Raw genomic sequence first — 288358 nt, 5'->3', positions numbered from 1 at the left:
TTGGAGTTTGTAATTGCACAGATAAAATGACACACTGCCCAAATAATAAGTACAGCTTGTGCAATTGGTGTCCTGTTTGTAAATTCATTATGTAATTATCCAATTTACGATCCAATATCCAATTTGTCTCCTAATGTTTTAGAAGTGATGTCCTCCATCATGACAAAAGTGACTGCGTAATATCATCAATCAACAGCAGCTGCACATTCATTCACATTCAAACCTGTATTTTGTGAAGAGATCTATCAAACCACTGTCTGTAAAGTTACTACTCACACATTGAAAGCTAATGAACCAACAAATCCTTATTTATCTTTTTATTAGTTGCATCTGCTTTAATTGATGTTCTGTTTGTAAATTCATCATGTAATTATCCAAGTTATAATGAGAATGCCTCCTAATGTGTAGACATGATTTAGTAGGGAATATTTTTTTGTTATATTGGAAAATATATAAATATCTCAAGTCAAAATCTTCTTTCCATGTGACGAACTGATAGAAACCATTGCTGAATTAAATTTTTTTTGCAGCTGAAAGATAACAGACTCTCTCTCTCTGGTTATCCATGACACAATATTAAAATGGGAAAATTACCAGAAATAAAAAGTAAAAACTTTCTGATGAACGTGGAGGTGTGTTTTGTACTTCTATTCTTAATCAGACTTACAGTTAACTTGGATCTAGTCAGATTAAAACTGTAAAATATTCACTTGTGTATTGTGATGATACTTTATTAATCTCTCGGAGAAATTCTGATTAAAAAAAGAAAAATACTCTGCAAAAAAAGTACAAGCTACGAGGACTTTCTGCCAAGACATCGTTTGGTTACTCTCAGGCTACACAATCAACACACCAGGGCAGAAAACTCAGAAATGCTGTTATAAAAGATCAATTGTCATCAATAGCATACTAGTTAAATGTAAATGCAACACGATGTATTATGCTCAAATTGGTTGCTAAAGTTGCCAAAGGTGATAAAGCTCTGAAGGTCATTTATTGACATGCAGCCTTTAAAGTTTCACTTCAGTTTTTCTACTTCAGCAAGGGTGGGCGTGTGTACTGCTTGATATGCTTGACAACTAAGGTAATTCAGGGCCAAAATGGTTGAAAGATAAAAAATAACAATTTGTCATGTAAAAGGAAACCCATAAATTATAAAATTTGTTTATCCAGTTTGAGTTCAGTAGCCGAATATTTGATTTGTAGCTGATATTTATGACATCACTGCATAATACTCTGAAACACAGGGGCATAACTGAAGTTCCTGGCTCAGATGGTCTGGTGTTTAGCTACAGCCCTTCTTATTAGCACCAGAGATGTTCATCATGTCCTGTGTAATCATGAATAGGAGCTTCCAAACAGTGAAATGTATTCAATAAACATGAATACAGCCTGTAAGATCTGGTGTGTGCAAAATAGCTGTGTAGGTATGTGGGTTTGTGTTTTTCAATGATAATGACAATATCAACATTAAAACAATATCAAAAGTAAAAAACTGATTAGGCCAAACTACTATTTAAAAATAGGTTTTATATTTAGTTTGCAAAGACTGAGTTTGAATACAAGTTTAATTTGTTTGCCTTTCACATATTTGTATTTGGTCATATTTTGAAATGTTTATACAATTTTTGTAATTATTATTATTATTTTTTTGATACTTCTGCAAAATAAGCTTGATGACTTAATGTCAGTTATACTGCAGCACTAAGTGACTGATGTGTAATTAACAGGTGGGGATTAACATGGTTGAGTATTTACAAATGCAGTCAACTGTTCCCGCACATTTTGTGCCCTGGGGATAAAATAATGACGTGCCAGGCTGTCACCTTTATTTCAGGCCACACCATGAAAATGGACCGAGATGTTTGTGAGTGCATATATTATGATTTAGGTATTAGTTATGAACAAGACTAAAATGCTAGCAGCTCTTTGAGGCAGTGCTTAGGTTCAGCAATGCTTCAAGCTAAATGTTAACACCATGCTAACATGCTCACAAATGACAATGCTTTATATGCAACATACTGACGTTTAGCAGGTGTAATGTTTACCATGTAAGGTTCATAGAAGTATAAACATCCCTATGAAGGTTGCCTGCTGGGCACCTACCCCTTTTTCAGGTTTCCATATTTTAGGGCCCATGGAGCATGCACACTCTGACTCCTGTTGGCTCCCTTCACATATGAATGGCATGAAATAAGTTAATTAAGGCATTTCTAGACTTTCCAAATTTAAGCACATACTAATGATTACTAATTAGCAGCAAACACAAGCTCAGGCTGCTGGGGATGTCATTAGTTTTGCAGATATTAGGTTAAAATCATAGTAATTAACATATTACGATTTTCTTTTTTTTTTTTTTTCTTGCCATTTTACACCTTTATTTGATAGAGACAGAAGAGACAGGCAGGAAATGCAGGTAGAGAATTGGGGAAAAACATACAGCAAATGGTCCGAGCAGCTGGTCGCCCAGGACATATTTAGATTTTGACCTGACAGATGAAATGTTAAGGGATTACAAAAGTTACAACTCATCCATAAGGGAAAAAGAATGTCTGTACTGAATTTCCTGGCAATCCATCTGATAACTACTGAGATATTTCAGTCTGGACCAACCAAGTGACGTCAACATGCATGCAGTTCATGTCTTGTGGACCTCTCTAAAACCCTGAAAGAAATTAGAAAACTAGTGACTAGTAACTTATTCGCAGCGCTGCAGACAGTCGGCATTGTTTCCTGTTGACTGGCACTTGACTAAACCATGTGATTTTCATGATTTCCTAAAAGACTTTGTTTGTCTTGACAGGTGCATTAATGAACTGGATGTCGAGATAAAAAAAGTAAAAAAAAAGCTGCAGTTTTTCAGTTACACTGATTTACAGACTCTGGCCGTCTGCCATCCCTCAGTTAATTTGTGTTAGCTCTCTCCCTCATATGTATGAACAAATTAAATTGTCTAATTGGAATTGTTCTCATAGCTCCGGCAAACAGCACGTCTCCTCAGTAGGGTTGGCCTAAAAGAAATAGCCTTCTATTAAGTTGTCACTTATCAGCCAGCAAGAACTGCAGGGGGTGGAAAGTTTTTTTAATCAAAAAAATTTATGTATGCGTTGTCTTACACAGAGGAAAAGCACGAGGAAGATGATGTCCTGCTGAGAAGCTATATAGTTTGAGACATGCCATTAAACATTCTGGGACAATTGTAAAATAAAAACAACTGAATTCATAGAGTTTCTCAGATCCCATCAATCATTCCGAAAAAACAAGCTTTGGATGACTGCTGATATATTAAATTAAAAAAGCACACACATTTTTAGGCTAAAGTTGACTTCATTTTGAAATATAAAGCACATAAAATACTAAACTGGAGAGATATCCACCAGTTTCCTTCTTATTAATCTCTTAAAGACCACGTTACACAGTATTCACCAATCTGAGTTAATATTTAACATGGTACGAGTCTTCAAATGGTTTCAAATTAGCTCCTCCAGAAAGGCAGTAATACAAAAAGATTTTAAAGCTGAGTTGAGATAATGACTGGTCGGGGATTCTTCAGATGTCTGAGGAGGAAATGAATCTGACTCACTGGCAAATTGAACTCTAAAGCTACATTTGAGTGTGTGGAAAGACCTTAGAGGGAGTGAGAGTAGAACTGACCTGCGGTCAGGTAACACTGACAGATTGTGACCCACACACATTATATCTACAGTATATACCGAGGCTTAGTTAAGCACAGAGGAGAGAGGGAGCTGTGCTCAGGCTGCTAGCAGTGATTTGGGTGCTGGTGCTAAAAGTTTTATGAAGCATGAATTTAATTTTCTAATCTATTTGAAATATGACCCCCTGTGGATATCTGTGAACATGTGCACTGTGTGCTAGTGTTTGTTGTTTTAGCACATTTACTACACCAGCTGTTTTAGACTCACAGGTTTCAGGTTGATTAAGAGTTTCTTCTTTTACTTTTAAGGGAGCCATTGGTTTCAGTTCATTTCAACAGGATACTATAATCAACAGACAGTTGACCTTTGCTTGACACCGTCTCACTTTAACTCTTCCAGAGCTTTATGAACTTCACACTTCTTCTTGCACTTATATAAGAAGAATAGTAACAGTGGCCTCACTCAGTGAGCTCACAATTTTATTTTCACACTGTGTCAACTGTTTTGTTTCTCATTTCCAACCATTTGTCAAAGTTGTTTTTTCAAAGCATGACCACAATCGTTCTCTGACCTTAACCACATGTTTGTTACTGTAACCATGATGAAGGTCTCCTAACATCTCCTAACAAAGTGGTCATTTGAACCGTGATGTTTCTCTAAACCTGGCCATGTTGTTTTTGTGCCAAAACCTGACAAAACCTTAGACACAGGGTTGTCAGATCATAATCAGATAGGGGCATCAGGTCAGAAAACACTTCTGTGTGTTGTTCTACAGGGCATGGACAAATTATATATTTTGTAACTTAATCTGGAGGACTTGTTGGAGATACAGTATAAAGTAATCTGTAGCACACTGGGTTGATTCATTACACTTTCATTAAGATTAAAATGATGGAAGATATGCAGTGTGGCCTATGGGTTTAAGGTGCAGACCATTTAATCACAAATGTACCTCATTTACAACCAGCTGGAGGCTGTTGTTGCATGTCATTCCCCATCTTTTTCACCCCTCATTTCCTGTCCCCTCCCTACTGTTGACTCTCTAAATGTACGGTCACATACACATCCATCCATCTCCCATTCATGTCTCTTGAGGTCCGCACGAAGGACAAATGCCTCTCCTGTTTGAGGGGCGCCCTCCAGCCAGCTCTGGTGGATTCACAGGTCAGAGTCAGATTCAGCTTTGGTTGCACTGATGTGGACACTTGGCCAATAGAAACACTGTTGGTACTGTGTTTGGAAATCTAAAAGTAATTGATCTAGCACAGAGGTCAGCAATAGGTGGACAACGATCCGGATCAGGACCCTAGATATCGTCCTAGACGCAGCTTTTCCAGCCTTTACAGCACTGGTCACATGACACACCTTGTGACTTGTTGAGATTGTTTACTATAAAAATGATTGAGACTGTTGGAGTAAACCATGAAGGATTATGACATGTCAAGCTACACTTTTTATTTCATTTGGAAAAATTTTATATTTTGAATTAAAATTTTTCTTTATGTAGTTATTATTTATTATAGCTGTTGTTGTCCTTGAAATGCTATATTATAGCACATACACACACACTTTAAAACTTTTAGGTCAACATCTAGTTGGTTCATTCTGGTAAGATGACTAAGTTTCTCAGTGTGTACACTACCATCACGTTTTATACACAGAATGTTTTGTAATGTTTGTCTACACTAAAGTTTATATCGAATGTGAATTCCCTTTGTTACTGATACAACATAATCTTGGTTATGGATTCTGGATGACATTTGTATTGATGTTATTTGAAAATGCTTTTATATTCCCATACTTGTGAATATGTCTGTCAGAATAACACTGTGCTAATAAATGTAAACAGAGAAGAAAAGAAAATAATAATGTGAACACAGTCTGTCCTGTCAGCATGCAGCCTCTAATACGGCACATTCATAGATCTCAGGGTCTGACAACTTAAACATAATAGAGGAGGGAAGTAAAACATGATCTCTTCTACAGAATAGAATTCCTCACTTTTTCTTTTAATCTTAATGCAATTTGGTGTCTGAATCAAAGGAAATGTGCTCAAAAACACTAAGTGAAAGCTTCACTCTGATCAAAAAAGAAAAAGCTGCTTTTAGTCGATACACTCCACTGATAAGGCAGCAGTGACTGTGTTTATTTACAAAAATTCTTATTTTTTAAAACCTCATTTTCATACTTTGGGATATCATTCTTTGGTTATAAGACATTTCATTCCCCAGCCTTATTTCTGATTTACGGCGATGTAGCAACTCTGCAGCTTTTCAACAGAAGAAAAAGCAACGAGACATCAGTCAGATTTTAAATCACTTATTCAGAATTGAAAAGTAAGGGAGAACATTAAGTTACTAAACAGACTGTCCAATGCAAATCATTGCATTTTTAGAGCTATTTCCTATTTCAACACTGACCTGTACTTTATTATAGTTCAGTCAGCCAGGACACGAGGAGTGAGATTTGGTGTCTAGACTCTAACCTCATCAGTTCCTCTAAGAAAACACCAACCACTGAGGAGATTGGGGAATGACAATTATTGAATCCACTTACCAAGTCACAATACCAAAACTAAAATCTTCAGTGTCAGGGCTGGGCACCAGGCGACATTAGGCCGTTGCCTAACAAAGCACCTACAACCACTGATACATCTAAACCCTGCATGCACCTGATTTGCAGAAATAGGCTCATGTGTGAAGTAGATGTTATTTTAATGAAGTATATTAACACAGAAATATCTTCTAATACGGGTGTAGATAAGCAATGACTGGTGCATGGATATGGGTATAAGAATGATCCACATTGGTGCAGAAGAAGCCAAGATATTCCCAGTGTGGTTTCAGCTCCAGTGACACTGAACCCTCACTTCCCATAATGCAGGTCTACCAGTGTGTGATGTGGGTTTTTCTTTCAAAGCACATATGAATTCATGTAAGCTGGATAATTTCAATTCTTGACAATAACTGGCAAATGCAATTAATGGCAATTACAACAATAAAACACACTGTATATATTATTGTATGTCAAAATATTCTACACTCAATGTCCACTTTATGGGGGGAGACGACCACATCTCACAAAAAACTAGTAAGTGGAGTTGAGATCATTTTGTCACACATTGTGATCTCAAGGTCAAAAACCATCTTCCATTCTCGTTAGTAATATTTCATGACAGTGTAAAGTATCATAATGTGCCAAACAACAACTATTACAAAACAGACATTCAAAAGCCAACCCACTTCACTCACAAGCAGATCTGTGGGAGAGAAATAAAGCAGCAGTCTCATAGCTACAGATATCAGCAAACACACAAACACAGCGTGGTTCGTGGAAAGAAGAACCTTAAGGATTACCAGGATGAGGACAATAAGAAGCCTACACTTGTGTGCTCACTGACAGCATGTATTGTATATATCACAATGAGTGATATGCAATACGTAGCCTGTAAACAACAGTTATTTCATTCAATATACCATTGAACTATTGACTGATTTTGGGTTTTGGATTTTCCTACTTTATGTTACTAACTAAAGCTGCTGATTCTGTTCTTATTCATATTATTGGAAGCTGTTTTGTGTTTCGATTTATTCTACTGTATTATTGAGAATGTCCTGTAAAAAGCAGGACTATAGGTAGTCTGTCTAAGAGGTTTATTGTGACCCCTACTTATGTTTTATTGTTGAGTGACCTCCAATGGCCATACCAGTTATGATGGGAGCAAAGGAGGAGGTCAGGTGACGTAGTATAAAGAGAGAGAGAGAAATCCACGTTAGGCAGACGGATGGGTCAACAAAAATGCTGGAGTTGCGTCTCCAGTTTGAAACCAATAAACATTGCTGTTCCTTTTAACCATCACTCAACTGCCACAACAACGAAGGTCCAGTACGCCTGCTACCGTAGGGATGCTAATTCAGGGATCGCTCCTGTGGGTCATATTAAAGGATAGGGACAAACGACTTCTATGGTCGTTCAGGTTGGAGGAGCCTTGTTGGTACCGTTATGGTTGATATTACCTGATGATCTTATGACACTGATATCGGATAACAAACCACCTGTCTCCTCATGTGCTCACTGAAAAACTGTCACACCGTCAACTTTACTGCACTGAAATGGTGCAAAGAGGTGATTCTTCCCAAACGAAAAGGGAATTCTTAATACTGGATACAAGAAAGAGCTGTAATTCATTGATGACCAGCGTCAGGAAATACAGAAATCTAAACACTGAGGCATTAAGTGTATTTTTGCATGTAGTGGGATATTTTTAAAGATATTTTTGATTAATTTGTCTTTAATCTGATGAGGAGGAAGAAGGAAAAAAAGGACAGTGTGATTTACTCGTGAGAACGGCGCTAAGTTTGCCTGCAGTCGCTCCCTTGGTGTGCTGTCTGATTCAGCTAATGTCGCTGTGCTCTGGCAGATGTGGGTAAATACAGTTGTTTCAAACTCCATTTAAGTGCATCATAAGTTTGTGATGCTGCACAGAGAGGAGCTTTGCTGCTGCACTTAGCAGGCACCTGAGTCCAAGATGTTCTTTTTCACGCATGATGACACAGCAGAAGATGGAAACTGTGAACTGGCATCAAACAATTTGGATGCATATTTCACGCCTCAGGAAAACATCCCCTACAAGAGACATGTGTTTAGACAAACAGAACACAAAGAGAGTCCATAGCAGATTAAGGAAGCTTGCAGCTACATGTTGCTGATAACAAAGACGATTTCATACATATACCAAGTTATTGAAAAGTGCAATTCAAACACACCAAACACGCTATGCTGTCGGTTGATGCATGAAAAAGATCTGAAACTTGCAAGGCTTCAAGAAACTGCAAGAGCAATGGAAGTGTCTGATCAACAAGCTGCAAGGATGGAGATGGAGAAATTGATGGTGGAGAACACACCTGTTAAAAAAACTAAGAGTCTCCACAACTCATGATCATTCACCAAGTGATGTGCAAAGCATTAGTTCTGGAGATGGAACAGTACCTGTACTGGTCAATGAGCAGCCAGTGAAATGCTGATAGACTTCCTGTGCTTCCTGTAACACTGTGAACATGTCTACATTTAGACAGCTGAGACTAAAACCCACAGAAAAGAAAGTTTGGTTCGACAAACCTGCTTCCAGTGAAAGGCATTTTCACAGTTCATTTGAAGGCAGCTGAGGGATCAGAACCTGTCACTGCAGAAATTCAAGTGATTGAAGAAACACAGATCTGTGTGCTCTAGAGAGGAAGATGGGGCTTCTCCACATAGGTTCTCTTGATTAGGTGAATGCCATGCAAACACAGGAAACAGCAGAATTCACAGCCAAGTTACAGGAGAAATGCAAAAAGTGGTTTCAGGGCTTAGGGAAATTGAAAGATTTTCAGCAAGAGCTTCATGTAGATGACAATGTAAAAGCAGTTGCCCGGCCTGTTCGCAAAGTCCCATTCAGTGCAAGAAAACACTATATACAACAACAACTATATCTGGACAGATGAAGCCATAGTGCAAAAATGGCACCGTGTCCCCATTATAGATGAAGAGACTGATGTCTGCACTTATCAGCACATTAATGGACAAGTTCTACAAGGCATTGCAGAAGTTTGCAACATCTCTGATGACCTCATTGTCTAGGGAAAAACCAAACTACATGTCGAGAGCCTTCATGAAGTCCTGCAGCGACTGGCAGAGAAGCAGTTGACACTCAGTGAAAGAGCGTGTCAATTCGGGATGCCAGAACTGGAGTTCTTGGGCCACATATTGTCCAAAAATGGCAGTGGAGCAGCTCGGCCAAAGATCGAGGCTGTCAAGAACACAAGTCCAACCAATGCTTCTGAGGTGAGGAGTTTTTTGTGGTGAGTGAACTACAGTGGCAGATTCATTGCTAATCTGGACACCACTGAGGAGACTCACAAGACAATCCTGCAAATTGACATAGGGATCACAGCAGGAAACAGCATTTTTAGAGCTGAAGAGACAATTGGCCAGTCCACATTTAATGGCATACTTTAACCAAGATGCTGTGACATGATAGCTGATTCTAGTCCAGTGGGATTAGGAGCAATAATGAACAATAATGAGATTGAAAGGTTGGCATGAAGGCTGCAGCCCAGTTGTTTTAAAGTTATGTAAAAGCCAGGGCCACAGGATGCAGCTGCTACAGATCAGACTTTACCTTGTGACTCAAAATGAAGCACTGCATGCTTTCACACCACAACAACTGGAGAACTTGTCAGCAGACGATTCTACGCTTGGTGCCTTATGAGGTGCATAAAGATTAGTGACTGGAGTAAATTTGGTTCAAATGATCAGATTGTCAAAACTGAGCTGTCCTCTTTCTGGAAAATAGTATTTAGAGGCTCTCTGCATTGTCATTCGACATTCAGGGGATACTGAAACAAAACAAAAACTGTGGGCAAAGGTATGGTAGCCTGGAAATGATCAGGAAGCAAGGAGTTAGTTAGTCATGTCATGCTTGTCAGCTCAACAGCTTGACTTCACAGGACATTGGTACAAGGAGAAAATTTCCAGCTAAGCCATGGCACACATTTGCTCTTGACATATGTGGACCATTCCCATCAGGAGACCACCTACTGGCACTGACTGACTATTATTCAAGATGGGTGACTGTCAATACCCTCAAGAACTCCATCTCAGCAAACATAATTAAATGTATGAGACATTTGTTTGCAACGGTGCACGGTGACTGACCGCCGCAATCTGTGTCTTTCAAAAGAATTTAAAAAATATTACCAAGTAAATGGCATTACTCACTGCCGTGTCACTCCGGATTGGCCACGTGCACAAGTTGCTCGCCTAACCGAGGCTGTAAGGAAAGAGATGGGACGTGTGAATGCAGACAGATTTAAAAGTCCTTCTCTGCCAGCTCAAGCAAAACAAGCTCTCAGCACCACTTGAACGGGACCCATACACTTGTTGTGAACCAGAAAGGAAATTTTTCATTACTGAAAAGGATGGCAGGGGGATAAGGTGTCATGTGTCATTTGTGAAGCTGTGGATTCAGCCAGAACAGGAAAGATGACCTCAGAGAGCCAGGTGAAAGCCAGCCCATCAAACAGACTATATCATTTAGACAGATAAATGTGGAGGTAATGTTAAATATATGTAAAAATATCAAACGTCAAAATGTGGAAAATTCTATTAAAAGTAAAAATATTGCACATTTTTCTGTGCTGTTTTTTATGATCTCCTCTCCTTGTCACTGTCCAACATGCCCAGATTTATTTATCAATGCAAACCACTCCAGCTCAAACTCATTATACATCAGTGGTTTATGCATTTAACTGAACTGTTCCCTCTGCACACACAGAGCTGAGGAATACAGCTTAATCTTCTCTAAGGCTGTGTGTACCCCACCAGTCATCTTGGCCCCCATGCAGGGCATGTGATTGAACTCTCCTGGGTGCATGTGAGGTGCAGGAGGCATGGAGTGCCAAGGTCCAGAAGCCACCCTGCGGCCTCCAGACAAGCAGGGCACAGGTTAATGAAAACATCAAACAACTCCCCGTGGAGACCAGATGAATAGAAAGCTGCCAGGACGATCGCGGCCCCCCTTAGGACCAGGCCTAAAAAATGATCCAAACAAACAATAATCGGCTCTTCAAGTAAACACAAAGAGCACATTTGTAGAGGACAGACAGCACACCACACTTCATCTTCTTTATGCTCTAACAACAAAATGGAAATCTAACTAATGACATTATTTCCCACCTAGCTTTTAAAGATAAAATATTACTTTCTCTCTTAGAGGAAGACATGTCTGGTGGGTTTTTCATGCAAATGTCTGTTAAAAAAGAAAAACAACCTTACCATTCTGACTTTTCAGTCCATTATCCTCAGCATCTTATTTTCAGGAAAGTAGCTACATTTGTACAGATACCCCTAAAGTTGAGATGAAAGAAAATATATTTGTATTTTTGTTCTGTGCTGTTTTAACAGCGATCCTGAGATGGCATACATGCAGTTAGTGTATATTACATAAAGCATTAAAAAAATGTAATCTCATGAATAAGACCTACTAAATGTCCTCCCACCATATCTGCCCCACTTAATGTGAGTGCATTGTCAAAGCATATTTAGCTCCACTCATTTGCACTGCTTACACACAGCACGTTAAGGAATGTTGTTGAAAGTGCTTTGCATGCTTTATACTATCTCAGCATCTGATTCTGTCTTAATAAAACAGTTTACAAATCGGAGGAAAATCCTAAAATACTTGGCCTTTCACTCTCAAGAATTGCTTTTGTGTTTACATCACACTGCAATTAAAATAATATTTAAATTGCAAAATCTCTTGAGCACAATAATTGCTGAAATGTTCCCTGTTGTCTTTTATCCCATGTCCCTGCAAAAAAATAAAAAAAAATTCAAAAACTGCATTTGCCCAGCTGTGTTTCTGCATCTTTGTTACCAGCCCTTGTGATGGTTGTCAAGATTACACTATTATGTCATTATGTCGTATTATGTAAGAAAAATGGGTGCTCTGCTAGAACCAATGTTAGACATCAAATTTGGACATAGACACACGCACACACACAGACACACAGATAGTGTCTATATACCTCAGCCTTATTTAAGTCCAAGTCCAAGTCTGGTTCAACAAGCCTTCATCAAAATCTACTGACGGCAACCAACAAGAAATATGTGCAGCATTTTCTGCCTACAAAGTTCAAATACATGAGACCTATAGACCTCAGGCATCGAGAGACTTTCACTTAAGGGTCATATTAAGCCCAAGAAGGACAAAAACCTACGGCATCATCACTTCATAACCTTTTTCGTAGAACACATTTGGACATGTCACAATCAGAAAAGCACAATAAAGTAATGATGACTGCCTGCTTAAGGGTCCTGACATTGTTCATGCTGGCTCACAATCATGGCTGTCTGGAGATGTGCCTCCAACCACTTGTTCAATTTGCACAAAAAAAAAACAAAAAACAAAACCTGAGGGTAAATGCCATTAAAAAAAGTCATAAAATGTCACACTAGGCTGAATTGGAAAAGACAGTGTATTGATAAAAAAGAACCAGATTTTGCAAATAAATTGTGACGTACATGAAGCATCTGACTTAAATATCTGTTTAAGCTTCTGCTCCACTCAAGATGCTGAGGAGGAGACTGTAACATTCCTCAAATCGATACATGAGACAAGCATAAATGCCTTATTTTCAAAATATTTTCTACATTGTTTCCACCAACTGAGGTTTGGTTAGTGCTCTTTTAATTATGTCATCTTGTTGTGGTGTCCTCTTCTTCTGCAAAGCTTTAATGTCAGTCATCTGGAAAATTAGCACCACCAGCTGTTTATCTCATTATTGGCACAACTTTCATTAATTTGAATTTTTTTTTTGTTGATTTTCTTGAAATTTGGATAAAAAATTGCAATATATTGACATATAAACTCGGCTTGGGACACTGGAACATAACAGAGCTAGGGGTTTTTGGTGATTTGAAAAATCCTTACTGTAGATTTGAAAACTAAATTTCTGATTTGTTTAAAAAAAAATACACAGACTATATGGTCTTTTTATTTCTTTTTTGGTCATGGTTTCATAATGTACAGAATAAATCTAAAAGTGTTGATGTTGGAGTGTTTTATTTGTGCTTTTGTAACATAACTTTGTATACAGAACTTGAAAGGTGTTTATTGTACATCTTCAATACATGAGGGGATGATTTAATAAAACTGAGGTCAGAGTATTGAGAGGTTGTTTTTCTCTCAGAAAGCGATGCTATCCTGGATGATATGTATGTTTTTCCCTGAGGAATATGGTTTATTTATTATCTTATCCCTACTGAAGGGTGGCATAAAATCTGAGATCACTCTATGCCCCAAATTGTCAGATTAAGTATAAAGACAGATACATTGAAATTTACACATCCCACTCAATTTTTGACAGTTAATATTAAATGCGTCCTCCATTGATATGTAACTAGCATTTTCTTCCTGCTGCATTTTCAAAGAGCTCTTCAACTGTCTGGTGATATTCTCTCTATAAACATTCAACGAAGGACTGATTATTTCTGTGAAGATAATATCATTTTTATCTCTATTTTTCCGCTTACTTTTTATGTCATCCCACGCTGTTCCAGACAAGGTCACTTAGCGAGACTGTTGCGAAACATACTCTGCAGAGGCACAGAAAGATGTTCGCAGGGAGAAGACATTATTAAAGTGTGGATTATCACTTTCACCTTGTGGCTGTACCTTGGGGACAATTTTCCACTGCCCTCTGTGGTTATTGGTCACTCTAGATTGTATCATTTCATTGGACTAAGTGGAAGTCAGTCAGGAACGTTTACTTCAGACCCCTCAGCTGCAGAGAAATGGGGAGTTATGTGCGCACAAAAATCCCTCTGTAACACATAAATCAACCTTGCAACACTCTTGCAAGACACCTTGCTTTTTCTTAATTATTCCCATTAGCAGCTGAAGCATGTGAAGCATGTATCACTGTCTTTAGAATCGACTCAGCGGATTGACCGGGATGTGAGGAGTGACTTCTAATTGTGCATGAAGACTGTTATCAGGCTCGTGCAAGAGGAAAAATGAATGGGTTCATCCATGTTTTCTTCTGCTAACAAGAACTTGAGCATTGAGAGTTCTGTGCAATTCATGAAATCAAGAGCAGTTTGCTATGAATAAAGCATGGAAGGGTAATTAGTAGCTTGTTGACATATTCAAAAGCCTTCCCCTCCTTGCCAATAATAAACTAGTTAGTTAATACTAACAAACCAGATGCACCAGATACAACCTCAGAGAAAGTCTTTGTTTTATAATGGCTGGAGAGGAAAAGAAGTGGATGACATCTCTCTCTCCCTTTGCTGGTCAATGATCCCTACTCATGAAGCATGGCAATCAATAGGAACACAGAAGCTTCAATTTCCAGTAGTGCAGAACTGACTGTAAGATTTATTTGGTTAATTAGCCGGAAGAAACAAAACAATAAAAGATGCAATCAGCCTGTCCTCATTCTCTTTCCCCTCTTCATGTTCTCTCTCCATTACATCAGAGACTTAATCATTGCCTGACCCTTTCTGTGTGGGGAATACAAGAAAACATTGATAATGATGATAAAAGATAGGGAAAGATGGCCAGAGTCTATCTTGTTAATAACAGCCAAAAGATGTAATTTTGGTTGTTTATTTAACAGAACGATTATGATCAAAATCATCGTATTAAATGATGATGTGACTAAAGCCACATTGGTAATAGGTTTGCTCACGTCATTGTGCTGGTAGCAGTGTTTGCCTGTAAATAGAAATTATTGGAAATTTTTTTTGTGGCTGAATGGAGAGGCCAATTAGATGTGTACAAAGGCTTCTATCTACTTATGTGATATCAAGTTATTTTATAACTCACATTTTTGATAATGGAATCTTACAATTGTTGGCAAGTATGTCATGTTTGTGGAAAGGATTCATTTATAATTTCATTTTCAGATACACATCCATCATCGGATGCCTGTTAATCCTCTTGGCTGTAGATTAACTATGCAAATAAATAGAATAAGCCTACATTTATTAGGAAAAGTTGACTTATTTAAAAAATACAAGTGCTAAATTGATTAACATGCAATCACATTTTTGGAGTAATAAACCAGTGAATCTAATACTAAACTGAATACAACGTGGATTCAGATTCTTTTAAGGATTCAAACTCTCTAAACACAACATTGACATGTTATCACCTTAAAAATTTGTGTGCTCATTCATCCAGAGAAGACAGCACAGCCTACATGTATTTGTAGTTGCTATTATTTCTATTTATGGCTCTGTTTTTGGTCTCAACCACCTTCTTATGGAAATATCTGACTCTTAATCTACTCAGTGATAAAATTAGCTAGCTAGATGCTATCTCTGTTTGACTGTTATTTGGTGCTGGGCAGACACGGAAAAACTTGTGTTTACATTTTCCTGTCAAGTGACCTCTAGTGATGGTGGAAATTATGACTTCACCTTTACACCAGAGATCACGGTTTGCATCCCATCTCCATCCAGCACTAAACACTGGTTCCTTTTATCAATGAGCACAACTGTTATGCAGTGTTAATCAAGATATATTAGTTGACCAAAACCTAAACCACACAGGTGGCCGATCAGAAAAACAATATACTGCTCAACAACAACAATTTTGTTTGGAGGATTGTTACATTCTGCATAAAAACTACAGCGAGAAGCTTATTCAGTCCAAGTTAGCTCCACTCACATTTCATCTTAAACTTAAATATGGCAGTTGGATTAACTGGTGTTTGGATAGTCCCTTAGTAAACAGGAGTTTCACAGCCAGTGTCCCAGGCTTGTTTTGATCAGCCTGACTGCAGTGGCACACATCTCTACATCATGACAGGCCTCTCTGGAGCAGTGTTTGCATCTCTTATAGCACCAAGGTGACTTCTACTGTGTGCTGCTATGCTAAATGCAACCCTGTGATAAGATAAGAGAAGGGCATAGAGTTACTGCCCCAGAGATACAAGCTAAAGAGGAACAAGCTTAGTAAGCAGAGCACTTAGGTCCTATCTAATGCCTGTGTGAGAATTTACTGTGGTGTCATTCTATTCATAGGTTTGAGACAGTTTCACCAGGTCTATCTGGGAATTACATCGAAAACAGCAGGATAATGCAATGTCAGTCAAAAGTGTAGGCTTGCTTGGAAATATTGTAGCAAATGCTTTACACACCGATTTACACACAGTCAGTTAATTCAGATGCAAAAATATTGGTTGAAGATACACTGTAGATTGTCTGAGTTGGTTTATGTATGGCCGCTAAGTGATGCTAGGCTAGACACATAAGTGGGAGACAGACAGAAACCTTTCTTATGTCACTCAAGCTGAAGGTCAGTAAGGGATTGTAAGAAAATTACTCGAGTGGTGAGGGCCTTGAACCTTTTTTCATCTAAAAACAATTTCTCCCTAGTGTTTGTAATATTAGGAACCTCTCCTCGAGTTAGAAAAAACCCTGCAGCAGCCTACTTGCTAATTCTCAAAATTATATAACTGTGTATTAATTTCACGCTTTTTAAAATGTTGCACTCCACTTTAAACATCACTATCTTAATGGAATAATACAGAGTACAGACAGCAGCTCTGTTGTGTAATCTATGTTTGTGCTCAAGTACATCAACTAGCCTATTGTATGTGTTTAGCAAAGTACCACTCACTAACTCAATAACAACTGTCACACACTGTATCTGGGATTGAGATAGTGTGGTTTACTGGGGCTTAATGTGATACTGGTGCTGTAACATGGACTGAGGGGATGTGTTATACTGAAGATTGCTCACCAATTTGCACTGTAACATGGAAATCACTACTTCAAACCTCAAACTATTGAGACAGCAAGAACCTTCTTTAATCCACAAATAATAAACCAGGAGGTCTTATCTTCTCTTGTTTCCTCCTAGTTTTCACTTTTTTACTCAGAATTTACAACAAGAATAGGACATGCCAAAAGCAAGAGTAACAATATTGCTGCTATGCTTTTAGGGTAGTGCAATACTCAGAAAGCAGAATTTGAATTATGAGAGGACTAAAGGGGGTTTCATCTATAAACCCACTGGATACTCCTGAAATCAAAGCTGAAGGAACACTCAGTCGCTCTCATTGTTGTCATTGTACCGAGGGGCAGCATTCCTCACTGTACAGTTTGATTTTGTGCCTGCAATGGCTGGATGTAATTTTCAGCCACACGGCAGGACTCGTACAGTGACTGCTGTTGGACAGAGCATGTTGGCCTCTGCCAGGCAGCAAGAATATTGCTCAAAATTGCCAGCAGTGGGCTATAGCACAACTGTGTCAGAGGGTACGGAGCAGTGTGGCTGCAGTCGATAAGCCATCTGTCTACTGGACCAAACCAGAACATCCTTTTATGATGGGACATTTTGTTCTCGTTGTGAACACTGTGTTTGGGATGGAAAAATAAATCTGACAGTTTGTGCTAGTTGGAGTCAAGTACTGGGTCGGTATGTGTAAGTGTGGATTCGTATAAGCGTATGACTTGACTCACAGTCTGCCATTAATTAAATTAATCACATGAAAAGCAGGGCACCTGGGTGCTCTAATGTAATTTGATCATGTTTGAAAGGCTTGCTGAGATTTCACCCACCATTGTATAACCTGTGTTTTCATGATTTTCACACAAAACAAGAAACGAAAAATATGTTATTTATTGCCAGTTAAGGTCTCATGCTGTAAGTAAAATTTCCATATTGTGAAACTCATGTCAAAATGCTTCTTCTGTAATAAGAAGACAGGAGAAAAAAGTGTCCTTTTTGTTCCTCTAATGAGTAATGTGACTGAAATTGCCTGTAGATGAATAACGCGGTCTACACTTCTTAAACTTCTTAATGTAACTCTAAAATAATGACTGTCTCGGCTTGCAGCTGTTTATTCGTTGTCTGTCTGACAGAGGTGTTATATCTCAGATGCAATTCTAAGATTGGACCCTGAGAATATGATGCATCTCTTCGCTGTGTTCTGGAAATTTTCAATATTACAATGATGAACCCGAGGAAGTTGTTTTTACAGGTATTATGCAAGGTGACATATTTGGCAGTGTTAGCTCCAGAGGGGCTGTGCATCAGTCATGAGGGATGACATGTTTACCTTTTCCTTCGTCATTTTGGCAGAACAGTGTTTTGAGAGCAAAGGGAGCTGGGAAGGAAACTGAGCTGACAAGCTTTAGGCAAAAATCTTAGGTGAACTTACTGTGCGACATCTTTTCTTGTCAACCGTGCACTGTTTCCACCGGTTCAGAGTTTAGTATTCAGTTTGATGGAAATCTCCAGTGTTATTTGAAAGACAATTTTGATCATGTCCTTCTTCACTCATCGCACATCTTTGGGTGGGTGGCTTGGGCACAAATTACAACATTCCCCATTTATGGTGTCTTTTCCTTTAAACCAGAAAACTATATATGTATGCATGCCAAATATACAAGATACACACATACAGTGCAGTAATAAATCCAGCATCCCACAGTGGTGGTTGAATGGTATAGATTATACAGTCAACAAAGCTAGTAGACCCTCAAACACAATCACTATTCACACCACATAATGAAAGATTACATTGCTTGTGCTTCAGAAAAATACTTGAAAGCGTTATAATGACATGCCTGTTGACTTACAAGTGGATTTCATGTAGTAGGTGCACCATGTCAGAAAAGCATTTACCTATCTTTATCTCTTCCAAGAGAGCAAACAAGCACCATGAAAGCAAAGCCTGATGTTGAGATTCTGTTTATGCAATGTGGTGCGTGAATAATTTCTACAGTGATCAACTTCTTATTTACACAAACAAGTCAGACTTGCACAGCTGCACAGCTGCAAAGCCTTTGTAAATCAACAAGTTGAATACTGTATTAGGATATTAGTTTTATTGTTTCTCATTGCATATTCATGTTGGCATGCCCAGGTGCTTTTACAAAATTATGCTGTTTTGCAGCCCTGATGAATAAATGAATTGTGGAGTTGTTTCACTTGCTTTATCTGTATCTGTCATGTGCACATTTAGAGGAACTATGTGCATTTACAAGACACAAAAGAGTCAACAGCTGGCAGGCACATTCACTTTCAGAAGAAATACTCAATAATTATGCTGTTCCATGTATGGTAAAGCTGATGTAGCACTGTGTCTTCTCACACATGTACACACTCCTGCAAGCACAGACACACAACCACTTGGCTCAAATTCCCTTCCCTTTGACTCAACCAAATGATATAACATGTGTATCAAATCAAAGATCAAACCTCCGTCTGTCTCTGACTTACTTCACATAAGATGGTGTATTAATGCATCAGTGCTTTTAGCAATTATTCTCTGTTTCTCTAGTTAATTATTGATCTGAGCAGTGTTAAGAGCCGTCAATAATTAACATGTCAGTGTAGGCCTCTCAGAACGGTAGCGATCGCAGCTACATGCCAAAACAATATTGACAGAAGTCTTAAATTATGTGGTATTCGCTCATTTAGGTGTCCTCCATGCAGTTTCTGCTGTATCAGTAAAGAGCTACAGGCAAATTGACAACACAACACAACACAACACAACACAGGACATGCATAACAACAATACCTTGTGCCTTATATTATTCTATTTGAAAAACTTGCATGTTGAAACATTATTTTAAATTAATATATGAAGTTCGAGTCCTGTAATAATTAATAAATCTATTTAATGTAAATTCCAAAATGGGTACAGTGCAAACAAGCTGAGACACATACAGCTGTTAAATATTTATACTGCTATACTATTGAATGGTGTTCTTCTATCATGGCAAAGATTTTTCTGTCAGGCGAGCACGATCTATAGTGACACACTGATCTATCTCTCATTTCATGTACAGCCAGAACACTGAAGACCCTGACACTGATCATTTATATGAACATCAGCAGCTCTGTGTCTACTGACACTATGCAGCTATCAGCACTGACAGTCTTGAGGAAGCTTTATCCTGAAATGGAAATCAAACAGCTCTGAGAGCCATCATCCTCCTGTTTGCTTCACTTCCCTCACAGACGAGATTTAATAACATAGCAGATTGTTCTCACTCTTAACTTTAAATATGTTTTGGAATTAAGGTAGTTACAAAACTTTATCTGTAATTTTCCACTTTGTAATTACTGTGAATAAGATGTTAGCCTTACACAACATAATAATTTTCCACAACACACGCATAGTCATAGATTTGAAAGTGCATTTATTTTTTTTTTATTTTTAGAACTATGTGTTATTTTTCAGATTTGATTTAAAAAGCATTACGTGTCTTTTAGTAAGAAATTAATGAGTATATTCAGTTTGGGAGTTAAAACCAGGAAGCTTATCTAAACTTGTATTCCAACTCTTCCAGCATCGGTTGATGCATCATGAGTAATCAATGTTGCCTACACCAAATCCAGTAAACAGACCTACACTGTGCATGTCAGTTTGCTTAAGTGACGTATCAGAGGGCACTTCTTGGCATTTACTTTCTCCCACTACTTCCTTCCCCTGTGGTGAGTGCACTTGTCTTCTGCAGGACCTCTGAGTAGGTTGCACAGTACACTGAAGTGGCAATGTCATATCAGATTTCTTTTTTAGATATTTTCTGTTCTCCATGATTCCCCACAGCTCAACATTGTCTTTTTTGGACTGTTATTGCAGCACTGTGGGCTGTGCTTCCTTCAAGAGACAAACATAGTTTAAATTTGACCTTATGTTGCATCAATCATTAGTTCTCTCCTTACACTCATGCAAATCAAATTCCCTCTTCCTACAATATCTTAAATGGCTGGTGTAGGCAGAAATCTAGAAAGCTAAAATATTTGCAACATCAACATAGCCACTCATTGCCTGTTTTCATGGTAATTCTCTCCATCTCTGAAATGCTTCACCAACACTGACACATCGGAAATGACATGCACATGTATCTGCATTTTTCGCACAGCCAATAGGAATGCTCATCTTTCTGTGTAAAGACCTGTGATTGGCCAAAGTCCACCACGGGTGACATTTTCTAAAGCCTGAGAACAGAGCCAAGACAAGGTGCAGACAACTAGTTATTATTGCCAATGTGGCAACTTTATTACTTAATTTCCTGACTTTTCAGAATCCTTTTGCAACTATTTTTTTTTTTAAAAAGCACTGCGTGAGCGATAAGAAATGTATTCTGCTGATTCAAACTCTCCCTCCAATAGATCATTTTACAAATTAATCCAAAATCCAAAATCACAGCACAAACTTTGTCTTTAACGTATGATGATTTTTCCAGAAAACATCATGGTTATAAAATCCTGATTTTAACATTGCAGAGCAGCAACTTGGTTAATATGTAGTCTTAATAGGCCCTGTTTCACTCACTATTTCATAGCTGTCCTGCTGTCTGACAACAGAAACAGAAAAATATGTAAACGAGAAAGAGCTAGAATACTGTGAATGAGAGCAGAGAGAGGAGGAGAGAAGCAAATAGAAGGTTGAAACTGGCTGACACTAGTTAATTAGTGCATTACCTACTTTAGGGACATTTAGCAACTTTTCAAACAGGCTTTGGCCAGTTTCTATTCAAAGTAGTTGACAACATTGTGTTTGCTCGGAGACCACTTGAATTACAATTTACTGAAAGGCAATGATGGAATTTTTACCTACTGATGCCAAAAAATACTGCCTACCCCAGTGTCAGGACCATATATTTGTATATATTTTCTCTAACTAACCATTGTTGGCTACTTAGCTTACATACAATAATATCTCCAACACGCTTGTATTTGTTGTTGGCATTACCTCAGACAAACACTCTGCTTATTTAAAGAGTGAGAGGATATATATGTCCACTGTGTACGGCTATACTACATGCCTCATGGATATATAAGAAGAGGAACAAACACATGGTTCCCAGCGGTTTGCTGGTACCAGGCCTGCTGGTAGTTGGCTGCACAGATGTTTTCAAGTGTGAGTGGAGTGGGAGTGCCTCCATTGCCTCCTCCGTTAGAGAACCACCTAACTCAACACACTGACATATGGACTGCCTGTCAATTGCAATTATTAATTTGATATTTCCCAGCCCCAGGAGCGTGGCACAACATGCTGCCCAGAGTCAGTATAATCAAATTACCGGAGCATAAGTAATGGCTGGCCATACACCACTGCTTCCCCTGACTCAACTTTTAATTCTACCACGCTGGCTCTGTGGGTAAAAAATAGAACTGATAACTGCAGACAGCCCTCCAGAAGGAGGACAGTGTTTATTGCTTGCTCGGTAGGATGGATACACACATTGTTTTAGGTGCAGTAACCATTGTTTTGGGGATGGATTTTGCAGTTGAATAAAGTTTAGGGTAAAAATGAGATCCTTGAGGGGTCTGCTTGATTCTCTGGCCTCCCAATATCCAGGAAAAAATTGCACATCTAGAGCATCTGTATTTCTTTTTTTTTTGTCACACTTTTCTACAACATCCTGAGTAAAGTGTTTAATAAGAACAAGATAGAAGATTCTTTACAAACTACAAAATATCAAGAATTAATATAGAGAAATAAAGAGACAAAAGAAAGTCTAGAGAATATTAAAAACAGGGCAAATAACAATTGGCTAAATCTAGAATAACAGTGCAGAAAGTTGTGTGCCCTATATAAGAGCAACAGTAAGGGTCTGTGGGCTGGGGTATTGGCACAGGATGTAAAAAACATTGGCAATAATAAAAAGAAATGAAACTGAAATTCTCATCGCATGTATAATTTGTTCTGGGGAAGGATTTAACTGTTGATTCTACCTTAAGCTCCACAAACAGCACTTTTCTAAGGAAGATTAAAATACCTCAATAAAAATAGATCAAATAAAGAAGTAACATGAAATACAATCACATTGTTAAATGCATCCCTTGTATGTTTGCATTTACTGTGTCATAGTCAAATGAAAAACATACTTTAAAGGGGGAATTGTTTAACTTGTGTTTTTCATTGTGATATGAAAAGCATATAAATATCATTTGATCTGCTGTCATTTGTTTTTATCATGGCATTTTTAATCTTTCATACTTTCCAAGTCATGCGGTCTGTCCAGAAAAGACCACATCACAGCTGCATTATCCTTTAATTACTTTCTAATTTGATTAGTATTACACTCTTACTTTTGAAATTGGTACAGAAAAAAACCTTCACTGCGTTTACTGGTCAGCAGCCAACTGCTGGAAGTAGGATGCTGACCATTATATAAATGAGTCACTGCAGGTTTTTCAGAAATCTCTTCACAGGCCATCACCTAAGCTCTCACATGTGAGCCTTGTTCCGCTAGATTAATACTGATCAATATTAATTAGTGCTAATCAATGCTGTGCAATCTTTTTCAGCCTCAGAGGAGTGGACCAAACTAATGTAATTAATGAAGTGCAGTGTTTGAAACTTCTGGCTTGTACAACATCTGCTTAAATAGTTTTTGGGTTCAGTGCAGTAACAGTACAGTGCAAAGCTGTGCTTGGAGATGGAGTGATTTATGGTTCTCTTTCCCCTTTGAGGGTACTTTCTCCTGACTAGAGGACAAATATTTTAGTATTAAGACATGTGCGTTTTGATGGAATTTAAATAAAGCCCAACAAGGAAGACCAACAATCAGAGCCAACAGATTAGCAGGGGACTACAGCAAATATGCTATACAGTTTCTTTGTGAATCGCTAATACAAATTGACTGCCAAGGACGTTACATGCAGACCATCCTCAAGGGAAAACTCCCCCCTGAAAAGTCTTGCCTGCCTTGAATTTCATTCTCCTGCAATAAGGTTTATCAATAATTTGTTCAAGCATGCCCTGCTCTGCAAATGGAGTGATGATTACTTGTGCAGACTTCTAATTGCCTTGTAAATGAGAGCAGAATAACCAATACATCAACTTGGATTCAATGAACTGTTTGTTTGCTCAAAACACTGGGTCTAGACAAAACAAATAAGATGCAAAGGACCCAACTGCAAGGTTATGTAAAAGAAATCATATTTGACAGACACAGTAATTGGATCAAAACAGTTCAATATCAGTCTTGTCTTTTCTTGTCAGTAAAAATTTCCTTTGATGGGAATAGATCAATATGAGCCCAATACAGTACATCAGTGGCTCAAGCACATGACGCTGGTAACATTATTTCTAACATATTATTTGCCTGTGAGTGTGAATAGCACGCTGACAAGGTGCTAGACCCTCTTCACAGCTTGTTCCTGTTCATAGTGCCTGACATATTAGCATCTGTTGCCATGCGAGGTATTTTTGTTATTCTCATCTTACCCGTCCCTCCTATTCCTGTTGCTATCAGTAAGATAGATAGATAGATAGATAGATAGATAGATAGATAGATAGATAGATAGATAGATAGATAGATAGATAGATAGATAGATAGATAGATAGATAGATAGATAGATAGATAGGTAGAGCATTGTAAACACAGAGGATGACATTAAAATCAGTTCTACATCACAGCCACTGTGGTCTATAAGTAATGGGATGATGGGGTCTCTTTTTCCAGTATCAGCGAAGATCCTGCCTGGAGCGTTCTGAAATCAGTGTATTTAAAAAAAAAAAAAAAAATAGGGAATACAGTAAAGATAGATGTGTAGTAATTTAGGCCACTTATAATGCAGACAAGTATCAGCATTTCAGCATCATACTGAGTTGGAAGTGGCAGTTAACCCAACTTTGGCAATGTCCTAGGATGAAATGCAAATTATCACCTGTCTAGATCAGTCAGCTATAAAACTAGTCTGATGGGATTTTGTTTTGTTTTAGTTTTTTGAAGTGGTGACATTATTCCTATTTCATGTTGTTGCTGTATTACTACTTTTCCTATACTTTTAGTAGTTCATCTTTATTATTGCATGTTTTAAACAATACAACAGGAACTGAGAAGCAGGAAATCATAGAAGGTGCATGTCATGTTGTGTTATCAAACAAATTTAGATGTTTTTTGATTTTGTTTATCTCATTTCTTCATCTTGAACCGTAAAGATGTTTAACCTATTTAATTAAAGGCATAGAGTAGATTTTTTGAAAACCAGGAGAGCTATGGAGCAATTTATTTTATGTATAGATCTCCTTTTTGTTTGTACTGTGTCCATGTCTGTCATGGCCGGCATGTATTGAGATCTTGCCATGGGCTTCACTCTCCTGACTGATGCATAATGCTATCAATATACCAAGAGATGCAGCAGTTGGCAAGCAAAGGCAGTGAAGGACATGACTGCTAGCAAATAAACACAGATGTAAAGAATGCACAATTAAAGGTTTGAGAAAATCAAGGAAAGAAATGAAGTTAACATGTTTGTTAAAAAATACACACAGTGTGTATTTTGGGGAGAAACACTAAATGTAAACAGGGTACCTTTATTTTTAAAAATATTATAATAAAGAGTGATGGAATGAAAAATTGAATTAAAAAAATCCTGCTTTATCATGAAACACCTTACATTATTATATATCAATGAGGCATGACACTATTGACCATTCTCCTTTTCTACAGCAGTGAATGAGTCGAGTAAGTCTCAACAATCTCCTCTGTCTGGTCTTGGAAAAGCCCTGCATGAACAGCAGAGGCAGATTTGTCCTTTCATCCAAACGACTATGAAGACGGCACTGCTGCCTCCCCACTTCGTGTGACAGTTTACTGCATTTCAACCCCTCCCACACAAAATAAACAACAAAAATAAACAGCAATGCAAGCTCCCTTAACATATTCTGTGAGGACTGAAATCCATTTGTATTAACAGTTCTGAAAAAAATAGCAGCAGCTGCAGGGCTTTCTGAAGTTCTACTCGAGTCATCCTTGTTCCATATTTTCACAGTGGGATTTGTGGTCCTGTAAGTAAAATGCACACACAGAATATTGCAAATAGTGACATTAAACTCCAACGTATCTGCAATTCATTATTCTGCTGTGATTCATCCGTCTAAGTCAGAGTAAAGCCCGATTTCCTGTCTTGCAAGCACCAGGGAAGGGGGTCTCTTTTTAATGGAGGTGACATTTGTCATTGGTTGATGTGATTGATTAACGTGACGAGCTCTCATCGAACAGTGTTCCTCACCCATATGTGCTTCAGTCTGGGTGCGGTTTGTTCCTCTTCCTCTGCACCTGCACCATCTGCTGTGCCGTGCCAGGTCCTCTGCACAAGTGTAAGGACTGAATTATTGAGATAGGGACATGTTGTTCTCTGGATACTGGTACCTGATGATAGTGTGCAATGTGAGTTTTGGTTGTTTACAACCAATCTCTACAAGGCTCAGAAAGAGAAGTGAAAATACAGACATGCAGGCTGAAGTGATTCTGAAGTGATTCTGTTTTTGATTATGCTACTGTGTCTAAATTGCAGCCTTACTGACTTAGTAATATAGGTTTTATTTTTTAGAGTTGGAACAGAAAATCAAAGCTAAGGTATAACAATATGCTACATGTGAATTATCAATAGCAAATTATTTATTTTTTTAATGCTGAGACTTCACATCTGAGACTGGTGTTTCCCTTTGGAGTGCCTGTAAATGATTTCTCATGTAATTAATTCAGGTAAGATCCCCTATCCCTGCTGTTTTCATTCAACAGATTCCACCATTTGAACAACAGGCACATTTAAGCCCAGGTGGACAGACAGGAGCAAGAGTGAAGGACTCCATACTGTGATGGGAAAACACCTTTGTGAAATTTTGTTAGACAAGGGGACAAACAGTGAATACTGTTCAGGTGAAGGCTTGAAGTGGTTGCAGGCCTCTGTGGTGAATGTTATCATATTATCTGCTGTTGGGAAAACAGATTTTTAGAGATGTTTCTGCCTTTTTTCTTTGTGATTTCATGAAAGGAATATCAGTATTCATTTTACAGTAGTTCTGCTTTGATAGTTTTCATCATACTCAGCGTAGTGGCATACCTCAAAAGAAAAACAAGAAGATACTCTGTGCATTTGCTGCATGTGTGTACATGTATATATATGCATACACACACACACACACACACACACACACACACACACACACACACACAGCTTTGGTCCCCATGTGTACTACTGATACCATTAAAGTTGGTGTTTATACCAGCACAGGCCCAAAGAGGTAACAAAAGCGTGTACACACACACTCTCTGTCTCTTTCTGGTAATTTGACTGTAACTTTTGATTGGTCTCTGTCTTTCTCATTAGGAGCACAACATGGATTGTGAGTGACAAGCTTCTACAGATAGAAGAAGATAATGGACAACTCTGGAGGGGCTCAGGTGAGATTATTGAAGTAGGAACTCAGTGGGAGACGGAGCAAAAAAGAGACCCTTATTTTCCCTCAGAACGTACAGTGTGTACCCACAGAAAGCAGGTGATTGATTCATCAAGCCTGCAAAAATCAATAATAACCTGCTAGAGTTGCCACTCATCGTATCAAAGCAATAAAATCTGCAAACCTCATTGGAGTTAGATATAAACAGCGTAAATGTGAAGTAGATAGAATGGTAGGAATGGGGGTACATGTGGGAAAACTGAACGAAAAATATTACAAAATTAAAATAGAACAACATTCCTGCGAGTGTTGCTGCGCAAAGAAAATCTTAAAGCTCACACAACAGTGCACTTGCTGCTGATTTGACAGAGCTTAACCATATTGCATTTGCATAGGCTGGGCTGATCAATTGCAGGTGCTAGGACAAAACCCCTGTGCAATACATCACTCTGCACAAACTGATTAACTTCCCCTCGTTTGAGCAGCACACTCCACAGGAATGATGATATGTAGAAGCAGTGTAGTGTGTTGAATCTTCAGACCATTTCTACAGCTCAAAATAACAAGAAGAAAAGACAGAAAAGACTCCAAATGAGGAGCTGTTTTGATTCATTAATTGTAAAAGAGTACTGAAGTACAAGATGAAATTTGATTGTGTATTTTTACAACTCTCCATTCTGGTAACTATCATTGTTTCTTGCTGAAAAGAGACAGGCCTTATAAGAAAGAAAACAGTTATCCTGCTAAATGGGGATAATGAGGCAAAGTTAATCACCATCCATTGATTGTAATGACTCGATCCACTGCTTCTAAGCCAGCTTTCCATTCAGAAGATCAATAAAAACATTGTCATACATGTGGTAAAAGTTTTGTAGTTTGCAATAAATCAATGCTAAGAGGAACATAAACTTTAAAGTGGATTTAAATGTTTGTGTTTGTGTCCATAATGCATATATATTACTAAACAATAACGGCATGAACAGAAGAATCACGTTTTTCCCTACAGTACAGAGGGAGCCCCAAAGCAAAGCCACACAGCATTTGTTGGTTATTGCTGTGCTGTAAATTGCTTCCCTTTTGAAAAACAAAGTGCTTTTTTTTATCTTCACAGCTTGGTAGACTGTGCAGATCCTCTCCTGGAGAAGAGACAAAGGGCAACATGTGAAGATGAATCGCTGCTGCTCAGTCTAAAGACAGAGCAGGCCGGCACTGGGGTCAAAGAAACCCCAGCTGCAACACTAAGTTGTCAGTTCCAAACCAGTAGAGCTGTGGGGTACGACACAGTGTTTGCGACAGATACTCTTTTGAATGACAGGGATCCTGCTCTGCCTTGGTGTTTAGTTGGGATGCCTGACATTAACTGTTACCATAGCAACAGTGATACGATGAATGCGATAATCTTCAAAACAGTTTGTAATCAATTTTGATATCAGCCCTGTCCCTACTTTTGTAACATAACAACGTGCTTATGTGTGTGTGCGTGTGTGTGTGTGTGTACCTGAATATGATTCCTACAGGAACGATGTTTTATTCCTTTTAGTTCCTAATTAGTGCAAGAGTTAATATTTGGGGAGAAATCGTTCCCACCACTCAGCAGGATGAGGTAAACGCCAGGCTTTTATTTTTCTCTCCACACAGCAGGTGGAAGAGTCTGATCAAAAAAGAAAAGACACTTAAACACTTAAAGTCATACAGTGGCATTTTCAAATATTCCACCAAATTACCTCAAGATGATGCTTAATGGCAGATGATCCTTTGAAGTGGAACAAAAGATAAGCCACTGATCCATGTCAAAGCTCCATCCCCATAAAGAGCATAACTGAAATGCATTTTATTTTTAAGAGAATGCTACTGGCTGCTTTGTTGTTAACTCCATGTAATATTTCATTTATTGTCAGGTGACAGTCTAAAAACCAGGACAAATGACAATGGGAGGAACTTGATATGTGATTTTTATATGTGATCTCAGGCCAAGCAAGGCCATTTAACCTCACCCCAGTGACCTCAACTGTACTCATCCTTTCACATTTCCTCAGCCTTGCTGGTTATTTGTGCTCGCCCTGTTCTTCCCTAATTCCAATAAATGCGTGCTGCAGTAATGAGGCAAAGTCAGAGCTCCCCTGTTTCCTTTCATTTGCTGAGAGATCACAAAGCCAATGCATCACACAGGGGTTTCTAGCGCCCTCCCGGCTGACCATGGCTAAATGGTGTTTTTGCTCTGCTGAACACTAATCCTTCTGTCAGATAAGGCCCATTATAGCAGGGGTGTAGCCAGCCCGCTTCGGTTTGAACAGACATTGAACCCATCTGTTGCAGACAGCACAGTCCTGCAGGAGATGGCAGTTCAATGGGGCTGCTGTGTTTGTGCGTTTATAATAACGCAGTGTGTTATTCTTGCAGCACAGTGGGTCGTTCCTCGCTCTCGATATTCAAAGCCAAGGATGGATTTATTAAGGAGCCGCAGTGGCAGAACAAAAACTGCTCAAAAGTAGGTTTAAAGTAGCTGCTGCTTCATACCTGTCTACAACAATATGAAAGGTAGAATCCAATTCAATCACTCTTTATTATTCAATTTACCACAATGTGAAGTTGCTCATATTTCATAATAGATCAGCAGTATGAGGGAGTTTCTCATGCAGCAACCACATTAGGCTGTTCTGACAACACGTAGCACTAGATGAGCTACTATTCTCTACCTGTGCATTAGATTTTATTGCAAAATGACGTCTGCTCTCATGAAACTCATTTGGAAGTCGACAGATCTATCATCGGCTCTCCCAGACCCAGACAGCTGCATGGAAATGAGGAGCCAAAACAGATGCACTTTATTTGCGCGAGAGCATAGAGGCATTGTTATTTTTCTCTCTCTGAAAATGAGGAGCTGGGGCTGGACGTTCACAGCCTGAGGCGATGGAAATTTAACTTAGAAATGGCTCGTATATTGAAGCCCACAATCATTGGTATTCTTTGTAGTGTGTTTTAACGACATACATCAGCCATTTCAGTATTATGGTCGGCAATAGAGCATGTGTGATGCCATTAGATGAAATTTTGTTAATAAAATCTCCCGACAACTAAATCCTCAGAAAGAAAACAACAGATTTGTCTTTTTTATTGCATTGGACTTAATGGAAAAGCAACTTGCTCCTCACTAGTCATGTTGGTTTTTGTTTTTTTCTTTGAATGTGTTCAAGAAGGTTGTAGACTCATCTATGATTGGCTGTTTACCAATTGTTCCCCTGCAACACCTTCATGACACGCAGTAACAGCGTGCTCACAGATTGACCACCTGGGGCACTGTGGGAACACAAACATCAGGAGAGAAATTGGTTTCCTCTCTTCCTCCTGCTGTTGTGTCTGCTCTGCAGCTGCAGAGTCCTTATTAAAGTCATCATGGGTCTTTTCTGTTGATCTTTCAAAGAGGTAACATCTTTCACATAAAGCGCAGAGGAATCTTGGGAGTATAATGTCAAGGGAATAGGCTGGGGGATCAGAATGACTCCTCCGCCTGCTCCCTCTCAACATCACACACATGCTCATGCAGCATCTCTGCCCCTCCTATCGCCTGTATGCCAGCACTTCTATTTTGGTATGTTTGTGCTGTGTACAGTTGAATGGGGATGTCATTATGGTAGGCGTTCACACTAATGAGGTTTTGGGGAATGTAAATTAATCTCTTACTTTACATTGGAAGTGCAGTAACACAGGAGTTCAAGAGCAGCCATTTATTTACATTTTGTGCTGCATAGACTTCAGTTGCAGGAAACTGTTGTCCTTTAGGATAGCTTTAATGACCATGTAGGTTGCTTATCCCTTCCCTCTGATACAACACATAGGAGCATCTCCTGAAATAGCACTCCTACGGCGGCAGACGTGCTAAAACTTGGACAAATGGATATACTAATAAACACGCAGTTAAGCTTTCAGAGCCAGGAGCTGCTCCTACACATTATAGAACTACTATACAGAGCTTGTGATAGTCATGAACAGGTTTTTTTTTTTTTTTTTTTTTTTTTTTTTTATAAATAACAATCTGTGAAATGCCCTGTGGCCACACTGAATGAATATTTTAATGAACACAACTGTTTTAATATTAACACCTCAAAGAAATAAAGTTACAATCAAAGGAACTTTATCAAACTTTTTCTAGCTCCTGGTGCCTTGACATAACACCACAACATGCTCCTTGGTAAAGAATAGGATGTCAGCTTTGGATAATCCATTGAAGTCATCTCTCCTCCTTTTATAAAAAAAAAAAAAGCAATGGCTTAATCTCCTTTTGATGAACAGAAGTAAGGTGGCTTTAAACTAAAAATGTCAAAAGAAAAAAACAGTTAAAGTTACCCTATACTTCAATAAAATACTATGCATGGCTGTATCAAAGTTTTTGGGAACAACCATCTAGACTGATGGTTTTTCAAATTAGAGTTTGGCACTTTATTTTTATTAAATGAGGATATACTTATTGATCATGTAGTATTAACTAATTACCAAAATGATGACAAATTAAAAATACAACTGTGCTTTACAGGCAATTAAATTCTGAATTGCACTGATTTGATTGAGTTATTAACATATCATTTTTCTCATTAAAGTTATACTGCTTCATGTCACTTAACTTTATATTTTGCAGCCTATTAGTTTAAAATAATCTGTTGAGGTTTAATGAATTTACATATTTATTGACCTGCTAAATTAACCAGCCACTGCATATTGTAGAATAAAATAAATAAAAGTGGAGGATCGTCTTCATGTGATTCATTCATACACTGCATCCTTGTCGTTTTTTGAAATTTTAGAGGTCAAAAATATTAGATTCAGGTGTTTTCAGTTCACATCAGGGTTTTGACATGAGTACATAGCAGAAATATGAAGCATGCTCATTATTAATATTGAATTATTTCAAATTGTAACAACATTTATTCTTATCTAATAAGTTGTGTATCAAAGAGCAATTCACATCAGTCATTATGCCAAATAGAAACAATCAACACAGCCTTAATGTGATTACTGAATCAGGAGTTACTCTGTGCTGTGCTGAAGCTGAGGGCAGCTGTAGTTGCAAATTTATATTTTACCCGTTATCTTCAGATCATGATTGAAGTATCTCATTATCTCCATGTCAAACATTTTTGCTCATGATCATGGTTTAATAGCCTCATTACTGCGATTACATTAAATGGTTTTCTCAAAAATCACTGCTTAATTAGGAAACTGATTGAGGTGGCATTTTCTGCACATGTACCACATGCACAGCAAGTGTTTGTGTTCTTGTCATGTTTGCATGATTTTCCTCCAGACAACCCAAAAGCATGAAAGTTAGGTGAAAGTGTGAATGTGACTATGAGCTGAAATATGCTCCATTCCCCACATGATGGGTGGATATTTTGCCTAATTTGTCCTCATGATGGTGATAACAATAGAAAAATTCTTTTTTTTTTTACTTTTTTAAGACAAACATACATTGGTGTATTGAGATAATTAAGCAACCCTGTCTCCTAAAAATTACATTTCAATACAACTAAACTGCAACAATGTGTTTTGTAGGAAGCATAATCACTGGCTGGATTATGTTCAGAGGCAACATATTTATTTAATGAATAATGTTAATCATTAATTAATGGCGGTGATTGGCCAGGAGGTAGTTGGAGTGAATGGATGGCATACAAAGCACATCACACCAGAGAGGGTTCATATCCAGTGTCTCGTCTGTGGTTAGGCTTAGACAACTGAATAAACAAATAGAACATTTTGTCTTTTTCTGTTTTAAACCACATTCAATTCTTTCTCTAACCTCAGCCAAATGCTGTGAGTGCCTAAGCACAACCATTAAAACATTAGTAATGCTGTAGTCATTGGCATTGTAGGATTACTGTACAATATTGGAAATTTTTCGGTGTGTCTCTGAAACATTAAACCCCCCTTCAATATTGTCAGTTTATTTGTGATAAAAATGCAGGCCTACAGTAATATTTTACCCACTGAAAGAGGGGAGAGGTTTCATATGGCCCTGATACAGTTCCTTGCCTTCTTCAGTTCAATGTTTAAAACTGCATACGCCTCACAGACTCTCTGAATGTTTCCTTCCTCAAATATATTCAAATATTGCATATTGAGTATTATACAACAATATTTGAAATTGAGTTGGGTAGAAAGGATTATTCTAACTTTGGAGAAACCACGCTCTATGATATTTTGGGTAACCTGTTTGACCGAATTTAATCTCTTATCTGTGATGGTGAAATTATTCAGTGAAAGGGGATTATGAAGTTTAATCTTAACAGGGATTTTCATGGTGAAATAAATTATTTTCCTTCCTTAGTTCATCAATATAAAATGATGTGGGGAAGGATTTTGCCACCTCCGGATGAGACAGGTATGAATGTAGATCTTCAACATCCCTTTGAAATCCACACAGAGGCATCACTTCCCTTTCTCTGTTTGTATTATTCCTGTGATTATTTCCTGCTCTGTTGCTTTTTATCAGCTGTGCATTAAGCTTAATCAGTCAAAGTGAAGATGAATCCATTTCTATGAAAGCTGCACATGACCATTCATTTGGTTTATTATGTGGTCAGACTTATGCTATCATTGGGGTGCTTATTTATCATCCTCAACATTAAATGAGCTACAATTTCATAACACAGCCTTCATTATGATGCCTGTTAACTAATAACCAAAACTGTGCAGAAAACTGAGAATGAAATGATATGTCCATCATATGAATGTGGAATGGTGTTGAATAATTTAGAGGCAGTAATAGAAAGTGGAAGCCTTCCTATAGCAGAATATGAAAATGTTCCGTAGAATAATTGATCTGTTTTTAAGCCTCTAACAACACATATAACAACTCAACAACTGACTTAATGTCTTAGCCATTATATAGATTTGCTTTACTGCAGTGGATTCACAAAGCAGAGGCGATAACATGAGTTTTATATCAAAAATATGTCTTGTATTACCGATTCAGCTTCCTGTGTTATCAGCCCACAGTGCCAGAGGTCAAAATCATCAATGTCATCCTTTATTATTCCAACACTGTTATCATATTCTTTTTCAGTACTGAGAAACAATCCAGCAATCAACCAGCCATCCAGTGCGTCATAAATCACTTATGTATCATGAGTTGTTGTTCATGCTGAATGTTAAAATTATGTTGGTTAAAGCCTCATCAAACCTCTCACAGTGCTGCAGTTGCTGCTGTCCATATCTACCGCTGACGCCCACAGGTTTGTTTCCAGTCTTGGTTGAATTTCTATAAAAGTGAGAATTTTCCACAAGCATGTACCCCTACCCACCCTGAAGAGCAGCAGAGTGGCTCTGTATGATGTTGAAAGATAACCTTGCACGCAAGAGGACTACACTTCATACGGTCCATGGTTGTATCTCCTGATCATAGCTTCCAGTATCAGATAACAAAGCTGCTTTAACTCCCAGCAGAGGCTGATTTTTTGCTAAAGTCACCTGGTCTGGACTTATCTCAGAATTTCTGGCCTTAATCTACAGGACAGCCTCGTGATCTCAGAGTCATTCTCAATGTACAGTCAAAGAAACATTTTAAAGAGACCCAGGAAGAGATTCAGCAGGTGGACATCCGGCTCCTGAGAGGAAGGTATTGCATTTGATTCAGCAATTGCAGGAAACTCTTGCTGCAATTTGAATTGTCCCAAGAATAGTAGCTAATGAGAGACAGGGAAAAGATAGAAGGTGAGACACAGGGAGTAATTTTACTGAGATGAGGAAGGAGCTGGGTTTGTTGACCAAGCTCTTTCTGAAGTAGACATCCTGCCATCTCTATCCGGATTTTCTCTATAATCCTGTCTTTCAATTTAGTGTGTTTAGTGTTCACCCAGGTAAACAACGTGGCAGCCACAATTTCCTCTCTGTAGCTTGTTACACTCACCTCTGTCATGTTCCAACACAGACAGATACATGAGCAAGTTGATGTGGTCTGCAAAAAAAAGTCAAAGTTTGAAAACAATATGAATGAAAACATCCAACTGTTACACTGTCAAAGTTCAACGTGGTTTCCAAATAATAATCATATGTCTGTATAGACTTTATCATTACAGACATTTTGACGTGTCAGAATGGGGAAAAAACTGATAGAATTCCAAATAGTAACACACAATAACAGCTGCAAAATACACATCCTGAGCATATCTGCTAAACATGGTGATTGACAAGGCTTTCAGGTTTGTGAACAGTGCTATGGCCCCATATGTTCATAGTTTAAGTGGCAGCCTTGTATATCACCCGCACATAAGGTTTGACACTCCTGGGCTATTTTTGCACGATGGAGTTCTTTTTGACAACAAGAAGAAATTATGTTTTTAAATGAGTGGATTTTTTTTCAGCCAGTCAATATAATATTTTTTATGTAGCACTTGTGGCCATAACATTGTTCTGTCTTATCAGCTCTGCTCTTCCTTGTTCCCTACACCTATACCCTTACTTATTCCTACTGTCTTATTCCTTTACTACCCCATTCGTACCACCTCATGGTCTATCTGCCCCCATGTTGGACCCATGGACCCCACTGTAGCCGCAACAAATATAAAATATGTGAATTCATAGTTCACGTAGTTCATAGTTCTCAATCATTATAATTAATATCAGTGTGCTGTTTCAAGTGCATCACTTAAACAGGGAGAGGTTGTCTCGGACACAAGGACTCATCATGAATGCTTTATACTTGTTACTAAAAATTATATTGCACTGGAGAGTCGGCTGCCTCTTTTTATTATGAAACTTGTTTTGTGACAGTGGAGTTCACCTCTATCTTCATCCACAACTGTTTTTTTTTTTTTTTTTTAATCTTTTAATTAGTCACAGTTGATTGTAAATTGCACACTACAATATTTAATTCATCCATTTGCTACATTCTTTTATACATCTATCTAGTGTTGTAAATTGTTGAAATTAATATAGTTTATTAATGTGCAATAAATTTATTTATGAAGCCCTTGCTTTATGCTGATTTTTTATGGAGCATATTGTATGAATTTTAACAATAGCAACATGCACAGTATTGTATTCATACAAGAATGTTTTTAGTCCAGACTTTGCAAAAAATTACAAGGTTATTGTGTTTTCTTTAATCAACAACATAAATACTAGAAATGTTTATTAAATGTTGCCATCCTTGAACATTGACAACGAAGGACCAAACAATAGATATTAGAGGTTGTGCTTGTGTCGTGTGTCTTTACCAATTTTAATGACACTAAAAACACTAGTTCACCAAAGTGTCCTGATAGAGTCATTATGAGACAACCATGCTCTCAGTACAATTTAATCATGGTTAATTTATTAAACATATTTTTCTATTACAGTAACTGGAGTTATGAATAAAACTAATCTAACTGTCAAATCTTCAGTCGACACTAAAGAGTTGTCTAATACATACATCTGCAGTGGGAACAGCAGCAAACATGTAATACATGAGTCCACCACTTACAGTTCAATATTTATAAATTCTGTTTTTGAAAATGTTACCACCAACACCCACCAACAGCAGCAGAAATTAAGTCAATGGTGAGAAACTAAACTTGTGAATACTAAAAATAAATAAAATTTTAAAAGGTTGGTTAAGCCCATTTGAAAACTGAGGATGTCCATGCAGTTTCCCTTCTCCACAACCAGATGAATTGAAACAAATGCACTGTTCCATACATGATATCTTCCTTCTGTTAGTACCAGTCATTCAGTTTTCACAGTGTGGATACCTTTCAAATTACAGTAAAAGAGAAACACTTTAGTTAAGATGCGGTGGATCAAATCACACACATGAACCAGCTGTCAGGGTAGGTGCATGAATGTCTGCTTCAGCTGAGGACTATTATGAGTATTAAATTAACAATAAGAACAAACTTTTTTGTGAAATGATCATTTTGTGAATGAAACACAATAGAATAGAAATTTCAAAATTGAAATTGTATGTGTGCCAGTTATCTTAAAGCAGGCAGTCTGTGTGTTACGGTCTGCCAGTCACACGGTAGCAACATACTAATGCATACTCTGCTTTATCGTCTATTTTCCTCTAAATGGGACCATAATTTTAAAAATTAACACGTTTTATGAAGAAGACTTGTAACTAGTGATTAAAACCATAAACCCATCAGGAAAACATTTACTGAGGTAAAAAATCAGGTGAGAAGTATAATTTTTCCACAGACTTACAATCGGACTTCTTTTTGCAACCAGTGGAGTCAAATACAGGTTTAAGCTCTTCCGCTTCCAACTCTACATCCATTTTTATTTCCACTGTATAATTACATCTTGTTTGTTTAATTGGTACAAAAGCTTGAATATATAAGTGTTAAAATCACCAGTTGAGGGTTTATGGGGGTTATGTGCTAATTCTTGACAGAATGCAGCAACTTCCTGGATTGTTGTTATCACTGTGAGGTTGCTTGGCAACCAGCACAGCCAAGGGATAGTCCAGCACATAATGCTCCATAAAACCCCAATGTGTTGTTTTTACACTTCATTTCTTTTGCAGATTTATAAAGCGACATAGAATCTGGTGGGTTGATTTAGTAAACTTTGGATAGAGCTGGCAGGCTACAAGAAAGCAAATAAGCCAATTACTCAAAAAACTTATGTAATGAAATAATGAAAGTGACTTTACTTCTAAAAATAACTATTAATAATAACTTCTCTAACCAAAGTGGTTTTCTTACGAGTTGCTTGTGGCATTACTTTCTATACTGGAGAAAAGTTGCAGAAATCAGCAGAATTCAAATGACTTCAGTTACTCAAAGGTTAGTTCAAAATCCTTCAAAATTCATCAAGGTATCAAGGTGGTAAAACAGTCTTTTTGAGCTGTTGAATAGGGTCTCCAGCTCCCCTAAAGAACATTTTTTTTTAAAAATGCAATTAGTAAAACACATTGGAAATATTTAAACATAATTTCAATAAGACAGAGCAGGGTTCACTGTAATCTCATCCAGTGCTTATTGTGTTTGCGCTTTTATCAGCTTTTATCAGGCAGACAAAAAAACACGCTGTGCTAAGGTAAGCCCGGTCAGCACTAGAAAAGGAAGGCACTGTGGGAAAAGCTCTGTGAGCAGGAGAGCACTGAATTTTCTGTCAGTATCAGTTATACCCAAAGGGATTGTGATCCTAATACACAAAGACCCCAGCTCGTTCTTGGTGCCCACATAAGTAGCTAGGAAATGTGTCTTTACAGCCAGTGTGTGCATCAAATGTTCCTTAGAAATTGATATCTTGTGCCTTCTGGTTTATTATTGTTGATTGATAACAAATAATCTCTCCAGCGATAGCTCATGAATCAAATCATGTTTTGATGCCTAAGGGTCTACGAGTGGGTTACGAGACATCATGCTACTGATGGGGACCTGAGGGCAGCAGCATGAATGCAGTTTGTCACATACACCGTCCTCCACTGATCAGAAGTGATGTGAAGTCATGCTGGCTTTCAGTAAACACCTCCCTGGCTGCTAGTTGTTGTATCTGAATAGATAGATCAGATGTTCTTCCTGGAACTCAGCTTGAGTGGGGCTGAACTCGTTGGGTGGAAGCACAGCAGTGAGGGAGACAGCCAGCTTCAGTGACATCTTGTAATAGAAAGTAACAGGGGATTTAAATTACTCACATCTATTCAGCTTGAGCAATCATCACCTTGCATTTCATATTTTTTTCCCCCTTCATGCCATTTCCTCCGTAGCAATTTAAAGCTTTGCTTATTTCAGTCTGGTATTCAGCCTCAAGTAAATTGCAGGCGATGGTGGTTTGATGTGAGCCATAGTCATTTCTTCAAAAGAGAATTGTATTCAATGCATCAGGATTTAGCACTTACAGAATGTGCCATTCTATTTCTTGATTTTAACCAATTGTTACCTTGCTATTGAGTCAGGTTTTTGCCAAGTTATTTTAGCAAAGTCTCAACAGGTATATTGTTGCACTTAGTAATGGTGTGTTATAATTTTGCTTCAGTTAGCTTTGTATTACCACCAAATACAGGCTCATGCTCCTTAATAATAATAATAATAATATTAATTATAATAAAAGTAAGAATAACAAAGCTAACAATTTCTAAAGCATATGTTCTACTGGTAAGCGTCACAGTGTTACATTGCAAGGAAAGTAAATTCTGGAAACCTTGGGAAGTAAATTTCATTTCAATAATAGCTAGAGATTAAGCAGATGCTATTACAGTACTTTGTGTGTTAAACTGAAAAAGGAAACAGACTGAACATTAGTGAAGAGATGTTATCAAAGCCTGCCATAGCTCCAAGCAAACATGGCTTACCACTTTGACATTTCTTTCCTTTTTATTAATTCTTATATACTTTACTGTCTTCAAATTTATGTGGCTCATTTTCTAATGTAGTACAGTGGAGATGTCTGGCCAGAGAGAATCAGAGATATTTTCCACATTAATCATTGTCTTTCATGTCTGTGAATGTTTGGATTGCTTACAAAGCCACTGAAGAGCCAATAAAAATCACCCACAGGAACAACAAAGCAAGAAAAACAGGTGAGTCTTGGTCCAAGTCGATGATTAACAGTGACTGAGAAAAAGAAAATTGATGATAGGCCACAAAGAGACTGCTGAAATGGACAGGAGCATATAAAAAAAGAGGGGAAGCCACAGATTATACTGGGAGAAGTGAGACAGGTTTCATTAAATTAATTTGGACAGGAATAGTGTGCGGAGGTTTTCGCTGACAGCTGATGAGCCTGTTGCTATAGATAGCTGCTTTGGTAAGGAACTAATCTGCAGTGAAGCAGCAGTCCCCTCTATCTTTTTCTCTCTTTCTCCTCCACAGGCAGGCCGCTCACACCGGCATTGAGCTGCTGTCAGCTCACACTCACACACATAAGAGAAACACTCTCAGAGGTCAAACGCCAGGTTGTATCGTCTGTCAGACACCAACAGGGATCATCACCGTGACAGGAGGAGAAGGAGGACAAAGTAATCTGCTGAGGGATTCAGAAAACTTAAAATCATATGAGAAAATCCATATTTGAGCATGCATTTGCTCATTACAGTATCTGTGGATGTTGTGAAGAAAAATGGAAGAGGAATGCATAACCGGATCTGAATGTGTCCATTAGAAAGTGATTGTATCTATGCTGTTTCAAGAAGAATAATATTTTGCACATTGCAAGATATCTAAATGATCTAATGACATGATGAAAGCCTCAAGCTGACTAAGCTGCATTCACCTGTATGCATTTTAGTCCTCAGAGAAAAAGCCATCATAATTGAGACGTCAGTCAAGTAACTGAAGTGCGATGGTTTCTTTTATCGCTGCATGTGCTGTTGTTTGATAAAGGGCATCAAGCATCATGTATGATGTGCTTTTTTTCTTTATTTTTTTTCATTTTTATCTCATCTTACAGCAGAAATCAGTTACATCCCACGTGCTGAAAATATCACAGCACAAAAGGGAACAGTCACCTCCAACTGTGAAAAAAGGTAAAGGTTAAAGTGTTGGCCCTCCATCCAGTGTGCCAGAAGGGTAGTAGTATCTTGTTTATTCCCTGCTGGTATTCACATTGAATTCGAAGCCGCTGGTATATCAGATAATTTGCCCTTTTCTCTTCTCCTGCCATTTGGCCCCATCATTCTTGGCTGTCTTATCTCTGACAGGAAGGACCAGCACCCTCTCCCTCCATCTTACATCTTCCATCTTCCAGCTCTGACCTCCAGACACGTCTGCCATCAACTCAAAGGCATAAAGTATATGCATAACTCTATAATTATTTTCCACAGAGAAGACTACAATGTGGTCTTACCTATTTATATTGGCAGGTTGAAATTGATCTTTGATTTTAATTAGACTTTTAATTTTGTCTTAAGCTATGATTGATCAAGTGTGAGGGCATAAATGAGTCAATCAATTATTTGTAGGAATTTGTGCTGCTTCAGTTAAAAGAAAACAAGGAAACAATACTATTAAATCTATACATAAAGTTATGAGAAATGGTCATGAAAATCAAGGCAGCTAACCAATAGTTAAATAGTTACTGATGTAAGTCACACCACGAGCATGACTAAAAGTAAAAATAAATGTCTCACTCGCTGAGTTCCTAAAACCAAGCATCAGATTTAAGTGAAGTGCTCTTGTGCTTTTAAAAAGCAGTTTAGAGCAGTTACAGACGTGAAAGAGAAATCAAGCCAGTATGGTGCTCAGGACCATTGTTCTGCATGTTAATTGGTCACTCTTGAAAGTGCAGTCACTTCTTGATTCCTTCTCAGAAAGTGCAGGGAACATGGACCTTTAGAGAACAGTAGCTAGCCATCGCTGAATAATACGAGCTGATTAAATCGGTCCTTGCAGGGCTCCAGGAACGCTCAACTTTTATCGAGGCCACAGCAATGGTCAAACCTGTTACCTGTTATTAATTGCAGCACATATCTGCTGTACAGTCATTGCATTTGCACTGAGAAGGTACAGACCCACACAGCACACTGACGCATGCAGAGTGAACTTAACTATTGGACCATGACGTCAAGTTAATTACTGTCAATATTGCGATACTGCACTACGCTAATACTAATATTGCTCACCTAGGAAGAAAGTGGTGTCCTTTTGTCAGTGTGACAAAAAAATTTAATTAAATTTAAAAAAAAAGACCTCACAAACAGATAGCATATGCAGCAAGAGGCAGTGGTAACTAGATTTGTGTATTTTCTTACTTTTAATAAATTATCTGCAGGAGAGGCAATGATCTCTGTTGAGTCGTACTCTCCCCAAGCCACCCACTGCATAAAACAGTAGTATTTCTCATTAGAAAATGTTCAAGGGCTCAGCTGCAATCACTATGCCAATTTCATATCACTATTGCTTTTTCATGTATCCTGATTTGTTCCCGAAAAATATTCAACTCTCCACAAAGCGCAAAAATTTTAAGGGAGTACCTTTCCATTCTCTTGCCATTAAGCAAGCCTGTGATGCTTTTAACAAATACTGTTGTTTGCTAAGGAATCCATTAGACTACAACAGTAAAGGCAGTAACACCCCAGGCCATGGGTGTTAGAAGCTATGATTAGTACCTTGGCTCATCTGATTTTGCCCTGTACTAGAGCCACCCCAGCCGTGCTCTGCCTTCAGTATAATTAAGGGATAATGGAACAACAGTAATGTCTTACAAGCCAAGAATGGAGGCCTTCAGTCGATAAGAATTGATCTGGGAGTCATCTCATTAATGACTCAGGCCAAACCAAATGATGGTTTTGTCTTAGAGAGTCAAAGCAGCAGACTTGAGTCAGAATGAAAACCATGTTAATGTACTGTAGATTGTCTGGGAGAAGGTTGTGTGAAAATATAAAGGCAAATGAAATATTGTGTTGCTCAAGGCGCACAAAAGTTAGCTTTGTTTCAACAAGTAGAACTTTTCTGCTGATGAGCTGCATATCAAGGTGTTAAGACAGTCTTCAGCTCAATATATAGGCATTGGTAAGCATTATTATGTTGATGATGTTTTTATTGATTATATACTATACATTATGTTGATTGTTGGCATTTCTTTGGGTTATCTGTCTGTCCTCTCCCAGTGAAACCAATGTTGAGAATTCCTGCTCCATGACATCAAAAATAACCATTCAAACACAGATGAAATTTATGCTAGAGGCAGGGCTACAACAAACCTGCATTTGCATAAAAATGCACCATGTGATTTTTGGCAGAGGCAACCAAGAGGAACCATCATTTAATGATTGCAGTTTGACATATTGTGTGCTTTTTTGTGCAACTCTCTAATCCTTGGTATTGTAATTGTTGGAGGCATACAGGGTTGTCAGAGCATGGAAAGGCTCTGATTAGCTCTCACCTTACACCAGTCAGCTCTGTTCACAGGCTTTTCACAGCACTTTTGGTATTGCCTTCTCATTAGTTACACAGGAGACCCGAGGTGCGATCCCTCCATTTAAGCTGGTTATTTAACTCCAGGGACAGGCCTCCTCTCCCTCATCGTAACACCACGGGTCCTCCAGAGAAAAAAAAACAAAAAAAACATAAACTTGTGAATGCAGCAAGGCCAACCAATTTGCCACACACTCAGCCAAGTAAACACAAAAACATTAACAGCCTCAGTCTGAATTAGACTGTTATAAGGACTGCTAAAATGATACAACCCCACCTCATTTGGATGAAACCTTTATTTCTACAAATTTGTTGATGGGAAGTTAAAGTCACAAAATTACACTGGTAGAAAAAAATTTATAAAACTTATTTTCCATCTGGATTTTGTGAATACAAATGTTAATAAACAAATATGAATCAAAGTTTGTGTTGAAAATGTGTGTTTTTGTAACAGTGATGATGATTAAAAATCGTCATTGCTTTGTGTCGCCCAGGAAGTTGCAAAGTTAAGTCTATTTAGCAGCTGTTCTGGAACTTTCTATCAGATCACATGAGCTTTTTTCTGAATACCTTAAGCACTTGTCACCCATTGTGGCTGAAAACATCTACAAGTCTGTGATAAGTGGGTCGTGTGATATGATCAGCATCTCCAGAACACCTACTAAATTAACCTGTTATGACCCAGATTGTTCTTTCAACTAGATTTGTCTTCTTGTCAGAGATTTATATGATGTCAATCCTGAAAAGAGTTATGATTTGGTGCAATATAAATAAAATTTAAGTGAAGTGAATCGAAAAACAGGATTCCATAAGTGCAGTGTTTAGAGTAGGTTTTAGTAGAAAACTATCCCTGTCTGACCATATACACAAACAGTTCTCAGAATTTAAATTGCTGTAAAACACACTAGAAATTAAGAATGCCACTGCAGACCTCTCTAACTTGTGGGGGCTACTGCAAAGGTCTCTTGTGACTCACCACAGAATCATCTTGTGCTGTGAGACTCCTCCATGATGAGTGTGCAACTCCTCCTGACTCTCTCCAAGTGTCTCTGCTTGTCAGCCTAAATGGTCAGGAAATACACAGCGGCTCATAGAGGCCTGAGAAAGGCTTCCACTGAATGGTCACATTAATGCAGTGAACCCACAGACTCGCATTAGATCAGACAGTGGAACCGCATCGCAACCTCTGTAGTTATTGGTGAAAGGGCAGCCATCTCTGTCTTCTCAATGTCTTTGTTCACATGAAATAATAATGTCACTACTGCAGTGCATAGAATAGAAATATCCAGAGGGTGCAGACAGAGTTGTCACATGGCTAAACAACTCTAACTATGCTACTCACAACACAGACCAACAGGGAGAAGAGATTAAACCAAACCACTGACTGCTCAAGATATAAATCTCATGAAAACAGTTCTGTTTAGTGTGTGTGTGTGTGTGTGTGTGTGTGTGTGTGTGTTTTATTTTCTTTTGAAGCTGGGATAGATGTTAAATTATACGATTTTGAAAAAAATCTTGGTGTCAGCGATTTTCCACCATTAGAAGGTCTACGACTGTTCAATAATAGATAAGGCTTAATGGCTTCTTTGCTGCTGCTTCTGGCTGTGTTTGACATGTAGTGAGATAATGAATGTAAAAGAGTGCTGGGGACATGAGTCACATGGTTAACATCCTATTCTGGTGCTGAAAATGTCCCCCATGTTTCCTGGTATCCTCCGACTACCACCTGTCTGCGTCACACATTTCCAAAGAGCTCCATGAAATATTTAGTGCACAAACAATCAATGCTTTAGCATCTAAAAGCTCTACAGGATTTATTAGTTATTACAGACAGTCGGTCTGTCATATCCACCAATATTCACAAATGAGTAGGTTGAGCAAATGTCTTTCAAGCATGAAGAGCAGCAGCTTGTGTTTCTGTCTTCATTTTATCTGAAAGAAACTCATTTGTTGTAATATGACATGCTCCAGTTTTGTCTATGTTACAACAGGTAATAGCTTCAGATGGAAGAGTTCTATTTTCTCCTCAAGACAAAACACTAAGACCAGGTTACACACACACACACACACACACACACACACACACACTATCAAACGATTATTTTTTTCTTAATCTCGATTTATCGCTGAATTTCAATGGTTAATTGCAATTAATTGCATGTTTTATCATATGATTAAAATTCTATTATTTTGCATTTTTGAACCGTTTTCTCTTGCTTGACAACACATAACAATCAGTTTGTCTGAACTAGAAGCTAACGTTAGCATGTCTGACGTGTAATCATTAAGATATCTGATAATTTATTTATATGTAATCATCAAGATATCTGATAATTTATTTATCTGTAGACGAACTCCGGGTATGTTTTTTTTTTCCAACTCATTCAAGCTTCACCAACGACGATTCAGGCATTGCATTTAAACACTTTAGGGCTCCCAACATGCCCCTTTATGCAGACAGCAACCGTCCCCCTTTTGCTCCCATAGTCATGACTTGCCACGAAGTATCTTGCTCCGCCATATAAAATCTTTGTCGGAAGTGTCTGTGGCAGCATGACAACAAGTAAGGGTGCGTCCAAGGGTCAAAATAGTAGCAGCCAAAGACTCTAGAAAGTAGCGCTGTAGAATCTTTTGAAACAGCTCCAGTGACGGTGTAAAATAATGAATCTTTGGCAGTACATGATTTAAAAATAAATAAAAATAAATAATGCGTTATGCTCAATCTTTAATCTCATCGTAATTAACACGTTAATGCTGACAGGCCTAATATATATAAATACACACACATACACACACACACACACAGAGTACATATATATTCTGAAACCTTGACAGTTGTATGTTTTACACTACAACATGGCCCTTGTCTGCCATTTTGAATGGGGTGGACAGTGTCTTACACAGACTCAGATAAGACTACTACTGAACAGCTTCCTTCACAACACAGGAACACACACTCCTATTTACTGTGAATACCTCAGTCAAGCAATATGGTGACAGCTTTGCTTAGACATTGAAATGACAGCTGATTCTTGTTACATTACCAGACAGGTTTTTCAAGCAGTCAGTGCCTGACATTTGGACAGAATGCTGTAAAAAATACCATCAAGGTTATACCTTCGGGTATGTGTGAGTCATGACACAATACCAGGACCCCGAAACTGAAGCAGCTACACAGAATAAAGTCATCTTTTTTTTTTTTTTTTAAGCTCTGCTTTTTCTACATGTCAAAATGTCTTCAGTGAAAATGTATTTTTTCATAGTCAGTTTGATCAGATATTGTTTTTATTTGAGCCATTGTTAGTGTGGTTGTATTTTTTTTTAACAATTAAACGTACTAACTTGATTATTCCTCCTGAGCACTGCACCTCAGGTGGTCAGTCAGAGTTGTCCATCCTGACCACACGCACTATCAACCCTGTCTCCTAAAAATCACTTTTATATAATAGTAATTTGTTTTCCTGATTAGATTGTGTTTTCTGCCTAAATTATGTTCACAGGTGAGTGTAGGAACGGCTACATTTATGGCCGTGTTAATTTTGTCAGCAAATACTATGAGGAAAAATATTAGTTCACAACCTTTTGTTTTAAAACAAAAGTGAACATTTCACTGACAATTAACGTTTTGCAAAAACATTGTCAGTTACTTTACAAAATTTCCTGATCATGTTTCTTAAAAATGTAACCAGAGCAGAATTTAATTTCCCTCAGAAGTGTATTTGCTGTAGCCAAAATAATTACATTTAACAGATCACTAAATTCAGACATGTAGTTTTGGTTCTTCAGTGAGAACAGTTGAAAGATTCACCCATTGTCAAAGAACACAAACCGTCCAGATTCACATGGTTTTATCACATCTGAACTTAGTGTTTTCCAAATGTCATGTTTCCACTTTTATCTGGCAATTGACACAAGTTCTGTACTTGATTGATTTTGCTGCTGGTGCCTTCTATCTGTGTATACATGTGATAACACAGGTGGTTGTTAAACATGGCTGACATTAGTCAGGAGGAATGCGCTGAAATTGAGGTGAGGCAGTATAAACAGATCTCTGTTAATGGGTCCGTCCCTGTGGGTCTGCTGTGCGCTGAAGCAGCGAGATAGCCACGGACCCTCCGGTGCTGCTGGAACACTGCTCTGAAAAAATTAGAAGGAGATTATTGATGAGCAGCTTCATCAGCTCATCCAGCGCGATGATGGTCGCATTCTTCATTAAAATTTAGTCTAGTTTGTTGTCATTTTGGGGGGTTTTCTTTTCATAGTTTGGCATATATATAGACAAGAACAGTCAGTCAGCAACACATTAGCACTTTATAACCAAATATGTCTGCTGTAAACAGTACATAAAGTTATTATTTTGCTAAACCTTGGAAATAAAATTGTCTGGCTTCATCATTCAAAAGGTACTCAAGAATACTGGCAGGGTTCACAAATATCACAAAACTTATTTCTTGCACTGATTAGAAAAAATATGTTCAACAAATCAGAACAACATAAACCAGAGCCTTATTTTCCCCAGTTGCATCATGACAATCAATTGTGTTCAAACCCTCATCAGCATTTCACAGCTGAAAGGGTTGCTCTCCAGCAAACACAAAACAAGCCTACCTCAAAAGCAGCACCCAGAAAGGTGATTAAAACAAGTAGTGATGCACACAGATTGCATTAACACATCTTTAAATATCTGCAATCAAACAGTTAGCATGACATTTCATTTACAGTTGTCTAACACCTGTCTCACATATTTCATAGTGTCATCTGTCAGTTTCTGCAACATCTATGTCAAACCAGAGGGTGTCAAGTAAAAGTGCTTGTTCCTTTCATATGTTTGTGTGAATGTAAAAATTAATGTCGATCTTAAATGCCTTTGACTGCTCATCGGTGGATGCAATGTGTTGTGACAATCTTTCACAATTTGAGCAATTTGTGATGCTTTTCAGAGACACCAGAGCCTGCAGAGAATCTCACAATGCTGCTTGTAATTATCATTAGGAAGTTGATGTAAACCTATTCTCTCAGTTGGCAGCTGATATGAGAACTTTTGATTTGACATGAACCTGACAACAGAGTACTGGTGCTATATAAAAGCATCTAACACTCACAGTGTATTCTGTACTGGACAACAAATGGATGGTGTTATGCAAGATCAAAAATAGTGCATAGTCCTTTAAACTGACATTGGTAATCTTTTTAGCATTGTGGTGCAAAGGACAACAGTGTCAGTCCTTCAAGTTTACCACTTTGATACACTGAAATATCTCACTATGGATTGTCGTTCAGTTTTTTTCAGTTTTCAGACACTTATGGTTCCCGGAGGATAAATCCTAATGACTTTGGTGATCTCCTGAGTTGTCATCTAGCGCCACCAGGAGCTGCATGTTTCTGATTGTGGGTGAAATATCTCAAAAAATATTGGTCAGATTGCCATGTTATTTAGTTACAGACATTCATGTCCCCATTAGGATGAATTGCAATCACTTTGATGATACCTTAACTCTTCTCTTCTATCGCTGTCATCAGGTCAAAATTTCAGTTTGTCCAATTTGGTTTCTGATCAAATATCTGCAAGACTAAGGACTTTCCAATCAGCCTCAGCTGTACTTTGTGTTTTTGGTGCAAATTAGAAAGTGTTAGCATTGTTAACACACTGAACTAAGATAGTCTTCACATTATGTTAGCAATGATATTATGTCCATTTGAGCATGCTGATGTTAGTATTTAGCTCAAGGCGCTGTTGTGCCTAAGTGCAGTATTTATCACAGCGCTAGTAGCATAGCTGTAGGCTCTTAGCCTTATTTTCTTTACTTTCCTTTTGTCTTTTATAAGTTTATATTGTAACCTGCCTGTCAAGAAAAGCTCAGCATAACAAAGGCAAATAAAACATATTATTACAGTCAATTTTAGGTCTGTCATAACAGACGTTTTGATTATCTGCAATTATTGACTGCTTAGTTATTAAAAAGACATTTAACCATCTGCCTACCCTACACCCAAACCCTCTCATCCATGTTAGACACAGATTCAGTGAGGTCATCTCAGCTTTAGCATGAAGGCAAACACAACCTCTAATGGGGGACGTGATGAAGCAGAAAGGAATTACCATGAAAATCCATAGACACGCTTATAGTTAGTGTGTGCACCTGTCAATTATTTTAGACACGGGTCACCTATGCAAAGGTGGGGAGAAATGTGAAGGGGAAATTACTGGAGTAGAAAGATATTGGAAATATTGGAAAGTATAAAAAAATTAAAAGCTTCAGCCATTGCCAAGTAGCCCGGTACGCTGACTGTGACTCTCTGTGGACGCTCAACCGACAGCTGAACATGTCTGATAAGAAGTGAGCCAAGGAACAGTGGCAGAAAGAGAGGTAGCAAGACTTAAAGAGAGATGAGAGAGAAAGAGACAGGGAGAGAGGAGTGAGTCTGTGGAGCATGATGCTGTTTATTTGATAGAATAAAATCTTATCCAACATTAGCTTGAATAAGCACTCACACTGTGTCTAAACAAGTAGAAATTTCACTAAAATGTAACATTGTTGTTTTTATGCCCAGAGGAAACATTTATATTAGAAATGTGGCAAAATTAGTTGGACCTGTTTTCTCAGTTTAATTAACCTAATGAAGAGGAAAATATGTTCTCTGACCCCAGACAGTGTAAGAACTGCTTTCAAAAAATAACAATGCATACTTTGTAGAATGAAAGAAGGTGGAGGAAGATTGTATAGTTGGTAAAACAAATTCATGACATAAAATATCTAAAATAAGATCTGAAATTAGCAATTTTTAGAAATGAATCAGTGCCTTGTTGTACAATGATTGTGTCTATTGCTAGCATAAATGATCCAAATGAGAGCCCCTGTCAGTTAGAGCCCGTGCTCATTACAGTTCCTGTACTTGTATTCACACACAATTCTGACATCAGGGTTTTAAAAGAGATCACATTATTCCCTGGTGACTTGTTAGCTACAGAATTAATTTCAAGATTTTAAAATGTATACATTTCTAGTGCCCACCTTAACAGAACTTTTAACCTTGTATGACCCACAATTCAGCCTGCAGATACAACTCTATATTTTGTTGTCGTTGTTGTCATAGTTCTTATTATTACTGTATCCTCCAGCCCCAACCCCAACCCCCAGTTCCTCCATAGCTGAACAAACAATGGTTTGTTTTTATTTTAATCAAATTCAGCAAATGAAAGGATAAAACCTTATGGGTCAGTGAAAATGAATATTTTCTTATGGACCTCCACAAAAATAGTTGTGAACAAAGGTGGTATATATATCAAGCTGAACAGCTAACCAATACTCCCTTTTGGGCTGGCATAGCAGGGTTTCAATAACATCCCCAGCACTGAAATAAACAAGTGCAGAAAGAGTGCAGTATTCACATCTACGGGCAAGCAGATGATGTTGCCCACTAACATTCATATCTGACTGAGGGTGTTTTGATCCTCACTCTTCCTGAACTGCTTTGTTTTTGTTAACCACTTCCCTCTGCAAGCTATTTTCACAGCTGCACAGTTTTCTTCCTGTCTCCTATGTTTTCCTGCTGCACTGTGGCCGGCTGGCATGGAAGAATGAGCAGTCTCAAAAGAAATTACCTTGGATTGGCTCCATGCAGAAAGAAAATAAATAATTTGAAAGCAACTTTTTGTCTGACATAGGGTGTTCTCACAATTTACTTTGCACTAGATATCAATCAGAATGAAAGATTTTCTTTCTACTGTTAATATATGTTAATTTTCAACTGTTCAAACCTGTTTCTAAATATCGGCTGATCTCTGTGCAGCCCTGGTTATCTCACAGTCTTTTCATGTACCTGCCAATATCCTGTCTCCTGCTGCATTGTAAACTGCACAGTGCCCAGTGCACACTCAGGAATCCATGCTCATCAACCCTGTCCAGCTTATTCCTTTTAATCTATTGTCAGCCTAAACAAAACCTGTCTTCTGATAGTACAGCTTGCCAATAAGACCAACAGGACTGACAACAGAGGACTAACTGGTCAACTGGGTCTCACAAGGCCACACATTGATTGGAAGTTTGATCCATTTTTGTACCACTTTGGGCCCATACATGTCAGCACAACCTGGAGGGGAGCCTGCAAGCCAGCAATATTACAGTAAGTTAACATTGTTTTTCTTACTCAGGGTTATGATCTCATCACAAACATGACAAAAGTTGTGCAAGTTGCAGAGCTCGCATACAGACACCATCCCTTTTTCACTGTTTTCTGTGTAGTTGGTGGACAAAAATATGTGAAATACCAAACAGTATCTATAATATAAAGGAACAGCAACATCTGCAGTGGTGATTTGTAATGTACAGTGCTCTGCTTTGATCTCGTAATTTGTTCACATTTAGATGATGCCGTAGTAAGTCATTTTTCAGACTGTTTTCCTTTAGATAATGAATTTCTTAAGGCACTTATAGTATGGAAAGTATTATTCTGTAGAGTAATGTTACATCCAGATTGACATTAGAAAAGTCCAGCTTGCCAATAAAATTTTATTTTATATAGAATGGTGAATACTATCTCTCATGCCAGTGCGACCATTATCTGGTTATCTTAGCTTAGCATAAAGACTGGAAACAGGAAGAAACAGCTAGCCTGGCTATGTCTAGAGCAACCCACGTCTAAAAATTAACTAAAATGTCAAAACTATTCCTGTAAACTGACACATTCTGCTATTTTTGCATTTAAAGAAATGTAACTTGACAAGTCTAGCAACTTTTGCCTTTGTGGCCAGGGACCTAAGCCATCCTCCGAAGAGTTCCAGGGGTCACCAAAAAAATGAGTAACAATATAATGATGTGATATAATTGTCAATAATTTGTTATAATGCTCCTGACCTGAGAGCGATAGTCAAATGTTTCCAGGAAGGCCTTCATTCATAAAATCATCCTTGCATATATAAAAAATCATTTTCCATCTATCACCTAATCTGTATTTCGTATAAAGTTATGTATCTGGTATGAAGAGCCATCCAAAAAAATCAGATCTACAAAAATCCAGAAGGGCCTGTAGTCTAATGTAGATCTATTTGGCGTCTTTTTTCACTTGATAGGTCTCTTATTTTGTTGTGCCCTCGTGCGTGACATTTATTTGTCTTCCACACAATGAAATCAAAGGGGAACATTAATCAGGCAGTGTTCATGATACCGCTGAACATGATGTCTCAGGTGCTGGAGTATTTCAAGCCCCACAGGTCTGATTTTGATGAAATTTAGCCAGATGATGCATTCTGGCACTGCTGAAGAGATTAAAATATTACACACTGGTTTAATGGGGACATTATATTTGTAATTTTGCACTTTTACTACACTTGGCAATGCTTATTACTCTAATTATTACAAATCCAAGCTGAAAAGAATAATTTCAAATAGATTGTCTTAATAAAGTTGTGTCATAGACAATGTTTGGTATAGTTAAAATGGTACCCTGAGATTTCCATCAATCAGTATTTTTACCAGTTTATTCCCATTTATAACTGGGATGTACTCTACAATGCTGTATGTCACAATTTATAAAGCACAACAAAATTAAAGGTAATTTTGATAAAATCTGGTGGTAAGTAAGTCAAGGTGAAACTGCAGAAAATAATGTATGTTTGCTGAAATCACCTCAGTGTAGCCTGTTTGGAATCAACAGAGTACCACCATATGTGACAACAAGTCAAGTGTTTGCCTTTGCAACTGCGACCATATGAGAGGAGGCACTGAGATGTAAAAATGATGAATAATAAAAAGGATTAATGATTTCTCACCCATACCACCTAGGGAAAATCCCCATATGGAGTTTCCAGTCAATGAATTAAACTCACAGATGTTTCAGCATCTGGTTGATCCTTTTGGCATTTGCCAAGGTAGGATACATCACCGGGAGGAGGAGGGGGGGCCTACATGCTCTTATCTCCTGTTTTTGCACGCACAAGTAGGCACTTCAAAGGTCTACCACTTAGTCTATACATAAGCAAAATAAATGCCTGACAAGCCCACCTTCCCTTCAGCTTGCTGTGGGTCAGATGTCATCAGTTTACTGATTGGTTGACAGGCATGTCATTCAAACAGTAGAAGGATGAAGGCAGATAGTTTTTTACCTCTTGGTTCTTCACTACATGCATTACAGTGAATGTCAGCCATTCTTGTTCAACAGAAGGGTCGGGCAGAGCAGTGAGCTCAAAGGGTTCTCCTGACCAATGGATGAGCAGGAAAGACATGCAGATGCAAACTTGTAAGCTTGACAGGTTCATGCATGAGGATTATGAAGCAGCATATCTAGTCATATTTTGATATAAAACCGGTAGTGGTGAGGTGGATTATGCTGCAGGATTGGACTGAGAAGTTTTTATGGATGTTTTATTTCCACAATGAAAACCAGTCCCTATTGGAATCCATTGCAGCTGCTGTGAATCTAAGCTGACTACAGCCTCAATTCCTCACGAAGGAGTGAGCTATGAATTTTTTATAGCTTTTTCAGACCCTTTGAAGTCTACAGGGGGTAAGTGTTTATACTATAAAGACAGATTTTGAATGAAGTATCACTTTTTAATGTAAAATAAAATAATAGCGCTGCTTCAATCATACAACTGACACGCATACACAAGCAAGCAGAAAGGCATGCAAGTTATGTATTTCAGAATACTTCACATTTATGCGAATGTGTCTGAGAAGGTTCAAACTGACTCAAACAAACCTCTCAATCTTCCTGACTCACAACCAGAAAGAGAGGCTGTGTCAGTAGAAAGGAAGCAAAGCTCCAACAAGATGGAACATGTAAAATTTAAGGATTCAATGCATGACTGCTCAGTTGTACGGTGGATTCAGCATTTCCGACATGCCAAGCAGAACTGACAGATGAAGGTACAAAAGACAAGAATGGCACGGTGTGACGCTTTAAAGCAACACAAATTGCTTCCTTTCTTGTCTCGCTTTAGCTATGAGATACCTCACAGCGACAACAAAACTGTGAGTGCAGTTTGAGAGCAGCACAATCAACAACAGGATTTAGTGAAAACTCCTACACATGGTCATTTTTAACATGAAACAGAAAACAGTTTGTGGCCCCATTTCAGTTTATCAACCATTATAAATGTAATTTGTTTTGTCTCTGCTGTATTTTTTGTTCTGTGTAAAGTCATGCACGCTTATCTGCAGTCAGAATAATCACCTGCAGATACCGTAGAACACCAATGGAGGGGGAAAAAAAGAGTTGGATCACCCAGTGCCAAAAGTTATTAATTTTATCTAAATTTTCATGATGTACTTTATAACACAACCTCAGCCTGATAAAAAACAGAGGCAGTTGAAATATGTATGCATCCCAAATATCCCCATATGCACTATTGTATACCCCCTGAATTTTTATCATAACCATTGTGTTGTGAAATTTGAGATGACCATGTAACATGAGGACCTAGATTAGAAAGCAACCCCTCTCCCCATCACGTAATTTAGACCTAATCTGAAACAATTTTCTCACACTATAGTTACATGTTGGACTCAGCAAACCATGACATCCTTTAGGCTTTGCAAGAATAAATTCTCCATCACTTCAAAGGCGGTTCGCCACAGCAAGAGCAGCACTTTGCAACTGTTGTAGCCTGCCAGCATCAACACGTTCAGTTAGAGGCTTACTCATACCCCGTGGTGAATCTCTGGAGAAAATTGTGAGTTTTTTAAACAGTTTTGCTCTTGTGACTGCTAAATACAAGACAGTTAAAGTGACTGAGAAGAAGTTAAACAATGTACATGTTTATCTGCACACTTACTGTGTATGCTCAATATACCACATTCATTCTACGGATTTCACAGAAAACAGTCACCATATGAAGGATAAACAAATGATTCCCTATGCAACCTTCTTTTTGAGTTTCTGAAGATTTATTTCAATAGAATATTTGTTAGTATGCATCAGAAGCTCTGGTTAGATGTGGAGTTATAATTACATAAAATGACTTTTCTGTGATTTCATTTGGTTCAGTCAATATTTGTCGAAATCAATAAACTTCTTTAGATGCAAAAAAGCCAGAGAGTGAAGGCTGTAAGCTCCAACCAGAGAACTAAGGTTGACACATGGGAGACTACAAAGGTGACTTTGTTTTGTAAGATTTAAAATACAATTTGCAGTTCATGTTATTGCAGTGCTGGAAGTAACGTGCTCATAACATTACCCAGAGCCCAGCTCCAACATTTTTCACAGAGATTATTTTTCTCTTTGCTTTGTCCACTTGTCCACAATTGTAGAAATGACATATGCCTTCCATTCTACTGTGGACTTACCCTCTAATCTGTGACGATGAAAATGTATGTTTACTCTTTTATCGGTTGAGAGCTCCTTAAAAAGATAAACTAACCAAAATATATATACTTGGCCTTGAAGAAATAGTCTTTTTCAGCTTGCCCCTGCAGCATTTCTCCAATCTATGCAGAGGTTCATCTGTTCCAAGTGCTTTTGACATTGAGAGATTTAGTTCTTTGTGGCATCTTAAAGTCATTGTGAGGAACGGGGCAAGGGGCACTTTGTTTTCATCTTCACAAAGTATACCATCTGTTTAAACACCCACAGCTTTTAAAACCGGTCAGATATCTGTTTTATCTATTCATTCTTGTACAAGGTATTCAGTTTACATAGTATGGCACATTTATCACTTGAAATTCTAAGTCATTTTTGAGTTTCGGAATTATTTCTAGCTGGTAACAGGCAATTTTATCATCTGAAATGACAACTGTTACTAGCAGATTTTATCAGTTGTAGGTAGCGAACTATTTAAGCTAACAGCTCAATGACTTGGTGTAAAACCATGGCTGTATTGAAGAGAAATGGATACCACATACAAAAATAGAGCTACATTAATTCCTATTGAGGCTGCTTCCTGAGCACAGTGGAAAAAACATGTTTCTGTTTCACATTTTTGGGCCCATAGAGCATTTGAAGTAGAGTTTTACTAAAGTGGAGTCAGCTAAGAGTGTGCATGTCCGAGACTTCCACTGGTTGAGCTGCCTGACCTGTTGGCTCCCTACACACATATTTTATTCATATGGCTCCTTTGGACTTTCCAAATATTATTTCACATAATTTGGTATTACAGTTGTTCCTTTTCCTATGATTGTGTATGGGACTGTTATGGCCTCCCTAAACAAGCAAAGGCTCCGGAGACTGGCACATACAGAAAGGACGCCAATACCTCTGGTTTATCAAAAACCAACGACCAGTTTTATTGTAAACATAATAACATACTCAAAGTACAAAGGAAACAAACAAAAAGAGGGTAGAGATCCCAGCCAAAAGAATCAAAAGATGAGGACACGCTGACAGACACGCCACGGGCCGTCACATCCAGTTGTCCCCCCTAAACTACACCTCAAAATGAAATCTAACCTATACCAAAATCGAAACAAAAAAACAAAAACGGGACTACCGGTGATCTACACCCCAAACTAAAATAACAAACTAACATAATACAGGCCAGCACTCTTAACCATGCTGGGAACAAAAAGCAGAACTTGGAACAGAAACCGCTGCAATGTGCCACAATGAGTCAATGAGACAAAAATCAGTCTCTCCGCACTCTGCTCCTCCTCCTACTTCTACGCTCGGAGAATTAATTGACTACAGGTGCCCCATTCCTGCAGGAGATAACAGGTAAAAGGAGGGAGGAGGACCAGAGGAAACCAGAGAGAGAAAGAAGAGGATGGAGGAGACAGAAAAAAATAAACCCTCATACAAAACATAATGCCAAAACAAGGGCCAGAGCCTCCTTTTCAATGGCGGAATGCACCCATTGAAGTTGATTACATTTCTTAGAAAAATAAGAAACCAGGTGCTCCACACCATCATCCCCTTCTTGAAGGAGGACAGCACACACTCCCACATCACTCGTTTCAATGGAGCGCCTGAATGGACAGTCAAACACAGGCGCACCAAGTACTGGTGCCTCAGTCAGCAAAGCCTTTATATACTCAAACCCACTCTGAGACCAGTGAAATCATGTTTTTCGGATCCGCAAATCGAAACCCAAAAAACGGTGCAGGTCACGCCTAGGAACAGGAGCAGGGAACGACCGAAGGGCTTCAGTCCGTTGGAGTTGGTCTTCTCTGTGCAAGGCCCTCTCAAACTCCTGCAAGACAAGTGGTTGGGTGATGGCAAACTGCAAAACCTGGTCGACTATGTTTGCAATTTCCAGTTCAAACTTCACAGTGCTTGTGAATTGGCAAAGCAAAACATATCTGTTGCACAAACAAAAATGAAGAGGCTCTGGATTGATAAAGATGCCAGAACTAGAAGTTTTAACCCAAAGTGTTGGTGTTGCTGCCTGTGGCCAGTTCTGCTCTGCAGGCCCATTACAGCGGTTCTTATGTGGTTCAAAACAAACTGAATGACCAAGACTACATAGTTGCCACTCCAGAGCATAAGTAGAGAAGTAGGTTATGTCACATTAACAGGTTGAAACCTTACCTGGAGAGACAGCTTGTCAGAGGGGAGAGTACAGCTGCCTTGGTTCTGTCCAGTGCTGACATAATTGATAAGGTCCCTGCAGTTTTGGTGCTGCCCAGTGCTGATTCCCCTGAGGTGCAGGTTGCTTCAGCACTGTCCGCTGAGTTGACCGGGGGTGTGGTAGGGCCATCAAGTGTTGTGGTCCAGGGGCAATTGAAAAATTCTGAAATGTTGTTTAAACTTTTCCGCATCTGGTTCAATCACAACATGGGGATATGGACAGTTTAATTAAATCCCATTTGTCACATGTGCTGCAGGATATCAACGTGGGGGATTAAAACAGCATGCATACAGAATGAATCCTGATATGCGTTTACACCTGCAAAAACAGGTAGACTATATGCTGGAGAACAGCATTGCAGAGCCAGGTTCTAGTTCATGGAGTTCACTGTGTCTCTTGGCACTAATGGCTAAGACTGGTCTTATCCTCTTCCCCAAGTTGAGGACTGTGTTGATCATGTTGACAGTGCAAACTACATTACAAAACTAGACCTATTAAAAGGATATCGGCAGGTGCCACTAACTCTTTGGGCAAAAGAGATTTCTGCATTTGTGACTTCTGACACTTTCTTGCAATATACAGTGATGCAACTTGGCATGTGTGATGCTCCTACAACCTTTCAGCACTTAGTAAATACAGTGTTGTCAGGTATATCAGGCTGCGAAGCTTACCTGGATGATATTGTGGTCTATTCAAACTTGTGGAATGATCACATTCAGCAACTCCACGCAGTATTGATGCCAATCTCACACTTAATCTGGTGAAATGTGAGTTTGTCCAGGTTACGTTGACATACTTGAGCAAAGTCGTAGGTCTGGGTCAAGTGAAGCCAGTTCACTCCAAGTGCTTTCTGAGCCAGTGTGTGTCACATAGTGAAGACAAAAGCTGTAGTTACCCAGTACAGCCATTCTGCCAAAATCACAGCCCAGCTCGGTTCCTGTAGGGTAGTTTAAAATGCTATGTCGCGACTCAAACAGACTTTGTAATTTTTCCAGATGACTTGTTTCGACACGAGAGCACTGTTAAAAGGTCTTAAATGTGCACTCAATGACCACATGCTTGATATTACGTGAGAAGAGTGAAGCTTGTGACTGTCTGTTAAAGATGAAAGACAGAGAGCCCATCTCCTTACCAGGGATGATCCTTGCAGAAGACATGTTAATGAAGAAACACCATTGTAATCCTCATAAGTAATATAGAAGTATTAACTTCCCCCATTCCAGTGAAGAGAAGCACAGAGATGTTAACATTCGTCTGAACTCTGGTAACGTCCATTCTTGGCTTCCACACAGTTGGGAAATACTTCCAGAATACAGTGTATGGGTTAGCCTTGGATGGGCCTTTATTTTTTGAGCAACCTGTAACCCCACAAAGGCTTCTTGGCCTTGGTTTCTAATGTAGGTAGTAGTTTGCCAAACATGCTAGCAAACGCAACTTAACCCTCCTGTTATGTTCATTTGTCAGGAACAGCAATGGTGTTCCCGGGTCAATTTGACCCAGTGCATGTTTAATTATCCAAAAGATGTCCGAAACCAAAAAAATCCTAACAAGCACTGTTTAGTATTTCATTACTAACTCCATTACTAACTATTCTATCAATATTTAGTGTAATGGTGTTCCTTACCTCTAACAGGTTCAATTGGGATAATTCACCCGTTTTTCATAAAAAAAAAAATGCATGTTCAAACTTTTTTTTTAAATGTTTCACCACTTTATTGCTTTTGAAAGACCAACATATGAAACACAATAGTTTTACATAACATTGAAACATAACATATAAATTTTGATATAAACATGCAGGGGGTGGTTGCAAATATGTGAGATGAACCATTTTTATATTATATGTTGATTACACTAATTAAGGCAAGCAGAAGAAGTTTCATACTGAAAAAATACTTTTAACTATTTTTCCTAGATCTTCAAACTTTAAAATGGGTCGATTTGACCCAGAACATAACAGGAGAGTTAAGTTAAAGCAGACACACTTTTTACAATTTGCTTAATGTTTTTGGTTTTGGGAAGGCACAGAAGTACTTACCTCTCCAAACTTTGAATGCAGAGTATCTACTGTCCCATGAAACCTGCTTCAGGATGTGAGGAAATCTAAACCTTCACTGACCTGTGTCTAGTTATGGTTGCTAAGCTATGATTTGATAATCTCTGTTTGGAGGTCGGGTTCAGTGAAATCCATTAGTTCTTCCAGGACTATATAATCATCCTAATAAAGCAATAATCGACCCCCAATACACACAATACATATGATGTAGCATTCAATGTATGGCTGGAAAATATTCAGTGGCAAAAATACAGATGTTTTCCATTTGGACAACATTTACAACACTGACTTTTTTTTTTTTTTTTTTTTTTTTATTGTCACTGTAATTAAACTGAAGCTAAATGCTAAAAGTGAGCGTGCCATTAATTTAACTGTCTGATTTTTTGTTTGAGAAGGGGGTTTATTTTATATTTCATTTGACTGCCAATGAACAGACACATTACATGGTTTTCAAAAACTGCTTTCCCTCAGGCATTTGTAAAATCTCTGAGTGAAATCTGGCATTGTGCAGTGTAATGTAATGACCACAATTACATTGTATTCCATTGTGCTTTTTGGTCTGTTCCGCAAAATTGCTACACCCAGCCATCTGTTTGCTCTTTGTCCATCTTTATCTTTTTCCCACTCTATGTCATCAAGAGGGGCTAATCACAAAGCTGAAATGTGGACTGGAAAAAATACAACGTACAATTTAACAAAATAAACACTGCTGCAGAACATTTCTGTAAAGAGAAAGATGATTCTGTCTGTGAATGGGAAATAACCTGATAGATCCCTTTTTGTTGTCTTTTCTTCTTCTTGAATTCCCCATCTTCAGAAGTATAACTAAGTAGGAGGGTATTGGTAGCAAGTGAGTTAAGGTGAGTCAAAGTTTTCCACCTTTTGAGGTTTACCTGAAACAACTTCAAAGTACATCACATCTCTATACTCAGCTGTGAAGTTTGAATTTTGAAATCCATTGCCAAGAATCAAACAACATTAAGCCTCTTGTTTTAAATATCTGCAGATTATGATTAGAAAAGCTAGTGTTATGGACAAAAAGTTAAAAAATATACCAAACTCCAGACCTTAAACCTAACCTTAATCATACCCCAACTGTTTACTCATTTATCAGTAAATATTGCAAGACAAGCTTTTTGTCTACCAGTTGGAGGTGACCTCCCATATGTGTGAACAGTTTCTTCCCCCTGCAATGTAGGTACATTAATATTAATAAGCTCATATTAAAAATTTAGTACACAGACACATTCACACATGTTTTAAAGCAAGACATTGTAACATTTGCCAAACAGCAGCCACTGTGACTACACAGCAATTCTGAGTTTCCCCTTTTGAAATTCTCTTGAATCAGTTATGACCTCCGCCAAGAAGGTTATGTTTTCACCTGTTTGTGTGTTTGTTTGTCTGTCAGCAGGATTACGCAAAAAGTACACATCCGATTTGCATTAAACTTGGTGGAGGGATGAGGCATGGGCCAGGGAAAAACCCACTAAAATGGGGCTTAAAGGGGGATAGAAGGGGCAGATTGAAGAATTTTTTATCACTTTCCGCAACATTGCAAGATATAGAATTTTTGACAGTCAAAAATCTCAGGATAAAATGTATAGATCTTCATGTAAAAAACATGAAGATCAAGTTGTACTTAACTTACTTAGTAACACATATGGCACCAGCAGTATTTAGGAATGCTTCCAACAGTGTGTAAGCATTAGTTTAAAATTCGCACAGTAGCAGCTGTGCAAATTGTATAATGCTGAGGTCTCAGACTATTTCCTTTTCATCTTTTTTTATTTCTATTAAAAGAGCTACACAGACACATAGGATTGTTTGGTCTTGGCCTTGTAAACTGTAGAATGCCATTCTCTTTTTCTTTTAGTAATAAATACATTGAAACATGATATATCACATGCGACATATTAAACATTGCGAGATATTTTTTTACATTTTCGTTAGTTTCTCAGGAAATACTGTAAAAAATCTTCATGTAAAAAATCTGACATATTTACAGTCTTGAGAGCTATGACTTTGTACAATTTGGTGCAGATCCAGATAACAATCTGACAAAATGTACTGACCTGATTTGCACCAAACCTGGTGGAGGGATTGGGCATGGGCCAAAGAAGAAGCCTTTAAATTTAGGGACAGATCCGGATCATTTACTATAAATTCAATTCTTTTTTCTCTTAAGTCTGGTGTATGTTGTTTGACATTGGCCATGACATCTGCCCTCTAATGAGTTCCATTCTGGGTGCTTAAGAATCGAACTTTTCTTTCCTAAATGGAGGACTGTGTTATTTCAATTATGAAAAGTTATCGAGCCACACTTTAAACAATGCAAATAAACAATTTTAATAAAACTGACTGAAGCAGCGGAGTGCTTGAGTTTGTCACCTTATCTGCTCTCCTCTATATAAGAAACCATAATTATGGTCTAATTTCTACCTTCATTTTCAGTATTAATAAAGTCCACCAGCTGAATTTAAATTCTAAATGCCACTACAGGAATCACTTGTATCAAAGAATGTTACCTCCACAGAAAATAGTCAGAGGTCTTTTCAGTAACTTAACCTTTGTTGCTACCCCGGGTAGACATTATAAATTAGTCTCTAATGAAAACCTAAGTCAGTTGAAAGGCTTCTATTTTTGTGAGTTGTTCATTATTCTCATGAATAAACTGTAGTGTATGCTGTGTGACTGTGTGTAGGTGAAATTGTGTGTGTGTACATAGCTTTAATTACTGCACTTGTGCAGGTCCATGTGTGTGTGCACCCTGTCTGAAAATTGTGTGTGTGTGTGTTTACCGATCATTTGCAGAGTGTGCTGTAGAAATATAATGATTGCATGGGCGGGAGAGATAATATTATCTAGGATGTCCAAAAGACCAGGCAATGTCACTTGGTGGGATAAGTGTGAGCTAGCAATTGAATAGAGGTCCATTATTGCCAGCTGCGGATTTCTGATGATGTTTTGAAAGCTATTATAACGCAGAAATTGAAAGAGCTGAGAGCTCAATACAGAGTGCTCTCTACCAGCTCTGGCTTTTTAAGTAAAGCGCTCCCCCATGGATAGAAAGCCATCCAGTGGTGTCTTAGTTTGGAGAGGGGAGAATGGAAATAAAGAGGGCTTGAGGAAAAAGAAAAGGCAACCATGTGTGTCAGTTTGCAAAATATGATTTCAATAACAACATAGCTTCAGACCATTGTACAAAAATACTTCTAATCATAGTGAGACATGACTTGTTACTTGTTGCTGACAGCAGCTCGGTTACCTTTTTCTTAGTGTCGCATAGTCAGTGGAGGAAGGTCTGCCTGCACCCATTATCATTCTGCTATATGAGTTTGCATTTCTTTATACCAATCACAGTAATCTTGGGCTGCACTGAGCCCAGGATGCAGCAACGGTGCCCCTGAAAAATAGTGTGGGAGGGGAGCATGTTAAGGTGGAAAATTTGCATATTGGGAATCAAGCACTGTCATTAAAATGGCTAATTTACCCACAGAGAAAACACCACAAAAAACAGCAAAGACATATGTTGAATCAAAACTTATACCCACTGCTTATATCAGATGAGTCAGACTATGTTTTTCTTCTTAACTGAAGAGGAGTCTTCATTTCTAGTGGTCAAGACATTTTTAAAATATTGCTACTGGTCCTCTGCTCTTTCCTGTTTTTTATACCACTTCAAAAATCTCCATCTCATTTAGACTCTTCAGTTTGGCTATTGAAGAGTCTGAATGAGATGAGAAAATATCCTGGTCCCATTGAACAATTCTGCAAATATCTTCAATCCTGTCATGTTTCTGGGTCCACCTCAAATATAAATTTGGCTTTAGGACACATGACATGAATCATTCAAAATGAATTACAACTTTCTACTGATACAGGAACAAGGAGGAAAAAAAATTGTGCATAGCCTCTTCTTTATACTTGAATGAAAGTACTGAAACATTCTGAGAGAAGTCTGCATCGCTATCTAAGACCTTCTTTAGGGATTTAAGCAACTGCTGGGGATTTGTATGTACTTGATAAAAGCTAGAGGACCATGTGGCTGTTTGGTTTCAAATCAAATCTCAGCAGATTCAATTCTCATTCTCTCCTGTTTACAGAAACACCTGTTAACCTCCAAAGCAGAGTATTTATTGATGTCCTATATCTCTATATCTATACCTATATCTCTACCATATGTACATATCATGTGAATATCAACTGTACCCATGTGTGGATGTGTAAGGAAAATATTTCTGTGTCTTACTGTCAAAAAAGGTGGAATTGCTCTGTCACTACGGCAGCAGCCTACATAGCTATGTACATTACAGTACAGCAGCTACTGTACGAGGACTTGATCCCTCAACAGCCTCTCAACCGGGAACACTATCAGTTTTATTCAATGGGGCCAAACACCACTGCAAGGCATTGAACCAAGGTCTTTGTAGTCCCCTGCCCCCTGTGCCACCCAGGTGGCTCAGTCACCTCACTGACTTAAACTGCAACCTTCAATGAAGATTGAATTGGAGCACATTTCGACCTTCGTTGGGAGAGTATTTCATATTACAATGTATCAAAAGTATATGTCAGACAAATTATATTATATACATTTTTGAAATGTGTGCATTTGTTACCTTTGAGTGCGTTTCTCTGTTTGTGGTGAAGCAAAAAGCTTCTTCTCTTTCCAGTTACTACTCATCAGAAATTTGAAACCCCTCCAGGCATTGTGGTTAGCTATATATTATACAGTCTTCTATTGCTATGAGGGAAAATTTGTGACTTTAATCTTTCACCTGACCGTCACAAGCCAGACACACATACTGTACACTGACAGGACACATACTACCATCACATGATAAAAAAATTTAAAAAAAAGAAGAAAATATTGAAATGCCTACAAGATTGCATACTCATGCATATACCTACAACCTCTTGGAGGAAAGGTATTAGTCACTGGGACAGGCATGAAATGCATGAAGGAATACAGCTTTGGGTGAGTGGGTCCAAGGCCAAAGAGACAGAATGGTTAAATACAGCCAACAGTTTGACATCTCTCTAACTTGGGTCAGGATGGTACAGGAGGTTAGGTGGTGCGACACCTTTTAGAGCGAGACATATTGTAATCTGTATGTTTTTTGTGTTTTTTTCATTTTAACCTCTGCTTCTTTGCAAGATTAAATTTCTCAGCTTCACCATACCGCTGTGTGTATACGGAAGATATGAATCTGTAAGTTTAAGTTGAAGGCAGCAACAAAGTGTGCATTGCCCAGAAGAAACACAAAGGAGGAGGTTTTAAAAGAGCGTATGGGTGCTTTGTCAGCCGGTATCTGCCAATTTCTCTCTCAAAATGTGTCCTTTCACCCTTGAAACTGCGTCCCATGATCGCAAAGTGGGAGGCACTCAGACACGAAGGATGTGCACAGGCTCAGAATACATAAACACCTATAGATGAACACACGCACACACACAGGCACACATGCTTACTCAAGTTTCACCATTTACTCAATACTTGAATAGGCACAGTGCAGTGTAAAGGTCCCTTTTATGCTCATTGTGTAGTTTTAAGGCCATGGGTCATTGTCTCTGGGAATGTCATTTGCCAGAACATTTTATGACACTGTCGGTCGACCTCATAAGCCCCGGGGAGGAGACTGAGAGAAAGAACTCATCTTTGTATTAAAGCTATAAATAAAATCATTGGACTTGTGATATTGTTTCAAACCTCTAGGCTGCTTGCTCACCATGCTGCTGTGAAGGACAATTTTCTGCCTGTGACAGGTGTTAGAGGATTGTTGAGTACCCTCTAGCAGTTGAGAAGAAGGTCTCTGGACATGGGCTACAGACAAAAGGATGCAGTGACTGAGACACTGACCCCTGATCGGGTTTGTTATCTCATCTGGTAGAGGACAGAGACAGTTTTACTAACATTCACAGACAAGCAGCCCCACAGTACTGAGCCATGTGCACGTGACGTGGTAAGTGTGCACGAATCCTCCTGATGCGACAGCAGACGAAATGAGCTCAGCTACCAGACGCTTTCTACCTAACTAGCATTTAGCTCCGTCACCACTACAGCAGATTCTGAATAAGTGTGTTCTTAAAAAAATGGCTGTATGGAAAAACCAAAATAATGACACTTAAAGGAATTACTTGGTCACTCTCAGAAATATGTTTAGCCTTTGTTTTCTTACCAAGAGCTAGATGAGGAGACTGATGCCAATTTCATGGTTGTGCAGTAAATGTGAAGCGACTGCCAGCAGAAGCTTAGCTTAGCCTAGCTTACCACAAAGACTGGAAACAGGAAATGACGCCACACCAGGTTGTTTTTACACTTGTAAATGTATTAAAGACAAACAGATTTATAATTAGTGAGCTTTAAAGGTGCAGGTGGACAGATTTGAACTGCTGGTGGTAGCATCATCTTCATTAAGCAAATTCGCTTATTTCCTGAAAGGTAACTAAACAAAAGCATTCTTCTAACAAGCCTCAACACCATGTGACCATAACCATGGTAACATAAAATAATGAGTGTTGTTCAACAAATGTATCTGCTGTGTAATTTTAGCTTCCACAGCCACAGAAAATAAAGAAACAACCCCTCCTGTTTGATAGTACCACAATCTTGCTTTGAGAATTCACATACAGTATAAATGTCACAAAACACTACTTTGTGATTACACATCTATTGATATAGTGAGTCCTTGGTCTCCACATCCGAGTTAATCGACATTATGCTGTTTTTGGCGTTTGCTTGAAATTGATGTTTTATTCAGACAAACACTGAGGCATAAAAGCATTTGGAATATTAAAATGCAAGCTAAATTACAAAAACATCTGACATTTAAAGAGCGTTTTAATGACTGTGTGACAGTTTGAGCTTAAAAACAGCACAGCATGTATTTAAAAATAATATATATATTTGTTGTAACAGGAGGTGAGTGGCACAATTTCACAGTCTGTATAAAATACAAACCACCTCTCGAAGAAAATATTCCAACATGACCAAAAAGAGTCCATTATACAGTGGCAGCTAAATTATACTTGACTACTAAAGAGTCTGGCCTCCATGAGACACAACCAACCCTCTTCCTTGCATTCAGTTATAGAGGGTATTTTGGATAGATCAGGGGTCATCTTGTGTAATATCGTCACTCACACCTAGCAGAGGACCAGGCTCTGACACCAGTCAAGATTACAGGGGTTGTCTGTCTCTCAAACTCCATCCCCACCAAACCATTTTCCCATTTCCATAACAGGTCTTTTCAAAAGACCGTCTTTCAGGTAAGCTGTGCTTCAGAGAGTGGCTGAGCCAAAATCACTATACCTCCTCTGTTCTCTGTCAACTCCATTTGCTGTTGAGAAATGTGATCCTGATTGCTGTCAAAAAAAAAAAAAGAGAAAAAAATCCACTGTACACTGTACAGCATTTTACAGCATGGTTTCAGTTCTGCAATATACTGAGGAGTGAAATGAATTTAGGAATTCAGCTATTATAAAATGTATGTAGTCTATACTTGTAGCCTATTTTTCTTTAAAAGGACTAGGAACACCAGAATAGACCAAATGAGACTGATTAAAGATGAAGATTCAACAGATGGATAGACTCTCTTCCCGCAGCATCATAAGCAGATGGTGCAGCAACATCAACTCAAGGACTTCAACTTCAGCTACAGTAGAAAACCAAAGGAGTGGGATTTTGTGTGATTTGGCAACATTTTTTCCTCAGGAAGTTTCACTGGCCATTTGTTTGTTCCTTTCTCATTTCTATCACAATTTCTGACATAACCATGCTTCGATGGAAACAGATTTGCTTCACGGAGCCGCTGAATCTCTGCTTTTATGATGCTTTACTCAGAGGGCTAATGGCTTAAGCCTACAGGGTACACAAGAACAGCCAGTTGTGGGTGGTAAAACCAGAAGATCAATGGATTTTAACATTTATGCTGTCCCTGTTAATTATACCCTGATCTTGATGGAGGCTTTGTTGGCGCAGTCATAATGAGAGTTGTTTATGTCTTTGAAGGGTCATTATAGAAGCCCTGGTTGGAGATCTATCCCTTTTTAATTATCTCTCCATTTGTAAAGTCGTGGTCACATACCCACTGCATCATGCTGTCAGGTGCACTGTTAAACTCTTATGAGGATGGAGCAAGGTTAATTACATTGTTGTTGCAAGGTTATTATTTCCTGAATCAAATTCTGCAAGACGGTAAAATAAAACAAAAAAAAGTATTAAATCATTATACCTCCGACATGAACTAAAGCTACCACACCTACACTGACAACTGACTAAAATAACCTACAATAAATCTGAATACCCATTACTGTTGTCATTTGTCTTTTTTTAAATGCAAAATTACAATAAATGGTGCTTCAATTATTGATGTCATCCATGTTGTTTTATACTGTCACATATCTACTGCACATATCTAAGAGACCATGTCTTTATACTGCCAAAAGCAAAAATAAAAAGGCTTTACTTGTGGTTTCAGTAGCATTTGTGCAAAGACTGTCAGATGTAAGGTTAGATATGCTGCTTCTGCATTTAGTCCTGGTCCATCTGTCCCTGATGGAGAACACCAGCCAAAGCATTTTCTCTCTCTTTGACAATTACAGTGGCTCCCACTATGCATTCTAATACAAAAAACCTAAGCTGAATATGTTTTATTAGGGGAAAAAAAGGAGAAAAAGACTTGTGTTTTATAGACACACTGTCATTACAGCTTTTCAGGAATCCTTAATGCCGTTTGATTTAGAGGCCATGACAACCACAATCCAAAGCCACACTTTTTTTTACAAAAATAAACTAAATCTTTGTCACATGAATAGCCAATAAAATCTGTGTGATCAAAATAATAGATTATCATGGTAGTTGGTCTGAAATGAAAGAATTAATGCTAATTGCTCGTGAAATTTCTGAAAAATACAAAAGAGCATTTACCAGTTGTACTGATATTTGATTCTTGAGTAAAGCTAAAAGCTCCCTTGTCGGTAGCATGTAGCACAGGTGCTAAGTGCCCCTGACTTGAGTTCATTAAAATCCTTTGAGCCTTAATTATCCGTACAAAAATTCTACAGCGTGTAATCAGACAAGAACCATTGTATAGTTTGATCGTGTTACTTTGGTTTAACAGTTAAATTGTGTCATTTTAATAATTGATGTCAATCAATAACAAATACAATACACATACAAATATGGGCCTCTTTTTTCACAGCAGACCATTTGCCATGTGAGAGGATGTTTATTAATTATAGGTGTAATTAATAACATTAATTAATGGTTTTATGCATATTTACTGGGACGCCTGAATAAACATAATTAGTTAAATATGTGCTTTCCCTGTTATGGAAAGTCATTATGTGCTCTATGAAAAAGGTGTATTGGTTTCAAAAACGTCTTCCAGAGCTGAATGTGCTGAATGCAACAACAGGGGAAAGACTTAAAACTGTGTTACGTCCAGATTCACTGTTTTTCAATTATTATCTCATGTACAGAAGGAAAGGTTTTTCAGCATAAAGAGACAGCAAGTTAAAAGTGCAAATATTTAAGATCAAGACATAAGTGAATTTTAACTATTATGGAAAGTTTTAATTACTTTGGGAAGCAATTAGCTCACTTGTAGTCCAACGTCACATTTTGGCCCACAGTCTGTTTTGCAACAAAAACTCAAATCCCAACCATTTAGTTACAGTTTGGAAGATGCTGCTAAAAGTGACCAATAAGCATTGTTCTAAAACAACAACGCTAATGAAACTAACATGATTACAGCATGTAACATAATGCTATAACCTCCTCACCAGACCTATCAGTTGTTTCTATAATTTCATTAACTGTCTCCATTATCAAACCGTGACTTTATTATTTATGGCAGTTACAGACCATCAGCTCTTTCAGAGAACTATGGATGTTGTTGCATCTCTTACAGAGACACAATGTTGTTTTTTTCTCAATTTTTTACTGGTATTGATGAGGCTGTGTCATCCTAACTAAATTAAGGTGCATGTACTGTATATGTTAAATAGCAGTGCTCATTTGCTTGATTTTGTTTGGAACAAATTCCTTTAGCTGCACAATGGAGCGCTGTTGTGCTTTCAAAGCACCTCAAAGGTTAAGTACTACAATTTTATCTTGAGGGCACAATGGACACCCTCACTTGCCACTCCCCTGTCATGTCTTGTCTGAAATTACAAACAACATAGCAATAATAGTTCGAGTTTCCTGTTGTTCACCCTTCACTCCTGGAGGGAACTGTGTAACTGTGTAGCAATCTACTATGCCAGGACTCCACCATGTCTTTCTGCAGCGCAGATTGAGTTCAAGCCCTCGGACCAGAAACAACGATTCAGGCCATCTCTTTATATTTTTCCCTGAAATGAGGAGTCTGTGTGATGGACTGGGTGTTAATAGTAAATGGATCAAACCAGAAATGTTGTCTGTTCAGAGTAAAGGAACCAGCTGTTGAGCCTATATATGTCCTCACAACAAATACAAACCTACTCTTTGGCCTTCAACATACGCTCATAATTTAAGATGCTGTGGCAGCGCTTCTTCATCTGGTGCAAGCAATGAGTAGCAGGGTTAAAGCTATTTAATGATGGTTATATCCATCTACATGGATATCATTTTAATGTTTTAAATCCAGCATTGGCTGCTGACATTGACTATCACTTAAAAATTGTTATTTCCAGTGGTATTCTGAGTATTGTGTCCTAGGCTTCAAAATTTGAACAATTATAGATTTGGAATTGATTTTTGATTATTCATTAACAAAACTACACCTTGCTACTTATCAGTTTCAGTTCAGATGGGGACTAAAGAAAAAAACACTATAGTCAGTCAAATATGAGCCTGTCTTAAATGTACAGAGCCTTATTAAAAATGAACAGTTGTTGAAACATGTGACTGTGATCTTATATTAACCAATACAGTATTTGTTCTTAGCACCAAATGAGTTGATAAAGGTCCTGTAATATATTTATTGCTGGTTTTCTTGAACTGCAGTGATCACAATTTATAAATAGTATGAGTGACAGACTAGAACTAACATCTAAAATCTAGCTCCAAAAGTCTACAGTTATTTATTTATATTTAATGAATGGGAATTTTTTATTAGCTATGTAAAATAAAATATTTTTCCAGTTTCCAAATATTCAATAAATATGTTTTATGAGGCAGTATCCAAGAATGACCCCTTTCCATAAATGTGGTTGCAGCTGCATGTCCTAATTTTGTGCTGTGAACATTATATGAACGAAACAGTCTGCATTACCCAGTCTGAGCATGCCTGTGAATGCTTATGTCAAGTGGGAGTAGACTGACACCAAATTTTAACACAGGAGACCAAATGCGTGACTGACAAAAATCACAGTGTTGGCTAGTTAAATAAACCTTGCAATGTCTCTGAATGCCAGCATAAAGGGGCTTAAGATTAGTCTCAAACCATCAACATCAACGTCATGAAGAATTGTGCCCACCAGTACTTCACCCTGAGGAGACACTGGTGCTGTCACACCTCACAGCGAGATTTATCGGCAGCTCTGTGAGAGGGTGTATGATTCCCTCACACCTCTCTCCTGACTCAGGGGTCATTGACAGTGACTTATGTGAGGGGAGGCAGAAGTGTCATGGGGAAAAATATGTGCGTCAGCTCACATCAGTTCTGTTCTGCTCTCATGGATACCAGTCACATCTGAAACAGTAAGAAGTCCCTGACAGTGATGCTATGATACCTCCAAAACATGCAGAGCTACAAATATATGAAAGACCATAACCATGGAAAAATACCTGTATACTATGTACTGTATATGCACGAAATACATATGTAATGATGTTTTTTTTTTCATTTATAACACAGATTTGGACCATAGAAACACATGGAGCCGATCTTTTTTTTTTTTCTTTAAATTTCTGAGCAGCAATTGCATAGAACAAACCACTGTGGAAGTTAAAAACCTCTGAGGATGCATATTGCATTTTTGTTTTTCTCAGGCACTGATCAACCACATGGATTTTAAAAGCATGTACTGTAAGTGTAAGTGTCTCAATCCCTTAGACACCATGCCTGTCAAGTTTCCATTCTAACACAGCACATATGCAATTTACAATGATAACAGTGGCAGATTTACCACTTGAAATTTATAGTAATTTTTTAAACAATGGCCCTTGATTTCAGAAAGACATGGACACAAGGAGTCCTCTCCTTTCTAGGCACCCATTGATTTTTCCGCCTGAAATGTCAACTTTCACAGGCAGCTGTAGCTAGCTGGCTAATTAAGCTAATGTTAGGTCCATGAGGAGGTTAAGAACTCTGTCTCCAGCTGACTTGTTTTAAACTGAGAACCCCATAAAAAGAGTCTTAAATGTGCACATAAAACAAATGTTTTGGCACATTCATGCAAACGATTCTGCACAATTTCCTCTGCTGTTTCCTACATTATGTTTCCTTATGTCATGTTGTTCAAAATGTATTATATAGGTTCCCTGGTGAACAGTAACATAATTGTGACTAGCCCCGGTGCAAATATGTTCCATATGTTTATGTGCTGTGCATTTGTCCAACATATGAGAGGTAACAAGTAGGTGCTCACCCATTAGAAGTTCATCCGCTGGACCTCGCACTCAGCAAAGTCATTAACAAAACTGCTCAGCTCCAAATTCCTGCTCTGCTGTTCTCTCCTGAGTGTAGGCAATCCTGCTAACATTAGCCTCCAGCTGCACATCAACAATGCTAACATTCAATGAACTTTAGACAAACTGAGTAAAATCTTTATGTCCACAGTTTGTTAAACAGTATGTTGCAAACTGAATCGTCCATTTGAAGCACTCACTTCTTGCTAAAATTAAGGGGAAAAATCTTCTACACATTTCTATTAGAGTTTTTTGATAAATGTGTCCTGAATTGATTAGTTGCTCTCAGGTGAATCTTGACTTGACTCATGTACATGTGACACGTTACATCAACAAATGATCAACCAGTTCTATTAAATAGCTCAGCTCTCATGAACCATCAATAGTAAGTATACTGTATATAGACAGAGCACAGCACAGTGTTACAATTTCTGAAAATGGAAGAACTAGCAATTGAACAGGGTCAACAGCTGGGAGGAAAAAGAGGAGTAAGGCTGCATGGTGGAAAGGTAGGGAGACAGAACAGAGGAAGAGGTACTGCAGAAGAGGCCAAGGACATAAGCACATTCCTGATGAAATAAGGGCCACAGTTGTGGACCATGTTCTCAATCATGGCCTTATAATGGCTCGGCCATTCGAGCATGCTGGTCGAAGGGTGCAGCTGAATGCTGGAAGAACAACTGTCTCATCAATCATTTATACCCTTCATATACAGAGCAGGTATGTAATCCAGCAATGTCCCCTGTACTGTAATACTGTATACTTACTACTATACATATTACAGTAGACCACTTGCATTTTACAGTGTACAGTGTAAATATACTTTATACAGAAAGACCTTGACAGACATGGTCTGGTATGTTCTGTCAACTAATTACAGTAAAAATGTAAATGTGAATCCTGTCCTATCTCTTGCAATCAATCTCCCACATACCACATACAGGACTTCTTGACATAGTTATTGACATAAATATTTACTTTTAAGAGGTGAACTAAGGGTTTCGAGCAAGCTACAGACTTTTGCAGGTAATCCACTGTGTGGTGCTGTACAAATTGTTTTGAGAAATGTATTTACTGTTTTGCAAATGTTAAGGATGATTCGAGGAAGGAACCAAAGCAAGTGGAAAAATTGTAAAAGTTGGCCTCTTCACCAGTTCTATATAAGAAAGAAAGAATACAAGGTTCTATAAATCAGGGATCACCAGATCAAGTTTGACCTCGGCCCAATTTTTTTTTTAACACAGCATAATTAAAGGCTGATTTAAGAAATTGATGGTTGACTGATTTACTGAACTGGTGTTATTTTTTTCGTAACAAAATTAGTGTTGTACAATCTTATCCATAGTCAGGTTGTCCTATAGTCCACAGTGATCAGCTGCACAAATGACGAAGCCAGTAAAGACACTGACAGAGCCTGGAAAAACTTTAAAAACTTTATGGATGTTTGGCGGTCCATCAGCCGACCAGGATTTGAGCCAGTTGTCTCCATGGCCAGTCTGCCTGTGCTCTTGTCTTTTATCTACATCTTTGTCGAAGGCCTTTTTAGGCAAAAATGTGGTTTCTTCAGTGGAGGAAATTCTAGAAGGTTGCTTTCACCAGAACAATGCATACCACACTGTGTCAGCTAATGTGTGGGCAGTGTCTGTGTTTTTATAAACATGGGGAAGACCAATGGTTGAACAGAAGGGACTCACATGCACTAACATACCCGTGCTAGACCAGATACCAAAACAAAGAACAGAGAAACTCCGATTACAACACACACAGCACACCATTACTCCACTATATCTTTGCATAGAAAATAGTTGTTTGGTGCTATTGTTTAAAATCACATTTACATAAACTTTCAAGAAACAGCAAGTTTCTTGTATTGCAGTGTGGAGGGTTAGGTGAAGATCATTCTAAGGTAACACTGTTCGGCTGCTTCAACAAGTGAGGTAGAAATGCTCTATTATTCATATAGTAATTTGTTTCACTTTAACTTTAAGAAATAAAACACTTTTAGGAAGAGGCCTAACCAAAGTTTTTGGCAAATATACTTTATCATGAATGACACATATGACTGGGATTGCCGGAATATAATATATAACATTTTATATATATATATATATATATATATATATATATATATATATATATATATATATATATATAGATAGATATAGATATATAGATATATCATCCATGATGTAATTAAATTGGAGTTTTGGTTACTGAAGGTCTGCAAGCTACTCTGACAGACATGTCAGCAGCATGTTAAGCTCATGTTAAAGCAGAAAATCAACTGTTCACTGCTCAGAGGAGACAGACAGAGGAGACAACAGTAGCTTGAATTCTGATCAAACTGTCGACATATTTCTAGATACAGTACAAACAAGGTACAAAACATTTTTCTTTTGCTTTGTGGCATTTTATCTCCTACGAGGTAGAACATTTGATAAAGGATTTCATAAAATTCAACTGTAGATGTAGTTCATTTACTAGAGATGTGACTAGAAATAAAAACCGTGGCCTTGTGATTGTATTGTGCCTTACATATAGCGACCTCTCAGTATAAGGATATCCAAATATGAAGTCTGGTGCTGTGGTTTGCTACTGTGCACTACGCCATGACAGGAATGTTATTGATGCATCCAGTCATATATGTCATATGCCTGTTTACATATTAATGTCTTGGTTGAGCTCACCTTGTAAGGCTGAATGCTGAATGCAGTAGAGCTCCAGTATGTTTACAATGCCATTTATATTGATTGATTTAAATTGATACTTTATTTTTGCAAAAGCTTTTGTTGTTGCATTGCGCAGCATGAAAATCTGTTTGTGTTGAAAAAAGGAAAATAGTGGGGCACAATGCTCACACAAAACAGGTCTTGCATCGGGAGGGGGTAGGAAGACTGACAACTGGATGGTAGAAACTGACCCCACGTCAGCCACTACTGTCCTGCATTGCTTTGGTGGAAAATGCAAAAAATGACCTTTTCATGAGTTTGGTGAGTTTTTACATGTTCTTCTTCACTCCACTAACAATACTGCCAACAATAAGAATAACAAGCACTGATGATGTCATCTTTCAAAGTCTATCTTTGTCTTCAGAGCTTGTACGGTGTGTACTACACAACCTTTGAAACTCATCATGGTGGTCCCTATAAATGCATCCAGTGCAAGAGAGCTACAGAGACACTAGGCCTGAGATAAATCCTACTCATTTCCTGTGCTGACAGTCTGAGGCTGCTTCCTTGACTCTGTAAAATTAACGGTCCAGAACGTTATTTTCCCATCCAATATGCTGCCATCAATCACTCTGTGTGCCTTCATCACTTTCAAAAATTATGTGTCACTGTTTTCTACAAAGGCAAAGCAACAAATTTAGTCACCAGGCAAAGCAGTGAGAAGAGTGAGAAGTGAGAAGTTTGAGGGTAAAATGAGTGGGAAGCACAACTTTGAGATGCTAAGTTTGAATTTCTGCCCATACAGGAATGGCACTTTACTGATTCATAATCAGTTCTGGGTAGTTGCGATGCTTTAATGAGAGTGTCAGGAAGTGATTGCAGGATTATTGTTCTAAAATAGACTTGCAGGTACTCAGAGGTTAGTTCTACAGGTTTCCTCTGATCAACTCTCTCAGTAACTGCGAGGTATGTCAAATGACTGCAGCTCGGAGCTTCTTTGATTTTCAAGCTTACCAAGAAAAAATCTAAATATTTACCTCACAAAACTGATTAAGTTCTTGTCAAGAGCGTTCTTGTCAGATATATCATCTGTTATAAAGTGTCATGGACAAAGTATTCATAGTTTTGAGAAATTGAGTCTTGGCAAGACTCGCTGTTCAGCTCTCAAAACACAGGCATAAACTCAAAGGAGAATTTATTTTAGTTTTAGGAAAATTTTGCAGACACCAATATGCACATTTTACAAGTTTGTTTCTATCACACAACACATTTTTCATTGTCCTAACATACAAGAAATTTAGAGTAGTAAAGCTGAATCAAGTGTATTTATCATACATCACGTAGCTTGATAGACAGAGGAGAAGGTGTATTATAACTGAAGGTTGTGACTACCCCCGCGTGAAGTATGGAGTTTCATTGCAGAGCAGGAAATTGCAAATGCCAGGGAACAGAAGTGAATGACATCAAGGAGGATAGTATAGTAAGGGAGCATGTAAAGCACATCCTCATTTTGCTCCTTGGCGGGTGCTATCCTACTCCCTGATCACAGACCAGCAAGGGCTGATGGGAGAGTGGATGGGTAGTGGCGGGGCGGGGGGGTGTGATTTGAGGGCATCAAGAAGCAGAACTGACAGAGACGGATTCACTGTGGCCCAAGCATGGAATTGCTTTTCCTTTCCCCTGGAACTGAGCTGGAAGTGTCTGCGACTGCAAACAATCTCTAAGCAGCAGCTTTCACAAAGCTCAAGAGCCAGAACCATGAAAGCTCAGAGGCAGGTGAGAAAACGCTGAACTATTTAGAACAAGAAAAAACAGGTGGTGAGGAATACCTGAAGCACTGGACCTCGTAAACTGCTGCATCAACAGAAAACCCTAATTTTAACAATATTATTTAGATATATAGTATTATGCATGTTTTACTGTCTCTGAGTCTGTTTGAATACAAGCCACTTTTTATGGGTTTGTGAGAGCCACAGAGGATTTGTGTGCGTGTGTTGTTGTCAGGTTTCATAGCTAATGACACAAGTGTTACAGAGCACCAGGATGGAAAATTAGGAGGACAAGGGAGCGTTTCACTCTCTCAGTTTGACACAAGGATGAAGGTGTACTATTCAATTTACACCTTAACCTGAGAAGGTCCTTGTGGAGTTCTTTTGTATTTGAATCAGGCAAAGTCTAACCTCAAGGTTGCAGCCATTTGGAGCAATACACTTGTCTTAACCACAGTCACTTCTATTAACATCATTATGAACATAATGAATTAATAGCCCATCACTTGCCACCACAGTGAGCCACAACAGAGTGATGTTACAATGACAAACATCATTAGAACCTACATGCATTAGCTGCAAAACTACAGATTAATCTCATTTGAATTCAATGTGACAAATAACTTTTCTTAATGGCCCAAAATCTTGGGAGTTAACATTTGTTCTAAGGAGATCAGACAAGAGCCCCTGTTGTTTCACCCCTAATGGTGCATGTCTCTGAGGAGATGAGACATTGTCAGACTGAAAGCCTTGTCCTCGTATAACCCACTATTCATATTCAACTTTTTTTTTTCTTTTCTTTTCATCTGTCAATCACTCCACATACTGAGCTTACACAGTCTTTCAGATGTGGTCACCGATGTTGTCAAAATTTTTGACAAGGTAAAAGCAGGTTGGGGTAACCAATCAGCATATCGAGCCTTGGCCAGTCCAAATCACTGAACACATCAGAGACTTTCACCCTGTCAACTGACAGATGCTGAAACGAGTTTGCCCACAGTGGGGCCACGGACAGGCGTTCAAGTGTGACACATACAGAGAGCATTATCCTGTGCCTCTACCTCAGTTGTCTAACAGGACCTGATGTGTTTGTGTAGAGTGAACCCTCCTCATTTGTCTGCATGCATCTAATCTGCATCCGAAGCAGCCCCACTGGTGAGGGCTATTACAGCCCACTGACAAGAGCAAAATTGAAACGGAGTCAGTAGTAAATAAATTTGCAGATATATTCTTACTCACATGTTATTTAGACAGCACTGGGTTGTCAAAATGGATGTCCTCCTCCCACTGACCTAGAGACATGCCATTTTCTTTAGGAATAAATTTACAGTGAGACAACCAGAGGAGAAGAAGAGCAGCCATCAGGCAGTGATGATACAAAGATCATGTAACTAGCTTCTCTTCCATCCATAATGCAAGCATGCATTTACCCATTCATGGTAATTACAGTCAGTTGTTGCCACTTTAGAGACACATGTCAAGCTCAATGCAATATGCAATACGGTTCAATGTTTTCCTGTTTTCCTACTCATTCCAGCAGATTAACATCAAACATGCAGTTAGGGATGCCACAGTGCATCACTGAACTCAGTCTTTAAATAACAATGCTAAAGCACAGAGCAAAAATCCAGTTGTTCTTCACACTTAGGAGAGTGTGACTTTGCTTTTCTGTTTTTTGGAGTTAACTCTTTTTTTCTTGTCTCTACATTTTTCTCTTCAATCACTCTGCAATCAAACTGAAAAGTGAAGCAGCATCTCTTCAAACAACAGTGACAACACAAAACAAATATCTGTTACACTGCCAATATAACTGATTTGTGCCATATTGCCAATACTAAATTGGAATGCTCTGCGTTGCTCCTGAAGTCTAATGTGATGCAGTGACAGGTGCAAAGCAGGCAGCCTGTAACAGTATGTAGCGTGCAGGTGGCCCCCACTGAGGATGCTGTTCTCTCCACTCTGAGTGACACAACAACATCAAAAACATGGCTCTGTAAAGCAAGTCATGACCCCGTCACCCCAGTCACACAGCAGTGCAGACAGCTGACGAGCAGGTAGGCGAGATCTCCACTACACAGACACTCCAGCAGCTGTCAGAGACTCCCACCTCCACCAGTCTTCTTCCCTGACACGGAACAGGCGAGATGCTGTGAGAGAAAAGAAAAGGACAAGAGGGCTAAAAAGGAAAGAGGAAGGTGAGGTGATAAAGAGGAGAAGAGAAAGTTTACAAAAAGGGAAAGAGATACAGATGGTGGGAGAGAAAGGTGAGAAGATATCAAAAAAAAGTGGCCAGGATGAGAAATTGCAGGAGTGGGAGTGAAACTGATAAAAAGCTGCAAAGAAAAAAAGAAGCAAGACAGTCAAATATAGGGAAAACAGGGTAATGAATTATTCCCTTGTTATCCAGTCTGACAGCACTTTTTTTCAAGGAGGGATTCTTCTGGTAAGGACAAGCGGTCATACCTGTGGTATGAAATATTTAAGAGTTCATATCTGCATGCATGTAGATCCGAGGGCTCGGCCTGCATGACACGACAGCATAATCCCCAGTGCCTGTGGTCCAGGCACAGTATTTAAATGGAAAGGCCAGAGAGAGAGAGATGAAGAGAAATAGCTCTTCCCTCCCTCTAATTAGGTCTGAAGGTTGTGAAAAACCATAACATGACTGTTGCTCTCTCTAGGCAAGGAACACGACTCTTAAAGCACAGAGACCAATTTGTAGCCAAGTCAGTCCGTCTCACTGTCTTACTGGCCTACAGCAGGATAGGGAAAAGTAAAACCAGTATGTCTCACAGGTGAAGGGGCAACCAGGTGGTGAAAGAACAGCTGAGTTTGCCAAATTTCTTTAAATGAGCAGATGCAAAATGAGAAGTTAAATTAAAGTGATTATGGCAACAAAAAATAGTTTTCTTAAAGTTTTATTCACCTTCTTGCCAACTGTCTGTCAATATGACGCTTCAGGCAAGAACCGGTCATCTTAGCTTAGCACAGCAACTTGAAACGGTCTTTGTGACAGGGACTGCCTGAAGTCTCATCATCATCATCGTGAGCCAAACAGTGGAGACTCCAGTAAAGTTACTGCTCCAGGCAAAGGAATAGTTCAGCACATAAGCTCCTGTAACATGGCAGCATGTCATTTTTACACTTTGATTTTAGTACAGATTAAACAAAGACGTGTTAATTAGTGAGCTTTGTGCTGGAAGGTGGATTTCAAAAACAGGCTAGCTGTTTCTCAGAGTTTGAATGTGTCAGTAACAATCTACAGTTATGAGGAGAAAAGGTTTAAATCATAGGAGGTAAAGGTAGCAGGCTAAAGATAAACCTAATACAGTTTGGGCATAAACTGAAAACAAATATATGGAATGTAATTTATCTGTAATGTCAATAAACACTGACAAGGAGAAACAAGTTTTGTTGGTTTTAAGATAAATATACAGTTTCGTCAAAACTTTTAATGCTCATATTTGCAAGTGTTAACTGCTTTGACTTTGGTCTAATCTCTTTCATTATAATACATTCAATACATTTGCTGCAGCCTTTGATTTGGTCCCAGGGGAATATGTACTCCATCTTTGCTAATCAGTCAATCAGTAATAGATTTTTGTCCAATGTTTTCCTCAGTTTGCCTTTGCTTGCCGTCTCCCCTCCCATATGTAATGTAAGACACTACTACCCACAGACATAGGCGCTAAATGAAATGAGTACATTGTAGATGACAACAAGTTCAGCAGGTGTGAAAGAAAGTGTTGAGATGGAGAAGTGTCGTGAGCGACATTTTCATTAAGGATGCAGAGAACTGTTTTCTCAGCTAGTCTGGCATTACTCAGCCATGGCAGAAGGAAGATGGGTTATAGCTACGGGGCTGCATGACACAGGGCTCCAGGGAGGGCATGGGGAGGACTGGTGTTACAGCATCCTACACTCGGGGGGTGTCTGGTGTGGAAGAGAGATGAGGGAGTAGAGGACGACTGATGCTCTCCCCGAGGTTAATGTAGTACTATCAGTTGCACAACTGTCCTCTCGTGGCTGCATCTATTTCAACAACTGCTGGAGGAGAGAAGGGAAAAAAAAAGACAGACAGAATGAGGAAGTTAAAGACGAGAGGGAGGAGGGACAAGAGAGGTGGATGAACAGAAAGAGGAAGGGCAAACAGAGACTGAGACAGTAAGAACCTTGAAAATAAACATGAAAATAAATACTGTAAAGTGTAGACTGAAAGCCTTTGCTTTGTCGTTTTTTTAAGTACCTTGAAAATTGATAGCAGGTTTCATTTTAACCAGAGTGAATCAATGGATTAAAATCACAAAAATCAACACACATAATCAAATACAAAGGCAGACACAAGCTAAAAAGAGTGAAGTCGTACAATTCAGTTCATCTTCTATTTCTCTGGACACTGGTTAAGATTTACCTGCAGTAGCTGTTGTGTGCCTGGTTAATTTTGACAAGCTCATTATTCTTAAAGACATAAAAGAAAATGTTACACTTTATTGACCAGAGGTATATTCCCAGTGGTTGTCTACTAACCTTTAAAGGAAATCAAAAAGACTTCTGCTGTTATTGAAGTTTGTCAACAATCACAGTGAAGTATGATTGATGCTACATGTCGTTTGTGGCCCCATTTTTCTGCTCTAAATAAACTGAAGGATAAATCCAGTTGCTAAGCCAGTCCCTCAAAGGGCTGACCTTTTGATAGGCCCATCTCTCAAACTTATGGCATCTTGGAGATGCTTTATTGCCACAACCTAGAAATGGCTCATGTTGACATAAGATCATTTACAAGCTTCTCCCCAGAACCCCTCAAGGCTCAACATCTCTATATGTGTACTAACAACGAGAGATTATCCTTGGAGCAAAAATAATTTCAGCCTCTGTTTCACCTGAGATTGTTCTGTCATCAAGAGAGGGGCGGCAGAGACAGCTTCTGTGTGTAAAACCTTCAAATTTCAGCACTGCAACCTCTCAAACTTTATTCTCTTTTTTTTCCCTGGATTTCACGACCCCTTTCTGCCTTGTTTTATTTTACAGTGGCTATTTCATGCCAACCATTTTGTTTCCCTCCACTGGCTTAATTCAACTGCTGAATTCAAGACCACAAAATGACACAGGTCAGAGCATTTGAAGTTAAAGGTGGCTGGTGTCAGTGGTGGAAGCAAACTAGCGTGGGGTTCGTTAACAGCAAAAGGTGAGTCTGATAAAGAGGACAGGGATGGCTGAGTAACTCGTGTGTCCTCTGATTCTGGTTATCTGTCTCCAGCTTCTTGTTTGCCTGAGCGATCAGGGCTGGAACCATCAGGAGCTCCCCCTCTTCCACTCGTTCATGTGAACCATGACTCTCACTGAACTGAGAGCGTTACCGTTGAGATAAGGGCTCCAGTCAGATCAACTGTGGCAATGGAACCAGTGAGAAAACATGGTGGACAGAGCCATCTGGCCAGCTCTTCTCTGTCCTCGCTCTGCTGAACACAGAGCTGGAGCCACCTGTCTTGTCTGCAGCACTATCCAGCAGAAGTCGAGTACCAACAGGATGGTAGGGCAAGATAATGTGTGTACATGTATGTGTGTGAGTTCACATTTCACCTTGTGCGTTTTATTGGAAAAATGAAAAAAAGAAAAACAGAGGAGAATTTCTCCTCAGAGAATAGCAGAATAGTTTACAAATCTGTTTGGCCCCTAAGAAATCATATAATACATGGATCCAGAACTTCCTTCTCTTTTATAATAGCCTGCAAACAATATTTCCATGCCATGTTAAAGGATATGCATCTTTTCTTTCTGCTTATTGATTGAGGCTTGGCCAAGGTCATCCACAAAAGCTTTTGTGACAATATTCTCCCAGAGAATATTGGATTTTATCTTCAGCTATTAGCAAAGCATTTGGCATGAAAGAAGAAACATTGAACATTTAGTAAGATACACCACTCTGCTTTGAAGCACTACATTCTGCCAATGCTGAAACCTTTTAAAACCTTTTACAGCCTGTATCATGTGTCCATAGCTATTTGCCAACAAGCAAACATACTTTTTACAGCAGTTAACCCCAACCAAAGGTACATGTACCTCCCAGATTGTGCAATAAATAAAACACTTTGAAGAAGGGGAATAAAAGAAATTATAATAAGAAAATATACCCTACCATCCAAATAACTAAGCATTGAAAATACCCATTAAAAACACCTTCCACCAGCCTAACTCAGATGAAACACAGTAAAAGCTGTGTAAAAAGTGCATTGCCACTGAGAGTGCATGAAAGCTAGTAAACTAGCTAGCAGGTTGGCTAAGACAGTCAATAAAATTTGAACAAATTTTCCAAAAGCAATGAATAATTGAAATATTATTTAATGGATAAACAGGTGAAATATTAAAAGTAAAGTAATGGATGATTATCAAAATAACTAAACATAATGCATAAATGGTGGAAACAGCTAAACATAATGTATAAACTATGGAAACAATTAGCTAAAACTAATGAAAAATGGCTAAAAGCTCAAATTAATGCATACATTGAAGAAATAACAAAAAGTATATGTATTTAGGTAATAATTTGGATAAACAGTTGAAATAATTAGCTAAAAGTATTGGCTAAATTCTAAGCTAATTGCAATCATGTAATAATTACACAATATAATAATTACAATTAGCTCATTTTGTTTGATAAATGACCAGACAAAAAAATGATATTTCACCCTACTTCCTAACATCAGCTGACACTGCAAGCTGTTGGACCTCACTACTGTTTTAAAGAAACACCACGAGTGTATCTGATGTGAGATTCACCAGGGAGACTTCCGACATCCATCGAGCCTGCCAGTAGGGGAATATAAGACAGGTAGCCCAGAGAGAAAAGACAAAACCCGATTGGATCTTGGCGCAGTGATAAGTTACCTTGCACATGGTAGTCACTCCACCATCAGAATTAAATGATAAGATTCCAATTACCTGCTAATTTAAACCACAGGTCAAATATGAGGAGTAAAGGATGATGGAGCCCCAGTTCATTTCATGTTGTAATAGCTTTCTGCAGGTGAAAAAATTTAATTGAAAAACCTTGCAGATATTAAATGGGATACTGTGAATGACCTGCTTCTCTGAAAAAGCTCCTTATCTATGTCACATTAAATCTATAATGCATTCTTACTCCATCTAACTTACATGACAAATGAAAAAACTCATCTAAAGAGCTTTGCATTTACAACACACTACTTTACTATATCTGAGAGTTTGTTTTTGAAACTTAATCAATCTCCAAACAATCTAAGGGGGAATCCATATGGGCTACATTGTCCTCAACCCAACAGGAGGGGGTCTTGTCCTCTAATTAATCTGGCTTGTCCCTCTGCTAAACACTAGATCACTTTGCAGGACTGCTGCATTATTCAACATAGCCATGGGTTAGAGAGGAAGTCTGTGGTCTGGAGTCACCTTACTCTAGGCAGAGCAGCAGAGCAAAAGAGATGGAGAAGGATGAGTAGGAGAAATTAAAGTAAGGGAAGAGGAGTCAAGGGTGGGGGGAGTCAGACAGAAAGAGGTGGGTTAGAGGTATGATGAAAAGGGGAAAGGGAAAGAAATGAGATTAGAGATTAAAAAGAAGGGAGAGATCAAATGGTCGATGTGGTTCAAGGCGAACAGAACTGCTACAAGATCACATCCGTATGAGAAACCGCAGGAGGGTCAGAGGCTTATAGACAGGAAGTCCATGTCCAGCTGTCAGTTCTCTGCTTCTGCTGACAAATCAATCATAAAACCACACACACTTTTTTTTCAGCTGTGTATGCATTTTTGACAGACAATCCAATGATAGGTTGACAACAACACATCTTTTTTTTCCCCTTGTTCTTTTATTGTTGATGGTTGTTATTCTTCAGAGCAAACCCCTCCCTGACCCCAAAATACATCTGTCTTCTCTGTCTCTCTCATTAAATACACACCTTGCCCCCACAAATACAATGGTCAAAAACACAGTAGTCATGTACCATTGGTTCATACAGAAACACACAAGTGGAATCAACGGTACTCTCAGGGCAGTCGCCGGCACTCAGAGAGCAGTCATAATAAAAAGCTTTGGAATGGTGAAAGTACAATGCACTCACACAGTTGTTGTGGCTGCTGGACAACACAACAGTTGGAATAAATTATATGGATCGGGATATTTTGAAATGAACTAAATGAAAAGCAAAGCAGACAATGGGTTCATACATGCTTTAACAGACCTGTTTTTACTCAGAGCTCTGGGATGAACACTCAGGTGTTAAAAGTTCTGGCAATAAACTCACAAAATGGTCATTTACAGCACATTCAGCTTCATGGTTATGCAGTGGTTACTTACTGTACGTCTTTACTCTGGGCAAACATATAGTATATTATTCATATAATATTCACATAACATAATATACATCTGTATGTACACATTCCTTCCACCCTCAAGAAAAAGTGTCCAGGCACTTCCGCCAATGATCCTTTGTCAGATCACTGACTAAACCATAGCTACCTCATCCCTCTTCCTCATCAAAAACAAGCTGCCCTATCAGTGAAGCTGGGGGAGCTCGGTGATGTTGGCATACTGTTAGATTCCTCACATATTCTGGCGCTCCTGCCTGGACCAGACTGTGAGCCACAAACTAGCAGCAGAGTTTGCCTAGCTGCCATTTCTCTTCTGTGGACTTCAAGGTGTCTCTCTTTTGTTTATTCATGAAGCTCCTGGGGCGATACCTATATCGCCCTCCTCTTGATAACCTGCCTTTAAAGGAGTTTCAGGAGATATGGTGGAGCATAACATATTTTAAAGGGGATTAATGGAGAGTAGAATAGACATTTTCTTGGTTCTGGAACAAAAATCTGTAAAAAATAAAATTTCTTCCTGTCTGTGTGTTTTTTCAGAGGATGTTTCATTGATTCAGGCATTAACAGTTCCAGTGGTCTCCAGGCATTGGATAGCAGTTGAAAACTAGTGGCTTTGATTTGGCCCTTAGGGCTGTGATAGCTAAGCAGCAGGGTCTGTGGGCGACTGTTTCTTCCTATTCTTTCTCTTTAAAATACCATTTTTATTTTAAAATAAAAAAACAAAACACCAATGTGAAAACATCAATACCTTTAGTGATGAGTGGTGATGCAAAATAGCATATTTTTACCTCTACATGATGTTAATGCCCCTTTTTATTTATTTATTTATTTATTTATTTTACACCACTAGGAACAACAACTAATGGTCATGTCAAAATTGTCAAAATGAACCCCCTACCTGAAAGGGTTATGATAAAATTCAAACTGGCTTAGCTTGCTTCAACAGTTACAGTACAACCAAATGCATCAGACAACAAAGGAGTAAAACAGTTACCAACTCATGTAACGGAGCACTGTTTTCGACACTTCACCACAGCATGGATGAAATATCAGTTTTCACACCACCACTGCCACTATGGCATGTCAGTACAGTCTTCCCTGCTCCTTTTTCTCTCCAGTTGGGTATAAAATACAAACAATCACTTTGGAGTGAGGACATTAGCTGATGCAGTACATACTGTATGTTTGTAGGCATATATCAAGATGAAGCAGTAGAACAAAGTAAAGAGAGGATTCAAGTCAGTCAGTGGGATTGGCACTGTGACAGCAATGAGACAGGAATCTCCTGTGGTGGCACCAGGCCCAGTGCTGTGGTCCCTGGAGACGTCCACCTATAGCACACATGGTAATCCAGCACAAACATTATGGCAAAATACAACACATTGCACTACTGTACAGTTTCTGCATCAATACTGCTGAGGACTGGGCTGGTCTATCCTAATGCTGTAGGTCTCTCGTTAAGATCTCTTGTCACTGTTTGCAAACCAGTATGATAATCTTTTAGATTTATTCAGCGATTTGAATAAATCTGTCCTGTCATCAGAGAATAAGGCAGTTTATGGTATGGTAGATAAGTCATGCCACAACCACAGTGGACTGCTGTTGTAAGTAGCTCTTAATAGAGAAGAAAATGCTTCCACGTTTAGATAATGCTGCTGTAACTCTGGAATTACATCCAGCCCCCTCGCTGTTTGAATTAAACGATGAAACACAGCCAAGGTGACCCTTCTTCAGAATGGACAGGTCCATTTTGTAGCTCACAATATGGTTTTGCTGCTACTGAAAGCCTTAGCACAAAAGGAGCTTTAGTCCAAGAGGCAAAGAGGACCAAGAAAAGCACAAAAAATATCAAAAGAGATAAACATCACCAACAAGGAGGAAATCACAGCTGTACATTAAAGGTTAAAAGTTAGAACTTTGACCAGGTTTTTTTTTCCCTCTCCTTCCTTTGCAGTTCTTTCAATGCCAAGTTCACAGGTCCGAACAATAAAGTAGAGGGGGTCACTGGGTGGCCTTAAATCAAATCTCCAGTGTGTGGGAAATCGCTGCTGTGGTAAACATTTAGTTGCTATCTCCCTTCAAAGCAGTCCAAGTACTCCAGGACAAGGTCATAGCAGAATCGATACTGATCCTGAGGAAACAAGTAATATTGTCCAATTAACAAGTGAGAACATGAGGATAATGACAAAAATATTCTTTCAAACACATTGTTGTATTTATTTACAGACTCTCTTACCAGGGACTCCACCATGTTGGGTTTGCAGTTGCGTAGAGTTTTGACAGCATAGAAGATGTCCACCATGTTCTGGTACTGGATCATCTCAAGGAGAATGTTGCAGGCACAGAAGGTCCCGCTGCGACCGCCGCCATTACTGCAGAGGAGAAGATGTATCATTTAAGAAAACATCTTATCTTTTTTATTTGAATTATGATTTTTTTTCTATCTTTTAATACAACATTAAAAGAAAATCATAAATTCTAGCCGTGCTAGAGGCATGGTTCTAGGGATAGCAATGGGGGTTAGTCAGTCTTGCCACCACTTAAGTCCAGACTGAAGTATCTCTACAACTATTACAGTGATTGCAATGGTATTTTGAACAGACATTCATGTTCCCCAAACAGTGAATCCTGCTGACTTTGGTGATCATCTGCCACTATGTGTTTGATATTTTTTGTTTTAAATAAAATGTCTTGACAACTATTGGCTGGATTGCAGTGAAATTTGGTACAGACATCCATCTTCTTGAATTTTAAGTTTTTATCTAATGCCATCATCAGGTCAATATTTGAATGTGTCCCATACTTTGGTTTATAACTAACTACGTGGAAAACTAATTACATTTTGCCACTCTATATTTATTGCTTATTTCAGACATGCACCCCTTTCAGTTAATCTGAAAGCAATTCAATATGTGGGTCTTGTGACATGAATAAGCACCCCGGTCACTTTTCTGTAAAAGTCAACACTAATCTTACTAGGTCGGACCTAGTGACATTTATATATCCCTTTCAACACAGAACAAGTCTGAATGAATACAGTCACATTGACGGTCATAAGCACAGGCATTCAATTACGGTGTATCATCATCGGTCGTTGCAAAGAGGAACTGTTTTGACTTTTTTTTGAGATACACTGAGGACGAGGTAACCAGGCAGCTTAACAGGACCATGTGGGACACTGTTGTTACACGTAACTTCCTGGACTGTCTATTCTCGCATGTAAGATGCCAAATATCTCACAAGTACTATGGGTGTTTCATTGTGACCGTGTCCATGTCTCTCAACTTGAAGTGCAGCTTTTCACCCACATTTGCAGTGTATTACAGCAAAATATCTAGACATTGTCAGAACATAGAGTAGTGTTTGTTTACATGTCTAGTTAATTTAGGCAGAAAAGAATCAAGGATCCAGGAAGTCAGTTTTTAGCCATGCTAGCAGCATCATTAGGCCAAAAATGTTTTTGTTCTACTCTTGACCAAATACCTTCAACATTTGTGACAGTCCCATCAGATGCATCACATGAACTTTGTCTTATTAGCAAACATCCCAACACGCTACACTAAAACAGAGATCATAATAAACATTTTACCTGCTTAGCATAAGCATATTAACATTATCATAGTGGGAATGTTAGCATTTAGCTCAAAGGCTGACGTGCTAAGAGCAGATTAATAATATAGCACATTTAAAACAAAAGCTATTTCAAAGTGCACAAATTACATAATAGATTAATTAACTTAAGAGTCTACAACCACGCCAGCGGCCTTGCATTAGCTGCAGTTTAGTTTTGGACCTTGACTGTCAGTGTGATGCAACCCACATCCAGTTTTTAATTGGCTCAAATCCTATAATGTTGCATGAGCATGCACTGTACATGTCCAGTATATACAATTGCATTATATACAAATATATATCCCTCTCCAGTGGGAATGGGTCCTCTAGTTTGTTTAAGTGGGTTCTGGAAGACTATAATAAAATATAATCAGGGCAGAATTTAATGTAATCTGATAACATTGTTTTTGTTGTTGTTGTTGATCACAAGAATAGCTAGATGAGAAAAGCTGTGAGAAAGAGGAAATTGAGAAATAACAGCACAGTGACATTTCCTCGGAAATATCGTCCTGGTCATCATAAATGAAAGGCAATATCAATAAACTACTGGAGGACAATCCACTTCCTCTCTCCTGAGACAGATGCAGCAAAGGTGGGCATAGAAGCCTCTGCAGCGTACACAAGCAATATTACGGTAATCAATCGTCGTCAGTGCTTTGGCAGTCCTGGATTTACTGTAGTGAGAACCATCGCATTCTGTATTAAGCCGTAATTGATTTGATCTCCATAATCTCTTCCCTGGTTGTCGTGGGTAACACTGTGTGACAGCGCTGACTGATGTGCTTTTGGATGGGGGCGGCAGGGATGAACGTGTGACGGGTTGGCAATGAGCTGGACGGCCCATTCATATTCATCAGCGAGTGTGCGCTCCAGGGGCTTAGGACAACAGAGGAGCACATAACACCACACACTGCACTACACCACAGCAAAGCACATTACACCACAATTTGATTTTCTACATTACAAAATACTGACATGGAAAAATACTTTGCACTACATCTCACTGCACCAAACCACACAAAACACCAAAGACATGAGACATACCACAGTCTCTGCTTCATCATCAAACAGATGTGCTCTTGATTTAACATGTTTTAACCGACATTTTTGTGATGCTCCCCTCTGTGAATAAGCTTTTGATTTTAAATGCACTTTTAAATGTCAGTCTTCAATAGCCCTATTTCACAGTCTCACAGATTTTCGGGGAGAAATTAAATTTATTTCGGCTTTCTATTTTAATTTCCAGTATATGATGCATGTTGCTAAGAGATTACTCACAGGCAGTGGACGGCAGTGCGTCCTTCTCCACACTCTCTTTGCCACTTGTGCACTTGAGCCAGCAGGTTTAGGAAAGCCTTCTTGGAGTCGGGAACATCACGATAGGCCGACCAGCGCAGAAACTGGAACTGACACACCACCAGCTGTCCCTCTTGGAGCTTCACATGTAACATGAAAACATAAAACACATGGAATCCGTGTGTGTGTATTACACTTTCTGTGTTTGTTTCAGTATTTCTTTGTGTGCGAGTTAACAGCCGTGTTTGAGTGCTCCCCTGGCTGCGTGCTGGCACTCTCAGCTGTGCTCACTCAGCATACTGACTTTGAGATATATGGGTCTGCAGGTGTAAGTGGGATCCAAGCTGTGTATGAGAGAGGTCCCTGTGTGTTCATAACCTTGTCCTGTAGAACCTAACCTAATACTTAAGGACCAACGGAGAACTGTAAGTCATGCAAATTGAGCTGGCAAAGACACCAAAAATGTATGAAGGAATTGCCTCAGCGGAGGTGGGATTTACACAATGTACATTTTTTTGTACTACGTTCCCAACCACACATACATATGCTTACAATGCACCTTCTTTGACTTTTACTCCCTACCCTTGTATATCGTTGTCACACATAGGAAAAAGACACACTAATTCACTGAGAGAGGGGCACTCAGAAGGAGAGGTGTGTGTTATTTCTGTGTGATTTTATTCCTCACATGCTGTGTTAAGTTGCCCTCTCCTTGACAGTGCCGTGCACTGAGTAGAAAAAAAAGGTGCCATAGGTAGAAAGGGGAATGACAAGGGCAGCTGACAGAGGAGGTGAGGATGCCTATCAAGAAAGGAAGTTCTGGGCACTGCCTGTCTTGCTGCTTATAATGGAAGCCTTGCAATAAACGCCTTGCATACAGATTCCTTCAATAATTGGTTGACAGTGATCCTGAGCAGAATACATGCATGTGCTTATGCAAATTTCCGGCATAAAATCATACCTGCATACACGCACACAATCAACACAATGTGTGTGAAGTCAAAATGACTCTACACACACTTATACGTATATGTATATATATATATATATACATATATATATATATATATACTCTGACATCCCCTCTGCTCCCTCTAGCAGGACAGAAGTGCCTCAGTGCCTCTTTTTAGCAAATTTCATGAGTTCTGTCTAATTTTCTACTTTTTGAAGTGTGACATGCGTTATGACCAAATCAAAAGGAAGTCTGCTTTGCCTGAAAACTGTATCTTGCAAATGAAAATATGACATGCATTATGATGACGAAAATCCCCTCTTATGTATGCTAACTGGCACCTAAGATAGGGAAGACGCCTATCTAGGTAATGACAAGAAGAAATTGAAAAAGGGAGAGACTGACCTTTATTGGATGCATGTCAATGGGCTTCTCTTGCATTTTACATTGAAAGTTCTTATTATATGTATCGCTCTTGAGGGAACATCTTATGAAAACACTGGTGGTTCTGGTTCAATTTTCCGGACTGCTGAATATCAAAACAATGTCCTTTGTAGTGTGTATAACACAGTCTATGAATAAGGTTTTTACTGATCTGTCATTGTTTTCAGTACAAATCTCCAGATGATATTTTAGAGTGTATTTATATGACAACCTCCTGCATCCCATGAGGCTTACACTAGAGAATTTATGTTGTGTATGCATAAGAAAGCAATACAGACAGATAACGATGCAGAGGCACACAACCAGAATCAAGCGAAGCATTCAGCCTTTGAGTTTGCGCACATACACAAAGCTGTATAGAAATTCAGATCATCATTTGAAGGTCTCAGGTACACAGTATTATAACAGCCATGCCTGTAGCACTTTGACTTTGAGGACTTGTGTCAGCTTTTTAGATGCACATTACAGGTGGCAGCTCTACATGTACTTTAGGTAAAATGTCACACCTGAATTACCAGTGAGGACCACAGTTAATTTTTTATTTTTTTGGCCTTTATGCCTTTATTGATAGAGAGAGACAGGAAATGGAGAGGCAGAGAGAGGGGGAATGACATGCAGGAAAGGGCCACTTGGAGTGGGATTCGAACCGGGGCTGCCTGCAGTGAAAACTACAACCTCAACACATGGGGCGGGGTGCTCTACCCACTGAGCTAAACACTGCCCCAGTTAATGCATTAATGCGTTAATGAGGTTTGAGTTATCATTTGTGAAATACCACTGAATGGAAAACATGTCCTGAGCAGGGGTTTTTTTGGCACCGTATTGACTCACCCTCGTGACGTTCTTGACCCGAAACAGACGAGTAATGACATCCTCGTCTGCTGACATGGACAGAAACTCCACTTCCATGGGTCCATACTGCTGTAAACCAGGCTCCGGCCAGTACTGAACACATGGCTGCAGGTAGAGGGGAGATTGTTTTGTCAGTGATGACATATGGCACATACAGTACTTGAACTAATGCATTCTTCAGGAGTTGTTGCCTTTGCTCTTATAACTTTTGATCAGTGTGTGTATGTGTGTGTGTGTGTGTGTGTGTGTGTGTGTGAGTGTGCACAGTCTTCATGCATGTCGTGTTATACAAAGAAGAGAATATAGTTGAGGAGCTAGACTGACGCACAAGTATAAAAACAACAATAACCACAGTGGTGTTAGTGTGTAAGGGAAGAAAAGCGACACAGGGAAGGAGAGACATAATGTGCTTTGAGACACTGCAACAAGAGGGAGACAGAGTGCTCCAGTGCTATAAATGAACTCTACAACAGAGTTCATAACAAGATCTTGCAACGAACAACTTAAATTGGCTGTAACTCAATTTTCAGGCAAGACCCAAAAAGGATTGAATTGCAGTGGAAGAAACAAGATGAAAAACATTTTAAGGTGGTGAGTGGAAAGTGGAATTCGACAGTCGTACCTAACATTTCCTTTTTTTTTTTGTCACCAGACTGCATAGGGTGTTACAAAACAGCATGCAGAAAAGCCATTACAAAAGCACTAACTTTATACATTTAATTCTCAAGGATCTTCCAGGTTCATGTTAGTGGTTTACTGATTTTGACAAATATCTTTTGGTAGAATGGTGTTAACATGAGTGTTAGGTAGCAATGAATTACTGTGAAAACAGTCAACATTACTCAGCTGTTTATATGCTTTAAGCAAATTTCTTAAATTCAATGCACAGTGATGAATGAGGTGTGGAGCCACAGAGACTAATACCTAATCATTTTTAGACTAAAATAATTAAATAGATGGAGATTGTTTAAACGACACTAGATTGGTTCTGTCTCTATTCAGAATTAATATGCAGTCAATGGCGAGGATCAAATCCACTTCTGTTCTGTCCCTCTTCACTAAAGATGACTCAGAGAGTCTTCAACTTCAAGATGCAAATCACACTGCACAAATAACTATCTATCTTCTGGTGATTTAGAAGACTCCATAATGGACCCTTTAGAACCACTAGTAATGGTCTCACTGCTACTAGTTACAGTCAATATCTAATTATATCTACACCAGAGGAGCATTGGCCAAGAAACAGAGAAAAACTATTGTGGACTGATTATACAACAATCTAAGTTAGACCTTGGACAAAAAATGATTCATAATTTAGAGTAAGACCTTCCTTTCCAAGGATGTGATACAATGTTATACATATTTCACATGGTTAATATTTAAAGTTTGACTCCACAAAGCTTGTAAATGTTGCATTTATGCCTAAAAACCTAGATTCTGTATAAGTGATCATCTTCAGTTTCTTTGGCTTTTTGCAAGTGATTTCTGTGAGTCACCTGTAATTCATACACTTATTAATTATACAGGTGTAAATACAAGGTAATATGAGATGAGACATAAGTACTGCAGATTGCCCTTGTCAGATGATATATTGATGAAGGCCTATGTTAGCTAATGCCCTGTGCTTATATTCCTGATCTCTGACATGGATATATACATATTATACATAAAGTGATGTTCATTCAGAGGTTGAGGTACCTCCAGAACTGTCCGCAATTGGTTTTATTTGTTGACCTTGTTGATTTTGTTGTGTCTGACAAGAAAGGACTCCCATATCCCCAGTGTCCCTCTGTGGTGTCCCACAAGGATCCACTTTGGGTCCAATCTTATTTCTTCTTTCCATGTTCTCTTCAGGCTCGTCTTGTTAGACAGCATTTCCATTACCACAGTGATGATACCCAGTTGCACCTGTCCCAACATTATTGAATTATTCAGCAACATTGTCATTTCTGCATAACTGTTAATCTGCAATTGAAACCTGGAAGGCTGCCAAGCTTGTTCAGCTTAACTCCAACAAAACGGAGATTTTAATTATTGGCTGTACACGTCTGTAGTCAAGTTGTGCCAGCTTTTGGCTCTTTAATAGAGTATGCTATAAAATCTTCTGCTAAAAATCTGACACTTATATTGGATCAGTCTTAGTCCTGATTCACATATTACTACTGTAGGCTTGTTAAGTCCTGTTTCTCCCACCTGAGAAATATCTGGAGAATTAAATCATTCATCTCTTTTAATGACACTCAAACTATTTTACTCACTTTCATTCCATCCATGCTTGATTATTGTAATAATCCATTCTTCTGTCTTAATCAGAAAATTATAGAAAAGCTCAATGTGTTCAAAAGAGTTATTATTATATTTCCATGCCTATAGATTTTAGAACAGACTTTAAGACCAATTGCTGACTTTTAAAGCCTTCTTGAGTATGGCACCTGATTATCTGGTAGAGCCCTTCAGTCCTCATTTACCAGCTCTAGCTTTGCTGTCAGAGCTCCAACAATATGAATTAGCTTCCCATAGACGCTCAGGATAGAAACCGCTTTACAATCTCCTCCAAAGAATGTATTCATGACATTCTTTTAATCATTTGCTCTTAGTGTTTCTTTGTGTTTACAATCTTGAACTTGAATCTAGTGTGATGTTTCCACTCATTACTATTGCTATTATTAAAAGTGTTAAAAGAGAATATTGCAGTACAGAGAAAGACATATGCTCATGAGAAAAAGTGGGACGCCAACAAAAAGAACCCTGAGATGTGGCTGGAGGGTAAAGCAAGCCTATTCTCCAGAGATGTAACTTAAAGGGGGGGAAGGAAAAACTGGGGCGGGCGTTATCTAGTCATGCCTTGAGATCAATGTGGTCAGGGATCAAAGCCCAACAAAATAGCATGAAGGAACTAATCCCAAGCAGTGTAAGATACAGAAACAGTGAGGGGAGGGTATGTCAAAAAAGTCTCAAGTAAAGTTCAGATAACCTCTAAACTGTGAGTGAAAACTTGTACAGCAAACAGTGACTCCTGTGTGAGTGAACTCAAACATTTTTTGAAGTCTCTTTTTATGTATTGCGTCAACAAATCAATGGCAATAAAACAGTATATAAGGCTCGACCTTACCCAGGCAGAGTTTGACTGGTTGAGTTGGTTGAGCATGACCACTGCTGTGCAGCCGTAGTCAAAGACCAGCCTCCAAAAGTCCGCCGTGGTGCCGGGCAGAGGGTGAGGGGTCACGATGAAAGCAGCCTGCCGATGGAAGCTGTCTGCAAGAGCAGCGTTGATGTAATTGTTGCTCTCCCCTTCTGTCGTAACCAGGAAGGCCAGGGCGCGATCAGGCGGCAGAACATCCATGCTGCGGTTCTTCTCTCGGTTTCTGGGCAACAAAGCAATGCTGCACTCTTCCACATCCAAGTGGGGAGTCACAGAGTTGAGCGTCTGCAAATGGAAATGTTAAAGAGTTGAGATGAGAGTGAGGAGAACACAACATGAAATTGAGGAGAACGTTTAAAAGATGGCAGCCGTGAGATGTTAGAGTGGAGGAGAAGGAAGAAAAATAATTCAATCAGACAGAAGACTGGGAATGGAGAGGATGCCAAGAATCCAATAATGTTAATTGAAAGAATCTTTAATACTCAGAACATAATGCTGACAAACTCATTTAAAAGAATAAAGCATAAATTAGGCCAACTGCATAATAAGAGGGAATGTAATGAAGTTAAAAAAAGAAAAAACTCAAAAGGAAATATTGCATAGCGATTTTCTTTGATGAACTCTCTGTTCATTTAGCTGTAATTACATTAGACAACTTGAAAAAATATTTGGATCATTAATATACTGCATAAATAATACATCTGTGACTTGCTGATCTCCGTATGACCAGTTTGCTGTTTGCTGTCTGCAGTTGACAGAGTAAAAAGCAAACACAGCGCTCATTGGGTGGTGGAGAGGCTTTCAACAACAATGTTCAGTTGGATAAACTTACAAGAGCAAAAAGAGGCATGTAACATTTTCCTTTATGAAAAACAAAGTTTGTGTCGCACCCCCACCTACTGTACCATTCCCTAATCAAAAATCGATCACAATTCATGTGTAGTATATGAGGATAAAACAGTGTAAAATTAACAGAGGAGTATGAGGAGCTTTTCCTGTGTTACTTTGAAATGCTAAACCTGGAATCAATGCGGCTGCTGGCTGAGAGCTGCAGCAGAGGGAGGTGGATGAGGCAGGTAAAGCATGTGGGAACACAGCTGGCTCTCTTCTCTCCTAATCAACATCTAATAAAATGTTCCGAGACCACATTCCTACAAACCAGGAAGATGATTTCAATGACAGTCACACAGAATCAAAGGGGAAACAAACATCATCCTGCACAAATGCACACTCACACACACACACACACACACACACACACGCATATATGGATGCTTACCCATTGCTATCCATTAGTCTATTCCTTTCTGCACACTGTTAATTTTAAAATGTCTGTGCTATAAAGGATATTTCCACAACAGAGCAGATGTAGTCATCATCTGTTTATGCAACTATGTGAATCCCAAACAGGCTGTTTTAACTTAACTGAGAAACTACAGCATACAGCACACGACAGAATATATGCAACACAGATACAATGTACAATACAACACTCCCCAAATTGTACACAGTGAATCAACACTATGGTTGTCTATAGGTGTGACTGTATGACCTATCAACTTTGTATTCAAGCCATCAGATTTAAAACGTCAACATCTGTTAATATTACTTTTGTTAGAGTTAAAAGTTATAAATAGTGTTTTACATGCACAGAGGGATGAAATATCTGCGCTGTTCATTTGTGTAACTATCAGTAGTACTGTGGTACCATTAGTAGGAGTAATACTCGTAGAAGTAGTAGTATTATTGTTCTTACTGAATTTTAACTGTAGCAGCTGAAGTGCTTCAGGTATTAGATTCCATTAAGATAAGTGAAGACATTGTGTTGACGATATTAAAATAAACTGCATTATGAATGCAAATTACTGTGTTTGGGCTGTGTAATTAAGAATATGAGTTTGCCTGTTTCATATTTTAATGGCTGCACATTTCAACAAAATCAAACTTTGCTTAAAAATTGATCAAGGTCCTGCTCCTCCACTGTCCAGCACAAGACTGACCTGGAACTCTTCCCGTAGCTGAGAGGAATTACTCTGGGAATCAACTCGCAGCATCTCTTTGTAGGTGACGGCAAACTCGTTCACCAGAATGGCCGTCTCTCCGCACAGACAGGCCTCCAGAATGGCATCGTGGATAAAAATATACTGCTCCTGAAGCGACAACAGGTAACATGATGAAGTGCTGTATATGTATACGTGTAGGGATACATATGCAATCTAGTGGGTTTCAGGTAACGCGTTATAGTGTATGTGGTTGCAAACAGAGAAACAGACATGGAAAAGGAGGCAGGTTAAGACAGAAGAAGATTATAATCAGGTCTTTGAGGAACTGTTACGAACATATGTAGATGTAAATAAATAACAAACAATATGAACAACGGCAGAGATTTTTCATAACCTGCCTTATTCTGAATTAAACATGTGCCATAATGTTTGTGGTGTATCAAAGCTGTTGGGGAATAAATAAATATTTCCTTAGTAAACAAACACATGCAGTGTGCATTTAATTACAGCACCCCTGCTACAAATGTAATAAACAGCTAAGTGTTGGATTTACATAATAAGGGGTGAATATGCAAATTATCTTCACATCTAAAGAACAGCGTCCATGTCTACAAAGCACACTGAGAGACAATGTGAGTATATTCTCTAAAACTATTGCAATGACCTTTACATAAGTCCCAGAGGGGAAGTATGATAATACATCCCCCTTGCTCTTTGAATTTCCAAACAACGGGAGGGAAAAACAAATGCTTTAAAAGCTGACTCTTCAGAGGTTCTCCATAGAGGACAGAGGTTATGCTATTATGTCCACTGATGTTACCTCCTAAATATATATGCAAGAAAATTTAAAGAAATTAGACTTGGTTTGAATGTGAAGGGGTTTCCTGGCCGTGCGATTAACCTGACCTCTGTCTGGATCATGTTGATGCGTCGTGAGCAAAGGGTTTTGACACAGTTGTAGATATCCACTACGCCTTCACACTCGGCCATGTCCAACATGACATCCAGCACAATGTAGCAGCCGGTGCGGCCCGCCCCCACACTGGAATAAAAAAACAAAAAACAAAACATCTTTCATGAGGAATCATGCATAGTTTTACAGTCACTATTTCAAGTTTCTGATATGGTTTTGAGAATGAAGTGTGTGCTCAGAAGCAAAGTAATTAGCACTACTTGATTTAAAAGAAAATGGGAGAGTCTTGAAGGCTACTGCAATGTACGAGGCAAGGGTCATGTGACAGTTGGAATTTGCAAAGCTAGAACTAGTGCTAGTGGCCAAATGGGCAAGCTAGGCTACACTGTGCTCACTGCCACTTTGCTAGGTAATAATTGAAAACTTTTTTCAAAATCTAATTAAATTTCAAATCTAATTAGCATGAAGGGCAAAAATATCATAGTTTGTCTTTATTTAGTCTTTATTTAGCATCAGGATTGTTCCTCATCTAATCACTGTCTCTGCATTTAGATTTTATTTTACCTGAGATTGCATATGAAGACAGACAGAGGCAATGTTGCTTTCTATGTAACACAAAGAGGTAAAAGAGACGTGACAAGTTGATTTAGAAAGAAATCTCATCCCTCTTATTATGTGAGATGTAGCACGTTTTTAAATTGATTTTCCAAGACAAGTAGCCTAGCTTGCGAGGCTAACAAAAAGTAGCCAATGGATTCTCTCAAAAGAGGTTATTATTGATTGCAAATCTATTACAATATATTACATATTAATCATGCTCAGAAAAATGAATAACAATAAGAGATGGTTTTATAGCATTACAGATTATGGCAGTTGCTAAGCATCTTGTTACCTGCAGTGGACCACCACGGGGCCAGCGTCAGGAGGCGTAGAGGCTTTCACTCTTCGTATAAAGGCCAGCAGTCCAGTGGCGTGATAGGGCACACCGTGCTCAGGCCAGGATGTGAAGTGGAACTGACGCACCTCGTGCTTGGTTGAGTATCCTCTCTGTCAACAAAAACAGTACACATTAGCATTACATGCAAAACACTACATTTATGGCCTGAATCATAACCACAGTAGCATACAGGCCATTATTACATCCTCGCCATTACTTACATTACATTACTCGCTCCCATCTTTTCAAGCCCCCCCCCCCCCCTCAATTCCATGAGAGAGGTCACGCATTTTGCGGTTCAATGTGAGGACAACCAGGACATTATTTATGTGGGGTGTTAGGTCCTCTAGGACAGTTAGGCCTCTGGGCATCACATGCAAGTAGCAGCTACAGTGTGACAGATACACAGAAAGGAATTACTGAGGCTCTCAGAGCTCAGGGAGGGCTGGGAGGTTTCTCCTCTCTGCTGGGAGGCTGCTGCAGTCACACAACAATTTCTTCTGTACAGAGATGACAAAGTAAAGCCATGCAAAGCAAAGATTTGTTGAAGACAGAATTCCAAAAAAAGAAAGGAAAAGCGCTATGGAAAAACAAGCTGTCACCAGCTCCCAAATTTGTGCCGATTTGAATAAGCGGCAGCGTGTGCCCATGGAGAGCGACTGTGACGGTGTGATGATAATGCTGTGTTTGTGCCACTGTCATTCCAGTGTTGCTCTGAGCCCATCTAAAGAGAGATCCCCTGAGAGATTGACAGGATGGAGGCCACTGGGGGCACAACACTGCAACAGCTATGTTGGAAAGACGGCAGGGGTGTTCACAGAGCTACTGGTGTTAATTCCTCTAAATTTAAAATCTGCACCTCAAGCCCATCAGCACTAAGTCCTGCCAAGTATCTAATCCGTTCTATTAATGTACTAGTTCTAATTTTAATCCTTGCTTTACCAGGTAACAGGAAAACATAGCAAACTTATGTTCATCAATAAATCACAGAAAGCGACAGAAAGATTATTAGTTTTGAGAAACACAACATTGCATATTGATTTCTACCCTGAAAGACTAGTGAAACTGAGCATATTATAACAAGCATTAACAAATGCAAAAGAATGTAAATCTTAGATAAACTCACCCTCTCCAAGGCAAAGGTTCGAACTGTGTATTCAGCCAGTGTCTCTGTCTTAAGCAGAGTGATTTTAATGTCACCGTACATCTCGCTGTCATCAGGCCAGTATTTACAGCATTTCACCTGTTTAAAAACAGTGAAGCAACAGAGTGAAACCTCACGTCGACATTCCTGGAAAATACACCTGCAAAACTGTAGAAGGTGTAACATGAATTAATCTGTTTGATACAGTTTTTGAAGGTTAAATCTCCAGAAATTTCTCCACTGTTTCAACCTTGTTTTTCAAAAATGCTGTATACTCAAATCTCCTCCATCCCCTGACATTAAGGATAACCCCGACTTAAAAAAGGTCAAAATGATTGAACATAACAGGTCTTCAGGAGCAATTTCTCTAAATCTCCTCCTCTTGTCGACAAACTTTGTCACTATGTCAATTTAAGTAAATAACATTATCATACCATCAATTTTATGCAACAATCTCTGTGTCTCATATCAGGGGTTGCATCCTTAGAGAAGACAGTTGACAAAGGTGTTATTGTCATCTTTGCACCATTCCTTGGGCCAGTTTTGTATTTGTATGGAAGTAGTTTTCATTGTATTTAAAATGTAAGCATTAGAGTCAGAGCAATTGTGTTGTTAGATATTGTAATAACATCTCACAAGATTAGTTTTAGCTAATTATTCAACAGCAAAAGAGATTATCTGTCTCATTATAATAAAGTGATGATGATAAAAAATATTAACTTAATTTGTTAGTTTAACTAGAACAGAGGAATATTGCTGTGAAATAAGTTGAAAACCTACAATGGGTACACCTCAAACGCTGCAGAAGAACAAAAACAGTCTGCTCCTCTGCAGATTTTTCATCTTGGAGGGCAAAGAAAAGAAAAACACAATAATCACATAATGGTGGGAAGCATAATCAACAGGAGGGCAGCAATTTTTTTTCACCAGCATCAGGCACAAAGGAGGCGATTTTTTTCATTTAATAGAGGTTTTATTTGGATTCAGCCACACAGACCATCCTCATTTTGTTGACTGTTCCCTGAATTGTCAGGATGGAGAACCAAATTGGATGTAGAGCTACTGCTAGAAAAATGGTGTCATTTTAACCATCCACTAAGGTAATATGTTTCTCCTGCTGAGGCTGAAAAGGATGGAGTACTTAGAGCAGAATTCATATGCTTCAGGTTCTTATGTGAGGTGGAAAATAATGGCTCTACCACAGCATAGCCATTAAAGCTGTGTAGTCATGCAGTGTATATAAGGACGGCACACCTAGATATGTGGCTTAGAATATGTTTATATGCGCCACAAGTATTTTATGGCACATTTTATGGACGTATGACGCAGATTTCTATAACACACTGTCGCTGTTTCATGATGATGGACAAACACGGGCTAATCCGTGTAACAATACTTTAAAATGCATATGTTTGATGAAAAAATAAACAATAAGACTGCCTGATATTCAAATGCCACTGGATGAATGTGATACAGATAGTTAAAGGAATAGTTTGACAGTTTGCAAAAATACACTTTCTTGCTAAGAGTTAGGTGAGAAGGTTGGGGGAAGAGGGGAGTGCACATCACTTACCCTGCCAACCTCCACCAGCTTAGTGATCATGACGATGCTGAAACAATTTTCCTGCCAAACCATCCTCCAAAAATCATACAGAGTCTCCTGTTTGGGTCCTAGTGGAAAGAGGGAAAAAATAGCAGAAAGAGACAAAAATGGCAGCATCAAAGCTTTGCTCTCTCAATAAGGGAGTTCTTGCTGCTGTGAAATCTCGTGTTACTGTGACCTAAGTGTCCTTCCTCAGATGGCAGGGTGCTGATCTCTCAAGATTGTGCCATCAATAGAGTTATTGGGAACTCCAGGCAGAAAGGAAGTGGCGATGGGTGACAAAACAACAACAGCAGCTTATGATGAAAGCTCACAGGATCATCAGTCACTCACTGCCATCTGAAGGAGGACACGTTAAGGAAGCGAGATACAAATCTAAGAAGAGGATCACGTAGGAAATAAATGCTCCGATAGACAAAGACACTGCTGATGTCTTTTTTTTTTTTTTGCAGGTTTCATCTGCCGTCCACTGTCTCTCTAACAGGGGGAAGAGGGGGTTGTCGGTGCAAGGTAAGCAGATGAGCGGACCTTGAGTGACTTTGTGATGGGTTTCCCTGAAAACTGACACTTTAGGGTATAGAAACAACGGTGGGAAATTTTAAACACTGTCACACACATACAGACTCCAACTGTCCATCAAAAGCAGTATTGTATTTTAGCAACAGCAGGTGAACTACAGGTTCTCTCTCTGAAAATGAACACACCGCTCCACACTTCAGAGAGATTGGGGAGCTATAATCAACATGTTTAATTATTCACCTTTTCTCATGATTAATTCAATAACATCACTAACACAACCTTCATGGTTTGGTAGTCTGGCACCTTTGGATTTACCAGAGAGATGGTTTTGGCATGGGACTGTGCAGGAGCAGGCTAAATGGCTGGATCATCCTCAATTTATTACACCATCCTCAACCATAGCGAGTCTACACACACACACACACACACACACACACACACACACACACACACACACACACACACAAACACACACAAACACATACTATAGCCTTGCTGGGATACTCACCCTGAGTGGCGATGAAGTGGTTGGATCGATGGTAGCCCTGAAAGAGAGAAGAGGGATGACATGCTGAGTAAGCCATCTGCACCTCAGGCACAGCTGTATGGGAGGGTGTGTCTCTGTCTCACCCGTTTTTTTCGTTTTTTTTTTTTTTTACTTCCCTTCTCCTCTGCATCCTTGCTCTCCTACTGACCCAATCCCTGCAACTATGAATCACATTTCCTTTGTAATTTTCATGCACTGTCTGACCTATTGCTGACTCAATGTCTTTGCCCTTAGAGACTCCACAGATTTTGGAGCATTTGAGGCAACACATGGTAAACACTGCATCTTGACAAACTGCTGATGAATCCTGGGAAAAGTCATTTCTGAAGTGAGCTAGGGCGAGCTGACTGAACAATGCCTGAATCCCTGCGACAGCTTAATAAAGATATGATAAAGAAACTAAAGGCGCACACTCTTCAATTTCAGGTGTCCGATTTATTTATCAAACTCTCACTCTGCCCTTCTCTCGAGTGCTGTCCCATAAAAACAAATCAATTTTCATTGAAGAAGCAATATTTACTATATCTGAGATGATAAATTAACAATCTGAAACCACATTTTTTTCCATTTAAAAAAACTGCTTGATTTTTCCCATTCTTGTCAAGTGGAAGAATATCTTACACGGGTTTCACATGAATACATGATAGCATCAACAACATAGACAGTTTTCTAGAGCCAACTCTTGTATGTACAGTGATGTATTCTGAGATCCTTTATATCAAAGGGTGTGACAGCCTTTGATATAGATGACAGACATTTTCATACAGTGAGTATGGGGTGATGATGAATGAGATGTCACCTCTACAGCCTTTAGGGAAATAAACACGGCAAGGACCACCTGAGGGACTCGGAGCACTGTAAGGACAAACAAACTATTCAAAGGAAGTCTTCCTGAAGATAACTACTGCTTATCTCACTTTACGAGGTAAAGGAAAACCACATGGATGTTGTGGGTCACTGTGTATTGTCATTTTGAGAGGGGCAGCTGGAAGGATAATTGATGTTCCAATTACCTTGCATGACTCTGTGGAGTGGAGAAGGCAGGTCAGGAATCATCTCAATAAACTCCCAAGCCCACCGGCTCTCATCAGATCAGCCTGATGGGGCAATCCACACTAGATCTTATCTTTTTGCAGAGGGCATCTTCCTAATATGTCGAGTCTGTCAACATGGATGGATCGCTAAACTGAATTGCATCCAGTCAGATAAACGGGGACGTGTTTGAAATGGAGATGGATGACCAGTGCTGTGAGGCCTACTATCCACAATTCCTCTGGCCCTAACCAAACACTACAGCATGAATGCTACCACTCTTCCACTTAAGACGGTCAGCAGAGCAACTAAACTGGAGTCTCGGCAACTTCTGAGAACTAACAAACTGAAGACAGCAGGGTCCTCAAATGTGCACAAACCTGAAACACACTGACCTTTGAGCATTTGTGGATAGAGGATAGTGTAAAGAGCAGAGGGAAGTGGGAAGAGAAGAGGGGAAAAGAGCAAAAACAGAGCGATGGCAGGCAGAAGAACGAGCAGTGAAGTACTTACTTCCCTGTTAATCCGAATCTACAGGGTCCAAGGTCGAGGAAGTGGGAAGGGGAGTAGAAAAAGAAGACATATAGGCTAGTTAATGAAAGAAGCTTTTGGTAAATAGGAGTCATGGTTACAGACAGATGGGAAGAAGTGTGTGTGCCTGTGTGTGTGTCTATATAACTACAGCAGGACTGGGGTTATGTGCCAAAGCACTCGTTTCATTTCCTCTAATCTATTAGTTGCTTTTTTCAAATGTATATTACTTTTACCGTTATTTAAGTGAAAATCTTGCTGTCATCAGGAGTGCGAGGTTGTTGTTTGATCAGATTTGATTGACAGTGGCCTGACAACAAGCAAGCTTCCCCAACTGTCTGCTTTGATTCTAATGTTGCTTAACTCCAATAGAGCTGTGAAGTGGGGAGAGCTATTTCAGGCATCTCTGGTTCTGTAATTAAAAGTCCCATTTATCTTTCCCATAGACAATGTTACTCTGGATTGGAGCAGTTCTGCAGCTTGGATCGGCATGAAACTCTCCTGACTCATCAGTACAAAAAAAAAAAAGAGTACAACTGCATTAGAAAATATCTGGTTCTTTAACAAGCAGTTAAACGTACAGGCATTTTTACATAGAAACTTTAGGGGAGGCAGTTCACTAAGCTACATCTCCCATGGTGCATTTCAGTAAAAAATATCCAATTAATGAGCTTAAAATACTGTTAAATGTGCCACTAATGGCGGAGCAGAAGCTAAAGATTACAGTGTTGAGAAAATTGACAATACACTCTGCAGCTTAACTAAATTAATCTCTGAATTCTGGGTCAATTTTAGATTAACTCAGCAGCTATGGTGTCGTGTTTTGTTTACAAGTTCAGTGACGAAGTGTTTTGAAATGTCTGCCGTTCTGATTCCCACAACCGACTGGCTTTTTCTCCATGGCAACAGCAGCCAAGGCTCATGGGTACAATAGTATTTTGAGCTGATCTGCCAGGCCAAACTGTGTCTCTTAAAAACAAAGGTGAACTAATAAAAACTGGCGGCCATAACATTAATCCATGGGGTTGTTACATCATGTGGGAGAGTCCCATATTTCTATGTTAAGTAACAACAAGCATATCATCAAAAACTAAAAAAATAAAAATAGTGGGCCCTCACACTTAGCAACTGTGCTGGCACGAGGAAATATGTGAAATCAAAAACTATGGAGGCAGAACTTTCTGTCCTGGTTACCTAGCATAAGAAGCTGACTGAGAGAAATTATGACAAAGTATGGTGACAAATGTATTTACACCAGTCACATTTAAGCAGACAAAACTGATTAACAGTGTAGCCCTGTGTGACAAAGTTTGTATGTGTTTTTGGTTGTGTGGCCATGGCACACTTGTCAGTAAGGCCCTGTTACTCCTTAGATGCAGATGAAATGTAAATTAGCAACAGACACAACGCGCTGGTCTGCTCTGCAAGCTGTCAACCATATGCAAAGTTTCTCCTCAAGCAACACACACCGCAGGCAAGCAAAGACTCAGACATTAAATGACGGAGAGCGAGGAAACAGAGAACTTGCACTTTCCCACCTCTGTTTTGAAAGCCCAATAATGTTTCAGAGGGAGGAAAACTTTTCCATTTAACCTCTGGTGAAATAATCACAGACTGTCCAAAATATGCCAAACTGTGGCTACGCAGTTACTATTCAGCTTGCCGGGTCAGCTTTGTCAGGGAGTAACATCACTGACACCGACACTGTAGTGGCTGCTGAGTGGTGTTTTCCCTCTAATGCCTGCACCTCTGTGCCCTTAACGCTAATGGAGACCCTCACAATAACTACAGTCCTAACAGCAAGCCAGGTTTTTAATGCCCTCTCATCGTAATGAACTCTCTAAAAGCATCTCGCTTCGAGCCATTCTCTACAGAGACATAAAAGAGAGGGAAAAAGCCCTGTAGTGTCAAGCATTTTGATGATACAATTTGTCCTAAAGTAGGAATCCAACCAAAATCAAGGCAACTTATGCACCAAGTAATTTTCTCTCATTGAAAAAAAATATATCAGTTATGCTTCAAATATATACATTAAAAACATTTTAACTGAGACCTGATCCTTCAATCTCTTATCAACCTCAAACAGCAGTGGGAGTACATCAGCCTGCCTCATCTTCTCACAGAGAGCCATATTTACTTTACGGTTGTCCCAATGAGAGGCATGCAAAAATAAATCTTATGAGATAAAGAAATCGTATCAGGTTGCCAGACTTCCCCTGACATAACTCAAATGACAAGCAACAACTGAGGACTACGACTGCAAATTCACAGGGGACCAAAATACCAGTTTCTATCTACAGTATATTGGCTAGTAAAATGGCATTTTTTGATTTCTTTTGTTAATAACTTCTGCTTCTCCTGAATAAACACAGCCTCCTCTAGTTTTTTTTTTATGAATGAAAGCACACATGAATGAGACTGTGTGAGACACATTAGCAACATATACATGTATTTCATATGATCAGTGAGAATGTTACTGTGGCACTGCATGTGTGGTGGACAGTTAAGGTGAACAGTGGAAAGGATCATCTCCTCCCGGCCCATCCAGAGATTGAATAACATCAATCATGTCTATTTAATTTAGGGGGATTTGTGGCATCTTACAGAAAGGTTGATCTCCTCTGCAAGGCATTAAATGCATTTATTCCACGCTGTTTTAATAAAAGTGATAGCAGGTCTGGGTCAGGGATTCAGTGCAGCAATCGACAGCCATGGCATCTGGCAAAACACTGCTCGGAAGGGTGTTTGATTGGATGAAAGCTTCCAGGTGAAAGTGGGCCAGCAGTCTGGTGGGCTTACAGGAATGAGAGAGATGGACTGTGGCTTTGCAGGGTGTGAGAGATAGAGTCTCAGCAGAGACTGACTATTTGTATCCCATGTCAAACAGAGGCAGAAAAACAAGATTAGACTTACATCAATGTAGTTAGCGTTGATGTAGTCTGAGTTGGGGTCTCCCAGGAGAGGGTGGAGCTTGACTCTGTGGCGGTCATCTGAGACAGGAAAAAACAAAAGAGCAAAGAAATGTTGAGATACAAAATTTGAATAATATTTATTATGTTGTTATTTTTTATACATGATAAAATATGTTCTGATGACTTACATCCTAGCAAGGTGTCATGCCTCCCTTTGGTTTTGTCCTTCTTCTTTGTGCAGTCCCAGCCATCAAAGAAACTCTACAGGGAGGAAGAGACTCTTGTTTCAGATTTCTCTCTGTATTAACAATTCAAATATCCAAGATAAACTTAACCACAGCTTCAACACATGGTTTTGTTTGTTTTATGGGTGATAAGGAAATCTGTGTTTCATGGTTAACAAGTTTTTAAAATTTTGACCCAGTGGCTATATTCCCACTGAGCTTCTCACAACACAGGCTAATGGAGGCAATGGTAATTACATAAATCACAAACTGACCAGTCACTAAACCCCTCCCCCAAACAGTGATTATCCAATCATATCTTAGTCTACATAAGGAGGCAGAGCAGGTCTCACAAAGTGTTCTACATGGGTCAGAGGTAGAAGCAATAATTATCATTCAAATAGTTTGGAGGTTGGTGTAGTGTGTTTTTTTTTTTCTTCTAAAAACCAAATACACAAGAGACAAAATGTGAGGAATGCATTAGTGCATTAAACAGTGCGTTTGACTGTTCTGACCTGAGCTGTACTCATTACCATGTTTGGCTAGGTAGCTTTCTAACTCCAGTAGCAGAAGATGGATGCTATCAGAGTTTAGGCAAATGTTATTAGCTCCTAGTCTTTATCGGATTTGGAGACATTTACGCTCCAGCAACCTCAGCCAAAGCTGTCCAAGACAGATTTTTGTACCTTTAGCTTCAGACTTTTAATACCATACCATGTATGTAGCTGTCCAGTGCATATTTAAGACTCTTTTATATGTTTTTTGTTTCAAAATAAGTCAGCTGGAAACATGAAACGTCCGTCATGAGTCATGAGATGAAATATTGTGGATGTTTACTGTTATGTAACTTACTGAAAGTTTCTATATACAGCACACAAATCACTGTATGGTGAAATTACTTTTCTTCAGGTGAAGGCAGAGGAAGTGTCTAGAACCTGCTGGATGGCTGCTCAGCCGTATTATAACACATCATACTCATCATATACCTGTCTGCATGGATGCACTGGTGAGTGTTTACTCTCACACGTTGCCATAAGCCACTTTTAAGCGTCCACTGTGGGGCCAAATTAAGCCTGTAAACAGCCCCTTGAGATCCATGAACAAAGCACGCACACATACACACATACACATACACACACACACACACACACACACACACACACACACACACACACACACACACACACACACACACACACACACACACCTCCACCCATACCAGTCTACCTCCTGTGGTTTTTAGCCACTAGGGGAATTTGGTGAAACTCTGCCCAAGTCTGCATGCTGAGCAGGGGATTACAATGCACTTCTCCCCACAGAGAGCCAAGAACCAGTGAAATCCTGCCTGGGATTACACCCTCCTCCTCACTTTTTCCTCTTCTTTTCATGCACTCTCTCAGGGTCTGTCTCTCTCTCTCTGAATCCCTCATTCTCGTCACCTTCTCCTACCTCTCCTCAACATTCTTCATCATCATTTCTCTCCCTCTCCACCTCTTCCATCTTTCTCCTCCTCATTTTTGACACTAGACCTCTGAGCTCTCTCTGTTTCCCTGCTCCCACCACTCCTCTGCTCAGCCCTCTAGAGAGAAGAGAGAAGCAGAGAGAGGAAAAACAAGAAGGAAAAACTGTGAGAGAGGGTCAGTATATTGAAGGAAAGGGAAACAACACAGACCCACGGAAGATTGATTAGAAACCCTCATTGGCAGGGATCAGCGTGGTGGGCTGTTTAAGAGGATCACATAAAATGAGATGAAAGAAATTATGACAAGTGCAGTCCTGAACTATTAACACTATTACACTTTTAAAGCACTTTATGCTATCAAGATCCCAATAGATTTTATCATGTGCATTATTGTTTCCCGGCAATAACAAAGCAGTGGTAGGTATGCTGTCCTAGACAATGTCCCTTTCAGTATCACTCAATACCTGTTATGTAATCTCACTTTGACCTGTCATTTTTTCTCCCAAATAATATTTAAAGTGCCAAAAGTGATGAGATTGATAATCCCTCCACATTCAGTCAAAATCCAATCTGAGATGTCTGTGATGTCATACATAAACATAATATTCTAGTCAAAAAATAAAATAAACTGCTTTGTGCTACCAAAAAGATAGAATGAGGTAGTTGTTTTTTAAAAGAAACAGGGCTAAATCTGTAGCCCCTGTTGCAACTAAACTTTGAATCAACGAGTCCATCTTCTTTGCAGGTATAGTGAAAGTTTTGAGTTCTTCAGTAAAGCTTTCTGTTGTTTACTCCCAGGTTTCTGCAGCAGGAATATTTTTATTATTATTAGCCTTTTTTATTTGAACTTGAAAACAATGATTGAGGGCTAGTCCTCATTCACAATGATGTTGTGAATAAGAGCCAGCTGACTAAAAAAGACACAAAATAATAAAAGATACAAGGTAAAAGAAAACAATAATTACAGTATAGTATAGTATAAAAATACAATTATTTATTATTTCATCCTAGTCCATAGCACTAGATTAGCATAGAAAGGATATAAGAAAAGATGGCAGCTGAATAAACAGCCACATCAGTAACTAATTTGAAATGACACATTAAGTTGAAGCATGCAACCAGTCTTTGGAAATATCTGAAGGAATGATGATCACAAGAAATCATTAAAATGGGTAAAGACCATAAACCAACAGCTGCAAAATTCCTCCACCTCAATCAAACTCACAACATGAATATGAACTAGTTTGTTTTTTTTTGGGACCGTGAACTTGGCTCAAATTCAAAATTGTGAACTACGAACGTGAACTAGTTCATTTTAACCTTTGTGAACTGAACTTTGAGCTAGTTCTTGTGAATTGTAAACTTGCACAACACTGCTGATGGAACAGCCTCCACAAGTAATCTGGGGTTCAGTATCTTTCCCAAGGACATTTTGACAGGTGGACTGGAGGAGCCAGGATCGAGCCACGCACCCTCTGATTAGTGGATGACCCGCTCTAACTCCTGAGCCACAGCCATTCACATGTGCTTGAAAAAAAATACAATATTGTAACATCTGCATACAAATTGCATGGGAGTTAGTTAAAGATTAAATAGCATTATCAATATGAAATGTAAAAAGAACTGGACCTAGAACGGAACCTTGTGGAACACCCTTACTTATTGTTGAGAGAGTAAAAACTCAGAGAACAGTTCCTGAGTTCACTCACTATTGCCGATCAGAGAGATAATTCAGGAAACACACACAAGCACTTGAACTAAAACCAATATGACTGCAGTGACAGCAGTTGCCACACATACAAGCCCCTTTACAACTCACTGTAAATTCTTGATCAATGTTTTAACAGAACATAGGTATTCTTCAGGGAAATAAAAACCTGTACCTTCCAGGGGAGTGTAATATGATACTCCTCATCATTTTCCTTCATAATAGAGAGAGACACTCCATCAAAACACATACTCTAGCACAGAGGGAAAAAAACACAAAGAGGTGTGTATTGATTTTTTGAGTGGAATGTGTTTTGCCTTTGAGGGACAATTTAATGAGTCTACAAGCAGAGATCCAGAGGGGGGAAACCATGAACCAGAGACAAAAGATGTTTTCTCTTTTTCATGAATGCCAAAGGCTGTGGGTGACAGGGATGGACGTCTCTCCAGGGTGTGATCTCAGCTCTCAGCCACAATCAACCCACTGGGGAGCAGCATTCAGAGATCTGGGCCCTTCATTATGTGCCATGAATCATACAACCAGAGATAGCAGCCACTGCAACAGCAGGAGGGGGCTAAGCAATGTTCTGGAAAAGAAAAATATTTGTACTTACGGTTCAATTCAGGGCTAAAACTCCATTGTGCATTGGTAGAAAAAAAAAACTAACCAAGCAATGATCTGCCAAGAAAACTCAAGTGATTTACAACAGCAGTGGTGGTGCAAGCACATTCAGAACAATCTCTGCTAAGTTCCTGGACAGTGAGCTAGTGATTAATAGCAAGTTTGAACTAAAAGCAATTCTTTTCCTCATGAAAGTCAAGCCAATGAGACCAAAACCTCACTCGATGACCAATCAACTTCTGACCTCCAGATATCAGTCTTACATCAATCTTACATGCTCGATATTTTCATCACTACTGTGAGAAATTGAACAAGTTGAATAAGAAATTCTTTCTGTGGCCAACATCAAGAGCGGAACGATACCTTGTCAATGTGAGATGTCTTCCTACTACACAACATTTAGTGGCCACCATTCATGTCAGTGCTGCTTTATGCATAACATCTGATGGTTACCTTTGTGAATTATAGAGCATTTATGTTACATTTACATTCTGCAGAAGGAGGTAAATACTAACATTGCTACTGAGAGGAGGTTATTTGGAGGTTACAGGGCATGGGGGCCAAGAGCTCTCTTCTCACCATACCCTTTCATCTTTCTTCCCTTCCCACTCAACCCTCCCTGACTCCCCTTTCCTCTATTTGCCACCCTACAATCTGTTAGCAGTGGTCAGGGACTCACTAGCTAGAGGCACCTCCAGAGAGGTTTAACCTCATCAGACCTGCCATCATGACAGAGGTCTTCTTTGGACCCAAATGAGGATGATTTATTCATAGGCTCAGCAACAGTGTGATCCAGCTGCCTTTTTAACCCTGCTAATTAATTTCAGTAGGTGGTGAAGCGGGTGCTTGGATGATTGCGAATTGGAGGATTGATGGCCTCCACTTACGCAAGCAAATTCAAACTAACATGGCTTCTCCAAGCTAACACTTATCCACAACATATAGTAACTGCACATGATCCTTCTTACTAACAGCCAATGAAGATAACCAAACTACTCAATTTTAGGCACTTCATCACTATCTTGATGGGACAACCATGGTAGCCTCAGTATTGTTGAGCTGACCATCCAACCCCCTTGATTGTGTCTTGACATGTGTCCAGTAGTATCACAAACTGGCAAAAGGACAAAATACATCTTTCACGGAATCCAGTGCCCACCTTGAAGAAGCTAAACTCACAGCTTTGAGTCATCCGAATAGTCTTGAAGCACTCATCAATAACACTGTCTGTTTACTTGGGGACTATATCTGTAACTTGTATTTGCTGTGTATGTTTGTGTTCGTGTGTGTGTGTGTGTGTGTGTGTGTGTCCGTGTGTCTACACTGCAAATCAATTTCCTTTGGGCATAATAAAGTTGATCAATCACTCACACAGCAGCTCCCACAAGATTTTTTGGAAGTTGTCAGAAGTTTCAAAATCCACCAAGAGGATTAGCAATTTTCAGTGATATGTCAGGTATCTATGACAGATTTAAACCCGGTCCAGGACAAAGTCTGCACTTCTCATGTGTGGGGCTTGACATAAGTCTCTCTCTCCATGGACACCTCTGACTGGTGCATTCTCCTACTACTGAGAATAGAGGCTCAGACCCTCCCAGAATCATCAAGAACTGAATGCAGCACAGAGCAGCATGGTTTGTCTGTAAGGTTTAGAAGTTCCAAATACTTCTTCCACCTTATAACAATGGTGCCAATTATGGTCAAGTGCTCCTGCTGAGGAAAGCCCAGGTACTGACCTGCATTCCCTCCAGGGGCACCAAGTAGTGCTGCAAAATCTCTTCTGGCTATGATTTCACTTCTTTTAGTACTACTCCAGCAGCCTTTATAACTTCCCGGTTTTCCTCTGCTGTGTTAGGAGTGCACAGGTTAACCAGGCATGGAAGTACATCGGCGTAGCCGTGTCCCAAACCTTATGGTGAAGAGGGAGCTAACCCAGAAAGCAATGCTTTGTCTTTGCTACAACGTCCCCAATGGCAACAAGCTCCAAGCATTTAAGTGAAAGAATGAGATCATAGAAACAAGAGGCCAAAATTATTATTTTTTTTAACGCATGGTGGCTGTCCTCAGTAGGGCAAAGAGCTCAACAAACTTGGGGTCCATGGCGTTGAGACACTGCTCTTCCAGACTAAAATGAGTGCTCTCGACAACTGGTAAAGAAGACCCCGGGACACATCTGTACAGTTATACTGGCATACTGGACTGAGTGGAGACCTCAGGATATAACTAGGGCATGTAAAAGAGATTATACCTCCCAGCCGCTATGGAAGCACCTGGAAAACCACAGAAAAAGAGTGTGATCTTAATGAAGTGCTAGAAAATGGAGGGATGGATGGATGGATGGACTACAGGCTTTTAGTTTGATAATTAATTCAAAGATTAGTTACATTAGCTATTGTATAGGTAACAATAAGGCACCTATTATTCATATCCAAGGAGCAGCAGTTTTAATGAAGAAAGTGACCTTGTGCATCACTCAGAAAACCAGGCAGAGCTACTTTATGTTTAAGTGTCTTTGACTCGATTTCAGTGACACCTTGGAGTTCCACATCTCTAAAGTCCTTCTACCACAACAGTTTCTATAGTTTCTATAGGGACACATCATGCAGGAAACATTTCTCTCCCTCAGCACAGAAGCAAATAAGCTTTCAGTAAGTTACATAGATTTGAGGGAAACTTGTTAAATTTACCATTTCCAGCATAGAAATTAAAGTAAAGGTGAATAAGCCTCCAACTGTGTTACTGAATTTACATCACTGCAGTTTGAGTGTTCTTGCCTCTAGTTCTCTCACTCGCTGTATGTTGGTCATGCTGTTGAATTTACAATGACAATTGTTTTCCAAAGAATACAATCACGGTATGAACAGAGACAACTTACATATCACTGTTCTTTAGTAATAGTAATAATGGAGCTCTAAAAACCTCTCTTTCATAACTGTCCATAGGATTTGACACTAGTGAGCCCGCAGCAATAATATTTCATACAGCTGTTCATTTCATGTTCTCAGAGCGTAAGAATAAATGCTGTCTGTGTTGTCTTCTGTTGTCAGGGTGTAAGAGAAGAGTTTAATAACACCATTTCACCTCATACTCCTGTTTAAAGCCATAGCCCTCGGCAGTCTTCATCTGGTTGATGTGCTGGAGGAGGTCAGCCACTCGGACAGCAGGGTGGAGCTGGCCTGTGTGGTAGGGGGAGCCTTTACGCCCACATTGGTGCCTCGGGGAGCCTCCCAGCAGGCTGCTGGCCTCGTTCACTGAACTGCGAGCATCACCTAGACCAAACACGGACACATTTGTAATTTTGGTGCAACTGTAGGTGGAAAAGTTCATGTACGAGACAGGTTATTATATAAAACGTTGAAAAACTTTTGTAGCACTTTGTGCATTGGTGTTATTAGTCATGGCTCAGTGCATGCTTGACATACAGTATATGTTACAGGCGTGTCACTTTGATAAGATTTGTCTCTCATAAACTTCAGACTAAACGCATTTGTTCTCCTTTCTGTGAGACTGACAATATTAGAAAGGAGATGAAGATGAAAAGTACTGACAACAATCATAAATCATTTCTTTTGAATCATTCAAATATTTTACATCCCCTGTGCAAGTCTCACGTTTCTTTGCAATTTTATGATGTTCTTTGTGTATCAGCTGCAAGCAGTGAATAGTTGAAGCTACTGCAGAATATTTTTCATGCTATCTTCCAGTCATCCAGACATTTACAGAGTGAATGAGTGACGGTCAAAGAGATTATAAAGTCAAGGATGACAAACATCAAGTTTTGGAACGTAATCCTGTAGGTCTGTGCAGACTGCACTGTACATGTGTGAGGCTTAGTGCATTTATCTTACTGCGTGTGCCGCAGGTGTGTGCATCCATGAAGGAAAGAGCCATTCTTTCATCCTCTTGTAGGGTGCTCTGGTCTGTGAAACTGCGCTCCATGGAGCCCATATGGCTCTTCTCCTGCCGATAGGTAATGGGTGTCTTATTCATGTTCACTGGTTTCCTATTAAAGGATGAAGAAGGGAATGGAGGGAAAATAGGTATACAGGGGAGATGGTAGACAGATGGAGACAGAAGCAGAGAGAGGCAGAAAAAGAAAACATTATGTTAAGTAGGGGATAAGAGGGAGGTAACACCTTACAGAAAAAAAAACACAAAAAGGTTGATTAAGTATAATAAAATATTGGTTTCCCTCTATGACCTATGATTGACAGCCAGAGCACGAGCATGTGTATGATGGATCACAAGAGGATGGAAAAGCAAAGAGGTGGAGTCACTTACGGATAGTAAGAGTAGTAGTCCCTTCTGGTAAGAGTGCAGGAGAAGGAGGAAAAAAAATCAAGAGAAAGAAGAGATGTAAGATGAAAGCAATGTCAGCTGAGGGTAGAATGCATCGATTACAGTGAAAATGAGAACGATCCTCTCCATGAGCTCAGCTGTGCAGGCGGCTGCATGACACATGGGAATGCACTAAGCAAGTGCAGACGGGCCAAACTGCAGCGAGGCAGAAAAATGTGTGTTTCCTTCAATCGAATATGTCTCTGTGTTACACTTCAAGGAAAAGACCACGTGGCTTCCTGTCACAGCAAATTTAGCAATCAATTCCCTAAGAGTGAGATTCATGGTGGATTAGCAGAGGAACTCAGCTAATGTGCAAAGTAGCGGTGACTTTCAAAATCAACTTTATTCAATTTTAGCCTCAACATTGTTTCAGTCATTTAATAATGATTGCTGGAGCCCTGTAACTTCACATTTGGCAAGGCAGGTTCTTTGGATTTCAGTGTATCTTATTTAAGTAAGACAGGTTAAGCCTTGCCTGAAATGCTGGCCCATAGCTACAGCTAAGTAAATGCAGAGCCAGAGGTGTAGATGAGCTACTGTAGACTTGTGGGATCATTGGCTAATAATCTCTAAAAGCACCTTTTCCCTACCAATTACCATCTCATTTAAGGGTCAGGCCTCTGCTTGGTGTGCGTAATTAAGTGGCTAATTGAATTGCATCCGCCTTTAATTAAATACTTCACACTCAGATAGGCTCTGCAGATGAGAGTTGTTTGGTCCCTCTGGTGCACCATAAGGGAGTGAAAACAATGCAGCGCTGACTGTCGGTCCAGCATCTTCCCTAAACAAGCGTGACCTTTCAGAAAGTTCAGCTGGTATAAAAACTGATTACTGAACGGCTCCAAAACAAAACACAAAGGGAAAATCAATGTGGGAGATGTGGTATGATTGCGCATAATGAGGCATGTTTCATACTCAACAGTTGTCAGCAGACGTTTACCCTTTCTTAATGATGATGATGACAGCTCCCAGCAGAAGGATGAGGACTACCAGACCTCCGGCGCACACCCCGAGAATCAGCCCCATCTCCTCAGAGTGTTGGGACACCTCCAGAGCCTTGCGGTGATCTTTGCAGGCCGCTGGATGCAGAAACACAGATATGCACATTAAAAAGGCATAATGCAAATATAGTACATAAGGGAATGGAAGTACAGAAGAAGTGATTCACAGTAAAGTTTAAAAGAAAGAGAAAAAACTAATATAGAAAGGCAAATTGAAAATCCACAGCCTTGACGAACTTCATTCATGCACATACAACTTTTTCTCTCCAAAATGTAGACTTCTCTCATGACAACACAGACATTCACAATTCTTATTCTGACCTCTGTGAGGAGATCTACTGAATCATAATGGTCTATTTAATGTCAAACCTACATTTTACTGGCAGTGGTATTTTCAAGAGGTATTTTCAAACACCAAAAAATGAAAGAGACATGTAAATAAACGTGTGATGCCTTAAGCAAGGCAGACAGCGATTGTCCGAGTGGTCCGAGCCAACAAACCTGCAGTCCGAGGAAATACATGATGACAACTTGTGCTTCGACAAACAAAATGATTGTGTTGCACACAGAATAAGTTAAGAATTAATAAGTTTGTCTGAAAGGTTTTAAACCAGCTATTTAGAATGCTCTGCATTTGTGCTGATGTTTACAGAAAAGAAATGGAGATGGGAAAATGAACAGACTGCCCTAAATTGGTGTGGAGGATTTTCACAAGTGTTGCAAATATGCCAAAGTAAGACGGGAAACTCATTTGCTAAGATTCATTAGTCACATGCAAAAAAGGCTTGCAACACATTGTTCTTCCATCTATTGTTCATATGCATAGTGCAACAAACTGACTCTTTATGATAGTGATATTGCACCTGTGCATTTGCATGCTACGGTTCAAGAGCTGACACTTTGACATGTATTTCTATTCAATACTGAATTGAATATTGGATTTTTCCCAGTCACAAGTCATCCACACAGCTCTACAATACAAACTCAAGGTGCCCTGTTGTGAGAGCTACTGCAAAGGTCGTAATCATAATAGTAAGTTAGGTTATTCATTTCTCTGGAATAAAGCTTCATACTTATGTAAATGGTGCTGAGCAGAGGGCCTTTATTTGTCTTGTTCAAGGGGCCCACAGATCTAGTTTTTTCTGTGTGTGTCAGCCTGTCCTCCAGGCCTTGACAGCCCTAAAACAAGCCCTTCTGAGCCTATTGGAACAGCACAACCTATCTGGAGAGTGGTAGAAAGTCAGAGCAAGCCTGGGGATAGAGCTGTATCTTGCAGCCTGCTGGGGAAGAATCAGATCTGGGGCAGGGGAAATGAAAACAGAGCCATGTTTTAGCCCAACTATCTGCAGCCATGGGCACCTTATGGGTGCTTCAGATCCCTCATCCTAAATAAAGATGAAAGTAGGACAATATCATTTCATTATTTGGCAGGATTTTTTTTATCAATAATGTGTATCTGGCATATCCTAAAACAGAAAGAGAGTCACTGGCCTGAAATTAGACAGGAACTGTTCCGTCTAAAATTGCTCATGACATGGCTCTTTAAGTTGCTATCCCTACATTGTTCCAAAAATGTGACATTTCAGTGTTAGTTCAGTGTACAGACGCCATATCTGATAGTTATACTTTAGTTTGCAGCGGTGGCAGAGAGAGGGTTTAGTCAGAGTGTAAATCAAAGATGATTTTTTTGTGGTTTCCACTCTCACACCATCACGCAAGATGCCTTTGTGTCTGGGAGCTACTGATTTCAGCCCGTCTGTAGGAGCTCCATTCAAAAAACAGCCACAGCCACAAACTCAGCACTCCCTGTTTATTTTATGCTGTGACTTCATTTAAAATTACACCGACAAGTGAAATACAGGGGTACTTCAAACTGGCTAAAAATGTAGATGAGGAGGTGAGAAATCTATTTCAGTTTTCTGACATTTTGGATAGATAAGGCGGTTTTGCCACACTTAGCCACAAAGTTTCTATTAAGCCAAACACGAGCATGAAATAGATTTCCACATGAATCCATACACCTGCCAGCTGCCCGATGGTGGAAATTGGCATTTAGAGGAGAAATGGAAGTCTGTTGTTGTGTTGAGCCTGCCAGAGGAGCCTTAATTAAACTGTCACCTGGAAGTTGAAATGTAATCTCCAGCTTTGTTATCCAAGCCAGAATCATTTGCCTCCACTTTACTTGTGATGGGTTGCATGATAATAACGGCTTAGGAACCGATGATGCAGAGGCTATGTTAATGGTAGAGGGATCACGGAGATCTCAAACAGCAACAAAAAACCCTCTGACCTGTCGCACCTTGAAATTGGAAATCACCCTGATATTTTTTTCCCATCAATTTGCCTTACGGATATTTTTTTTTTTCCTTCAGTTACATGGTTACATCACCCTGCATGTGGATGATGAAATGCTGGCAATCATTGCTTGCTATTGTGCATGTTTCTCCCCTTTGTCTTTTCCAACTTTCCCTCTCTTCTCTCTAAATGATTTTATTGTTAATATCTTGCTTCCTCACATAACACAATTAAATATTTGAACTGTTAGAGCTCCATTGTGCATTTATTTTTTTCCTCCTTTGCTTAGTGTGTGAGAAAAGAGGCAAGCACGGTGTAAAGCCCATTACTGTGTGAAAGCATAATTAATCAATGCCCAACTGGGTGTCTGTGTGGGGCAGATGGACTGAGACGCTGAGCTGAAATGGCTGGCCTTGCCTTTTGGCTTTATGCTTGAGGAGAGCCTCATCTCTTTAAGTTTTCCCCTCACAAAAAGAGGCCTTCACCAAAAAAAAGACTCCCCGCCAAGTCAATTTACTTGCAAGGCTCTGCTTACTGTAGCAGTGCTATGAAAACTATAAATACATGACTTTTATTCACCATGATCTGACAGTGTATTATGGCACAGGGGCTCTCCTGCCATCAGGACTTAGAGTCAATTTCTCTGCCCTTTTCATGTATCCAAAAGCTGATCTACAGAAGGGGTGTGTGGGGAGGTGGCAAGCAGGGGGTTGGGGGGCAGGGATTTCTCATACTGATTAGCCAAGGTAGCTCCATCTGGAAGTTTTGATCTGGAGGACCCTTCTGGACCGCACTGAGGTCAGAGCCCTCAGATGTAGTCGTCTAGTGGGCTGCTGATGAGAACAAAGAGACTGCCTTTGATATAGTGTGTCCCAGCATCTGCCCCCAAACAAACAGGATGAAAGCCTGACCTCTAATCCCTCCCTGCTTGTTGCCCTTTTCTCTGAGGCCCACCACTGAACAACCAGGGCCGTCAGAGAACATTTGTCCAGACCCCCACCTTTGTACTTGAGAGAGAGGTGAATAACAGTGCAGTGCAAGCCAGTAAACCACGCCATTACAATTACATCCTTAATTTCCTATCTCAGAGCGATGAGAAAGTAGACACTATTGCAAAGCACTCAGAAATAATGCAGTGTAATGTATTCAAGGTCACAGTGTTTGTAGGAGGAGAAATATTCAGGTTACCTTTGCGAGCAATGCGGATGCAGTTTATTCTGGATTCCTGAAAGAGAAAGAAAACAGAGACATCAGAGGAGAGAGTGTTGCTTTGCATTTTGCATAAAAAAAAGATCTGATAAAAGAAAAAAGGATCACGTGAAGTACTGAGCCGTGGCACACACATATATCATGTTGAAAATAAGACTACCACAGATAAAAAAGTCACATTCTGAATGAATATTAAAACATGATATTTATTCCCCAGTTGACACATTAACTCTGGACCACATCTGGAATCACATCACTGTCTCCCCTCATTATTTTTTCTACCCTCTGTTTACTCAAATTACAAAACATGAGTGGGTTGCAATACTCTTCTCTAAAAAAGCATAATTTACTTCAAGATAGAGACAAAAAAAAAAATGAGTCAGGCTAAAAGGACAAAATACCTCTGAATTAAGAGTCCTATTGATGACATGAGATTACAAACTATCTCAAATCTGAGAGCTGTGGTGAAGTGTTTGAGAAGATTAGAGATTCTTGCTGAAGGAGAAATGATGGGAGTTGAAAGGGGGAGAGCATAATTAAGAGGAGGGTTTCAGACCAATGCACCACTATGAAAAGGAATTAATTTTATTCAAATTTCAGCTGATGACATTGCAGTGTTATGAATAGGACCTTTGTCAAACAGCACTAATGAGATCCAAGACTGTAATCCAATTCCAACCTCTTGGAGGAGATGCATTATCAAATTAAGATTTACAGATGCTAATTCAGGCATTATAGGACAATCATGCAAATTTGCCTATTCGGAAATGAGCAAAAAGCGCTTTCCTCAAACTCCAGTTAATTTGCTTTTTTTAAATTGAAAATCCATTTCAGGCTGACAGACACTTTAACAAGTTCTTAACCCGATGGTTTGATCTGAAAATGCAGACCCAAACCGCAGACAAACATGTTGTCTGTCAAACAGAGTTTCATTTCATTTCCATAAAAATCAACAGCACAGTGAATGACATACTGTCTTATTTTGTCTTCTTTTATCTGTACACCTGTATTATGTGACTGAAAAGACAAAAACAGGCAAATAAGCAGGTTCATGTGCACCTATATATGGCAATCCAGTTAGATATGTAAGAACATCGACATGTCACTCTGGCGTTCATGTCGTACTGTCTGTTGATGTCCATAAATGTTTGGTGTTATGTGTGTCTTTGTATGTGCATTTTTGTATATCCTGGCTGAAAATCTATTTCCCTGTAAGGGACAATAAAGATATTTTTATTCAAAAGATACATGCTATTCACTCCACATCATCTACCATTGTGCCTATCTTCTAAGGAGAATGTAAAGATTTTTATTGGGTCACCTCTTATGATTTTCTTTACATCTGGATAGAATTTAGAGTCAAGGGTTAATACAGCTGATAAAGAAACAGAGTAAACACTGCAGTGCAGTTACCCCTGTACTCTGTGTCGCAGAATGTGATGTTTTCATTTCAAATCATTCAGCTCAGAATATGAAAAGCCATCTTTTCTTTCCACCGTAGGTATATAAACATAAGAAGTCCTGACGTTCTAACAAAATGTCTTTTATTTACCACAAGTCAACCAGGTAAGAGTTTAAGGCCATATTAGCAGCTCTGTGAGGCCAGACTTATGCAGAGTGGTGCTTTGAGCTAAATGGTAACATTAGCATGCTAACATGCTCACTATACTAACCTGCTTATGCTCAGCAGGTATACTGTTCACTTTGTTCACCACCTTATTGCAACCTGTGGGCGTTCTAAGATTTGCTAATAACAAGAAGTGTATTTGATGGGAATTTCATAAATGTTTAAGATATTTGATCATAAACCAAAGTATTGGACAAATAAAAAGTCTTGCCTGATGATGGTGCTAGCATGGCTACAAACTGTACTCGAGAATCCTTGTTAAATATTTTTTTTTATCTAAATTTACCAGCCATACAAACAAATGATTTCTGACACTATGTTAGATATGTTGGTGTTAAATATTTTGAATGTGGGGGAAAAAAAGCTGCACTTGAGAAGTTGAGAAGTGGCATTTCCATTTACATTATATGTTTTAATTAATAATAATTAATCAATTTGTTTAAAAGTGCATCCCTGGTTCATTTCTACCGTGCTTCTTGAAATGCTGACCAGTGACTTTGAGCTTTTGAGGGATTGACTCAATTATATAAAAAAAAATTCCATCAGAAAGAGCAAACTCATCTGAACCTGCCTCCTCTATGGAGGAAGCATTTGAAATAGTACATTCAATCATTCAACCATCAGAAGCACTGCCAAATTAAGGCAGAGAACATTTACATCTATTTACTATAGATGAAAGATGAAAAATATACACACACACACACACACACATATATATACATAAAACAAGCACATCAAAATCATTGACTTAAGCACATTTACATCTATTTACTGTAGACGCACATCTGAATCATTGTGTTGTCGACTCAGCAGAAGAGTTAATTGGCAAGCTCCACACTGTGGGACACACATCACATGTCTGGCTGTGCTGTGCAAGTCACACCAGAGGGGCTGGTGTTTCCTGCCAATTTTAAATGCAAAGCACAAATGCCACCACGCAACATCGCACACAGTGTGTGTTTTACAGTGTGTGTTTGCGTGCGTGTGTATAAAAAGTAGGGAGATGCATGCGTGGATGTAAATGGCTATGCTGTGGCCTGCAAAACACCAGTCTCCGTCCAAAGTCTTTCAGGCACCTCCTTAGATGGATCAAGCAAAGCAATTAGAGAGGCCTGACAGCCACCCTCCAGATAATTAGCGTTGGTGAATGCCAAATGTTACGGGTCCCATATACTGTTCAAATTATTCCCATTGCTGCCACTGTTACCGAAGCTTAGGTGCAATGTTGCCCCCTTCCACAAATACATTAAAGACAAACTCAAAGTTAAAGAGACCACACAGACCCTGACTTATTATGCTGTACAATTAAATGATAAAATAAGCAGGCTGACAATTCACTCTACATTTTAATAAGGTGTTCAGGGAGCAAATACTTCAAGTGATTGCCAAACATGACAACTTTATCACCACTTCCATATGCAGAAACCATTATCAGCAATTGTTTCATCCAAGTAAATATGTGGCTGTTTTCTGATGTTTCATTCTTAGGAGAGAGCTGCTTTCACTGCCAGCGACCCTTTTAGTTCAAGAGCAGGTACACTTTTTTTTCTTCTTCTAAAATGAGTAGGCATACGGTAATTATTTTTCCCTCGTCTGTACACAGTCCAAAAACTACTACAAAAATATTCCACAGTACATGCATATACTGAATGCATTTATGCTTCCGTACTAAATCAAATTTAGAATGCTAAAATTCTCTTTTTTTGGCTGACATTTTTGTGACAGCGCGAGCACAGTGCTAAAATGTAAAAGGCCTGAAATTCATAATTAAACGTGGAGGATAAGTGGGAAGATAAAATACAAACTAAAATACAAAACAAAACAAAATGCATTTAGCAGTTACTGAGCATTTCCAGTCCATACAGACTGCATGAGCCAAACCTGAACATCTGCTCTGTGATTTTAATAGATTCTCACATTAACACTTAGATGTGACCACTGTCAAAAGACTGCAAAGTGAAAAATAATAACTCTGCAATGTTAATAATATCAACAACAGGCCAAAGAAAGCATTGGTGTCATACTATTCATTGGTCTGTTAGAGGTTTAACTGCTGCTATTTTATGATCCTTTATGTTATGTTATTTATGTAACTAGCACTTTTTTCTGCTGCACTCCTCATGTGTCAGTTCATGCTGTCATTGCCCTGCTGTGGCAGGTCTTCTGAGCATTGCTGTTGATGGGTTTTATGCCCATCAACAAGCTGCCCCTCAGCTGTATAAAACACATTGAATTGAAATCACAAGCTTTTTAGCTGACATCCAACGAAAAAGCCATTGATTAAAAAAAAAAAATCTTGTGGTTAAAAACAGGAAACAATGAACCCACAACAAAGACTTTGCAAACACAAAGGCATAGTGTCTGAAATATTGACACTAGATTCAAGCTGAGTCTGTAATTATGTGTTTTCAGGAGTAAATGTTGTTGGTTTTTGAATAAAACTGAAAATTAAGTCGCTGCCCTCCCAGCATACTGTTGTTCTTTCAAGAGGAATTGTTTCAGTCCTGCAGCACCAACACAGGACTGTTGCCCAGATTTCAACAGATTTCTCACTGCTACTGTATTTGCATGCAAAGGCAACAGTGTTTGAAAGACTGGGGGACAGTTCTGGCTGTGTGATCTGGCACTGTGCTCCACTCATTGTGGGTCATGGATGCTGGCCCTCTGCCAGGCAAAACAAAACCTAATCCCATCCGCCGGTAAAGCCAGGCCTCCCCTATCTAATCCCGTGCTTAGTAGCCTAGTTGTGTGAAGTGCTCACACTGCACTCCCTCCGTGTGTTTCTCCACTGGGTTGGAAAAAGATGCTACTGGTGGGGATGATTCACCCAGCTCTGTTCATGGGACTTTATAATACAGAAACATCCGGTGCAAAAACAAGAAAAAGAAAATGACGTGATCACAAAGTACCAGCGACTGGCAGATTGCTAACCCAGCTTGCATGTATTTGTTCCCAGCTGATGATCACACAGGGCTGCGTTACCTACGGCAACATCTCTCGGCTACACTGCCACAGTCTGTGAATATTTAAGCAGCAGCTTTCTACCTCTGATCATCTGCACCTGTGTCCAATTATCCTTAAGTAATTACATCACCCAGGTAGCAGCTCTTCCTGTAATGGAATTTGGAAAGGTAATGTGGCGTCCTCCTGGTATGACCAGAGGGCTTTGCATGCTCAAGAACGGTGAAATGGATGGAAACACAACAGTGTGAAACAACACACTGTTGCCTAGCTAAAAGGTGTACAACCAAGACTCACAAAGTTTTTGTTAAGTGGAATCGCTGGCTATTTTCAAACACACTCATCCGATTAACTGTGTAAAGAAAGAGGGGAGTATGTAAGGACAATAATGAAAGGAATAGGGCAGAATAGGAAAAGGACAGAATGAATGAAAACAAATGAAGTGAAGTACATTGTTGACTTTGAGTAGTTCCAGCTAATCACAGCTTTGCTAGCTATAAGTAATGCATGCAAGTAATTTACTGTTTCAGACATCCTTTGTTTGGAAGAATCAAAGGAGTGGGATATAAACATACATAATTTCCAAATAGTTACACTGCCAGCTGAATACGTTTCCATCCAACAATCCCTTTCACAGTATAAATACCCTTTCAAGGGTTGTGAGCCCAGACAATGCAAACTGCCCTACACTGTCAACCACAGCATTAGTAAATACAGATATTCATTAACACCATTCACTGCTGGCAGAGCACTGCTCTGAATACTAATGCATACAGCTAGAGGATCAAGTGTTGCAGATCTGCCGCACCACTGGTGGCACTTGACAATCACTCACCCCTCTGAAGTTGCTCATAGCTTGGAAATAGACAAGGTAGCTCTTGCGTGGATCCAAAGGGCTGTTCCAGTAGCCGTTATAAGTGTGATTGTCACCCACAGTGAAGGGACTGGCCTCTGGCAGACTGCTGGGTGGGAGCTCGGCTGTGTAGTAGTGTGGTGTGCCTCGGGCTTGGGCCTCGCCGTGGGACATAGGCAAGGGGAAACACTCCTGAAGGCCCAGCTCCCTCTTCACTTTCTTCACAGTTTCTTCTTCAACCACCACCTGGTATGTGCTGGACAGGGTGGATGTGCACCTTTAATAAGCCATGTTTGGAATTCAAAAAAAGATCTGATATATACGTTTGAGATCATTTCCTCACCTGACAGGTGCCCCTCTGCCTTGAGCAGGGCGCAGCAGGACAGTAATTGTGCTCTCTGTCTCACTCAGGGGGGACGGCATGTCTCCATAGTCAAATGTGGGAGCTGAGCACGTGCAGAAACACACTGAGTTTACATGTCAAAATTAATTACTGCACATGTGCACACACAAACAAACACACTGGCCTTAGCCAGTGCTATTTTAGACCACTTTAATTCAGTTTAAACACAGCCTCTCCCTCTTTTTCATTCCACATAAATGTGTTCAGCCCCTCAACGTCTCATGAAACAGACAGATCATTTCATTTTAGCAAAGAGCCAGCCCTTTCTCTGCATAAATGGCTAACAGTGCTAATATTCCCAATACCCATATCCTCATCTTCAGTGCTCTGTTTGAATTTCCCTTCTAGTTGTCTTGGATACAAGTCCAATTAAAAGTGAGGAAGGAGGCTAAATTGAATGGGTTTCTAATTTGAAAGTATTTGGCTAAAGTCGTGCTCCTCCCCGGAGATGTGGCAGCACATTCTTTAATATCAGTCGTCAATTAGTGAGGGGGAAGGAGAGCAAACTATTCATGAGGAATCGATGATTATCATATTAAAAAGTGGTTCCCGCAGTAGAAAAGAGCTGACATCAATTAAGGTGAGGCAATGAGGAAATCTGAATGTGCATTTGTTGACATTAAAGGTCTGTTGCAGTTTGTAGAACTAAAAGAGAGTTTGATGCCTGCTGCCAGATAGAGTCTGTTTGAAGGATGATTGTGTATCAGCCACGGCGGAGCACACGTCCATATGCATATGCGCGTGCGTGTGTGTGTGTGTATGTGGGAGGAAATGTGTGTAGCTGGATACTCTGCGGTGGGTATTGCTTGAAGATGTTGACAGTAGTAGCTGTTGAAGGTGTTCAGTGTTTGCTAGCTGTCAGTGCAGATTTGAGAGACGCTCAGTGTAAGTGAATGTTCTGCACCGTGGGCCAGTAGAGGAGGTTGAGGATGATCTACAAAGACTTTTGGACTCTATCTGTGGTCTGGCTTTGTGCCAGTCTTCTGTCTGAAATACAGCCAATAAGCAGTGATTGTGTGCTAAATCTATAATTAAACAAAGCAGGCCTATCTGTGGAGAGATAGGGGCAGAGGGAGTGAGAGAAAGTAAGTGTGTGAGCATGACAGGGTGGGAGTTGCTGCGTTGTGTGCTCCTAAGAGGTGTAATCCCATCCCTTAACAAGCGTAAATGCATCATTAAAAGGAAACAGAAACACAGAGGCTGGATTTCTATCACCAGTAATAAGCTCTGAGACTCTCCGATGTGACATTCTGGTCCCAAGAATGTACTGCATCTTTCTTTATACATAACGCACAGCAGCGTCCCCTCTGTGCTGTTTCTCTGCTTCCTACGACTTAATTTATGTCTTGAGAACTGAGAGATGACAGTATGTCACTATTTCAGAGAGGCAACGGAAAATAACTCTTATACTCTGGGAGCAGTAGTTTTGCCTCTGCGAGAAAGGAAAGATACTGAGGTCAAGAGAGAGAAAACCTGGATCCTAATTATAGCACGCAGTGGGTGAAGTCTAGTCTACCTGCATTCTGCAGCAGTAGTAGCGTAGAGAGCAGCCACTACACGGAGAAGCTGCCATCTCTCTGTTTAAGGATTTTAAGGCAGCTTTCAAACTGCTTCCCCGCTCAGTCAGTCAGTTAGTGCTTATACCTGAGATGTTAGTGGTGATTTCAGTGAGGGCGGTCTGGCCAAAGCCCTTGGCTGTACGGGCTCGCACGGAGATTAGGTAAGTAGTCCCAGGGTGGAGGTTGGAGAACATGTGGTAGGTCTCGTTCTTCAGCTTTGACACTGTTCTTCTAGGTCCTGGGACGTTGATGCCAGGATCAGACGACTCAATACTTTGGTAACTGATCTGTTTTGACAAGAAAAGAAGAAAAAATAAAAGATGGTCACCTTAGTGCTGACTTTATGCTTTGACATTGTGGCTGCTAACAAATTTTAAGTGTGAGTTTTATACTAATCAGCAGAGGTCAATAACTTTATGTACAAATGGCTCTGTCATAAATAGTTACTTGAATGTTTGATTGCTATTATTCACTTGACACAAATGAATTTGCTTCTCAAAGTCAGTGTGCTAATTGCTCAGTTGGGTTTATAGTTTTAGAATGAATAGGACTTGGCATTGGCACTGTTAAGTCACAGTGATAGCTGGAGATTTTCAAAAAGTTCTGAGTGGTAAATTATTTTGTGACTATTATTTTCTGACACCACACAGTAAAAAAGTCTATTCAAGTGTTTTAATAAATACTGCTAAATGTTAATGAGTTATATTAACTCTCAAAAACACAAAAAATGCTAAGCATGAGTGTTCACTTTAAAAGTGAAATCTTTTATAAAGTTTTTCCCTTAAGAGGTGATTTCCCCTGCCTGAACGGTACTCTCATGAGGATTTCCACTTATACTCTTTCAAAGAGTGGCGAGCTAAAAGAGATGACCTTATTGCAATCAGACAAGGGTGAGCATATTAGGATGTACATTAGAGATCCACTTCATTCAAGGAATGAGTCCAGACTCTCACTATGAGCTGTATATGCTGATATGTATGTATTGCGCATGTATACACGCACACACCGCACACACTGAAGAAACCACTCAAGGCAAACCAAAGGCTGTCCTGATTATCATAAGAAGAGCTTAATGCCTGCTCATGCCTCCTTAGTGTGAAGATAAAATTATGAGCCAACCAGAGACTAAACACGGACAGACCTCTGTGTTTCCTCTACAAAGACAGACATAAAAGATGCCCGACAGAGCACAGAGCAGTGAGGAGGGCTTGCAGGACAGCATGGCGGTCGATGAGCTCAGGCAGAGTGGTCAATGGTTTAATCTGAGAAAAATGAAGAGGATTTCTACAGCTCTGCATGAAGCTTTCTCTGTCAGTCGAAGGAGATCAACAGACTACAGAGTAAAAAATCCTGTGCAGCCCCCACTTTATATGTCAAACCACAAATCCTATTTAATAATATCCTTGAGGCGACATTGCAAGAGAGGCCAAGGAAAGAAGGCTTGAGGATAGGTAGGCAGGCCTACTGATGCCTAACCACAGACACAGTGTATACAGTCAATATAAAATCATTATCCACTAAATGGGGGTCCTCCAGCACAACACATACATATGAGTTATCACGCAGGGTTCTGCTGTAATGGGACAAAACTAGCTTTAAGTGCTGCGCCATGAGCACAAGGTCAGTGGAATTGTATTCAAGTCTTACTGCTATTTTTGTTTTTGTTTTGTGATAAAGGTTTGGGTGAAGATGAAGAATATAAAGCAGAGTGGTTTAGTGACTAAGCACATATTTGTATTATGCCAATTACAGTGGCTCTTGAAATAAAGTGCTCAACAAATAGAGAGGAAAGTATTTTTGCAATGAGCATGAAAATACCAAAACAGCAGGCACATTTCAGTTCCAGGAAAACGCTGAAATGTTGCAGTGCTGCTTGAGATTAACTCTGTGCTGCCATAAATATTGAGTCTGAAGTGTTAGTGGATGCGCTCATTATGGGCTGTTTGAGTATTACAATATGGGCTACAGTCAGAAAAAAAAAAAGCCATGTAGAGACCCCAAACAAGACACTGTACCGACATCTGCTGAAAACCCCAAATACACTAGCTGACCAAACAATCTGCCCACTAATAGCAGCTCATCTGGAGCTTTACGTCACATCACATATCTTCCTCATCACCCATCTTCCTCAGCAGATGGAGTTTGCCCAGTTGTCATGATGTTAAAATTTCTACTTTTCTGTACAATCCATAGACTTCTTATCTATGATAGCTTAACAGTTGAGATACATTTATTTTTTTCAGTTTAAAAATAGAAATTTGAACTTCTACAACTAAGTGTTTGCCAACCCTCCTCCCCAATTCAGCAACTGCATCAGTAACTAGCAGTGGGGAAACATCAGAGCCTTCAAGACTTCTAATTCAATTTTAGCCTCATTTTCTATTAATTTTAATTCAGAAATGAAAGGGTTATTGTCCTGAAACCATTAAAATAGATTATCCAGTCAGATTTTTTTGTTGTCTCTTTAAAAGCCTTTCAAAAATCAAAAAAAAGTGCAAAGCCTAAAGTGTAAGGAATGTATTTAACAGTGTGTTAGAGTGTTTATCTGCCCTAACCTAAGCTGCAGAGACAGTTAGCTACTAATTTAACACAGTGTATCTCCCAAGCATGGGTCCCCAAGGGCAAAGAGTAGCATTAGCCAACTCCAGACGGGTGACAAATTTAAAGGAAAAACCTGAAAAGTGGAGAAACAGGACAACAATGCGCCATCCACAGGGCATGATGGGTCCAAACACACACACACACACACATGCACACACACATGGTTTATGCCTTTACATTCACAAGATCTCAACCCAACACCTATGGGAGGTTTTGAACCAGAGTATTAGGCAGTGCTCTCCACCACCATCACCATCATAAAAACACCAGATGAGGGAGTATCTATGTCACTGTTCTGGCAGCACAAAGACATTTTATGTTGGTTTTTCCTTTTATTTGTCATCCGTCTGTATATTGAACGGGGTCACACTTAAGATTTAAAAAAAAGTTCCTGACAGCACATCCACTGAGTAGTATTCCCAAAAGAGCAAGGAGAAATTCAGCAAAGCATCCCTCTGGGCTCACCTCATATTGGGTAATTAGGCCATTGGGCTCGACAGGCTCCTCCCACTTCAGAAAGATCATGTCATCCAGCGGGGTGAAAGTGAGCGACTCTGGTGCTATGCCTCCGGGAACTATAAGAAATTGTCAGAACAAACATTTGTCGGGGAAATTGAAGTGCTAATCCCACAGTGAGCCTCTCCTGTCAATATCACAGAAGTGAATGTCACAGTGGCTCAGAACAATGCACCACATGAGAGACTCAGAGACAGCCAGAGAGCAGCAGGCTGAGAACATCAGATAAGGACACGGTTAATTTATGAACTGCATCAATTATGTAACCACAATACAGACAAAAAGCAGGGAATATAAAAAAGAATATTGTAATTTTATATCAGTCCTCTGTCACAGCTGAAATATATTGATGAATATGTCAGACACTTGCTGGTAAACTTGTTTCTGAGTGGTGGTGAGAGCACAGTAAATGCTTCAACATTCAAATATACACTGTGTTAACAGTTTTTTTGGGCCATTCAGTATCAGATCCAGTCCCCATGGTCTGTGTGAGCGTTGTACAGAGGGAGACTGTTATGTGAGATTCAGGCCTGAGGCTAAAGCGAGAGCCAAACAGCTGAGTCGACTGTTATTTTTGAATTGAGTTAGTCTGTTAGTCTGGAGGACAGAGTTGCTTATTAAGGCTTTTGGCAAAAGCGTTCATAATTGACGTGTACTGTGTGTCTATGTACATATATTCATCTTTTCTCATTTCAGAAAACTCGGTCTCTTGCTTTCTCCCTCTCTTCTGATTTTTTCCATCTCTCTCAGTATATATCTCTTTCTGAACAATCTTGTTTGTTTTGATTTTTTTCATGGAAGAATTGATTTCTCTCTTAGCCGCCATGCAGACGATGTGCTATGGCATGAAGGAATAATAGCGGATAAGAAATAAGCACAAAATCCTATCTCAGGGTTGCCAGAGACTCAGATATAACATTTTCTCTTTTATGTTATTTTCATCAGAAAATGAAAAGGATCTTTTGTAATGGTGATTCAGCCTCAGTCAGATGGTCATCCGCTCTGTATTGTGTGTTAGGGGAAGACAGAGGAGCTGGTAAAAGTGTTTTGAAATATCAAGCAAATTAACCGCATATGAACTAAAACTTATATATGGATATGGATATTTTCACCACTTATGGTACAGCAAATTTAAAAAGCCCAGAGAACAACTATCTCAACACAGGATAATGTCACACTATAGGTCTGATTCTGGGAAGTCTCAGGTCTGGATAGTCTCCATTCTGACATTTACTATGGGAATACTTAAACAATTCGAGGTATTCCGGTACATTTTCACACTCTTCCAAAACAGCTACCTCAATTAAATCCATGAGACCATAACTTAAGATGTGATGATGATATCTCTTTCTCTGAGTATAAAGGGTTGAGACAGTAAAGTGCACATGAAGCTGGAGGGCAGCATTATCATTTTGACAGTGTCTTAACTGCATTTTAAACGATAAAACACTGCACTGCAGAATTTAGAAGACAGCACACAAGCACATTTAGCATCAAACATAATAGTACTTGTTCTGCAGAACACCGTGCCCCTGTGACTGATCATTTTTATGCAGTATATTACATTATGATATTGTTGATTCTGATGCATCAATGCTTAAGTTGGATTTTGACGTAGTTTAGATCTATGGTTTTACACCTGGAAGTCGGGCCCCCTCCAAAAGGTCGCAAGATAAATCTGCTGGGTTCTGACATGATTAATGGGGCAGGAGGGAAGAAAAAGTTTTGTTAGTCTAATTCATATTCATTTTTAATACCACTCTCAAATTCTTGTTGTTTTTTTTTATATTGCATGCAGAGTTTTACCTCCTTGGGCCAATTATTTAAATAAAACCATCCATGCATCCAAGAACAAACCATGGAAAGTTAGAGGGGAAATCATTCTGGCGGAACTGCTAACAAGTCATGGACATCTGACAAGAGGCCCCGAGTAAACACTGCTTTTTAAAGGGTCGGAAAAAAAACCAAAAAGGTTTGTGAACCACTGGTTTAATCTTTAACAATGTGTTGTATTTTCTAAGCTTATCATTATTGTGTTTGAGTCCTACTCTAAAAAGTAACTAGTAACTATAGCTGTAAAATAAACGTAGTGCAGTAAAAATATAGAATATTTCCCACTGGAATTTAGTGAAGCATGAAATGGAGATACTCAAGTGCTGTACTCAAGTACAGTGCTCGAAGAAATGTAACAAGATATCTTCCACCACTGATTGGGAATACAAAATGTTTTCTGTTTTCATGACACTTTTCATTCTCAGCTTTTCTGTCCTCTGTTTCAACGCTATCTTTCCTGCAACTTCCTCCGGGACTTACTGTCCTCCTCAGTCTGGAAGGTGACCTCTCTGCCCTCTTTCTTCCCCTCTGGATTGGCCAGTGACAGGCGGACATGGATGCCGTGGTAGGGTGGCAGATCACGCAGCGTGAAGCGTGAAGCGTTGTGTTCCACTGCCAGGCACTCGCGCACGGTGGTGTTGTGGCCTCCGCCGCCTCCCGCCGTGGTGTAACGGTAGCACAGGGACACTGAGTAGGTGTGGCAGCGTGTCAGGTTGAACGCCAGATTCTCCCACTGCAGGGACAACTGCCTGGACTGGATATCTGTGGCTGTGAGGCCCCGCAGTGCACGCATGGGCTCTGGGAGAGAGGGGAAAAGATTGAAGAAGAAGAAGAAGAAGAAAAGAAAGAGAAAATTGAGAGACAAAGAAAGCAGAAATAAAACAAAAATAAGCAATGTCACTGGAAAAGTCCTGAAGGCACAGTACTGAATTCTGCCAAATGAAAGCACAGGTAACTTTGTTTTACTGTAAAATAATCGATTTTAGACACAACACCCAGCAAACAGTATCACTGATGTCCCAAGACTGCACTGGCAGTTTTTCACTTTCCCTCTCTTATGCGCAGCCATCCTGCCCCACCACAACATGGAGGTCAACAGTTTGCTGCCAGCTCAACACACCCACCTCCCCCATGGCAGAGCAGGAACTCATGCCAATTGCGCTAATTAATCGGACAGGCTGCGGGTTGCCATCGCACTCCCACCAGTCTCCGCCTCCGCGTCTACGAGCAATTTGAGTATCCAGTAGTTATACTTCTTGGCCCTGAGCTTTAATCCACACACAAAAAATGCCAGTGCAATACAAGGGCATTCACTTCCGCTGGTCACTCTTACATCTGGGTCATCGCAACGGCCATATTTTTAGAAGGGACTGAGTTAATTCTAGTCATTTCCAGGTTAACCCTGACTTTTTTCTGACTCAGACTAAAATAAACAACAGCTCTGTCTTTGATATCCTCCTTGCATGTAATGGCAAGCTGAAAGATACAGAGCCTCTATACACAGAGGCACAGACCAGCCAGTGTTCAGGAGGACGTCCGAAATTGAAGAGAAGCTGAGTTAAGCCAAGGACATCCTCAGAATCAATGGAGGCATTTATCAGTGGCCATTATTAACACAATCAACGCCTTTTTGTCAAGCAATATGCTACATAATGTATTGTATGGCTTTATTCTTTTAATAGGGTGTGTTGAGTAATGGGCCAGGGAGGCAGGGAATGACAGCAGAGATATGGGGTACATGGAGAGATCAGTGGAGTTTGAGGTTACTGGCCAAGGTCTTCATTCCTTCACTGACTTGCACGCTCAGTGGGATTCTCACTGCAACACAGATTAGTGCAGGGACCTTAAATAAGGCGGCTAATGCATCACTGAGCTGGGGCTAAAACAAGAATTATCTACTGCTCTATAAAATACCGTTATTCCACCCTGTTTCTATATCACTCTCTTTGTTTATCTCTTTACCTCTCCTCCCTCCTTCCTTTTCTCTCTCTCTCTATTTTGAGTGCACACATTCTCAAACTCACACACAAATATAAACACGCTAACATTATCAGACACAACAGCTCAATGCCCAGTTTCTTATGCACTTATTACTGCCTGCAGTGGAGCAATTCTGTTAAAGTAAAATCTTATGACACTTTCAATCTATACTGAAGGCCTCAGCAGTCACCAGCCCTCTCTTTTAATTTGCTGTCTGGCATCTCATACTAGATGGAAATATGACCAGAGCATTGATCTGAACCTCATCCACACTAATGTGACGGCAGATAAATGGGTGGGCTCACTAATCGCAAAGTAGTAGACTGCACCCAGCAAGAAATGTTAATGTTCCATTGTTCCAGTGTGGCTGAGGATTGTCTTAATGGTGCAATTGATAGTCTGCACAGTCTGAGAGCTAAATAAAGAGAGGCATTTAACTACTGAGTTAATGAAAGCATCACCAAAGAGGCCACAGTGTGCTCATTGTGGGTTTCCTCAAAGTGGACATTTGTGCCGGCCCCTTCCCCTTGCCTCGTCTTATCTGTGTGTATGCCATGGGGCACCCATTCTCTGGCACCCTGTGGCATGAAATCTGCAGCCGCCCCAACATGGCCGAAAGCCCAGAGCACCATGTCGATCCTTGGAGATTGGAAATCAGAGTGGATGTGACAGGTTCTGGTTTATTATCTCCCCTAAAACTGTAACATGGGACAACAGCAGGACAGAGCAGAGCTGCCTCAGATTGCATGCATCCATGGAGGGGATCTGGACTGACTGCGTCAGACGGGAAAACCAAATTTATACAGACATGCACGCCTATACCCATGTGCAAGCAAAAAAAACACAAGCACACATAAATCCAAACAGCCCAAATGTGCACACACAGGGAATTCTGGCTCCGAAAGGAAGACATGATGAACGACATGCCAAGAAAGGCAAAGCACTCGTGTTCCTAATGTGCCTAATTTTAGTCAGGCTCCAGTGTTGGTTCCCTCTAACAGACCAAGAACATCATGGGCAGGGGCTCTCCAGAAGGTTCAGTGACCCGGCAGCAGGTGGAAGCCCATTAACGTAGTTTGGGGACCACCTGCAGTACAAATGCTCTCCTCTCCTCTCTGATTTACTTGAGGGGCTTCAAGCTGTGCTAATGCACCGTGCTGATAATCACAGCAATGGCTCATCAAGCACACCTGGATGGCCATCAGAGCCAGGCGGAGACCATGTTCACATTCACGGACATTAGTTTTACAGCACCCGCATGAGGACGGCACGGCTCGGCGAGGAAGTGATTGTGTACGGTGAAGCCAGCTAGCCAACATGTTTGGGAAGGAGGGAAATATTCAGCATGACCACGGAAGAGTGAAAATAGTCATGGTGGCACGACACCGCTTTTGAAGGGGAAATTCACTCTCCTCCTAAATACAAACAGGGTCCAAAAATCCCTGCTGTTCACTGGATAATTACCACCTCCCAGAAATCACCACAACAACTTCACCATCTATTTTCTCATGCTTAAACCTAACAAGGCCAACAGCAAGGGGTGGGAAAGGGGGCATCTGGATTCAGCAGTGGAATATGGGGTCAGCAGGGGTAGTGTAGTCCAGATGGTTTGGAGGTTGGGTCAGGGGAGATCTGGGAACCAGGTGGTGATTAGAGTCTCCTGGAGGGTCACAAAGGCGAGATACAGCAGGTGGAGGAGGTTGCAGCTTACTATAAATGTAAACTACATCAACAACACCCAAGTAAATCTGATCAAACCATGCAGGGGTCAGTCAGATGCAGCTGCAGCACAAATAAAAAAAAGAAAAGAAAACAAATTCAAGCATTTGTTATTCACAGCTTTGTAGCTACCTGAGAAAAAATTACAAGACAGAAGACACGACTGGCAAAATTAATTTCACCTGTATTTTCTCTGTATTGAACTAGTACTGCATCTAAATGCCCTGTTTAACAGCTCAGCAAACACGGCAGTATTACTTATCCCACACATGGTTGAACAAGCTAATGTCACAGTGGTTGAAATGTAAATACATCATTAAAGGCCGAGTTTGGTGACTTTCACAAACACCGATACCAGCAACTGTGAAAGCAATTTCCGTATGTTGTGAATCCTCTCTCGCTTCACCTCTCACACATTCACTCGCCTCATTTTTACCGTTTCACTCTCTCACTTTGAAAAACTACCTTCTCTCCCACACACACACTCCCACACCACAGCCTTCCCTCCACTCTTCTCCCTCCTCTTGCTGACGGCTTTTTTTAAAAAAAAGTTTTTTTATTGTGAATTTTCTGTGTCTCTTGTGTTGGGGAGGGATTGGGGAGAGAGGGCTGTGAGCTCACTCAGAGTGCCTGATGAATGAGGGGTGTCTTTGGCTGTTGGGAGAGGAGAGTAGCTTTAATATGTCATTGGAGAGGGGGGCTGGGGAGGCTCTACTGAAGCAGAGTAGGGAGATATGTGAGGGATGGTGTGTGGCAGGAGGAGACCGTTGGGCATAGAAAAGAGTGATGACCATGGAAGATACGAATCCACAGACTGCCTTTGGGTAACACAAAGCTCTCTGTTTCGTGTGCCTGTGACTACAACGCATACATTGCAGATGCAGGCAGCAGTAATAACTGTGTGTGCATCTGCATTAACACAGTACCCTTTGTGCTCTATAGGTGTACATATGTTTAACAGTGAGCATGGGTGTGGCCTTTTGTTATCCTGCTCATCTCCCTGGGTGTTCTGGGTCTGCACTGTGACAGTGCACAGATGTTAGCAGGCAGAACAAAATGTTCAATGAAAAAAAAAAAAAAAAAGCAAGGAAAATCTTCACCTGAACGACTGTGGAAAATGAAAAATAATCAATTTTTAAATCTGTAAAAAAAACTTTTGTTAAATGAATAGAAAACACAAACAAAAAGGAAGCAGAAAGAAAACTAGTAGAGCTGAAACAGTGAGTGACAGAAAATTAACTATTTTTAATAATCAATTAAGCGTCTCTGTCATTTCTGAAGCAACAATGCCAAACATGCGTTGGTTCCAGGTTGTCACTGCTGAAGATTTGTTGCCTTTCTCTGTTATACATGACAGTGAAGTGACTATCTTTTGTCTTTGGACTGAATAAGCGCTTTGAAGATTCATTCCTAAGTTACACTGGGCTCTGGGTATTTATAATGGGAATTTTCTTACACTTTGTAGACAAATCAAGAAAATTATTGGTGAATTAATCAAAACAATTGTTAGTCACAGCCTCTGTGTATCTGTGATTGATATGTCTCCACTATTGTCACCTAAAAATTCTAGTCTAATTATTGTACTTGCCAAATGACATTTCTATCTTCTGCAGTAGATACCAAAGAAGACTGCTTTAGGCCAGCTGCTAGAGTCAGTCAGCTGTTATCTTTTGAACAACCGTCAAACCAGTATTGCCATACTGGCAGAAAAAAAGTCTCCCTTTTTTTCTCCTCAGCTCCAGAGTTCAGAGAACACCACTGATAGCGACTGTGGCTTTTCTTATGAGATAAGTATAGTGACTGAGTCAGAGCTTGTCTATCAGTTCCTCTTCTGATTGAACTCCGATTATTGTGACCAATGCAGCCCCAAAATCTATGACTATGACGTTATGGTGTGTGGCTGTTGGACATCAGTACTTTAAACTGAGGACCTTTTATGAAATGACTTCATGAAGCACAAAGAAGACATATTTATAGGTATTAGTCTTACCTAGATTAAATGTGTAAGCCGATGCAATTTAGAAAATCACAGAGCAGCGTGGTACAGGTTTTATTAAAGACCCTGCTGCCCCGTGCTTGTGGATTCTACTGAACAGCCAGGTGTTCAACACACTACATTCCCCTCTTCAGGCCATGGGCGATGCATCACCTAAACAGTGCTCACTGTGATTCCCCTCAGCGCTACATGTTGCATAATGGGTCCTTTCAGAGCAACGTCCCTACCCTTCCCAAAAAAAAAAAAAAAAAGCCATCTCATTCTTGGCGACCCAAACATAAAACCCAAAATGGGAATATACTAAATAGACTGTTGCAGACCGTTATCTCTATAAATGAGACAACATACTACAAGATTCAGCTGTGGGTACAAATTTCTGGAGTAGGAAAGATGTAAGTGATACAACAGATAACACTCTGTGATTCATCTTAAAAAAAATAACATATGGATGAAAGCGAGGAGGTGGGTGGTGTGCTTCAAGCTTGAAATGCAGCAGCTGCCACTGGCCTGAGAATAGCAGTGGCAGTAGCACTTTCATGTTTGGAGTCAGGCATTATTACGCTCTGGAGCATATCAAAATCAGTCTAATGACCAGCTTTCTCTGCAAGTCACTCACATACTGAGCTTGGACGATCTCCTTTTAGTTTAAGTTTTTAATCTCTGGCCACATGGAACTCTTTATAAAGAGCTCAAAAGAATAATTGTTTGGTAAGACTCAGTCAATTTAAATCCATTACACACACACCATTCAGCTTCTGTTCTAACTGATCCGTCTTTTACATCTTGTATTTTAATGAACTTTATTTCTTTTTAGTTGGTTTAATTTATTATTTTCTTTTTCTTTGAACTACTTCCTAATTTTGTACCTTTTAAAGTCATTAAGTCATTTTGATGAGTTACTCAACATCATTGTAAATAAGGGCCATAAATATATCCAACCTATATATATATATATATATATATATATATATATATAAAAACGCTCTGCTGTGATATGTGAATGAGTGTGCAGGTGACGATGATAGTCATGCCTGCCTGAACCTATGAGAACACTTATCAACGGTAGCCTGCAATCATATGTTGCTATATGAGCTAAAGTACAACACTCTAATACATTAGGCCAGTGGTTCCAAACGTGTGGCTCGGGGCCCATCAGAGGGTCTCAAGATGAATCAAGTGCTTATAGGATGAGTAAAGAGATAGGATTTCTGTTACAAAAAATATGTTACATGTTCCTGACTTATCTCTTTTTTCTCATGAGATATTTGTACGTTCACCTCTTCAGGCCTCCATCCTTAAACTTAAACAACCTAACTAGGTTGTCACTCTTTAGTAGAACTGATCACAACTAAGACCATAACCCATCACAAGGGTTCTCAAGGCGTCACAAGCCAAAAAGATCAGGAACGTCTGCATCAGGCGGCTATGCCCTGTCTGGGATCTGGGTAGCTCACCTGCACATTTGGTCCTGCTCACAAGAGGTGGTCCAGGAGGGCCAGTTCCTCCCTCTCCAGGCCGAGTCAACAGCACACTGATGTGGTACTCGGTGTCTGGATCCAGGTGCCACAGCTTGTATGTGACCATGTTGACCCCGTGCACCTCTGACCACGGAGACTGACTGGCACGGTACTCAATCTCCTTCCTGATAATGGGGCCATCTCCCAGGATAGAGTTCGTGTTGAGCTGGATGATCAGGTAAGTGGAGCCGGCGCGAAGCAGCTGAGGCGGCGCAATGGGGGATGGAGGTACTGTCAGAGGAAATGAGAGGCAGTTCATTTTTTTTGTTTTCCTGTTCAAACACACATTTGTATCGGTAAAAGCATTTGCTGGCAGGGCCGTAGCACTTACACAGTCCGGAGGTACACACGCAGGTGGTACCATTGTGGTATTCATTTTACTAATCAGTTGTATGCAAACAGATTTCTGCCCAGAGTCTTAAATGAGTCCCTAGGGACTGCTGGATGTGAGCAGGTCAAACTGCGTTCAAATAGCAGATTAGTCATACCTATTAACAAGGCATTCACAGCCTTGCATAAATCTTAACAGAGTAGCAAGTGAAAAAACAGCTTTGGATGTGTATGATCTTTGTATCTAAAGGATTAAGTGCTGTACATCTTTTTCTCTAAGTGAGTGTTCTGTCCTCACAGCTGGTCGCCATGATGAAAGAGGAGACTCTGCGTCACTGTCGGTAAAGACTGCCAAACCAAGGATTAATTCCAGAGCCCACTGGTCAAATGTCACTTACTGGCAGATCCAAGTCACTGAACAATTACACAGAGAACAGTGTGAGGGAGGGAAGGGAATGCAAAAGAAATGAGGACAAAGCATGAGAAAAGATCAGAGTTTGATCTGTGGCTGTGACTAATCCTTCATTCCTACAGAGGCGCCTCTGTCTTTTATGACCCTCCTTTCTGTGGGATTTCAACATTACCAGCACCTCACCTTTACTCTGCACTGCTTTCCGTTGCCTCGACTTAGCCTGAAGCAGCTTCTCTTTGGGGGCTGTCAATGACTGCATCCATATAGAAAAGGCAAATTTAGGCCACAGGTAAATGGCAAGGGGGGACGACTTTAAATCAACTCACTCATGTCTTTCGCAGTTGAAGTTCACCAGTCTGGTAAATATGCTAGAGATTTTCTGTTCATTTACTTTGTTTATTTTACACTTTGATTCCCTCTGCATAAAGAGCTACTCTGATACCAAACATTGCTCTCAGAGCTAGTTTCTGTTTAATTAAGGATTTCTCTGCACTGAGATTTATGCTTTAACAGGTTGAAAATCCCTGGAAACACATCCCCAAATGTGCACAGGATCAAAAAATAACAACTAGGAGGCCACAACAAAAGCCGGAGACATACAGCACCTTTAGGAGAAAGATGGAAATGTTGTGTTCATTATGTGGACATGTTTCTGTCCTCTGTGGGGCAATAAGAGAGCTTCATCATGATTCCTGCACGCAACCTAAGGTCTTGAAATGAGTGGTGCCAACTCATTAAGGGGATGATTAGGCTCTTCTTAGCAGGGCAGTGCGGGGAAAGGGATTTATGAAAGTCTCGTTAAGGACTCGATCTCAGCTCTTGTGAAATAGATTATAGAGTTACAGCCAGTTGACTTGAACATGACTTACAGCCACATCTACTCGTGATGCAGAGTGACCTTTGCCAGAAATAACATCTTTGTCCTAATTATAAAATAAAGTACGTAAAGCAACAACCACATGGTCACAATAATACTCATTTGCTCTGGACTGTGAGCACATTAAATGGGATTTCATGGCTTTCTATCAGCATGTTCACTGACTCCTGGTTTAGTGGCAGCTGCTGGTGAGATGGTTTTGTAGCATTTTGGCAAAATGGCTCCATTTTGTACCGTGGCAATCAGTCTGTATCACAATACTTAACAGAGCCCATGCTTCCTTATCTATCAAAGGGATCTTTACTTCATGCTTCAACGACAACGGTCTCCGTCAGACTCAAAAAAACAGCAATAAGAGGGGGAGGATGCAGCCGAGGACAAGGAGAATGAGAATCTTTCAGATCCTTATTTCCCCTTCTCATCTTCCCTTTACTGGGGTGTGTTATGCCAACAAACCATCCCACAGCCGTGTCATTACTATGCTGTCAAAGTGGTGTCAGGCTGTGGGGTTGGAGTGAGTAATGGGAGTGAGGTCACCATCTGTGGTACATGATATGACAGGGGCTGCTGGAGTCCTAGTCAAAAGAACTGCTTTTTGACAGAGAGCTGAAGAGCCGAGTGTGGCAGCCTATTTGACAACTCCAGCTCAGAAAACAACACAAGTCAGGCAGATTGCATTCACCAGGTAAAGAGCCATCGCGTGTGTGTCAAGTACCACACACTCTGTAATTATGGAGTTTTGTGGAAATCAATCTGAAATATGTGTCTGTAATTTCCGCCATCAAGCGCAAATGAGGGTTAATTTGAAATATCTTCACACTAAAGATATCACTGTTTGTTATGATCAGTTTGATTTTTAATTGGTCTTCACAGGCAGTGATGTATCGTGACCGAGAGGAGCAGGAAAATCATGTGCTATCATAACAACAGCAGGAAAAAATTATGCTTGGCAGGAAAGAAACAGAAAGGGGACAAAGAGAAAAAGAGAACAGTGAGAGACGAGAAGAGAGCGTTTTTACCTTTGACGACCAGTTCAGCAAAGTTTGAGACCCCAGAGCCCCTGGGGGACTGAGTGACACAGCGGTAAAGGTCTTGATCCGATCTCTGGACACTGTCTAGCTGGAAGGATACCACAAAGCGCCGGTGACTCAGGTGCTTGACCGACGCTGTTGTTAAAATGTCCCCATTGTGTCTCTGGAAAGCAGGAAAGGACAGGGTGAGAGAGAGCAGGTTGGTTCACCACATCACTGTCACACACACACACACACAAACACACACACAGGTATAAGTCACCTCATATAGTATACAATGTGCAAAAGCTGTACTATTGTTTTCCATGAAGTTGGGACTCGACAGATTTGATTGACCAGCATTGAAACAGCAAGGGCCAAAACATCAAGACTTTAAATCCATAATATGAGTCAAGCTCCCACACCCCAGCTCCTATACTTCCCATAATGCAACTCATGTAGCCTCTTCATTAGATCCTCCCTGCCTCCCTAAATGCACACATCTTTCAAACCCCACACTCCCAGTTTGTACTACAGGCCCCCAGAGCTACAGAAAACATGAAACAACTGTCACAGGCTGAGTAGCAGTCACCATGACAACAGGAGTAAACTGACTTTTATGTGCAAAATTAGCAATCCAAGGTACAAATGTTTTTTTGTAATTTTCCTTCCATCCTTCTTTTCTTGCTTTCTTGTTTTTACTGTAGACTGCATGTTACTTGTGCTAATGTTAATGACCTGATTTTGCATGTTCTATACACCTTTCTTTGTATTGTGTTGTATTTTTTTTATTACAAACATGCCCGTACACACCACAATCAAAACTCCCCAGACACACACACACAAACACACACACACACACACAGACACACACAAACACTCATTTCCTATTACTATACCACACCCTTGTACGCAGTTATTGCCCAATGAACTCCAGGGACACTAAGCTAATAATGCAACAAAACACTTAAATTATTGCTATCTGGGTCAGTTTGTATTAGAGCTATGTGATTAAAAAGGAGGAGGATTGTCCAATTGTGTGCAATTTAATTAGAATGGCAGGACCATCTCTCTGATTTAATCACACAATATGACAATCAGACATGCTTTAATAAAACAAATGAAATCTCATTAAAATAATAATGATTATGGGGGTAATACATGTCACGAGTGTTGTCCCTTAATGGAGCCCATCTTCCACCTCAGTCATCCTCAGTGTACAATGTCATTGAACCAAACCATTTAACCGCTCAGCAGTAAGAATTGGGAAACAGATGGCCTTTAATGCATTAAGCTTTAATCAGTTTAGTACATAGGCTAACGGATGAACAGTAGCATGTAGACTTTGTGTTTTGGTGCAAAACTAATGAAAAGAAATAGTAGAATTCGCTGTGAGACAACTGCTCGCTTTGGCATAAAGCAAAAACAGAACATAAACAAAACTGAGTTTGGGACAAAGTGAGAAACAACGAGGAATAATGCTACCGAAAAAGAGGAAAAATACAAAGAGAAGACGATTCAAATGAATGTTGCATGATGCACCTTGCTGTTGCACCGTGAGAGGCATTTCTCACATTGTTCCACACCATTAAAACCACTAGCATCCGTCATGTCCACGTAGCCTCAACAAAACACATTGGATCTGACATTTTTTCTCATGTTTTCAGGCCATACGTTGTGTGAAATGGTGGACATGAATCTTGATACTCATCCTTTTGATATGCCAGTTTTTACTGAATCCAAAGCATGTGCACACGCTGGGATTAAAAAGGTTTGGGGTGTGCTTGGCCATCCCAGCTTCTGTTGTACTTCTAATTTGGGCCCATCAAAAACCCACAGACCACACAAACCCCAGGCCAGACCTTTGCAAACAAACACATAAACATACACCCACTGATCAGGGTTAAACAGGCAACAAAGCTTGTGACCGCAGGAAAAGAAAAAAAATCTCAGTAACACACTCCTGTATCCTCCCTGCATCTTTTATACCTCCTTTTTACTATCTAGTGTGTGGATTACAGAAGGAGGGCAGGAGAAATCAGGGGAAATCAAATAAACCCGTGATCACTTCCTGTTACGTAAACAATCTGGCTGCAGCTAATTGGCGAGGAAACGACAAAACGATCTGTTAATCTGGCAGGCGTGCGCAGCCAAGACGGTGCTGCAGCTGCTATACAGCAGACACTATGAACACAAACGGGCACAACAGAAAACGACTCTGATGTGAGTTCATATGGAGAAAACAAGTGTGAAAGATGTGTGTGAGGGCAGAGAGAGGGAACAGAGAGCAGTGAAGAGGACAGTAAATGGTGGAGGAGAGGCACGCAGAGAGCATTCCAGTGGCCTAGAGATCTCATTACAGGAGGCGCCTGTATGGATACGCCAACTAATTACACAAAGCATTTGTCTTCATCCTTGTGTTGTGTCCAAGTGGGTGGTTTGATAAAGTGTTCAGAGAGGTGGGAAAGAGGACGCTTCAATTACATAAATCACACATCTACGAATTTTAAACAATACAGTAGGTTTGCCTAAGGTCAACCGTGATTAACACTGGGTGTAGTGGGCGGTAAGATGTTGGCAAAAGCGTTGAATGTGTGGCTGCAGAGTAACTGCAGTAGGAGATAAAAAGAAAACCCTTCAGCTGATTTTTAGTCCTTTAATCAGGGCTACAGAAAGAGGAGGGTTTTAAGACCACAGAGTTATTCCCACCAGACATAAGGACTGTATGGCCTGCCTGACCTTCAAAGAGCAAGCCCCTCTAGATGTAAAGACAGAAATATAAAACACAGCACAGTTTGAATTAAATCAGGAGGAAATGAAGAGAAGTAGACAATACTGTGATACTATAAGCAATGTAACTTTTCATAACTCAGTGAAGTGAGGGGGCTTCAATGCCTCAATGGCCTTCACAGCTCAAGCTTAATTTAAGCACAAACATGTCTGGGACACATAACAACCAGAAAATAACAGCTTGTTAAGTGTAACAGCCTCCACTCGGATCTGCATTTATGTATACACAATGTAGACACATTGTGATTTGAAGCCTTCAACTTAATGATTTACCTTTATTTACCTTGGCCCACGGGGCACACACACAGGGGCCCAAGTGTTTATGGGTCTCCTGGACTCTGTGTGTAATTAATGTTAACATTTCTTGTTGGACAGTCTGAGACTATAAAGAGATGCAAAATGACCACATCAAGATGCATTAAGAATTACAAAGAGATGGAAAATGACTACAAAGACACACAAATGGACTACAAAGATACAAAACAATGAGAAAGAGACACAGAATGACCCCAAAAAGATGCAAAACGACAGAGACAAAAAACCACAAGGCCACATAAAGAGACTGCAAAGCATTTCAACTACAAAGAGACACAACATGACCAAAAAGAGATACAAATGACTACAAAGAGATGTTAAACCACATAGAAAGCTACATGACCAAAGGAGATGCAAAACTATGACAAAAAAGACACATAACAACCACAAATTATTCATCGGTTTTGGGTTTTCTGTTCCTTTGTAGGAGCGGTCTGGCACCTTTAACATGTCTGTGCCCTGGAGCCCATTGTCTAATAATCCATCCATGACCTGAAGTTCCTCTAAACTTCAAGCATTCAGTCAGTCAAGTGTGAAGAACACCAAAACCAGTTTTTCTTTCTGTAGTGTTGACTGCTTTGGAGGTAAAAAAATATTTTTTAACTAACTCCCACATGTCTGACTCAGACACACAGGTTCCTTTAGCAACCATTAAACCACTGACCTCCAGCAGGAACTTCTCCGCCTCAGCTGCCCTTCCAGCAGCAACACACTGGAAGGTGGCATTTTGCCCAGCATTGACCTCCTCATCTCCTAGCCTGGAGAAGTGCGGCGCCTTATCTAAAGAGACAGACAGACAGAGACACAGAGTGAGATCAAAAGACTCCATTACCTTTCAGCCATTCACAATGGCAGTCAGCTACACAGGGCATGTTTTTTATCAGGGCTTTTTGTTTTGTTCGAATACATAAACAGGAATTTTCAGGCATTTCTGCTTGAGAGAAAGAAATAGCTTTGTCAAATGTTTTATCATAATTAAGTTTCACCAACATTCATGAGGGATGTAAAGCAGTAACAAATATTTCTAAGCAGAAAGTTTGACAAAACATTAAACTTGTGCACTTTTTCAACCAATTTATATTCAACTCACTGTGCTTTAGTTAATGACTAAAACAAATAAAGAAACAAAACAATAACAAGTAAAAAGGTTTTTTTTTAAGTTTCTATTTCTTTTGTATAGTTGTGTTGACAGAGGAGGAGGGAAGTTGTTGCATACAATGAAATATAGTTTTAATAAGATGAAAATGTATTAGTGTGTAGTTATTTGTGTTGAGGGGTTCCATTATTGTCCATTACCAAAATAACTTGCTATCCAACAGCATCAGATTAGAGGCAATCTATAGATGAGCAGAATGTGAGAGTGAATCTGCAGAAGAAAGTATCAGCCCTCCACATTTTGACTAATAATGTCCCAGCATGCTGTGTGCAGCCGCCAGTGAGTCAGTGTGTGGGAGTCGCCCTCTCACCCAAGTCTGTGATTAACAATAGAGCAGTGAGAAGCAGACCCCCGCGGAGCCAAATCAGTGGGTAAACGGCTGCAGTGCTGCCTGCCATATCTGAGAAATGGGTTAGGACAGGCTGACATGTCACTCTGGATAACTGACAGGAAGAGATGGCAGAGCAACAGTGATGCTGAAGCATGGGGGAGAAGCGCATGCTTGGCTCTCACTCATCCCCTGCTTGGTTTCGCACAGCACTGCTTTGCTATTTAGCAGGGGAGGGCCATGACAATGTGTTGATCTTGTCTGTGTACATTAAGGAGTAAGGGGAAAGTGCCTGCATTTGTTCCCCACAGGTGGCCATGTTTTCTTTGAGTGACTCTACCTCCTAAGGTTAATTCATAATTCATGCCCGAGAGCAAAACATAAACAAACACCAAAATGAGTGTGAATGGAAAAACAGGCCTTACAGTTGGCAAGAATGACAGTGTTATACAGCTAAATGTGTCAGATCTTATCCTCAGGACTCTTTAGCGTGATAAATATTTCATTGGCCTGTAACTGGTTTCAGACTCAAAGACTAGGTCTCAGGAGAATAAAATGAAATGTTAGTCAAGCTTTAACTACAATTCACTAAAAGGAATTGATTGAGCTTTTATTTACATTTTTGTTAATTTCATTTCATTTTTTTACTATGCGTTTTTCACTTCATCTTCTTTCCTCACACTGTTTGCTGCCAAGTTATGCAGGCTGGCCATGTGCCACATCATAAGGCACGCTCAGGTCTTGATGAGAGTCTTAATTATTTAATGGTCACAGTGGGAGCATTCAGAAGATGCCATCTGCCGTCTCTGGGAGAAACAGGGTGGCTGACTGGGCGGTATGCATACAGTTGGGGTACGAACCAATCCCACAGCCGGTGTTCGTTTAATAAAATCACTGGTGGTATCCTCTACAGCATGGTAATCCCTGAAAAGACCATCTCCAAACACTCCAGTGATAACTATAAGGGATATATAAATATTAACAACAAGGTAACACTGAATCCCGTGAGAGTGAAATATCCTTCAGACTTGTGTCAGTTATATAAGTCACTTGAAAGCGGTGTGAACCATGGGTGTTAAATGTCCTATGAGCTGACGAGAGCCCTTGTGTTCAGCAGTGGGCTGTACAGGGAGTGTGTAAGTGACACTGTGACACTTTGTCCAGGTTCTTAAGCTCAGGGGTCTTAAAGAATATGTTTTACACAACGTCCTCAGGGGCTGACAACACACCCTTACTTTTCCTAAGCTGACAGAAAAGGCCCTCTATGGCAGGGAACCATTGGTTAGCAAAAAAAAAAAAAAAAAAAAACAACCTGAAAAGCAGTGCTTGATGGTAAAAAAAAAAAACGCTCTGTACAAAGTGACTTGTGACAAAAAGCTACAGCACAGTTCCAGTCAGGCTCGAACAAATGAAAGTGTAGAAGTCTTCAGAGACAGGATTCAAGATTTCACTTGATTAACAAGTCAATTTGCCTGTCAAACAAGGCCGGAGGCAGAACAGCAGGTGTGTTTTCAGGAGGAAGGGAGTGTTGGCATTTGGGTGTCACAGTGTTTTAGTAGCACTGCTGTTGTCGCAGGATGCCTCAGGACAAGCTGCAGTACTAACATAAAAGGTCAATCAGCCATTACACTTCTCCTCATCCTATTTATGTTTCGTGCTGCTTTGAAATACATTTTTTCCCTCCAGCCCCTTCTGTAATTGCAATCCATTGTCAGAAGTGGTACTTACAGCAGGGGTAGTTGAGCACCATGATGTCATCTATGGCAATGTAGCCTCGCCGCTCCCTCGAAACGGTTGCCTCAATCAAAACCTGCAAAAGTGAGGTGAACGTGAATACATAATGAACAGATTTAATTCATAACCACGGCAGTAGAAGCATATGTAACTAACCTAATGCGCTCAAAGCTGAAGTGTACAAGCAAATTTCCAAAGAACATTGAGGGCTGTGTGGATTCTCTTGCTCTTGTTCTCTTTTTGGTGACAGATGCATTAATTACAAACAAGCCCATCAGCACATCATTGCACATCTGCTGACCCAAAACAAGAAGACAGACAATGAGGAAGATAGAAGTGTAAAAATAAAGAGATAGATAATTTTGCCTCAGTCCGCAGGGCCAAGACAAATAATAGCTTTGTCAGGAAGCACACAGTGTGGCACCTGAGTCATGAGTCCCATTCTACATTCAGGGCGCAGGCTGCCGTGGTGCCATAACAGAAGATAATACAACTTGCACAGGGCCACAAGACTCAAGGGAGGACAAACATCCATATTGTCCTATGGAACAATAAGCTAGATGAGCGGTGGGCTCTCATGAAACCTAATCAATATCAAATCACCATCCTCAGTAATAGTGAGAGAGTTATGAGACACAGGGGTGATGTTTGCTTTTGCTGCACCAAGGACAGTCTTCCCTTCCACACGTTTGATCGAAGGCCAGCTTTGAGTTATTGTTTCTCATAATCCTCTGACCGAATGATTACAACATGGTTCCTATCACTGGTTCTTCATTTTTACTGAAGCCACCGCACGCACACACACGCACACACACACACACACACACACACACACACACACACACACACACACACACTTACTGTACAAACATACACAAACTATCTTATATCCTTGAAGCCACTTTAAATGTGTGTCTGATGTTTATGTTTTATATATGAATATTGAGTTTTCCTGCAGATACGAAAACTATATATTTCTTTCTTTTAACATGGAAGTTCATTCTTAACTTTTGAGATGGGGGTTTTAGTTTGTCCAAAGATTTTACCCACATCTCATGGTCAGTAAATGGAGTTTTTTAAATCATAATTTATGAGGTGATGATGTGGTTGAAAGCTGTGGAAAATGATAGACCTTGAGTAGAAATACTTTTTTCACAGTCTTTCTCAATGGAGAGTTGTTTTTTTTTGTTTCCCCGAGAAAGCTAGTAAGTGGACCTTCAGTTAATTTTTTGTTTGTTTGGTTTTTCCATGTTTTGTGATTTGAGGAATATAGTAATATAATTTTTCTACAAAACCCTTTTAACCAAAATAAACTTAAATGAAATTTAAGTCATTTTTCAACTGCATCAGTCATTGCTAAATTACATCAAATACCATTTAACCAATGATTTTTTGTGTTGTGCAGCTATAGTATGGCACCAATGGTATTGGTGGAAAATTTTGATACCTATAAGTTTCTTTACAAGAATGATTCTTCATGAAAACCTCAATTTGAGGACGTCTTCTTTAAAATCCTTTTTCTTTTTAACAAAATAAGATGAAATTCAACAGTGTTTACTAACTATTTCTTTGAAACATTATTATCAACATTATTATTTAAGTTATGAAACACCTCATTAAAAAAGTAAGCAAGACTAATAATCTGACCAAATTCAGTGTCAACTGCTGGTATCACAAAGTTTTTGATACACTTTGCTGAAGTTACATTCAAGTTAAAAACCCAACTCAGTATGACACCCAGATTATCTTCACCACCACAGCCCAGTTGTGTCTACACACCTAAACAACATCTGCACAATCTCTGACCCAAATTCCAGCCCTCCACACGCAGCAGCACAAATATAGTCCACCTCCCTGGACTTGGAAAGGAAGCCCTCTGATTATGGCAACAATTGGTGTGACAATATCCCAGGCCATGCATGACCCCTGAAGGCACCTCCACAGACAACACTGTGATGGGATGTGAGGAGATTGGGGTCATCTAAAAAACTCCAGACAGAATAAGGTGCAGAGAGCCAGGTGCACAGGCTAGAAGCTAACAAAAGGAGAGGTGAAAGGGAAAGCAGTAGGAAAGGTTGGGTCTGGCTGCTGGGTCTCGGAGCTGGAGAGTGACCCTCCTCTGTCTATATGGCTGCTCTCCTCTGGCTCAGGGAGGAACACTGAGGCTAATCTCCTTCTGCCAGAGTCAATTTTCCTGTTTGTTCCCAGACACTGCTGGAACATGAGCTGAAAGATGCCACCGCTTTTAAAAAATGGAAACCATCATTTCCCGTTTTCATCATTTCCACTTTTTTTCAGCTGGTCTATTTTCTTAAAAGCCTGTGCAGGATAATCTTTTGTGATTTAATTCCTTCTATGTTTCAATTTTTCATTGTCTTTATTTATCTCACTGCACATTTTCTTCCTTCCCATTATTTTGCGCACCTGCCTAATTATACAATATTTACAGCAATGATTAAAGCACAGTATGCTACAATATATTGAGAGCACACATTGCCATGCCATTAGACTAACATTAAAATTAGCTAGAAAGCACTGATGAGGCTTAATGGCACACAAGGAAGTGGAAAAAAAAATTCTTGAAAGTCTAACTGAAGGTGTTATTACTCTCTGTTGAACTAAAGCACTCAATAACAGATTGATTGCTGGTTAATCCTCAGTCTTCTTAGCCATTAGGATTGGTGATTATTAAGAGGGAGCATTCAGAGCATTTGTTTCAATAAACAACCTTCCCAGATTTTCATTGAAAGCCACTTTCCCAATGAAACTTTCCATATGCCTGTGCTTTATCCTAATGAGTGCTCACTTTACTTTGAAAAGATAAAATGTAGGAATCAGCTCGAGAGAAAAAATAAAAGTGTGACACCCAGTGATTTACAACAGATATAAAATGCATATTAGGAGAACATATTACATTATCCTGTAATATTGGCTTTTAGAAGCAGCTGAAATGTATACAAATCAAGAAACAATTTATCTAGCCCCATAAACCAGCTTCCACCTTTCCACTATGGCCAGGAGACACCATTAGACACAGAGAGCTTTCACTCACCATTAGATGCAGTTATAGATAAATAACCCCTCTAAATATTCACAGAGAAAAAGGTCACATGTTGAAGTGAATAACAGTCTGTGTCTGAGAATACTGTGTAAGTGTTAGGAATCCCAATTCGCTGTCTACAGTATTTCACAAAACCCTTTCCCATAGCCATGGGCTCAGCTTGGAGGACTCAGCAGGCTGCAGTGGGGAAGATATTGTCAGACAAAGCGGAGACATGAGGCTTCTTATTTACAAGTCTTTGATGTGTCTCCTACTGCTAACTTGCTCCCTTTTTTTAAGAAATAATGAGTCTAATAAGTAAACAAGATGTTGTCATGGGGAAAGCCTTGAAGTGGGCTCGTCTGGTTCGAGAGGTCAAGTAAAACTAGATGTGTACAATATATTCCAATCCAATCATAGAGGTTGTGTTTAAATAATTCAACCTTTGGGAAATACGCTGATTTGTATTCTTTCCAAGACTGAGATGAGAAGATCGATTGCAATTAGCCTGGACTAACAAAAAGACTGGAAGCAGGGTGAAACAACTAGGTTCTGGCTCTGCCTGGAAGTTAAAAAACAATCAGTGTAAAAGCAGTCTAAAGCTCACTAATTACCACATCATATCTCCTTTTTCAGAAAACACTGCCTAGCAACCTCAGCGTGACAGCAAGAGTGCAGGAAGTCACTGCTCTCAGTCAACTGATGGCATTGCACATAACCCCCTGAGCATTTTTCAGAAAAGCAAGTTACATGTGAATTAGTGAGCTATAAAGGTGTTGGAAAGGTACGTTTTTACATTAGGACAGAGCCAGGCCAGCAGTTTCCCCTTGTTTCCAGTCTTTATGCTAAAGTAAGCTAACTGGCTCCTGGCTCTAGCGGGTTAGGGTTAGATGTTATAAATAACGGTGGAGGTTAGAATGTAGGGTTTGCACACAAACAGCAAAGTAAAAATGGCATTTTGAGATATTAGGTTACATGCTGGAACTTTTTCTGTGGCAAACAGCAGTTGACCTGTCTGTTGTACCGTGCAGCACCCTCAGGTTGCTAGACACAGTCCGTGAGCACAGGATTTGTAGAGGTCTCCATTCAGGAATGATGGTACCAAATCTGGGCACCTCGCTGTGATGACATGACTAAGAGAGGCTGCACCCAGTCACAGTTTTTTGTGTGAAATTCACTCTTTTAGTTCTCCTAGACAGTGTATCCTTGCTGAGCTATAGCAGAGGAGTAGGCCAACTATCCATTAGCCTCTAGGCTTGTGGCTACATGTAGTTTTGAAACCTACATGCATGTTTGCACAGACCTAGAGCTGTGGATCTTGTCCCTTATGTCTTACATTCAACATCATATATACATATTGTTGGGATAGAGATATTTCATGACCAGCATGGACAAAGATGGAGCAAAGATTACATTGCAGATATAACTCTCTCAATGTATATTTATCATGACATGTGAGTATTGTATTATGAAAGACAATCCCAATGTATCTTTAAAGCAGCAACACCTGCAACAGGTAGGATGTAGTGAAATAGGCAACAAATAATACATGCAATGTTCCCAACTTTTGGAAGAACGAAAAAGTAATGAAATACTTCAGAAAAGCAAGTTTGGAGAAGATTCTGACATTTGGAAGGAGACGAAGAAGAGAGAAGAAAGTGAGAGATGGTAAATAGGGGAGGGTGACACGTCTCCGGCTCTAGTTGGCAGTCTTGGAGGGCTGGATAACATCTTTAATATTTGATAACAAGGTTCTCCAGGTAATGCAAACACTTCTACCAATAAGAGGCAAACAGAAATATGGCAATGTACACCACACATACATGACAGCTTCAATCGAGACATCTCAAGGTTATGTTCCTCTCTGAAGATTTCCAAACCAAAATCCACTGAACTCCAAATCCCAATTTCACAGCTATGATATGTGTATGTAATGCTTGTAACCTGCCGACATTAATGTAAAGGTTTCCTGGTGAGACAACAAATCGGAATTTATGGGCATGTTGAGAGTCCTGAATTAATGATAGAATCTTGAAAAAGTGCTCAAGCAAGAAAATAATTTTTCATGTCACTAGATAGGTGAACAAATAATATTGGGGTGATTTTGATTTTCAGTATATTAATCCTCTTAGTTTTGGTGATTATCAGAGAATCGCTCTGACTGTTTTTAATTACATTCCACAATGACATTTTGAAGACATAAACAGCGACTCTGAGTGCTGTAAACAAGGTATTTCATTCCATCAAAAATCGTGAAACAAGCAATCTGGAGAGTAATCTCACATCTGTATCTGTGCAGTGCAAAAGCTGCACTGACATTTTGTATCCCTGTGCTGTAGGCAGAGAACTGGGAGCTCTAATATGACCTGAAATCTAATAAGTCGGAAAAACCTGCGGATTTGAAAACCGTCTCCAAAATGATGTGTATCATCCTGGGATTTACTTTACTCAGAGACAATGATAAGAGGTGCCTATCCTCCACCTCTGCTTCAAAAGAGTGCTTTGCTAGTTTAATGACAGGGTAAATCTGGCTGCCTATCACTTAAAATCCAAAGTGATTGTATTAGACTTGTTATGGAGCTGTTATAACCAAACCCCCTGAGAATTTAAAGTCACACAAGGTGCAGATAACATGCTCTCGAACTAAAAGTCTCGAGTGAATACCAAGAGAACCAGGCTTTAGCAGACTCCCACTGTTCTGCTTTTATGTGTTAACCTATCTTTTTTCATTTCACTGTTGCTGGTTAACAACAGAGAGTAGCGAGCAGTAAGATGCTATTAAAGAAAACATTCAGCCTTACACGTCCCCAGTCACCCTTTTCTGTTTTGTCTGTGTAACAGAGAGCGGTGACGTGTTACAAGACAAGACCCTCTGTCATTCCTCATTGATGAGGGTTTTTGACTGCTGAGGGATTAGCCATGTAAGATGTGGTATATATGACTTTGTGTGGGCAGTTTCTTCAGCTTTCTTTGAAGTGAGAAGCAGCACAAGGTCAGCTGTGTTTAAGTGAAATGCGAAATAAGAGAAGAAGCAGAGGGAAAGTGTCGTTTTATTTCCCTACATGCTGTATTTAGATATGGATTATTTAATGGTGCCAATACCTGGTGACCAAATCCCGAATATTAACAAATTTAATCCAATAAATTTGCAGAATGTGTTTCTCCCCATATGCGATAAAAGCTAAGCCATTAGCAGTTTAAGCTGTTCTATTAAAAGGCTGTACTGTCAATACTAATTTAAGTGTTAGGCCCATCTTCCTCTCTTGCACTGTTTGTCCTGTCTTCAGAGTCATCTACTCCTGCTCATAATCCCATTATAAACCTCCTTTTCCTGACTGGAGCTGCTCATTGGCAGCCATGGCACATTCCTGACTCACCTATGAGCCATCGCTGTTTACTGGGATGCCTACAGGACTGTAAGACAAGAGAGCACACAACTCCACTTGGGAAAAGGAAGGGAGGACATGGAGAACAGCACAGCTGAGTACACAGGCAAACTCAACAGCACTTGAGTAAAGACAGAAAAAGACAAAGCAGAATAATACATGTTATTATCATATTCATAACTTATCTGTCCTGATGGTCCTGATGTGGTGATAGGGCAGAGTAGTGGTTGGAGAGCCTGTTTTATAACAGCTCAGCTCTCACTGTATCGATCAGCAGTAAAGCACTCCTTAGCAAGACACTCGACCATTTCCAGCTCACTCATTGCTAAACATTCAGCATAAGAGCGGCAGCTATTTAATTCATTTAATACAGGTATTGTAAAAGTAATGATTTCTACTGAAAATGCCATGAAAAAGATAAGGTGTGACTGGCCGTGGCACTGATTATAAACCTATATACACCCAAAATTACAGCAAATTGCTAGCTACACTAGCATATGTAGCTTAACAGGTTTTCCCCATTGATGATTTCTTTTAAAGGTATTTGGTTTATGTTCTCATTTTAAATACATGTCAATGACAATAAATAACACTAAAATCTCATAAAACGAAAGTAGGATTTTATTTATTTATTTTTTGGTATTTTAAGGAAATTTCAATTCATTTTAGGAAATACACCTATTCAGTTTCTTTTCTAAAATCAGAGAAGATCAACTCTATCTCATGTCTGTATCCTAAATATGAAGCACAAGATAGGAGCCAATTAGCTTACCTTAGCAGAAAGCAGAAAATAGTTGGTCTGGCTTTTTTCAATCATAAACTAAAATCACCACCTTGCTGTTGTATGTTTCCCTGTTTACGTAGAGTCACATACAATTTTATCCATTTGTGTGAAATGCTGTCATAATTGTTTTGCAAAGTTTTGAGTATTGGCAAAAAATTGTGACCTTGACCTTTGACCACCAAAATCTGATCCGTTTGTCCTTTAGCTGAAGTGAATGTTTGTGCCAAATTAGAAGGCGTTCCTTCAAGGCGTTACTGAGTTATTGTGTCCATTACGCATGTATGGAAGGACAACCTGAAATGATTATGCTACGGAGGCATAAATACTCCCCGCACCACTAAAGCTCACTAGTTGACATCGTATCTTATTTGTTTAATCCCAACAAAAAAGGTTGCCTGGCCATGGTAATGACCAGACTCCAGGAAGTCACTGAACCTAGCAAAGAATTAGTCCAGTACATAATCCTTCATAAAACCACATGCTGTTGTTTTTACTCTTTAGTTTTTGTACAAATTAAACTAATGAGGTACAAATTAGTTAATTAATGAGCTTGTGAGCTATTTTTCTCTTTGGACAAAGCCAGGATAGCTGCTTCCAGTGTTTACGCTAAACTAAGCTAATGGTTTTCTTTCACTAGCTAAATATTTAGGATGCAGATAAGAAAAGGGTCTCAGTCTTACTCTCAGCAAGAAAGAGAATATGCTTATTTCCCAAAAGGTCTTACTTTTCCTTTAAACGCACAGTATGTAACTTGTGTTGCTAGGGGTCTCTCAATCAAAACAAAAAGAAAAGATTTGGTGATGTCATGAAACATGAAACATTTGGCAACATGAGCGTAGGGGATATGACATCATTGACAGGCGACAAAATGATACATACCGTTATCAATATTAAAATTATGTATTTATTTCGGTTTGAGAATTGGAAATGTTTGGGGTAACTTAAGCTCACACAGCTCAAAAAATATTTACTATAGGTCTAGTCATTTTTAAAGATTTTAATGTGGAAAAGTTACAAATTATTACTTTAAGAACAAATCCTATGAGGCTTTGACAGTGTGCCATTTAAGACTGAGTGTTTTCCATTGATATTATGCAGAAGCAGATACCTACTTGGCTCCAAATAATATTTCTCTCTGTGGAAAATAAAAACCTCTAACACCTTGTATGTGTCCTTGTGCATAGACCACAGCAATAAAACTTTCTCAAGGATGTTTGTGTGTGAGTGTGTGTTTGTTCCTGTTAACCTAAGATAGTTTACCTTATTTTCAGATCATGTGGTGTTGGCAGAACAGTGTCATCTTACATCTAGACCCCTGTTTGTAGAAAAGACTATTATTTACACAGTGAAGGTCAGATCTTACAGGGCCAAATAGAATTTAATTAAGTTGGGGGGTGGGGTTGATAAAATGCACACTACTCAACTTAATTGCTTTTTGACAGCTCCGCAGAGTTTGCAGAAAAAAGAAATTGGATTAATAGATGGATATCCCTCGTGCTCACCTGGCTGCTCTACATACCACAGCATGAGGCACCCACAGGTGCCAGTAAATGTTTGTTTTATGTTAGGATGCAATGACATGCCATGCAGTTTGGTGGAGTCCACTAAATATGTTGTACACAAGCCTCAATGGATGAAGTCTCTACCATGTATGCCCATGTGAAACCTAGTTTGGGCCCTTGAGCATTAACTTTGGCTACATTCACAAGGGGATCAATGCTAATTAAACGCCAAATGCAAGTAATTAACACCAGCTTCACCTCCAGGCTAAAATGAGCGTTGATCAACACAGCCTTACTGTGTTTCATTTTTCAACTGTACAAGATGTCGGTCAATGAGGACTGCAGATCATCATCACAGAAATGAAACCTCTTTTGACTGTTCAACTCCTTGGCACCTGGTTTTATTAACACATCATAAAATCAGAGTCAAAGCACTACAGACCTAGAGGGTTAACAAGACACATCAGATACATCATCACATGTAAGCCAAGAATGACAAAGCCTGTACCTGGTATTCATTGGGCCAGAAAGTGCTGACAGCCAGCTCAACCTGATGCCACTGCTTTCCATGAGACCCAGATGTGTTCCACACTGGACTGCCGAGCGGACCGCCATTGACTCGCACATATGCTCTTAGGGCCCCAGGACTGTGGCCATCGCGACTGTACAGGAAGTAGCTGAACTGGACGCAGTGTGTGTCATTTTCACTCAGTGACTGCAGCAGCAGCTGAGCACGATTACCCACGGCTTGCTGGGAGGAGTTCACCAACATATAAGAGCCTGAAAGGAGCAGAAGAAATGCATCAATTATTCACAGTATTCCATGTATTTCATAGTATTCAACCAGACTTTATTGTCATTCCATATAAGTGCATGGTACATGAGAGGAACAACATTAGTTTCTCAGGTCCCAGTAATAAGGCAGTACCATTATGAAAAACTATAAAACTCCATAAAAAACTATAAATTCCATAATGAATAATTTAATAAGGAAGAAAGAATAATAATTTCATAGTATTTGGGTGATAGGTTTTGAAGCCAATCTATATATATCTTCACTGAAAGGTATCTGCTATTTAAAGCCTAAAAATACAGTTTGTATGTAGATGGAAAAATTGACCTCTCTGGAAAAAATATTGATCGATTTTGATGTGTGTTGATTAGAATGAGAAGAATGAGAATGAGAGAATTCTGCGTCATTTGAATAAAGTTCTGTGAGATTCAATATATGTTTTAATATTTCTTTTGTTTTTATGATCATACAACTATTTATACATTCATGTGATATCATTTTAGCTTACATATTCTGATAGCCCGGGTTGTCCTGTAAAAATAAAGAATATTGTATATAACTTAATTGTGCATTACAGAGTTGAGGTTATATAAGAAATATTACACAAGGAGACCAGGTAAACCAAATACTGGATTGAAAAAACAGATTGCTTAGACCTGAGCAGTTGATACTTAACATACAATGTTGTCAAAAATAGTTAAATAAACGAATAATGCTACACGATAAATAGAAGTCTTCAAATAGACCCAGTGAGCAGTGTATCACCCAAAAATCCTGATCAGAGCACCTTTAGTCACAAAAGAACAAGTCTGCTGTTAACCAGTTTTGGCAAGATGAATCCACAAGGAGAAAAATGAAAGTATTCTCCAGCAACCCACTGCTGTGCGTGTGAGTGCTTGATAACAGGAAAGAAATGTGCCCTGTTGAATTAAAAAAGACAAAGTCGGTGCTGGCTATGACACTACTTCTTGTGAATACTGGAGCGAGACACAGGGCACCAGGGAGATTTGGGAGAAAAAGCCGACAGACGGCGCAAGGGAAAGAACCGATGGCAGTTTTCCCTCTGCAAGGTGACGCCGAGGTAGGAAACAAGATTCACAAAACCCCCCAAAGCATCCTCTAATCAGGATAACATAACCCCATTGCCCTTTGCCTAGCATCTGTCTTGCCTTGAGTCTGTGCCCACTAACATGATTAGCACAACAATGTTGGGAGACCTTCCTGTGTACTCATATAATCAAGCCTGTTGTCTTTGTACTCCAAGGTCTTTCTGTTCTCAGTCAGAAATGAACCCGGGAGACCAGACAGTCACAGCCTTGGCGCCAGGTGTCCTGAAGACATTTATTCTCCACTCAGATGTAATAGCATGTGAATGCTGAATAGCCAGACGGAGAAGGAATTCTTTACATCCCACACAGTCTGGACTGCTAAATTTGGAAGCATCCGCTACAAAAGAGAGCATCTTCCCACCTTCTCAACCACTCCCCTCTCAAACATAAGTACGATGAGCTATGAGTATAGAATTCTTATTTGTCCTTCAGACACAAAGAAAAAAGCTTTTGTCTTTCTATTGGTGGGCAAAGCTCAAAACCAGACACCTGATGGAGTCATCTGGTTATTCACCAGCACCTCCCACCACTTCTGAGAGAACACTTTAAGTGCAAATAAGACAAAACATCCTAATCACAGGCTGATGTTTTACATAATGAGATTGAGATTCACAACCCTTAACTCCAAGCTATAAAGAAAGTTAAACTGAGGGCCACAGAGAAGTCGGGATGGTCATTATCCAGAGGCTAGAGCGCAGCCTTTGCTGCAAAGCCCCATTGCCCTCCAGCCCACTGTCAACAGCCTCTGATTTGTGTCTTGTCCTGAGCTGGGGATCTCAGCACTCTCATTTCGCTTTGCTTAATTAGATCTTTCAGAATCCGTCTCCTCTCCTGCGCCCTCCACTGCCACAGGGGACTCATAAAATAATAGCAAAGGGCTGAAGAGCTGCAGCCGTACTGTCCTCACTGCTGGTTATATCCTGGATGTGTGCCCTTTGTTTTATATATAGACATTATTAACACCTTTGTGTTGACTCTGCAAGTTATTATAATGTCACATGAGGACACACAAACTGCCCTTTAACCCTCCTTTGAGATTCAGATCGAAGATAGGTGAAGTCACATAATTAATGAGATGTTCTAAGTGAGTGCATATGATGTATGAAAATATCTATGAATTAAACATTGTGATGAATTGAACTGAGGTCCTGGATACAAAGGGTAGTCAAAGCCTAAAATGCACTTGTTCTATAATAAAATAACTGTAAAAACTTTCCTTGTAATTCACGTAGTTTATTCCCAGTTTATTCCTTTTTGTTTTCTTTTTTTGTTGTTGGTAATTCCCCTATCTGATGTTCTAAAGAGTCATCATTTTCATTTTCAGTTAATGTTTTCATTATTTGATTGAATACATTACATTTTAGAGATATTTTAGTTAATAAAACATGAAAAAAATTCACATCACAATTTCGCAAAGCTCTTTAGATTGTTTTTTTTTCTCCAAATCCCAAAGATAATTTTTTACATTTCGGCAAATGTATTTCTTTTTAATAAATGACTTAAATGGCTCTTTTTTTTTTTTCTACTACAGTTGGTGATTAATATTCTCATAACAAATTAATCAACTGATTGTTTCAAGACTCTGTCTGTTTATGAATTTAATCTATTCAGGTATTGATTTAATTTCTGCTGTGAACCTTTGTGAGCTTTTGTGAACTATATTATCTGAACTTGGTAAAAAGAAAGCCTTAGATAAGATACAAATATTTCAACATGTTATTACATCTAAGCAGACCTAGGGGAGGACAAGAGAAGGAAAACTTCTATGTACTTATTGTGAAGGAGATTTTTCTCACTCCAGTGTTCCCTCAACCCTCAAATTGTTAGACATTTATTTTGCCACGGCTATCCTACATAGCTAGGGTACCTAGGGTCTTATTGATAAGGGGGTACACAGAAAGCATAGACTTAGTAATATTGTTCAAATGTAGTTGTTTTTGAGGATGAGCCAAGTAGGGAAAAGGACAAGACACATATAGGTTTCCAATAGCGTCTTCGCACACAATTGTTTAGGACAGAGTTTAACCTTATATGGAGTAAGAGGTGGTAAAATGTTGCAACCATGTGGTACCTTTTATTATTAATTATTATTTTTTGGGCATTTTGACTTTATTTACAGGACAGCGGAAAAGGGACAGAGAGTAGGGGAATGACAGGCAGCAGAGAGTCTGGCCAGTCAGGGGTCGAACAAGGCTCAGAGTGTTTGCACCCACATGGCATGACCCTAACCATTCCGCTATCAGGTCGCTCCAACCATGTGTTACCTTTGAATGTTTACCCATTGTCAAACAAGGCATCTTCAGCACTTGGTGTGGCACGACTATGGTTCACTTGCTATCATTGTACTGCTCATCACTTCCACTGAAGTGTGTCAGTTTGCAATAAATATTAATATAATATCATCATCATCATCGTGTTTTCTTCAGCTCACAGGAATTTCAATCACACTTATTTCAACATGTTCCTCTCTGACAGTGTGGCATGGCAGTAGTTTAGAGGATGATGGTGCAAGAAAAGTCGTTCAGCTCTGGCATGCTGCCCAACCTCCTCTACCACAACTATAGGTTACAGCACAGCATGATTGCAGGGCCCTGTGGAAGCACAGAAATGACAAAGGGAGAATAAAACCCACTCAATTTCCTGTCAGTAAATGATGTGTCAAGACAAACATGGATTCTGATAAAAGAGCAAAAGAAAGAAGACCTTGCCGAGGTCAAATGATCACCTGTGAAGTGGTCCGACACAGAAAATGTGTGCTTCAATGATGAACTAGTCAATAATAACCTGAAGGCCAGTTTATTTTTACCTTGAGATGGGGACACATTGAATAGCAGCTTCAGAAGAAGCTGGGGAGATGAAGAAGCTTTCAACATGTCATTCTCTGGAAGTAAAGAAGAGGTCAGAGAGATACTCACTGCATGGCCCACACAAAGAAATGACGCTGCTTCTGCCACTGACAGAATTCTGTGGATTTGTCTGGAAAGTACTCCATGACTAGACATTGCCAGCCTTTATGATCATCGACTGCCTGATTGTACACTTTCACTGTAACCTTCAGTATGTCATCAGCACTTAAGCCTTCACAGGTTTGTGAAGCAGGAGATTTCTGACAGACTTTTTGTTTTTCTACGTGAAGTCATTATCAGCTCCAGCCTGCAATATGTTTCATTAAGCTCGTCTATAACAGAGCTTAACAAATTTAAAAATGTAATAACATCATACTGTAACATGTTGCTTTGTAGATTGATGTAACCTATAACACAAAGTGTAAAAGGGATGTGTTGCCGTTACTGAAGGCAATATCCATTTAACTCAAATAGAGGATATTGTTGATATTCTTCCTCCTCTTCTTCTTGCTGACTACAGAATGTAACACTCTACTACTTGTACCTTTCATGGTGTAAAGATATTTTCATCAAACATTTTGGGAAAAAATGATGCCACACAGCTGATTTCCTGCATATTTAAAAACTCCTTTCAAAGCACCCAAACTGCTCTCACCAAGGTCACCAAAACTTGTTTTGCTTGCTGCACACTCTAAGCACTTTAATTAGATTTTTTCTTGATTTAATATCTGGCTTTGACATGGTTGGTCACTCTATTTTAGTTGGCAGGATGTAAAAAAAACAAAACAAACAAACAAAAAAAAGAAGCTCAGCATTATGGACCGAGAGTTTCCTACTGTGTTGATAGAAGCCTTTTTCATTGTTCTTGGGGTTTTCTTCCACTGTGGCGTTCCTCATGGATGATTATTAGAGCCACTGTTATTTCCTGTCTATATGCTGCCACTGGCCCACATTAACATTTCAGAGACTAGTCACTAACCACAACTTGCCCATTTATTATTAAATATAAAATAAACAGTTCGTAATTTTCCTGTTTTACTCTGCCTCCTCTTCTGTTTTTCATGTTTGTATTTTTTTAAAAGCGAATGCTGGAAAATGAATCAAACTAATCAAACTGCAGTGTTTAGTGCTACAATACATATCCCACACACACACACACACACACACACACACACACACTCACATACTGACTCACACACACACACACACACACACACACAGGACAGCATTTTTCATGAATTACACCCCAAAGCACTGTGAAATCTGATAAAGTTCCATCCATCCATTGATGCCCCTCCCAAGGGCGAAAGAACATCCATAACAAGATTAGGAGTGATCCAGCACATCATAATTCATACAGAGCACTGCTGGACTACAACCTGGTCATAGGCTGGAGGTGACACTATCTGTGGCAAACCACAACAGACAAAGGACGAAAGGATGATGAACAGAGGAAGGGGTTTGGGTCTTGCAGCATTGATACATTAGGTTAGGTCACAAACATGGAGTCAGGAAAACACAAAAAAGGAAAGTGCAAATAAGATGCAGAAGTGTTAGCATGGGAGATGGTAAAAATAAAACAGGGGAAACAACATCAAAGTAGAGCAGATGCCTAGAGCATACTTTTTCTGTTTCACTCTTAACCAAGCCGTTCTCTGTGTGACCCATTCAGCAAAGCTTTGTTCCTCTGACATCCAAGGCCAGAATCCACATAATCTTAAATACAGCAGAACCTAGAGAGACCAGAGGTCCGAATATAATGGGATGAATGCCTGTGTTATGGTTTAAGATCTGTCCTTGATGCTGCTTGCTGTGCCATCACTGTTAGTCTGAACCCCGACCAGCTCTCACAGCTCAGCTTTGACGTTCGTCATTTCACCAGGTGCCTTCAATCTGCCCTGTACTCTCCTCTGAGAAGGTCGTGTGGGATTTCAGACTCAATCTCTGAGTGTGCAATTACCCCAAACTGTATATTTGCTGCTGTCCACAATAACCTTCAGCACAAATTAATAAGTAAATAAATAAATTAAGTGCTAAATTGGGGAAAGAGTGGAGCTCTGGCCATTGGCCTTAAAGGCAAATTAGTGCTGTCATTTCCCTGATGTCTGGTCTCTCTCTGAGAAAAACAGCTCACAAATGTAAAATTGGCCCATCATGCAGTGAAATTGTTCACATAGCAATGACAGCTTTCAGGAGAAGACACTGCGATCAGACATAAACGCCTTGTCACTAACATTAGAAGTTAAAGTGTTTATTACCCATAACTAAATGACAAATAAAATTATTTTGTGATTCTTTTTTTGTGTTTTTTCTTCCTCTCTGACCTTGGAGCCTGGAGTTATAAAAGACACATAGAGGCTCTGATATAACGAAACCCACTGAGAGGATAGACAAATCCTCTTCTTAAAGGAACACACATTTATCATGTTTTATCTTGTTTTCTACTGCTGCTGGTGTCTGAGAATTAACACACATAATTTTGTCGTATGCCTACAATGACAATGAAAGTGTCTCTTCTACAGCGACAAAGCAATAATACGACATCATAGAGACTTAATCAACTTACAGCAATGACATGCAATGACAGCGCTCGTCTTAGAAGGCTGAGGCTGACTTTACACTCAAAAAGAAAAGCACCACCAAAGCCTCCACTAAACATGCAGCAGTCATTGTACCAAAGTGTTTCCACTTTTTAATCCACAAGTGAGAAATATTTAAAATTTTTTATTCTTATTCCTACACTCCTACATGAATGTGACAACTGCTCAATTGTGTTGAAGGAATTCTTAAATATCAAAGCTGCTATATGCAAAATTTTTGTAACACCAAAACATTAAATCAGACAATGTGAAACCAGTCCTTTCATCTAACTCTCAGTAACAAAGCAAAAATTCAGATTAAACTACTCAATATTACCCAGTGTTGGGTTTACAGCTTGTTTCCAGAAAACAGAAAACAGGCCAGAAAAAAATATCAGTTAAAGCAGCTTTTAAATCCATTTAATTTTGCAGAAGAACAGATAAATGCAGGAAGTTACAAAAGCAACAAATATAATCTGCATTCAAATCTTGAATATTGATTTACTGCATTCACATAGAGTAAATCAAATATGAATGCCATATTTAAATGTTTTTAAATTCGAACCTGACATTTACGGCAACAGATCACATGCCTCCTAAAACACACGCACACCATGATGTTAGACAAGTGAAAACGTCAGCATTGGATGCGCAGGAGCCTTCTCCATGGCAGCTGGATCAATACAGCAGCTACCAGCTTTGCATCAGGTCATGAAGGACTGGCAGGTTTACCATTGCCAAGGTTGACACACCACCTCAAGTGCGGAACCTAATCTCATTTTCAACCCCTACTCGGTCTATAATTCACAGCTCCACCTCTGTCATACTCATTCTCCACCATTCATATCATTTTTCATTATCACCGACGTCATCCATCAAGCAGCGTCTCTCTCTCTCTTTCTCCAACAACCTTAAAATATTCAAAGCAGTGCACAGTAGGTATTGACATTTTCTGTTCTTTGAAACAATCTGTCCCTCTGGCTGTGGTATTTTTCATTGACCAAAGATCAATATCAAATGACATCTCCTCTGTCTTTCACTTCTAAATGTTAATAATGGAACAGTATTCACTTCATCAACTTATTGCTTTTCATCTGTGCACAGTCAATCTAATTTGGAGGACTTTAAAGGATTCATAATCATCTATGCCCCATGTCCTCATTTTACAACTTCATTGTTCTCCAAAGCCCTAATTTTAAATGCAAAAACAGACCGAAAGGTGACAGGAACTGAAGTATTAAATTAGATGGTACAGCACCACAGGGCACTCTTAACCTTTTTCCACTGTTTTTCCTTTGTCTATACTCTTAACAACTCATCCCCAATTTCTCCTCTTAACGCCATTTTATCCTCTCACTTTGAGCTGTGACTGGTTTCTCTGCAGGTCTTTATCACCTCAAGTAGAGGGCCAGTAGACCATTATCCACACCTCTGGGGACAACCTGGTGCACACAGGGTAGAAATGGAGAGTGGGAAAGTAGGAAGCCAGCTCAGGACTGATGTTCAAGCAGAAAGTAAATGAAATACAAGCAGTGCTATTGTGGAAGAAGCTTGTGCCCTCCGGCGTTTGAGAAAGATAAGGCAACGTCAGCAAGTGTTGTTGTCTTCTTTCCAAGGAGAGGGAGGAGAAGGAAAGGTACATTTTCTCAACAGTCCGCTTGCGCTGACCTTTTGAATTGTCCTCTGGGCAGTTAGGGATCAACTGCCACATTTGTCCAGGAGAGAGGCAGCTGAGTGGAAACATGAGGAAAAAATTGAGGAAGGGAGGAAGATGAACACTTTTTATATGTCTCAGTCTATTTGTCTTAACGCATTACAACAAAAAGGCTCTCAGTTGTTCTGTGACTGTACAGAGGAGGAAGAAAGGTGCACACACTGATGGTAAGATAACTTCCCTGTTCACTCATTCACTACACATACAGTTAACAGACACTCTTGTAAATGCTTTAGTTAAGTAACTTCAGATTCTAGACATTTGACACTGAATCATTGTCATTTTGTGCCATAACTGACAGTTATGTCACACACCTGTGATTAGCACTACATCCTCAGTGCTAATCAGTAAGTTGTAGTCCTGCATTCTCTCAGCACTGCATGGCGTATGGCTGACCATCCATGCTGTTAGCTAAACCTTATGTAAGTCGGAATAATAACAACTGACACTGAGACTACTTATTTCTAAGTCTTAGAAAAACCAACACAGAAATGGTTCAGGATTAACAAATAATAGTCCCTGTGCCTGCACAGGTGACTGTCACACCAGCTAGCCATCCAGACCACAGATAGAGGTGGTGTCTGTTGCAGTCTTTGGAAAAAAAACCTAAAGAAAATTGTTCTCACACTGGACCAGATCTTCACCATATGACTGAAATTAGTAACTCATTAAAACAGATTAGTTCAGCTTTAACTGCCAGAAATGCAAATGAATAGAATAATTGCAAATTTGTCCTTTAATGTATTCTGGACTGTTAAAATTCATAAGATTCCCTAAAAACGGAGCAGTTAGACACTGATGAGCTGGAACTGTGCTGTTCGGAGTGATTTGTAGAGAGCGTCTTGCAGCAGAGGTACTCCACCTACAGAAGCCCAGAATATTGTGCAGAAAACACTTGGAATATTTGGTTAAATTGAGTATATCTCACAGTGAAAATAAAATATGACTTGGATAATCACTGTTCATAGTTTGACAGTGTAATTCAACAAATTTAACAAATATATAGAGAAGTTCATACTTGATTTCCATCTCCTTGCTGAGTTTACAGGCACTTGCTACCTGCAGCCCACACTTACACACAGCAGCATGTTGTTACACAGTGTGTTCCATATCAGTGTGTGTGCACACCCGTCAACAAGGATAAGATCACCCCTGGGGCTCTAAAGGTTGGTCGGGAGTGTAATCAACCATGTGGTCAGGCTATAACCTCTATTGCAGACAGACAAACTAGATAACCAAGAGGCCCTAATTAATTTTGTCTCGATTCGGTCTGTAAGAAAAAAAAATTTATATCTCTCCAATGAGCCATGTATCACCATTAGCAGCCTGGTCAAAGTGCAAGCCCACACCGCTGTTCTGCAGAATGAACATGTCATAGGGCCCTCCAGGCCAGCAAGAAACTGCATACAGCAGATTGAGACTGGCATCATAAATAAACTGCAAGATAATCAGAAGGGAAGTGTTTGTAACTGAGATATGGAAAGACTATCTATATAAGAGATAGCATTCTGATGTGCATCTTCATTGCTCCAATGGCACTTTGCAGGACAGCAATCACCTGCAAATGTCTCTCTTATTTGCATCTGTGCTACGCTATGATAAGGGAATTTGATGCATCACGGTGTGCAGCCAACGGACGGCGGGCTCCCTCTGGAACATACCGGAGGCCAGGGAGCTGAGAAAGGACACGGTCTGAACATGTGGAGAAAGAAGATGGGACCTTGTTGTCGTCTTGCTCAAACTGTGGCCCCGGGGCATTGTAGATGCCCATAAACCTCACCCCCTAGCACTCAGCAGCACTTTATCAGCCAGTCATCACCCTCAGAGAGCACATCACACGGCTCTGAAAGACATGCTTTCTCCCTATAACACAATTAGCCTAGGGCTTTCATAACAGCAAATACAATACTGATAAGTGCTGCGCTTCACTGTGGGTTCATAGGTCATTTTATCTCACCATCCATCACAAACAACAGACAGGCTGTTCTCTCCATTAGGTAAGTGAAATATATGTATCAGTTAAATAGCTCAAATATAACGATAGCCTGTTTAGGCCTAAATTATATCAAGGCATCGTTTGTAGTTAAAAAGCTCAGTAACCACTTAACTTTGTGAAATGTGTCATCCCAGACACACAGAATTAAACCTGTATCTTCTCGCCTACTCTTTGTCCTCACACAAAACCCCAAGTACAGAGACTCTATTCGTGCTTCAAAAAAAGAAAGAAGAAGAAATGAAGATGAATGGTGAAATGTTTGCGGAGATGTTTGTAAATTAATATTTGCATAATATCAAATTATATGCATGTTAGAGTAATTGCTGAACATATGTTCTTACGTAACTCAGGTGCAACATTATAGCTCGAGACAATACACATATGGCTCTGCATGGCTGTCCTACTTTTAACGCCTACAGGGCATTCACACATTCCTCTGTAAAGCTTGCCCGTTTAGTTTCACTGCAGCATCCAGGCCTTGAGGGTTTCATCCCAGTTAGCTGCTCCCCTGAGCGACACTGCCTGGACAGAGGAGAGGAAACACATTGTCCTCTGTCATGAGAGTGCAACTGTATGCTAAGCTGAATTTTCTGTTTCCTTAATTGTTGAATGAGTATAAGTTTAATGTTCCATGTACAGATCCAGCTGACCTTCTCTGCTGGGATACTTAAGAAATTATTTTGGCCTGAGACTTGACCTACTCTTTGTCCTGCCTCTCAACAGCCCAGAAGGAGGATGAAATAGAATGAATTAATGGGGCTTCATTAATTCATTACCTGTATGCTGCCTCTAACTGAAGAGCTAAATTTAACATTGCTGCAAAGGAAAGACGACCTGCCTGATGTGTTTCCTCCTCTTTTTTGATATATTTTGGGGTAATTCTTACCCCGCAAAGCACTAAAAAGGGTTAAAGAGGTGAAGAAAATGAATGAGGGAATAAATAAATAAATGAATGAATGAATGGGTATTTCTTTTTTAAGGATGGCACTGCAAATCACACCAGGTAATGAGACCTGAAACTGATTTTTTTTTTCTCACAGGACACAGGAAAGAGGCAGAGCAGCTTTGTTTCTGTGACAGACAATCAAGCGATCCAGGCTAGTTTACTGATTAGATTTTCATTAGCTCCTTGTTATCAATGACTGATCACATTAACATGTCAGCATGGCGACATGGCCCTGTGGTAAACTGAGAGGCTTCCAGGGATGGAGGGGGCAGCTGCATAATAACACACACCATGGTTTGGTCATCTGTCTTGACATGAAGCTAATGAGCTAGTCACGAGAGGAAATGAATGGCAGTTGGCAAATGCTGACATGCATAAGAATTATTTATTGTATGACAGGCAAACAGAATTGTCATATTCCATGTACTTGAAAGATATTTGTCGTTTCTAAAGCCGCACTCAAAGTCAACATTGTAGTGATTTAATTGTATGGCTGTAGGCACACTATATCCCAGGATATTAGAGTCAACAGTGATAAATCAGCATAATAAGCCATTCAAGCAAAACAACCCTACATACGATCTGCTCTCTTCACGCAAACACACACACACACACACACACACACACACACAAATACACCTAATCTTGAAATTCGTGTCACAGTGTTGTCAACAGCTGCAGCTTAAATGGCCTTCAGCATGCTTTTTAGTAATTACTCGGCTTGTTTTAAAGAGCCTTCACCAGCGCCATCAGCAAAGTTGTCCACCCACACCATCCCTCCCAAAACACTTAGGTCCCAATAAACTCTGCCATCTTTTCCCCTGGTGGATGTTAACACAGTTACAGTGCTCCAATAATGACAAAGCATCTCTCCGGCTCTGCAGATTTGTATTGTAGGGCCACATCGGCAAATCCGCTAACACTGAGTAGCATTTATTCAGTTGTGCAGCCTGAATGAGCAGCGCGAACAATAGCATTGCCATGTGGCGGCAAGGAGCTGTATAGAAAGAGAGATTGTGTCCACTGCGTCATAGGAGAACTTTAGAGGCTGATGGATGGACAGGTGCCAAGCTCAGCCCAAGACGAGGCCACAGTCTAGTGTCGGATAGATAAATCTGAGGGAGACACTGATAGGCCGCAGAGCCATCATAATGACAGGCAGGCTGGAGCCAAAGGCAGGAGGCTGCAGTTCCGCCCATCCCAGAGGTGTAATGTGCTTGTGATTAACTGTCAATCCCCTCCTGTTTGGTGCGCAGACGTTCTATCTGAGTAAGAACCACTCATCACTGTGACAGCTACTGTAGCCCTGACCTTGGCCTCTACCAAGAATGCAGCAGGCATTTTCTTAGGAATTTACAGAGATGTAAACAATTAATACAGAACGATTAGACATTGGTTTTGTTCTTTTTATCTGAGCATGCATGCATTTCAGTTTGTCGAATTGTTGTTGTTGTAGATTAAAGAGGTTGCATGCTTGGTGTACTGTGCATTTTGATTTATTTACTGTTTTAAGTGCACTCACATTTTGCTTTTATTGTATTAATTGGATTTTTTTTTTTCTTTCAAATTACCAGAGATTTTACACAAACTCTTTCATGTACAATTTGAAAATGCACATACAAACAGGTGGATGCAAACACACTCATGACAGTTCTCTGTGATTACTAGCTGCTTTTAGTTTACATTTCTCTTCAAAAACCAATGTTAAGGTTAATCTTGATAATCCACAAACCTCTGTCAACCATTTTTAATGGAGCTTTATACTGAAGGTAGTCCTTATAAAAACCCATTGTATTGTGGCGACGTAACAAGGACACTGTATCTGAAAACACTTGTGAATTTATTTATTTATTTATTTTTACATGTATTTTTCATCACTTTGGGCTCCACAAATAGAATTCTATTCTCTATTGTTTTGGGTTGAAGGAAATTGGTGTGTAAAACACGTGTACATTTATGTACAGGTACTGAGTCCAAAACTGTAACTGTGAATTCTGCTTCACAGGGACTTCGTACTTGAAGTATGAGCCAGTTTCAAGCCCAAATTGTTCTCTTTGTCAAGCATGAAGACTAGGGTGGAGGCAGAAATATCTCCCAAACTGAGCAAAGAAAACCAAAACATGCCAGTTAGCCAGCCTGAACCACACCTTTGTAACTGTCTTACCTACATAAAAAAGCCATTAGTGGGATTTAGTTACATCTTTGTTTTTCCTACTATAACTTGTCAAAATGTCTGTTCTGACAGAGGCCTATTAAGGTACACTTTATGAATCCTCATAGAGAAATATGACCTATCCTAACCACTAGGCAGCTTTACTCCTCACACCTGACATGTATTTCGGTGTGGCATGAAACCCACTCAAACACTGAAAGTGCTCAGATTGGAACTGAAATGACAGCAGCTCTAACCACAAAGGGTAGGGTATATGGTGCCAGCACAGAACAACTGGCTAGAAAATATGTGCCTGTATATGCAAAGAGTGAGGAATTCACTGGAGTGTTCTTGAGATGTTTTATGCAAATTAATGGATGCAGCATCATAAGCGCTGCTCAGTGACTGTAGCTGTCATTTGATGAGAAATGCCTGTTTGAAAAAAGAAGACACCTTCTGTGAGTCTACGTGGTTTTGTGGCAACATAATGAAACAATATGGAAACTGTGACGACTAATTACACAACTGTGTTTAAAACAACGGCTGCTACATTATTTTGCCGTCTTAGGTAACATATATATATATATATATATATGTATATATATATATATATATACACACATATATATAAATATAAGTAAATAGACATGTACATAACATTATCTTTCCACAGTTGGTTTTGGTATTGACATCCATCTATGGACGCATCATCTGTGGTCAGCTCTCAGTGCTCTCCACTGCTGAAAAATCACATTTGAATACAACAGAAAAGCTGAGCCAGGACAGACACACTTTTTTTCACTTTGAAAGTGGTTCCTGCTTTCCAAAGCTTGGCAGAAAGTGTGCCTTTCTTTCTCTGTTTTTGTTTAACCTCCCATCGATTACCACCTCTGCTAGCTGAGAGCAGAGTGATTTTTTTTTTTTCTGGCCCTCTTTGTGGTGCCTGTCTGTGGTGTGACATCCTTCTCTTGACAAAGAGACTAGGAGAGGGGAAGAAAAAGAAAAAATAGAAAAACACAGAAATGCAGCAGGGCTGCAAAGCCAAATACTCGCTAAGCCTTTGTTTTCAACACACCGCCTTAGGTGCGCAACTATGCACAGTAAATACAATGAAGAGTGATTAAACTAGACATGAAAACAAATTTGGACTTGATATTCTTCTCTCTCTCTCTCTTGCTTTCCCCTCCTTTTGCTGCATGTAATCTGCCGTCCTTCCGCTTCCTGTCTTTTTCTTTTTTTTTTAATATCCCTCTCCCAAGATTAAATTCTGTTTTGCAGTCTTATTCCCTTATTTCTCCCTCTTCTATATGTGTACCTTGAGGGAATTAATTAGAGCTGGTCACAGATGATGGGCTAGGCAGGGTCCAGTATCGGGATGTTTTTTCTCCAACATGTTACCACCCTCTTGGATTGGAGCTAGGTTGAATATACATTCAATGGATGGTGAAACAAGCAGTTATTTACTTAATCTGCATTTTGATGATACAGTGTGTCCTTGTAAATGGCCCGCGGAGAAATAAGAAAACAATCAGTTCTGAACATGAACATATTGCATTCCTCTTGTACTGTCAGGATTCTGAGGATTTCTGTTGTCAGCATGCCATGTGGGAATTTCATGCACACAAACTTTGCAAAGTGATATATTTACAGTATGCTGGTATAGCCATCGCCAACATTTCTGGAAAGGTGCTGCAGTTTTTTGGTTTTTTTTCAAAGCTCATTTTAAAATAATCAATAAATCACATCACACAAAACCTTTTTTTTTCTCCCAGCCTCTCCTAGTTTTTAAATCTCTACAGACAACTCAGAGTCTACTTCGACTTGTTGTCTGCCAGGGCTTTTATCTGCACCTCTTGCTTAAAAAGGATCAGAAACTGTCAACTGCCAAACTCTGAAGAGCAGCAGCATGGCCATTAGGCAACCACGGAGACTACTGTGCTCGCTTTCAGAGGGTTTGCGAGAGAGCAGCTCTGAAAAGCCCTGCCAAGCCCCAGCCTAAGGGAGCTCCTGCAAGCTCAGGGCCCCTATTTCTGCTTCTACATCCAGACTGCACTCATCAGCCAGTCTGTCTGCAGTCAACAATAGAGCCAGATGGACAGAGACCGAAGGATCCACCGGCTGCCTCTCCAGTATGAGCAGCCAAGAAGTATAGTGCTCAGAAATAACTTAGTTAAGCCATGAAGACCTCAGTTTACCAGGTTTGGACAGGTGCACAGGCAGAGATCTACCTGGTGCTCAAAGAGTCTGTTTGTAACCTCCTTCTATCCAGAGTTTTGCTGAGCATGTATGTGCTTATTTCCAAAACATGAAAACACATATGTTCTTCATTAGTTTCACACCATGACTCTTATTCACACCTGGAGGCTGAACAGTACAACCACAGTCCACTGTGGACCAAATCCCCACATGGTCCAGCGAAGGAAAGCAATATACTCCATTCAGATTTTCTCAGAACGCCTGGGGACTTCCTCACCACAAGGACATTTCTGGACTTCTCCAGGACGTTGATCAAACTATCTATAAAGTGTTTCCTTATCCAATTTGAGGGTATCAGGACAGAGGGTGCTGTATGCCATACAGATTGTAACACCCCCTGAGGCAAATTTGTGATATTGGGGTATATTAATAAAACTGACTTGTCATGACCGTCTGCTATACTATTTCTAAAATGCCAGCATTTTGCCATGTAGACACAAGTATTTTAATGTGGTTACTGTCAGAGGAGTGAGGCAGAGATTCAACACACATACTATGACAACAGATTTGTATTTCCTCAAGGGGTTTATACCATATGGCCAGGTATCACTTTACTTCCGCTCAGTGCGTAACAACCTGTGACTGTACACAGCCCTGACAAATATCCCTCAGTTAAACTGCCTCTTATCATAATTTGACCACAGATTCTGTAAGATTTTCAGCCCGCATAGTGTGCTTACCAGTGATCCTTCTGCTGAGTTCTGCTCGGCTTTTGCTCAACTTTGTAATCAAAAAATAGCACCAGTCCCACAGTGGATGGCTTACTAATAACCAAAACAAAGTTTCTCAACCATCTGCTTGCTGGTGAGCGTTGCATTTAAAGAGCCAGAGGTCTTATGAGACCAAATGCCAAGCACTAACGGAACAAAGAGAGCAGGCTGTACATTTCTGTGTAGCGCTGCGATCTGCCGAGCCTCTCAGGGTGCAAGGTCTCCACGAGATGAAGCCGAGCAGAGCTGCGGAGAAGAAAAAAAAAAAGTAGGAGCCAGAAAGCCAGCAGCATTAGAGACAAGCCTTTGAACTGAGGAGTGGGCTAAACCTTCACGCTTAAGACGTCAGAGGGTGGATTTACAGCTGCACTGTAAACAAGCAGGCCTGTGCTGTGCATGTGTCCATCCAGATATGCACATATACATTAATAATAACAGCTGAAGGCATTATTCTAACACACACTGTATAGACACATAGTGGCACACGCACACTCACAAACACAAGCAACAGACACAGTAATTATACTGTGTATCAACACTTGCGCTTATATGTGGGTGCTGAATTAAGCCTCCCCTTATTTGCCTCGTCTTTGAAGTGTTCTTCTGCTCCTCTTGGTAGTGTAAGCAGGTTCGACCCGCTAAAGCCCGTGGAAACAGGATTAGTCTAGCCCCACTTCCTAATTAATTGTCGGGATGTTTGGCTAATAAATCTTGGTTATCTGGTCTTCTAATCGTCGCAAGAGATAGCACGACTCTGACCCCGCCGCTGGAATTTTTAATAGTCTGTGCTTTTTGTAATCAAGCTCCGAGAAATGCGGAGGGAATATCTGCTTTTCTTTGCTCCTCTCCTAATTCAATTAAAAAAGATAGGCCAGTGCATTGTGGAAATTGTTGTGCATCGTTAGATTAGTCTCTAATTGGCTGGCTGTATTCTGCACCAAGCTTGGCTGTGTGTGTTTGTTTAAGAACTTTTCTTGACACAGAGTAAGAGAGGACAGGATTACGAGGAGAGTCAGTGACTCCACCAACAAAAAAAAACAAAAAAAAAAAAGTTAAGTGAGAGATTGACTCCAGATCACCTGAAGTTCAACTGTGTGGATAGTTTCAGTACACAATGTAGGGTAGTCTAGACAGAGTGTCATGACACACTAGCAGACATTTCAGTTCAAAAAAAAAAAAAAAAAAAAAAAAAACACTGACGCCCTCACACCCAGAGGCATACATGCCTACAGCAATGAGAACAGGCTGGTATAGCAGTAGCTGGTGTTCGACTGCTCCTGCCCTGCCACAAACAGCTTGCCTCTCTGGAGAATTGCTGCCGAGATCTTAGTCTAGTGCTGTGAGTCTGTTGCAGCATGCCTGTGTGAGTGTAGGCATTTATAATGCCCCAACTAGAGCTCAGGAAGAGAACTGCCATTTTAACTCATTCTCAATATCATGCTAGAGCTGGCTGTGAAATAAAACTCAAAGAGTTAGGCAGGAATGTAAAATTCTGAAGGATAAAAAAGGAGCAGGGAGCAGAGAGTGAGCAAATGAGTGAGAGATGAGCTGTGGAAGAGCAGAGATGTAGGTGCAAATGCACAGTTTGATTTCCTGAATTGATTCAAATCTGATTCACAAGGTCCCGATTCAAGGTGATTTCCGATTCAATTCAATATCGATTCACTCAGAGATATTTCAGTTATAACACCAACTTCGCTTGAATATGAATGAGATTCTCAGAGAACTAATGCTGTGAATTCTACTGCTAACCTAGTACATTATTAAAAATATTCATGTTTACATTAAGAATTGACTCAAAGCAGTTACATTAATACACTTTTTTTACACGAGCTCCAGTTTTGACACATCTCAAGAAATAACAGGTAGCTAAGTAATGTGTGCTGCTAACGTACCCCACAGGTACACACAGCTTCTTCTTGCACATGTTGCATATGGCTTTGCTTTTGTCTGGCTCTTTGCTGCCTTCCTAGTTTTTAAATCTGAAATGCCACCACACATCTGCCTTTCGACTTGCCAATGCCTTCAGTCAAGCCACGTCTGCCATGTTATGGTCTCTCACGTGGTCAGATCTGGTTGCTCGAGAAGGCTGGTCATGCGAGACTAACAGGGTTACAGCTTCACACGTACGCTGGAAAAGGCCATAGACTGTAAAAGGCAGATATTAAAAGATCGATATCGGATTATTCAAATGAAGATGGATTTAAATTAGAAAATCAATTATTTGGGGAGACCCAATAGCTGAGTGGTTAGGGCGCATATGCTCTGAGCAGGCGAGTCCCTGGTTCGACTCCAAACCAGCTCTTTGCTGCGTGTCATTCCCCCTCTCTCTGTCCCCTTACTTCCTGTCTCTCTACACTGTCCTGTCTAATAAAGGCATCAAATGCCCAAAAAAATAGAAGAAGAAGAAAAAAGAAAATCGATTATTTCAACCCAGTCGGTGTGAGTCTGTGTGAGTCTGTGTGAGTCTGTGTGAGTCTGTGTGTGTGTGTGTGTGTGTGTGTGTGTGTGTGTGTGTGTGTGTGTGTGTGTGTGTGTGTGTGTGTGTGTGTGTAAAAATAGGTGCATGTGATCCTGGGCTGGGCCAACTCCTCTGCTCTCAGAGACGTCTCAAATAAATTTGGTTCAGCGATGTGCAAATCCCACAGATGTTTGGGTGAGTATTGCAGCCCATGTGAGGGGCATCCAGCTGAAGATCACAGACCATCCCTGCCACCTCAAAAAGAACACATCAGAGGATGAGGAGGGCGCCGTCGCCTCTGTACAGAAATAACATTCACGAGAAAGACTTTGAAATGCTATTTTTCCCACAAGTTGGATTTTCAAATTCCCTGTTTTCTCTGCAATGAAAAACATTACAAGCAAAGCATATAAAAGAATATGAGTTTCCACTGAAGTTACGATTATGGCTTTTTCTATTGCTCCCTTTAGAGTGTGGCCCTTAGCAAGGTGACAAGGAAGCAACCCACATAGCAGTGGGAGCTGGAACTTCATAATTGTACTGTCACAATAAAACTGATGCAGAGCTTCCAGATTTCAGTTTATGGCATCGTCTCAAAACTCACATAAACTGACATGGAGGCAAAGCAGCTGACTCTCCAAGCACGGCTGCCTCATGTTTCATTACATAAACCAATTAGTCTACATGCAAAATGTAAGTCAGCATACTGTGTGCATGCATGATGGTGATCCTCTGAGTGCCCGTGCCAAGCTTATTCACACGTGTGTTGCGCTTGTGCGGCGACAATTTACAGTGCGTGCCATCGTCCTCGTTCCCATCGTCTGATATTAATATCTGACCAAATGCTGTCAGACAGCTCCTTGTGGAGAACCCCCAGCAGTCATTAGCTGTAACAACCTGGGAGTGTTCCTCGGAGGGACATGTTCTTCACTGCAATTACAAACAACACAGAGAGAGCGGGGACCGTGATGCCACAATCCAGCTACTTCGCCAGCCTGTCTGATGTTTTTTGTTAAGCTGGAAATATTCTGAATTTTAAAGGGAACAATTGAAGGTTTCACGCTGTGGCCAACACAAGACACATTTTGATCATGATCGCAAAAGACAGCTGCAGTTTTATGCCATTCACACTCTATAATTGCAGTCAATATTTCTGAAGGTAGGAGGTACTGAACAGATTTATGGAGGCAGTAAAAACAGTAATGACTGAGACTGTGAAAGAGGAATCGAATGTAGTAATCCTACAGACGCCATAAAAGCACACAAGGCACTTCTCAAAACGAATATCTCTCATTTCAGAGGCTGCTGTAACCTCGATTCTCTTTATTCCAAAACTCGCCGTCTGGCCTGACATTTACAGTCCGAGCAAAAAAAAATTTCTATCTCCAGTGCGTCCAGTGTTAGTGGGGCCCCTTTGTTTCGTACGTATATAATCTTCTCAGACATATCATCATCCTCCACTCTCCAATGACAGTGAGGAATCCCCATGTAAGCCAAGCCTTCCACTTCTAATCCTTCTGCTCTGCATTTGGAGGAGAGGATGAAGATGAAAAGTAGGTTCTACATCTCAAGAACAGCCTGTCAAAAATTTGTCATAACAGGTTGAATTGTCACAGCAATGACGACCATTTTCTTTTCTTTTCAATTAAGTAAAGGATCAATATCAAAATCTGTAAAATGTGTACACTGTGACTTACAGGAGGGTTTCAGAGATGGGTCCATTTATCAACTTAGTAATGTGATGAAACAAAATCTGTAAAATGTCTATGGTCAATTGTTATTAGCTCCATTGCAAGTATAAGTATACATATATACATATGCAATTAAGTATTAGGGATGCACCAACCCAACTCTGATATACTCAGGGTGTACTCAGGGCCAATATCGAGAATGAGTCCAAACCTGTGTTTTCTCAGATTTAAAATCCATGAACCACACTTTTTTTTTCTTTTTAATACTAGCAGACATGAGGCTAAGGATCACTGTGGTGTTGAAAACTGAGTCTTGATCTGAGTCTGAATCTTGAATAAATCTGATAGATAGAATAAATTAAAGAATCTAAATTAGCTAACAACTACAAAGGCTGACATTGATCGCACAAACAAATATTCAGATATTTGCTCTTTTATGGGCATTTTCCCCACAAAATCCAGTTAGGATGTCAACTCATATCATTCCTTACCTTAAGTCAACCATCAAAATACTCATAATGGGATGTATGGGAAAGGATGAGACATTCTCTATCTTATTTAAGTACAAAAATGTTTTAAACTAAAAATAAATTATCTGAATTTAATAAAGTAACTGACTTCACTGCAGCTAATTTATCTTTGTTTTTAGTCGACTGTGGTGTCCCATCTTCATCCAAGCCCTTCACACAGTAATAACTCATTTGAAAGGCAATAAGCTTTTCATATATGTTAATGGAGAATAATAAAATTTGGTGAAGCTTGAGGAGCTAATTATCGACAGTCTGGTTAAAGGCATAGAGACGGACAGCATACTAAACAGACTGTCACAAAAGAGAGTGCAGGCATTTGGCCACTTGTTGTTTTTAAATAACACCATTTTAATAGTACCCAAAATATCACCATCCTAACACATCTCAGAGTGTGTTTTGTTTTTTTTAAGTTTCATTCCTAAAATCAACTCCCACATATTTCTTGCTTCCCTCATTATCAGATATAAAATATAGTAAGAAGAAACATTAGGGATGGGAGGAAAGTGAAAAAGGAGATGCCAGATGAGGTGAGACTATTGATATCCAGGCAGCTCGAGCTGATCCGAGTAAAAGACAGGCAACAAATGCAAGGAGAGCCACGGACTCCTGAGACCTGGTATAATATATTACTTATTGTGTATAATTCAAATAGCCATCCATCTCCAGTTAGTCATTCTGCTTGCATCAGGCCTTTCCCATTCATTATCATATCAGTTAACACGATTTAATGCAAATGGCTCCACCCAGAAGCAGTGCCTACATATCAATTACTGACAGAGTGTTGTGCACGACAAGAGTTATTATAGTAACCCTGATGAATTAATTGCACCTGAGAGGAAGTATGTGAATGAGAATGGCAGGAAAGGATGAGAGATGAAGAGGGAACATGAGGAAGAAGAATAAAATGCTTTGTCCCTGCTCCTTTATTCTGTAAAGGACCCTCTTGGCACTTCACGAGTCTCCAACCAGATGCCAACTCAAGAGGATCCTACATCTCAAATCAATGTTATTCCAACAAATGGAGATGAAATAACCTACACTCAGAACCCCTCCTGGCAACTGGATTGCCACCCACTACGTCTACGGACAAAGTACGCTGAAATCATTAAGTCTCACAGCAGAGAATCAATGGCTGCATACAAATTCTGCTCATGTCATTTGCAGGGATGTTTATCTCTGCCATTATGTAGCGCTATTCACCCCGATTATGGTGAGGATACTTCAAGCTTGTACAGCAGTTTCAGTCCTAAATGATGAATCCATCACTTTCTCAGTCAAAATGGCAACTGATATAAATATGGAACAGATAGCTACTTTTTAGTGGATTTAAAAGTGAAATGATGTGTTTTAAAACAAAGCCTTCTAAATATTTGTGTAGGTCAGACAGAATTAATGGTTTGTGGTTTTGAATATGAAAATGTGAGGGTGCATGGTAAATAGATGATTTGTTAGTGCTGTGGCGAAGGAGGAACCGTTTTGCGAATCCTTCAAACCACGAGCAGTTTACCTATGGGACCTCTAAAGTACGAACTTGGGTCCCAGAGGGACACGGGGCACTACATTTCTAAGTAGACGTGGTGGCTTCACACTCCCACAGGAGATCACCGCAGCATTTTGTTTCCCTGTAGAAAAGCAGTCAAGCTCACAATGTAAATAAAGCATACGCTGGAGAATAATTCTATTCAAATAGCACATCAGCAAGTTGGCAATAACAAATGCAACATTAGGATCTTGAAGTCAAGCACTAAACCATCCCTGAAGTATCATCACTGACACACCTCTTCCATTCAGTTGTATAGCCTACATTTCTTAATCAGGATGGGGGCTCCCCTGAGTGCTGTTGATAAGCTGATTAGAGAGACATTGATTATTAGAATTAGTACCCATGTGTAATTATCTATAATTGTATAATACACAACTTTATTCATTAATTTTAATTAGCACATCAACCTTTTAAAAATAACAATGTTGAGCAATTTTACTAAATCAATAATTATGTGTCCTTGATTCAAGTCCACTAAAATGATTGTTTAAAGTAAAGAAAAGATTGTTGACGTTGACATAGGAAGGGAATTGTGTGAAACATCCAAAATGAATGCACAAAGACCTGGCAGCTGCCTATTCTGCTTATTCAACTTATTCAATGGCAAATTTAATAAGTTTAGTTTCTTAAACCTTTATTTTACTGACAAGTACCCTGTGGATATTAATTGCAGAGTTGCATGCAAAAGATATGTTTTATGTCCCACTGTGTAACAAGCACAGGTTTAAAACTGATAAAACCGCAACACATTACAATGATCCAATAACAATTAATTCCCAGCAACAACCAAACTCTGACCAATAGTTGATTACACTTACACACTTTAACCTTTATTTTAAATTATTTCCTTTGAGCAAAACCAGCAGTGTTATTGATCTTGTGGCCACTAACTCAAGTATTATTCTCCACCCTAAAAAGGTTACACCCACAGGCTGGAATGCATCAAGCACACAGGGGAAGATACTACATGGTCAAGGTCTGCTGCTGTTTGGAGGGAAACGTTTTTAGATTAAGGTTTTTCCCTGTTTTTCTTACCTCTTTTGCTTTGAGCAAAGATGAGCCATGAAAGCTGTCAGAAGTTTGAACATTTTTGAATTAATGAAACTATCAACCTAACAAATCTGTACACATCTTGCTCTGACATCTAACCTGCCTGTGTTCAAGCAGTCCCAAAAGATCTGAGACATTTCTTCCTCTATTAAAACTGACACAGTCCAGAAAGGTCCATGAATGAGCTTCTGTGGATAGGAATTCAGAACTTTTACTTTCCTGCACATTTTCTCTCCTGTGTCTAATCCATGTGTATTGAGAAAGCTAAAGACAGGCCTTTATACAAAGAGAATTTTAAGAAACTCTTTCTGTTCCGGTTTCAAACAACGTGCCAAGGCCCACAAGTCTGTGATCTGTGAACATTCAGAGAGAGCTGGAGTAAAGTGTGGGCACGGAGGAGAGGAGGAGTGCACAGAGGCTGGGAAATATCCAAATGCACATACTTAAACTATCCACATCAGACACACATACAAAGCCAGATCACCAAAGAGGGAATGTGTGATTAGCAGAAAAGAGGAGAATATCAAAAGAGGAAAGAAAACTTCAAATATTTAAAGAACATGTTCAAAGCCAGCAGGCTGGAGTAGAATTGTCTCTTAAGTTAATTCAAGTTTTCACATTTGATTCACAAAGATGCTTTAACTGTGTTCCTCTTTTGCTTAGTAAGAACAGAGGGCCTAAGTTGGATTAAGTGATGTAAAATCCTGGACAGTTTTGTAAGCATCCATGTGACCTAAACTCTGAGCTCTGAGCTTACACTTCGCAGATCAATACAAGCTCTACACACATCAGAAGCCGGTAGAAATATTTATTAATTTATTAATAGTCTATAATGGTGACAGTTCAGAATTGAACATACCTTGAAATTGTGATTGGATCTCTTGCACACATCTACATGGAGCTTGTGTTTTGTAAAAACTAATTGTAAAAACTGTGTTTGCTTATCTTTATGCATTAAAGTGATGGAACATTGCCTAAGACAATTTTTCATCTTGTTTAAGTTGACCATCATATTTAGTAGCATGGCAATGCTGATCTGTCAGTTGGTTGGGTCAAATTCCCATCAATGTCATTAGTCATTAAGCAAATGTTAGCATGCTAGCATGCTAAACTTGTAAACAACATACAGCAAATACCTGCATATCATTATCATTATCAGTATCATTATCATATGCATTGTCATTGAGAGTATGTTAGCATGCCGACATTAGCATTTAGCTCAAAGCATCACTATGTCTAAGTGCAGCTGCAGCGAGCCACTAGCATGGCTATAGACTCTCTTATATTATATCCAAAGGGTTTCACAAAGATTTAATAACACTAAGCTATGTGGCATTTCCTCAGTCTACAGAGAAGAAAGTAATTGTTCAAATGAAACAAAATGTTACATTTATATTGGAGTTACAAAGTTTTTTCCCCAACAGAAAATCTCCAAAACAACTGGAAAGCTGAAATTGTTGAAAGTGCAAAGTAAACAATATAGCAGCTACATTAAATCTATAGAGACTCGAGCCTTAGAAAGAGCTAATTATGTATGAGCCAGATCCAAAATTCCCAATTTATACCGCATAGTTGCTCCAGCTTTATTGCAGGCGTCACCCACATGGTTTTTCACAAGGTGGACCATTATGCTTCAAGTGACCTGCCACTTCATCTCACCTGAGTAAAGTCTATTTGGCTATGATCCCGAGTGTGCTTCCTGAGCCTCAATTATGTTGTTAAACCAGCAACCTTACACATAAAAGCCCTCTATCTGTCCCTCTAAAGCGACACTAATTAGATGCAAACTACAGCCAAAAGGGGGCTGCATTACCGTACCTACCTATCACCTGGGTGTCTGTGTGTGGATGAGTGAAAAACAGAGAACAAAAGGTTGCAGAGTATATTCCAGTTAGACTGCAAGCTTAAGCATTTGGCACAATTATTCCTCTTTACCTTGTTGAAAAGCCATAAAGGGAACTGACACTCACTTCCCTGAATAACAATTCAAGTAATTTGTTATATTTTAAATGCTTCTATGTAGTGACAGGTATTTGTGGGATACTTTAAAAGGACACTGAGATCTCAGACATTTATACAGTTCATTGGTGATCAATACATATGAGCTTCTTTGCCTTGAGGTAATGAGTCATAAGCCATTATCCCTGTGAGCCAGTGCTGTCCAGTCCTCGGCCATGGAAGACTCTGCAGGTCTTCATTCCCACTGAATATTACAGCTGCGGACTTCACTAATTAGTTCCTCCCTCTCTGACTGAAGGTTTGTTAATTAGTGAAATCAGATGGTGGAACGTTTGGCTTAAATGAAACCCTTCAGACTCTTCAACAGTGCATGGCCAGACACAACTCTCTTCAAGGGAACAATTGTCCTCTGTAACCCAAGCTTAATGACAAATATAGCTCTCTAGCAAGACAATGTTCCCTGGAAATAAACAACAGACCACTTTATCTCATCTCTAATTTCATTCATCAACGCATATCTTTAGCCTTGAAGCCAAGCTTTCCCGTAAAGCTCATGCACTGCTTCAGCCATTACATGATTTTTTATGAAGATTTACTCAACCATGACATCAGGCTCCATATATTTGCTCAGGTCCTCAGTCATTTTTTCACCCCAACAAGAGAAAAATACTTCAACACTGCAAAGAGAACCTCTTCTTTCTCTGAATAAGTGAAGACAGCTCAAGCATTCTGAAAACCAGGTACATCAGCTATTGTTATATGAAACAGAAATGAGGTTGGACTGAATAATTAATCATTTTAATATTGAAACTGCAGTTTGACAGAGTGCAATTTCAAAATCACAAGAGTTGAATTATAACTCATTATGTAGTGGTGCCACAAAATGCTGTAGCGCTGGCTGAATAATGTTAATTCTGTGAGTTAGCTTTTGCTTTGTTCACATGCTTTCTGTGTCTTGTCTGTTCATTTTGGTCACCCTAGGTGTTCTCAGCAGTTGTTGAGTGTAAATGGCAGACAGCTGGCAAACAGACCAGTCGAAATCTCTCAATTAAACGTTTAGGTACATCATATCATTTTAAGCTTAACACCTTACAACCTCTGCATTGAGATCTCCAGGATTTAGCAGCTACTATCAGTCTGTGTGAAGCTAATGGTAACTTTAGCTTAACCAGTTACAGTACAGAACTGAATTATCACCCGTATGTTGGCAGGAGATAAACTGCCTCAAATCACTGTTGAAAAATAAACAGCTAAACCTTTTATGTTGTGACAGTACTATGGTAAAGGTTTTGGGTAGGTTTAGGCACAAAAACAAGTTGGTTACGTTTAAGAAAATATCATATCGGTTAAGGTTATGGAATGGTCATGGTTAAAAGGAACAATGTTGACTATCAGATGGAAACAGTAAACAAATTACTGCCTCTTTTGCTGGCCTATCCAGCCACCCTTACCTCCGTCCTACACAGACTTTGTCGCTATATAACATCACCTGACTTCCTAATTACTACATCCATCAGAGGGCTTTGTCACTTCAAGATAAACATGTTTTTTCAGCAAATACATTTTGCACAAGTCGACCTTTCTCTTACTGACTGGCATAACTGAATAGCAACTACGCTATTCATGACTACAAAACAATACATAATTATATCTCTATATATCTATGTAGACACAAGATAAATTTTAAAATATGACATATAGACAGATTGAATTATAGTACAATATAATTATTCAATTCAATATAATTATATTGCTTAATACAATAAAAAGTAGATTTAAATTGCACTTGCCTTCTCCTTGAAATAAAATAAATGATCTGCATTATACCTACAATATTACCAACCAAGTCAAATAGCAAGATTATAAACTATACAGTATATAATCTGTGCAAAAATGCACCATGCTATAACAGCAAAACTAACAGAATTTTGAATCTTAGAATAAATGGAAACCTTTTAAATGGGATGATGTGGACTGTATATATATGGTAAATGCAATCTGCTGGAAGGTTAAGGTGAAGGAGAGCAGTGTAATAGAGTATTAAACCAGTGAGGATGGCTGGTCAGCTCAGATAACAACACCTCTCCTACAGCAGATGTATCTGTTTCCTCGCTCTGCTTCATCCTTTCACAGACGCAGATGAATCTCAGGTCACTGTCAATGACACACACACACACTAATGTGCAGCTGATGTACGGTGTGTGGCTGAGGCCAGGCAGGGGTGAGAGGTGACTGATAGTAAAGGCCACAAGATATGACATCGTCCTCCATAGCCGACGAGTAGAGGATGCTGGAGATACAGATGGAGGATTGTCTGTGTGTTTTATTGTATGAATTAGCTCCGTTAAGGTCATTATATTGAGCCTGCTGCTACAGTATGTGCCGATTGACCAGGCTCTGACCCCATGACAATGCTTAAAACCGTGCTTCATGTAAGTCTTAACCTTTCTTGGACCTGAGGTCCCATCCAACATTAGAGTCCATTCAGAGTGTCTGAGGGTATTTATGTAAGGATCTATTGTGTTAGTAGCCAATAAAACAGCCAGTCCATTGACTCTGTAGCTTGTTGCAGTGTGATGTACAAATACACACATGGAGTTAGATTCTCATCTGTTGCAGGACCTACTTTTAAAAGTTACCTTCACTGTATGTGTGCCACTGGACAGCACAGCAGACATTAGCAAAAAAAAGACAGGGAGAGACAGATTTGCAGAATTAGCATGCAACACATGGTAAGAAAAAAGAAGTAGTAGCATACACTGTTATAGTACTGTCAGAGAATTTCTGTATGACTCAGCTGGAAACTAAAGGAGACATTGTTTGAAGGGCTGCTGAGGTGGAAAACTGAGTGAGGATTTTGTACTCAGTGGCACTTGAACAAGAACAAACACCTGGTAGAACAGAGGGTTGTATTGGGAACTTTCTGTCTCTAATATCCAATTTAAAGGACAAATCCATCCTTAGATAGATTATCGGGTTGTGATTTCAAGGAATTTTGGAATTATATCAGCTCATTTATTTTTACAGCATAGCAACTTTGGCCAATCTAACTTCAATTTCAATGTTTCCTGACCCCACCGCTGCAAAATCATTGCCACCACTGCGATGTCATGAATTCACAATTACACAACACAGCAGGTGGCTTTTAATTTTAAAGTGGTGAAAGGTGGTGACACCCAACTGGGGCGACAGAGAGAGGGAGAAAGAAGAAGTAACGAGAAGAGAGAGATATAAGTTAGATAGATATTTATGATCTATTGATAGTCACTCCAACTGCTGACATACTGCGCACGTACACCACTGAGGTATAACAACAACCCTTCACAGTCAGATGGGCCATCAGGCATACCGGGCCAAATCCCAGTGAGCCATTGCATTGGTAGGCCGGTGTACCAGCCCAGTCAGTCTCCTTCGTGGCCCTCTCTGTGTGCCTGTTATTTGGGGTGCACATGCCAGTGTGGTGCGTGCCTATTCCTGAGTGGGTTCTCATTTTACCAGCCTAACCCGAAGATGTCTAAGATCTGCAAAAATTCTCCTTTCAACCTTCATTCTAATTTTGCTGTAAATATCTGGGCATCATGTCACCGATATCTTTTACCTGTTTGCCATAAGAATAAAAAAAATTACAACACCTAACAATGGGAACGGAACAAGCAAGATACATTGCCATTAACAGTTTTTTAACCATGTTTAATGTAATGTATAATGTAAGGTGAGCCTGATGTACTGTAATGGATTTTGCAGCAGACTCAAAACTTCAGCTAATGAATCTGCCTCTCAGAAAACAAGCTACACTTGACATGCAGGCCCATTCTTCTTTCCAAGGTCATCATCCTGCAAGCCCAGGTTGTTCATTAAAACAGCAAGAGGACTGAAGATGATCAATAGCAACCAGACCTCTCCAATCTAATTCAAAATAAAGGAGAATGTGATAGAAAATGGGCCATTCTTATTAAGATCTCACCACATTTTATCATCTTTTTTTTCCAAGACGATTTTCTCTTTCATGGGAACGGTAGTCTCTAATTTCTCCTGGGAGCCACAAGCTGCTGCTATCTCAGCTGTGTTTACTAATCTTCCCTCGACACCAATTTCTCAGCCCCACAAAGTTAATACTGGTCCAATGTAAATAGCCTTATCTCATAAACTCTTGTTATCCCCCCACTATGGCTGCCCAACGTGAGACATGGTTAGAAGTCAACACAGGGGGATTAAGTCAGAGGGAAGGAAAAAGAAAAAAAGAAAAACATTTCCTCTGCCAGTATCTGCAGTAAGGTTATCTACCTTAAATAACACAGTGAAAATGTCAGTCAATGTACTTAAGGAAGGAACACTCCTGTCACTATAGAATGACACCAATCAGACGAAGAACATGAGTAACACACTGCTTCTACTGTGGGCCTGAAGGAAAATAAATTAAACTGAATTCGTCTCCCGGTTCTCAGAACTGATCGATCGCGAGCTGATGCTCAGAACCTCTCACGTCGTCTCATCATGTGCACATTACAGTACCTGCCTCATTCCACCTGTGCTAGTCTGTTTCACTGTAAGCCCTGGATCGCTGTAAATGCCATGGCACTAAGTTTTAATTAAACCCAAAGGGAAAAGTATTAATTATCCCATCGCCTGCTGTGAATTGGCTGGTGGCTGCGTGCAGATTCTCACTTGAATGCTGATGATGTGGAAGTGAATTAAGTGCAGTTTAAGTGTTTAGGATTAAATTTTGGATTTATAAAATTCAGAATTCTGTTTGGATAAACACCCAGAGACAAGAAGGAATTTTAGAGGTATAAATCACCTTTTAAAAATAACAGCATTTATTCCTGCAGGAAATGTATGAAAATTTTTGAAAGGCTACTTGGGAGAACTTTCAAAGGATGGAGTATTCCCTGTGGCCTACAATTTTTTCTTTTTAAATGATCCACAGTATCTGACTGTGTCCTATCTTGTCATTTTTACATCTGCTCCTCTTAGCTTATCTGTCTTTCTAACTGCCACTGAACTGTCTCTTCTGCTATCAAATGATGTCACTTTTTCTTTCAAGCTTTTGAAATTGCTGCAGCTATTGAACATGCAAGTTCTTGCTCCCTCTCTTCCTCTCATGTACAATGAACAAGTAAATGCATGTTTTTTGTCATGCATTGGTTGAATTCTCATTACCATATTATTGATTGATTGATTGGTTAAAGGAGGTCAGTGCCTTCATCATATTGCTAGTTTCCATTGTAGAGGTAGCTCAGCAAAGCGCCCACTGCTGCCACTGGTATTTCTGCTGAGAAGCTGAAACAGCACTCTTCTCTTTGCCAGATCCCTGTAGGTATTTGTTAATGCAGAGATGGAGGAGCGCCTTATAAACTATGCATGCCATCTCCCTCTGGCAACCACAAGTAAAGAGGATGATGGCAGGAAAATGCTGGTTTCCATTAGTCCTGTGAGGCTGGTTAACATAAAATTATCCTTGGGGTTAGGGGGAAGCAGACAAAACTGGGGTGAGTGGTTCATTAGAGCTGATGCATAATGGACGCTGGACAGTCACACTTTCCTGATATGTCAGTCACATTGGTACAAACAAAAGTCTATTACTTTCCCCAGGCTTTGGGATAATTTAAAAAGAAACGCAAGCACATATCACATGCTGATATGCCCAAAAAATAGCTTCTGGTCTTGTGCCCCATGAATTCTTACTTGATGTGTTTCAGCGTGAGATTTGTAGCAAGCCAAGCTCCTGGTCAGCTCTGTGTAATCAAAGATCTGCATGCCAACAGACGTCTCACCACACAAAATGGCTGCAGACTGAAAAGGCAATCAAGTACAAGCTATAGCACTGCAGGAAAGAGGACCACTCACCCCGCAGGAGGTCAGAGCTGGAATAAGGTGAACTGTACGTCCGAAACAACAGCCAGTCAAAGTCATCCTCCTCCCCCTGGGTGAAGTCACACAGATTGGGGTCTGAATCCTCTTCGAACGTGCAGCCAGCAGCTGGAAAAAAAGGAAACATTAAAACAATGGCCATCACTGAAGGACACAACATTTATGGTTATATAGATCAGTTTTGATAAAAATAAACACAGATTACTTTTATTAACGCTTAATATGTCATTATATATATTTTTTTGGAAATTCACATTTTCAGTCCAAAACTCAGAGATATTCAGGTTACCATCACAGAAAACCAGCAAATATTTCCATTTTGAGAAGCTGGAGCGAGAGAATGTTGGATATTTTGCTTACAAATTGATTTATGATTAAATAAATAGTCATGTGCTGATTTCTGTGTTACACGTTCATGTGGGTTTTATTTTTAGATTTTCCTCTGAATCTCTTCCTATTGTGGAAAATGGGAGAGAAATCAGTCATACAACCATACTGTCTTCCTCCCACATTTAATGTCCACTAGAACCCCAAACCAACATCCAAGCAGCCAGCCACAATGAAATGCAATGCAGCAACACAAACCACCTCTCTACCCTTTAGGGCCAAACCAGTGACCTGTTTGCTATTGAGGTGAACATGTCTACACAAGTGAGCTTCGCACCACTGCTCTCACCTGCTGTCTGTCAGCTTTGGTATGCACAAGGGTTACTGTAATAACTTTATTGTTATGGATAAATATAGTACCCGCAGAGCTAACATTGACAGCAACTTATGGCTTTCTCAGACAAATATTAGACTCTTTGCAATTGCAAACACTGGAAAATTCAACAATATTAACATGCAGAATTACACAAATATGTAGCTTTTAGTAGTGTATGAAGTAGTAGTGAAATGTGTTCACACATGCAAAAATTCTCTCAAACCAACAGAAAATCTATTTGAATGAATAATTATTTCAGACTCTCACAAAAGAACAGAAGCCCTGGCAAAAGCAATAACTGCCCCTGTATCTGAGGAGAATTACCCCTCCCATAAAACATTCACAAACAAGACTACATATTCCAGAGCCCATTCACAAAGGCATATACAAATAGTAATAACATTTGGAGAGAGCAGGCACCCTAGGGATTCTAGTGATTATCATAATACCTCACAACCTGCTATTCCATGTGCCAAAAAGCTAATTTTTTCAAATTATATTTAATAGCTATGGCTTCAATGGCCCTTGGGTCCTGAATAATGTGCTTCAGTCATTGCTCTCTGCATCTGTTGCCATATTTCACATTAGTCCATCGATGTGAGAATTACAGCCTAACAGTGGGCAGTTTGAACAACCAAGTCATAAGACTAGATCCTGTGTCAGTCATAATTGGAGCCGGACAGCACGAGACACGACATGCTAATGACAGGAATAACCATAAGCAGTTCCTGAAGGTGACCCCTGTGGTCCACAGCTTTATTGTCGCTCATTCTTTTCCCTAATCTCCCATTAAACCAATGGTCTCAATATGACAGGCTGCAGACAAAAACGCAGGCTGCTTCACTGTACTGAGGATTCATAATTCTCATTTTTACTACCAATGTATCAGATATCCAACGCTTGCAGTCATTAAAGGTTATTGTGATTGTTATGTTACAGGCCAAATAAAATGGAGGACAAAAGAAAGATTCTCTCGTGGAGTTGAGCAGTGTCTGAAATGTTTTTATATCCACACCAATACAATATGTGGTTTTTGGTACCTTACCAAAACAAAAAATACATCAGAAACATGAGGAACATGTTGTAACAAAACATTCATCTCAATAAAGATATTTGCACATCAATGACCAAATCATTACGGAAATCAATAAACTGTGACGCTAACAAAAAGAAGCTGGATATTCTTCTTTTCAAAACAAAACACTAATTAAATATGTCAAGTTTTCCATATCTTTTGTGTTAAATATTGCCTTAAAACAAGTGACTGAAATTTCTGTAAATAAAATACAGTTAATGAGCCAAATTTACAAATTTCCTGATTCAGACCAAGAAATGTTATTAAAAAAACAAGACTAAGGGGCTGTCCTGATGGGCTAAGGTTTAGGCACTAACTGTGATCCACAACGTTCCTAGTTTACATCTGACCGGGTGTCTTTGCTGCAAGTTGTTTGCCTTCTCTTTCTCCTCTCATTTCCTGTCATCCATTGCCTGGAAACATTATACTTACTTTAAGAAAAAGAGTTTAAAGCCACACTAACAGCTATGAGAGGATGTACTTTAGACAATGTGCACTACATCCTAACATTAACCAGTATGCTCATAATGCTAACATGCTGATAGGAGGCAATTACCATGGTCACCATCTAAGTTTGGCATGTTAGCATGTTAAGATTTGCAAATTAGCCCCCCAGACAAAGTAAAGGTTAGGAAATGACATTAGTATTAAATAAACCAAAGTGTCATAAAAGAAAAGTTGTGGACAAATTTAAATGTTGACCTGATGATGACTTTAGATGAAGTTAACACAGTTCATCCTGAGGGGGACATGAACGTCTGCGCAAATATTCATCACAAGCAGTTTAATCAGAGCAAACAAATATCAACTGGTTCCCCAGAGAAAACTTAGGGGTTCATCAAAGTCATTGGTCTGAAACAAAGTACTGGACTGACTTACTGACTGACCAACACTGCCATCCCTGCAGCCACATCACTGCCACATAATAACAACTAACCCAGACTAGCAACCTAACTTTAATATTATTCCTATGCTGGATGCAACAGGCACATTTCAGTTAGCAATCCAGAACAGTATCAACAAAGCCCTACTCTTTAATACCACAGAAAATGAGTTTCTGCTGTTTGGATTAAAAGGTTACAGTTTGTCCAAAGTGTTGAACTTTCTTCAGATGGTCTATTCACTGCAGCACAAACACACTCAGCGTGGCCTTGCCCACGGCTAACCTATTACATCATTCTTGCACCTACCAGTGATTATACGGTATCAGAGTACATCTAGCATCATGTAAGCTCAGTCCATTGGGTGATAGTAGCAGCCAACCAGCAGGGGAGGGAGAGTGGGTTTCTCCCTCTAGGTTTGATTTATTGCCCCATGCTGGGCTGTTACTGCACAGATCTGCTGCTGAGGCCAGGGGTTAATTGTCCCGCACTGGGGTCTATTTCTAATAGAACAGCCGGAGATATGGGACCTGACACATCCAAACGCTGGCACTATATTATTCCCTGCTGCTTCGGTAAATGAAGCCTACAGACTCCTCCCTATACAAAACTCTCATCATGCAGAAGAAGGAAGCCGGGATCTGAGAACGGCCCTGCCCGGGAATGTCATCTCCTCAGAACACACCAGGAGACATCCAGCTCATCTATCATGACAAACGCACTCCCCCCTCAGCTCCTGCTGGAGTGTAGGAGGTGTCAGCAGCCATTTTTTACCTGAATAATTACAGCATAATTTAGTGCAGTGACCAGTGCAAAGTCAAGCCACTGCCAAGATTTTGTGGCTAAGGGTTCAGGCATATTTTACATTTTGTTCTGTTGTTCATGCTGTTGTTAGCTGATATAAATCAACACCCATTTCAAATATACAGCTTTTCATCTGTTCATTTAATAACAAGTTTCATTTTTACTGTAAGTATATTTACTTAATATCACTACTTTGTCCTTGGAGAAGTAATTTGTGGAGATGATACAGAACAAATTAATGCAAATCCTAGAGTCTGTATCATTAAAATGCTAGTGAGACTGCTAAGGCTTTCTGTTTTCATCACAATGTGTCTGATCTGCAGTACCAGTATGAAACTAGGTCTGCAGAAAGTGCATGTGGTGTCACTTCTTGGGAGCAAATGGAAAAAACAGATTAATATATTTTTGTCTGTCCTTTTTTTTTGTCTTTTTTTTTTTTTTTTTAAACAAACTAGCCCGGGAGCCTTGGTTTCAATGTTGCAATACCAACAGAAAACATGTTGTAACAGCTCCACGGTGCCAAATCCACCTGCTGTGGCATCCTGCATGCAGTACAGAACTGCACCATTAGGAGGAATACATGAGAGCGAACAAAAAATGGGGATGATGTGCAGTGTCACTTTGTTTAGCACTGATCTCAGTGTTGACTGTGAATTTAAACTTGATCTTGAGAGCATCAGCACAGAATACCCTATAAATAAATGTATATATAAGCTCCCTGACTTTAAGCAAACCAAAGTAACTTCAGATTTACACTGTGGAAGTGGTGAGCCAGGCTCTGTCAGAGGATGGATGCAGTTGCTCCTCTTTGATTTTCATGAGGAAATAAAAAAAGGTGGCAACTTGTTTTCCAGACACTTCCAATTTGCCACCAGATTCTTGGGGGTATGTAAAAATGTTCCTTAGTTTTATGTGTGCAGTCAATCAGCACTGTGTCGCTCTCTGCTCATATCAGTTGTTGGTGTCACATGTAGACCTTCATATTAGATTTGGTATCTCTTTGTCTGTTTGCTTGTATAATCCCCTGCCTTGCTATCTAATTAGAGCGTCAGTTATGCACAGTGAAGAGTGTCAGAGTTTCTGTTTATCCTCTTTATTTGCATATGTTTTAAGCATAAGGAAGCTGGCCTAAGCTTATTTAAGGTGCTTGTACTCCAACAACTTTCCACTTGACTGAATCAAACATGACAAAACAGGGACAAGTTAACATCAAAGGAGTGGCTGAGTCCTACCCCACAGTATCACCAACAGTTAATGTGTTAATATTCTAAATTAAGTCAAGATGACCTAAATGAAGAGTGGACAGCTATCAAAATGTAATCTTAAAATGTACAATTTTTCTTTCCTAATATTTCAAAGCAAAATAATATCATTAGATACAAAAGCGATCCTCTGATCTGAAACACTGCAGTTAACAGCAGAGTCCAACACCACAGAACAGTACTTGAACAGATTGTAAACTGTAAATTGCAAATTGTAGTACTTGTTTGAGTACCAAATTGTCATATCAGCCACTCACAGAGGTAGTAAAAAGTTGTATTTGATGTAAATTAGCTTCAGTGATTTGGAGGAGGCGGCGTATGGAAACTCTGGGAATTACATTGACACCAGCTCAATGGAGCAATGAACACACATCTTCAGTTCTTGGTGTGTTACAGGATCCCTGTCCAACTGTTGTCCTCAGGGACCCTCCAAGAACTATACAGACAAAAGAAGACATAGATGCAGAATAACCTATATGCAGTACTAAATAAGTGGAAAAAGCTAATGCAGTAAACACAGATTGTCCCAAAATCTACTTTCTGTCCACTGAGGAAAGTCTACAAATTACTGAAGTAACAAGCATGTCCTTTGTGGTACCTTCAAATAAAGCAGCAGCAAGATAAGTAAAGTGCTGCTATTTAGTCTAAATAGGGCTGTTACATCCCATTTTATTTTTGTGTTTTCTGTCAGCTCCAGCTTGATCAGCTGATTGGTAAGCACCTGTGCTGGCTGGTGGGCTGGTCCATTGCTCAGCTCTTTCTCTCTCAACCCTGCTGAGGCAGCCCCTTTGAGGTGTTTGGTATATGGTTTCATCATTTATTCATTTATTTCAATAAACTTTGATGCAATAAATTTCTACCCGGCAAGAATATGAGTAAGTGTTTCTGAAAAGTTTACAAATACAAATTCAATGAAAAATAACTGCAGTTACCTTTTTGTCTTCATTTCCTTGTAATTCCTAGGATTTTTGACTACCAGTCAGTGTTTGGCATTGCATTTGAGAGGTTCACATCTCAGAGGAAAACAAGAAAATCAGACAAAGTACAGAAGTAAGAGTGATGAACACACACAGCTCGGTACTTGTGTGGCCTTGGATATAAAATCCTCCAGTCCTTATTGTCGGAGACTGATCAAAACCCACTGAAAATGCAGCCAATTTCAAGACACAGACCAAAACACTTAGAACCCAGCCTCTAATTTATAACAAAAACAGTAAAGGCTGATGTGTGGGCTCCGAGAAACCATTCACAACCTTTGCTTTAATGTCAACTCCAAGCCTTTGCCCTTAATTATCTGGCAGTCAGTGTGGATAATGAACACCAGAACCTGTAAAGTCACCTGGGAAATGCAGCGTGATGATGAGGCACGGATGCTTGTCATATCATCGTCAACAAATGGGAAAGGAACCATGTTGGGAAGGCAGCCTGTACCTGAGAGCTCTTTCACTCCACGCAGAAAACCTCATCTGAGTCTGGGGTGACTGAGTGTCTGGCTGGTGGGGATCCAGGTGGGAATAGGTGAGTAATACTGGAGGCAGTTAGGAGGAGGAGAGTGCTTGATTTGCATTGCAGTGAGTGTGGCCCGATGCATCAGCAGGAGACAGGTATATTTATTCTCTACAGAGGCTCTCCTCCCCAGCACTCCCCTGGCTGCCTCTGAAAGCCATCCATCCCCACAGCTGAATACGCAATGAAATCATCTCTCTGCCTCCCCGGGCATTAATAACTCAACCCTGGTGGCTGGATGGGCACAGTCACACACAGAGGGCCAGGAAACAGATTGAGAGAAGAAAGGATTGGAGATGGTGAACAGCTACAGCAGAAGTGCTTGAGCTTCAGGGTAGACTACAGTGAAATATGCTAAAGAAAATAAGGGACTGTATGAAAATTATTGGGGTGAGGATGGGGGTCTAAACCCTCCATGCATTATTAATATTTTCTTTGGACCTTCCATTACTCAGAAAAATGCAACACCCTCCTCTTAATATACTAAATAACTAACAGTGTACAAAGAGCTAATATCAGCCAAAAATTGGCTGGGCCAATATGTTGCCAAATAACGGTTTAATGCAGATATATCAGTATAAGTAAAAAGTAATTGCAGTACAGAAATACCAAACTAGACTTGCAGTAATGTAGAACTTTACCTAGTTTTTGCAACAATTGATTTTTACACTGTAAATGTTTATTAACAAAAATCTTAGTTTTTTTTATGTGTAGTGTTTAAGTTTTAAAAAATTGCTGTTATTGGATATATTGTTCTATATATTAAACTTTTAAACTCAAGGTATCAGCTTCAAAAATCAGCGGTCAGGGTATAACTGTAATGTAATTTTAACCCTAATTGAATAACACATTTTTACATAGCATCCAAATCAAACAATATCAGTATAATTAGCAGTCTCCTTAATTATGGGAAAAATTGTTTACCAAATATTCCATCAATTCTTTACTTTTGAAACAAGAGCTGCCACTGTCACTCTGTATGACATATTTAACATTTTTTGAAACATGTAACTTTACATGTAACTATGTTTCGTTCAGATGCAAACTAAAGTTAAGGTAAGAGCTACTGTAGGCCAATGAAAAATAACGCTGTGTATAGAGATCCACATGTATTCTCTCTCTCAAAACAGACAAATTAATCCTATTAGTCTCTAGTTGATTATGATGAGGATAATAAACCCTCCAATAAGACATTATTGTTTATGATTATTAATGTCAAAAATGCACATATATATGTCACATATTCATATCACATTTTTCTAATAAAATAAAATCTAACAGAGGGATGAGAAGAAAAAAAATACAAAACACTTTCCCTTTTCTGACCTTCCTTTGCTCCCAAGATAATAATTTTCATATCGTCTTGTCAATTCACTGAAGTGAAGTTAACATAGTTCAAGAACATTTTCTCTTTTCATCTTCTGAGGGTGAACAATGACAAAAAGGCTTCCTACAGCTGTATTCATGCTGAATCCTGAGACACCAGTCAGCTGCAATTCATCTTGAAATTAATTTTGCCTTTACTTTAAGACAGTGGTACAATATTTCATTCTCAATAGTGGGCTGATGATGAAAGTATCTCAGATGTCAGTAGAGTAAGAGTCAAAAATACTGTTGTTTTTTTTTTCAGAGCTATTCTGAGGGCAACACAATGGAAAAACAAGGACACTAAGACAAAAGCAATCTGAGCGTGTTGTCTCCTGTTTCTCTGAGAAAAAAAAGAAAACGTCAATTATTCCACTTCCCAGTTCCTGTGGGTTTAGGATAGAGGGTTGGAGGAATCTCAATTCACACTGCTGATAAGGAGTTGGTTTTAGTTTTAATTATAGTTTTTTTTGTTTTTTGTTTTTTTCAAAATGTTGGTCTATTTTGAGCTGGTGTCTTTTCTCAGACAGGGCTTTTGCATTTCCATTTCTCTTCACCTCCAAAGAAAATGAAATAACATGTGGGACACGAGTGGAAAGGCCCATACAACAAATCAGTTTAATTAGCAAGAGAAGATATCTCGTCTGGTGAGTCGCTTTTCAACATCTGCTTCATTTTAGGCTCCAGCTTGATGAATTCTCTTTTAGGTTTGACAGACATAGATGTGGGGAGACTCTGTAAAGGAACTAATTTGCAAATGTAAGTTCAAAACATGAGACACAACTGCAACAGAGGTGCTCTTTCATCTCTGACCATGAGATTTGAAATTTTGCATATGGCTGCTATTGTTCTAATTCAGCACGGGACTTAAATAATTGATTATGTAATTATTTGATCAAAAAAAAAAACAATTTTGCTAACTGATGAAAAGTTAAAGTAAATGCCAAACATTTCCTGGTCTTAGCCTCTCTGGTTTATATTACTCTACACTGGATTCCTTTGGGCCCATTAATTGATCAGTCACTCTAAAGAAATTTATTCAGCAGCTGTTTTGGTAATCAATTAATCATGTCAGTGATTTTTCAAGCAAAAAAGCCAAACATTGTCTCAGCCTCAGCTTCTGAAACATGAGAATTGTTTTGCTTCTTATTTTTCATATATGATGGTCAAGTGAATATGAATAATATTTATTATCTTCCGGTTTATCTGGATGGTCAGATAAAACAAGGAAGATGATGCCAGCTTTGGCTTTGGGAAGCCTCAATCGTCATTTTAAATTTTTTCTGATGTTTTATTAAAAAATAAACAGATGATTAATCAATTATGAAAATAATTCCACATTTTGCACAATTGGTTGCATAAAACAAACATTTTCTTTGACCTTGCCATAGGCTGTTCTATAGACAAAAATCCTAATAATTTATATGTTGATGAAAATACTCCTAATAGTGTATGCATATGGTAGCAAGACAGACTGCATATCTGAGCAGTAGATTTCAAAAGGTGAAAATCTGAGGTCACCTCAGTTCAATAACTGTTACTTACAAAGTTATTTGACCTATTTATTTTGTATTTTAAGATAATATGAAAACAGCTAATTTTCCACTTGGATTTCTACAACAGCACATGCCCACAACATTTTTTACTTTGACTGTTGATGCAGCTGCAAAAGCAGTATTTGTCTCAATGGCATCAGTGACATATATTGTACATGTTTTTGATGTATCTGTTTAGCAAACTAGTTTCTCAGAAGAGCAACGTGAATAATGGAGCTTGATGCAACCTGATCCAAACTATTTTCTCTGCAATGAAATGAAAATATGATGACATGTGACAGTTGTAACGCTCATAAAAACGAGACATAAATATTACACTATGACACACATCACTTATGAAATAACTGATGTCTTTAATTTTGATACTAACACGTTATGATCCAATCATAATGATTCATAACCCATCTTAGCACAATGATGTAATTCAAATGTGCTTAAGAGGTGATTATGATGTGTCAAACATAACACATATTTAATTGTGAATACATTACAGACAAACCTCAGAACAAGGGCTTGCAGTGGGATATGTGCACAACTGAAAAGCTAAACTATGCTAGCTTGAAAATTTCCACCTGTTAACACTTCCTGAATGTTGTTGTAACAACTGAACAGCTAAAGTAAATATTTGATTCACTCCCTGGCTTAACCATGACATTGAGAAAACCACTTCCTGGTTCACAGGTGGGTCATTCTATTGTGATTTCTATCAAACCGCTTGCAGCGCCAGAGCGCTCTGAGATCACCGTCATACAAGCAAAGACATGATTTGAGGGTTCATTTACAGGTCACAAGCAAGGTGTCTGGATTTTAATGTCAAAAACAAAAATTTCCCACACAAACATCAGTGACAGACTTTTATTTTGCATCCCAAGTGACCTCAGCCAATTGCATGCAACCCCTGAAAAGCTGAGCCAACTCCATTTGACTGTGCATCCTAATCAAACTGCCTATAGCGTCCCAACTGGAAAAGAAAAAAAAAAAAAACTGGTGTCTATCAAGTCGGCTAAACCACATGCCCTGTAGCAGCTTCACTGCTCTGCTGCCTGTCAATTCCACTAACACAAAGGCAGCCAATTGCTGTCTCCACAACCTGCAGCCTTTCAATTCCACTAACCCATATATAGGATCACATGAAGGGAGGGGAGTGGGAGAGGAGCATTTCACTGAGTATTTCAGTTCACTGTGGCTTTCCTTTATCTCTTGCTCACAATCCATTGTTCCTGCTGTACGTAATGTGTATGCTTTTGCTTTCTCTTCTTCTTTCTTCATTTGGCATCAATGAAGAGGAGACAAAGAACAGATAATTGTACCCTTTTTAAAGAGTAAAATGATATTCTGCTAAGGATGTTAAAAGTAGTGTTTTGTAAAAGCCTAATCTTTTCACCGCCATGGGATCCTTTCCGAATGACGGGGAAATCAAACAGAGTCATACCATTTAAAATTTCACTTCAAAACAAATAGAAAAAAAAAACACTTTGTTGTACACTTTGTTAACATGGCACAAATCTAGACATCCCACCACCAAACGTCATCTTCCATTTTAATACAGTCTCTACCTTTAAGTTTTAGTGAGACAAATCTGCATTTAGCTCCAAAGGCCATGACTTATAGGCAAACACAAATTTTAAAGCCCCTGCACTATGGGAGGAATATCATGTCATGTTCTGAAACTGAAAAAAAGCTTTTAAAAAGTTGAAACTCTGTGTTTGAAAGCTTGCAATCTAATAAAAAAAAGCTTTTCCAAGATTGAAACTAAGTTTGAAAGGCTTGCATAATGTTTTGATGGGGTGAAAAAAATTTATTTATTTTGTATTTGAGTTTTCTTTTTCCATAACTGCAGCACTCTTTCAACAGTGTTCCAACAGATTATCAGAGGTTTCAATTTGTCACTGTTCTCCCACTGTACTAATTTGTTTTTCATGTTTAAAGCCTTGTAAATGGTGATCTGAAAACTGGTGCCAATATGTTGGGAAAAAAAAACTTTTGAGACTTTTGTTTCAAAAGGGCAAATCTTTATTTTGAAACTTTTGTGGATGAACATTTGAACTCATACTGCAGCTGAGTTTACACTTAAACTTACTTTCAATCTTCCAAAATATATATATATATTTTTCAAAGTATCATATGATATTACTCTCATAGAGAACTTAGTTTCAGTTCAAGTATTGATCTTTAGGATTAAATATTCAGGACTATATAAGCAGCAATCAAAATTTAAGTTGGGGAAAAAAGCATGCATAGTGATTATTTATCAAGAGTTTCTTGAGTTTGAGTTTCAAGATTTCACATTTCTTATGTGACATAAACAAAACTGTTTAGACTTTGGCAGAACTGATTGAAAAAAACAGGTCTTCGGAGGCTTTAAGAGACAAATCACACTGAACTTGGCATTCAGCTGCATAACCTGTGAAAGGTTTAAAAGGACCTGTTTTAACCCACAGCTGAGCTTGCCTAATGCAAACTAATGGAGCAACAGCCTGCGTAAAACCATCACATTCATGAAAGAAAGAAATCTGCATGACAGCAAATGTCACAAACATTAAACAAAGTGTTGATTGTTGAGTCAAAACCATGCAGCTAATTATTTAGACTGTACAATAGTCTCGTCTTGTCGGGCTGAATACTATTTAAGTACGTCTGGTGACTCCACAGCTGAGCAGACTAGGAGCAGCCTCCCACTTAGGCCTGACATTTTAGAGGATTATCAGTGAAGAAAGGTAGTGCCACCTGTGCTGCTGGTGCGCAGAGGGGGAGCCAAGAAGTCACTCAAATCTGCTTTGAATAGAAGCTGTCCAGTATTAGTGCAGGGACAGGGTTGTGATCACTGAGCTGTGTAACTTATCAGCAGAGGGAGATCGCACTGAAACCATCCCTGAGTTTTGTGCTCTATCAGGGTCTCTACATTTGTGGGAAAGTCTTAGTATATTCAAATGAAGAGATTTAGAATCAGGGCATACTGTGTGACTCTACAGCTGTCAGTGATGATGCAAAATGACAATTAACCACATGTGTACATCATCTCAACCTAGTATACTATTAGCAAGGTATCTATTATGAAGGAGGTAGTGAATGAGTGAACAAAGGAAAGGAAAGGAAAGGAAAGGAAAGGAAAGGAAAGGAAAGGAAAGGAAAGGAAAGGAAAGGAAAGGAAAGGAAAGCAAGGGAATGGAAAGGAAAGGAAAGCTATGTGTTTATGTGTTTGTGTGAACTGACACTGAAAATAAAACAAAGACAACCCAATACTCCATGTGGATCTGTGCACTCAGTGTCCTATGAGGCAACTTTTGAACAACAATGCCAATCTGAATGAGAACAATATCAACAAACACACCACTGAAAATGAATGAGAGAAAAACAGAACAATCAAAAGCTTTGGAGGGCAAAAAGTCAAACTAAAACTAAAAAGACACGGCTCCCTCCTCTCGTTCCAGCCTCCACCTGCTCTGCCACCCTTTCTGGGCTACCACCCAGCCGGCCGTCAAAGCCCACCTGATCATCTCCTCATATCCGGGCAGCCCTTGTGAGCACATGGTCCTTTGGCCTGCAGTGGACGCACTTCCTGGCGCAGCTGCCACCTGCCCAGTCGCGTGGTGTTTTGCATCAATCTCACTGTGGCTGGAGCCAAGTGGCTAGTCCAGTGTGTCTAAACATGACATGCTTATAAATGCATGCCCCGGTGGCTGCGTGTGTGCCCCTGCTTCTGTCTGTAGGCATTCATTTATATGTGTGATATACACTGCTGCTGCTGCTGCTGCTGCTGCTGCTGCTGCAGGGACCCACATAGTGCAAACAGGCCGTCACTCAAACAAAGATGGGCATGTGGAGAAATGGGAAGAGACATCCAGCAATCAAACGTGAGGATGTGCTTTCACACTCAATCTAAGGAGAGATGGTCACAGCCACACCAAATGAACCTAAATCCTAATTGTCATGGCACATGAACTGCGACCTCTATGTTAATTCTTACTCCTTCCTCCATTCTTAAGAGGTGAAGCAAGGAGGTGATTAAAGTGACCTGAAGTCCTGGAGGGTTCTGTTAAATGTCACTGCTTGCGTATGTGGCTTTTAACTGTTCTTGGTTTAGTGTTCAGCCACCTAACCGGCCCTGAACTGATCCTCCTGCCCTGAAGTGTTGATGTCTGAAAGATCCAGACTGAAAGACTAGACTTTGTTAGTTCAGCTGTTCCTGTGGAAATTAAAAAAATCAGAGTTCAGTTCAGTCAGTTTTTGCCACCTAGCAGTCCAATGATCCGCATCAGTGCGTGGTCTGAATTTTTTTTTAAGTCACGATGAATTCCAGATACACAGTGAGGAAAATACCAGCATTACGTTGAAGCCGGCGCTGTGTATTTTCAAACGTAATAAAAGGGTGTACGAGTGTTTCCACCAGTCTCCTGGGGGCTAATCAGTGAGGTTCTGACAGGGTGTCTGCTGTCAACACCATGTGAAGAGGGAGAGGAGAGGAGAGGAGAGGAGAGGAGAGGAGAGGAGGGAATTTAGGGTGCAGATTGCCGGCTGGGTGCGTCAGCAACGAGATGAGGACAAAGCCACGTTCCAGCCACGTTAGGCCAAGTGGAGACGGCAGAAACAAAAAGCCTTGTTTTAAGTGATTAGCCATGCTTTGGTCACAGCACTTTGAAGACAGGCTCAATGCTCTCTGGGCAGAAAATACCATTTTGAACAAATCTACATTTCCATTCTGTCCCTGTGGTTTGAAGTGAGACTCATCAGACGTTGCCAAACAGCACAGATATCCAATTCACACCTGGAGAAACTGCATGGACTAGAAAAATATTTAAGAGGCTTATCATATAGAAAATACACAGCACATACTTGTTAATCAAAGCAAACACTACTGATAGTAAGGTGATAATACCAACACAAAATATGCATTTAAATGTAACCGTAATATTTGCATATTTTCAAAGCTGAATGTGTTATGCTCCAGTGAGAGAGTGTGAAACATCATAGGGAGTGGCACTGTCTACTGGACCTCAGCCAACCAGGAGGGGACAATGTTTGAGGTGAGAGTACCGCGGGAAACAGAGGGAGGGAAAGCTGCCAAGACTGGCTGTTATAAAGCTAATTAAACTATTGGCCCATTGTGAAGGAGGTGAGGGTTGAAGAATGGGTTCCAGCTCGCCCCCGGAAGCACCTCTAGCTCCACAGCGGCCGCACACACTGAGGGAAATTTTCCACTGAGTCATACAAACAGTCCAGCAATGGCCTTTCGATCATACCCCTCTGCCTCTCTACTGATCACTGGCCCTCTCCGTCTCCCTCTATCTCTCTCTCTCTCTCTCTCTCTCTCTCCCCCTCTGTTCCTGTGGTTTCAGAATCAGCCTTCACCAAGTAAAAGTAATTCCAGGAATCCCTCTGCAGCTTCAATCACTGTGCCCTGCGTGAGCTGTGATGAGTTCCTCATGTGTGCAGACGTTAAAAAAGGAAAACACAATGCACCACCACACAATAAATTCCACACAAAAATCGGTGGCCATGCTTACAGTGCAGTGACAACCAGTGGTGCTGTCTGTAGCAGGCATCTGCGCTTTTACACTCTGGTTTATTGGACTATGAAAGTGGGAGCGTCTACCACCGACTCTGACTGACGGCAGCAGCTGTTTCGCTTTGAAGAAGTGACACAAGAGGCTGGAGAAGAAATTATTTGATGACTTGGCAACTTCTTTTATTTATTTTGTTAAGTAAGGCTGAAATATATGCACCAAGCATTGAAATCCTGTTATTTCCAACTTTGAACAGTCAGAACTGTTAAGAGGAAAATCTTCAGGTAGGAGCTCAGCACCTTTGTCAGACTTTTCTGCACGACATGAAATTCAACATGAAGAAAATCCCTCTAAGAACACAGAGAATAGATCCCTTTGGAGCCTGCAAAGCAATGGTCCCTTTACACTCCATTTCACTGAGAAATCCTCTAATTCTGCTGCTGAGGACAATTTATGAGATCCAAGAAAAATCCTGAGAAATCTGCAGAATAAGGACATTCTGCTGGCAGATGTAGAGGGTCGGCGCTGGAAGATGGTGAGCAAGGGGTTCATTTGTTATATGTGGCTGCTGGCCAGAAGAATAAGGGCCATGCACACTAATGTGGACTCTGACTGCACATCTAGATTCTTCTAAAAAAACGTTTTCTTCTTTAACACAGTAGAAGCGATCTGACACCGTGCATGACTCCTGAATGTAAAAGAAAGACATTACTTGCAGTTTGTCATTGGTTGACATTTACCATTTCTTTTTTCAATTCAATGCACATGTAAAATAATATATAATTGTGCATTAAAACATCATTTAATCTCCAAATTTCAGCCAAATTTCTTCCCTCTATAGTAAAACATGAAATCATGCAGATCAGCTCCATGTTGAGTTTTAACGCTACAGCAACATTTCATAGATATTCTATGCCTGTAGCAAGCTCTCTGATCAGCTGCTGTTAATGCAGGGTGTAACCCTGAACATTAACAAAGCCAACATAAGAGCATGCAGAGCCCTCAGACATATCTGCACCCTGCTGTGCCCCAGTTGTGATTCTGCCCCAGTTGGTCAGCCTTGCTGATGGAAGACCCCACAGGCTACTTCCATCTCCTCCTCATATATTCAGCCACAGTTTTGGGACCCATGCAGGGGGAACTAGAGGTTATGCAGCCACAGATGGCTGTGAGCTCAGACTGACTGAGAATTGAGAGGAGAGATGGGGAGGGCTACAGCTGTGGAGCAATTTGGCTTCTACTTTAAGACAAGATTTGATGTTTTATCACTGCTGGACTCACATCATTTTCGACTGAAGTTTCTATTTAACATGTAATGATAAAGCACCAACTTGAGCTCTGACATATATGACACATCTTTACTTCGGCCTTTCTTACCAATTTATCTGTATGGATCTATTTTTCATTTTACAACCTAACTTCATCTAAGATGACCTAGTTCTGTAAGTACTCAGAATTCCCTTTTGAGTGTCGACAACCATAGACATCAAACACCAAATGAAATGCCCACAATCAAATATGTAGCTTATCATATCATCCAAGTCATAGAAATTTGACTGGTTTGCTATTTATCTTCCAAAGCCAATCATTTTAAATTACACTTGTTTGACATGTTCTACTTTTTTAGAAAAAAAACTCTTCAATTTGTTCATGTACAAGGAGAATTTGAGCTTTGAGACAATATCAGTAGCTGAGCAAAGTATGCCGTTTTGTTCTCAAAGTGTGTGTCTCAAAGGCCAACAGTGTTTTTGTGAGCACAAATGAATCAGAACTCCCTTTGCCACACCTCAGCTTAAAAGAGGGATCATTTTCCACAGGCCATAAATACATCTCAAATACATTTTCATGGTGGCACCTTATGAAAGGTTTTAGCTGCTTTCAAAGACCAGTGCGATTTAGTAAAAGGTCAAAAAATAATCCAAATCCTTTCATGAGGTGTCTACTTGCAGCTTTTTTTACTCTTTTATAAGTACTGCACTTTTGTGTAATAATATCTTCCATGAAGACACAAACTCATGTCTGTAGAGGACCTGAAAGGCGAAATGAATTGCGGAGAGCGAGGAAATATTGTTACTCTGTAATCCTCGGTAGAGTGTTTAAATTTCTAATTTGCATTTAAGCACAGTCATGTAATTTGTGCACAACTCTGCACAATCAAACCTATGGCGTCAGAGACAAGATGAGTTTTAGAGCATTTTTCAAGCATAACAGCATACTGACAGCGTCTAAGTAGCCATTCTCCTACCAGTATTCACTTTGGGACTTTTACAGGCTCATTACACAGCCAAAGTAAAATGAGTTAAGGGTCTTAATCAGGGATCAAGTAGTTTTAGACCTCTCACTGAGATGATTAAAGGTAGAAATACCCTGGGACACCTGGCATTAGACTGGAGTGGGGGGCTGAGTGGCTTTTTATGAGGCTTCTTTCGCTAATATCCTCCTTCCACCATGCCACTGCCTTTTATATAGGCAGAGAGTCCCCGCTGGTATACTTCACATTTTCTCAGCATGCGTCTGTCTGCCTTACACACAGGAAGATGTTCAGAAGGAGCCATTCGTCTTCTAATTATAAAATCTAATTACGCTGAAATTGGACTGCTATTAATTTGTCCAGTGACTTCTATGAAATTGCAATTTCACGGTGAATGTTGATGGAATCTATATTCTTCACAAACATAGGAATCATTCATAGTGTTTGTATTAATTGTTCATGTCCTGTGTGCGAAAGCACCTCTATTTCCTATTGTTGTTGTATGATGTGTATGTGTCGTTTTGTATATAATTAGATGTCATTAATGGCACATCAATACACACTCGTTCAACCATAACACTGCAATTTCATCCAGCTGACAAATGAAAAAGCAATAACTTATAAAAGTTTGACCAGGCACTGATAAATATCTTCATGGCCTAAATATCAGACCCAATACTGACAGAAAAAAGTAAAGGGTTATCTTTTAACGGTAATTACTCAATGAACATGAACTGCATGTCTTGTGGAGCTCGCCTTAACGTCATATTGATTTGCTTCAAAATATATACAAGACTCAAGGATGTATCTGTCGAGGAACTCTGGCTCGATAGCTGTAAGGGCTTAACAGCATATCACTAAAAATACTTTCACTGTGGTACGCAAGACAGCAAAAGGACTTCTTGTCACAATCTCTCTAACAAGCTTTTTTGAGAAGACAACTGCTCAGATTGGTGAAAACAAGCACCAACTGGAGCTCACAAGCTGCCATCATGGACAGCGTGAGCCTCCATTTTAATAACGCTGCAGACAGAAGGCTGCAGAGCGGAGTGATAGAATCCCATCGTGACATCTAGGGACTGAGATGTTTCCATCATGATGTCCTCTGACAACATAATTATGCATTGTATCTCACTTCGCACGGCTCGCCAAACCACATCAGCTGCAGCTCCGAGTCCAGCATCCCAGCAGCATTGGAGCTGAGGGAGGGAACGGAGGGTTGGAGAGAGGGTGGGGGAGATGAAGCGCAGAGCCTGAAGCTAAGCACATGCAATGCAAAGGCAGTAGATTGGAGACCAGGCGCAGAGGGGAACTGAATAGGGATGTCGGAGGAGCGCCAGTGGTCTTTCACTTTGCATCAACGTCAGATTAAGGGCACTGGAGAGAAGAGGAGGAACTGAGGCACCGAGAGGCAAGGGTGGCAAAAGAGTGCGGGGAGCAAGACAGGAGAGTGTTAATCCTGAAGCCAGCACTGCCACTGCACATAACTGGAAGGCCTTTTAAGGGACTGGAAACATGATGAAAGATGATGAAGAGAAATCTCCCTCCACAACAAATTAGGCCTGTTCTAACAACAACTATAATTAAGGGACATTATGTTTTCAAAGACAAACAGTATTGTGAGTTTAAGCAGAAGCCATCCAGCAACAACTATGCATACATTCACCGAACACTTTATTAGAAACATCTGTAAACCTGCTTTTTTCATGCAGGCAGCAGATTTGTATCATCTCTGAATGCATAGCACGTCAAGTCTTGAGGCAGATGGGCTACACCAGCAGAAAACGTGGAGTTGTACTCCAAGAACAGAAATCTGAGGCTACAATGGGCACAGTGAGTCTGAAGAATCTGGATTACTGCTGGGGCCCGCAGATGGTCAGGTCAGAATTAAGCATTAACAGCATGAATCTATGGACGTGCCTTGTGTCAACAGTTGCTATGATTAAGGTTTGGTTAGGTTAAGGCAAAAAATCTAATTTGGTCAAGGTTAGGGGAAACACAGTGGTTTGGGGCAATGTCACTACTTCGCAAAGTTCAGGGGACCTTCATCAACATAATTAAAACACTGACTACAAACATAACTAACATGCTACTTCCTCTTCTTTGGACAAGACTTGAAACTCCTGTAATGACAACAACAGTTTGAATGGAAACATGTTGTTCCTGGGCATTTGCTGAAATGACTGATGCTGTAGTTTTTCTTGAAACAACTGTCTCAGTTTAGAGCTGCAAAAGGGAGACGAGCAGTGCAAGGTTCAAATGAAGGAATTTGGATCAGGGCTGTGCAACCGCATTTACAAAAATCTGTCAAATTACTTTAGTAGAATTACTAGAAATCTCAAAAAGAAGGTGATACTGAGAAAGCAAAGAATGAAAAGACAATGAAATGCAACTGAACGCTTTGCAGTCACCACCTTCAAAAGTGGCAAATATTTCACTGTCCATAAATGAATTTTCTCATATTCTTTCACACTGCATTTTGTCAAAAAAAATAATAGAAACTTATTTCAGAAACACAATTCGGTGACACTTCATGTCTTAATATTACACAAATAATGTCCACAATACAAAGATGTGATGGAGTCTCCCGTGGATAACCATGTGCTTCCCACTGTACTAAGCCATGTCACCTCAGTTGTGCCCCTCAGGATTAAAAAAGAATCAAAGACCAAAGCAAGTAGACTCCAAAAAGCCAAATGAAACACACCAATCTTGAAAAATGGTACATTTACTGCTTCATTCTTCCCGGATGAGACAGCTGGGTTTTGCTCCACCAAAGACAGCGAATTACCCCAATGATCCATTTGGCCACTTCTCTGAGGTCATTGTTGTGGAAGTGCAGGTGCCCCCATTAGTCCTGCCGCAGCCAATTGGGGATGCTAGGTAAAAGGGGTGGGGGGGCTCAAAAGTGGCTCCTTAAATCTCCGCCTCCATTAATCACACTTTGCACGCCCACGGCCCACCGAGCAGTGTGACAGTGACAGCACTGAGAATGATTAATACTTAATGCAGCGTTTAAGAGAATGATTTATGCCATCTGTTAGTGGATGACATGCTGCAGAAGTTGGCTTCACCACTCACACACACTTGTCAGCAAGGATTAGGAGAATGATACATAACTTAATCTCAGGAGCAGCAGGTCACCTCCAAAATTAGGATGATTTTAGACCATGAACACAAGGGGGAGAAGTGGGTGTGAGGGGAGGATATGAGGGGGTGGATGTGCATAACCCTAGCTTCAAATTAATTGGAGCTGGCCAGAAATAGTCTGCAATTAAGCAGGCATTGAGTTCATCTGGTTTTAACCCCTAACATGCAGAGCTCTGCTGGTGGGTCATTACAAACCCAATCCATCCATCCACTTATACAGCTGGGGAGTGTGGCTGACCATGTCCATACTCTCCAGTTCCTCCTGGGGCATCTCAAGGCATTCCTTCACCAGATGGGACACAAAGTCCCCATATCCAGTTTTACATGCCCTCAGCATCCTAATCAGCTGTCTAAACTATGCCAACCACCTCCAACACCTTTCAATGAGAAGAAGCAGCAGCTCCACTCCGAGCCTCTTCTATTCCTAAGAAAATAATTCCAGCCAATTGTATCCATGATCAAAAGCTGGTTTTAAACCTGAAAAAAGGGGTTAACAGCAGTCCTGTCATAGGTAACTATAGTAAAGGTTTTGATTTATAGTTCAGAAACATATGTCAGCCAATGATGGCACCATCACTAGTTGGGTGCGTTATGTGTGACAAGGCTGTGTCATGCTTTAATTATATCTCCCTCAGTAACTGTGTTTACATTCTTTCTTGTGCCTGTGATATGTAGAGCTATGGTTGGAAATGCACGTTGCTCACTGTGACAGACAGTGTGATCACAGGGAGCAGGAGGTTTGCAGTGGAGATGACAACTACTGCCTTTCTTCAGTTCCGTAGTGTTGTATTCAATATGAAAAACTAATGAAACTAATGGAAGAATTCACAAGCAGGCCAAACTGACCAATTACAGACTCTACGTGGTATCTCTGTAGCCGTCGTCTCCCAGACGTGGATACATTTTTTTAGTAGGTACTCATCTGCTATGGCATAGCTTATACCTTTAATCCTAGAACACTAACATTAAATTTAGTAACACCATCACTAACGTCGGGTGAAAATCACCTGAACGCATGCCTCTTGAAAAAACCATAGATGGGAGGAGGGAAACAAACATACCATTAATGACATCAATGAGCAACCTGAAGCTACCCAAGGACCCATGCAACTCAGACAGCAGCAACACAATGAAAATCACATGACAAGAATCGTGTGGGTGAAAATCACCCAACGTTAGTGTTCTAGGGTTAAACTCTGTGTAACAACGTGTGTTTACCTAAATCAAAGCTACTAAAGGGGAAATAAAAGGAGAAACTGGTTATTAAAAGGCAAAGAGGTCTAAACGCAGGCTATATACCAACAAGTATCATCTAATCTCAAGACTTGATTGTAAATGAGAAGCGTTATCTCTGCCTGCCTACCCTCACTCCCTTCCTCTATTCCCTCTGTAATATTTACATATTCAAACAAACTGTCAAAGCCCCAAATCAAACAATTTGTTATCCACCAGAGTTTGCATGGTTAAAAATACTCTGCATCTAATCTGCATAAAAAGTATCTGTCTTTCGTCAGAGATTACTGGCTTTCCCTGCTCTCCTTCTCTCTCCCCTCCTCCTCTGTTCTTCACAGAGCTATCAGATGACAAGGTGAACACAAGGGTAATCAGTTTGGTCACTGCTTTGAATCTTTCTCTTCTGGAAGGTTACACTCTTGCTTCCCGTTTGAAGTTCCTGCCGAGAGTTAATCGACAAAAATCAGTCCTTCAGCAACACTCCAATCTTTACTTCACCCAATAAACAGCCTGTCCAACACTTCACTTCACATTAATGTTAACATTGCATTGCAAAAAAAAAAAAAAACAACCGCAGTTTCATAATCAAGATCAAAAAGAACACCAATTACTGTATTCAAATGCAGAGAAAATGTGTCCTTGGGTATTTCTATTCTTAACCCAACCAGACCCCTTTAGGAACCAGGGAGGCGATGTTTGTCAGTCATGGGCAAGCACAAGCTTGCCTATCAGCAGAGCGGTTTAGCTGCAGTGATGTCCAAGAGAGTGGGAGCAAAATGTGGAGGAGAAAAGATTGACACTTTGATAAAAATGCACAAAACAACCCAACATGAAGCAAAAACATCCAAGAAGACTTCACCTTCTTAACATATTTATCATGCAGAGCTGTTGCTTTTACAATATTCCACCAAATTACACATGCAGTTTTTAAAGGAGAGGTAGAATATGCAAATTGAGGTGTTTAATAAGCCAAAAAACCAGTCTGTGATTTATTGGAACAAGATACTTGAGCCAATTAATTTTGAGAGTTGAAAAAAATAAAAAAAATAAAGAAAATATATATATATAGAATTGACATTGCTACCCCTTGCACCTGAGGTTGTTAGCCAGAATGAGGAGCTGTCTGAATTTAAATGTATTATGACTATTTATAAGTGCAAAAGACTTATTTTCCCTTGACCTATTTAACTTTGCTTTCGGTTGCACCTTTGCTCTTTCCTTTTCGAGTGCCGCCTGTCTGTCTGCAAATAGAAGAGAATAACAAAGTACTTAGAGCAATGAGCAGTAAGACTTTTATGAGAGAAAAATCACACCACAGGAACTAACAGCAGGATCCATTTTATACAATCAGAGCAATGTTAAACAAAAGTAATTTCAGATGTCTCATTTTTCCAATCATAAGCACTATTCATGTCTCATTAGCGTGCAATCACATGCTGAAGTTTTGCTCCCAATTCCAGGGGTAGACTGAGATGTCATCAAGGAGCAGTAAAACATCTACTCCACCTTTGGCATATGTGACACGTCTTCCTATATGAACAGTAATGATGTGAGTGTTGCGCAGCAGTCTGAGGCAAGCTCACTCACACACACTCATGATTGATTGATTGATACACAGTGGTAAATCAAAGAGCAGAGTGCCTTTTCAATCACAGGCAAAGTCTGTGAACATAAATAACAGCTACCGTCTTGCCTGTGGCAGTTTGAGCTCACTACAAACATAGGAACTTGCCAGTCATCACGCCGAGTGAAAAGTCTGTTTGAGAGGGAGACAGAAATCTTCACAAATGTAAATTTATGTACACCCATTTGACACTTTCCATTCTTGATTGGTTTGTATTTTGCCTCCTTCGCTTTCTTACCCATTATTAGAGATGATTAGCATTATTTTCAGGCCTAGTCTGGCAGTGAAGAAGACTGCTGGGTGGAACAGGGCCTTGAAAGCACCACTAACCCTGACTAGTTCCCTGCCTGTCGCAGAAAGACAGCAGGTAATCCCTGTCTCCTGTTGACAACAATGACTCTGCAGCCACTCACCTGAGACCCAAGCCCATCACAGGCCTGCAGAGGTACAGTAATAACACTTCTGCTAGCTGCACATTTAAAGAGGGAGCTTTCCCAGTGCCAATTAGTGCTGAAGGACTTGTCTTGTTCTTGTCTTGTCTGTACTTTTAGTGTTAGATATCAAAATTACAAAGCCCTGGAGAAATTACTGCAGAATTTAACAGCAATTTAGTCATGCTTGGGAGTATAAAAAAAACAACAGTGACATTTACAGCACTATTCGTGATGTTCGTGTCCACAGTAAACTTGTTTTTCTGTTCTACTTTGAAGGCGAGACACTTATGCAGACCATCTTGAGAGCAATATCTCACCATTTAAAAGGATAAAAGGCTGCCAATTTGGCCATTAATGGACCCATAAGTTCTGAAAACACAGCCAGAAAATTTACTTCCAAACAGTTCCAATAAAACTAGATGCTTATATATATTTTGATGATAAAATACATTTTCAGGATTTTTTGCCAGTCCTGTGAAAGAGGAAGGACTCTTTCTTCTAAAAGAAAAAAAAATCAAGCACAAGTTTCTGAAAGTTTAGGGTTTTATATTTACAAACTTATTTAGCTTTGAGAGGCTTTGCCACTTTGCCTTTCAAGTGTGTGAGAGTGAAGAATCTCAGACTGGACTAGCAGTTAGAGTCAAGGACAGACAGCATAATGATTCATATGTGCAGTGATACAGCTACCTTCTGCTAATGAGAACTGAACAAAAATAATTAATGGGCAACAGTTCTAAAACAATTATTTGCATACTATATCAAGCTAGTACATGTCAAAAGGGGTCCAGATTCTCTCTAAATGTTGGAATCTTTTATGTTTCACCATTTGCATATTTCTTCACTTCCCATAAAACTGATTCACAGTTTGCATTGAGTCAGTTATCATTTCATAGCCTCAAACTGGGTCATCACATCTCCAGGCAAAATTACAGCAAAACCTCAGCGAGACAAATTTGCTGTCAGTCTCCATGCCACTTTTATGTATAAACAGCGTGCTGTCAGCAGGCCGGGCGGAGATAAAAAACTGAGAGCGGGTGGAGAGGAAGCGTTGTGGATCATGCAGCAGACCTAACAGGTCGATAGGAGACAAACGTATGTCTAATAAGCCAATGATGAACCCAGAGTGGTCCCTCTTGTGAGGGCCGGAACCTGCTTCTAACAAATGTGTTATTGACTTCACGCGAGCAGCCAGTCATAGAAATACACTCGGTATCTGAGAGGGAGGAGAGTGCGAGAGATGAGAGATGAGAGACTGCTGCAGCGGGTCAAAGTATCGATCACAGAGTCCTGTTTATACCATCCGGCTAATGATGAGCAGGATCTAATTGACACACAACAGCGTGACAGCATCGGAGGAATCATTAGAACAATTCAGCCTACATACTGTATGGACATGTTCTAGCGATTTGTTTGAAGTTCTTAACAACCGAAAATATAATTAGAGACACTCCATGTTTTACAAAATAGAAAATCAATTGTTGTAACAGGCTATTCAAGACACTTTTTTATCCTGTTGCATTTACTGAATAAAGTAGCTCCTTTTGAACAACAAATACACCAAATAAAGGCTTCACCTAATGGCTATTCTCAATATGATTAATTAATGCATATTGCGATTAGTGCACAATGTCCAGTTTTCAAATGTCAAAAGATATTCAATTTACTATAATGTAACAAAGGAAACAGAAAATCCTCATATTGGAAAAAACTGGGACCAACAAATATTATTTTAATTGTCTGTTGAAAATTTCAGCTCTACACTGAAAAAGAGACGGGACCTGGTTAGTAAAAGAGCTCCTTTATAAATTTTGATTACACTGATTTAATGATAAGTGGTATTGTAGTTTATAAACGTATACTTTAATCACTTACAGATAATGAAGACAAAATGGCAAATCTGGTTCCCAATAGATTATTAATGTGTTGGCTCCAAACAGAATTGTAAAGTGCACTACCCTGTGCAGTGCTTCCTAGAGGGTTATCACGAACCACCAACAATAAGTCATGACCATATTAAAGCCATTTCATCTGCAGTTATTCATCAAAGTGATTCAGTAATATTAACTACTGCTATGCAGTTGCATGCCGTGCATTATGGATGTGACTTATGGAGCTCTGAGGCTGAATTACAGTCACATGCCAGAGTCCAGTGAGTCAGAGTGCAATGAGCCCGGCTGTACATCAGCTCTGTGTGTGTGTGTGTGTGTGTGTGTGTTTAACTATACATAATGTTGTTTAGGTCTAATTAAGCAGGAAAAGTACAGCTTGTCATTCATCATTGTCATTAATTTCTTCCCCCGAAAAAATGTTTCCTGCTACTTTAGTTCAACATCACTGCCTTAAATCTGTACTGAAGTCTCTTCACAGAAATAAATAAATAACTGCTGTGTCTGCATAGACTGGATAATGAGATTAATTTAGTGCTGCTTGGTAAACACTCCTGGCCTCATGTTTATTTTATTCAAATTTTATTAGCTGTTAAAGAGTGACAAGTTGCACAGTGTCCATTAGGCTTATGGACAACTAAATACTAAAGCTAACTAAAGGGTTAGAAGCAGTTTCAGTTAAAGCTGCAATGATAAACAAGCTGTAAACACACAATGTGACTTTTTAAGTTGATGTGGCAAAAGTGTTAGCAAACAGTTGTTTATTTACACACCTAGTAGATACAGAGCAACATTATCTTTCATTCAGATTTGTTTCTCTTGCCCAATTGGTGAATAAAAGTCTGAAATTCACTGTCCTATTAATTCACCACACACCAACTCTGGAGATAAATATCTGTTTCTTTAGCTTACAAATGTTCAACAGCTAGTTGCTAACATTGTCTGCCTGCTACTACCACCTTTGAACTCACAGTTTAAATTCACAACACTTTTCTCTTTTGAGTCTCCGTCAGTTGTTTTTAAAGCCAAAGCAGATGACAGTTTTAGTGAAAACAACTCTAAAATCTGAAAATGTGCTACCTACAAAGCACCAAATGGCAGATACAGTGCATTAGCTATTAGCTAAATAGCCAGATATTAGCGTCAGTAGTTGGTGGAGATCAAAAACAGAGCTAAAAGGAGAGTGAATGGACTTACTTTGCCCAAAGACATGATCACAAATGAGGCTAATGTTGCTCTGTGTGTAAGTAAGATTTTGCTAACAAGTCATCACATCAACTTTACATGTCAATGTTGTGTTTAAAGCTTGTTGCCTATAGACTGGCTAAAAACTCAGTGAAGGCAGATTTACCATCAAAACACGGAAGGCACCATTATAATTTCAATGTGCCACATTTTATAAAACATGAATTTATAAGTTGAACAAACAAATGCCACACTATAAAATACGTGAGCAACATGTGATTCAAGACTTGTGAAAACAAACATGTCACAATGATACACACAGGTGCAAAGTGTTTATGTGTGTGTGTTTGTGTGTGTTATGTGGAGTGTGTCAGTCCAGTTAGGATCCCTACTTTGTCCGTCCATGTATGTGTTAACGTGTGTGTGTGTGTGTGTGTGTGTGTCTGTGAAAATCTAAATTCATTATGCGAAGCATGAAGATCTCTTGATGCATCGACTACACTGTTGATCATGATGGAAATTTGCATTTGTATGTGTATTATAGATGAAAAAATCCACATTGGAATTGCAAACTGGAATGCATTATCTGTACGTCTGTGTTTGTCTTTCTGTGTATGCATACAGTGCATATACAGAGATATAAGGTCGCTTCCATGCTGTGTGGGTTGTGCGGCAGTGAGGTGGAGTGTGTGATAAATGTCCTATTTGGTGCTGACAGAGCAGGTCCTGGAAAGCTATTCTTTCCCAGGGGCGGGAGGCTAATCACAGTGGTTCCTCTGAAGCCCTTCTGCTTCTGAATGACAAACAACTATAACCCCAACCCCAACGCACACACATCCACATGCTCATAATACTGATTTCATTGATACTGTCCCAAATGTTAATGATCAAGTTAAGCCACATCAGATTTGTCTGTTAAGCCCTTCAACAAACAGGTTTATCACTATGTGAAGGGGGCAAGAACAAACTGATAAAATAATAAAATGCACCTCTGAATAATCAGTGAAGTCACAACACATCCTTTGGTAATATATTCACACAAGGATTCAAAAGTATTTGAATGGCTGTTTTCAGCTTTTCATTACCTGGAATTAAATTACCCTCAACCACCAGAGTAATAAATGTACATGGAAGCTTCGTTTAGCCAAATTGCAAAGCATTTTGAGAGTTTTCCACTCTTTTCCCCCAGATAATATTTGCATTTGTGATCAGAGCTGATACTGTGTGTAGACACCGGTCTGTTTAACAAAACATTAATTATGTAAACTCAACAAAAGCAAAGCTGGTTCCCCTGGCCTCTACCCCCCCCCCCCCCCCTCTATCTCACATTCCCTTTCTCTACATCCATCCCTCCATCCCGCAAATCACAAACACACGCGCTCAGAAACACACACAAAGTGCAGTGAAGCAAAACGCATCTGTCTACGCAGCCCGTCAATCTCACACTGCTGTGTGGCCTTGCTGCAGGACGACACCGGCCCTGCCTAGTCTTGCTGCTGGTGTGTGATTTGAGGCTTCACACAGGACACCACGAGATCTTACAGTGCTGCAGCTGGAAATATATGAGGAGAGGTTGAGACAGAGGGAAACAGAGCGGGTGAGATGGTGAAGGAGAGACAGCTGGAGAAGTAAAAAGAGAGAGAGCGGTGGGTGAGAGATCGAGAGAGAAGGTGAGAAAGGTAAACTGCGGGAGAGACAGAGCAAGACTAGAGAGGGATGGAGAATAAGCTTGTGCCTACCGAGCGCATCTTTTTCAGCTCCGGCAGTACTAAACGCATGCATATAAAAAGCTCAGGTTGTGGCTATTGCTGCGAGACTTGCTGGGAAAAATGAAACATTTTCAACTCCTATAGCGCCGTGAGCCGTGGGCGCTAAAGACATGCAAACTTCCTACTTCTGCCAAGAACATGCCACAGCACATCTGAAAATAATGTGGAGAAAGGAGGCGGCTGTGTAAATAGAGGCCCCCTGTGAACATGTAGCCCAGGGGTTTGTGGGGGGTGGAATGGTGTCAAATGAATGGATCAGGTCAATCGAGATGTGAATGGAGCACCGTGTGAAAAGAAAGTGGGCTATGACAAAAGGAGCCAAAGCTTGACGAGTCATAATAGCATTACCACCTCTTCTAACCCCCAGTGCTCATTCCTCCTCCAGGTAAGAATGACTTTTGCTGAGCACGCTAAAGCAAGAGGAGAGTTAAAAGAAACTACAAGACTACAAGTGCTGAATGCACAGTGCAACTGGGAAAGCTCTGGCAGATACTAAAGGAGCACTCCACAATATTTTCATACTAATCCTGCTCCTTCAGGCACAAAATGAACACACTGCTCTGCTGGAGTACAAATGATGTGTGCTCCACCATGGCTTTCTTTTCAACCACAGCGTGTTCGTAAAAAACAGAGAAAAGGCAGAAGGAGGATGTGTACTTAATGTGTGTAACAAAAACAACAACAAATAACAAACAAGCTGCAACAATTATACAAATTAATCTTAGTCAATCGAAATCATGTAATAACTACTGTAATAATCATTTAATCATTTAAGTCAGTTTTTCCAAGCAACGGTGCAAACAAAACAAGACATTTGATAATTTCACCTTGAGCGCTGGACCAGTTCACAGGCATTTCTGATGTTTTACAGACCAAACAATCAATCAATCAATCAAAAAAATCCTGCATGTAAAAAATAAAATAACCTGTAGTTGCAGCCCTAGTTGTGATATACCTCCATATGATGAATGTAGGTCCCATAGCATTGAGAAAAATGGGTAAAAGCTTTTATTAAAGTACATGTAAAGAAATTTTATATCACGACAGCAATATCATGTTATAGTACATTTTACATTTTAGATTTTTCAATTTCCAGAAATTCAAAAGTGAAACCAGAAGACAAAATAAGAGGAAATGTCTGTTTTGGGCTAATCCAGTCAAATAAATCTTCTGCCTCACCTAATGATTATTTTCATTTTCATAATAAACAGGATCATGAATTATCAGGTGCTTTTCAGGTTTTAGGATATTTTTTGCATTTTATGTTGTTATTTGATGCGTTTTCTCAAGTTAGCATGGATTTGTATAAGAGGTTACAAATAGCTCAGGCTTTAAATGCTGTGACATGTGATTGCTTCTACACTTGCCCCTCTACAAACTTACTGTCAGCATTTAATAAAACTAATTATTTCTCTCTCGATCATTGTTATATTAATCAAAGCATCACTTAGTCTATAAAGTGCTGTAGTGAAAAAGTATTTCTTTTGTCTGAAGATATTAAATTTATTATAATATATTTTGCTTGATAAATTACTTAAATAAATGAATCTGTTATTAATGCTGTGAACTAGTTTACTATCTAGCAACTAATCAATTTAGCAACTAATGAATCATTTCAAATCAACATACTTCTTCACATCGAAGCATTAAGCCATTCTGTAAAGATGCAGAGATAATAAAGAGAAACTGTGGCTCCTTATATCAGAATCATTGTACAGTACACTGTACTTTGTCACATCGCCCAACACTAATATCTCACATAGTATCTCCACCACAGACGCAGCCCATAGTCCAATAACATGGTAAGCCAAAAGGGCATTTGTTCAGCCTGCTGTAGAAACTGCTCTCTGTATCACTGCCCTGTCCTGTTAATATGAACCTATTTGCAGGCAGCAGAAAAAAGCCAGTCCCGATCACGTGGCCGTTCCTAGGTGGATTTGCAGTGGCAGAGCAGTTATTTTTCATGATGTGGATGATTTTATCAAGGGCCATGGAGAGAGGGCAGTATTTCTCCACACAGGCAGCCGATCAAGAGCTCTGAAAAGATGGCACTGAAAACAGGACCTGCGACAGGAAGCTCTCCACCCTGCGTACTGCTAGAGGCCAAAACAATGTGAGTGTAGTGGCTGCTGAGATAATCACATAGCACGGTGTGTTATTAGCTTTCATGTTGATATAACCACTAATGATCTATCTGAGTGACTGCCTTTGTCTAGGTTCGCTGGTGCCTGGTGGCTCTACTGTAAACCCGTGCCACACACAGCGCCTCGATAATGGAGATGACTGGAGGAGTCCGAGCTGTAATTTCCCTGAAATTATAATCTGCACTTGTAAACATATATGTGTCCCTGTGCTCATTTACCCTGCAGCTTCAAAATCTGTTATCTTTGCCGCGCAGTGACAGAGGGAAGAAAAATTACCCCCAAAACACACTTTCAGCAATCATTTCCAGGACAACTTCATTTTCACGAGGGTCATGTTTTGTCTCTTTAAAGCCAGGGGTTGCAATCAGCTCAGTTTTCCTCATTTCCTGAGAACATTTTATCGAAGCGGCACCTCTGCTGGATCCCTCTGAATCTGACGTGTCAGCTTGAGACTGACAACAACAGGGCGGCTGTCGGCAGGACATGTGAGATGATGCATTTTCCTTCCCTCGTTCCTTCCTCTCATCTCCATGTGTCTGCATTTCTCCAACTTAACCCTTCAACAACCCCCCCTCCCTTCCCCCACCCACCCCCCAAAAACCCCTCACTCTCCCATCCCTACTCCCCCCTTCACATTTCTTCACCTTGACCAGGATACATGACTAGGGAGCTGACAAGCCCAAGCGTGTGCGGGTCAGAAAAAAATGGCCTCACTGGGAGTCTGACAGAAGGCTTTGGAATACTTTTTAGTCTGCACTGGCACTAAAGCCTTGCCTATGAATGTCATATTATGGGAGTGTGTGTGTGTGGAGAATACAGAATATACGCACATTCAGAGAGGAAAAAATGCTCTGTTTCAACAGGTGAGCGCAGACGCAAAGCTTTTACACTGCATTACAGGATAAGAGACAAGACTATTCATGAAAGTGGCCTTCACGACAACTCCCTCAAGAGATCTGAAGTGTTTAATCTGAAGCACACAGAAGGAAGGCTTAGACAGTTCTAATCTAACAGGCCCTAGGAAACACAGTCCTTCTATTTTCTGGTCAATAAAGTCTCGCAGAATGGAAGGAACAAGACTGCAAAAATGGCTGTGAAGATATGGCAACTGATTATTTCAGTGAACTGCTTACTGTGAATGATACAAACTTATCTTGCTAATTTAATTGCTCAAGGTGCACCTCAGGGCCACACAGAGCACTCACATATCTGGAAACCCATGTCTACCTATTCACCTAATGTGGAGAGTAAAGTCAAGAGGAGCTGCAGATCAATTCAGGTTAAAAGAGGTTAATGTTGTTTGCCCTCTCAGTAATGAAAGGGCAAGTGTGTGACTATGCATGACTGCAAATGTTTGTGCATATCACACATATGAGATGGGTTGACTGATATTGTAGACACAGTCTAAGTGGAAAAAAGTGATTTACGCTTTGTGGTAGTGAGGCAGGGTTGTTAAAACACAAAAAGAAAAAGGGGCAGGGGCAAAACAAAGGTAGGAAAAACTTCTAAATGATGTTTGTGAGAGTGAACATGTACAAGCACGCATTAAAGCAAAAGTGTGACTGCCATCAACTAAATTATAAAAAGGAGTTTCTAGACCGGTACATGCTCATTATCCCAAGATGAGTCTCTTTGAAAATTACAGAGCAGCCAGATGTTCCAGGTGTACCAATTGACCCTCCTTCTCTTCCTCCTTTCATTGCACACACCCACCCACACACATGCACTCAGCACTTAAAAAAAGAAAAAAAAGAAAAAAGATGTACAGATTTTAGTTCTAGGTGTGACATTTGTACTCTGCATCAAGACTTGGTTAGTATAATCAAGTTAATCTGTACAGCGGGAACTGGCTAATGAAGTTACCTTCTCCCATTGCCCCAGGCTGGGAAATTATGTCTCTGTCAGGGGCCTTTTAACCTCCGCATGCACGCATGTTTCCCCCCCACAGCCTCCGGAAATACACACCTTCACACACCAGCTTAATGAGTGCCTGGGGAGGCAGGCAGACACACATACTCAAAGACAGGTCTGCTTTGAGCTCATGCTCACCCTGCCTAGAATACTGAATCCTTCCGAGAAACACTGAGCATACTGTAGATCCCTGAGAAGCCCTAAGGCTGAGAGGACAAGGACAAAGATGAGGAGGAATGGTGATACATGTAGGAGTGAAGGAAGGAGCAATGAAAACAGAGAACAGAAAAGCTCCTTGACCCAGGAACAGATGTGACATGTCTTTCAGACAGCTCAGTGAAAAACTAGTTTTGCTTCAAGAACAGTTTATGGCATGAATCACAGCCCCAGCTCCAACACGGGGAATTGTCATGGCTATTTCAAAAAATGACAGACAGTTTGAGTTGTTACATGTGTGAGACATCATATGAAGGAGGTTAGGCTGAATTTTGAAGAGAGAAATTCAGAGACCAATCAAGGCTATTTCAATTCATTAGTATCAACTGATTTTAAACTTTATGCATCACAATGGCTGAAGAAAAAGAGCAGCAGACAACAGGTGTGAGAAAGCAGATGCGTTCCAAGTTTGTCTTCCTAAACACTTTCTGCAGCTGTTTCACAATAAAAGCCCTCTAAAAAAAAAACAAACAGATGGCGACGGATTACTGTGAAGTAACTGCATGAAGTGTTGAGTTACCGTTACTAAAATTAGCGTGATGAATGGGCTTAAGATACTTTTGGACAGTGTCTGTGGGTATTAGCCCTGGTGTACTTTTAGCTACAGATTTAGCTTCATGTTTAGCCAGAGAAAACTATATTAAATAGTAAACTTGAGTAGAAATATCTAGAGAAGAGATTTTCAGAAGTCCGACATTGTAGGCCCCCATACCAGACAAAATTGGGACAAATGCCTATATATGTATTATGAGTTTTACCATTAAAAGTATGCAGATTTAGCAATTAACAGTTCCTGTTTGCAGTGTCCCCATGGATGAATAGAAAACCATCACTGGATTACTCAGTGACAGTGAAGAAAGCTTAAAAACATGATGATTCTCAGGCAAGTTCTGCAGGCACAAGGAGCTCAGAAAGTGTTAGTAAATCCTGAAATAAGTGTATTGTGTCAGTGTGTTCAGATTTGACTCTGTTCCATGAAGGAATGCAATATTGTGCGCAAATTGCAGCGATAGGGGGATAATGGTTTTAAAATACCTTAATTGTGTTGGTGAGCAGGCCAAATATGCAGGCCAAACTACAACGACCAATTTCCTTTTGCACCTGTCCCTTTCACCTCACACGGTATTGTTGCTTCACGGCTCTCCTTCCGCCCCCCCCTCTGCAATTCTGCCACACCCCACTGGTGAGACACACCTCACAGTGTGAAAAACCTCTGCTCTAGAAGAATACAGATATTTTGGTACCTTTTTATAATAAGGCAGCTATAATAAGGCAGTTGTAATAGCCTTATTAATTGTTAATATATTATTTACTAATGCTATATTGATCAGTTTTCAGCCACTGATACCTTTTGGGATGCTAGGCTGTGAAAAATCTCCCAGGCTGGCATGTATCCTCCTCCAGCAACATATTTGCTTTATCTGTTTAGCTCTTTAATTCATCAGGAAAATCCCTCTAATGGACCATTTGACCTCTGACCTTCTGGAAGAGAGCTGCTGGACCAAAGTCCATCCATTAAGAACTTATTAAAAAGCCTTTAACACCTTACTAAGATATCTAACTGCAGACATGAAAATTAGCCAAAGGGATTTTTCACAACATGCCACCCCAAATACATTTGTAGTAATGGTTTATGACAGTGTTACGGTTAATTAATCATCAATGAATGTTACAGCGTATAAATACTTAAAATCTTATAAAGATTGGCTTATCAGGAAGTGGCAATGGGATTTCTAAGCCTATATTTCATACAGTAGTTGAGTAAGAGCACACAATACTTTCACCACTTTTTCTTCTCAATAAAATCTCCTCTCAACCTCACCTTTCACCGACAGTTCTCACTTTATTAATTTCAACCAGGACACATCAACCTCAAGTCCAGGACACAGACATTCACTTTAATTTAAGAAAAATCTTTCTTCCCAATCTCAGCGGCATAAGAGAGACAGACAGACAGACCAATCTTAAATCCTTCAGCAGGAGTTTGTGGTGCCACAGAGACTCACTGCTGGGATAAATCCTCAGTTCCATGGCCTCAGCACCGAATGAGCCCGTCCCCCCAGGAGCACACATGTCTAACCAAGCCAACAGGCATCCAGTGAAGCGAGGAACCCTCCTCTGAGTGGCAAAACCTAGTTAATTCATCTGCCATAATGACAGCCTGAGCCACCATTGCATCATTACACCACCACTGAATCCCAATCAAAAAGTTGTCTCCCGCTTTCACCGACTCATAGGGGCTCACAGAATCAGACACTCCCTCCTTATCCTCAGAAAGAGGAATTAAGAAGTCAAGTTGGGTGGGTGGAGTTTTCCTCCTTTGCTTTTCCAGCCAGGGGTGAATAAAGCCAAGTTACCCAGACAAATACATTCCTGTCTGCCTCTTGTTCTGGCAGCGCTACCTCAGACATGACTGAGTTAGCCCTCCATGCTGCGCAGTCCCTCTGATGGGATTAGCTCTTGAAGACTGTGGAAAACAATTCCCTGCTTCCTCTCAGTAAGGTCAAAACAAAGCATTGCTGTGTCACGTCATGCACTGATAATTCTGCCAACTATCCACCCGCGGGGATGTTTTCTAATCCAGGAGGAGCTGATACCAGGGAGGTTTGTTGTAAATAAGAGTAATGCGACGAGTTAGGTGGGCCATTTGATGTAACCTTTCCGTGTTTGGATAGACCCTCTCCCTTCATTGTTATTATTCACACTGGCCTGGCTCCATATCCTTTCTAAAGGGCAACAAATGGCTTCACTTATGGAGGTGCTGCAGAGGCTACAAGCATCGGGTTACCTCTGCATGTAGATCACAATAAAAGGCTGGACTGACAAGAAAGCAACTATCTTACCACTCTTTGTTTCACATGCCAAACAAACGCTATCCATTTCAGCGACCATGTTTCCTAAAGTAGAAGAGGACAAGGGCCCGAGAGTATCGGGCTTTTAGTTCCGCCTTGCAGCTCATTCACTCAGTTAATGAGAACATTAATTACATTCCACAGAAATATCTCAAAAACAGCGAGCGCATGTGTGCATTCACAAGAGAGATGAACAATCACGCATGTTTTGTTTCAAAGGTGCTGGTGTAAGGCAAATACATCTGAACACTGCTAAAATACCTCAGGGAGGTGTACAGCAAAATATTACCATTTTCTAATTAGGTTGAGACAAATTACAAAAAGTTTGAATGTGTGAGTAAGGGAGATAAAGCAGGAAGGTGGAGTGCTGCACACTGTGGGTAAACAAAGCTATCTGGAGGAAAGCCTATTAGTGCAGAGCGAGGGATCTCAGCATCAACAGGGTTCCATTGTCAGTTGTCTTATTGTCACATGATACCACTGCTAAGCAGAGTAATACCCATATTAACCACAATTCTCCTAATGCCTTTTCTCCTGTCCCCTGTGATCAGCCTACTTCCAGCCATAATCCCAGTCTAAGCTGATTCTTAATTACCCTGGCTGTCCGGACAGACAAAGGCCGGAGCCGACCTGCTCCGAGGTCTCTGACATGCTGTGTACTCCAGCCATTCTCAAATGGATCCAAAGCCTGTACCAGCAGCAAAGCCCAACATTTTGAACTTTGCAGTGCAATCTGTTTATCATCAGAAAAATATGTCCTAAGCATAGAATGTAATTTTTTTTTTTTTCATTAGCAATTTCAATTTGGAGGAATAAAGCAAACAAAAGCTTTGTAATAATCCACATGGCTGTGATTTGTAGAAGTTCAAAATGGCCAAGGAGTTCAGCAAATATTTACACATAATCAGGTGGGAACAATCACCAATCTGGCCCTGCCATATATACAAAACACGCACTCGGACACTAGCCAGCGTGCATACAAACAACCACTCATACACCCACGCACATACACACACGCACAAGGGCTAAGCCATAATTGTATTCTTCTATTTGTGGTTTTGAATTAAGTCCTTTGTTAACGACACCCTGTGGGCTCCCCGGACATTCTTGCATATTTCTGGCTTTGTGCTAATGTGAGACACGCAAACGGTGCACTGCCTGTGGCCACAGCAGATTCACAGTATTTGAAAATGGCATGAAAGCTTTCCGTCCAGAATAGCCTTGTCTGAAAGTTTGCCATTCACATCAAAAATGCCAAAAACAATAGAGAAATCTCCTCTACTGGGCATGTGTGGCTCCTCTTGAGGCAGCAGATTTACAATAGATCACTTCACAATGGTGGTGTCAGCATTTTAGGAAAGCTTCCTATTCCCCATTTCACATGAGACAAGTTTTAAGAGTCATCCATGGAAAGTGTTTTCAAACTGCTCAATTTTCATGGGCAGTTTAGTATGGATGGCTGGCCAAAAATAGATGCATTTTCAAATCTAACCACATTTGTGTGGACACGTCAAGTCAATGCTTCAGCATATGACATCCTCCAATGTTAGACCCTCATTCCAGATAAAAAATAAATGAATTCCCAAGCAAAAAAAAAAAGGAAGAAAACCCCAGGAGAAGAACCAGAGGAGGAATCCCTTCTCCAGGACAGACATGCAATATGTTGTGTCTACAGAATACAATGAGCTTGAGGACCGAGTCAGGCGGCCAGCACAGGAACAAACAAAGGGCTTTCAAACTGTTTGCAGAACTGTCGCCACACAGTGGAGCAATCACCAGCCCAGGAGGACCCAGGAGGACCTAGGTAGGCCCTGGAGGTCTGTGGAAGGCCAGAGTGCCCTGAGGGAGGGTTTGTTAAGCCCACCACACCTGGCATTCTGGTGAGAAGTAGATCACCTCTCTGGGTTTATATAAACAGACCTAAACATCAAAGTACATGTGCGGGCATTATGAGGAATTGTATTGTACCTGTTTCTGGGCAACATAATAACAGCACAGTGATCTGACGTTAGAGGGCACATATTTTCTTGGTCAGGAACCATCTCTTTTCATTAGTGTCCCAGCAGAACTGACTCACACACTAAATACACTGGGCAGCAAATAGAGATTCATCTCTTTGCCCTCAGGTAATTATACCTTGTCAGAGGAAAGGAAGAAATAACTTTAACCCCTTTTACACAGCCTGTTCAAGGTGGGAACCTTGCCATTCAGAATGAAAGGTATGAATATGGAATTGGGGTGGGGGCACATTGTTGTTTTGGCAGCAGAGGTGGTCACAGAGCCAGATCAACGTCTGTATAAAAGGGACAGCCAGCAAGGCAGGACGGACACTGACACTGTTGTTACACATCACACCTCCGATTCCACAACGCTGTCAGTCTAAAGTCACACACTGTGGCAGCACTAGGGCCAGCTTCAGTTCAGTGTAAACAGGAAAAGCCGGACATAATGAGGGGTCTTCTTAACGGTAATATAGCAAGATCTCTGTTTTAAAGAGGTTACTGTTTTCATTGAGTCAGCTGTGACTGACTTGAATTGCGCATATTGAATACCACGGCACAAGGGAAACGTTAAATAGTGGAGAACCCTGAACTGCTTGCCCCTGAAACGTCTTACAACAATACAAAGAGTAACAGCCGTAGGGGAGAGGGATGTTTTGGTTTTTTTTCTCTATAAAAAAGGTACTCACAATCCCCCGAGCAACTGCTGAAGTAGCTGCATGTCAAAGTGAGGAGGATTGTGATGGGAGGTCATGTAGGATCGAAAGGAGAGTTTCAAGAGGAAAAAGACAATAAGCTGACTGTGACAGGCTGTGTTTGGGAAATCAATAGTCTCTGCTTTTGTTCTGTCTTACTTCAACACCTGAATCACAACAAAGCGTCCAAGGCCAAGCAACATCAGTGTAACATCATTTAACAAAAGCTTTTCAACCCAACTGGGGGTCAGGCGCCAGTGTGTTGTGCACATATCACAGCACATTCCCATACTCATGCTGCATATCCACTGTTTCTATTTACAATTAAATTAGATACTAATGCAAAGTGCCCGTAGTTTGGAGTGGAATAAGGATTGCATGGATTCTGTAATAATAACAAAAATTACAAAACTTTCTTGTTTTTTTTTTTTTTTTTACTGTTAGACTAGTGTATAATTTTTCCCGCATGGAACTGTGATGAAACTGTAGGCAACACTCGTGTCACTGTAATGGAAACCATGCAACTCCAGTTTGGGTGAGTCTGATGTTTTTTACTTCAACTAAAACCACAGAGCACAGAGAACTATCCTCAAAAACCCCATTAATGTCATCCAGAGAAACACAAGGTCTGTCAACCTCATGAATATTATTATATGTGCTCGACAGGTCTGAAATCAGTCTGTTGACCTGTGCTACCCCAACTGCCGCAACGTACCTTTAACCCACCAGCCACAGCAGCTGCCACAGCTGAGTGTCACCGGTGTGCCATGAGACTGTGGTGCACAGGGGCAAAATGCCGTCAATGCAACAGCAAACACGGATGTGCAATGTAAGCTAGAGGCTACAGTGTATTACTGAGCAGATATGGCATTTCTTAAAGGGGCTCAGTTTTAGTTAGATTTCACGCTGTGAGGGCCTCAAATACTGTGCTCTTTTAAATCACCACTTGGGACATTATCCATGCTCTGTTACACTTTAATGTTCTTCAATTTCCACTGTCCTAATAAAGTTTATGTGAAAGAGTGTCAGTCTAATAAAGTGTGAGATACATCAGGGTGATAAGTATTCAGGTTCATGGCTGGGTCCCTGTGAGGATTTTTTTTTTTTTTTTTTGCCCAAAGGGACTGGTCAAACCAGAAATACCACTTCCCCTTAGAGAGCAGGCATTGTGGCTCAAAGACAACTGAAGCCTGCATCCATTACACCGACACAGAGAAAAATGTCCTGAAGACAGTGTTTTGACTTTTAGAGGAGTGTCAGCAGTTCAGATTTCACTGGGGGATTCATATGCAGAGGACAGGTCAGATTTCTACACTGCAGCCCTGCCCTAATCCTGAACCCTGATTCCATGACCCGAGCATTCGTTACACACCACATACACCACAACAGAGGGCCTGAGGAATCTGGCTATAAATTTGTTGACACAGACAGAAAGGTAAAGAACTGAAACACGGCCAGTGGGCTAAATATAAACTGCTCAGGAGGCTTTCTTTCCTCTGGGTAGGGGATAAGGAGCAGCACTCGCAGCATCAGTCTTGCAGACCCACTTTTTGCAGTCTGGAGCTCGCTACCTCAGGGGAAGAAAAAACAGGGAATGAAGCGGCTGCAACTCACAGCTCTGCTTATTCCTTTGTTGGATAATTACACATCTGTGTGTGTGCTCGAGCTACACAGCCTCACCCTCTTCATATGCAGGCTATAAACACTGGCCCATCTGTGTTGAATGATACATTTCTGAGTCCATTATTCAAGTAAAACATATGCTTTTAAGCGATAATGAGCATAATAGTCCTGTCATTTTAGACAAGTACATCAACAGGATATTTTTGAGCTTATTTGTAATATATGCAGCCTTCTTATGGAAATGAGGTTCGCTTTTTCATGTTTGAGAGGATTTCTACTTCTTTCTGCCCTTTGCTCTACACAATACAGCCAACATTCCTCCTCCGCTTACGTCATGCAGGTCCTGGCTGGCGAGCTGGCTAATTCCCACTCCTATATCAAACTCGCCTGTCACAGCGGGATGCCACTTTGATCAAATTTAAGTAAAATGGACTTGCTGGAATTTGAAGGATCAATACCACATTAATAACACCTGGCTGAGGGAGCTGAGAAGTCTGCACTCCGGCTGTTGTTACAGAGCAGAGATGAAGAGACAGGCCAAGCCAGACTGCTGACTGTAAATCTCTCAGTCTTGGCATCTCTTCCAGGGTCCTGGAAGGTGTCACAGCAACCCCGAAGAGGTCATAGTGGTGGCAACTCCAGCCTCTGCGAGCATCAGTGGCAGGGCTTATTCACTCAACACCGAGGGATCTTCAGTGCCTGATTTCCTGCTCTTACGGGCAAACGCACAAATTAACAAGAGTGCTGATTAACACATGCAGATACACCAAAATGTAAAAGCAGATTCATATACTGTATCGTCATCAGTATGCTAAAACATTCATAGCATACGGCACACAGTGCAAGTTTCTAATTAAAATGGCAAGTGGTCTGCGCATCACTTCGCTTGCAAAAGAAATGGAATGGCATTTGAAGAGGTTGGCCAAAAACAGCATAAAAATGAAGTGACGAGGAGGAAAAATAGAAGATTCTTTGCAAAATGTTCAGTCAAACATAGAGCGGCAGCACAATAATAGTACGATCATTTGACTTGAGTCCTTTTCACCTTAATGCTAATGCAAACAAGCATCAGTTAGCTGTTGCCGTGCTAATTTCCCAAGTGTCTCAATGGTGAATGCTTCATGGTCATTTAACTCTTTTCTAAAGGAGAGAATTGTTTTTTGGCTTCCCATTCGTGGACCTGTCCTGATTCCTGACCCCTTAATAATACACTTGTCACAAGTGTCATGTATAATTATCTCCAATCTGCCTGGTTTCCCTCCTGGTGGTTCCTTTCCGGAACTTCACTTGATATGAGGGAGGTCGGACACACACAGAAGAGCTGGGGTAAATGGCAGAGGACACATGCAGCAGAGACAATCCTGCTTTTGGGACTTCGACCTGTTCTCAATGGCAATGACCTTTCCCTGCCATAGAAACATGGCGACCAACCTACTTGCCTGAGCGAGTCACAACTCACTGCACCTTAAACAAAAAAAAAAACAAAACAAAACAAAGGAAAACATATGGGCACTGATTTGGAAACAGAGCAGTAACACGTGATAATTAAAAAGAGAACAGCAAAACGCTTAGCTGGATTAATTAAGCATAACAATCACAAGATGTGTGTGGGCTGCAGCTCTGCGCCCTCAGCACAGCACAAACTCAGGTGAGATGCACCGCATGGACAGGAGAAATGTGACCAGCTCAAGACAGAGGAGGCCCCTGGCTGGACACATGCCTCCAGCGATGAGGAGAACCAAGCATGGCACTTGGCGTCCAGCAAAATCCCTTGAACACATACAGTAGATGGATATGTTTCATCTTCCACTCTTGTGAGATGAGGTAGCCAATGGGGGGGGGGGCTGGCTCTCCTCCACACAGCCCCACATTACAATAGATCACAGACAGAAATGGGAAGAGACAGGCTGCAGAGCAGAGGACTCCTCTCATAAGCGCCCTGTTTAATCACACACACACACACACACACTCAGGAGCATGCTGAAGGCAGAATGACCGGCACACAAAAGCCCAGCAAAAGTCCTGCTGTGCCCTCAGTGGAAAACAAAACATCTTGACAATCTATCTGAATAAATCCCTCTGTCATTCTCAGCTTCTCTGTCGAAGACTTTCTCCCCCTTTTCTTCCCCTCCACTCCCCTTCCTCCTTCTTGCAAAGCTTTCCATCTGCTCTCTGAATTACTGTTGGTGATCCCGCAAAGATGGAAACCAACCAGTCTTTGCAGGAGCCTGATTTAGGCCCCAGCGCCCCTCTATCCGCAGATGGTGGCCTGTCTCCTGCAGGGAACACTTCCACTTGGTGGGTTTGCTGCAGCTCTGTGGTGCAAGGCAACATTTTCTACTTGCTGGTTACATTTTTTTTTTCCTTCTTCGACTATTCACAAACACATCTCATGCTTTCCCCCCCCCCCTATTCAGTTAGATGCCTATTATAGTGAACACATCTATTGGACTCAAAAGAACCAGTATGTAACAGCTACAAACAGCTGAACAACATAACAATAATAGAAATTTTCCATTATAAACCACTTAAATTTTATGTGAAATCACACCTTAAGAAATTTAATAAAATTCTTTTGAAGAAATTCCCTTTTTTAAAGTAGAGCCTTCTTCCCCTTCAATGTTTTTTTCCCACATCCAAAGATGACATCATGTTTTTTCTGATCAACAGCCCAAACCCCCAAAATATTCAGTTTTCTATCGTGTATGCCAAAGAAAACTATCAAATCTTCACATTGAAGAAGGTGCAACCAGTGGGTGTTTGACATTTTTGCCTAAATAAATACTTAAATGACTATTTGATTATCAAATGACTGCTGCAACCCAAATCCCTCTATGCTTTTATGTGTAAGTGGTTGCACATTAAATTTCTCAGTGCTGTTGCTGATGCAGTGTAAATCCGAAGGCCTGAAAGTGTTATTCATTCTGTCCCATGCTTTAACTAGACAGTCTGGGCCTTCACAGTCCTTTTCATGTCAGTCCAAGCGTTATCGTCACTGAAATAAGCGAGAAAGGATATTCTGCCGTAACTTTAGATCAAACTGGGAAATGAGTCATGAGACACAGGATAATTACAGCACTCAGTTGACAACATTTGCTGCTAATAGAGGAGACAGATGGTAAGTGAACATCCATTCTATTCCCATAAGAGACAACAGAGGAGTAAAGTGTCAGATTGGGCTTTACAGAATGAAAAAAACACATACACGCTCACACACACACACACACACACACACACACACACACACACAGAAACTGGACTTTCATGTTCATAATCTCTTTGTGTCTGAGCAAATATGATGCAAATGTTATCTTTTTTTCCCTCCTTCTCATCAACCTCACTATAGTCAGTCCAGTGCAGCAGAGAGCCTCCATATTTCATAGCCTCTAATAATTTCACTTCATCTGAACTGACAGCCTGGACCAACCACCGCACAAGCAAGGAGGAGATATGGAAAACACGGATAAGATTGTGTAAAAAAAAAAAAAAAAAAAAAAAAAAAAAGGCAAGAAATCTGCAACGGACTGCAAAGTCCTAACTCAAGGTTAAGGTGTGGTCGTCACACAATCACAGCAATAAAGGCAGTGTCAATCAAAAGAGACACTCTGAGACTGCTCCTTAATTTCTCCTCCTGTAGGACACAGGCAGGTGGAGAAGCACGAGGGGACTCAGGCCAGGGGATCAGTCACATAGAGGAGAAGCCACAAAAACTGGCAGTGTTAACTATTAGAGCCTAATGGGAAGGTAAGAGCGCAGATGGCGAGGCTCGCAACACTCCAGTTAGTAAACTAAAAAAATCCACACCATGTACATTTTTGGTTGACAGATTCTCTCGCTGCCACAGTGAAGCGTCGCTGTTCCATTCAACTCTTTTAATTACCTGTGTGCGATTTAATCCTTCATATGTCTCAGCCCATTCCTCTTAATGATCTGCTCCATTCAGCTCTTGACAATACACATTCTGCTTGCATGGGCTTGTTGTTTCTTTTTGTTGTTGTTGCTGTTGCTCCTGCTCCTTTCACAATGAGTTATACAAACAAGCGTTACACTGAGCGTTGGTAGGTTTTGCCATTTCTTGTCAAAACAGCAGCTCTGCCAAATTTCAAGGCAAATCTCCTTGTGATCTCAACATAATCAAGCTTTTCTTTTTTTCCAACACCCATGTGACAAGCACAGTGTCGCATTGTTATACAGTGTTGAAACAGCCCGCAGTGTAAATGTTACCAATATTACCACCTTGTTACCCTGGTTTTACATTCCAAAGGGGTAAAATTATGCGTGTGTGTGTGTGTGTGTGTGTGTGTGTGTGTGTGTGTGTGTGTGTGTGTGTGACAAAATGAATCAAACAAGACCAAGTCATTCAGCCTTCTCACAATATATCCAGAATACAGCGGTGTCAGTGAATAAAAACAGATTTTGAAGACATGCCTGTGAATGAATAAGAAAAGGTCTGAGCCAGATTCATATAAAATGTTTCGTTTTACCACCTCTCTCTCTCTCTCTCTCTCTCTTTTATTCCATCTCTCTGATATGTGGCTGATTTTCAATCAAAAAGTTTTATTTATCTTACAGCCATGAAAATGAAATAGGGAAAAAGTCAAAGTCAATTTTGTAAATAGCATCAACTTTGATCCTTTTATCTGCAGAACACATTATCACCACATTCCAAGCCAACACATCTGCTCACAAATCAGAAAAAAAATGACTTTTTGAACATAAAAGCCTTCTCTGCCAACCATTTAAGAAGTGATATATGTTGAATCTCCCTCATCTTGAAAGATTTAGCGCTTATTTGTGAGCATCAATATGTCTTCTACAGCGACACAACCCAAAAGACCAGAGGCAGCTCATCACATCAGGAGGGAAAAGGCTACACCTCCATGTGAATTTGGTTTCAAAAACTCAGCCAGTTCTATAATGCCTCAAACCTCATTCAAATATAAACTTTTAAATGAGTCACTAAGTCAACAATTATGCAACCCAACGGCAGTATGGAACAGCTCCAGGTTTTGGTCTCTGGATGTCATCACGGACTGGAGTCAGGCTGTTGGGATTTGGGAGATTCATGCTCACAAATATTGATGAAATTGCCTGAAGGCGGTGGGAGACTGGTCCAGTCCGTTTAAGGGGAAACTGTCTCTCTGGGTGGACTGATTTCTAACTTTGGATCACAATGCAAAATACCTTTTAGGCTACCTGGCGCCTTTAAATGTGCCTGGGCAATAAGGAAAAACTGAAGCAGCGCAGCAGAGGATTGTTGTTTTGGGAAATGGGAGCTTTCCCCAGAACACTCAGGCGCAGTTTTGATAAATTAGCATGTTTTTTTGCAGGCGTCCGGTATTAAGAAAACTTAATAAAACTTAATACTTTAGTTTAAGAATTGTTTTTTATTTTCTAGTGGGAGGATTAACATTGCCCCGCTAATAAGTCATGGGAAGCAGCAGTATGCCGCAGATAAACGCAGCAATGTGTTAGGGAAAGGGGGGCGCAAAGTTGGCATATCACCAGACTCGCTCCGCTTTTGCTTTCACTGGAGTTTCATACACATGTAAAAACTTCCCAACTGCGTTCAGGAGATCGACATGAACATGAGGCTTACCTGTTGGCCCCTCGATGCCATCGGCGTAGATCTGAACAGTCAAAATCAACAGAAAGGCGCAGGTGTTCATCGTGTAGCTGTTGTAGTCCACTTTAAATGTGCAGAAGGAATCATTTCATTCACTCCGTGAGGTCCGGGCGCGCAAGTAGTAGAGCCGAGCGCATCTATTCCCCCAGTTCTCACTGAGTGGAGTTTCACAGACACTGACGGAGACAGGGCAGAGCTACTTCTGCAAACTGACGTCAGGGTAAACAGTTCAGGGGAGAGATTTCTTTCTCAAGCCCACTTTTCCTTCCCAGCCTCCACTTCTCTACAGATACAAAGTATGAGCCGGGCGCCTCCAAGTGGCGACGCCCAGCAAAGACACTGTGGTACTCAAACGTCGGCCAAGCAAAACCCCAGACTGTGTGTCTGTGTGTGTGTGTGTGTGTGTGTGTGTGTGTGTGTGTGTGTGTGTGTGTACCCTGGTACTTGTATCTTTGTGAGATCCATGTGGAGATTTACACCGTGAGAGTGAGGACATTCTTGTAAAGTGTGGACATTTTTGCCAGTGTTTACTTCTTCAAAGGCCTGTTTGATGTTTCAAACTGGATTTTAAGGTGAAAATCAGAACTGGATTTAGATTATAGGGTAAGGTTTGTGGTTGGGATTTGGGTTAGGTATGTAACTGGGATGGTTAAGGTCCAGACTAAGGAATGCAAGACTTGTTTTCATTAAGGTAAGAGATAGGTTTAGGTCTGTAGTGGTCATGGTTAAGGGTTAGGATATGTCAGTAAGTAAAATAAATGTAAATGAAATGCAGTGTTCCTCTAAGTAACCTAAACAAGTGTGTGTCTTGGTGTGTATCCGTGGAGAAAGAGACAAGGTGATGATCTCTTTCTCTTTCTATTTCAGCCATTTACCTTAATTTTAGTGATAAGTTACTTCATCTTCACTGCCCAGAAGCTCCTAACAGCTGTCACCATGCACTCAGCAGCACGGGTATAGGGTTATCGGTCTGACAACAATGGCTGCAGGTTGAGAAAATCCTCATTATTTAAGACAGCTACATGCCCTTGAACAGCAGATAGGCTTGTAATTTTAAAGTAACACCTGCATTAACTATAATATCGTCATGCTCATGTTTTGAAGTCATACAATCTGAGGTCTATTTAATCCAGCTACTCTATCTATAACATATACTGAAATATATATTTTTTGTCATATTAGCGGCTGTCACACACTACAGACAGGTCAGCATGCCTTACACCTCCCAATGACAGATGCAAAGCATATTTCACCATAAATTAGCCTGTCATGTTGTGTGCACCCAGTTTTGCATTCGATATGGGTATATTTTTTTCTACCCACACCGGGCCATGCTTGGTGGAGATTGCTTCCTGAATTTCATGTAATCTTAAATATGAATATCTAGAACATATAGAAAAGCCATTGTGACTTTGAGATGTATGATATTTACCAGGTTCTCTGACCTATAGTCCTATGTAGCACATGTAAAAGCACTAGGGTTGTGTATTTGATCATAACTTGCTGGACAGTCTTCACATCCTGCACTGTGTTCCATTGTATTTGATTAAAGATTTCCATGGCATTTGTGGTTGGCATTAGAAATTAAACATCTCGCACAGGTGCTGATGTTGCAGCCAGTCCGCTGCGTGAATCAAGCTGTTGCTAAAACATAGCTGGGCTGACACATTTAGCTGTGGCTCAAGGTCTCCTGATTGCATCAAGACACCATTATACATGCTATTCATCATTCATTCTGTTGTTGTGTGTGAACATTAAAGTTGTGGATTAAATTAAAGAGGGCCAACAGACACATCTAAGGCCTCCAACATGAATGCACATCTCAGTCTCTAATGCTGTTAGCCCCGAATGACAGATGAACGATGGACTGCTCAGCAAATTGCTTAATTCAACCAGAGGAGCACAGCATATGTCGAGCTAACACCTGTAATTACACCTGCTTGATGCATGGAAGCCATTTTTGCGCCCTGGTATTCAAGGCACAGAGTAGCAATTTATTTAAACTAGGCAGTATTTTGGCCTGAGTCTGTTCCACTGCACGACAGGTTAATTTGCAGTAAAGTTATAACAGGATGTCGCAAAATATTGTTCAACTCCAACAACAGGACAGACATCAGCAGGGCTGCTGACAACTGCACTATGATGAAAGTCATTTTATCAAGCATTTTTATCAGCTGCCACTCATAACCCCTCACAAACAAATACATCTGCACAGGCAGTGTTGTGCATGAATTTATAATAACACATCATTACAGTTCTGAAGGAAATTGTCAAAGGCTGGCTATCAAACCATCATTGTCGATCACACGGGCTTGGCATGCAGCATGGTGTTCAAAAAGTAAATGAAAGGCAACTCACACAGAGCAGAAAACTGCTGTTACGCTTTTATCTTTACCAGGCAGCAATATCACAAAAGATTTCCATTGTCTGTCAGATAAAAAATGATTGTTTGACATCAGTGACTGTCATGTAACCACATGTCTGGCATGCTGGGTAAGGTGAATCCACAGAGGAGCTGTTTTCTCCCATGTTTAAGGGGTTGGCTAAAACTGCAGAAAGAGGGACAAAACATCCAACCAGCATTTTATAACTGAGTAGCTTAAACCCTGCCTCTGTTCAAATCTTAAATGTAAATGTTTTTATTGAAAATGTGTTCATTATATTACAAGATCACACTTTCGTATTTCTCTCTTTTATAATTTTTCTATAGTGAAGGGAAACGAGGTAATTTAATATGATTCTGTATTTTCAGCACATTAGTACACAGTACCCTGTATAAAGCAACAGCAAATGTCAATGGTCACAATACCTATTTTATGTATAGTTTTCACTGTCTTAAATTAAGAATAATGTATTCCTCAGGCAGTGAGTGTCCGGTGCATAGATCTAGGTCTTAGGCATTATTACAAGGGCCTAAATACAAGCCAGATTGCCAAATATTTCACAAAACCCTTATTATAAAAAAATGTCAAAACACAAGTGTTAACTCACAAAATAGGTATGTTAAATTACAAATATTATTAGATATTAATTATAAAAGTATTGAGAAAATTTGCCACAAATAGCTGAAAAATGTATCAACTACTTTCAGATAAGGGAAAACGTCATCACCAAAGACCGTAAAGGAGAATCAAATATTATATTTACAGATTTCTAAATAGAAACACTTACACAGAGTTCTCTCACAACTACCTGGGTTTCTAATATTATATCCAATAGACAAGAGAGAACTCTATGTTTTAGGGCAGCAACTAATGATTATTTTCGTTATCAATTAAACCACTTATTATTTTTTACATAAATTGATCATAACTTTTGGTCTATAAAATATCCCCCCCAATTTTTTTTTAAAATGCCCTTTGCATTTTCCCCTTATGTGAGAAGTGACATATTTGACATATTGCAAATTATTGCACATTTTGTCAGACCAACAGTCTAAAACCCAAAGGTGAGACTAAAAAAACAGCAAATATTCTCATTTGAGAAACTGGAAGCAGAGATTTTTTTTTTTGCTATAAGAATTATATATTGATTGTCAGAATTGTTGCTGATTAATGTTCTGTCAGTTAGCAACTCAATTAGTCAATAGTTATTTCACTTTCACAGTGAAAAGCATGTCCAAATGGTCTTGTGAAAGTGCCATTTCTAATCTCAATGCAAAAATGAATCTGTGCCTGTAACACCACTGAAGTAACCACAACTCAGCTAAAGTAACTGCAGTGAAGATATAAGCATACAAGAAAAAAACAATGTTTTACAAAGTAACATTTGAAATTTAACCTTTAAGTCTTCAGGTCTCAGGCACATTCCCTCACTCAGTCCTCCAGCATCCCTTTGGGATCATCTCTCTCTCACTTATGTTTATCTTTCTTCGATGCCTTTCTTCCTATAATCACCTTCTCAATGCCATGCAAGCCCTCTGCCTCCTCTTCTACCTCACTTCTAAGGTGAGGGTCTTCTCGAGACTTAACAGTCCTCTGTCCAGGCTCTTTGTAGATCCCAGAGGTGTCCTCTTTCTCCACCTCCTCCTGTCCTCGCTGGTGAACCTTCTCCTGGCTCCCCGTCTCACCGAGCTCATGGCTCCTCTCCAGCATACTACTTTGGCTTTCCCTGTCTATCGTGCCAGATCCGGTATGGTGGTGCTGACCAGTGGAGGCAGAGAAATGGGTGAAGAGCTGAGGGTTGACGGTGAGCTGAACATGAGATGCAGCAGATAAACCAGTAATAGAGAGAGGCTGGGTCACTGGGCTTGTTTTCACGGGGGACAGCACGTTCTGGGTTTGGCTGTTTGACGGGTTTCGACTTCGAGGTCGAGGGTGTTTGGAGGATGTTCTTTTGTAGGATGTACTTTTATCAAAACCTGGCTTCCTCCGTTGCTCTAAAATCTCATCCAACACTAATAAAAAAAACATGATATTAGTCAGTACAATCCACTCATCACTATACGTACTATATGATGCTTTCAACAGCCTTCTCACCATAAATACTGTTATGGATTTTGCTCTCTTCATTCTGGCTGCGCCTCAGGTCCAGGGTTTGCTTCACTGAGTCTAAAAGCCCAAACATCTCACACAAGGAATTAAGCATGATGGCATCTGACAAAACAAAATAATTAATCATCAGCTACAAGTCTTCAATGATTAATACCATTCTTTTTTTAATTTATCTAGAAGAAATTATGCAGAATCCCTTTACAGGAAATCTATGTCAATGGATTTATCTAGCTAGAGTCTTTATTTAAAACATGATTTACATTTTTTTAATTGACTGACATTTGACTAAATTTAAAGTGATTCCTTTCACAGTCCAGTGGACAGATGGGTCCCACTGCAGGAACTCACCTGTCTCCTGCAGGTTGGCCCTCTCACTGCGAACCTCCACTCCTTTAAGAGTGGCTAAGAATTCAGTCTGGAGACTGGACAGGACCTCCCCCATCAGTCCTGAGTCTGCCACACCCTTCCACAGACTCATTACTCCATCTAGAGAGGGTCAAATAATAAGGGACATTACGATGTGGAGAACTCTGCATGTTTGTATTGGTTTTCTTTACATTTAAAAATGACAAAGAGCCACAGAGAGATAACAGAAAGTCGTGGAGGCACAGTCATAGAGGTGATGTTTGTATGTGTGTGAAAGGATGCATTCCTATGTGAGCGGTGGAGTTGGACAGTAACAGAGACAAAGCAAAGCAAATAAATAAGAAATGTGGGGCAAATGAGATAGAGTGAAAAGCCATTGGAAGGTTGAGAGTTGAAGAGAGTCAAAGGATTGGAAAAGGGGTGATAAAGTGAAAAGGGAAACATAGGAGGAGGTGTCGGGCATCGAGAAACAATGAAGAAAAGATGGAGGGAGATAGAAGAAATGGGAGAAGTGCAGCGCTTGGAGATAGGATGTTAAATGGGTAATGGAGGAAGAGAGGAAAGAGTAGGAGAGCAGAAAAATGGGTTAGAAAAGCGGTGCTCTGAGAGGAGAGAAAGGACATTACAGATTGGAGAGAATGAAAAATTACTTGGGATCTGTGCAAAACTGAGCAAAATACAAGTTGAGTATATCGGAGTAATAAAATGTCAGCGGTACTTGATATCATATCTTGTAAGAAATGTGTCCACTTTCGTGTTTGCTTAAATGTCTGCCAGGATAAATGTAATGTGCCAAACAAAAATATTCAAAATCCCATTTGCAGCTATCTGAAGCTAAATTAATTTATTTCTCCGTGTCGGGAATTTACACTAATGGGAAGCAGCACATTTCTGTAGATAGAAAAGCATAGTTATTGGCTTGGCGCATTTACTAAGAGTTGCCAATTTGTTTAAAGCCCAGTGACAGGCAATACCACTTGTGCTATGAGGCACTGCAATTTGCCATTCACACAAAAGATCACTTGAGGCTATTTTACCTACTTTGGTCCTGCTGGAACAATGCCTAATCAGGTCACCTTTAAAAGCCCTTAAATCAAAGCTTAGCTCTGTGCAGGAAAAAGCCACACTTAGAAATGTCAGATGCTGTCGATGGTAATATAAAGGGACATGACTCTTTGCCTGCCAGGGTCAGCAACTTTTTAAGGCCAGTCTGCAGGAGTGGAATAACATTGCACAACTGCAGATTCAGAGGTTCAGTGGCTCTGTGTGTCACACAATGGTGACAGCAAGGGGCGTGATACAAGACAAATACTGTGGGTGGATAATATATTATATTAATATATTCACAGTTGTTATTCTATGTCATTCATTTATTATTTATGCAATGGAGGTAGAAATTTTGAGTCGGAGGGCCATCTCCTCTAAAGGAAATGGCTTACAAATGCAGAGCCTCTGGGGGACTGAAGGTCAGTGGGCTGAACCTGTACCTCCTACCACAGTAAAAAGGTATCTTTCCAAATTTACCTCCAGGACACTGCCCTAGGTCAGCTGACAAAATGGTTAAAACCAGAAGTAAATGCAACTTTGATCATTCCAGAGTTTAATCACTTGATAGACACTTGGCAACATTTGGGAAACATGTGACCTCCACATGCAAATACAAAACTGCAGTATACCACAGAGGAGCACTGCAGGTGAGTTTTTTCCTGCTGTGTAGGATAATGTGTAAGCACAAGCCATCAGGACATAAAGGAAGTCACCTATTGCTGGTTCTGTGCAGAAATATCGCTTTTAGATGATAATTATTTGCGTCACACATTTCACACCAGGAATACTAAATAACGCTTTAGTGTATAGAGGCAGTGGATTCAGACTTAATGGTCAATATATTTGTCCTATCACCCAACCCACTTCTTTTCTTCATACCAACTAATCCTCAACATATTCAAGATGCTTAACATGCACCAATATATCCTTTCTTATATTTACCAGGTGTGTTGGCCCTCTTTCTCTTTGCTGCATGTCCATTTGCTGTTGTAGGGTTAACAGACCGGGCTGGTCCAGGGCTCCACTCTGCTGTTGCACTAAACCTATCCCCCATTGTCTCCTCCACCTCTGCTTCTTCATGCACAACCTCTGAAATGGAAAAAGAACAGCAGGCATATACTGTAAATACAGCGCATAAACATCTCATATTACCAATGAATGTGGGTAGGGAAGACTGCCAAGGTTCTCCATTTGTTTTTCTCCTGATCTTCATTTTTTTCTGTGCATTAAGTTATCAGAATACTCTTAATGGCAGATGTTTTTACCTAAATGTTCAGCTTATTTCCTCATTCATTGTTTTCCATAAGGTCCAAGGTCATTGCAAGAAATCACTTTACTTATTTAATTACTGAAAATAAATTCTATCCAGGTGGCTTCAAAAGTTTTTAGCCTGCGTCATCTCAATGATAATAACAGCAGCTCAAGCATATGTTAGGGAGAAAGCAGGAAACTAAATGCCAACTGAAATCTACCTGTCAGCGGAGGCACCTGTCCTCCAAGAGGGTCAAGAGCCAGACTTGATGGGCTTGGCTGCACTGAGGTCCCTGGAGGAAGCCTCGTGCTGTTGATCAGCACATCAAATTTAGTGCTGCGGCAGGTGTTGCTGCACACGGTGTCATGCTGGTAGAAATCTATCTGGCCAGAGTCCATCATTTTCCTGCATGTGGGGAGAAACAGGTTAAAAGTATCCAAGAAAATATGTTTTGTTTCACAGCTGCTGAGGGTGGTTAAGTATGGATTAAATTTGTTGAATCATCCCAGTAGCTTCCTAGATGTTTGTTTGCCACAAAGCCCATTGATTTGACCTTTGGAGGAATAAAGATGAAAAGAACAAATATTGCCTATTGAGCTGGTTTATTGACTCACAGCAACAGCAAGAACAAGTGCAAACACGATAAAGGGGTGAGAAGTATCACCCAGCAGCCTGCTTGCATGTTATTTGATCCTGCTATCATTATAATGCTGCTTACTGACTACCTCTGGAATGTAGTGGCAAACCCCGACACAGACAGACTCTACGTGCAAAGAGTGTAATTATATGCCTGAGATATGCTGTTGACTGCATTAGATTAAGGTGTTTTAAGTCTGACACTTTAATGCCAACACAACAGAGTAAAGTGAAGGACTCCCTGGAAGGTCATTCAGATGTACATGAATGTGTCTCCCCAGCAGCTGTGAGGAAGATGACATAGTGTTTTTTGTTTTTGTTTTTTTTTTATTTCATACATCTACCTAAGCATAACCCCTCCCAGCCTGATGGCCCTTTTCCAGTCCTTCAGAGTGGCTTTCCCTGCCAGGTGTACGAACTGCTTAGGACTGATGAGCTGGTCATTGAACTGTAAGAGAAGAGTAGTATGTTTATGAAACCTAATATAAGGAGAAATGTGAAAATAATCATGTGCGTTGACTGAGAAAGATTTAAGACTGTGATTCTTCAGTATTAATATATTATTGATCCACCACCCTTTGATCACATTTAATATGTCAACATACTTTGACACATCTGACGTTGATGCCAGGGCACACAAACTTCTTAAACAGCAGAACTGCTCTGCTGTCTCCACAGGTGATGGGGTACCCATACTCGATTTCCTCTCCTTCTGCTTTACTATCTTCTGAACAGTGTAGAACAAAACATAATCATAACCACCTACAGTGTGCATTCCCAAAGTAAGACTTATGGAACAACCCAATGAAATGTAAATCAATATCCTTCAGTAACTTATATTTGTCTAAATAACAAGTGCAGTTTCAATTACGCTGCAAGAAATTCATTAGCGTACATAATACATTTATGGGATTTAAACAGTTGTGCATTTTAAATGCCTCGTGTCTGAGGAATGGGATGTCAGCAGTGACGGGAAATGTCTCTGTGTCACTTACCATGATGCGTCTCTATGGCCAGAACTGTAGTGCCAGTGTCAGCAATGTCATCATTTGCCCTGCAGAGGGCAACATTTTCTCACATATAAAATTATGATAATTTAATGCTTCCATTAAAATTGAATAGTTCTTAGTTTAAAAGTAAGTTTTGTGAACAGTATACTGCATGTCTAACATTTTTCAAATTTAGGTGCTTACTGCTGCATTCTTTAACTTTGGCCTGCATTAAATTAATCATATACTGCAGTGATGTAGTGATGTAGTGTTAAGATTAAGCAAATCACATTAAGATTTGCTTAATGTGAGCAAGAAGTAGAGGAAAAAATGTTAGTTAGTTATCCTGAAAATCAGTCTATACATTTCTACAGATCTGTTACGCACCTACATTTGCCTCTCAATTTTGTCACACAGCAAATGCAAAAATACACATTGGCCGTTTAATGATATAAACCATGTTACCCATGCAGGATGGGGTGCAGGTGCAGGATGACTTGAGTCTTATGGTTGTTGCCACTGGATTCCCCCTCCTCTTCCTTTGCCATTATGAGATCCCCTGAAGACACATTGACCTCAGCACCCGCCATCGCCCCTCCCCACAGAGCTGCACGCAGAGAGGGCCAAGCACGCATGTTAAGATCCAGATCACACACATGCATGCAGTGATGATATTTAATGCATAAGTCAATGAAAGCCTCCCCCAAGTCTTCTCTGGCATGCAACTGTCATAGAAATGAATCCATAGTGAGCTTAAAATGACATAATCCTCACATGGGCAGGCTTTGTTTCCTGTATTGCTGTTGAGAATGTACATGAATATCCTAGATGGTGGGACAAAAGCTAAAACCTAGGTTATAAGGCCTGAATTGTAAAAATTGCACTGCAATTTAATAGCCAGAGTGGACTCAACAGGTGAAACTGCACTTTTTTTTATCTATTTAAAGTGAAATTGTCAAATCAAAGCATACCACTGCTGTTTTACTTAACATTGTTGCATTTAGGCCACTATTTTTGCCACGAATATGATAGCAATGACAGACGTGTTGAACAAATATAATTGCTCAACAAGTGCTGTTACGAAGTCATATTAAGCAAATCATCAAATCCTAGTGGACACCAGTCTCTAAAGACTGTTAACTCTTTGTCTCTGCTCTCATACTGAGTATATATGTAATCCATAAACAATTTCTGAAAAGATCACAGTTAAATTATAACATATACGGTAACTGCATGTCCCCAAATACTGGCAGTTAAGGTGTTCACAAGTATACGGCATATAAACAGATTTAAAATTGGTCAGATGTAAATAAACTGTCCACTGGAGCACATCATCATGAGGAATTGTGAAAAAAGGAAATGTAAATTCCCTCCTCAGTAAACAGTTACAAATAGTAAATCATGAATTGTCACCACATCAATTCTAGTATGACTCTACCAATAACACTCTTTCAGTCCTACACAAGAAGCAGCTGAAACGCTACATACACCAATATTAATAGCACATAAAGGAAAGGAGGAGAAATCATTCACAAAGGGAAACAAAACCTTTCCATGCAGTGAAGAGCAAAAATACAATGAACTGATACACATATTCCACACTGATCTATATATACAGTACTTGATATATCAAGTAGCCCCTGTTGGATCACCAACTCCTACACGGACAGTTGCGTGTCTTTCTCACCCTCTTTCACCCACTCAAAGTGACGTCTGTTGGTGCGGCAGCACGCAAAGCCCGAGCCAACAACGGTGCCACGGTGCGCGCTCCGGCTCCAGAGTGGGTGCGCACACACACACACACACACACAAAAACACGCCGGGTCCACGCTAAAACTCATAAACAAACTAACTATCATCATAGTTTTACTTACCGTTTTTTTTTTTTTTTTTTACAGCAGGGGATAATTCATCGTCCGCTTGCAAGAGAGGCACAAGAGCATGCGCCGTGCAGCTTCGTTACACTTCCTGCAGCGAAGCAGCATCTGCCCCGCTGTCACGACAGGCGGTTAGTTCGCACGCAATGTGTAAGTCGGTCAAACTGCGCTTATGTGGCCCGGTCTGAGCGCCTCCGAGCCATGGTGGTGCACAGGCTGCAGGACTCCCCTCTCCTGAGCCATGTTTTCCACCCCCGGAGGAATCAGGGAGGTTTCAATGAACGGTTCTCTCCTGGTAGGTTCAACACAATCGTGGTGTTTTCTGTGTTTTCTTGTGTTTGTTGGTCCGTCGTGCAATAAAAAAGCTTTTCTGAACAGTTGCGTGTTTTGTTTTGTTTTTTTTGTTTTTTTTGTTTTGTTGTTGTCTGCATTCCGCCGGGAGGTGGCAGGGTTTGCTCTTGGATGAGGAAAAATAAATGAAGGTGTGTCGATAAGGTACAAACGAGATAATACAAGATGTTGGTCCTTTTACTTTAGAATGTAAAATTGTCAGCCTTTTGACTTGGCGAAGCTATGAAATAGTCATTAAAAAGAAAATAACAAGGCGAGGTCTAGGTTCAGAGAAAACAGTGAATCAGTGGTGTTGCTGCCGCCGGCTGGTCTCAGATCAGTGCACACCTACAAATCATACCACCCATATATGGGAATGGAACGCTTGGGATTCTTTGATTGACACCCTACGATGACCAATGAGAAGTCGAGTTTGCGTCCCATGGCCAATAGGAAATACCCAGGACTTTGTACTACAACTTTTCACTAAGGGCAGATCCTGGAGCCTGCGGGGCTTGCACCTTACTTTTTCCACGCAGGGCTCTGGAAATCATGCTTACAAAGTGTGGAAACATCGGGGATGCTGTGAAGTCTCTCGTTGCCGGTCTCTGGATCACTTTTAGCGTCTGCTCCGTAGTTGTTGACGGTCAGGAGGGTAAGAAAAAGCCTATTTTGTTGACGTTTTTGTTTGACGTTTTGTGACGAGACACTTTATTTCAAATATCTAGAGAGCCTACCACTAACCTTAGGGTCACGAATAGCTAAAACGGATTATTTGCTATTTTATTGTAATTTAATGATATGGGTTATATTATTTTTTTTTATGGAGTGAAATGTTTCAAAAAGACTGGCAAAAATGCGACAAGCTCCAGTGACCGACTGGCTTTGAAACATCCTTTGCATCCCACCTGAAGCCAGTCAATATCATGTTGTCTGCTGAATTTTACATGAGCAACAACTAACCTCAGCATTAGCTAGCTAGCTGACAGCTTCGACATGTTATGCTGTGAAACTTGCATTGGTCTACTTTGTGTTTAGGTCGGTGGCAAAAGACTGTATGTCAAATTGAAGTAAGTGCAAAGGTCGATGGTAGCATTCTTGACATACTATTACCTTGGCCATGTTTACCTACCGGTCTCAGCTATAAGCTTACGTTTCCCACACTTTTTTTTTTTTTTTCCCCTAACAGCAGTCAAGTCCATGTGCAGTATGAATCACAGGGACCATGGACAAATAGAAAAACAATTTATGGCCCCGCAGACTATGACTCTATCACTCAGCAATACCACAGATCCTTTTGGCTGTTTTTGACTGCCTCAGGGGCTTTGGTTTCCTCACAACAAAGGATGATTAAGTCCACGGTCAATTATTTATTCTGAATCACTTTTTACTTGCTGGCAAATATGCAAAGAGCTTTGGTGGGGCCAGGGTATGGGGGAAACGTTTCAGCCTCAGTGTTGTAATGTTGTGATTGACACATAAGACAGAATAAGGCAGTGTAGTGACAGGTAGCACAGGTGAACATCCTGTCTGCTAGTGTGGACCTGTAAGAACCTGCCAGCAAGGCCTCAAGCCGAAAACAATGTTGCAGGAGTGCTTTTGATTGACTGTCTCCTCTCCTGCCACCCAGTTTGACTCCACTTTTCTGTAATTCACCATCTAAATTTTTGAACTGGTCAGAACAGGCTGAACACCTATCCCTCGCTGGATGAGACTAGAAACAAACTGGCTTGGAGACAGACTGTAGGTGAAAGGGTTCAGTGAGCAGGGGAAGATTACCGGCCACCCAGAACTTCCCCAGCATTGCAGCCACTGAGGCCTCCCACCGGAAGGTGACAGATCCACGGTCTGTTGCCCACAGTTACAGTATGTCGCTGTGGCATTTCCAGTGAATCCTTTGGGGACTTGAGGAGGGGCAATAACATCCAAAGGTTTATCGTCTAAGGAGCCGGGGAGCTGTCGGGAAGCAGGGGAACAGCTGGTGTGATGCAGGATGTGTGTAACACAGAGTGGAAGGTTATCTCCTGGTTTCCCCTCAACAAATCTACAGGAGCCTTATATGGAAAACAAGGACAGGCTTGATGTGTAGGCTTGGATGGACCCTGGTGCCTTTTTTATGTTTTGACCATTCTGGGAACTCTTCAGGGGTAGGATTTGAGCCTTCAGCCCCCACAGCACTTACCCCTTTCTGGCCACTGTGGGAATTGACTCATTTATTCTCTGTGACCCACAGGGATGTTCGACGATCTAAATATTTGTGTTTTTCTGTTCCAGTTTAAGTGTTAGTCAGAGCAACCACAGGTCAGAGGATGTAATGAATCAACATTCAAAAAACATTATTCAGCAGGAAACTAATTCATAGTTTTGGAAAAATAACAAACTTTTGACCACTTTTCTTGCCTTTTCTCTCAAGAACAGCATTGCCTTATATGCAATAAAATTATAGAATTAATATTTAATCTTTATGAGGTGTATCTTTTGCAATAAATCCAATGTACAGATTACAGTTTTTAGAGATGAACACTCAGGCAGCTGTGTGATCTCACAGTTAAAATCAGAAGAGTATAAACACGCCCTGGTCTGCTGTGCATGTTCAGAATAGACTTATTACTCATCTGTCCTGAAATGGGGCATTAAAAAAGCCCCAAGTGTATTTAATTAAGCGAACTAATGATGAAATTGTCTGCGGTTATAGGATTTTTAGCTTAAGATAGAGGTGCTCAGCTGGTCCTTCCCTCTCACAGCTGTTTTAGAGATGAAACATGTTAGTTTTAAATAGAGCTGAACAATATGCCAAAAAAAAATCATTTTGCAAATATTATGGCAGATATTGTGATTGCGATATGAGTCGTGATTTCAGTTGGAGTCGTCATTTTTGCATTTAATTTTCACTGAAATAAATAATAAAATGGATGATGATGTGATTTTTGTTTGGGCTCGTACCAAACAAGCATGTTCTCTTACATCTGGAGAATGTGATTTGTAGGCTGGGGCATCTCTGTAGCACCACAATGCTTCCTTTATGGTATGTTGTGACATTTTACCTTTTATCAAAAAAAATTTCAGCTTTGGTGATTTGGCCATAGCACTTGGACATATTGCAATTTTGATCATATTTTGATTAATCGTTGAGCCCTAGTTTTAACTGTGTTACTCAGTGCCTGTAAACAGGGATGACGGTACACTGTAGCGCTAATTAATCAATTAATTTGACTATCTATAGTTTTTTGAATCATAAAAAAAAGAGAAAAAGCCCAATAATTTGCTAGTTCAAGCCTGTAAAACGTGAATATTTGCTGGTTGTTTTAATCCTCTGTAGTATTTGACTTAACACCTTTGGGTTTTGGATTGTTGGTCAAACAAAAAAAGCAATGTGAATATTCCAACTTGAGCTTTTGAAAATAGCGATGCCGGTGGCAGCTTTTAACTGTTTTCTGACATTTTAAATAACCAAATGATTAATTGTAGAAAATAGAAAGATTAATCCACATAAAAAAATTGTTTCAGCCCTCATTTTCTGTAAGAATAAGCAACTTTTGTCATCAAAACTTGATTGTACTTTACAATAATTCAAATTTAATCTATTACATTAATGATTTTGTTTAAAAACACTACAAACTTGAACTTTTGATTCTCTTTAAATTGTCAAGTATTACTGAAAAACTAAAAAGGATTCAGTCTTTACCACTTCAATTCGTTTAAAAAAAAAAGTCAAGTAAGTTATTTTTAAGGAGCAGATTAGATGAACAGCAAGTGGTTGGAGTCTCTCTTTGGAATGAAATCAGCTAAACATGTTTAGCAAGTTGAGGATAAACTGTCCCCTTATCTCTGTCACAGCCTTGCTATTGCACTTGTGTTTATTTCAGGTAATGGCTGTGGACATACACTGCTGGGCACAGAGTCCGGCACCTTGGCCTCACAGAACTATCCAGGCACCTATCCCAGTAACACTTGGTGTAAGTGGAGGCTTCGTGTGCCAGAAGGCCGCACGCTGAGACTGCTGTTTGGGGATTTTGACCTAGAGAACAGTCCGGGCTGCAGCAATGGCTCTCTTGTGATCACAGATAAGAATGGGGAACCCATTCTGGGTAAGCTTCTCCACCGTGGTCTTTAAATGTATTTCAGGTTTACGTATGATCATCAAGTGTCTCGGATATCGCAGACATGCTCTTGTGTCTCCTGTGTATCTATCACTCCTCTCTGAAATACCTGCTGATAGATTTTTTTATGTTCCATGTCATCACTGATGCTTTCCCAGCCATGACTGTGGAACACACACAGGGCATGCCATTCCATTGACACATTAGTGAATGAGGCAAACCCAGTTTCACAACAGACGTGCACGTTTTCCAACCAGGTGTATCAAGTCGTGTCTCAAGGGCATAAAAGTTTGACAACACTTTAAAATGAAGGTTGAGAGATTCAGCAGAATGAAATATTCTGTTAGGCTGCCCTTGGTGTTTACTGTTGGTTTTCACCAGAACCTGTATGGTGATTTGTATTTTGTTTTCTTTGCTGCCTAGCTCTCCTTACATGCATATTTTACAAGTGACAGTCTACATGGGTTTACTGTTTACTATACAGTAAAGCATTAGTGGGGTGAGTTCCTATTCTAAGAAATGCACTGTGCAGACAGATGTGCTGCATTTGTGCTTGTGTTCTTTTACAAATGTGGTATGTGGGTCTGCATTTTCACAGGTCCAGTGTGTGGGAAGCTTAATGCATCACAGAAGAATGTGACACTTAAAAGCAATGAAGTGACAATAACCTTCAAGTCAGGCCCACACCGCTTTGGACGAGGGTTTCTGCTGTCCTATGCCACAGACCAGTATTCAGGTATGACAGTAATTTGTACACACTGATGTAAGCCATGTTGTCACAGTGAGTGCTATTTGTGTAGATATAATAAGTACATGAATGCTGTTTATTACCAAGTGTTTTTACAATTGTATTGTATCTTAGCATTAGAAATTTGCGATTTGTAGTTTGAATTGAATTTGTAAGACGTGCCCATTTCCAAGTAATACACTGGTGTAATTATAACACCAGCATCTAAGTGAATATTTGTCCATGTGTATGTGCACTTGTGTGTTGATGTGTACATATGTGTGGTTGTGAGTGCATGAGTCACTGCTCATTGGCATTCATCCTCCATCACTATCTTTGCTCTGGCGTGTTTGCTCACAAAGTAGGAGTCAGACTCCCTCTCTCAGGCTGAATGGATTGAGGCCTCAGACTTCAGTCTGTTGCATGGAGTGGCTGGCTTTCTTTTTCTCTCCCCCTCCTCTTCGTCAGCCTGTTAACCACTGCAAGCCCACTGCCATCCCATGTTTGTCACCCTAAGGCATCTCAGCCCAGAGACTGTTGATTTGACAGATAACAAGTGCACATATGGAGCATATTTTTACTCGCTTTCTACCAGTGCAACAACAGATTGTAATATGTATATACAAACATTTATTTCGGCATTAAAATACAAATTTAATGTTTCTTGATCATTTAGTTTCAATCACAAAATAATACAAAGATTAAGATCCCTACTGTGGGTCATTGTAATAACCATGTGGACTTGTTTAGTTTGAATGCTAGTCTATACTTAGAGATAGCTTCCTTTTCTCTGCATGAGGTAATCTGTCCTGTACAGTATGTATCATAGCTTCCTGTTTTTTACTGAGTTGTTTATGAAATCCAGCAGCGTCTGGAGCTAAGCCCATGCTCAGACATACAAACCACTGTCTGTTAACTGTGATCACACGAGGACCATTCGCTGTACTCGTGAACTGTGACAAAGTCACAGTAACAAAGGGCTTAGTCACGTCAACAGCGATGACCGCTCATCCCCTAATTTAGCACACAGAGCATGCTAGACTGTCTCACACAGAATCTGTTTGTGTGTTGTTGAGTGAATGGCGAGGGGTATTATGTAAGCCTGAGATACTGGGTCTCACACCGTACTATTAAAGAAAAGTTTAAATTAATTCTCAGGAGTGTCCATGTTTGACATCTGTCTTTCTTCTTGTTACAGATCTAATTTCTTGTTTACAACGAGGATCTCATTTTAGCACGGAGCATTTGAGGTAATTGGTTGACCTCTACATTTCCCATAATAGAATCTGTTTCAGTTGAACAGTGTCACTCACATTATTCTGCTCTTTCTCAGAGTGTACTGCCCTGCTGGATGTAAGAATGTCACAGGGGATGTGTGGGGGAACTCAGAACACGGTTACAGAGATGTAAGTGCACCACATTTCATTCAGCCTAGCTGTGTTTTTAAAAACGTTTTAAATGAAACTCATGTCTGAAAATGCCCCATTCTTCCCCTCGTCCACAGACCTCAGTGCTGTGCAAGTCTGCTGTCCATGCTGGAGCTGCATCTGATAACATGGGAGGTCGTGTCGCTGTGACGCGTGGGAGAAGTCTTACGCTCTATGAATCCACGTTTGCCAATGGAATACTCTCTAAAATGTTAGTCTGTTGTTATTTGTAATTCAAAATTCAAAAGGAGTGATAGCAGTAATATCACAGAGGCTGTCAGTGACTTGGGTTTAGTGAAATTCTGATTTGTATTTCATTATGTAGATGTTCTGACCTTTCAACCGTCCTCTTTTGACAGGGGATCGTTATCCGAAAAGAAGCTGCTCTTTAGCCAAGGTATGAGCCAGATGAGACATTTAACACCACATGTTGCAGATTTTTCAAATGCTGTAATCACTGTATTTGCATGTTTTAGCCCATTTACAACAAGCAACGTAGTATCTACATTCCTGCCGTTCAATTTTTTCAAGCCATTCTGTCTTATTTTAAATTTCAGATGTATAATTTTCCCACCCACCTTCCATAAACTTCCATGCCTTTCACTATATTATAAAAAAAAATCTACTTCTTCATTAATACAATTTGAATCTGCAAAAAAAAAAAAAAAAGATCAGCAGTACAGTATAAATGACTTGTGTGTTACCGTATATAAAAACACTGGCTTTCATAATAAACTATTTTCATCACTCCATCCTTTCCTTTGTCTCTGAACAGAATGCAACAACATCCTGGCTGTTTCTGGTTTTAATGCCTCATCTTTCTGGAACAAAAACAGTCAAGAGCACAGAATGTTTTGGTCCTCCAGAAACATGGATTCTAGCCATGAGCTCTTACCCTGGGCAGCGGACAGTAATGATCCCAAACCTTGGGTGGAGCTGGAGCTCAGTGATAGAAACATCATTACAGGTATGTTGTAAATAGTAAATTAGGATTTGTGTGTGAAAATATGCTATTTAAATGAAGCTGTTTAAAGAATAAGTCTGGTAATAAGTCAGGCAACAAATCCCATGAAAAGACGAAAAACAACAATAAAATGAACCACTATCAAGTCCTACCTGTTTAGCCAAAGCCTTATATACATTAGGTTATTCCTCTGAGCCACTGACTTCCATTGTTGTCCAAACTTTTTAAAACACACGAGTGAGACACAATATTGCGCTAGGCTGCATAAGATGAAGATGACCACAGTAATTAATTTTTATTCAATCCCATGTTCCGTCATGCTGCTGAAAACACTCGCTAGTACACCAAATGTGTATTAATCCACCACTGAAAATAGCCCCCAACAAATACACTTTTTATTTCTGTTAAGTCAAATTTCCTAAAACCGTACAGTGCTGAGCTGTTTTAGGAAATTAATGTACATTTTTATAAAACAGGACTTTGTATTTTTGACCCATTTTTAAATGTTTACATATTCAGGAGGGACCAACTTGTGTAGGGCTGAGTGACACAGGCTGGGTAGAGAAGTCAGGAAGTATTGACATGGATCATGTTGTTGGTTTTGGTCTTTTCATAGAATTGCATGACAGTAAGAAAAATATAGCAGATCACTGGCCTTATCCTCTAAATGCATAACTTCACTACAGTGTATTCTGCGTTATGTGAAACCACTTTTATTTCATCTTAAATGTTGATCTAAAAAAAAAAAAAAACATTGTGTTCTCCTCTCTCAGGAATAATAACAATGGGATCAAATGATTACTACACAGAATCCTACATTCTTCTTTTCAGCAAGGACAGAAAGAATTGGAAGCCTTACAAAGGTGCTCTCAGCAGAGAAAAAAAGGTATGCATTGCAGTGGACCCCCTGATGTGCACTTGATGGTTCTTAGTGAGGCTTCAACTCTCTTATGTGTCAACTGTGTTTCTACTGAAGGCTTCCTGGTGTCCTCTGTGAATAAGTAACTTTGTTGCTATGGTTCCCAGGTGTTTCAGGCCTATACTGATGGCCACCTCAGGGTTCTCAACAGCTTGTTTCCCTCTGTGGTGGCTCGATTTGTTCGGCTACAGCCGCTGAGCTGGTATGGCAGAGCTGCAGCTCAGGTTCAGGTCCTGGGTTGTCCTGCTGCGAAGTTGACACCAAGGTCCCGCCCAGCTGGAGGTGGGCATTAGCCAGTAGTCTCCCAATTTACCCAGAATGAACTTCATCTGTTGACATGTTTTATGATCATGATGATTTATTCTTCAGTTGTAAATTTATGATCTGAAGTTATTCTGTGCTGCTACTTGTCCAACAGAATCTCCATCCATCAAGGTAAACATGGGTACGCCACACCCGAGCCCGTCTCCCACCCCCGCAGAGGGCCCAGTGTTTGTGGAAACAAAACTGAGTATGAATTTAATTCATCTATATGTACACAATGAAGATTAATACCACTCTGTTTGGGGAAGGATACTTGTCAGATCATTATAAATACAAATACAATTCAAAATGTCTTTTAATATCACATTCAACATTGTGTACTTTGCAATAAACTGCATTCCTTTCTCACACCTGTACAACTGTTTACTTACTCTGACACTTAGGCACCAGTCAACCAGTGATAGTGGCTGTGGGAGTGGTACTAGGGTTGATAATGTGCGGCAGCTGTTTGTTGGCTGGAGTCTGGTGGAAGCGAAGGTACTATATTTTAATATATATATTGTTTTGTACTTTTAAGAATTTTGTTTATTGTTTTATACATTTTTTCACACAATCTTATGAAACAAACATTCAGTCTCTAGATATCAAAAGGTGATGTTTTGTTCATGCCTAAGTATTTTTGGTGCTTAGGAACTGTTCAGTATATGAAATGTCAAAAAATGGTGAAACATTGCCCACCACAACTTCCCAGAGCCCAAAGTGACACCTTCAAATGTCTTCTTACGTTTAACCAAAAGTCTGAAACCCAAAGATATTTTATTCACAATGTTTTTTGGTTTTTTGGGGGTTTTCTTCTGGCAATCAATAAATGGACAAATCATTTCAACTCTAATGATGATGCAGTTATTATAGCATGTGTACTTAAATGCTTTGTGTTCATCTCCTCCATACAGAAAAAAAGATTCACAAATGAAGTACTCCTTACCATCAAGTAAGTCAAGTGCTCTTTTAAATGTTCTTGTAATATTACAATGTCCTGCAAATATCCTCTGACTCCGTGTGTTTGTGTGTCGAGCAGGTTGTCAGAGTTTCCAGGCAAAGAGTCTCCCCTGCCCAGAGTCAGAGCTGATCTCCTACCCTCTGGAGCGAAATGTCCATGATGCCCTACCTAGCCCTCCTCTCAATGGTGAGAATTTATTGAAATATCTTTTTAGGAGAACATTGCAACAACATTTTCTATAAGTAACCAGCTGCCGCCTTTTTTGCAATTTTTTTCACAGCCCATTCAGAATTTACTGGTCATCTCAAGTTTTTCCTTCCTCCATCTTTCCACTCTAACAGTTTCTGGCTTCAGTGGTCAGTTTGAGAAGCTCATGCCAGGCCTGACAGGCAAACAGCTCTCTCCACGGGCTGTCCATTCTTTGCCCTGGCTCAGCCCATCACCCAGTCGCAGTATAAACATTCCTTTCTTTGGTCCACGGAGCCTCTCTGAAAGAGACCCTTTAATTGGAGCTCGATAAAGAGTGCTCAGCCTACTCCCCACCACCAGTACCTTCTCTGACTCCCCCATCCCCTCCCCCAGCGAGGGGGCCCTTCGCTGAGAGATCCAGTGATAAACAGGACAGAGGGTCAATGCTAAGACAATCAAAGCCCTCACTAAAGCCTGTCTAATTAAAATACTTCTGGCTCTGAGGCTCCCTGTGGGCTCTTGAGTAAGGTCTAGGCCTCCCACACCACAGCCTCTTCTGCTGGGGCGAAGAGCAGGGTCTGGTCTGAGTGCTACACTGTCATCCCCCGTCCCTGTGATTAGAGGAGACATTGTTGCTGGCCAGCCAGCTCATGCAGCAGCTCAACATTGGCCTGGTATGAGATTGTATTGAGTAGAAAAGAAGCATTTCCCCAAATCGCAGCATAAGATACAAATAAGCTAATGGGAGTTTTTCCATTTGTGAAAGGATGTTGCCATGCAGTTAATGTTTTCCTGCCCATTTGATAACACTTTTCATCACAGTAATGGAGTATTAGTAGTGATGGACCAATATGTTTTAAGCTCATAAAATGTCTGATTTTCCTATACATAGGGAACAAGTGTCTTAAAGATATAGAACCAAAATAGGTAAAGTGTTTCTGACATGCCCGCTCATGCCTGACTATAAAATTTTAGGCTCAAGGTTTGCTTGCTTAGCGAATCCCAAAGCTTTCAGCTGTATCTCACAGCCTTCCTCAGCAGGTGGAGAGGGCTAAAATAGGCAGAGAGATACAGCTGAAAGTTTGGGAATAGCTAAGTAAGTGATGCTTGAGTTTTAAAGGTACTTCAAGGTAATTAAATGGTTTTGAAGATTATACTCCGGTTTTAATTTGACAATGACATTAGGTGACATTGATGGATATAATAATGGCGTATTCTTACAGGTGAAACAAGACTAAGGTCAACAAGGTAACAAGTTGTAGTTACATGATGAAATGTTTCACTTCAAGTTAAAAACGTAGTTACTACACAGTGACATAAATGAATGTTTATTGGCTGGGAATGTTTCAGTGATTGCAACTCTCCTATGTGTCAGCTACATATAAGGCTACAGCTAGCAGCAGGTGAGCTTAGCTTAGCACAAAGACTAGAAGCAGCTAGCCTGAGTCTTTCCAGTAGTAAGAAAATCCACCTACCAGCACCCCCAAAGCTCTACAACTGTTAAATCAATACAAAAACTAAAGTGTAAAAATGACCGCTTTCCAGGGGGCTATGTGCCAGTCTATTTCTTGGCTAGGACCAGAAACTTCCTGGAGTCTCTGATGGTTGCCTGGCAACTGCTCAGAGCTGAAAGTGCCACAAACTGGCCAAATATATTTGTATAATATATGTAAGATAAATATCTGGAAATAAACTGCTATGGTTTTTGATTCTGATTGCAGCTGATGCCCATAGTATGCCAGTGTTTGTTGGACCTTTTATGTAGAGGAAAACAGTCTAACTCATTTTTATTCATCCATTCATTCATTCCAGACTATGCAGAGCCTGCTGTTGCAGCTATTGGACAGAAGGTTGGGTCGACATTTAGGCCCTCTGCAGATGAGGGCTACACCACCCCCTTCATCTTGAACCATTATGACACTCCTGGCAACCTGCCAGAGTACGCTGAGCCACTTCCCCCAGAACCAGAGTATGCCACCCCATTCAGTGAGCAGCTCTCTGAGTCCAACCTGCCGACCTTGCAGGGGATGCTTCACAGCAATACACATGGACCTCCTATACTAGCACCTGCTACTGGTTTCAGGACACCATCCAGCCACGCACTGTATGACTGCCCCTCACACAGAATGCTGTCCAACGGCTACTGTACTCCTGCTCAACATGCCATTGGCCCACGACCAGTCAGCGTGGTCTACGCTGAGCCCAAGTCATGTGACTCTTTACTGGGGAAGCACACATATGAGGAGCCTTTGTGAGCACAGCAGGCTCACACACAGATAAAAAAAAGCCTCTGTTGAACTAAAATGAGCATTGGGGCCAGAGAACCTCATGGAGTGATCTCGAGTGGACGCTAAGCCGGACGGTGCTATCCGGTGTACTAATGCATACAGAGCTGAACTTCCAGTGAGGAGTCACTTTGGACCCTTGTGCATTTTTGAGGGTACACTACTCAGAGTACAGAATAATCAGAGAGCCATATGGACACAGATGTTTCCTTCCAGGAAGTATGTAGTTGTACAGTGGAAATATCCTGTGATGCACAAAGAAAATCCAGGTTCAGTCGTGTCTCAGAGATACTGTTTATTGATGTAATGTTTAATCACAAGCTGCACTTTCAGAAAATACATACAGAAATGTATCCTTTAGTCTATTTAACAGGTTAATACAAAAAAATGTAATGTTACTTGTCCTCACAAAACATTGTATTCACAACATATAATTTCAACATGTTTTTGAAAAAAAAACCATTTAAGAAGCACTATAAATGGTACACTAACAAAGTGGTTAAGATGTTGTTATGGTTATATTTAACCACTAGGTGGCTCTCTTTGAACACCTAACAATAATGGATAGTGTATTTAGTGTGCTGGTTCTCATTCCTCAGATAACCGTGATCCATTTCTAACATACATAGTAAAGTAACAAGCAAACATTGGTTTAAAATAAATGCTTGGATTATATTATAACACAGAAAGGCACAACAGTCCTCCATAACGATGAAGGACTTAACATGGACTAATGCCCCGGTGATTCAACTTAGTCCTGTGTCATTAAGCAAGACACAAACACATCAACAAAATTCATGAGATGTTGGCACGCTGTTGCCCACCAGTCTATTTTTCTCTTTGAAGGTGTTCACAGACCTCCTATGCTAGAGAGGAGTGCCACAAAACCTTAATATTAAAGATGCCATCGGGTGGCCTTCATGGTGCTTATTGGGCATATGTCATTGTACAGCAACTTTCTCACATGTGAAAAACAGTTACACAATTTAAATTATATATATATATTCCCTACTTTAACTTTTTATACTTACATTTCAAAGCCATGCAAAGTCCAATGGATTTTCTTTGATTTTTTTTTTTGTATGGAAAATATAGGTCTCGAACAGTGAATCTACTAAATAATGTTATTTAAATAAACTGAAATGACATTCCTCTTGTTCACACTGATCACTTTACAAGGAAAAATACAAAATAGATTTGTACTTAAGTAAGAAAATTGTACTTTTTCCTGTTACAAGGCATTTTGTATCATAAGGGTCAGGTGGCAGATGGTCCTCTATTATATCTAAAACTGTTGCTAAAAGACCCTCAGAAATTTTAACTTTGGAAACGTTTTTTGGTGCCACATTTAGAAATGTATTCGCTATAATACAACAAGGAAAATACAGCTTCTCCCACTGCTGGATAAGGCACAATAAAACAACTGAAAATACCTCAGAAGTTGGCCTGGTGTGTGTGATTGCAGCAGTGATGTGCTTCAGGTTATTTTAAGATACACTTCAACCCAGTAGCAGTTACGAATCTGCACAAACAGACAACTGGATACCTCACTAATAGAAAAATGTCAACCAGTCTGAGGTATGAACTTCTATCAAATCTTTTTTTTTTTTAATCAATCAGAATCTCTCCTGTCACAAAAGACAGGACAAATCAAATTGTATTTAAATTAAAACTCAATTTCAGTCTGTATGGTAGCTCAAAAAGAAGTAGTGCATTTTCCAAGACTTCCCAAATTGTCAAGAGTAATACCAACAGAATATATTCCGCACAAAACAATTTCAATACCTTATTTACTCTAGTGTTTTGAGGTTGTAATGTACCAACAACATTAATTCACTCTCCGCTGTTACCCCGGACTCTCTCATTTGTGCTTAGCTCTTTCCTCTGCCCCACTTCCTCCTCTCTCCCTTCAGAGGAGTAGTGCACCAGAGTCTGGTGTCTGTTTCTGGACGGGGCATCTTTAAAGCGTAGACCACAGTCTTCACATGCATACAGGAGCCCCTCTCTGTTACTGCTAGGGTTTCCTGCCTGAGGCTGAGCAGCGGTTGACACAGGAGAATCTCTGGAGTTGGGAGCTGCATGTGAATCGCTATCTGGCCTGTTAGATGTGTTTAGGCCAACGCTGGCAGGAGGAAAAGTCCTGGGATGCCCCGGTGGATAACCACGGCCTGCTGCTCCACGATATGCACCAACAGCTCCAGCTTCTCTAGCATGTTCAGAAGTCAGCCCGTGGACTGTGCGTGAGTGGAAGCGGATCCCGGAGCGGTTGGAGAAGCCTTTCCCACAGAGGCTGCAGATAAAGGGCCTCTCTCCTGTGTGGATACGGGTGTGGATCTTCAAAGCTCCAGACTGGGTGAAACATTTATCACACTGGCTGCAGCGGTAGGGCTTCTCTCCAGTGTGGGTCCTCAGGTGGGCCCGGACCCCTGCTAGATGTGGGAACCCCCTGCCACAAAAGTCACAAGAATATGGCCTTTCCCCTGTGTGAATCCGCCTGTGGATTTTCAGAGCCCCTGACTGGCTAAAGCTCTTGCCGCATTCAGAGCAGGTGTAGGGCCGGGCACCGGTGTGCACATTGAGGTGGATGCGGAGATTGCTGTGTGAGTTAAAGGCCCTGCCGCACTCTGTGCAGAGGAAGCCGGACGGTTTGTGGGCGTGCTCAGAGCGCTGGTGCTGCAGCAGCTGGGACGGTCTTGAAAAGGAGGCAGAGCAGTGCATACAGGGATGCAGCGACAACATGGTTGTAGCTGTCCTGCCTCTCTCCTCTTGCTGCTGTGTTTGTCTGTTCTGGTGGTGGCAGACCTGAGAACAGGTAGGAAAGGAGCGCTGGCAAGAAAAGCAAGGGAAAGGACCAGAGAGCTGTGGGGAGTGAGACTGGGCAAGCTGAGGGCAGGAAAAACAAGATGCTATAGGGCAGTGGTGGTGATGAAAATGATGATGGGCGTGGGTGTGAGAAAATGGGGAGTCTGTGGCGTCTTGGTGGCCCAGTATCTGGGTGCAGGTCTGAAGGCCACGGTGGCAACACAAGCAGGGAAACATCGAGAGACTGGACAAGGAGCCCGAGGACGTTCTGGATGGAGGCATTTCTGAGTTCTGGTCTGGACTCTGAGACCCTCTGTTTGCATCCTCCCCCTGCAGTCGGCCGGATGTCCCAGGCTCCAACTCGGATGTGGTGGTGCTACTTTGATCGGTGGTGTCCGGTAGGCACATGCTGAGGCTCATTGGAGCAGTACTGCTAAGGTCTTTGGGGCGGCACACTGCATCCAAGCGTGGTGGTAAGGACAAAGACTGTCTGGGTTTTAAAGTCTCAAAGGAAGGTGGGGAAGAGGAGTAAGGGCAGCCAGGGCAGGTACAGGCACGATGCAAATCTAAACATGAAGTAAACATGAATCACAATGAAAAGAATACTACCATTTTTTAAAACAGAGTATCTGAAAGAAACTTATTATGAGCTCTAACCTTCTCTTCTGTGCCTGGCCTCTCCCTTGCTCTGTGTCGCCCCATGCTGGATATGCCGACCCGGCTCTGCCTCGGTCTTGTCCTGAGCAAGTGGAGGATGTGGTAGAGGCTCAAGTGAAGCACCTTTGAATCCCAGCGCAGCAGTGTCACCACCAGTGACCCCCCACGCTGCGTTTAGCAGATCTGGCTGATCCTTGGACGTGTTTCCAGATGTGATAAGGTCACCGATGTACTGGTGCATCTCCATCCAGGAGCAGGGACCATGCTGCAAGAACCACAGAAAACGTGAGTCCAGATCCTGCATGGCATCCGCACAGAAACACTGCGTTTTCTGTATCAGTGAATTAAGTCCAGGTTACCGTGGGCTGACAACGAACTAAAAGGACCTTAGCTCCTCTGAAAACAGATCGGTGTAACGTTGAAGCGTTTTAGCAGAATCAAATAACGGGGTCGCTTACTTACAATGTCGGTTGTTGTCTTGTCTTTGTCCATGAATTGAAACAAACGCTGCTGCTGGGGCCGGATCGACAGCTTAGCTTTACATCAACGAAAAGTTGCTCACAACAACGGGGTTCACAAAAATGAAAGCAACAAAAAAACACATTTTGCATTTCATAATAAGATCTCTACTGTAGTAGCCTTCTACCATTAAAACATCTCGTCAGCAAGCAACAATTGTATTTCCGGGTTTTTTTTTTAATCACGTGACGGGAGTTGTAGTCCTCTCTTTTTTTTCCCTTACAAATATTCACCCGAAATGTGTTTAAAATGACAATAAAATTAAATAAAACAAGTAGAGTACGTACTTATATAAAAACAAGTGTAGAAAATAAAGACATAAGCAATAAAGACAACTAAAAAAAAAAAAAAAAAGGGAATTTCCGACAAATTCAAGTTTCCATGTTAATCGTTGTTCTAAAATAAAGTTGTAGAAAAAAAGAGAAGAGTCGTTTAGATTCAGATAACGCGCATTTAAATGGTTTGGTATTGTCAACAGCATATTATGGTAACACAAATTGCAGTTGTGTTTTAACCTTTGTTGAGTTTGCTTTGATTTTACAGATTAAAACACTGTAAATAAATCTTATGTTTTTAAGAATGTAATGTAATGAACACAGTTGAACCATATGCATATTAATTAGACTCACTAATTAAATACCACAAACGCAATATATGGGGCTTATGGGGCAAATGTGTGAACTCTTTCTCATGCACGCACACAAAAGCACAAGGCAATCATGTAGATCAAGAATAAATTCATGCTAGATATCAAGAACAAGTGTTTATTTGCCTTTAGAAAAACATCACCATATATACCACACCACATATAGTAAATCACAAGTTGACATTACTGATGTCATTATTGATCAGTACCATTATTTGCATTGATGAAGTATTTAACATAAAGGTCAAGTGCGCGCGCGCACACACACACACACACACACACACACACACACACACACACACACACACACACACACACGTACTTCTATCTTTGTGAGGACACTCATTGACATAATGCATTCCCTAGCCCCTTACCCTAACCTTAACCATCACAACTGAGTGCCTAACCCTAACCCTGACCTTAACCTAAACCTAATTCTAACCATAACTCTAAAACCAAGTCTTAACCCTCAAAATGTGATTTTAAGGTGTCTCAAAAAGTGAGGACCGGCCAAAATGTCCTCACTCTCTTAGTAAAATACTTTTTTTTGGTCCTTACTATGTAGCAAGTACAAGTACACACACACACACACAAATACACACCCTTTCAAGTTTTTAGACAAACTCTGAGGACAAAGAAATCCAGCATTTTTATTTAATACATATCATAAAACCTAAGGATTCAACTTCCCCACACAAAAACAAATATATAAAGGTAGAAATCAGGATTTTTTTTAATGCTCTGAGAAATCCTGCACAATATTGCATAGACTTCAGTAGTGTACTGTTTTGCCATGATGGCACAACCCACAAACTTTACCCCAAAAAGCAAATAAAACAAATTAAGTTTGGAATGTTTTCTTTGAATGAAAAAAAAAAAAAAAAAAAAAAAAACTTAATTATGTTAAAACAAGTGTCACAGAGTCAAGTGTTACAGACACACTCCAAGAGTCTATTCATACTTTCGGAAAAGACAATTTCTGCCTTGTCCTTTAACTGTATTTATGGCGCTACAGGTATAGCACGACAGCAGGTGTATCCTTTGCAGGATGGGAAACCACAGAATAAGTTTTCTTGTCTTTTTTCTGCCCTCACAGCATTTCATTTCTCCTTATCAGCACATGTATGGTGTGAAAGGTCAACCTCCATCTTAATTTCTTTCTCTGGCTTCCAGTCTGTCAGCTGGCAGGATCTGGATGACCACAAATCAACATCAGAGCCAGGAGACTGAGGCTCTTTCTTAATATCCATTATTAGTCCAGAGGATGTACTAAGAGTGGAGAGATTCATGGGAACCATTTTTAACTGCATAATTTCTGTATCTGCCGCTCCTTGATTTGGTTTAATGACTTTGCTATCACTGCTCTTAAATTCTTGTCTGTTAGCTTCTCCTGAGATGTCAAATTCTTCTGGCTCATTTTTAATAGCACATAGAGGAACGTCGTTCTGAGCAGACTTAGATGAGTCAGACTTCTTAGACAAATTCAAAGGTGCTTCACATTCTGGATCCTGTTTAACCCTTGTTACCAAATCCAGAGGGGTGTCTTGCGGCACTCCAAGTCCAAGGTGTTCATTACTTGAAACAGATGGGAGAGATACTTGGGGCTGGACCTCCATAGATGGAACTGGTGTTTGAGGGTTTGCAGGTGAGACAGGCAGGCCATTGGTTTGTGATGGACAGACTGGAAGAAACAAGACAAAACTAACACCAGGAGGCGGCTGTTTGTTTAGGGTTAGCTTCCATAACCCATCGGATGGGCCAGAGCCAGTGGACCCACCCCCTGTCACAGGGCCTGGACTAACAGGGTCTTCAACAGGAGCAGCAGGTTTGTTTAAAACCGCAGTAGGCATAGTAACGGTGTTTACTGAACATGATGAGTCTGGTTTTGCACTGAGCTTTTTTGTCTTAGATGGCGAGCTCTTTGTGGCCTGACGTTTCTTTGGGGCACTCTAAATGGGAAAGACGACAGAAGCATCCCAGTTACCAAATGCATTATATGAAACATAATAGTACAACCTACATGGAGAGATTTAAAGTAATACTTTCTAACAAATATGCTTATTGTCTTTCCTGCCAAGAGTTCAAAGAGAAGATCAATACAACTCTCACATCTGTAGTCAATAAACATAAAACTAACTCTGGTCTAAAGATAACAAAATCTGGCAATTTAGTACCTAAAAGTTAATTAACATGTTATATCTTGCTTGCTTAATTAGTATTAAAAAAACAAAGTGTAGAAATATTACAAAAACAAATAAGCAAATGTCTCAAAATATAAAACTATTTCTTTAAAACTTACTTGAGGAAAGATTGAATCACAGTTTAACTTTTCTTTACAGAGCAATGCATTTACCAAAGAAAGTGGCTGGGTAAAGTATCTGTTATTGGTAAGTAAGCTACAACATCCTAAATTAAACAGTTGCCAAACTATGTTCTATTCAAAAGCTTTTTTCTCAGAAAATTAAACACTAAAGTGAAAAAGTAACTGAATACCAACACTGAGCAGATTTACATGCACGTTAACATCCTGGTTACTACCTGGTTTTTTGAGCATCCAAATTATGTGGAACAGAAGTGAACATCTAATCCTTGTTTTGAGAACACTGGATTTTCTAACAGGAGTACTCTGAGTGAAACTGGGCAGGGTGGCAGTCTGTATTTAGGTCAATCAATTGGTCAATCAACAGAAAGATAATGATTGGCTATTTTAATTAATCAATTAATCATGTCCATTTTTAAACAAAAATGGAAAATATTTAATAGTTCCAGCTTCTCCAGTGTTAGGAATTGCCATTTTTACTTTTGTCTCACATTGTAGTCAAATGAATATCTTTGGGTTTTGGACTAGTTTTTGTTATTTGAAGACATCACCTTGGGCTCTGGTAATTATGTACATTTGTAATCAACAGATGAATCATTGAAAATAACTGTATAACCTATTGCAGATTTTTGTTCTGGCAATGAAATTTGTGGCAGAGATACTGAGGAAACAAGACCCACCTGCTTGCAAAACCCTGGAAACTCTATGATATGATGCATACTGAGATATAAGTAACCAGGTTTCTAATATGCCATGTAAATGCTGCATCTCAAATGAAAACAAAATAAGACTCAAAACTGGAATACTAACGTGCATACAAATGCACTTTTCCCATATTGAAAGTGTTCTCTATCAATTTTCATATTTCTGCAGTTTCCTTTTCATAAAGTTGAAGTATTCAAGACTGCATCACACTCAACTGAAATCAACGGCTGCCTGGAAGGTAGGAAATGCATCTAAAAATACTCTGCATGCTTTAGAAAATGGGTGGCACAAGTATTGTAGGACTTGGATCTAATGCGGGTAAAAACACTGGTATGGTCCTTTAAAACCCTGCCCCCACACTCACCACAGGCTGGGGTGTTTGTCCACAGGTCTTGAGGTGGCTGTCATAGTTCTGCTGGTGGGGAAAGCCGAGGCCGCAGATCTGACAAAGGCAGGGTGATTTGCCAGCATGACCGCCCATGTGGGACATTAACAGCAAGGCTGACCGGAAACCCTTCCCACACTCAGCACATTTCAGCACCCTCTGGTGAGCCCCGGCATGTTTCTTCAGCTCCTCCGAACTGTCAAACCTCTCTCCACACTCCAAGCATCTGATCTCGTCCCCTTTAGAACCCTGGCTACCCCAGCAGCCTGTGTCCTTTTTGTGCTGCTGGAAGTCCGCCTGACTGACAAACTCTCTCAGACACGCCACACAGTGAATGCGTTCAGGTTCACACTTGTGTTGGCGGTACAGCTTTGCCAAGCGGAAGTGGCAGCGGCATCGTACGCAGGTGTAAGGCAACAAGCCAAGATGGGAGAAGCTGTGTTTCAGGAGAGCATTCTTCTTGGTGAAGGTCTGTGTGCAGTCTGTGCATTTAAAAATGCTGCGGCACGTCTTCCTCCGATGGCGCGCAAGGGATTTTGGGGAGGAGAAGTTGCGGCCGCATATTTCACATACAACATCCAGCATACATTTGTGTAACTTGACATGATATTCACACGCCTTCAGGGAAGTAAACACACGTTTGCAGAGGTCACACTCGTAAAACTCATCCTCGAAGTGAGTTTTCGACAGGTGGTCCTCCAGATCCTCCTGCGATGCAAAGCCCACCAGACAGATGCGGCACACGAGACGATCCACTTTGGTCTGGGCATGTGTGCGCAGGTGAACGCGGTAGTTGTAAATCTGACAGAAGCGCTTCCCACATTCAGCACAGCAATATGGCCGTGCCCCAGTGTGCAAGTTCATGTGGTCCTGGAGCTTGAATTTGGAGGGCAGCTGGAGATCACAGACACTGCAGTGGTAGTTGCCCGAATGACTCGACTCTGGGGAAAAGAGAGGGAAACTCAAAGTGTGCCAACTGATCAGGGTTAGATCATGATCATACGACACACACTGAGCATACAAGAGAATAACTGACAGAAATAAATATGAGAAACAATTAGAAAACTGACAGCGTACATTGCTTAATATTTTTTACAATTTCCCTACGCTGTCTGTGGCATTTAGCCCCAAGTGCATTTGTTCTCACTGCAGCAGAAATCTTTAAAAATACCTCAAATATATATACTTTTATTTTAAATCACAGCTTAGCACCATGATTTTTAGCAAAATTTACTTCAACAGGAGGAAATAATGCACTTGTTCAGGGCTATTTTCAGCTGCGGATTGATAAAGTCTTAGTTTTGGCCTATTTATGGGGGGTTTTTTTTAAGCAATAAGAAAAATATCACAAGACTTATCCTTTCGAAACCGGCCTTGCAATATAAATGACTTGCCCTAAGACAAGCGCATCTGAATGACTTTAGTACCAAGACTCTGGCATCAGTAAGCATCAATATATACGTGTATATATTGGATATTAAATTTAGGCAATTCAGCTACGGTTGTAGTGTTTCAGTCAGACAGTAAACTATTCATTGCTACATGCTCATGACAGTCAAGTGAATGAGCCGTACCATTGTTTTCCCCGTCCTCTTCCTCATAATCCTCTTCCTCATCGACCTCTTCTTCCTCATACACATCTGAAACTTCACTGTCATCCGAGTCACCCTCCACATCATGCTGCACCTCTGTTGAACGGTCTTGTGCAGCGTCTCCATCACGGGCATTTCCTTCCCCTTCTTCCTCAGTGGCTGGCTGCGGGCCCTCTGTGGTTGCCAGCCCATCGACGGGCCCCTCTCCTGCAGGCTCGGACAGCTGGAGGCGCACAGGGCCTTTGGCAGCTTGTTCATCTTGTAGACTGTGTGCAGGAGTGAGGCTTTTGCAAGGCGATGTCGACGTAGTAAATACTGCGGTCTGCTGGATACTCGCGGTCTGTTTTGCTGCACCATCAGCTGACAGCAGTCTCTGTTTGTGTGTGCTTGAAAGCGACGTGGGAGAGTGACCGGGTGTTTCTCCGACCGAGCTCTCCTGCGGCTGCAGGATATCCGGAAACCCCATCTCTGTTAGCTGGATATCAATGGTGTATTCAATGGACATGGCTGCTGGCTCAGTCAGCATGAAACACAGAGAAGGCCAGGTGTCCAGTTAGCATTTCATACTTACAGTTACAGGTTAAAGACGCTACATGTTGTGTTACTGGTGAACAGACAGGTGGTAAGGTCACAAACCTCCTGTCTCTCCGCTTTCTTCTTCCTTTACTTTCCCGCAGGAGCTGCCAAACAACTTTTCCACGGAAACTGAGGCATGACACACCTTGAAGCGCGGCTGGCCATCTCCCTCACCTGGCGGCGGCAGCTGCTGATGACAAAGCGCGGTTTCACGACAGTCACACAACGAGCTTTACCCGCGATGCGTGGCGTCCAGTCGAGAGCGTCCTTCACACCCAAACCGAAGCGGAGGGACTCGTTCACACGCCTTGGAAACAAAGCGATAACAGCTGCAAACTCACTTATCCCGATGATGAAGGGGAGTTGGGGGGGGGAAAAAAAAAGAAAACAAAGGAAGCACCACGACAGGAGGAAATCCACACGGACACCCGAGCACCCCTGCTGGCTTGGAGCGGTACTGGCAAAACAACGGCGCAGGTATTTTACAAAGAAGACCACTTTACCATTAACTAACATGTCAGTGCTACATCACTGTCTTTAAGTGTGTTTTCAGCGAAGTTACCAACCTGGCAAAGCAGGGCCCAAACCCCCAGCAGCCCCCAAAAAGCCCCAGGTTTACCCCCTATCTCTTGGGTTTACATCATTTGATTGATAGAAATTTACTGCTAAAGTACAGTATCATCATCATCTTGAGGAATAAACATCTAGTTGTAGGACTTGGTCTCAAGTATTTTTTTTTTTTTGTTTGTTTGTTTTTTTTTCAAAATGACTCAAAGGATCAACTAATGATTTCAACTCCGGATTACTGGATGGTTTCTGCAAAAATAATGAAACTGACGTGGTTGGGAACAGTAGGGGCCCAAAAACAAGTTTTAATTCAACCATGATATTGATGTACCTTCACATCCCCTGGATACTTTAATTTTGTATTACTGTATACTTATACGCCTCTTTAATTCAGTGGGAAATACTGTATTTTTGCTGACAAAGATACTTCATAGTAAACCAGTGGCATACTTGTGAGAGGACTTGGCCCCGACATGGGGAGGAGAGTCAGAAAGCCTGGAATTAAAAGTTTGTTGCACTTTTGTAATGCTATGCTCTTAGTATAACATAAGTACAACTGTTGACTGGACAAATAGCTTCACATAAATAGTTACATTATAAGATAGCAATAGTTGATCATCTCATGCTACTGCAGATAGCAGAGAAACTGAGCTCAAAGTAGTAACTCAGTCAGTCATCCGCACAGTGAAAACTTTAACATTTGCAACACTAAGCTTTATTTACATAAGTAAACAAGTATTAGACAACATTTTACATTTTACAATTTTAAGACGCTTGTAATATGCAGTGTTTCTCAAACAAAAACCCTGTTTTGACAAGTTTTACTTTTGTGTCTGCAAACATTACTGCTGCAATCTTTAGCAACATCAGAAAAGTTGAATAACTCAGACCATGTTATTATTTAATGTCACTCCTCGTACTAAGGCTAGTCAGTCTGGTTTACGGTGACAGCAGATTCTAATATTGTGACTTCAGTTTTAATGTGGAACAGCAGGGCCTGTTGTGGCTCCAACAGACTCTATTAGGGGGGTGTTTACAGCCTGCAGTGTTGCTAACTTATTACATTGTCGCCACATTTAGAGACTTTTTTCAAACAAACTGGGTATAAACCTGGTGCATGGACCATGTACAGATGCTGACCAGGGGCTTAGGGCTACATTTCTTGTTATGGGCAGTCTACCAAGCCGCTCTGGTTTCCTGGCTGCTCAGGACCTGCGGGGAAGTGGAGAAGCATTTCCTATACACTAAGTCTCGCCTCCACAGCAAATAAACTACTTTTGTTATATGTATCGTTATTACTAAAGGAGGTAGAGGAATGACTAAACATAAGACACACAGGGTAGAGAGCTAAGGGGAGAGGGAGGAAGGGGGAGAAGTCATTGGTAAGAGGTTTCGTACTAACCACTATGATCTACATATCAAACAGAAGGAGTGAAGACCTGCCTCAGATGAAAGTGTGTTACGTTCTTGTTTTGGATGTAAACAAAGGATAAACTATTGTGGAACTATCTGTGTGAGAGACAAAATAAGAAAGGTAGTCTGCCTGGGGCCCCGGTGGCACACCTGATGGAGCACATGCCATTTGGGCTCAGTCCTTTCTGCAGTGGCCCAGGTCTGAGTCTGGCCTGTGACCTTTTTCTCATGTCATCCCCTCTCTCTCTCTCTCTGACTGTAATAAAGGCAAAAGCCTTAAAAAAAAAGAAAGTCTGTCTCTTCTAACTTTTTTTCTAAGTGATCATTTTATATGTAAATATAAAAACAATCACAGCAGAGTCTTTGTCTTTAATTTATGTTTGGTTAAAAAAAAAAAACAGGATTTGACCATAGACATTCGAGCCATATACTAGGTTTTGACCTGGTATTTTTAAATGGGTTCTTCAGCTCTCTTCCATTCAAGTGCACATTAGAAAAATATTCTTGTGACTGTGAGTCAACAATGTTTTATATTCAAATGCCACAGAACAGACCCACGATAACAGTATGTCCCACATTATAAAGGAAGGATGCACCAAGATTTCTGAGCATGGACAAAATGTTGAATAATCAACATATCAGTAAACCAGACGTTCTCGCTGAAACAACCACTTACATTTTTATATACTACTTATTTATGAGTCATTAAATATTAAGATGTCCAGGGAGCCCCATTCTAAGGATACAAATCATGATCAATACATACAAGAATTAGAATTTAAAAAAATAATTAAAATTGTGTTCCTGAATTAGAACTGAGAACAAAGACAATTAGGCAGGTTATTTCTTCAGCAGCCTCCCTTGGGATACCATGTTTTATTACATTTTTTGCAGTGTCCAGACACATTGCAGTGGGGAGAGAAACAATCCAATCAGTAAATAACACAGGATATACACAGTTCCTTATGGGACTCAAAGGCATTAAAAAGCCAGAGTTCCATTTGAGAAATTTCTAAGACATTAAATTTTACTCTGAGTGGAAAAAAATAAGGGAGAAAATTTTACTGTAAGACAAATCAGGATTATAGTGGATCATTTTTGCCCACAGGCCAAACACCCCACATTGAATCTGGAGCACTTAGCCAAAATAAAATTTTTGCAGAACTTAATTATGTTATTTTAAAATTCCTCCTGAATGAGGCTTAATTTAGAGAGGAACATAATCAAAATATTAAGTGTAAAAAATGCATCATATGAACCAGAAGCTGTACATAACATTTCTTTTGACAAACTGTCTACACATTCAAACACAGTATCTTTACTAGGCATCTAATTTTCTTCAAAAAAAACTTACCCAATCTGTTTTGAAAAAAAAAAGAAAGAAAAAGAAAACATAAAAAAACAAACATTTTTTAAACCACAAAATGAGTTGAACAACTCAAGACACCAAGTAATAAATTCACACCACACGCATTTCACGCTTAAAAAAAACTGAAACAAATCATTTAAAAAGTTAATCAAAACAGTCTGTTTTTACAAATAAACTATGTTCTGTGACAAAGGGTGTAAGATGGATTTAACAACATTTGGTTAGTCAATTTAGAAGATGTGTCTGTCCATAATTTCATCAGCTCATAATCAAAACCCAACTTTAAATCCAAAATTTGCTAAAACATTATTCTCAGAACCATTCCAAACTCATCTGAAACCATGATCTGGGAGCATCAGAGCTCCAATGCTAAAACAAAAAAGGCAATTCCTGACTAAAATCCTCAAAAACCATACACTTTCCACAATGTCCCCATGTCTAAATTATCTTTTTGCACTTGGATTTTCAGGCTTTTCCTCTGGGTGGCTTTTCTGGTGAGCTTTCAAGGTGCGCTCACGGCCAAAGCTCTTCCCGCAGGTTGGACAGGCAAAGCGACCAACGGCATGAGCCCGTGACATGTGGGCATCCAGCTGCTCAGGACGGGCAAAGCTCTCTTCACATTCGTCACAGGGATGGGCTTTCCGCGGGGTGTGTTTCTCCTTCTTGTGAGCACGGAGCTGGATCAAGCCAGGGAATGAGAGGTCACATTCAGGACATGGGTGCTGACGGGGCGGGGCAGGATCTGCCTTAGGTTTCTTCTCCTTCCCTGGAGCTTGACTGTCATCGTCAGGAATCTTCTTATCATCCGTTTCTAATTTTGCTGCTGCTTTAGAAGGACGGCCTCGCTTTGCTCCACCTGCTTTTCCCTTTTCCTCTGCTGGGGTTGCTGCTGACTCCGATGTGCTGCTGGCCTTCACTGCCTCCTCAGGTGCTTCTGCCTCATCTTTCTTTTTCCTCTTTCCCTTTTTCTCAGCACCAGCTGGGTCTTCAGTTTTGGAAGGCCGTCCACGTTTCTTCACGGACGAAGCGCTGCCATTGCATTGCTGACCTTCAGGGTACTTCTCCTGGTGAGCCACCAGCTCTGACTCTGTTTCGAAGCCCTGACCACATTTCTTACAGCGATGGGTTTTTGTAGGGTCCTCAGGCTGTTCTGCAGTCTCTACATCTGGGCGGGGATGCTGGGTCAGGCGATGAGTACGCAGCAGTCCAGCACTCCGGAAGGTTTCATTGCAATCTTTACATACCAACTGCTTCTCTGGACACACTTGTCTTCTATGGGCTGTGAGCTGCGTAGGTGAGTATAAAGTTAAACAGAAACGTTAATTGCAAACTAGACAGTGTTTAATATTTGAAGCTTGAAACATAGTTTAACTATGTTTAGAAGAACAGCTAATTCCACCTAGGTTTTGGCACTCATGACATTGTTCAGGTGTTAAAACTGCCAGTCATTTTCGAGAAATTTTCAAAAAAACTTAACTATTACACTCACTTCAGAAAATGTTTTAAAGCTCTCCTTGCAGTGAACGCATTTGAAGGGCTTGTCATCCTTGCTGTGTGTTGGCTGGTGCTGCGTCAGTTCCTCAGATGACAGAAATGTGCGGTCACACACATAGCATGTGAACAGTGTGTTTCCCTGTTAAGAAATAAGATAAAAAGCCAAAGTTAAAACAATTCAAGACCAAGACTACTTGTTAGATGTTAAACACAAGTTTTTCAAATTCACTTAGTTCACCAAGAACAAGAGATGTGCAGGAGTTTGTCTTGGATTATTGAAAACTAATACAGTAACAATCAATGAAATGTATATGCTGTATGCCCAGTGTGAATTCTCTGGAGTGAATCTAAGCAACATCAGGCTATTATATTACAAAATATCAATATCAATTTCACAAATCAACTTACTTAAACAGCCCAAATAGCTTTCAAAGTGCATTCACTTGTGGTAGCTTGTGTATGCAACAATATTTTTTTCTTGCATTGAAATTCCATTAACTTTACAGCAACAAAAAAATGAAAAGGTCACAGATAAGAACAAACTGTTCCTTTAATTTCATGTGTGCAAATAACTGGAAAATTTGGTATCTAAGGCATAAAAATCTTCTTTAACTATCTGTACAGCCGATTAGAAAGGGGAGAAAAAGTAATAAAACAGGGACAGCAACATAAAGATTATACAATTCACTCTGGGCATGACTAAAAACAGACTATGCCTGTGAAAACATGTCATAAGCACCAATTAAAAAGTGTATTTTTATACATGTATAAATATTATTTCTCCGATGCAAAATTTGTGCATTACAAATTGTCACTGTTGCTAGTAAACTGAATGAACTGGAACTGTGAAGTTTACCTGCTGAAGCTGTTGCTTATACTCTTCCCGGTGGCTCTTCTTCATGTGCCTTTCCTTGGCTTTGGCGCTGCAGAATGTGATGAAGCACTGGAAACACTGCAGATTTTCATGCTGGTCTGGAAGGTGAACAGGTGGAGATTGGAAAATCGTGAGGCCATATAAAAAGAAGGTTAATCTTCCAGCTGCTTTAAGTAAGCTGGGCACAAGTTGTGATCACTGCACCACTTACAGGGTTGAACAGAGGGTGCAGGAGGTCCATTCAAAGTTATGGGTTTGTATGGTTCTGCAGGCTTTTCAGGGGGAACTTCAGGAGGTGGATCTGGTAATCCCCGTCCCATCACTATCTCCTCTATGTTCAGAATCTCTGAGTCCATCCTGGGATACTGGGTGGTCTAAGCAGAAACTCAAAACAATTTTCCTGGAATTAAAACGAGAACAAGGAAGAAACAATAACAAAATTACACAGAGGATACGCGTCAGGTTGAAATAACAGCAGTTTGATTAACGGGACACACAGCACTGTTATAACCAAACCGACATCGGCATTACGTTTACAATATACAGATAACACACGACGACATACAAATAATATGCCGTGCTAGCTAGGCTGAGGTAACTGTGAAGTACTGTCTCGTAGAAGCTACGCTGAGTATAGCCCATGGTTTGGTTTAATATTCGTCCAGTTTCTCTATGGGAATCACTCAAGTTTCAGCTCATCCCGGCTAACGTTAACGTACGTTACAGCCGTTAAGGCCCCAAGCTAAGCTAACTAGCTGCATGCAATCTTACGAGCATCCGGTCTTCATTTAACTGGTTAAAATGCTTCAATGGGCCCAGCCGGTGAACCGATACCGTTTGCAGAAAGGGTATTTGCTTCAGTTTAATGTCTGTGCACGTAGCTAACGCCAATCATAAAAAACAGGCTTTCGAGCGGGCTACCGCTAGCTAGCTAGTTAGCGCTAACAACACAGACTGCCATTCAAAGCGGATTGGGGACTTTTCATGCCTTTTTCACACTCCAAGTTTAAACTCATTTTTGGCGCGTTCATGCACCTGCTATGAATAAATATAACGTGCGTTAACATCTCTACATATAGCTAATTATTTCTGTAACAAACATAAGCCGAGTAGACGTCTGCGTTACCTCTGACCGCTCTTTGAAGGTAGTTTGACTGAGAGAGTTGACCCTACAGAAGTACAACGCACAGATCGGATCGGACGCTTCCTGGCGTATGTTGCGATAGCCGTCTGTACAACTAAGATGGCCGCCGGAGACTTCTTGGTGCTATGTTGTTATGATTCAGGTTTAGACGAAGGGTTCACATGTCGATTATAAACTTGCCAAATAACTCCTTTGTTGATTAAGACTAGTGACTGCAAGAAGAAAAACCTTTCATGGAAACAGCACAAGAGCTCAATTGTTATGCATTATAAACTAGCATTATAACAACATATTCTGCTTCCAGATTGCTACCACACCTGTTAAAACACCGCACTAACTCATGAAATGAGCTACAACACACAACGGTACAGCACCACACCTATGAGCGTGGTTTTGGACTAAGCTAATTTTCTATTGATTCTGATTCTATGATTGATCTTCGTCACGTGACCCAAAACAACTTGGGGAAAAAGTGCTTCCTGCAATTTTCACGGACCCTACAATTAACAATTTTATCATTACTCAAAAAAGACTTTCTATTGAAAGTATTAATGTTTCGTGGATCGATTGCTCACCCCCATTGTAAGTAATAAACGCAATAATGAATTCCATGTAACTAAGAGCCCTGCTGCTGCGCACCCTCCCTCATTGTCACACTGTCATGGCTTTCTGGGACACTTGAATACAACGGAGCCAGTTGTTTAAGTTATTAGTAATGTCTGTCTTTTTTCCTCCTATGACAAGACAAAGGATGTTTTTATGCAAACTTTCGTCTGCAGTGTTAAAAATACAGAAACAAAAATAAAAAAGTCATGTATTTTGTACCTGTTCTTTATTGTTTTGTGAAAATGAAATAAATAATGTTTAACATTTGAGCCAAACAAGCTCATCATAGAATGTAAGTGAGGTCAGGTTAAAATAAATAGTAAAAAATATCATGCTAACTGCGATTTAAAATCATATATTACACTTCTTTTGCGGAACAAAGCTTATGGATAGGAGTATTTTCTTTTCTTTTTACATTTCCTTCTGAAGGCAAATTTGTTTTTACAATTGCTCAATGACATAACAAGCCACATCACAAAGCATTTGTTTATTTTAAAACGCAGCACAATAATCCTACAAAATAATGACACTGCCAGTGAAAGGCATCATGGGAAAGTTTAAGGACAGAGGAGATAATACCATTGTTTTTGATAAGCTGGGTTTACATACACAAAAAGCACAGTTACATTCTATATCAGAAAGTAAGATGTTAATTAATAAAGGGTATAGACTACTCTTTTCCCAAACTCCCTCGGTTATGGAAATTCAAAAAACAGTTGTGGTTGCGTGAGATACAAAGAAAGACACAGCACTTCAGGCATAGCACTCGAGATGTTCTCTGACAGTCCTTAAAACGACACCTGCCCCCTTCTCCCTCCGCAAGCTGTTCTGGCCAGTGGCCTGAACCATCGTACCTTGTGGCTGCATTAGGCAGAGAATTTTCCTCCACAAGGCTGGGATTGGGCGTTTCATTTGTTGTCCTAGCCTTCTCTGTGGGGGGTTGAGGGGGAACTGAGTCCTGAGTATCAGAGCCACTTGAGAGGATCAGAGCCTTGGACACCTCCAGTCTGAAGGCCATGAGAGTAAAAGGTGCAGACACTGCCCCGTGATCCTGTCGGTACAGGAGCCAGGAGTTGACCAAAGCCAGATCTGTAAGGTACCAGAGCACCGCTTGAGGCCAGCAGGTTGGCGCCGAGGCAGTGAGGGGAATAGGGTAAAGATTTCTCAAATCTCTGCTGAGACGAGCCGACATTTGGGCCTTCTCAAAGTTGTCAGTGAGAGAAGTCATGTTCCTCTGGCCATTTCCCGCAGTAGAAAGTATGAAGCCACAGTGTGATCGGCGTAACATCAGTTTCCCATCTGAGCTCACAAACTCATCCCCGATCTGTCCTCGTGCTCCCCCGACCCTGCCTGCACCGTGAACCCCGGCAACTAGTAGGCGCTCTAGCATTGCAGGGGTGGAGAGGTCCTGCTTGCAAAGAAACACCATACTACCTCTTGGAGCCATTTTTTCTACAGCATCTTCTTTGTCTGAGAGATCCAGTTTAAGATCCACATGTAAGAGTAATCCACCCAATCCAATTAAAGTAGTGCAGTGGAGAGACAGTTTGTTGTTGTGCATCTTCCCAGTCAAAGGAAGTGGATATTGGTCGACTGCATAATCACCCTCTCTTTTCAGTGACTGACATCCTGCTTTGAAACGGCAGAGTAATGGCCGAACCTTCCACAGGGGATCAGTCTGTGTTTTTGAACTGTTCAAATCGTTTGGCTTGTCACCTTGGCATTGCCCATCACTATGCTGAGAAATTACACACTGTCTGCTTGGCAAATCTTTTCCCAGCTGTCCTTTTCCAAAGTCACCATCATGTTGTCCTTCTTGAACATTAATGGTGACTGGGTCTTGTGCTGGAGAAGCTAGCTTCAACATGCAAGACAGCTCGAGAAAACGTGAAAGCGGCATGGCTTCAGCAATTAAGGGCACCTTAGTCAAGTCCTCCCAGTAGAGCCTTGGACTAGGAAACTGAAAAGTAACAAGAGACCGAATACATTAAAACTTTTGATGGTCTTGCATTTGATTAACAGAGCCAAGTGACCATTTAAGAAATGGATCAAACAGGAAAACAAACCTTCAAAGTTCCCATTGCAATGTGGATCCCAACAAACTGTGCAACCTCCCTGGCTGTGATGGGGTTAGGCATACTGGATAGTTTATTTGTGCAACTGGCAATTTCTACCCAGGTATCCCAACCAAAATATTTGGAGAAGTAATCAATGGGCTTTCTGGTCCCGTTTGCATCTCTTGGTGCTTGGAGCTGGCTTGTTGAAGTTGGCAAACTATGGAAGAAAAAGAGGAAAAACATCATGAGAAAGTGAGCACCCTACACAAATACAAAGCAAAACAATTACATGTACACCATGTTTTTTTTTGTTTTTTTAACATGTTAATCTCCAAAACCTGATTTTGCCCTTCATTGTCCCATAACATTTCAATTTATGATCAATTATTATTTCTGCAGTTTGACATTATTATTGCCATATATACTAATGTATGCATACATGTATTTTTTTATTTTTACATATTTTAGCAGCTTGTAGACTTAATAAATTAATTTCTACTTTACTTTTGTAAAGTTTGATCTGGCTGTCGTGCACCGTTGGTTTGGTTCTTGGAGAAATAGTCCATTACTTCTGCTTCTGAGTCAAGCTGAGGATCAGACAGTTCAAAACCACCCACATAGTCTTCATTAGAACCACGGAGGAGAAAGTCCCGAAGGTCTGATGGATGAGGCCACTCAGCATCTGCCTCAACTGAAAGATGAGTTATTTTAGAGAGATATCTATGTTCAACAACAGGCCATGGATAATGCAGTTACTTCTATTTGTCATTTAACAACAGAAAACAAACCTTGTCCATCTGCAAAGTCATTGACCCTTGATTCTGACAACAGTCCTCTCACTCCTACTTCTTGGTAGTCTTGTGTGGAATGGCTCCCTTCATCTGTTGTTAACATGTTAAACATTAAAGCAGTGGTCCAAGTAATACTTGTTGGTGTACTGAGAATTTTACTAGAAAACACAAAAACTCACGTAAAGTATCTGCAGTTTGAGGCTCTGTCTGATGGGCAACACCGTATCCCTCTGGCATTAAACTCCCTCTGCAGGTCTGAGTGTCTCCCAGAAGAACCTCCCTCTCCTCCTCCTTCACTGGGTAGAAGATACACTGGTTGGTGTTGAACTCTGGGGTGATCCGACAGTCACTTGTTGTCTCCCCACTCTCCATTACTGAAAACACAAGTCCAAAAACACGATTAATCTCTGAAAAGGCAGCAAAAAGTGAACATACCACCACATAGGCTTATTTATTTATCACCTGTCTTCTGGAAAATCATCTTTATCAAGTAATTGAGGAATTCAATTACATATAGTTTTGATTGTTGGCTCTATATTTTTTCATCTACAGTGGATTATAAGAACAGTTCTACATTTTGGAAAATATACTTATTCAGTTTCTTTCTGAGAGTTGTGATCATTTGTTTAAACATTACATAAACTGTAATGTAATGACTAATAAACATATAAACAATTGTAGTTTTAGAGTTATGTTGTGCAATTACTTCTTGACCATTTAGTAACACAACCCTGGTACTTGCAGTGTAAGATAAGAAAAATTGAAGGCATGTAATTCACTTTAACACCTAAAATTGTTGCTTTTACATTTGTGTTGGCTGTATTATTGTTTGGAAAGAGCCCAGCAAGCCGTTTCCCTTACTTCCAGTCAAAATGCTAAGCAGCTGAGCTAATTGCCTCCTAGCCACGGCTCTTTACCAAATGCACAGACATGAGAATGCTGTTGATCTTCTAATCTAACTCTCAGCCAAAAAAAAAGCAAATAATTTGATTTCCTAAAATGCTGACTTATTGCTTTAAGATGTCACTACAGTGTGCACTAATACTTACACGGAGTGGCAGTGTTTTCATTGCTCACTGGCTCCACATTCCATCTGATGTGTCTGCTGCCCTGTGAGGCCTGAGCTTCATTCAGCATGAGACTGCTCTCCTCTTTCACCAGAACAGTCCTTATATCATGATGGTGCTGTGGCTGCACACTTGCACTCTTTCTATTCTGACAGGTGGGTGCAGCCAGGAGTGGATCTGAGTTATTCTCCTCAACCTTGATCTCCTGGCTCCCAGGTAATTGCACTTCATTCTCAGTAATGCTGTCCAAACCCTGCTATGAAAAACGTGTTGTAAGATTGTGAAGTTGAATTCATTATTCATTGTTAGTGTACAGTATTTGTTTGGGCAATTAGTATCTCACCTGTCTTTGACTGCTGCTTGGGGTCATCAGACAAGGCTCTTTATCAGCAGTCTCTCTCTGACTCGAAGTGAGGACCTTCTCCAGTATGATACCTGGAGACTGGTCAGTCTCCCTGCCATATTCCCCTCCTCCCTGCAGGCCCCCTTTATTTATTACTTCTTCAACACCAGCAGTGACTGACTCCAGCTCAAACACGACTTGCTCTTCAGGAGATTCCTCTAATGTAGAGGTCACGGAAGGCAAACATACAGCAGGAGCAGTAGTCTTGTTGGCCTCAAATTCATGACTGGTCACTGACTGTGAAGTCTTTGTGCCAGTCTCACCTTTGTCATGAATTTCTGAAACAGAGGTTACGGGATTGCTTTCATAAACTACCTGACATTCATCTTGTTCCTCCTCTGGTTCTGTTCCTCTGACAGTACCAGCACCTAAAAGTATCTTAGATATTGCATCCCTTTTTAGACATCCTGTCCCTCGTTTCCTACCCCTTGTAGCATTCCTTGTAACAGTTTCTTTCCCTCCTTCTTTTTTCCTCTGCACTAACATTTCTTCCTCTTCTTCTTTGATCTCTACTTGATGTGTGGAGCATGACACAGTCTGCAGAGTTAGACTTTTTTCCATTGTTGTTTCATCAGTTTTCTCAGGTGCTATAAATGTTTCAACGCTTCCACCCTCAGAATTGTGAGTTCCCTTTGATTCAGATTGGGGAACACTTTCTTGCGGAGAACTTGGTGCATCCCTTTCATTCTGCTCTCCAACAGTGACTAAATCTACCTCGAGAAGTAAGTCCTCCTTAATGTCTTCCTCCGTGGTAGCCTGAACTTCAGATTCTAAGCTGAGATGTTTTGGGGTGTCTTTTTCTTGCTCGGTTTCATCTGATGCCAAAGGCTCTCCTGTCTTCAAACTCTTTGCCTGAGTAGAGGTACTTAAAGCAGATTCAGATGTGAAATTTTGAGAGATCTCACTATTTTTCAGTTGATCAGATGGTGAGTGGACTTCTGAAGCGGTACGAGACTGATCTGCTCCTGTTTTACTTCCACCCTTATCTTCATAGGCACTCACTTCAACATCTGGAGGAGGAACAGGTAAAGATGGGGATGGAATCAGAGCTGGAAAAGAGAGAGTTCGCTCTCTGTCTTCTAACGCCGCCTCCCCCATCTCAGGCTCAGTATCCCAGTCTGCAGCAGCATTTACCACCCCAACAACCTTATCATGATGTTTTGGAAGTTGGTAAAGATCCAGCCTAGAGACCCCTTCAAAGATGTTCCCATTGGTGTAAGTGAGACCAGGACTTTCTATGATATGCACCTTCCCTTTGTGTTTCTGAAGGGATGAGACTTCACTAAATCTCTCCCCACAATCATTACATTCTAAGGCACGCTTGGACTGAGAAGAAGTTATTATTCCTTCAGTCTCTACTTTCGAGGAGGCTTTACGTTTCCTGGTGGTCTTTGGCTTGGGGGGTAGGGCCTCAGGTGTTTGACAGGAAACCTGTAGTGAGGACAATAATGAAAGAGCTTTCTGGTTCTTTTTGGGTCTTCCTCCTTTTTTCTTACTTTCTGCTTTGAGATCATTTGTTGGGTGATTGTTGTCTTCACTCGGTTGGGACATTGTTTGGGTCTCCGTAGGTGAGGTGTCCTGTGCCTGGCCTGATGTCTTTGAAGGGTCTAATTTGTAAACCTTCAGCTGGGGCTGTTTATGACCTTTGAGTAGAAGGAGAGAGTCTTGCATTATGTGTGGGCCGGGTATGTCCGCTGAAGCTGTGCTCGTTTTTGTATTGACCTTTTCCTCCTTTGACAGGTTTTTCTTTCTCTTCCCATCTTTTGCATTCTTGGGCTGATCTTTTCGCATTATTTTTCCTTGTTTTTTCTTTTTAAATACAGGCGAAGCTCCAGTTTTGTGTTCACTTATGTGAGTCACACCCCTCCTGGCTTCTTTTATTTGCCTTTTAATTTTATTTTTTCTTGTATTCTCTTTGATTTGTTGCACCTGTGGGTCCTGTGTTGATGAAGGTGATTTTATTTCTGTAGATACAAAATTCCCCACTTTCCTTCCCTTTTTTCCCTTCCTTCCCTTTTTCTGTGATGTTGCTTTTATGTCTAAAAGATTTGTTGTTATCTCTTCTTCCTGTGTTGGCTGATGCTGCTGCGGTGGCGTCTTCTGTTTCTTGTTTTTCTTCTCTTTGCTTTGTGGACCAAATTTGACAACAAGATGAGACTTTTTTCTTCTTTGCCGTTTGGCAGGTCTGGCATCAATTTGTAAATCATCCTTGTGTATGGAGCCGACCAGTTCTTGCATATATCCTTGATGTCCTTGAAAGATAAATGCCCTGGCTGTCTTTCTTTTCCGCACTTTCACCAGTTCTTGAGCTGACATTACATTTACGGGTAACTCTGAGATTTGTGGCACCTGCTTGGTCTCTAATTGTGTTGAAACCACTTCTTTAGCAGATGTGTCCCCTACTTCAAACAGGTTCTCCAACTGCTCCTGACCCTCCTTGCTATCTACCAGCAATTTCTCAGATGGCTCTCGTTCAGCCTTTTCTTCCATCTCTTGTGGTGCAGCTTCATCCATCACATGATGGACTTGATCTAGACTTACTGTTTGTATCTGTGAATCAACCTCTTCTTTGGAATTTGTTTCAGATTCACTTGGAGCTTGTGTAAGTGTGTCTGGTGGAACAAAAGGGCAAGAAGTTAGGTCCTGTTGCTCTGTTTGTAAAGGTGTCAACTCCAACTCAACTGTTGGCATAAGTGGTGGGACTGACAAGCTGGTCTCCTGCTCATCTATTACAGTCTGATGTGGAGTATGATCGGGAGACTTCTCCAGTTCAGTGGTCGGAAACAGAGAGGAGGACGGGGTTTCATTTTGTGGCACAGTTTGGGGTTGTTCCAGCTCCAAAGTTGGTATCAAAGCAGGGGTAAGTTCTAATATGACTGTTTGTTCAAGGTTTTGTTTGAGGTCAGCTACCTCATTCTGACAAACCATTTCATCCACAGGGTCAGACTGAATTGCACTAATGTTGGGCTGTTGAAGGATCTGATGCATCACCTGTCCTTCAGGTTGCTCTGTTTGTTCAGTCTGAACTAGTGTTAGCTCTATATTTTCACCTGCAGCTATGTGGGAACCTGGTTCTGAGATCGATGGGTTTTCCAACTGTCCATCTGGCGTAATGGGTTCCAGTATAATTGTTTGCTCCAGTGAATTACATTGGTTGGTTGTGTCCAATTCTACTGTCTTAGATTCTGACTGTTTCAGTCCAATAAAATCTATCTGCGGTGGACTGAGATTCAAATTCACTGGTTCTGCCAGATGTGATATCTGCTGCACTTCCAGCGGTTGGGCATGAGGTGGCACCTGCCCCAGTATAACAACTTGGTTAACTTTCTGCACATTTCCTAAAGATTCAATAAGTTTGCGAATCTGATCTGTGTCAATATTGGCATCAACTTTTTGCAGAGGTCCATTAGGCTCCACCTGTAGTAGTGCTGGTTGGGAAATAGATATTGGAGTTATAATGGGCATATTTTGTTTCACTTGCTGTCCAGCTAGGAGGGCATTACAGGCTGCAGTAGTCACTTTGTGCTTATTTTTCATATGACGTAGCCGTGTCTTGGTAGTCTTGAAAGTGCCCTTGCATATGGGACAAGAATAAGTACCTAAAGATAAAAGGACAAAAGCTGTGATGCATCATGGTAAATCATGAAAAGCACAATATATTTCCTGCAAACAGAGTTTTCTATTTTATAATTAGATCTGAAAGTATGACTAAGACAGAGTCTGTAGCCATGCTAGAAACTCTGTGAGGCTGTGCATAGGCACGGCGGTTCTTGAAATTAAATGCTAGAGTCAGCAGGTATAGCATTTATCACATTCATCATCTCAGTTTAACGCATTAATTTAGCCTCACATTTGCTAATCAGCCCAAAAGGCAGCAAGTCCAGTTGAGGTTCATGGGAATGTCATCAGTGTTGCAAGTGTTTTGTCATAAACCAAGTATTGGATAAATTTAAATAGTGACATGATAATGACTCTCCATGACATTTTAAGGGATCAACAATGCTATTATGATACCATGAATGTTTTTTACAAACTTTGATGGAAATCCATAAAAAGAGTTGAGGTATTTCACTATGGACGAAAGTGGTTGACTAAAATTGTCATCCTGAGAACCATGTTACTAGCTCAGCTAAAAAGTATGTTACTATTTTAATGTGGAAAATGATATTACATTCATAATATGGAAATTTTTCTTACCATCAGTTTTGTTCTTTTGTGGTTTAGCTGTGGTTTCTCCCTCATCTTCAGGTCCCCCTGGTAAGTGTGACAGAATATGTTTCTGCAGAGCTTTGGACATGGTGAACCTTTTTCCACACTCAATGCAAACATACGGCCTCTCTCCAGTGTGTGTGCGGCTGTGATACTTAAGTAACGTCAATGTTTTGCATGATTTGCCACAGTCAGTGCAGGCATAACCGTCCTGGCCAAAATGAGTTTTTTTATGAAGGGTGAGTTCGGATGACTTGTTGAAGGCCACGCCACAAAGTGGACACTTGAAAGGTTTCTTCTCTATGTGGGCTTTCTGGTGGATCATCAGTTCTGTCGAGTTTGTGAAGTAGCTGTCACATACGTAGCAGGCGAAAAGGGCATTCCTCAATATGGATTGCTCATATTGTCCTGGGTGGCTCAACTTCATATGGCGCACTTTGCTTTTGGGATCACGGAAGATTATGTGGCACTGAATGCACTGCAGGGAGAGCTGAGATGCTAGAAGGAAACAGTGCAGGAGGGGGAGAAACAGGACAGGAGGGGGCTAAAGTTAACATGTACATTCATATTCTTATTATAGAGACAAGTATTCATAGAAAGTATAAAGGATTGCAAAAAGAAAAATGTGGCCCTAAGGTAATTGCAGCTCCACCCATGTAGGTCAAAAGTCACACCTGCAGTATAGCCAACCAATGCTGGATTGTTAAGGTATATACAAAATTTAAATATGCATATTTTTTCTTATCAAAACATTTTGATTAGAATCCTGTAAATTTTTAGGAATTTTATCAGTCAAAGTAAATTACTGGTCCAACTCTAACCTATTGCGTTTTGTTTGGCTGCTTCTGAGCACCAGAAACTATTAATTCCACAGGTTTAATAACACTGGATTCTGTATCAGTATGGCAATACTAGGAAGTGTTGTAAGTAAGTCTTATAAGTATCTTGTAAGTAGGCCACAATGGTATTTGTGCACAGTTAGTATAATTACTGCAGGTATAGTTGATTATTGTATATTAAACCTAAAAGCAATTCACATGCTGCTTTAGAAATCACAATAACCAACATGCGTCTAAAGGAAAAAAATAATCACAGTAACTAAGATGCTACTGTGCTAAATCATTATAGATTTCTATATAGTGCACTGTGTGGACTGCAATGTCCACATGCTGTCACACTGTAAACTGGGATTTGACAAAACACTGAACCTCCCAACTAGGAAATGTGACTGCTGTATGTGTAGTCCCAAATTCAATGTAATAATCAAACATCAAGCAGGTTTCTTAACTCTAGCAGTTAACACAGAACAACAAACAAAGGGTCAAATACTCACACGTCAGATGCAGTGGTTTGGACATGTCCATTTTCAGAGGATCTATCATGGCCTTCTTGGATGGAACATATTTTTTACCATCACGTTGACCTTTCTCCTGTTTCTTTGTGATCTGCCCGTCACACTGCCGATCTGTATTTGTATCAGAGTCCGTGGGGGCACTTTGCTTTGAAGCAGAGTCTACCTCCATCCTTTCAGAGTTTTCTGAGAGCTCACTCACTGGCTGAACAGTGGTCTCTTTCTCCACTGCTTGTGTGAATGCCACAGTTGCAGGTGTTTCTGCCATTTGTACCCCTGTTTGAGTTTCCTGTGGTGTGATCAATGTTTCAGTCTCAACAGGAGAGGCAGATTTAGTCTTCTCCTCTTGTGCATTTGGTTCAAAGTGTGCTGGCTGAGCCTCAGTCCCAGTGTCCAGTGGTTGATCTGTGGGTGCTGTGGTCACAGGGTTTGACCCACTGTTTTCCTGGGTAGGACTCTGCATGGCTCCCTGCCTCTTGGCTCCTCAAATGCACTTGCTCATATGTTTCTATGAAAACAGGTCCGATACAGACACACATTGCGACTGTTAACTAATTACACAAGTAAATCAGCTCTTATATGAACGCTTACTGGACACACAAAGCATGCTATTTCTTTTGCATCGTTTAAAGTTGTTGGACTACTTTCTGAGAAAGGCATCTTTTAAGAGGTTAAAAGCAGTGAACAGCAGCTTTGTTATTCACATGACGACAGCTGGGAAACCAGAGAATGAATGGGCTTAAAACATTTGTATTACAAAAGAGGACCGGTGGACATGGAGCGCAGCCATAGGAGGTTGTGGTATAACCCAAATCCAACACTTAATTCTGTATAAATAAAGAGCTGGGTTATGCTAACATTTGTCTTTAACGATCTCGCCATAACAAGCACAGATTTACAGATACTGCTAGCCTAGTTAGCCTAAATTCAGCGATTTGTCAAATCTGGGTGAAAACGTTAGCATTTCTGGCCTGTTACGGCACGAAAGCTGCTAATTATTCACTTACTTTGTACGGTCCACGTTTACACACACTCCTGTATGTCTTCATAAATGTATCAGGATGTAAATATAAGGTTACCCCTGCTGCCTCGTCCGCCCAAACATCTCCGCGTCGTTTTCGCACAAAGCCGACGCTAAGGTGCTGCAGATATTATGACGTCAGGTCTGACAAAGGCCGCAGAGGAGTCATGGGAGTTGTGGTTTGTTACAGGTCAGTCCTCCACAGGTTTGTACACTCTGCTTAAACGGAAACACAACCATACTACACAGCAGTTTTTATATTTCAACCAAGCTTATAATATATTTAGAGATTTAAATACCATAGAAATGACAAATGTCATGAACTAGTCAGGTAAATTTTATTTATATAGCTTAAAATTGCAACAAATCCTCAAAGGGCGCACAACATCCAGTAGTGGAAGTACTCAGATTATTAACTTAAGTAAAAGTACCAGTGTGATAATGTAAAAATACTCCACTGCATGTGTAAGTCCTGCATTTAAAATCCATAAGTGTGGTCAGTATAATGTACAAAGTATCAAAAGTAAAAGTAAAGAAAAAGGTCCCCCATTACTATAAATGATTCTACATATTTATGTGTAAGGGGCATTTTACCATTGTAGGAGATCAAGGTGGAGCTATCAGTATATCACTTGATAGGTAGTTTAATTAAAGGGTCCCCAACTTAAGAGCAGGGCCCCTCCAAAAAGTAACAAGATAAATCTGAAGGGTTATCTGATGAATAATGAGGCAGGGAAGAAGATAAAGTTCTGCTACAAACATTTATGATCATTTTGTGCTGTTATTCATTAAATATTGGATCATTTTACCTCTCTGGGCCTCAAACAGTTATCTAAATTACACCATCTAAGAATTTTGGAGAGCCTCTCATAGAAGGTTGTCACAGCATCCCCAATACACAGAGCTTGGTTTAATTTTCTGTCTGTGCGCAGTATGTTGCAGTTTTAAAATGTATTGGATTTTGCTTTAGGCGATCATATACATACCTAGATATTTGTACAATGTATTAAATGTAGAAGGGTATAAAGTAGAGCCTGTGAATATCTACTTTTCGACTCACACCACCCCCTGGAACACAAGCTTGGTGTTATCAGAACCCTGCAACACAGAGCTGATAACGTACCCACCAGCTCACAGGCCCAAAGGGTAGAACACAAGCACCTGAGAGGCGCCCTCACAACTGGACCTTTGTGAAAACTGCTTCTGCTTCCAAAAAGAAAAGTAGCAAAATGGTTGAGAAAGAAAAACCAAACAAGAGAAAACAACATAGTCATCCCATATGTGTCTGGGGTACCAGAAAAACTCAGGAGGATCTTCAACAAACACCGTATCCCTGTGTATTTCAAACCCAGCAACACACTCAGACAGAGGCTGGTACACCCCAAGGACAGAACAACACACACCTGAAAAAAGCAACCTGGTGTATGCAGTCCAATGCAATGAGGAATGCAAAGACCTCTACATTGGAGAAACAAAACAACCTCTGCATAAACGCATGGCCCAACACAGGAGAGCTAACTCCTCAGGCTTGGACTCTCCATCTATGTGAAAGTAGAGAAACCATCCCTCAACAGGGGAGGAGGCCTCAGACACCACCTATCTCCAATTTACAATGCTGCCCTTTCATCCCTTCCCAGGAGATTCAACAATTTAACCTCTAAGAGAAACAACTGTTCACAAGTGGCATGTGACTCCAACGACTGTCGTTATAACACAATAGGGCTCTAACGAAGTCGAAACCAACTCTCCACCGAGACAGTCGCTCTAACAACTGTCGTTGGC

General features: G+C 40.2%; 7 protein-coding genes and 1 long non-coding RNA gene across 22 annotated transcripts; 1 reads left to right on the top strand and 7 right to left on the bottom strand.

Moving 5' to 3' along the window:
- Positions 1-56445: 56445 nt before the first annotated feature.
- LOC139613732 (uncharacterized) lies at positions 56446-58902 on the bottom strand. Its single transcript, XR_011686816.1, has 3 exons — positions 58378-58902; positions 57667-57896; positions 56446-57328 (listed from the first exon to the last, which is right to left on the bottom strand). It is a non-coding gene; the product is annotated as an uncharacterized lncRNA (long non-coding RNA).
- Positions 58903-84631: 25729 nt separating this feature from the next.
- On the bottom strand, positions 84632-235448 carry ptprub (protein tyrosine phosphatase receptor type Ub). 4 transcript variants are annotated; one of them, XM_071469198.1, is made up of 31 exons: positions 235117-235448; positions 189865-189996; positions 158191-158462; positions 148965-149046; positions 146417-146532; positions 142657-142831; positions 139956-140249; positions 133287-133604; positions 130923-131032; positions 127942-128143; positions 126238-126340; positions 125877-126150; positions 120433-120469; positions 116889-117027; positions 115889-115912; positions 115456-115610; positions 114689-114876; positions 107781-107853; positions 107594-107670; positions 104663-104680; positions 103079-103115; positions 102022-102119; positions 100431-100547; positions 99260-99414; positions 98361-98496; positions 97452-97601; positions 95422-95736; positions 92289-92414; positions 90044-90201; positions 87390-87525; positions 84632-87284 (listed from the first exon to the last, which is right to left on the bottom strand). In XM_071469198.1, the coding sequence occupies exons 1-31, from the start codon at positions 235184-235186 to the stop codon at positions 87222-87224; spliced, it is 4350 nt and encodes a 1449-aa protein (XP_071325299.1). In that variant the 5' UTR covers positions 235187-235448; the 3' UTR covers positions 84632-87221. The 4 variants fall into 4 exon arrangements, with proteins under 4 accessions (XP_071325299.1, XP_071325300.1, XP_071325301.1 ...); XM_071469199.1 differs by lacking the exon at positions 104663-104680 and having other exon boundaries at positions 235117-235447; XM_071469200.1 differs by lacking the exon at positions 115889-115912 and having other exon boundaries at positions 235117-235447.
- A 2066-nt stretch (positions 235449-237514) lies between these two features.
- Positions 237515-245027, bottom strand: LOC139613712 (glucocorticoid modulatory element-binding protein 1-like). Of its 2 annotated transcripts, none has more exons than XM_071470536.1 (9): positions 244392-245027; positions 243933-243991; positions 243543-243661; positions 243282-243385; positions 242522-242706; positions 241992-242138; positions 239985-240122; positions 239622-239738; positions 237515-239539 (listed from the first exon to the last, which is right to left on the bottom strand). In XM_071470536.1, the coding sequence occupies exons 1-9, from the start codon at positions 244586-244588 to the stop codon at positions 238995-238997; spliced, it is 1611 nt and encodes a 536-aa protein (XP_071326637.1). In that variant the 5' UTR covers positions 244589-245027; the 3' UTR covers positions 237515-238994. The 2 variants fall into 2 exon arrangements, with proteins under 2 accessions (XP_071326637.1, XP_071326636.1); XM_071470535.1 differs by having other exon boundaries at positions 243543-243664; positions 244392-245021.
- Positions 245028-245752: 725 nt separating this feature from the next.
- On the top strand, positions 245753-259159 carry LOC139613766 (discoidin, CUB and LCCL domain-containing protein 1). Of its 2 annotated transcripts, none has more exons than XM_071470638.1 (15): positions 245753-246098; positions 250000-250221; positions 250832-250969; positions 252159-252210; positions 252294-252366; positions 252465-252598; positions 252747-252784; positions 253163-253354; positions 254125-254237; positions 254378-254552; positions 254689-254781; positions 254978-255071; positions 255488-255525; positions 255613-255720; positions 257536-259159. In XM_071470638.1, the coding sequence occupies exons 1-15, from the start codon at positions 246005-246007 to the stop codon at positions 257976-257978; spliced, it is 2007 nt and encodes a 668-aa protein (XP_071326739.1). In that variant the 5' UTR covers positions 245753-246004; the 3' UTR covers positions 257979-259159. The 2 variants fall into 2 exon arrangements, with proteins under 2 accessions (XP_071326739.1, XP_071326738.1); XM_071470637.1 differs by lacking the exon at positions 245753-246098 and adding an exon at positions 246606-246788.
- On the bottom strand, positions 258291-262157 carry LOC139613767 (zinc finger and SCAN domain-containing protein 22). 2 transcript variants are annotated; one of them, XM_071470640.1, is made up of 3 exons: positions 261926-262157; positions 261468-261732; positions 258291-261376 (listed from the first exon to the last, which is right to left on the bottom strand). In XM_071470640.1, the coding sequence occupies exons 2-3, from the start codon at positions 261712-261714 to the stop codon at positions 259842-259844; spliced, it is 1782 nt and encodes a 593-aa protein (XP_071326741.1). In that variant the 5' UTR covers positions 261715-261732; positions 261926-262157; the 3' UTR covers positions 258291-259841. The 2 variants fall into 2 exon arrangements, with proteins under 2 accessions (XP_071326741.1, XP_071326740.1); XM_071470639.1 differs by having other exon boundaries at positions 261930-262157.
- A 577-nt stretch (positions 262158-262734) lies between these two features.
- LOC139613765 (zinc finger protein 572) lies at positions 262735-268661 on the bottom strand. 4 transcript variants are annotated; one of them, XM_071470635.1, is made up of 4 exons: positions 268206-268661; positions 267617-268109; positions 266022-266983; positions 262735-264581 (listed from the first exon to the last, which is right to left on the bottom strand). In XM_071470635.1, the coding sequence occupies exons 2-4, from the start codon at positions 268098-268100 to the stop codon at positions 263733-263735; spliced, it is 2295 nt and encodes a 764-aa protein (XP_071326736.1). In that variant the 5' UTR covers positions 268101-268109; positions 268206-268661; the 3' UTR covers positions 262735-263732. The 4 variants fall into 4 exon arrangements, with proteins under 4 accessions (XP_071326736.1, XP_071326735.1, XP_071326737.1 ...); XM_071470634.1 differs by having other exon boundaries at positions 267617-268144; positions 268271-268661; XM_071470636.1 differs by having other exon boundaries at positions 268271-268661.
- A 2369-nt stretch (positions 268662-271030) lies between these two features.
- Positions 271031-275320, bottom strand: znf576.2 (zinc finger protein 576, tandem duplicate 2). Of its 3 annotated transcripts, none has more exons than XM_071470642.1 (5): positions 275054-275320; positions 274139-274327; positions 273910-274025; positions 273049-273192; positions 271031-272845 (listed from the first exon to the last, which is right to left on the bottom strand). In XM_071470642.1, the coding sequence occupies exons 2-5, from the start codon at positions 274281-274283 to the stop codon at positions 272003-272005; spliced, it is 1248 nt and encodes a 415-aa protein (XP_071326743.1). In that variant the 5' UTR covers positions 274284-274327; positions 275054-275320; the 3' UTR covers positions 271031-272002. The 3 variants fall into 3 exon arrangements, with proteins under 3 accessions (XP_071326743.1, XP_071326745.1, XP_071326744.1); XM_071470644.1 differs by having other exon boundaries at positions 274699-275069; XM_071470643.1 differs by having other exon boundaries at positions 274916-275069.
- A 566-nt stretch (positions 275321-275886) lies between these two features.
- On the bottom strand, positions 275887-286718 carry znf576.1 (zinc finger protein 576, tandem duplicate 1). Of its 4 annotated transcripts, none has more exons than XM_071470627.1 (10): positions 286563-286718; positions 285538-286063; positions 284193-284702; positions 279936-283594; positions 279575-279848; positions 278705-278899; positions 278523-278615; positions 278239-278425; positions 277744-277951; positions 275887-277637 (listed from the first exon to the last, which is right to left on the bottom strand). In XM_071470627.1, the coding sequence occupies exons 2-10, from the start codon at positions 286016-286018 to the stop codon at positions 276348-276350; spliced, it is 6897 nt and encodes a 2298-aa protein (XP_071326728.1). In that variant the 5' UTR covers positions 286019-286063; positions 286563-286718; the 3' UTR covers positions 275887-276347. The 4 variants fall into 4 exon arrangements, with proteins under 4 accessions (XP_071326728.1, XP_071326730.1, XP_071326729.1 ...); XM_071470629.1 differs by having other exon boundaries at positions 279575-279845; XM_071470628.1 differs by having other exon boundaries at positions 286635-286703.
- Positions 286719-288358: the final 1640 nt, after the last annotated feature.

This window comes from Trachinotus anak, unplaced genomic scaffold (assembly GCF_046630095.1).
Source record: "Trachinotus anak isolate AG129_WGS33_773 ecotype Australia unplaced genomic scaffold, CSIRO_AGI_Tana_v1 ptg000032l, whole genome shotgun sequence".
Taxonomy (NCBI): Eukaryota; Metazoa; Chordata; class Actinopteri; order Carangiformes; family Carangidae; genus Trachinotus; species Trachinotus anak.
This window is presented reverse-complemented; position numbering and strand designations above follow the sequence as displayed.

Bases quoted from the DNA above. Each gene is read 5' to 3' on its own strand.
- znf576.1 (XM_071470627.1), bottom strand. From the start codon at position 286,018: ATGCAGAGTCCTACCCAGGAAAACAGTGGGTCAAACCCTGTGACCACA. The intron at 278,616-278,704 runs GTGAGTTTTTGT...TGTTAACAACAG, and splicing joins TCAAACTGCAGATACTTTAC to ATGAAGGGAGCCATTCCACA. The intron at 277,638-277,743 runs GTTTGTTTTCCT...GTTACTTTTCAG, and splicing joins TTGCAATGGGAACTTTGAAG to TTTCCTAGTCCAAGGCTCTA.
- znf576.2 (XM_071470642.1), bottom strand. From the start codon at position 274,283: ATGGACTCAGAGATTCTGAACATAGAGGAGATAGTGATGGGACGGGGA. The intron at 273,193-273,909 runs GTAAACTTCACA...ATTTCTTAACAG, and splicing joins ATAAGCAACAGCTTCAGCAG to GGAAACACACTGTTCACATG. The intron at 272,846-273,048 runs GTGAGTGTAATA...TCACCTACGCAG, and splicing joins GCTTTAAAACATTTTCTGAA to CTCACAGCCCATAGAAGACA.
- LOC139613765 (XM_071470633.1), bottom strand. From the start codon at position 268,160: ATGCTGACTGAGCCAGCAGCCATGTCCATTGAATACACCATTGATATC. The intron at 266,984-267,616 runs GTACGGCTCATT...TCTTTTCCCCAG, and splicing joins AGAGGACGGGGAAAACAATG to AGTCGAGTCATTCGGGCAAC. The intron at 264,582-266,021 runs GTGAGTGTGGGG...TTTCCCATTTAG, and splicing joins GACAAACACCCCAGCCTGTG to AGTGCCCCAAAGAAACGTCA.
- ptprub (XM_071469198.1), bottom strand. From the start codon at position 235,186: ATGAACACCTGCGCCTTTCTGTTGATTTTGACTGTTCAGATCTACGCC. The intron at 128,144-130,922 runs GTGAGCCCAGAG...TTGTCAAAACAG, and splicing joins GCCTAATTACCCAATATGAG to ATCAGTTACCAAAGTATTGA. The intron at 117,028-120,432 runs GTAACCTGAATA...TTCTGCATCCAG, and splicing joins CATCCGCATTGCTCGCAAAG to CGGCCTGCAAAGATCACCGC.
- LOC139613766 (XM_071470637.1), top strand. From the start codon at position 246,686: ATGCTTACAAAGTGTGGAAACATCGGGGATGCTGTGAAGTCTCTCGTT. The intron at 252,599-252,746 runs GTTAGTCTGTTG...CTCTTTTGACAG, and splicing joins AATGGAATACTCTCTAAAAT to GGGATCGTTATCCGAAAAGA. The intron at 254,553-254,688 runs GTGGGCATTAGC...CTTGTCCAACAG, and splicing joins AAGGTCCCGCCCAGCTGGAG to AATCTCCATCCATCAAGGTA.
- LOC139613712 (XM_071470535.1), bottom strand. From the start codon at position 244,588: ATGCATGTGTGTGATCTGGATCTTAACATGCGTGCTTGGCCCTCTCTG. The intron at 243,665-243,932 runs GTAAGTGACACA...TACACTGTTCAG, and splicing joins GGCCATAGAGACGCATCATG to AAGATAGTAAAGCAGAAGGA. The intron at 242,139-242,521 runs GTAGATTTCAGT...TTTCCATTTCAG, and splicing joins ACAGGTGCCTCCGCTGACAG to AGGTTGTGCATGAAGAAGCA.
- LOC139613767 (XM_071470639.1), bottom strand. From the start codon at position 261,959: ATGGACAAAGACAAGACAACAACCGACATT. The intron at 261,733-261,929 runs GTAAGTAAGCGA...TGGTTCTTGCAG, and splicing joins ACAAGACAACAACCGACATT to CATGGTCCCTGCTCCTGGAT. The intron at 261,377-261,467 runs GTTAGAGCTCAT...CTTCATGTTTAG, and splicing joins GGCCAGGCACAGAAGAGAAG to ATTTGCATCGTGCCTGTACC.